Genomic DNA, 265942 nt, shown 5'->3' on the forward strand with positions numbered 1-265942 from the left:
TTGTTTGCAACAGTTATTACTATAGTTTTTACCAAAGGGTGGTTTTTCTAAATATTACTATTATTCTTTCTACATTGGTTCATTGGAATTCTGCTGTAAAGAAAGAGCTGTCTCTTCCCCTCATTTATTTATGTATTCCATTATTCTATATTTGTATGGACTTTTGAGTGTCTATTTCATATTATGGGTTATCAGTTCAGTTCAGTCACTCAGTCGTGTCGAACTCTTTATGACCCCATGGACTGCAGCACACTAGGCCTACCTGTCCATCACCAACTCCCCCAGTTTACTCAAACTCATGTCTGTTGAGCAGGTGATGCCATCCAACCATCTCACCCTCTGTTATCCCCTTCTTCTGCCTCCAGTTTTTCCCAGCATCAGGGTCTTTTCCAATGAGTCAGTTCTTCGAAACAGGTGGCTGAAGTATTGTAGCTTCAGCTTCAGCATCAGTCCTTCCAATGAATATTCAGGACTGATTTCATTTAGGATTGACTGGTTGGATCTCCTTGTAGTCCAAGAAACTCTTCAAGAGTCTTCTTCAATACCACACTTCAAAAGCATCAATTCTTCAGCGCTCAGCTTTCTTTATAGTCCAACTGTCACATCCATTCCTGACTATTGGAAAAACCATAGCTTTGACTAGATGGACCTTTGTCAGCAAAGTAATGTCTCTGCTTGTTAATATGCTGTCTAGGTTGGTCATAGCTTTTCTTCCAAGGAGCAAACGCCTTTAAATTTCATGGCTGCACTCACCATCTGCAGTGATTTTGGAGCCCCAGAAAATAAAGTCTGTCACTGTTTCCAATGTTTCCCCATCTATTTGCCATGAAGTGATGGGACCAGATGCCATGATCTTTGTTTTCTGAATGCTGAGTTTTAAGCCAACTTTTTCACTCTCCTCTTTCACTTTCATCAACAGGCTCTTTAGTTCTTCTTCACTTTCTGCCATAAGGGTGGTGTCATCTGCATATCTGAGGTTATTGATACTTCTCATGGCAATCTTGATTCCAGCTTGTGCTTCCTCCAAACCAGCATTTCTCATGATGTTCTCTGCATATAAGTTACATAAGCAGGGTGACAATGTACAGCCTTGATGTACTCCTTTCCCAATTTGGAACCAGTCTCTTGTTCCATGTCCAGTTCCAACTATTGTTTCCTGACCTGCATACAGATTTCTCAAGAGGCAGGTCAGGTGGTCTGGTATTCCCATCTCTTTAAGAGTTTTTCACAGTTTGTTGTGATCCACACAATCAAAGGCTTTGGCATAATCAATAAAGCAGAAGTAGATGTTTTTCTGGAACTCTCTTGCTTTTTCTGTGATCCAACAGATGTTGGCAATTTGATCTCTGATTCCTCTGCCTTTTCTAAATCCAACTTGAACATCTGGGAGTTCATGATTCATTTACTGTTGAAGCCTGACTTGGAGAATTTTGAGCATTTGCTAGCCTGTGAGATGAATGCAGTTGTGCAGTAGTTTGAGCATTCTTTGTGACTGCCTTTCTTTGGGATTGGAATGAAAACTGATCTTTTCCAGCCCTGTGGCCACTGCTGAGTTTTCCAAATTGGCTGGCATATTGAGTGCAGCACTTTCATAGCATCATCTTTTAGGATTTGAAATAGCTCAACTGCAATTCCATCACCTCCACTAGCTTTGTTCGTAGTGATGCTCCCTAAGGCCCACTTGACTTTGCATTCCAGGATGTCTGACTCTAGGTGAGTGATCACACCATTGTGGTTATCTGGATCATGAAGATCTTTTTCGTATAGTTCTTCTGTTTATTCTTGCCACCTCTTCTTAATATCTTCTGCTTCTGTTAGGTCCCTACCCTTTCTGTCCTTTATTGAGCCCATCTTTGCATGAAATGTTCCCTTGGTAGCTCTAATTTTCTTGAAGAGATCTTCTCTAGTCTTTCCCATTCTATTGTTTTCCTCTGTTTCTTTGCATTGATCACTGAGGAAGCCTTTCTTATCTCTCCTTGCTATTCTTTGGAACTCTGCATTCAAATGGGTATATCTTTCCTTTTCTCCTCTGCCTTTCACTTCTCTTCTTTTCACAGCTATTTGTTAGGCCTACTCAGACAACCATTTTGCCTTTTTGCACTTCTTTTTCTTGGGAATGGTCTTCATTCCTGCCTCCTGTACAATGTCAGGAACCTCCGTCCATAGTTCTTCAGACACTCTGTCTATCAGATCTAATCCCTTGAATCTATTTCTCACTTCCACTATATAATCTATGGGTTATAACACATTACTATGACACCTTTATTTTTGCTCAGATAGTACCACATTCAGCTTTTGGGAGCCTCTTCGAGTTGGCCCCTGTGTCTGTGATGTACCCCATCGCCATTTGAGCACTTCTTTATTGTCTGACACTAGATGTTCCAGGCTCATCTTGTACTTCCCCTGTTCCAGCTTTGGGATCAACCCTTTTTCTAGGAGCTCTAGTATGTTTCACTGGAGAACAATATTTAGAAAGTAAGATCGAGGTGTGAGTCAGATTCACCTTGGTTAAATGAAAAGGCAGAACCGGGCTGGCGCTGGGGCAGCTTGGGAAGGAGAGGGGCAAAGTGCAGGGCTGCAGAGAGAGGCGGGGGGACACTGAGAGCGAGGCCGAGCGAGGAAGGACAGCTTGGCCCTTGGCTGGGAGCACCTGTGGGGCCCTGGCCTCTGTGCAGGCGAAAGGATAAATTCAGAGCAGCACGCCCCTCAGTCCACTGCGCTCCACACAGTTTGCCTCTGGGGCCTGGACTTCAAAGGCAGAGAATGATTTTTCTTTGCTCCCTTGGCTCAGTACTGTATAAAAAAATTTTTTAATGGCAGCATCTATTATTTTTAAAACAGTACAGAAAAGATCTACTATACTTTCTTTTCTTTAACAATGTTTATATTGTTTGCTTTTCTCAAACTGAGGAACAGTGGAGTGGTTCTGGATGGATTGTTACAGCAGGGTTCATCCACCACAAAAAGTGTCGATGGGTGGTCCACCTGCACTTCAGTTCTCAATAATGAAATTTGGGGGGCTCAGAAGGAGAGGGGCCTTCATACTCTCCTGATTGTTACCCAGAATTAAAAATATATGTTACCAAGTGTCCTACCATAAGACACACATTTAATTTAAAATTTCACAACGTAATAGTCATGTTTTGTGTGACATTTTCTACCCAATGCAGGTTATTTCCCACTACTTTGATTTCACAACTTACTAGTGAATGGATCAGGACCTGCAGTTTGAAAAACACCCCTCTAGGCCAACTTGTTATTGTGCATGCAGGGAAACGGAGGTCCTAAGAAGGGGAGTGAGTGTCCAAACTGCTGTGGCTTTTCAGGATGCATTTACTTACGGCATTTAAAACTGCCTTTTTACAGCTATTGGGTAGAAATAGGTCTGAATAATAAGACTAGATTTTTGAAAGTGTCCAGAGCTAGATGAAACTGGGCCAAGGGTCAGGAACCAGAGATTTCCTGCCCTTATTCCATAGTCTCAAATTCCTAATGTTGGAGGCTTTCGGCTCTTCAAAATAAATGTTTTGCGACTTTGGTAGTCCAATGGTTACGAATCCACCTGCCAGTGCAGAGGACATGGATTTGACCCCTGGTCCAGGAAGATTCCTCATGCCACGGAGCAACTGAGCCTGTGCTCTAGAGCCCGTGAACTGCGACTACTGAAGCCTGTGAGCCTAGAGCCTGTGCTCTGCAACGAGAGAAGCCACCGCAATGAGAAGCCTGAGCACCACAACGGTAAGAGTAGCCCTGGCTCACTGCAACTAGAGAAAGCCTGCATGCAGCAAATGAAGACTCAGTGCAATAAAAAATAAATACAAATTTTAACAATAAAAGAAACATTTTGTCCTTCACCTACCCATGCATCTGCTTACTCAGCGAATATACACAGCTAGTCGTAGGCAGAAGCAGGCATGCAAGACGAAGGTGGGGTGCTTTCAGTCTCTGGGAGGCAGCTGGACAAGCAGCCACAGAAGACCTTGCAGTGACAGAGATGAATAGGGTGAGAGTGAGCCTGTCAGCCTGACGGGGTGGGAGTGTGACTGTTGAAAAGTCATCCTTCTGAGCCTCTGTTTTCTCCCCTGTAAAATGGAGTAAAGCCCTGCCTCCTTGAGTTGTAGTGAGCCTGGGAAGGGCCCCAGGAGAGCATTGTCATTGTCGGGAGGCCTATGGAGAGAGTGGGGGTAGAGGAGGAGGCATTCAGCAGGGAACCTGCAGGCCTGAGAGGTGGGGCTGGTTGAGGATTTGGGGTCTGGAGAACAGGGGATGATGAGAATAACAATGAGGGGTTGGAGATGTGGAGGCCCCAGCTTGGAGGCCTGGACCGCCTGCCACACAATGGAGTTTAAACTTCATCCTATGGGCAAGGAGGCCAATGAGGTGCTCCGTGAAGGGTTGTTGAGACAGACTGGAACTTGGGACCCTTTGCTGCAGTGCTTCTGTCTGGACATATGTCTTGTAGAGCAACCAAATGCAAAGAAACTGTAAGGGACTAAAAATAACTGTATACATGTGCAGTTGGGACAAATTATGGACAACAAGCAACAAAAAGACCAAAATCCCCAACTGCCACTTCTGAAGAGCTGGGAGCAAAAGCAGGGGTTGGAAGCAGAAGCAGAGTAGAGCACATGTTCCCTGCACTCAGCACCACCAAAGGCGGTGGGCAAGCCACGTAAGCCACCCCTCTGGGCCGACCCTCACCCCAGATAAGGAACCAGCTCACTTGCAAGAGGGCAAGGGAACCCATTACTTGTTCTTGCTCCCTCTTGCTGCAGTAGGGCCCCAATAAAGCCTTCCTGAATTTCTTGTCTGGCCTCTTATCAATTCCTATTGACTAAGGAGGCCAAGAATCCTGGTCTGTTACAGAATGACATGGCCAGATCTGTATGCTTTACACTGACTCGAGAGATTCTGGCAGCTGTAAGGAGACTGGTCAAGATCTGACATCATACAGCACTTGGAAGACAGCCTGTGGAGGTGAGGCAAGAACAGAAAAGGGAAACTGGAGTTTCCAGTGAGAGGAGACAGGTTGAGGCATGAAGGCAGCCACAGCCTCTCTCAGCCAAGTGCAGGGACCATCTGCAAGACTCAGACCTGGCCCTGATGTCAGAGAATTCTCCAGCCCTCCAGCTGTGGGACCGCCCTGGAGAACTGCTGCAGGCTGAACCCAGGAGCTCAGTCCCTGAACTCCCGGGGCACTTGAAGTGGAATGTAGTAATGAAAAGACAGGGTGCTGCACCACAGAGAACCAAGTTGGAATCCTGTTTCTTCCACCTCCAATTTAGGTGATTTTAGGAAAGTTAGTTTCTTTTGCCCTGGACTACAGTTTCCTCATTGTCAAATTCAGTAGGGAGATTAAGTGTGAATGAGGTAATATGTTTAAAGTCTGTTGTAAGCCCCCAGTAAGGAGTCACGGTTAATGTGATCTCATAGGCTTCCTGTCATGATGAGGAGGCTGAGGTCAGAGAGGTTAAGGTTAAGGGACTGCGTAGCCCAAGGCTACACAGCTGGGAAAACCAGGAACCCAGCAGTGGGCTGACTCTCTGTCCCTGGTGCTCCTACCAGGAGCTCCTGCTGCTCCGGGCTCGGTTCCACAAGTGGAAGCCTGGCCGGCTGCACCCAGCCTGAAACCGCGTGTACCTGGTAACCTCGTCCCAGGGGCCACAGCGCGCAGGAATGAGTCACCGCAACCCACTCCCGCGAGGAGACCCCTCCTCCCCAGCCCGCTTGCGGCCCAGACCTGGTTGCCAAGCAACAAGACACAACACGCATAAACACACTGCGATCCCTCGCTGTAACCGTGAGGCTGTCTTTGGCGCTGCAGTCTTTCCCTTGCCCCTCCCCGCCAGCCCGGGCCCTGGAGCCGAAGGTCTGGCCCTCGGGCTAAGGGCTTCCAGACGAGTGAACGTGTACTCCCCTGTGTGGGTGTGGGCTCTGCCCTGGCGAGGCAGGGGACGGGGCTGCACAGGGCAGGGTGCAGGGAGGGGCAGCCGAAGGCGTGGGCGGCGGCGGCGGCGTGAACTTTCACCATTTCGGGCTGAGGTGGTGCCCCGGCAGGACTTCCTGAGTCCCAACTGGAGGACAGCAGGGCGGCGCCGCGACGAGAGTGCGTGCCCATTTCCCAGGCACGAGGAGCTTCTGCTGCCCCGAGGGCGGTGACGCCGTCCCGCGTGGGGCTCCAGAACTCCGCAGTCCCTCCTCTGGAATCTGCCACCCTGCGCCCTCCTTACTCCACCACGGATCATCTTATTACTCAGTTCAGTTGCAAACGTCTTGAGAGGGTGGCTCCCCTGGGTAGCCTCTTGCCTACACATTTGCCTGCAATGGTCAAAGACTGTGCGCGTGGTTAACAGCTATAATTTTAGATCTGCTGTCCTACTCAGGCACTGAGCTCCGGGCTGCATTAACCCTCACAGTGACATTGTAAACTAGGTTTTTAAAAATCAGTTTTATTAGGCTTAATTTACAACAAAATCCAGCAATTTTATGTATATAATTTGATGAATTTTGACGAAAGTATATAAGCTTTTCACCACCAGCACACCACAATGTTCATGACATATTAAATAGAACATTCCCATTATCCTTCTGCTGACAAGTCTCCACTTTTGGCCCCTGGCAACCACTGATCACTATAGCTTTACCTTTTCTAGAATTTCATATAAATGGAATCATGCACTGTAGTCTTTTGTCTAGTTTCTTTAACTTAGCATAATGCTTTTGAAATTTATTTTAGTGAGCCCTGGTTTTTTCCTTTCTTTGCTAACCAGTTGATGAATATTTGGGTTGTTTCCAGTTTGGGGCTATCATAAAAAAAGCAGCTGTGAACATACATATGCAAGTCTTTGTGTGGACCTGTGTTTTCATTTCTCTTGAGGAAAGATTAGGAATGGAACTGCTGATTCATTCAATAGGTATTATTATTATCATCTCCATTATATAGATGAAAGATTGAAGCTCAGAAAGGTTAAGCAGCCTGCCAGAGCTCACAGTTTGGCAGACATTCAAAGTCAAGTCTGACCTGTATGCCAAGTGGCCATCCATAGGAAACAGGTATTTATTGAGTTGAAAGTACTTCCTTGGTCAGTAATCAGTGTAGCAATGTGTACGTGGCCTGAATTTGAGCGCAAGTCGCTGAGCACAGCATGTACACAGGGACAAAGGTCACCCCTCGCGGCCACTGCAGTGGTGACTTCTGGAAGCCTAAGAGGCAGAGCTGCAAGGTATTTGTTTTGTGTGCTGAAGATGGTGTTTGCCAGGTTTCTCCATCATAAAGTTACTGTTTCCCCTTTGTAATTATCCTTTGAGTAGAGAGACTTTGAAAGTGAGTATTCTATTTCTCATCAGGCTTTCGCCCACCTGTTTGAATGTGCAACATGAGTTACCTAACGCCACCATTCATTTTACTTATCAGTGGAATTCTTCTGCTATGGAGGGTTTTCCCTTCTTCTTCCTTTATGTGTCAGTATGACTCATGGGTTATTTTATAATATGGGATAGAATTCACTATTTTAATGTTCAACACGTTCCATATTTGGCCAGCAGCAGTTCGTTTACGCTGACTCCTGAGGCTGTTTAACATGCCTGTATGGTCTTCCGAGCACTTCGTCACTCTCTGATGTAAGACGGTCCAGGGCCTCACACGTCTGCACCAGTCCTGGTCCTGTCCATGGAGATCGGCATTCAGAAACCCTACCAGGGCACTGAATATACTCATCATCGCTGCGATGTCTGACTCACAGGCCCCCTCAGGCTACCGGATCTTCCAGCATTGGAGTTAGGTGAAAGGCAGGGCATGGACACTGGACTGGCAAGTGAGCACTCAGCAAAACCAGGCACCAGCCTGTACAGGAATTTATAGTAAAAGCCCGGTTCACTGGCCGTGGGAACCCAAGCCAGACCAATCACAGTACAGTTTCTCTGCTCAAAATGTCTCTACAACTTTATAACTTTATAAACCTCTGGGGGTAACATCTTTCAGCATTTCCTGCTTTGGTGTGAATTACTTCCAGGGCAGAGGACATGAGAACCTGGCTCTCAGGGATGGTGGGAGAGGGTTAGGGAACGTAGGGGAAGGATGGTCTCAGAGGCTCCAGATAGTCGGCTGTGTCTCCCATGGTGTAGAAAACAGCATAGATTTCTCCTGGCACAGACCCTGTTCTGTGCTTAAGGCTGACTGGCCAGTTGGCTCCTCAGAGCCTGATCACTGGTGTGAACTCCAGGAATGAGAGGTGGTGACTCATAATGTGAGGCCACAACTGCACCTTCCGGTTGTGTTGGGTGCCCTCCATTCCAAAGGGCCTGCTGGCTCTGCAGTCTAGCAGGGAGGGGCAGTGCTGGGCTTCTTGTGGGCAGCAGGTGGGGACAAGTGCTGTTTCCCAATGGCTTTCACATGCCTTACCCCACTGTGTCCACCACAGTCCTGGGCCAGGATGCCTTGCCCTGTCTTCAGATGAGGATGCTGAGTGAAGTGGCCGAGAAGAGCAGATACCAGTGTCTGCCGACTCGAGTGTTCTGTATGGTTCAGCCTGGCCAGAGCTACCAGGCCTGGCCATGGCAGAATGACTCCCTCAGAGAGGGAGCCCCACTCTCTGAGACTGGTCTGAGCAGTCTGGAGGGCATGAAGGGTCAGTGGGACCCTGAACCCTGCACTACTCAGCTTCAGCCAGGCTGGTCTATAACGTTGAACCATTTGAAGAAGGGACACCAACCCTTGTGACTTGCCTTGTAGAAGCCACTTGTGGAAGGAGCTATGTCACACTGGGTTGAGGGATATGATGAACCTTAAGGAGGGATATGGCTAACTCTTCACTCACCTCTGCTAGTGTCAACCCACTTGATGGTGTACCACGGGGCTTAGGATCCTGCAAAGCAGATCTGAGATGGGGCTGGGAAGGCTTGGACAGAAGGACCATGGTTCAGGAATGGTGAGGCTGAACCTGGAGAGCAGAGCCCTGGTGCCAGGAGGGGCATAGGGCATGAGGCGAATGGAGGGAGCTGGCATCAAGGAGCCAAGTGAGACATAAGGACCAGGGATGGCTGGGCAGGCGGGCTCCAGCTCAGGGCTGCTCCATTAGGTGTCCCAGGGGCCTGATGCAACCCAACCTTTCTCTGACACTTTTTCCTCATAGGTAAATGAGGTATTAATTCTGCCAACCTACCTCGTAGGATGTTTGTGAAAAATAACTAATAAAATTTGATAAAGGAGAGTGAGGTAGAGAGAGAAGGCACAAGTGGAACGGAAAAGAAATAAGAAGCCAGCATTAATAAAAACAGGAGGAAGGGAAGAAGCAGCCAATCCTTGTTTTGTTGACAAGTCAGAAGGGAGGAGCCCATGGATGGTAGTTGGGTTAGGGGCTGCTGCAGTGGCGGAGGCCAGCAGGAGGCCCCAAGCAAATAGCCACCTTCTTAAAAAAATGATTATTGTTGTTCACAATTTGATGTTGTTTTTTTAAAAAGAATATTTATTTGACTGTGCTGGGTCCCAGCATCTTCAATCTTCGTTGTGGCATGTGAACTCCTGGTTGCAGCATGCAGGATCTAGCTCCCTGACCAGGGATCAAATCCGGGTCCCCTGCCTTGGAAGCACAGAATCTTAACCACTGGACCACACCAGGTAAGACCAGACAACTTGATGTTTTAAAAGTGTATCTTGGGTGACTTCCCAGGTGGTCCTATGGTTAACAATCTGCCTTCCAATACAGTGTTCAGTTCAGTTCATCGCTCAGTCATGTCTGACTCTTTGTGACCCCATGGACTGCAGCACACCAGGCCTCCCTATCCATCACCAACTCCCGGAGCTTGCTCAAACTCATGTCCATTGGGTTGGTGATGCCATCCAACCATCTCATCCTCTGTTGTACTCTCCTCCTCCTCAGTGTACTCAGGTTCAATCCCTGGATGGGGACTTAAGACCCCACACACCTTGGGGCAGCTAAGACCACGAGCTGCAACGAGAGAAGCCAGAGTGCACAACTGCCACAACTCAGACCCAACACAGCCAAAAATAAAGAAAGGAAAATACAGTAAAGAAAAAAAAAAAGCATATCTTAAGACTGCCCTGGTGGTCCTGTGGTTAAGACTCTGAGCTCCTAATGCAGGGGGCTTGGGTTTGATCCCTGGTCAGGGAACTAGATCCCACATACCACAAGGTACAGCCAAAAAAAAAAAAAAAGCGTATCTTTTAGCTAGATAGTCTTAGAATGCACCAACTCAGATAAAACATATGATTTAAGTATCTCTCGGTTCTTTTCCAAAAGAGGAGATTCTCCCCCAGTGGTAATCCATAATATTCTTTTAACCTTGTAAGCAAAATTCGATCACACTGGGCAAGGGCTAATGGAATAAAAAAGGCACAGTCGTTATCTGTATGAGCTTCACTTCTCAGATCTAGGTGAGCACTGGGATCTCCTGTGGTCGTTCTCACTGCCTCACACACTAAGCGCAAAAAAAAAAAAAAAATCTCTAATGTGTCCCATGGCAGCCAAGAAGCTGTCACTGGCTCTACATATATCCATTTTATGAACATTTTTCATTAAAAAGGTTAGAATAAAGGTAAAACTTTAAGTATATATGCCAGCTTTTCAAATTTGCTTGCAAGTATAAGGGAAGATAAAGTCAAACTACTTATCTTGTGTAAATTAAAAAAGTAGGACATAAAATTACATGTGCAATTACTTAAAAACTATCTAAAAATGTATCTAAAAGTAAAAAAACACCCCTACAACAAAGCTCCATACATAGAGAAAAGATGGGATGGAAATAGAGCTATAGAACGAATTAGAGGTTTTTCCCCTTGTGTTTTCCACATTTTCTATTAACATGTATAACAGGAAATGTATAACAATTTTAAAGAAATGTACGTATTAGCAACAGATAAATGAAAGAATTGGAGATGATCAAGATCACAGAAAATTCAAGATAATCCCTCTGTTAGAAATCCTTCATATGGCCTTTCACCAAACTCAGAAAACTAGGGCTATTCTAAACAGCAGAAATCCCAGAAATGAGTTTTTTTTTTATTGTGGAAGCACTGTGCACCTTTTATCAGAAGACCTACCTTGTTAATGTTTTGCTTTTTAAAACAGCAAAGTGGAGTTTCAACCGCAGCTGCCCTGAGGATGACAAGGATAACAGATTTCCCACAGATCATCTACACAGTATAAGATAAGCTTAAGGGGTCCTGCTCTGGCTCTCCACATCCTGACTCTCCAAGTACTTCTCAGGTACACCCCATTGGCTACCACACGACCGCCACTCATCCCTCCACTCCCCTGCAACCTAACCCAGGTTTCTGTCCAGACATGGCCTGGAAGCATTCCCAGTCCCGGGGTGGGCCTTCTGGGGCTGAACCCGTTGTGGTAAAGCTGAGTCTTTGCAGGCACGGACACAAGGCCCAGCTCCTACCAATGAGATGCATTTAGGAGTAGGTTCATCTATTGGTGACAAGTACTTACTCTTCTCTCTCATGAAAGTACAGAGCCCTGGGAAGAGGGCTCTGCTTCCAGCTCCACCATTCCTGTTTTTCACTCTCCAAGAAGGCCAGGAGGCATTCTGGGATGGAGGAAGGGATGAAGCCAGAGGGGCAAAAGCAGTGGTCTGTTGAGGAAGGGTCTCTGAAAGCAGGTATTTGGACTAGACACTTTCATTGATTTCCCTTTAGACAGTACTTACTCACCCAGCTATGATGAGTTGCAAGTGAGATTGGGAAATTGACTCTTTACTATGGGGCAGGGATGCTATGTACTCAAGTAAAATCTAATGACTTTGGAAAGAAAAGAATGAATTTGGGGCCACCATTAGAAGATCCTGCTGCAAAAACAAAAGAGGCAGCCTCGTCGGGAGAGCTGATGTGAGGACATCAGATCTTTGTTTCTAATGTCATTCCCCAATAAAAGGAAACAAGGCTCCTTGGAGAAATGGCTGACTCTACGACTGGGGCAGGAAACAGTCAAGATGAATTGGCACCTCTGGTAAGGTCAAAAAGTAGGGGCATGCTCTAAAAGTAAAAACAAAACAAAACAAAAACACTCAACATCCCAAAACAAACCAACACAAGAAAACACCCCACAATGATGGGGATATGTCAAAGGGTGACAAAAGTCAATGCAAAGAGTTCCTAATGCCCAAACTTGGAGTAACCTGAACAAAATAAATAATGTGGCATTGGGTTATCGGTTCAGTTCAGTCACTCAATCGTATTCGACTCTTTGCGGCCCCATGGACTGCAGCATGCCAGGTTTCCCTGTCTATCACCAACTCCTGGAGTTGACTCAAACTCATGTCCATTGAGTCAGTGATGCCGTCCAACCATCTCATCCTCTGTTGTCCCCTTCTCCTCCCGCCTTCAATCTTTCCCAGCATCAGGGTCTTTTCCAATGAGTCGGTTCTTTGCATCAGGTGGCCAAAGTACTGGCGTTTCAGCTTCAGCATCAGTCCTGCCAATGAATATTCAGGACTGATCTCCTTCAGGATGGACTGGTTGGATCTCCTTGCAGTCCAAGGGACTCTCAAGAGTCTTCTCCAACACCACAGTTCAAAAGTATCAATTCTTTGCCACTCAGCTTTCTTTACAGTCCAACTATCACATCCATACATGACTACTAGAAAAACCATAGCTTTGACTAGGTGGACCTTTGTTGGCAAAGTAATGTCTCTGCTTTTTAATATGCTGTCTAGGTTGATCATAGCTTTTCTTCCAAGGAGCAGGCATCTTTTAATTTCATGGCTGCAGTCATCATCTGCAGTGATTTTGGAGCCCCCCAAAATAAAATCTCTGTTTCCATTGTTTCCCCATCTATTTGCCATGAAGTGATGGGACCGGATGCCGTGATCTTAGTTTTCTGAATGTTGAGTTTTAAGCCAACTTTTTCACTCTCCTCTTTCATTTTCAACAAGAGGTTCTTTAAACCAGAGATAACATAAATACCCATGAGTCCATAGTGACATAAATAAACAATTCCATAAGTAAGTAACTGAGGGAAAAGGGACACATCTCCCATGCAGAAGAATTCCATGGAATTCATGTCAATACTTTGTACTCCAGGAAATGGAGCCTAACTCCCCACGCTCCAGGTGTGAGAAGGGTGATTTCTTTGCAGAGAGTACTGCATGGAAAGAAGGCGAAGAAATCTGACAAATAAAACCACAAACAGGCAATCAAGGTCAAGCTCAACAGCCATAAGTCATGTGGTCAGGAATGTCCTTGATAAGTCTGTGGTGAGAATAACGTTACCTCAGTGATTTGCATCCCGCAAACCAACAACCCTGGTCTAATCGCCAGAAAAACATCAGAGACACCACAGCGAAGGGATATTCCTCAAAACACCCAACTAGGACTCCTCAGAACTGTCAAGGTCATCAAAAACAAAGGAAGTCATGGCCAAGAGAAGCCTAAGGAGGCATGATAACTAAGTATAATGTGGTGTCCTGGATGGGATTCTGAAACAAGAAAAGGACATTAGGTAAAAACTAAAGAAATCTGAGTCAAGTATGGACTTCAGTTAATGATATTGTATCAACATTGGTTCCCTGATTGTGACAAATTATCATTTTAATGTAAGATATGAATTAAAGAGGAAACTGGGTGTGGGGTATATAGGAACTCAATGTCCTATCTTCTCAACTTCTCTGTAAATCTAAGACTATTCTAAAATTAAAAGTTTATTAGAGAGTAAGAAGACAGTAGACTTTCTCCCTTTTTCTGAGTGGGAGGTCATAATGTCTGAAGCTGAGGCAGTCATCTTCTGACTGCAGAGATGACAATTCACAGCCATTAGCCAATTGTGGGCCCAGTTACTGCATTTCTGTTATGTGAGAAAATAAACTTTACTGTTTAAGCTGTTTTGTTCCTTGCAGCTGAAAAAAAATATTCCAAGTTCATGAATTTGTAATCATATATCCCAAAATAAGCCAGGATGCCAGAGATTTAATGTCTAAGCAAGTATCTCACCAATGTAAAAAGAGACTGGAGAAAAAGAAAAAAAAGAGGCTTTTATTAATATATACCTGTGGTGGAAAATGGTGGATAAAGTCCCAGTTAGGGTAGGGAGAGAAAAAGTGAGCAGAGGTATGAGGAGAAATCCATCTCTATCTTGAGATTATTTAGTAAACAAGGTTTTATTGAGTGAGTACTATATGGTCAGGCCAGGAACCATGGAAAATAATATAAAAGTTTAAGACTTAAATCCTGCCCAAGTATACTGAGATCCTTTATTTTTCTGTGGTATATCAGGCTTAGATATGAGAACCAAAAGCCATCTTAAAGACCGGTTTTCTGCATACATAAGCTTAAAAGTACTCTACTTTTTAAATTAGGGGCAGCAAACTGCTTTTCTATTTAGCTTTGTATTTTTGAGGTCCTCCAGCATTAGCCTTTCTTTGTGGTGGCTGCCTAATTCTCTGCAGAGCAAACGAACCATTATTTATCCGCTCAGTCCGAGTCATTTAGGTTTCCAGGCTTCACCATTACAAAAACTTGCCAATGAACATCTCTGTTCCTGCTCCTTTGACAACACCGCTAATGCGCCTGTAATAAAAATTTCACGGAGGGGACCTATCTACTTTATTACATAACACCCTTTCCCTCAGTCCAGGGCTGCAAGTTGGGTAGCTGCTTACTTCTGGGTGGGCACCACTCCCATCTCTCTTATTTCAACTGTTTGATATGAGGTCTGGAAAAGGCAGGAAGCAGGTGGGATCCATAACCTACCAATAAAGCACGTAGGTGCTAAAGAGGGAAGAAATGGCGCAGGGAGCTGTAAGGGGTATTTGAGGAAACAAGAGATGGAGCAGGACAGATACTCTCTGGATCAAAGCAGTGTGAGCTAAAGACAATCAGAATGCAGGTCAGTCACATGACAGAGGCCTCCAACGCTAACGCGATGAGTTTGTACTTGGTACTGCGGGGCGACGGGGAGTGAAGAAAAGATTCCGTGAAAGCGACGGGGTTTTAGACTCTGTCACAAGTCCTAGGGGTGGTGTGTCAATTCATCTTCCTGCGCCGAGATTTCCACATTCGTTAACAATTAAAAAGTAATACTTGCTGGGCCGACCTCGAATACATACAAGAAGTAAACAGTGAACTGTAAAACTTAGAAGGCCGATCTTCAGGGTAGTGGTTTACGGTCAGGTGACAAGTCGACAAAAATTTCTTTAGTCTTTTACAAAAAAATGCTGAAACCAGATGCAAAAACGAGATCTTTTCGCCTGCAAACGACTTGCTATGGACTCGAAGTGGGTCGCAGCCTCTTCTTGCTCTGCTGCTCCCGCTCTGCCAGAAGCCCACGCGGGAGACCATTTTCGAGGTTTGGTTTGGAGTCTCGGAGCCGAGGACTCCCGTAGACGCGAGGGAACCGAGATGCATGTGTGTGCGGGAGCGCACAGCCCGGGAGCCGGCGGCCACGAGCTACCGCCAAAGCGGCTCAATAGCCCCGGCAGGCCAGGAATCTCCTCACTACCGAGCCGGCGTGTGCAACCTGGCGTGCGTGGGCGCAGCCAGCCACTGCGCAGGCGCGGACACGCTCCCCCTCGGCCTCCGCGCGGCGCTCTGGGCGAGAGCGCGCCCCCGGCGGGTTCCGCTCCGACAGGCGGAGGGCTGCGCGCGCACGAGAGAGCCGGCCGTGACGTGCGCCGCGCTACGCCCGACGTCACGGGTCCGTGTGTAGTGGCGGCCGGGCTACCCTCAGCAGCGGCTCCCGACGAGGGCGGTGCGGTCACTGGGTGCGGTGTTCGGGGGTCCTGCGGCCCGCAGCGGCGGCGGCGGCGGCGGCGACGACAACGACTACCGGGAGGCCCGGCGCTCCCAGCCGCGGAGTCGTCTCTCCCGCCCCTTCTCCGGCCTCGGCGGCGCCCGGCCCGCGGCTTCCTCTTTTTTCTGCCCAGCTTCCCGCGGGCCTCTGGGCCGCGGCGGCGAGAAGGAACGAGGGGCGCCGAGAGGCCCCGGCCGGCCGCCGCAGTCCACGAGTCCGCCGCTGCGCCCGGCGCGGGCTCCATGTGAAGGAGGGCCGGGCCTGGCCCCCCGGCCCGCGCCCGACTCCTCGTGCGCCCCTCCGGTCCCCGGGGGCCCGCAGCCTCCCTCGACCGGGGGGCGCAGTGACAGGCCGCGCGGGGGCGGAGGGGTGGGTCTGCGGCTCCCTACGTCCCCGCGGAGCAGCGGGTAAGTGCGTGTGCGTGCGTGTGTGTGTGTGTGTGTGTGTGTGTGAGTGAGTGAGCGCGCGCGCGCGCCCGCACAAATTTGTGGCGGTGGGGGTGGGGGAGCGGGGAGGGGGCCGGACGTGAGGAGGGGGCCTTTGCCGGTCTGGGCGCAGCCCCTGGGGCGGAGATTTCGCTAGGTTGTAGCCTCGCTTGGGGTGGGCGGACCTTGGGTCCCTTGCATCCTGTCCTGAAGTCCAGGTCGGAGCGAAGTAGACCGCTGGGCGGTGGAGCTGTCAAGACGCGTACTCCGCGGGGCCTTTGGAAGGAACATTGCGCCTGGTCCTTGGGAGAAGCAGAAATCTTACATACAGGAAGCGAGAAAGTGCTTGTCTTTGCCCCGCTGTATCGTCGTGCACTAGCGGTTAGGGTTGATGCCCTTTTCTCTTTATGGACCGTTTAGCGAGCACTTGTTACGCCCCCGGTACTTATCGTGCATTGTCTCACCTCACCTTCGAAGCCCAGTGAAGTGATAATGTCTCTCCATTTTACGGTTGAAAACATCGAGGCTCAGATTCAGCAACTTGCCCAAGGTCACGCAGCTTGGTAATCTGGGAAAGCCTTGGTTCGAATATGATGTTTTCTCCGTAGAAGTGTATTTCTGATCTTGCCAAAATAAATATGTGAGGAAAATGAGAAAACCTGAAAAGTTTCTTCTTGGGAGTAAAATCTAAATATTTACATAAGTAGGTCGAGCTTATATGCCCCTATTGTGTTTTGCTGAAGTCTAGGCAAATGATTTTCTTGGTTCTTTCCAAAAAAAATTACTATTAAAAGGTGACTCCATGCACGTTTACCTTTTCTTTTTTTGCGGTGGAACTGACCGAACAGAAAATATTCCCCCTCTTATCAAAAAGAAGAAATAGATTTAGTTAAACTCCATATTTCTTGAAAAGTTACAATTTGTGCAATTTATTCTTGATGCATACAGGGAACTCACAGTTGGGTTATTTGCTTGAGATTTCCTTATTGCAAAATTTGTTTCTGGATTATGTGGCAATGACAACATACTTAGTAATTTGTGCATTAACTTGTGCAATATCTCTGAGTGAAGGGCCAGAATTTAATGTATAGAGTGTTGTAGAGAGTTATCTTTTAATGATGTGATTGTTTTCTTTCGTATGTATGTAGCAAAGTAATGAGTATTTATAAACTAACTGAAATTCTCGTTTTAGCATTGACCTATACTGTTTCTTTGATTATGATTAAAGCTAGAGAGCCTTTACATTTCTCTTTGCAGAAGAAAGTGTTGATAAAATTCTCTTGAGTAACTTAAGTTTCATGCATAGTTGTAAATGTTTTAAGAAATCTATTGATGCCCCAAATTGTAGTATTTGATAATTTCTTTTAATGTATTATCAGGTTTAAGAAAATTTGTAGTTCAATGTCTGTGTAATGTCTGTAGAGAAAATGTTGCATTACAGAGTTAAGAAGTGGATTGTTCACAGATTGATTTGTCGTTTGCTTAAAATATAAACGTGTGTTGAGTCTTGTTCAATGTAATATCATTGTAGAATGGTTATCTAGTCATGCTCTCCATGAATCTCTCTTGAAAGAAATAACTATTAAAGATTTATTGTAAATAATTTGATGATTACATTGTAGATTCAGTCTTTTAAGTGTTTTAATTGGAACTTTCATCCCTTGTTTAGCTTATTGCTACCAGAGGAGTAAACTATATTTAATAGATGCTGTATTAAAATGGCATTGTGTTTGGTTCTAGACAAGTCCCACAGCTTTAGTATCAGATTGATTTTATTTTTTTCCTTGTAGAATTGGAGCTCTCTAAGCTCCCTCCTACCTGCCCCCCCAACCCAGCCCCAGCTTTTCATTATGAAGCAGTGTTAAGTACACAGGAATTTGGTGATATCAAACACCCACGTGGTAATCCTGTAGACTCACTTGTTGGCATCTCGCCATAATGTGGACATGATTTTTGGCCATGGATGCCTGTGTGCTCAGTCGCTCAGTCATGTCCCACTCTTTGTGACCCCATGGACTGTAGCCTGCCAGGCTCCTCTATCCATGGGGTTTTCTAGGCAAGAATATTGGAATCGGTTGCCATTTCCTCCTTCAGGGGATCTTCCCAACCCAGGGATTGAATCCCTATCTCCTGCATGTGTCCTGCATTGGCAGGCAGCTTCTTTACTATTGAGCCACTTAGGAAGCATTTTTGGCTATACCATTTGAAAACAAAACTGTGGACACTATGACACTTTACCCCTAATATGCCAACTTGCATTTCCAAAGATAAGGACATTTTCTTACATAGCCAAGGTATCATTATTGTTAACTTTCTGATGAATAGTTATTAATAAGAATAAATTCTTATTGTTAATTTCTTAATGTAATCTAGTATCCATCCATGTTTAAATCTCCCCACTTGTGCTGGAAAGATCTTTTATGGCTTTTTATACTTAATCCCACCAAACCAGGATCCCATCAAGGTTTATTCACTACATTTGGTTAAGTCTCTTTGATCTCTTCTAATCTAAAACAATATCACCTCTCCATTTTATTTATTTATTTTTTTATCTTTTGGGCATGCCACACAGTATGTGGGATCTTAGTTTCCCAACCAGGGATTGAACCTGTGGCCCCTGCTGTGGAAGCACAGAGATTTAACCACTGGATGCCTTGGAAGTCCCATCATCTCTCCATTTTATAAAATGGATTTTTTTTTTATAAAAGAGATCAAGCCAGTTATCTTATAAAACAAGTCACATTCTGGATTTGTCTGATTTTTTTTTTTTCCCCTCATGGTGTCATTTAGCATGTTCCTCTTTGCCTTCTACATTAGCTAACTGTAAGCTAGATTTAAAGAATCATTAGTTTCAGGTTAAATATTTTGGGCAAGAATAACTACTGAGTGTTGCTGTGTACTTTATATTACTTCCCATCAGGGATCATATATTGTTAAGTCCTATTATTTGTGATCCTGAGTTTGATCACTTGGTTATAGGGGTTGTTGTTGTTCAGTTGCTAAGTCATATCTTTGCGACCCCATGGACTGCAGCACGCCAGGCTTCCCTGTCCTTCACTATCTCCCCAAGTTTGCTCAAACTCATGTCCATTAAGTCAGTGATGCCAGCCAACCATCTCATCCTCTGTCGTCCCCTTCTCCCACTGCCCTCAGTCTTTCCCAGCATCGGGATCTTTTCCAGTGAGTCAGCTCTTCCCATTAGGTGGCTAAAGTATTGGAGTTTCAGCTTCAGCATCTGTCCTTCCAGTGAATATTCAGGGCTGATTTCCTTTAGCGTTTACTGGTTTGATCTCCTTGCTGTCCACAGGACTGTCAAGAGTCCTCTGCAGCACCACAGTTTGAAAGCATCAGTTCTTAGGCATTGAGCCTTCTTTATGGTTCAGCTCTCACATCCCTACATGATTACTGGAAAGGCCACAGCTTTGACTAGATGGACCTTTATCAGCAAAGTGATGTCTCTGCTTTTTAATATGCTGACTAGGTTTGTCATAGCTTTTCTTCCAAGGAGCAAGCATCTTTTAATTTTGTGGCTGTAGTCACCCTCTGCAGTGATTTTGGAACCCAAGAAAATAAAATCTGCCACTGTTTCCACTTTTTTCCCACCTGTTTGCCATGAAGTGATGGGACCGGATGCCATGATCTTAGTTTTCCCAATGTTCAGTTTTAAACCAGCTCTTTCACTCTCCTCTTTCAGTCAGTTCAGTTGTGTCTGACTCTTCGTGACCCCATGGACTGCAGCATGCCAAGCTTCTCTGTCCATCACCAACTCCTGGAGCTTACTCAAACTCATATCCATCAAGTTGGTGATGCCATCCAACCGTCTCATCCTCTATCGTCCCCTTCTCCTCCTGCCTTCAGTCTTTCCCAGCATCAGGGTCTTTTCTAGTGAGTCAGTTCTTTGCATCAGGTGGCCAAGGTATTGGAGTTTCAGCTTCAGCTCTCCTCTTTGCTGCTGCTGCTAAGTCGCTTCAGTCCTGTCCGACTCTGTGCGACCCCATAGACGGCAGCCCACTGGGCTCCCCTGTCCCTGGGATTCTGCAGGAAAGAATAGTGGAGTGGGTTGCCATTTCCTCCTCCAGTGCATGAAAGTGAAAAGTGAAAGTGAAGTCGCTCAGTTGTGTCCCACTCGTAGCGACCCCATGGACTGCAGCCCACCAGGCTCCTCTGTCCATGGGATTTTCCAGGCAAGAGTACTGGAGTGGGGTGCCATTGCCTTCTCTGGCTCTCTTTAGGTGAGGTATATTTTCCCCACTGCAGTTGGCGTGTGTTCTCCAGTAGTCTTTCAGCTTTCAGTAGGTAGTAATATCTATTGCTGCATCTGTTGGCAAGCTAACTTTTGGATTTCAATGTTAACAATCTTTGGTTGGTCTGTAGACAGCAACAAAATCGCAGGAATTGTAAAAATATTCTATGCAGCTGTATTAATCAGGTTCTGATTTTGTGGATTTTAAAATATATTTTTAATAATGAATTCAAGGTTATCACCAGTTATGAATAAAAAGAGACCTGACTTGAGAGAACAGGACAGTTCAGTTCCTGTCTTTTCCTGTACTGTCTCTCAAGGAGTGTGTGTGTGTGTGTGTGTGTGTGTGTGTGTGTGTGTGTTTTGGCTGTACCGTGAGGCTTGGTGGCTTGTGAGATCTTAGTCCTCACTGAACCTCGGTCCTTGGCAGTAAAATCGAGGAGACCCTATCACTGGACCATCAGGAAATTCCCTCAAATAATATACTTCTTTTAAGTCTTAGCCAATATTTGTTGCTCAGGAATAGCTGAAATATAAAAGAGTTACTTTACTAGAAAATATTTTGAGAAAACTGTTTTCTGGTGTCATGCAAAGGAGAACTGGATTGAGAATCAGAAGGTCTAAATACTAGGCCTAGTTCTACTGTTCTATGAAGTTCAAGGATTATAAACTTTTTAACTTCACTCTGTATTTTCACGTCATAGTGATTGTTAGTAAACATGTCTGGAGGATAGGAATAGACTCTTCTTTGGTGGTGTTCCCATAACTAGCCCACCACTTTCTTGTAAGTCCTCAAGAGTGTTATGCTTGAGATTCGTAGTACTATAAATTTAAAAAGCATTCTGTAGTTTATAAACTTTGGAAGTTTTTTCTAGAGGTAATTTCCCCCCATTTGTATAGTTAGTCATTTAGTATGGACTTTAATAAATTAATAGTGACAAATTAAAAGGATAGTTTAAGATACAATTTTATTGGCATTCTTTTGATAATTCCCAAATTGCGTCTTCTCAGCGCCACTCCCTCAAGCAGGATGGTCCTTGAGCACACTGCACTCGCCTCCACCACCCACTGATCGCTCGGCCCCGTAGTGGTCTGTGTCTTCCACTGAGAAATCAGGTCTTCAAGCACAGACGCAGTGCTTTGTTGATTTTGGTGCCTGTTGCCACAGTACCTGTTGCCACATGTTTATTAAATGGATAGGTAATTGACAAGAGAAGAGACCTCCTTTTACAGTGTTCTCAGATTCTTAAAAGATGGTAGCTGCATGAGTTGAACAGGGTGGGGAATTTCAATGAAATGTTTCTGTATGCTCAGAAAAAATCAAGTATTTGTGAACAGCTCTACCACAGAGGCAAGGCTGTGGAAAAGTTTCTGAGAATTATTAATAGGAATCAGTGGGAGAATGTGAGATAATATTTATTATTTTTGTAAGTCTTTGAGAACAGATCTGCAGTCTAAGCCGAAATAAATTTTCAATTGTTTCTGTGCTATTAGTAATAGTTATGTGCTCCTAACTCGTATTTTAGATTTGTGACTTGAAGATGTTTCATTATCATTATTATTGTTTGATAAGTTTGTTGTTACCCTGAGTTTGACTGACTTAGCTACATTTTAATGGTATTTATGGAGTTTTAACTCAAAATATTTTGTTCTTTTGTTTTAATATGAAAGAAACGAGACCAATGTTCTCTGACTAAATTTGCAGAGAGATTAATATCATGGTTTATATGATTGCTTTGATGCACTTTAAAATCAGTTTAGGCATTTTTAGACCTGTTGAGTGCTTTGTAAAATTAGTAATAGTTATTATATGGTATGACATAATGTATAAGAATGATATGTCAAAGAACATTTACGGACTTTCTTATTTGATTAGATATTATAAGGAAATGAAAGAAGTAGAAGGTAGCTAGCTCAGCCTTAGTGTTGATAAAGATCTACTTTGAGATAGTGTATCATTAACCATCCAGTCTGTTAGTAGTACCTGACTGCATTTGGTTGACTTCACCCCCAAACCACCATATACCTTCATTATAAATCTTTCCCCATGATTTGAGAAAGAGTAGATTAATTTTGTGTTCTGAGATCATGTAATGTGTATTAATCAGCATCTCAAAGTTTTGTCCCATAGTTATGGACTGTTGCATATTGCCTTAGGGTTAGAAGGTTTACTTAGGGATGTACCTGAGGAATTTCTTGCCTAGAATGTTCCTGAAGTGAATACACAGACTGTAAACTGTATTTCATACTGTTTGTTGAACACTGATAGTAGGTAGAAAGCCTGAATTCACTCTTAAATCTGCCATTAATTAGAAGTTGACTGTGACAAAGTGACTTCAGTAATTTTTTAAAAAGCATGATCTTAGCACATAGCAGGTACACACAGGTCTTTGCTGTGTCATGTGAGATCTTTCTTTGTAGCACACGGACTCTAGAGTTGTGGTCCACAGGCCCAGTACTTGCAGTGCTTCGGCTTGGTTGCTCCACACCATGTGGGATCTTAGTCCCCAAACCAGGAATCCAGTCTACACCCCCCACATTGCAGGGTGGAGCCTTAGCCACTGGACCATCAGGGAAGTCCCGAGTTCAACATTTCTGAATTTGAAGAAGTTGCCCTAGATGATTTCTTTTTTTAAAAAACATTTATCTGTGCTGCACGGGAACTACTCTTTATTGCAGTGCCTGGGCTGCTTCTTGTGGTGGTTTCTCTTGTTGTGGAGCACAGCCTCGAGGTTCGTGGGCTCAGTGATTGCAGCTCTCGGGCTCCAGTGTTCAGGCTTAGTAATTGTGGTACACAGGGTTAGTTGCTCTGCAGCACACAGGATCTTCCCCGACCAGGTATGGAATTGATGTCCCTTGCATCACCAGGTGGATTCTTAAACACTGAACCACCAGGGAAGCCCCCCCCGCCCCCCCCGCCCCGAGTTGATTTCTTAAGGACGTACCTAATATATGATTCTGTGAGAGCCACAGCATCATAGAAAGTAGAGTCAAAAGAGATTCAAGTTTTCTTGCTTGGGAGATTGTTAAGATGACAACTATCCAGGGAAGATTTGTTACAGGGCAGCATTTGGAAGATAAATAGCTCTGTTTAAATGTGATTAGTTTGTCAGAATGACATCTTTTACTTAAAGATTTTTTTTTTTTTTAATTATTATTATTTTTTGGTCATACATTGATATGAATCAGCCATAGATTTACACGTATTCCCCATCCCGATCCCCTCTCCCACCTCCCTCTCCACCCAATTCCTCTGGGTCTTCCCAGTGCACCAGGTCCGAGCACTTGTCTCATGCATCCCACCTGGGCTGGTGATCTGTTTCACCATAGATAGTATACATGCTGTTCTTTTGAAATATCCCACCCTCACATTCTCCCACAGAGTTCAAAAGTCTGTTCTGTATTTCTGTGCCTCTTTTTCTGTTTTGCATATGGGGTTATCGTTACCATCTTTCTAAATTCCATATATATGTGTTAGTATGCTTAATGTTCTTTATCTTTCTGGCTTACTTCACTCTGTATAATGGGCTCCAGTTTCATCCATCTCATTAGGACTGGTTCAAATGAATTCTTTTTAACGGCTGAGTAATATTCCATGGTGTATATGTACCACAGCTTCCTTATCCATTCATCTGCTGATGGGCATCTAGGTTGCTTCCATGTTCTGGCTATTATAAACAGTGCTGCGATGAACATTGGGGTGCACGTGTCTCTTTCAGATCTGGTTTCCTTGGTGTGTATGCCCAGCAGTGGGATTGCTGGGTCATATGGCAGTTCTGTTTCCAGTTTTTTAAGAAATCTCCACACTGTTTTCCATAGCGGCTGTACTAGTTTCCATTCCCACCAACAGTGTAAGAGGGTTCCCTTTTCTCCACACCCTCTCCAGCATTTATTGCTTGTAGACCTTTGGATAGCAGCCATCCTGACTGGCGTGTAATGGTACCTCATTGTGGTTTTGATTTGCATTTCTCTAATAATGAGTGAGGTTGAGCATCTTTTCATGTGTTTGTTAGCCATGTGTATGTCTTCTTTGGAGAAATGTCTGTTTAGTTCTTTGGCCCATTTTTTGATTGGGTCATTTATTTTTCTGGAATTGAGCTGCAGGAGTTGCTTGTATATTTTTGAGATTAATCCTTTGTCTGTTGCTTCATTTGCTATTATTTTCGCCCAATCTGAGGGCTGTCTTTTCACCTTACTTATAGTTTCCTTTGTAGTGCAAAAGCTTTTAAGTTTCATTAGGTTCCATTTGTTTATTTTTGCTTTTATTTCCAATATTCTGGGAGGTGGGTCATAGAGGATCTTGCTGTGAATTATGTCGGAGACTGTTTTGCCTATGTTCTCCTCTAGGAGTTTTATAGTTTCTGGTCTTACATTTAGATCTTTAATCCATTTTGAGTTTATTTTTGTGTATGGTGTTAGAAAGTGTTCTAGTTTCATTCTTTTACAAGTGGTTGACCAGTTTTCCCAGCACCACTTGTTAAAGAGGTTGTCTTTTTTCCATTGTATATCCTTGCCTCCTTTGTCAAAGATAAGGTGTCCATAGGTCCGTGGATTTATCTCTGGGCTTTCTATTCTGTTCCATTGATCTATATTTCTGTCTTTGTGCCAGTACCATACTGTCTTGATGACTGTGGCTTTGTAGTATAGTCTGAAGTCAGGCAGGTTGATTCCTCCAGTTCCATTCTTCTTTCTCAAGATTATTTTGGCTATTCGAGGTTTTTTGTATTTCCATACAAATTGTGAAATTATTTGGTCTAGTTCTGTGAAAAGTACCGTTGGTAACTTGATAGGGATTGCATTGAATCTATAGATTGCTTTGGGTAGAATAGCCATTTTGACAATATTGATTCTTCCAATCCATGAACACGGTATGTTTCTCCATCTGTTTGTGTCCTCTTTGATTTCTTTCATCAGTGTTTTATAGTTTTCTATGTATAGGTCTTTTGTTTCTTTAGGTAGATATACTCCTAAGTATTTTATTCTTTTTGTTGCAATGGTGAATGGTATTGTTTCTTTAATTTCTCTTTCTGTTTTTTCATTGTTAGTATATAGGAATGCAAGGGATTTCTGTGTGTTAATTTTATATCCTGCAACTTTACTATATTCATTGATTAGCTCTAGTAATTTTCTGGTAGAGTCTTTAGGGTTTTCTATGTAGAGGATCATGTCATCTGCAAACAGTGAGAGTTTGACTTCTTCTTTTCCTATCTGGATTCCTTTTACTTCTTTTTCTGCTCTGATTGCTGTGGCCAAAACTTCCAACACTATGTTGAATAGTAGTGGTGAGAGTGGGCACCCTTGTCTTGTTCCTGATTTCAGGGGAAATGCTTTCAATTTTTCACCATTGAGGGTGATGCTTGCTGTGGGTTTGTTATATATAGCTTTTATTATGTTGAGGTATGTTTCTTCTATTCCTGCTTTCTGGAGAGTTTTAATCATAAATGAGTGTTGAATTTTGTCAAAGGCTTTCTCTGCATCTATTGAGAGAATCATATGGTTTTTATCTTTCAATTTGTTAATGTGGTGTATTACATTGATTGATTTGCGGATATTAAAGAATCCTTGCATTCCTGGGATAAAGCCCACTTGGTCATGGTGTATGATTTTTTTAATATGTTGTTGGATTCTGTTTGCTAGAATTTTGTTAAGGATTTTTGCATCTATGTTCATCAGTGATATTGGCCTGTAGTTTTCTTTTTTTGTGACATCTTTGTCTGGTTTTGGAATTAGGGTGATGGTGGCCTCATAGAATGAGTTTGGAAGCTTACCTTCCTCTGCAATTTTCTGGAAGAGTTTAAGTAAGATAGGTGTTAGCTCTTCTCTAAATTTTTGGTAGAATTCAGCTGTGAAGCCATCTGGTCCTGGGCTTTTGTTTGCTGGAAGATTTTTGATTACAGTTTCGATTTCCTTGCTTGTGATGGGTCTGTTAAGATCTTCTATTTCTTCCTGAGTCAGTTTTGAAAAGTTATACTTTTCTAAGAATTTGTCCATTTCTTCCAAGTTGTCCATTTTATTGGCATAGAGCTGCTGGTAGTAGTCTCTTATGATCCTTTGTATTTCAGTGTTGTCTGTTGTGATCTCTCCATTTTCATTTCTAATTTTGTTAATTTGGTTCTTCTCTCTTTGTTTCTTAATGAGTCTTGCTAAAGGTTTGTCAATTTTGTTTATTTTTTCAAAAAACCAGCTTTTAGCTTTGTTGATTTTTGCTATGGTCTCTTTAGTTTCTTTTGCATTTATTTCTGCCCTGATTTTTAAGATTTCTTTCCTTCTACTAACCCTGGGGTTCTTCATTTCTTCCTTCTCTAGTTGCTTTAGGTGTAGAGTTAGGTTATTTATTTGGTTTTTTTCTTGTTTCTTGATGTAAGCCTGTAATGCTATGAACCTTCCCCTTAGCACTGCTTTTACAGTGTCCCATAGGTTTTGGGTTGTTGTGTTTTCATTTTCATTCATTTCTATACATATTTTTATTTCTTTTTTGATTTCTTCTATGATTTGTTGGTTATTCAGAAGCGTGTTATTTAGCCTCCATATGTTTGAATTTTTAACAATTTTTTTCCTGTAATCGAGATCTAATCTTACTGCACTGTGGTCAGAAAAGATGACTGGAATGATTTCAATTTTTTTGAATTTTCCAAGACCAGATTTATGGCCCAGGATGTGATCTATTCTGGAGAAGGTTCCGTGTGCACTGAGAAAAAGGTGAAGTTGATTGTTTTGGGGTGAAATGTCCTATAGATATCAATTAGGTCTAGCTGGTCCATTGTGTCATTTAAGGTTTGTGTTTCCTTGTTAATTTTCTGTTTAGTTGATCTATCCATAGTTGTGAGTGGGGTATTAAAGTCTCCCACTATTATTGTGTTACTATTAATTTCCTCTTTCATACTCGTTAGTGTTTGCCGCACATATTGCGGTGCTCCTATGTTGGGTGCATATATATTTATAATTGTTATATCTTCTTCTTGGATTGATCCTTTGATCATTATATAGTGTCCTTCTTTGTCTCTTTTCACATCCTTTATTTGAAAGTCTATTTTATCTGATATGAGTATTGCGACTCCTGCTTTCTTTTGGTCTCCATTTGCGTAAAATATTTTTTTCCAGCCCTTCACTTTTAGTCTGTATGTGTCTCTTGCTTTGAGGTGGGTCTCTTGTAGACAGCATATATAGGGGTCTTGTTTTTGTATCCATTCAGCCAATCTTTGTCTTTTGGTTGGGGCATTCAACCCATTTACATTTAGGGTAATTATTGATAGGTGTGGTCCCGTTGCCATTTACTTTGTTGTTTTGGGTTCACGTTTATACAACCTTTCTGCATTTCCTGTCTAGAGAAGATCCTTTAGCATTTGTTGAAGAGCTGGTTTGGTGGTGCTGAATTCTCTCAGCTTTTGCTTATCTGTAAAGCTTTTGAATTCTCCTTCATATCTGAATGAGATCCTTGCTGGATACAGTAATCTAGGTTGTAGGTTGTTCTCTTTCATTACTTTCAGTACGTCCTGCCATTCCCTTCTGGCCTGGAGGGTTTCTATTGAGAGATCAGCTGTTATCCTTATGGGGATCCCTTTGTGTGTTATTTGTTGTTTCTCCCTTGTTGCTTTTAATATTTGTTCTTTGTGTTTGATCTTTGTTAATTTGATTAATATGTGTCTTGGGGTGTTTCGCCTTGGGTTTATCCTGTTTGGGACTCTCTGGGCTTCTTGGACTTGGGTGGCTATTTCCTTCCCCATTTTAGGGAAGTTTTCTGCTATCATCTCCTCGAGTATTTTCTCATGGCCTTTCTTTTTGTCTTCTTCTTCTGGAACTCCTATGATTCCAATGTTGGGGCGTTTCACATTGTCCCAGAGGTCCCTGAGGTTGTCCTCATTTCTTTTGATCCTTTTTTCTTTTTTCCTCTCTGCTTCATTTATTTCCACCATTTTATCTTCTATCTCACTATCCTATCTTCTGCTTCCGTTAGTCTACTCTTGGTTCCCTCCAAAGTGTTTTTGATCTCATTCATTGCATTATTCATTTTTAATTGACTCTTTTTTATTTCTTCTAGGTGTTTATTAAACATTTCTTGTATCTTTTCAATCTTTGTCTCCAGGCTATTTATCTGTAACTCCATTTTGTTTTCAAGATTTTGGATCAGTTTTATTATCATTATTCTAAATTCTTTTTCAGGTAGATTCCCTATCTCCTCCTCTTTCGTTTGACTTGGTGGGCATTTTTCATGTTCCTTTACCTGTTGGGTATTTCTTTGCCTCTTCATCTTGTTTAGATTGCTGTGTCTGGAGTGGGCTTTCTGTATTTTGGAGGTCTGTGATTCCTTTTTATTGTGGAGGATTTACCCCGTGCGTGGGGTTAGACGATTGGCTTGTCAAGGTTTCCTGGTTAGGGAAGCTTGCGTCAGTGTTCTGGTGCGTGGAATTTGATTTCTTCTCTTTGGAGAGCAATGGAGTGCCCAGTAATGAGTTTTGAGATGGGTCTATGTGTTAGATGTGTCCTTGGGCAGGCTGTATGTTGACGTTCACGGCTATGTTCCTGTGTTGCTGGAGAATTTGCGTGGTATGTCTTGCTCTAAAACTTATTGGCTCTTGGGTGGTGGTTGGTTTCAGTGTAGGTATGGAGGCTTTTGGACGGTCACTTATTACTTAAAGTTTCATGTAGTCAGGAGTTTTCTGGTGTTCTCAGGTTTTGGGCTTAAGTCTCCTGCCTCTGGATTTCAGTTTTATTCTTCCTGTAGTCTCAGGACTTCTCCAACTATACAGCCCTGATAAGAAAACTTCTAGGTTAATGGCAAAAAGATTCTCCCCCGTTAGGGACACCCAGAGAGGTTCACAGAGTTACATGAAGAAGAGGAGAGAGAGGAGGGAGATAGAGATGAGCAGGAGGAGAAAAAGGGGGACTCAAGAGGAGAGAGACAGATCTACGCAGCTGTCTGTTCCCAGAGTGTTCTCCGTAGCCCAGTCACCTACAAAGATTCACAGAATTGGATTGGGAAGAGAAGGGGAAAGGAGGAAATAGAGGTGTTCTGAGGTAGAAAACAGAGAGTCAAGATTGGGAGAGAATAATCTTCAGTTTAAAAATAGGGCTTCTCTTCTTTTTTTTTTTGTAAGGTTATAGTGTATTGAAAATGAAAATTAAGGAGTAGTAGAGGAGTACTAGAGGACTTTAAAAGAAATAAGAGAAAAAGAAGAATAGAAAATAGAAGAGAAAGAGGAAAGAAAAAAAAAGAGAAAAAAAAAAAAGAAAGAAAAAAAAAATTTTTTTTCCCCTAATTAAGAAAATCGTAAAAATCTATGGAAATGAAAGTTAAGGAGTAATGGGGGAGTAATAGGGGATTTTAAAGGAAAATAAAAGAGAAAAAATAAAAAAGAAAAAATAATAAAAAAGAAAAAAAAAGAGAAAAAAGTAAAATTATATCTAGGAGTTTCTCTGGAGCTGTTGTGGTCAGTGTGGGTTCGGCTCAGTTTCAGATAGCTCCTCGTTCCAGCTTACACTTCTCGATATCTATACGGCCCTTCCGGTGTAGTCCGTGTTTTCTACGGGGATTTTAATCTGTTGCACCAGTCCCTTCTGAAGCGGTTCCCTTTGTTTATTTGGCTTCTGTTTGCCAGTCTCTTCAGAGCCTCATTTCCGCCCTGACACAGGCGGGCGGAGGTGGACTCTTATTCAGGTAGCTAGTTCCGTAGCTCTGCGGGGAGGGGCTGGCGCCGCGGGGACGGGCCGGCGCCGCGTGGACGGGCTGGCGCTGCCGGGAGGGGCCGACGCTGCTCTCTCCGTCTGCGGTGCTCAGGCTCCCGGCTGTTCTATATGGAGCGCGCCCCGCGCTGCGCGAGGTTCCAGCCCTAGGGTGTTCTACAAAAGCGCGGAACAAAAAGCTGCGCCTGCTCTCTGTGCCTTCCCCGTCAGAGCGGTCCAGGCAGCCAGGGGCTTGGTGGGCGCACTCTCCCCAGGTGTGGCGCGCCCACTCCCTTCCACGGACCCAGTCTCAGTTTCCGCTGGCGCCAGTCGGGTGCCTGCGCCCTCTGCCCTCCGCGTCCCCAGCCCTAGTCCCCGCCCGCGCCGGTCGGGTGCCTGCGCCCTGTGTCTCGCCGCGACCTTCTCCTCCCCCTGCCTCCTGCCTCCGGCGGGGCTGGGCCCGTCCGCAGCCTGCGATCTCTTCTCTGAATTTTCTCGGTCTCTTTGTTCTGCGAACGGCCGGCAGTGTGTTCGGGCCGGTTAATTTACTCTCTCTCCTTTGGTCTCCCACAGTTCAAGTTGGCAACTCACAGAAGCTCCCTCCGATTGTCCTCAGGGCACTCAGGCCCGGACCCTACTCCAAGCAATGCCACCTAAGATTCCCTTCCCGGGACGGATCTCCGTCCTTAGCTCTTTTGTCTCACTTTTAATCTTTTATATTTTGTCCTACCTCCTTCCAAAGACAATGGGCTGCTTTTCTGGGCGCCTGATGACCTCAGCTAGCGAGCAGAAGTTGTTTTGCGAAGTTTGCTCTGCGTTGTTATTCTTTTGATGAATTTGTAGGAGAGAAAGTGGTCTGCCCGTCCTACTCCTCCGCCATCCTGGCTCCTCCCTCTACTTAAAGATATTTTATAGCCAGGTACCTTGTGTTGAGCTGTGATGATCTATAATAGGTTCTCAGTAAATGTTGAAAGAGTAGATGAATAACTTCAGGACTGATATGATTGAAATCAGAGTCACCTGATGATATTTTAGTGATAAAATCCAGGATAGTAACCATTGAATTCTAGAAAATAACAGAAAAAGAACTAAATTATTCTCATGAATGGGCAACCAAGACTAGTGAAATACATTTTTGGAAATACTTTAGCCAAAGGGGAGGAAAGATCTTTTCGGAAAAGAAAAAAAGTATTGGAAAAATTTTACCTGCAGTCTTATGCCCACTAGAAATTTTAAAATAGTTTTATGGATGTGCTGGATAAGCCCCAAATGATTACATTTTTTAAAAAAATTCTTACTCCCCAATGGAAAAAACATTTGGGGCAAACCATACATCAACAAAAAAAATTTTAATATATGTATATTTATTTTTGTGAGGCTGTGTGGGATCTTAGTTCCCTAACAGGGGATTGAACCTGTGCCCCCTGCATTGGGAATGTGGAGTCTTAACCATCGGACCACAGGGAAGTCCCAGCAAATTTTTTTTTTTCCTCAGAATCTTTCTGCTTCTTTATTCTTCCTCTCTTCCATCTTCACATCTCTAACCAAAGCATAGAAGTACATTAAGTATTCTTAGCTTATTTTGTTCTTAGGTAATAAATTGGTATTGGCATTTGTTAAACTAGAGCTTCCCTTGTGGCTCACATGTTAAAGAAACTGCCTGCAATGCTGGAGACCTGGGTTCAATCCCTGGGTCAGGAAGATCCCCTGGAGAAGGGATTGGCAACCCACTACAGTATTCTTGCCTGGAGAATTCCATGGACAGAGGAGCCTGGTGTGCTGCAGGTTGTGGGGCCCCAAAGAGTTGGACACGACTGAGCAACTAACACTTTCGTTAATCTGATACCCACTCTAGTGTTTTCTCTCATATAAATCTTACTCTTTTGCAAATGGGAGGATCAAGTTTGGGTGATATGGCTTCATAGAATGAGGGCTCTTCATCCTGCTTTCAAAGATGGGTAGCTCAGAACTAATAAAAGAAAGCTTGATTGGAGATTATGAAAGGACTAAGTGGCTTAGATTTGGTTATGCAGGAAGATCTCTAATGGGAAAGTTGCAGAGATCTTGGTTAGTAGGTGGAGGGGAGGCTTGAGTAGTTGCATGAGTCAGGGTTCAATCACAAAGGAAGAACGAACTACTGTGGTATCATGGAATTAAGGAATTTATGATAGGTGGAAGACCTTACGGAGTTGTGGGAGAAGCTTGGACACCAAAGTCTGTAAGGGGAAATTGGCAGATCAGAGAAGTTACTAATCAGCCTTCCTGAAGCAGTGGTGCAGTGGGCAAGTCAGAGTTTGCAGGTGAATCTGAGAAGCTAGTTATACCCAGCTACTGAAGTGTGGGACCACACAGTAGAGCTGGTGGAAAGTATAGAAAGCTGTTGTCTCTACCTAGGTACCTCTTCTGCGGCCTTCAGTCAAGCTTTTGATGGTGGGCCTGAGGTTGCTGTTCGGTTGACAGGGTTGACAATAAGAAAGAGCTGCATGCAATACAGGGGAGAGCAGAGACACAGTGAAATACTCTGTCAACTCTGCATCCAACTATCTAACCCTAATCTTCAGAGAGTAATTTCTGTCTTTGACGATCTCTCACCAGGAACCTGGTGGGAAGAGGATTCTGGAAATGTAGTTTGAACTTGAAAGTTGTCATGGTACAAACTGTCACAGAGGGTGAGAGTGGAGGGTGGGAAATCACAGTGAGGGCTGTGATCGTTGTGGCAGTCCACAGTGATGTTTCATCTTCTGCAAGAGAGCAAGTGCTTTAAAATCTCCAAGCCTGTCTCTTCCTCTGTGAGATGGGAAGATAATACCTACATTAGGGATTATTGTGAGGATTAAATGAAATGTTTTGTATTTAGCAGACTGTTAGTACAGTGTAAAATAATGTAAATAATAGCTTTTATTATTAGTCATAATTGTGGTAGTAGAGAGGACAGATTGAGAACTAGGAAGGGTATATTTTGAAAGAGAGGAAAGTAGAGAAGATGAATGGAGGTAAGAGTGAAGTAGAAGACGTAGTTCCTATAATTGAGAGTGTAATAACCAAGCTGCAGAGGACACAGGTAAGCATATAGCAAGGTTGGGAAGGTGTTAAATAAGAGAGTGCCCTTTAAGACAAATGACTCTGCCATGATGAGTGGAGAGACTCAGCAAATGACAGCAAAGGCTGTCATTTCCAGCGTGCTCATGCTCCGTCGTTCACTTATGTCCAACTCTTTGCGACCCTGTAGACTGTAGCCCGCTAGGCTCCTCTGTCTATGGGATTTTCCAGGCAAGGATACTGTAGTAGGTTACCATTTCCTTCTCCAGGGTGTGAGTGAAGTTGCTCAGTCGTGTCCGACTTTGCGACCCCATGGACTGCAGCCTCCCAGGCTCCTCCATCCATGGGATTTTCCAGGCAAGAGTACTGGAGTGGGTTGCCATTTCCTTCTCCAGGGGAACTTCCCGACTCAGGGGTTGAACCCGGGTCTCCTGCATTGGAGGCAGATGCTTTACCCTCCAAGCCACCAGGGAAGCTCGAGGGTGTAGTTAAGCTTAAAAGTGGTAATGTAAAATTCCTAGTACACTGTCAGTCCACAGAGGTTATTTTTCACTTCTGATCATTTAGAAAGATGGACAGATGAAGGGAGTAGGGAAGGCTAAAACTGGGTCCTTGTTTAGACAAGAAGGAAAGGAGGAGCACTTCAGATAACAGAAATAGGAGGCATCGTCAAAGCATGCAGCACTTCATGAAGACAAATTGGTACCTACTGACTCCTGCTCTTCGCTTTTGATAGTCTGTCTATAGTTTCTTGATTTTGAGAAGGATTGTTTATGCTTGTATCACTGCAAGCAATCAGTACCCAGTAATTGTGTAACACATAATGATACTTATTGTACAATAAAGCCTGAGTTTTTACCAACTGTTAGCCCCTAGAGTTAGGTGTTTCCCTCTTCATGCATAATATATACCATGGCGTTTTCTCTTCACACTCAGTAGATTCATAAGGTTATTTACTGTTAGTGATTTCACTTGCTTACAGTATGAAATGATGAAGGTTGATAAAAGGAGAAATTGCATTTTTAAAAAGTAAATAATAAAGAAGAGGAAAGCAAAGCTTAAACAGCAGCTCTAATTTATTTCTCTGTCAGTCTCAGGGCTTCTTCAGTGTTTTTCTGTTTTGGCTCTTCAAATCCAGCCTAAGCTAAAATGATGAGGTATGGTAGATGCTGTTACACATACTCACAGTTCCCAAAGAGCCCAGTAGGGTAAAGACCAAAAGGAAGCAAAACTAAAAGAAGATAAAACAGGAGAGCTGGGTTTGATCCCTGGGTTGGAAAGATCCCCTGGAGAAGGAAATGGCAACCCACTCCAGTATTCTTGCCTGGAGAATTCCATGGAGCACGTTCCTCTTCCAGGAACAGAAGAGAAGACTCTGCACATGGACATCACCAGATGGTCAACACTGAAATCAGATTGATTATATTCTTTGCAGCCAAAGGTGGAGAAGCTCTATACAGTCAGCAAAAACAAGACCAGGAGCTGACTGTGGCTCAGATCATGAACTCCTTATTGCCAAGTTCAGACTTAAATTGAAGAAAGTAGGGAAAACCACTAGACCATTCAGGTATGACCTAAATTAGATCCTTTACGGTTATACAGTGGAAGTGAGAAATAGATTTAAGGGACTAGATCTGATAGAGTGCTTGATGAACTATGGACGGAGGTTTGTGATATTGTACAGGAGACAGGAATCAAGACCATCCCCAAGAAAAAGAAATGCAAAAAAGCAAAATGGCTATCTGAGGAGGCCTTCCAAATAGCTTTGAAAAGAAGAGAAGTGAAAAGCAAAGGAGAAAAGGGAAGATATACCCATTTGAATGCGGAGTTCCAGAGACTAGCAAGGAGGGATAAGAAAGCCTTCCTCAGTGATCAGTGCAAAGAAATAGAGGAAAACAATAGAATGGGAAAGACTAGAGATCTCTTCAAGAAAATTAGAGATACCAAGGGAACATTTCATGCAAAAATGGGCTCAATAAAGGACAGAAAGGGTATGGACCTAACAGAAGCAGAAGATATTAAGACGAGATGGCAAGAATACACAGAAGAACTATACAACAAAGCTCTTCATGACCCAGATAATCACGATAGTGTGATTACTCACTAGAGCCAGATATCCTGGAATGTGAAGTCAAGTGGACCTTAGAAAGCATCACTATAAACAAACCTAGTGGAGGTGATAGAATTCCAGTTGAGCTATTTCAAATCCTGAAAGATGATGCTGTGAAAGTGCTGCACTCAATATACCAGCAAATTTGGAAAACTCAGCAGTAGCCACAGGACTGGAAAAGGTCAGTTTTCAATCCAATCCCAAAGAAAGTCAATGCCAAAGAATGCTCAAACTACTGCACAATTGCACTCATCTCACACACTAGCAAAATAATGCTCAAAATTCTCCAAGTCAGGCTTCAACAATACATGAACCACGAACTTCCAGATGTTCAAGCTGGGTTTAGAAAAGGCAGAGGAACCACCGGTCAAATTGCCAACATCTGCTGGATAATTGAAAAAGCAAGAGAGTTCTGGAAAAACATCTGCTTTATTGACTATGCCAAAGCCTTTGACTGTGTGGATCACCACAAACTATGGAAAATTCTTAAAGAGATGGGAATAACCAGACCACCTGACCTGCCTCTTGAAAATCTGCATGCAGATCAGGAAGCAGCAGTTAGAACTGGACATGGAACAGCAGACTGGTTCCAAAGGAAAAGGAGTACGTCAAGACTGTATATTGTCACCCTGCTTATTTAACTTGTATGCAGAGTACATCATGAGAAACGCTGGGTTGGATGAAGCACAAGCTGGAATCAAGATTGCTGGGAGAGATATCAATAACCTCAGATATGCAGATGACACCACCCTTATGGCAGAAAGTGAAGAAGAACCAAAGAGCCTCTTGATGAAAGTGAAAGAGGAGAGTGAAAAAGTTGGCTTAAAACTCAACATTCAGAAAACAAAGATCATGGCATCTGGTCCCATCACTTCATGGCAAATAGATGGGGAAACAGTGGAAACAGTGGCAGACTTAATTTTTTAGTCTCCAAAATCACTGCAGATGATGACAACAGCCATGAAATTAAAAGACGCTTACTCCTCGGAAGAAAAATTATGACCAACCTAGACAGTGTGTTAAAAAGCAGAGACATTACTTTGCCAACAAAGGTCCATCTAGTCAAAGCTATGGTTTTTAGTAGTCATGTATGGATGTGATAGTTGGACTATAAAGAAAGCTGAGGGCCGAAGAATTGATCACTTGGTGTTGGAGAAGATTCTTGAGAGTCCCTTGGACTGCAAGGAGATCCTACCAGTCCATCCTAGAGGAGATCAGTCCTGAGTGTTCTTTGGAAGGAGTGATGTTGAAGATGAAACTCCAATACTTTGGCCACCTGATGCGAAAAACTGACTCATTTGAAAAGACCCTGATGCTGGGAACGATTGAAGGTGGGAGGAGAAGGGGATGACAGAGGATGAGATGGTTGGATGGCATTACCAACTCGATGGACATGAGTTTGAGTAACGTCTGGGAGTTGGTGATGGACAGGGAGGCCTGGCGTGCTGCATGCAGTCCATGGGGTCGCAAAGAGTCAGACATGACTGAAGCGACTTTCATACTTGTAGTTTCTAAAGATTGTCCATGTTTGCTCCTACTTGGGCCAGTTGCACACCTCTGGACCATTAGTTTGGTGAGGGGCCACACTGAGCTAATTTGGTGACATTTAGTAATCAAGTGGGTGGTTGGAGGTTGTGTTGGTAGGAGGGATAAGCTTCCAGAAGAAGGACACTAGAGTGAATCACTTAATTCAGTATATTAATTGATTAATTAGTCAATTCAGTGTAATTCTACTGTGTTATTTTCAAGTTCTTTGAATTAAGCATTTTATTTTAATGCAATTAATATGTAAGTTTCTTTTTTTTTTTCATTTTTTCACCAATTTTTTGCTAGCTTTTGTTCTCCTGGAGTCACTTTCCTTTCGTGAAGTATATCCTTTATCCATGGTCTTCTTAAAAATATTTGCTTATTGTATTCAGTTGCCCAGGGGGCTTTGTTACTGGGTTTTCTCTAGTGGTGAGTGGGGGCTTCTCTCTAGTTGTGTGCCCAGGCTTCTCATGCAGTGGCTGCTCTTCTTGGGGAGAACAGACTCTAGGTGCAAGGGCTTTAGTAGTTGTGGCATGCAAGCTCAATAGTTTTGGTGTATGGACTTAGTTACTCTGAGGCATGTGGAATTTTCCTGGACCAGGGATCCATCCTGGGAAAATTCCACATGCCTCAGAGCACCCAAGTCCATGAACCAAAACTGTCGAGCCTGGGACCAGGGATCAAACCCATAGAGGGCATGGCAGCTGACTCCAGTATTCTTGCCTGGAGAATCCCTATGGACAGAGGCGCCTGGTGGGCCACAGTCCCTGGGATTGCAGAGTTGGACACGACTGAGAGACTAAGCCCAGCACAGGGATCAAATCCCTGTACCTGCATCGGCTGGTGACTTCTCAACCCTGGGCCACCAGGGAGTCCAGAGCCCGGGGTCTTTTGTTTGTTTGTTGTTAAACTTTTCATTTTGTATCAGGCTATAACTGATGAGCAAACAGTGTGTGATGGTTTCAGGTGAACAGTGAAGGAACTTAGTCATTCGTATACACGTATCCATTTCCCCCCAGATCCCCTTCTGTCCAGGCTGCCCCATAGTTGAGCAGAGCTCCAAGACCCATGGTCTTTTAACTGAGATCACACCCCGGGTTTTGCCTTAATGAAGCTCAGATTCTTGATGTCTCATCACAAAAAGCAGTCAATGAGAGATGAAGTGATAGGTAAGAAGAGTATTTTATTTATAGAAAAACACACTCCACATGGAGTGTGGGCCATCTCGAAGGTGAGAGTGGCCATGAACTATTCTGTTGAAGTTCGTAGACTCAGGGTCTGTTGGTGACAAATTACAATTTTTGTTTGTTGGAAATCTTTAGCTCTTGTTCTTCAAGATAGTTTAGTTGTGAATGAAAGTCTAGATTGGCAGCTATTTTTCCCTCAGCATTTTGAAGATATTATTCAATTCTGTTTTCTACTATATAATCAGACCTAAAAGACTGTATGGATATGTTTTTTTAAAAATATTTTTGTTTTGTTTACTTATTTTTGACTCAGAAATTTTTTTTTTTTTTAGTATATATGTATTTATTTGACTGCATCAGGTTTTAGTTGCATCATGTGGGCTCCAAAGTGCATGGGCTTAGTTGCTCCACAGCATGTGGCATCTTCATTCCCCAGCCAGGGATTGAACCCACATCCCTTGCATGGCAAGGCAGATTCTTAACTACTGGATCACCAGGGAAGTCCCTGGATGTTTTATTAATAGTAATTTTTTATTGTGGTGTTAGAGTATATAATTGAATTTTTAATGGAAATAGTCACATTATTTTTTTTTTCTTAATTTTTAAATTCATTTAATTTTTATTGAAAATCTTAGGAATGTCTTAGGAATCAGTAAAATAAGCCTTTAATAAATTTGTTGTTGAGTTTTAATTGTCCATGTGCACAATTATTACTAAAAAAAAAAATGTTTGACTTCCTTCTGTGTGTTAGCACTGAAGATAAACAAATTGGTCATTGTTTCTATAATTATAGAGCTCCATTCTGATGTGGGAGGGAGACAGACATACCCTGCCTTGTAATTTGTTAGGGCTTCTCAGGTGGCTCAGCTGGTAAAGAATTTGCCTGCAATGCAGGAGACCTGGGTTTGATCGCTGGAGAAGGGAATGGCTATGCACTTCAGTATTCTGGCCTGGAGAATTCCATGGATAGTCCATGAGGTCACAAAGAGGTGGACACAACTGAGTGACTTTCACTTTCAGTTTTCACCCAGGTGGCTTAGTTCACTTCAGTCGCTTAGTCATGTCCGACTCTTTGCGACCCTGTGGACTGCAGCACATCAGGCTTCCCTGTCTATCACCAACTCCCAGAGTCTGCTCAAACTCATGTCCATAGCATCAGTTCAGTTCGGTCGCTCAGTTGTGTCCGACTCTTTGTGACCCCATGAACTGCAGCACGCAAGGCCTCCCTGTCCATCGCCAACTCCTGGACTCCACCCAAACCCATATCCATTGAGTCCGTAATGCCATCCAACCATCTCATCCTCTGTTGCCCCCTTCTCCTCCTTCCTTCAGTCTTTCCCAGTGTCAGGGTCTTTCCAATGAATCAGTTCTTTGCCATGGTATTGGAGTTTCAGGTTCAGCATCAGTCCTTCCAGTGAATATTCAGGACTGATTTCCTTTAGGATGGACTGGTTGGATCTCCTTGCAGTCCCAGGGACTCTCAAGAGTCTTCTCCAACACCACAGTGCAAAAGCATCATCTTCAGTGCTTAACTTTATAGTCCAACTTTCATATCCATACAAGACTACTGGAAAAACCGTAGCTTTAAGACAACCTTTGTTGGCAAAGTAATGTCTCTGCTTTTTAATATGCTGTCTAGGTTGGTCATAACTTTTCTTCCAAATTAAACGACGTTTGCTCCTTGGAAGAAAAGCTGTGCCCAACCTAGACAGGTGGCTCAGTGGTAAAGAATCTGTCTGCCAATGCAGTAGACTTGAGTTCAATCCCTGGATTGGATGATCCCCTGGAGGAGGAAATGACAACCCACTCCAGTCTTCTTGCTTGGAAATTGCATGGACACAGGAGCCTGGTGGGCTGCAGTCCGTGACGTCACAGAGTCAGACATGACTGAGTGACTAAGCACTATACATAATTTATTATCCAAGTGAGGCTACCTTTGAGAGTGAAAGGATGCTGTTATAATAATACTCTTGAAGCAACAAAAATAAACTGGGATTGCCCTTAGCAAACTAGGATTTATGGTTTACCCTACTTACGTGCAGATGAGTATGATACAGTGAAATATTTACAAAGTACCATGGGAATATTATAGATAATATAAAATATGAAATAATATTAAATACATAAGTGTAGGTAGTAATATTCAGATACTGAAGCTCTATTTTAAAAAAGCAATAGTGCTTTTGACTTTAGAGGAATGAAGGATACCTAGATGTCAGCTTAGCCTAATAAAAGCATGACAAAAGCCATGGTGGACAAAAAATGTTAAGAAATTTCAAATTGGATTTGTAGGAGATCATGATCAGAGATGGAGGAGACGGGGTGCAAAGTGCTTAGAGTGGCAGTTACGTGGAAAAGGTTGCATGAATAACTTTATTTTGAGATGAAAGTTAGAAGTAAAAATTCCTAAAGAAGAAGGAGAAATAGGTGTTCAGGGGATGAACAGAAGCCAAGGCCCAGGAAGTGGGATCTATCTAGTCCTTTGGGAAAGGCAGGTAGCTTGGATTAAGAGAAACATGTGTGCTGTGTTATGCTGTGGTAGGAGATTCAGTTTTAAGATTTAAGGTTTTGTTAATGGCCTCACTATTTACAAAGGGGTTTTAGGTGCTGTGGGAGACATTAAGATTTGTAAGTAGTGTTTCTTGCCCTCTTAGAGCTTACTGTATAAGCTTGGAACACATAAGTGAAGTCGCTCAGTCGTGTCCAGCTGTTTGCGACCCCATGGACTGTAGCCCACCAGGCTCCTCAGTCCATGGAATTTTCCAGGCAAGAATACTGGAGTGGGTTGCCATTTCCTTCTTCAGGGGATCTTCCCAACCCAGGGATCAAACCTGGGTCTCCCGCACTGCAGGCAGACGCTTTACCATCTGAGCCACCAGGGAAACCCTGGTACACATAACCTTTTTACAAAACTTGAAAGGGACTTTGGGAATTGATTTGATGAAACCTGGGTAGTCTTGGGGTTTGTTTTTTGGTTTGTTTTTGGTTTTTTTGAGTCTTTTGCTGCAAGGGCTTTTCTCTAGTTGTGAGGGGTGTATGCTCTAGTCTCCATGTGCGAGCTTCTCAATTGCAATTGCTTTTGTTGTTGAGTAACATGGGCTCTAGGGCATGTGGGCTTCAGTAGTTGTGGCTCCCGGGCTCAGAGCACAGTCTTAGTTGCTCACAGCATGTGAAATTATCCTGGATCAGGGCTCAAACCCTTGTCTGTGGTACTGTCAGGCGATTCTTCACCACTGAGCCACCAGGGAAGCCCGGCCCTAGGGTTTTATGTTGGATTTTGAGGTTCCTGGCAATATATACTGACTTAAAGAGTTCTGACTGAGAAGTACTATATTTCATATGTCGTGGCAGCTTTGATTCATATGACAAGCAATAGAAAGTGTTTGGCTCCTGCCAGCAAAATGAGTATGCTCAACATAATCCTATTTTGACTATAACCCTGGCCATCATTTTACTCTACCAGTATAGGGTATACTTGTTTGCTTACTTTTTAAGCTTTGGGTAGATTTTAGAATTTTAAAGAGACATTAATATTTTAGAATTTGGTATTTTCTTATTTTTTTAAATCCAGGGGATTAGCAGGTGGAGCATATTGGTACACAGTAGGCATGGGCTAAGTGTTGGTTGAGCAAATGAGAGGTAATGTAATGTAGCATGTAAGAGTGGATTGCAAATAAGACTGTCTTGAGTTCCAAAGCTGAACTTAATAAATAAGTAAACTTAGCTTCTATTTTTTGAGTGTTCACTGTTCTTTGTTATTTTTCAAAGGCTTTACAAGTAATATTTCATTCATGCCTTATAATATTCACATAAAATAGGTACAGTTACTACTCCCATTTTATAGATGAGGCATTGGGCACTGAGAGCCATCATTATCATTATTATCAATGAATTTTGAGAGGTATTTTTGGTAAACTAATGATATTTTTTTCTCTCTGGTGCCTGATAGAAATAACAGGGAATGACAAATATGTCTTCATCAGCCTGCAGTAATTTGAGTTTTAATAAAAGCCTAAATTTCTTATGAGTGTTGACTGAGAGTTGCCTCACTCCTTTAAGATCCGTTTAATAAAATGTAGAAAAGAATTGAGATGTGTAGACATGTAAAATAAATTCTCCTACGTGTATATGTGTGGCTGAGGCCCTTTGCTGTCCACCTGAGACTGTCACAGCATTGTTAATTGGCTATACTCCAGTACAAATAAAAAGTTTTTAAAAGGTTAAAAAAAAAATCCCCCAATATTCTCAGTATGATTTAAGAACTAAGGAAGAGGAAAAAAAAACTCATCAGATATCGACTTACTTTTAACAAATATTTGCATAATTATTACCAATATGCTAGGCCCATTCTAGGCACTTTGCAAACATTGACTTGTTTAATTTCCATGGCAATCTGATGATGATTGTAACTATATAATCATTCTAGGAGACTATGTATTTTTTGTTATTACTTTTATAAAATTACTAAAAATGTTTTAGGAACACTTTTAAAGCACGCGCTCTTTTTTTTTTTTGTCTATGCCATGTGGCATGTGGGATCTTAGTTCCCTGACCAGGGATCAGACCCACATCCCTTGCAGTCCCTAAAATTCTCTTTAAATTTGAATTCTATGTGGTTTTGAGTAGATAATCTGGTACAAAGTTCAGAAACTATGAATAGATAAACAATGCAGGTCTCCCTCCCCAGCTACCCAGTTCTTCCTAACTGGAAATGACCAGTGTTACTAGGGAAATACTCCTTTGAAATTGTCTTTAGAATTTTTGAATACCTGAAATTGGGATGTGTCTGACAAACGATGACAGACTTTATTTTTTAAAGTCAGAATTCATTTGTTGTCTGGCAAATAAAGGGGCTACTGCTCTGTGTAATATTTTTGCAAATCAAAAGCAAGCGGTGTCCGTAAGGTAATGAGACCTGTGTAACTTATAAATTGGCTTAAGGTCAGTAGTCATAGTTGCAGTGCTAGTAGCATTATAGAATAAAATTTGCAGCTATATTGAGATAATTGACAGACTATACATTTAAGGTATGTGATTTGGTAAAATCAGACATATGTATATACATGTGAAACCATAACCTCCTTAAGATAGTGACCACATCCACCACCCCCAGAAGCTTCTTCATGCCCTTCTCTTGTCCCATCACTGTCTTGCCTCTTTTTATTGTCCCTAGGCAACCAGTGATCTCCTTTTTGTTATCATAAATTAACTGTTCACCTGGTAATGGACATTTGAGTCTCCAGTTTGGAACTGTCGCTCAGTAATGCTATGAACATCTGTATACAAGTGTTTGTGTGGACAGTCCATGGGGTTGCAAAGAATCAGACACAACTTAGCAACTGAACAGCAACAGTGAACAGTTTGTGTGGATTTATGCTTTCATTTTTCTCAAGTAAATATCTAGGAGTGGAATGGGTGGGTCATAAGATTTTGTGAAATTGTTTGATAAAGTGGTTATACCATTGGACATTTGACGTTCTTAGCAGCACTGTGAACATTTTCATTGCACAGCATCCTTGCCAGCACTTCATATGACCATTCTTTTGGAATCTCATTGTTTTTTTTTCCCTCCCCTCTTTTCTGAAGGTGAAAAGGAAGGAATTAAAATTTTTTTTTTTTGAGCAGTTTTAGATTTACGGAAAAATTGAGCATAGAGTTCCCATTTACCCTCTCCCTTGCTCCAAGTTTTCAAAAGTTGAGGAATTTCTTTTCATTTGAGAGTAAATTGCCAGTATGAGGCCCCATGACCCCAGAGCACTTTAGTTTGTAATTGCTGTCAGCAAGGAAATTTTCTTACATATCTAGAATGCAACCATCAAAATCATGAAGTTAGCATTAATAGAATTAATATCATCTAATCCACAGAACCCATTCAGGTTTTGTCAGTGGTTTCAGTTAATGTCCATTTTAGCAAAATAATTCAATCTAGGGCCGTATTTTGTTTTTAGTGTCTCTTTAGTGTTTTTCGTTCTGTAACAGTTCTTTCATTTTTTTTTTTTTTTCAATTTTTTAATTGAAGGATAATTGCTTTACAGAATTTTGGTGTTTTCTGTCAAACCTCAGCATGAATCAGCCATAGGTATACATACATCCCCTCCCTTCTGAACCTCCCTCCCGTCTCCCTCCCCACCCCACCCCTCTAGGTTGATACAGAGCCCTGTTTGAGTTCCCTGAGCCAGACAGCAGATTCCCGTTGGCTATCCATTTTACATACGGTAATGTGAGTTTCCATGTTACTCTTTCCATACATCTCACCCTCCCCTCCCCTCTCCCCATGTCCATAAGTCTGTTCTTTATGTCTTTTTCTCCATTGCTGCTCTATAGATAAATTCTTCAGTACCATTTTTCTAGATTTCATATATATGCATTAGAATACTATGTTTATCTTACTTTTTCTGACTCACTTCATTCTGTATAATAGGTTCTAGGTTCATCCACCTCATCAGAACTGACTTAAAGGTGTTCCTGTTTACGGCTGAGTATTATTCCATTGTGTATATGTACCACAAGTTCTTTGTCCATTCATCTGTCAGTGGACATCTAGGCCGCTTCCATGTTCTAGCTGTTGTAAATAGTGCTGCAGTGAACAATGGGATATTTGTGTCTTTGTCAATTTTGGTTTCCTCAGGGTATATGCCTAGGAGTGGGATTGCTGGGTCATATGGGTGGTTTTATTCCTAGTTTGTTAAGGAGTCTCCATACCATCTTCCATATGGCTGTATCAGTTTACATTCCCACCAGCAGTGCAAGAGCATTCCCTTTTCTCCACTCCCTCTCCAGCATTTATTGTTTGTAGACTTTTTGATGAGGGCCATTCTGACTGGTGTGAGGTGATATTTCATTGTGGTTTTGATTTGCATTTCTCTAATAATGAGCAATGTTGAACATCTTTTCACATGTTTGTTAGCCATCTGTATGTCTTCTTTGGAGAAATGTCTGTTTAGGTCTTTTTCCCACTTTCTGATTGGGTTGTTTTTCTGGCATTGAGTTGTATGAGCTGCTTGTATATTTTGGAAATTAATCCTTTGCCAGTTGTTTGATTTGCTGTTATTTTCTCCTGTTCTGAGGGTTGTCTTTTCACCTTGCTTGTAGTTTCCTTTGCTGTGCAAAAGCTTTTAAGTTTAATTAGGTCCCACTTGCTTACTTTTGTTTTTATTTCTGTTACTTTAGGAGGTGGGTCATAAAGGATCTTTGTTGATTTATGTCATCAAGTGTTCTGCCTGTGTTTTCCTCTTAAGACTTTTATAGTTTCTGGTCTTTCATTTAGGTCTTTAATCCATTTTGAGTTTATCTTTGTGTATGTTCTTAGGAAGTGTTCTAATTTCATTCTTTTACATGTAGCTTTCCAGTTTTCCCAGCAGCATTTATTGAAGAGGCTGTCTTTGCCCCATTGTATATTATTGCCTCCTTTGTAAAACATAAGGTACCCGTAGGTGCATGGGTTTATTTCTGGGCTTTTTGTCTTGTTCCATTGATCTATATTTCTGTTTTTGTGCCAGTACCATAGTGTCTTGATGACTGTAGCTTTGTAGTATAATCTGAAGTCAGGAAGGTTGATTCCTCCAGGTCTGTTCTTCTTTCTCAGGACTGCTTTGGCTATTTGGGGTCTTTTGTGTTTCTATATGAATTGTGAAATTTTTTGTTCTAATTGTGTGAAAAATGCCATTGGTAATTGGATAGGGATTGCACTGAATCTGTAGATTGTGTTTGGTAGTATAGTCATTTTCACAGTATTGATTCTCCCTACCCAGGAACCTGGAATATCTCTCCATCTTGAAACAATTCTTTTATGTTTGCCTGACTTATTCTTGACAGTTTTGAAATTTATAGAATAGTTGACTCTTAAAATATTCCTCAGTTAAAATATTCCTCAGTTTAGGTTTGTCTTATGCTTCCCCTGTGATTCAATTTAGGTTATATATTTTTGGCAGAAACATTTCAGAAGTGATATGATAGTCTTCTCAGTATATCCTATCAGGTGCCAATGATTTTAATTTGCCCATTACTGGTGATCGTGATCACTTAAGCATTCTGCCAGATTTCTACACTAACAAATACTGTTTTCCTTTTTAGTTAATAAATATTAGGGGAGAAAGTATTTTGAGACTTGAGTATTTCATTCCTCATCACTTCACCTGCTAGTTTTAGCAGTTATTGATTTTTATTGGCTGAACTACTATTACTGATGATTGCCAACTAGTTATTTTGTAATTTCATTAATTATAATTTATTAGTTAACACTTAAATACCCATGCCTTGAATGTCAAAAAAAAGTAAAGCTTCTTTCTCTTCTCCCATGCACTGATTCATTTTTCAATTGTGTATCTGTAGACTTGTGGGTTCCCTTTCTTTGTTGTTATTCAGTGGGTTGTAATCTATCATTATTTGTTTTGAAACCCAAATTGTCCCATATTTGGCCAGTGGGAGCCCCTTTAGAGTGGTTTTTGTGTCCTTTTGACATGTCCCATGATTCTTTGTATACTTATATTCTGGCACAGTAAGATGTTCTAGGGTTACCTTGTAGTTACATGGAAATAACCGTTATTTTCAAGGAGCCCTCATTCCTCTTAGTGGAGATTGATATTTGGAAACTGTTATCTAGCAGATGTATTCATTGTGAGTAGGATGTCACTGCTTCCAGGTCTCCGTAGACAAAGCTGTAAAACACATACAGGTACAAATGTGTATGTTTGTGTACATCTGTTTCTTTACATATTTCAAAACCGTGGTTTCATGATAATACCTTCAATTCCAGTTCCTCACCACAGAGTTTATTCTTAACCTTCCCCTTTCCATGTTTTCAAGAGCCCAAAGGACATTAGATGGGAAAACTGTTGCGTGGTGGGAGGTGGGTGTAATAGCAACCCAGAGTGGTGCTATAAATTTTCCTCTTATCACTTCCTTACCTGCATTTTATATGATTTAACATGTTATGTTTTTATTTAGTTGTATATACTTAAAAATTTGTTGAGACTTTCTAAGTTTAGCTGCAGATTATTCTTTATGTGTGTTGTTTCACTTCCAAATGTTGGGAGATTTTTCCTGTTGTCTTTCTGTTATTACTTACTGCATTGTTTCCATTATGATCAGAGAACATAGTTTATATGATTTTAATTCTTTTAAATGTGTCATAATTTATTTTGTGGCCCAGGATATGGCCCAGGTCTGCCTGGATTAATGTTCCATGGGTGCTTGAAAAGAATGTGTAATCTGCCATTAGCCATTAATGGGTGGAATGATGTGTGTGTGTGTGTATGTGTGAACTAGCTGTATAGAGTCAAATGTTTTTTAAGGAGCTTAAGAGGAGGGAAAAAAACTGATCTTTGAACTTGCTCTTAACATTTAATTCTTTTGAGTGTTTTTCATTTTGTCTGCTGGATTTGAGTTACCTCCTCTCACATCACTTCTCAGCCTGAAGAACTCCCCTTAGTATTTCTTATAAGGCAATTTTTGCAAAGAATTCTCTCAGTTTCTGTTTATCTAGGAATATATTTATTTCATCTTCTGTTTTGAAGGATAGTCTTGTTGAATATATGATTCTTGCTTGATATTTTTTTTGTTTCTCTCATTACACATGCCATTGCACCTTCTTCTGACTCAGTCATTTATGCTAGAAGTCAGTAATTAATTGTATTTTTCCTCTGTAGCAAAATGAGTTATTTTTCTGCTTTTAAGATTTTATTTATCCTTGGCTTTCTATAGTTTAGCCGTGATGTGTATCTAGGTGTGGTTCTCTCTCTCTCTCTTTTTTCAAGATTTTTCAAATGGTATTTAAAAAGATTTAGGTGTAGATCTCTTGATATTTATTGTGTTTAGGGTTTATTGAGCTTCTTGGATTTTTAGATTCCTGGTTTTCATGAAATTTGGGAACTTTTCAGCTATTGTTTTCTTCAGATATTTTTTTCTGTCTACATTTTTCTTTTTTCCTTTTGGGACACACAGTTAAGTGTTGGTCTGCTAAGTGTCTCATAGGTTTCTGAGACTTTGTTAATTTTCCTTCAGTCCTTTTTCTCTCTGTTCTTCAGATTAGTTGACTACTGTTGATCCTTTTGTGGCGTTTAATTCTTTCTTCTGCCATCTCAGATTTACTATTGAGTCCATCTGATACATCTTACCTTTGGATATGGTATTTTCCAACTCTAGAATTTGCATTTTTGTTCTTTTTTATAGTTACTCTTTGTTGATATTTCCTGTTTGTGGAGTAATTTTCACCAGATTTTCCTTTAATTCTTTTACATATATTTATAATAGCTACTTTGAAGTCTTTAGGCTTCCCAGGTGGCTCAGATGGTAAAGAATCCAGCTGCATTGTGGGAGACCTGGGTTCGATCCCTGGGTTGGGAAGATCCCCTGGAGGAGGGCATGGCAGCCCACCTCAATATTTTTGCCTAGAGAATCCCCATGGACAGAGGAGCCTGGCAGGTGACAGTCCATGGGGTCGCAAAGAGTTGGACATGACTGAGCGACTAAGCACAAATTCTAACATCTTGACCTACCCAGAGTTTGTCTCTACTGACAGCTTTTTTAAAAAATGTTAAGTGTGGGTCCCACTTTACTCTTTGTTTGCTTGCCTCACTTTTTTTTTTTTCTTTTTTTGAAAACTAGACAGATAATGTAGGAATTTTGGAATGGGCTTTTTTTTTTAAAAAAAAAAAAAACCCAACTTTATTTTATTTATTAAAATTTTTTAAAAATTTTAATTGGAGGCTAATTACTTTACAGTATTGTGGTTTTCGCCATACATTGACATGAATCAGCCATGGGTGTACTTGTGTTCCCCATCCTGACCCTCCCTCCCCATCCCATCCCTCAGGGTCATCACAGTGCACCAGCCCTGAGCACCCTGTCTCATGCATTGAACCTGGACTGGCGATCTATTTCACATATGATAATGTACATGTTTCAATGCTACTCTCTCAAATCATCCCACCCTTGCCTTCTCCCACACAGTCCAAAAGACTATTCTGTACATCTGTGTCTCTTTAAAACCCACTTTAAATTTAACTTAATCTGTGGAATACATCGTTGCCCATGCTTGTTGGGCTGTTATTATATTTGTTTAGTTATTTTTTGTTTGTTTTTCTGTCTGTATCTTTTAAGCCAGACTTCCTAGGGGTTACCCTGTAATTGTGTAACTTAGTGGTCAGTCAGTGATTGGGCAGAGGTTGCATTCAAATACATCAAACCTAAAGATGTCTTCAGCCATCTTCTGGTGGGTGTGTGTGAATTGGAGAGCACAATTTAAGGCAGTAGCCAAGTGGACCTTAGTTTTTATTTGTACCTGGCCCTTTTGGGTCTGTGCATGTCTTGGGTCTATGCGTTCTTGTCTATGCGTGCTCATAGTTTCCTACTCAGCCGGAGATTTGTAGAGTCCATCAAGCGCTTCTGTGGCTCTCTGATTTTCAAGATCTTCCCATTAAATTTTTGACCAGTCTGCCTTTGCGTTCACCTGAGACACTTTTCTTCCTCCTCCTCCTAATAGTTACTGGTTTTCCCCATTCATTTTTACTGTGTTTTTTCCTTTTATTGTTGGTATTGGTATTTAGTGTCACTTTTCACCTTTCACTCCAAATCATGTCAACCCCTCTAGCAAGAGTTGCTGAATTTCAAAACTGTTGAAAGTTCTTATGTAGACCAAGCTAGGTTAGTGTTGGGAATCTGCTGACTCCCACTGCTTTACCTGAGGGTCTGGTAGTTTTCCATGAATAAATACTTCTCATTTTGTTATTTATCTTTTGGTAATTTCCAAATCCCTGAAATAGTTTTTGGCAATTTGTCCAGTTTTATTCTTATTTTTGGAGAAGAGGATTTGCTGAGTTCAGATTCTGCATTAACTGGAAGTCCCAAACTCCTTTTTTTTAAAATAATTTTATTTATTCGTTTATTTTTGGTTGTGGTGGGTCTTGTTGCTGTTCGGGCCTTCTCTCTGGCTGTGGGGACCAGGGGCTCCTCTTGGTCGCAGTGTGCAGGCAGAGCACAGGCCCTGGGGTGCGTGGACTTCACTCGCTGTGGGATGTGGGCTCAGTAGTTCAGTTCTCGGGCTCTAGCGCACAGGCTCAGCAGTCATGGCGCACGGGCTTAGCTGTTCCGCAGCACGGGGACTCTTCCTGGACCAGGGATTGAACCCCCGTCTCCTCCATTGGATGGTGGATTCTTTACCACTGAGCCACCAGAGAAGCCCCCCAAGTGCTTTTTATTCTGTCTTCAAAATATGCCTTGAATCCATCTCTTTTTCTGCATCTTCCCTGCTGACATATTATTCTAAACATTTTAATGTATCATCATCTCCTTGTGGACCTTAAGTAATCTTGTAACTAGTTTTTGCTGCTTCTGTTCCTTTTACAGTTCATTCTTTAAATAATTTTTTGAGTTTGCAAATGTTCTAGATTTACAGGAAAGTTTTAAAATAACGTTAAGAGGGTTCTTGTACTCTGTATCCAGTTTCCCTAGTGTTAGCATCTTATGTATACATCTGTCACAAGTAAGGAAGCAATATTGATTGTTTTTGTTGTTTAGTCGCTAAGTTGTGTCTGACTCTTTGCAACTCCATGGTCTGTAGCCCGCCAGGCTCCTCTTTCCATGGGATTTCCCAGGCAAGAAAACTGGAGTGGGTTGCCATTTCCTTCTCCAAGCAATATTGATACATCGTTATTAATCTCATACTTTATTAAGATTTCATTGTCCTTTCTCCATTCCAGGATCTCATCAAGGATACAACATTGCATTTGGTTTTTATAATGCTTTAATTCCTCTGGATTGTGGCAGTTTCTCAAACATTCCTTGTTTTTAATGACCTTGACAGTTTTGAAGAGTATTGATCAGATGTTTCATTGACTGTCTCTCAAATTTTATTTTGATTAATGTTTTCTTATGTTACTTAGTTTTTGCGTTCTTGGAGGAAGATCACAAAGATAAAGTGCTATTTTCGTCACATTTTATAACATCGTATTAGAGGCTGAATATGGCATGACCGAATAAATTAACATGATCTTGGGCAAACTCCAGGAGATGGTGAGGGACAGGGAAGCATGGCGTGCTCCACCGGGTTGTGAAGAGTCAGACACAACTTGGTGACGGAACAACAGCATAAACATGATTTTATCACTGTAATGTTGATATTGGTCGCCTAGCTGAGGGTAGTATTTATTGTATTTCTGCTCTGTAAAGTTACTCCTCCCCTCTTTTACAGATGAAAACACACTGTAAGGATTCTTTTTTGTTTGCTTTTTTGCTCAACATATGTTTTTAACTTTAAACATTCTTTGCTCAATAGGAATAAATACCCATGTCTTATAACATGTACTCTTGGCTGGAAAATTCCATGGACGGAGGAGCCTCATGGGCTATAGTCCATGGGGTCGCAAAGAGTCAGACACGACCGAGCGACTTCATTTTCACCTTATTATAACATGTATATGTAGTAAAGCAAATGAACAAACTAACTAACATACAGTGTTTGAACTTATAACGTATCCTGTCTATACCTGATACACATTTTGGCTATTTACTGAGCAGCCAATGTGACATTTAAGAACAAATGAAAAAAACAGAAACAAAACCCAACCAATCAAACAGAAAAAAAACCTCAAATCAAATGATGTCTTATCTTTGCTTAAAACCATTATCGGCCTTCTATTGTATTACATATGATATCTAGATTCCTTTATGAACTTCCTTGGTTGTAGTTCTGGCTTACGTTTTCAGTTTATTTATTACCACTCCCTCTTTGCTTTGTAAAATACTGATCACACAGTTCTTCCTATAGTTCCTGGGACATGCTGAGCTTTTTGGGCATTTGCACGTGCTTTTTTTCATCCTTTAGAGTTTTCCCATTGAGTCTTCTTAAGATTAATACTTTCTTAGTTTTAGAGGTTTTACATGTTTTCTCATTCACTGCGTTGGTTTTCTTCATTGGCACTTTGTAGTCACATGTTTGTCTTCCTCATTAAAGTGTAAGCCCCAAGAGTACAGCGATTTGTTTACTTCAGTATATGTGGCACATAGTGAGTAGACACTTAGTGTTTTTTGTTTGTTTTTTTTTTAAGAAACTAGTGAATAGTAGTCCTCAAATCGTTTGAAATGGAGAAATTTACAATGTTAGTAGATCATTTGAAATACACAGTAAAATCCTACATTGAAAAAGTAAATGGTTGCATATGAAGGAAAAGATAGTGTAGGATCATTAGGTTTTAGAGTTGAGTCTTGTCGGGATTTTGCAAGAAATAAGGGTTTTGGGGGATTTTCTTGGTATTTTTTTAAGTTGTAGTGGTGGTTTAGTTGCTAAGTCATGTCTGACTCTTGCAACCCCATGAACTGTGCAGCCTGCCAGGCTCCTTAGTCTATGGGATTTCCCAGGCAAGAATACTGTAGCAGGTTGTTTAAAATTGTGGTAAAATACAAATAACTTAAAATTTACCATCTTCACTATTTTTTTAACTGTATAGTACAGTGACATTAAGTATACTAGCATTCTTACATAATATTGCTAGTATATTTCACCGTCACCACCATCCATTTCTAGAACTCTTTCATCTTGCAAAACTGAAACTCTAGACTCATTAAACTAAACTCCTCCTTTTCCTCTGACCCTAGCTCCTGATAACTTTCTTTCTGCTTTCTATCTGTATGAATTTAACTTAAATAAGTAGAATCATAACAGTATTTATATTTTTGTTGACTGGCCTATTTCATTTAGTAAAATGTCCTTAAAGTTTATCCCTGTTGTAGCGTATATAAAGATCTAATTCCTTTTTAAGGCTGAATAATTCTCCATTATGTATATGCTTCCCTGGTAGCTCAGTTGGTAAAGAATCCATCTGCAATGCGGGAGACCCTGGTTAGATTCCTGGGTCGGGAATATCTGCTGGAGAAGAGATAGGCTGCCCACTCCAGTATTCTTGGCCTTCCCTGGTGGCTAAGATGGTAAAGAATCTGCCTGCACTGTGGGAGACCTGGGTTTGATCGCTGAGTTGGGAAGATCCCTTGGAGGAGGACATGGTAACCCACTGGAGTATTCTTGCCTGGAGAACCCCCCCAGGAGCCTGGTGGGCTACAGTCCCTGGGGTTGCAAATAGTCAGACATGACTGAGCGACTAAGCACAGCACAGCATGGTAACTTAGGTTTTAATTTCTGAGGACCCACCATACTGTTTTCCATAGTGACTGCACGTTCCTACCAGCAGTATACAGGAATTCCAAATTTTCCACATTTTGTCAACATTTATTTTCATTTTTCTTAACAGTAGCCATTGTATGGGTGTGAGATGATATTTCGTTGTTTTGATTTGTATTTGTTTCCTTAGTGATGAGTGATATTCTTTAGAGAAATGACTTGAGTCCTTTGTCCATTTTTTTAGTCTTATTTTTTTGTTGAATTGTAAGAGTAACTGATAAATTGGGACATTAACCTCTTATCAGATAAATGATTTGCAAATATTTTCTCCCATTCCATGGATTATCTTTTCACCCTGCTGATTGTGTCCTTTGATACACAGAAGTTTAAAATTTTTTAAAGTTTTATTGAGGTGTAACTGATAAAAAAAATAACTGCACATATTTAATGTATACAGTTTTCGAGTTTGGACATAAATGAACACTCATGATACTGTCACCACAATTGGAGTAATGAAATGTGCAGTGCCTCCCCCAAATTCCTTGTGTCCCTTTCCCCACTTTCTTTTTTTGGTGGTGGGAAAGGAGTAAGTCAATGCTATATATTGTCATCCTGCTTATTTAACTTATATGCAGAGTACATCATGTGAAATACTGGGCTGGATGAATCACAGACTGGAATCAAGAGTGCAGGGAGAAATAACAACCTCAGATATGCAGATGATATGACTCTTAATGGCAGAAAACAGAGGAGCTAAGGAATCTCTTAATGGGGGTGAAAGAGGAGAGTGCAAAAACTGGCTTAGAACTCAACATTCAGAAGACAGAAATCATGGCATCTGGTCTTATTACTTCATGGCAAACAGATGGGGGAAAAGTGGAAACAGTGACAGATTTGTTTTCTTGGGTTCCAAGATCACTGCGGATTGTAACTGCAGCCATGAAATTAAAAGATGCTTTCTCCTTGAAAGAAAAGCTATGACAAACCTATATAGCATATTAAAAAGCAGAGACATCACTTTGCTGACAAAAGTCCATATAGTCAAAGCAATGGTTTTTCCAGTAGTCATGTGCAGATGTGAGTTGGACCAAAAAGAAGGTTAAGTGCCAAAGAATTGATGCTTTCAAACTGTGGTGCTGAAGAAGAATCTAGGGAGATCAAACCAGTCAACTCTTAAAGGAAATCAGTCCTAGATATTCATTGAAAGGACTGCTGCTGAAGCTGAACCTCCAATACTCTGGCCGCCTGATGATAAGATCCAACTCACCGGAAAAGACCCTAATGCTGGAAAAGATTGAGGCCAAGAGAGAAGGGAGCGGCAGAGGATGAGGTGGTTAGATAGCATCACTGACTCAGTGGACTTGAGTTTGAGCAAGCTCCGGAAGATACTGAAGGACAGGGAAGCCTGGTGTGCTGCAGTTTATGGGGTCACAAAGAGTTGGACATGACTTACCGACAACAACAAGAATACTTCCCATGACATCTACCTTCTTATCAAAATTTGAAGTGCCCAATACCATATTAATAACTTTAGGCAATATGTTTTACAGCAGATCTCTAGAACTTAATCATCAGCATAACTGAAATTTTACATGCATTGAATAAAAATGCCCCATTTTTGACACCTGACAACCTCCCCCAACCCAACAACCACAGGTTTATTCTGTTTCTATAAATTTGACTATTTTAGATACCTCATATAAGTGGAATCATGCATTATTTGCCTTTCTATACCTGAATTATTTCACTTAGCATAATGTCCTCTAGGTTTATCCATGAGGTGTTTTAAATTTTGATTAACTCCAATTTGCCTATTTTTTCTCTTGTTGACTGTGCTTTTGATGTCACATTCAAGAGATTGTTGCAAAAATGGTTTCCCTCAAAAAAAAAAAAAAATGGTTTCCCTCTATACTTTGTTTGAAGAGTTCTGTAGTTTTAGCTTTTATATTTAGGTTTATGATCCGTTTTAAGGTAATTGTATCTGGTGTAAAGTACCAGTGACTTTTTTTTTTGCACATGTGGATATCCAGTTTTCCCATCACCATATTATTAAAAAACTATTCTTTCCCTCTTAAATAGGCTTAGCACTCTTGTCAAAAATTATTTGACCAAATATGCAAGGGTATAATCCTGGGCTCTATTCCCTTGGTCTTTATGCCAGTGCTGTGTTGTTATGATTACTGTGACTTTGTAGTGAGTTTTAAAAATCAGAAAGTGTGAGTCCTCTCATTTTGTTTCTTTTCAGGATTGTTTCAATTATTTGGGATCCCTTGAGATTCCATATGAACTTTTGGATGGATTTTTCTGTTTCTGCAAAAAATGTCATTGGGACTTTGATAGGGTTTACATCAAATCTTTTGATCGTTTTGTGTAGTATTGACATCTTAGTATTAAGTCTTCTAATTCATGGACAAATATGTTTCATTTATTTGTGTATATGTTTCATTTATTTGTGTCATTTTAATTTATTTCAGCAGCATTCTGTAGTTTTCATTGTATAAATCTTTTAGTACCTTGGTTACTTCATAAGTACTTTATTCTTTTTGATGCTATTGTAAATGGGGTTTTCTTAATTTCATTTTCTGATTGTCCACAGTGTGTAGAAATGTAATTGGTTTTTGTGTGTTGATTTTGTAACAATACACACAGTATTGTTGAATATGTTTATTAGCTTCGGCACCGTGTGTATGTGTGTGTGTACACACACATAATCTTTAGACTTTTCTATATTTAAGATCATGTCATCTTCAAATAAAAACAATTTTACTTCTTTCATTCTGATTTGGAAGTCTGTTTCTTTTCATGCCTATTGCTCTTAGTAGAACTTCCAGTACTATGCTGAATAAAAGTGGCAAAGTGGACATCTATGTCTTGTTCCTAATCTGAACAGGAAAAGCTTAGGGGAAAAGCTTTCAGTTGTTTACCCTTGAGTATGATGTTACGTACAGGCTTTTCTTATATGATCTTTATTATGCTTAGGAAATTTCCTTCTGTTGCTAGTTTCTTGAGTGTTTCATCATGAAAGAGTATTAAATTTTGTTAAATGCTTTTTATGCATCACTTGAAAGGACTGTTTTTTTCCCCTTCCTTCCCTTAATGTGATTTATTACATTGATTTTTTTTCATGTGTTGAATCATCCTTGCCTTTTAATAATCAGTCCCACTTGATTGTGATGCATAATCCTTTTGATATGCTGCTTAGTTTTGTTTCCTAGTGTTTTGTTAAGGATTTTTGCATCAGTATTCATAAGAGATAATTGGTCTGTAGTTTTCCTGTAATGACTTTGTCTGGCTTTAGTATCAGGCTAATGTTGGCCTCATCCAATGAGTTAGTAGATTTTCCTTCCTCTTCAGTTTTTTGCAAGAATTTCTTCTAATGTAGAATATTACCAGTGAAACTGTCTGGACCTAGACGTTTCTTTTTAGGAGGTTTTTGTGTGTTTATTCATTTGGGTTTTGTTGTTGTTGTTGTTTGTTTTTTAGCTGTGCCGTGTGGCGTATGGTATCTTGGTTTCCCAACGGAGATTGAACCTGTGTACCTCCTGCAGAGGAAGTGTGGTGTCCTAACCACTGGACTGCTAAGGAATTCCCTGATTATTTTTACTTCTGTAATGTCTCCTCTTTCATTTTCGATCTTAGTTGTTTGACTCTTTTCTCTCTTCTTAGTCTAGCTAAAATTTTGCCCATTTTGTTGATCTTTTTGAAGAATCAATTATTGGTTTTATTGATTTTTCTTTTATTATTTATCTCTTCTCTATTTTGCTTCTCTCTTCTCTAATCTTTGTTATTTCTTTCCTTCTGCTAGCTTTGGGTTTAGTTTGTTCTTTTTCTGGTTCCTTAAGATGTAAAATTAGGTTGTTGATTTGAAATCTTCTTTTTAAATATGTACATTCACAGATATAAATTACTCTCTTACCACTGCTTTCACTTCATTATAGCTATACATTTTTTCTTTTAGCACTGCTTTTACATATGGTAGTGTATATGTTTCCATACTCCTCTCTCAATTCATCCCACCCTCTCATTCCCAACCTTCACCCCATGTCCATAAGTCTCTTCTTTACGTCTGCATCTCCATTGCTGCCATGAATGGAATCAGTAGTACCATCTTTCTAGATTCCATATATGTGGATTAATATGTGATACTTGTTTTTCTCTTCTGACATACTTCATTCTGGATGATAGTCTCTAGGTTCATCCACCTCAGTAGAACTTTCCTTTTTTATGCATTCCTTTTTTATGGCTGAGTAATATTGCATTGTATATATGTACCACAGCTTCTTCATCCATTCATCTGTTGATAGACATCTAGGATGCTTCCACGTCCTAGCTATTATAGATAGTGCTGCAGTGAACATTGGGGTTAAATGTGTCTTTTTCAGTTACGGTTTTCTCAGGGTATATGCCCAGTAGTGGGATTTTTGGGTAATATGGTAGTTTCATTCCTGTTTTTTTAAGGACTGTCCATAGTCTTCCATAGTGGCTGTATTGATTTACATTCCCTCTAAGAGTGGAAGATGGTTCCCCTTTCTTCACATGTTCTCCACCATTTATTGTTGGTAGATTTTTTGATGATGGCCATTCTGACCAGTGTGAGGTGCTATCTCATTGTAGTTTTCATTTGCATTTGTCTAATAATTAGCAGTGTTGGGTATCTTTTCGTGTGTGTATTAGCCATCTGTATATTTTCTTTGGAGAAATGTCTGTTTAGGTCTTTTGCCTGCGTTTTGATTGGGTTGTTTGTTTTTCTGGTTTTGACTTGTATGAGCTGCTTGAATATTTTGGAAATAACCCTTTGTCAGTTGTTTGATTTGCTCTTGTTTACTCCCATTCTGAGGGTTGTCTTTTCACCTTGTTTTTAGTTTCCTTTGCTGTGAAAAAGCTTTTAATTTATTAGGTCCCACTTGTTTATTTTTATTTTTATTTCATTACTCTAGTAAGTGGGTCATAGAGGATCTTGCTGTGATTTATGTCATGGAGTGTTCTGCCTATGTTTCCATCTAAGAGTTTTATAGTTTCTGGTCTTAAATTTAGGTCTTTAATCCACTTTGGATTTATCTTTGTATATAGTGTAAGGAAGTATTCTAATTTCCTTCTTTTACATGTAGCTTTCCAGTTTTCCCAGCACCACTTATTGAAGAGGCTGTCTTTTTTCCAATATATATTCTTTCCTCCTTTGTCAAAGATAAGGTGCCCATAGGTGTATGGGTTTATGTCTGGGCTTTCTATCTTGTTTCATTTGTCTATATTTCTTTTTTGTGTGCCAGTACCATATAGTTTTGATTGCTGTAGCTTTGTAGTATAGTCTGAAGTCAGGAAACCTCCAGATCCATTCTTCCTTCTCAAGATTGCTTTGGCTATTTGGGGTCTTTTGTGTTTCCATATGAATTATGTAATTTTTTGTTCTAGTTCTGTGAAAAATGCCATTGGTTATTTGATGAGGATTGCATTGAATCTGTAGATTGCATTTGGTAGTGTAGTCATTTTCACAGTATTGATTCTTCCAACCCAGAAACATGGAGTATCTATCTGTTTATGTGATCTTTTATTTCTTTCATCAGTGTCTTACAGTTTTCTGTGTACAGCTCTTTGTCTCCTTAGGTAGATTTATCCGTAGGTATTTTATTCTTTATGTTGCAGTGGTAAATGGGCTTGATTCCTTAATTTCTCTTTCTGATATCTCATTGTTCATGTATAGGAATGCAAGTGATTTCTGTGTATTGATTTTTGTATCCGCAACTTTTCTAAATCACTGATTAGCTCTAGTAATTTTCTGATAGTATCTTTAGGGTTTTCTGTGTATAGTATTGTGTTGTTTGCAAACAAGAGTTTTACTTCTTTTCCAATCTGGCTTCCTTTTATTTCTTTTTCTTCTCTGATTGCTATAGCTAGGACTTCCAAAACTGTGTTGAATAATAGTGGTAAGAGTAGGCACCCTTTTCTTGTTCCTGATCATAGGTCTCTTTTGACTTGCAATTTATTTGTATCAGGTTGGAGTCTCCTAATCATTATTCATTTCTTATAAATGTGAAAGTCATTAAAATCTTGTTAGAATGGTTTGATACATTTAGATTGAATACCACTTTTGACTGTCATTTTTAGGTGAAGACAGAGATACATAACCTTTGGTTTGATCTCAGTTCATCATCTACTTGTGGATGGGGGAATGCACTTACTCTCAGTTATTAATAGTCGGAGGACAGTATGACAGATACTGTCATGCAGTGCGCTAGTTCTTACCTGTGTTTTAATGACATATCTCTGTTAAAATCCATAGTACTACAGCAGCGTCTTTTCCTCTTTTCTTTATTGGTCCATGGGCTTTTTGAGTGTGGAGTACAAAACTGTCTTACTAATGTCTGACTCATTTTCTTAGTGTCTGAGCATTTGTATAGACCTCCTGGCCGCACCCCCCCCCCCCCCCCCCCCGCCCTGCCCAACCCCATTCTTTTAGAGTTAGTTTTTTGATCTTTGCAAGATAACTCCTGTCTTCTCTTATTCTCCACCTCCCACTTTAAAAAATTTTCTTTTATTCTGAAATACCCAGCACCTTCTAAGAACCATGCACTATTCTGTGCATCAGAGGTGCAGTGATCAATCATATCAACAGAGACTCTGTTCTTAAGGCTCCTGTGTGCCAGTGGGGATGGAGGTGCAATAAATGAGTAAACTGACTAAAAGAATTTTTATATCATGATATGTTTTATCAAGAAGCAAAAATAGGATGATGTAAAAAAAAATAATTGAGTGAGTGAGGGAGATGTTTTATATTAGATGGTCAGTAGACCTTAGCAGCCACTTAAAGACTTGGGGGAAAGACTCTTGCATGTAGTAAAAGTGAGTCAGGAGGCCTTAAGTTGGCTGTTGTGAATTGAACAAAATCTAATTGGTTATGCACAATTATTGTGTTATTTTAGGTAAATAAAATATATAGCAATCAGTGAAGTGAAGTGAACATCAGCTGCTTTCTTATAATCTTTTGGCTTATAGTGAAAGTAAACGTTAGACCAGATCCTTCCAAATATAGTAGACTTTTATTTTGTCATCATTTATTAACAAGCAAGTTCAAAAATACTAAGTGCCATCTGCTTTGTAAACACGTTAACTCCTCAGCTTCCTTATTTTTAAGGTACTTCAGCCATACCTTGCATAAAAGATTCAGTTGATGTACAGATGCAACAAAATTGTAGAGGCAGGAATTGGTTAATCTTTTTGGTGGCATTAAATAACCAGACTCCTCAAAATGAATGACTGTCCTTGGCACTGTCTTTAAGAAGATAGGCTTTTATAGAAATAAACCACATACCTACGGTCAGTTAGTCTAACAAAGGAGGCAAGAATATGCAGTGGGAAAAAATTAGTCTCTTCAACAAATGTGGTGTTGGGAAAACTGGACAGCCACATGTATATGAGTGAAGTTAGGACACACCTTCACGCCACAGACAAAAATAAACTCAAAATGGCTTAGAGACTTGAATGCGATGCACGATACTGGAAACTCTTAGAAGAGAACACAAGCAGAACGCCCTCTGACGTAAATTGGGCCGGTGTTTTCTTTGGTCAGTCTCCCAAGACAATAGAAGTAAAAGCAAAATTCAGCAAATGGGACCTAATCAAACTTATAAGCTTTTGCATAGCAAAAGAAACAAAAACCCAAACGGAAAGACAGCCTACGGACTGGGAGAAAATATTTTCAAATGATGTGACCAACCAGGGCTTAATTCCCAAAATATGCAGACAGCTTGCACAGCCCCATAACAGAAAAACAAACAGCCCAATCAAAAAATGGGCAGAAGACCTAAATACACATCTCTCCAAAGAAGACATCCAGATGGGCAATAGACGCATGAAGACATGCTCAACATTGCCAATTAATCAGAACAACAATGAGGTACCACCTCACATCAATCAGAATGTCCACCTTTAAAAAGTCTACAGATAATAAATGCTGGAGAGGATGTGGAGAAAAGGGAATGTAAATTGGCACAGCCGCTATGGAAAACAGTATGGAGGTTCCTTAAAAAACTAAAACTAGAGTTGCCATATGATCCAGAAATCCCACTCCTGGGCATATATTGGGAGAAAACTCTAATTTGAAAAGATAGATGCACCCCAGTGTTGATAGCAGCACATTTACAATAGCCAGGACGTGGAAGCAACTTAAATGTCCATTGACAGATGTAAGGATAAAGAAAATGTGAGATATATATGTGTATACAAACACACACATACACAAACACTACTCAGCCTTAAAATAAGAATGAAATAATGTCATTTGCAGCAAGATGAATAGATTTATAGATTATCATGCTAAGTGAAGTCAGTCATATACAGAAAGAAAAATACCGTTATGATATTACTTACATGTGAAATCTAAAATATGACACAGATGAATCTGCTTATTACAAAACAGAAACAGACTCACAGATATAGAAAAATAGAAAACAAGCTTGTTTACCAAAGGGTGGGAGAGGGATAAATTGGGAATTTGGAATTAACTGTTACAAGCTTCTATGTATAAAATTGAAGCTGTAGCTCCAGTACTTTGACCACCTGATGTGAAGAGCCAACTCATTGGAAAAGACCCTGATGCTGGGAAAGATAGAAGACAAAAGGAGAAGAGGGTGACAGAGGATAACATCGTTATCTCAGTGGACATGAATTTGAGCAACCTCTGGGAGATAGTGAAGGACAGGTAAGCTTGATGTGCTGCAGCCCATGGGGTTGCAAAGAGTCAGACACAACAGCAACAGCAATGTATAAAATAGATAAAAAGCAAGGTATAGTACAGGGAATTCCAGTTGAGCCATTTCAACTCCTGAAAGGTTCGTGAAAGTCCTAAAAGATGCTGTGAAAGTGCTATACTCAATATGCCAGCAAATCTGGAAAGCCCAGCGGTGGCCACAGGACTGGAAAAGACCAATTTTCATTCCAATCCCAGAGAAAAGCAATGCCAGAGAAGGTTCGCATTACTGTGCAATTGAACTCACCTCACACACTAGCAAAGTAATGCTCAAAATTCTTCAAGCCAGGCTTCAGCAGTATGTGAACCGTGAACTTCCAGATGTTCAGACTGAATTTAGAAAAGGCATAGGAACCAGAGATCAAATTGCCAGCATCTGCTGGATCATTGAAAAAGCAAGAGAGTTCCAGAAAAACAGCTACTTTTGCTTTATTGACTACACCAAAGTCTTTGACAGTGTGGATCACAACAAACTGTAGAAAATTCTTCAAGAGATGGGAATACCAGACCACCTGACCTGCCTCCTGAGAAATTTGTATGCAGGTCAAGAAGCAACAGTTAGAACTGGACATGGAACAGCAGGCTGGTTCCAAATTGGGAAAGGAGTGCGTCAAGACTGTATATTGTCACCCTGCTTATTTAACTTATATGCAGAGTACATCATGAGAAACGCTGGGCTGGAAGAAGCACAAGCTGGAATCAGGATTGCCAGGAGAAATATCAATAACCTCAGATACGCAGACGATACCACCCTTATGGCAGAAAGTGAAGAAGAACTAAAGAGCCTCTTGATGAAAGTGAAAGAGGAGAGTGAAAAAGTTGGCTTAAAACTCATCATTCAAAAAACTAAGATCATGGCATCTGGTCCCATCACTTCATGGCAAATAGATGGGGAAACAGTGACAGACTTTATTTTTTTGGTCTCCAAAATTACTGCAGATGATGACTGCAGCCATGAAATTAAAAGACTCCCCTTGGAAGAAAAGCTATGACCAACCTAGACAGCATATTAAAAAGCAGAGACATTACTTTGCCAACAAAGGTCCATTTAGTCAAAGATATGGTTTTTCCAGTAGTCATGTATGGATGTGAGAGTTGGACTGTAAAGAAAGCTGAGTGCAGAAGAATTCATGCTTTTGAACTGTGGTGTTGGAGAAGACTCTTGAGAGTCCCTTGGGCTGCATGGAGATCCAGCCAGTCCATCCTGAAGGAAATCAGTCCTGAATATTCATTGGAGAGACTGATGCTGAAGCTGAAACGCCAATACTTTGACCACCTGATGAGAAGAACTGACTCATTGGAAAAGACCCTGATGCTGGGAAAGATTGAAGGCAGGAGGACGACAGAGAATGAGATGGTTGGATGGCATCACTGACTCAATGAACATGAGTTTGGGTGGGCTCCGGGAGTTGGTGATGGACAGGGAAGCCTGGTGTGCTGCAGTCCATGGGGTCGCAAAGAGTTGGACACAACTGAGCGACTGAACTGAACTGAACTGATAGTATCGGGAGCTATATTCAGTATCCTGTAATAAACCATAATGAGAAAGAATATGAAAAAGAATAATTGTATAAATGTATAACTGAACCACTTTGCTGTACACCAGAAACTAACACAATGTAGTATACAACTATACTTCAATAAGAAATTTTTAAAAAACTAAAGCAACAGTAAAGAATATAGGCTTTTATATTTTGTTCATGCAGGGTAGCAGAGTGTTTCTGTGTTATTTTAGCCAGTCCATATATTTGAATTCCCACCAGTTTTGTGGATAAAAACTCATCACTAATATGTCTTTTATGCCAGTTAATAACCACCAGAATACACATGCACATTTTTATCATAGCGTAAATATAGGAGGATAGCAGAGATAGTAGTAACTGGAATGTAACCTTTCTGAAAAAATAATTCCTATACATATTCCAGTTTTGTCATTTTGACCTGATAATGGCCTGTATAGCAGTTTCTCTCTGGTGCAGGATCCAGTCTAGGTTTAGGAATGATCAAGTTGCTATGTCTCTTTACTCTCCTTGAATCTGCAACATTTCCATAGCCCTTCTTTGACTTTTATCTGATTGACATTTTTGAGGAGTGCCGTCTCTGTTTTTGTTTAAATGCAGTGTTTCTCATTTTGTCTGAGTTTTCCTTATTTAATTATATTTAGGTTATACAGTCTCAGCTGCTTAGTTTATGCTGTTTCCTTTTCAGAGTATTAAACCTTGAGACACAGAATGTCCATCTGTCTTTTATATGTGATGCTAGTCTTAACCACCTTGTTAAGGAGTTGCCCAAATTCTCCACTGTATACTTACTGACTGCATTAGATTTGTTAGAGTGAAGATACCATAAACAAAGTGTAAAGATAAGACATGGACCGTAGACCGTAATGAACATAGCCAACAGAGTTCTTGTATTTAAAATTTTTAAATGTGCAAAAGGCTTGTTAAATAGTCACTTTGCAAAAGAGGATATCAGAATGGTCAGTAAACCATGAAAATGGTACTTAACATCATTAATTACCAGGTAAGTGGAAGTTAAAACTATAGTGATACATTACACAGCCACCAGAATGACTGCTAGGGTTGGTGAGGATGTGGAAGAACTGGAATTCTCTTGCATTACTGATGAGAGTTTCTGTGTTTAACACACTTCGAAGAAATGTTCCTCCATAACTGCTGAAGGTAATTATGTGCATGTCTTGGAAATTTAGCAGTTCCCTCCTTGGATATATATCCCACAGAAATATGTGTGTATGTTTACCAAAAGGCACGTTCAAGAGGTTCATAGAGCTTTTATTTGTAATAGCCAGTAACTGGAGACAGCCTTCCTGTCTATCAGTAGTAGAATGGGTAAATTAGTCAAGGTATAAGCTTATAATGGAATATTACACAGTGATGAAAGTGAATAAAATACTTGTACAGATTATGTTGAAGAATTTCAGAGACATAAAATATCAAGTGAAAATAGATACAGGCAGTTCCATGGTAGTCCAGTGGTTAGGGCTTCACTGGCTTTCACTGCCAAAGGCATGGGTTCAATCCCTGGTTGGTGAGCTAAAATCCTGTAAATTGTGCAGCACAGCCAAAAACATAAAAGAAAAAAGAAAAATACAAAGACTGTGTCTTGTATGTTTCAATTAGCATGAAATGTTAAAAGGCAAAACTAATCTATGGCAATAAATATCAAGATGATGGTTCCCTTATGGGGAAATAGTGGCTGACAGGGGACAGGTACAAGGGAGTCTTCATGGGTCCTGGAAATGTCCATATTTTTATCTGTTGTGGTTATGTGGGTGAATGCATATGTAAAATGTATATGAAAAATTTGTGCCCTTTAGGTAAGTTCTGCAGGGTGGTAGGTAAAAAATGATGTTTATACCTCTGTTCCCTTCTAAGAGTTTTATACATTTAGCTTTTCCATTTTGTCTTTTATCCATGTTGAATTAATGTTTGCATAATGTGTGAGGTAGGGGTCTAACTTCTTGTTTTGGCATGTGGATATCTAGTTGTCCAGCACCATTTATTGATGAGTATTATCTCCCCCGTTGTCTTGGCACTCATTTAACTGTAGATGTTTACTTTTGAACTCTCACTTCTGTTTCACCAGTCTCTCACCTTATGTCGGTACCCCCACTATTTTGATTGCTATAACTTTGTAGTAATTTTTAAAATCAGAGAGTGTGAATCCTCTAACTTTATTTTTCTTTTTCAATATTGTTTTGGCTCTTCAGGGTCTCTTTTAGTTCCATATGCATTTAAATGTCACTTCTTTCATTGCTGTAAAGAAAGGTCATTGGAATTTTGATAGAGATTACATTGGATCTGAAGGTGACTTTGAGAGTTTTACCATCTTAAAAACATTTTCTTCCAATCCATGAACGTGGAATGTCTTTCCAGATACTTAGATCTGTTGTAATGTTTTTCAGAAGCATTTTATAGTTTTCAGTTTACAAGACTTGTTGTTGTTAAATACAGTCCTAAGAATTATATTATTTTGATGGTAATATAAGTGGGATTTATTTCTAAACTTTAGTTCTATATTGTTCATTGCTTATGTGTATAAATACAACTGATTTTTTAAAATTATTTTTTATTGAAGGATAATTGCTGTACAGAATTTTGTTGTTTTCTGTCAAACCTCAACATGAATCAGCCATAGGTATACAACTGATTTTTTAGTGTTGCTCTTGTATCCTGCAACTGTGCTGACCTCTTTCATTAACTCTAATATTGTTTTTGTGAACTTAGATTTTCTGTATACAAGATTGTCTCCTGCAAATAGGTATGGTTTTGCTTCTTATTGAGTCTGAATTCCTTTTATTAAATATTTCGTTTTCTTGCCTCATTTTCTGACTAGGACTCTAGTACAATATTAAATAAGAGTGGCGAGACTGGACATCCTTGTCTCTGATCTTAGGAAGCACATATCCAGCTTTTTATCATTAAATATGATGTTAGCTGTGGGTTTTTCATGGTTGCCCTGATCAGCTGCAGGAAGTTCCCTTCTCTTTCTAGTCTTCTGAGTAGGCAGTTGGATTTTGGCACTTGCATTTTCTTTGTCTGTTGAGGTGATTATGTATCTTTCTTTTATCTGTGTTTTATTACATTGATGTTGTATGCTGAATCCACCTTGCTTTTGTGGGGATATATCCTATATGTTTCTGGCGTAGAATCCCTCTTTTTAATGTTCTGGATTAGATTTGTTAGTGTTTTGTTAGTATTTTTCTATATTCACAAAGTTATCAATCTGTAGTTTTCTCTTTGTCTGATTTGATTATCAGAGTAATACTGGGTAATAAAATATTAATAATTGGTGGTAATTCTTCCTTAAATGTTTGAAGCCATCTATCTGAGTTAGGACTTTTTATTTGTGAAAAGCTTTAAAATTTCTGATTCAGTCACTTTATTTCTTCCAGGTGGTCTTATTCCTTTTTCCTTTTTGTTTCTGTAAGGCTGGTAGTAATTCTCCTTTAATTCCTGAGTTTAGATATTTGAATCCTCCTTTTTTTTCTTGGTTAATCTAGCTAAAAATTTGTCAGTTTTTTTTTATCCTTTTATGTAACCAACTTTTTGTTTCATTGATTTAAAAAATTTGTGCTTTTATTTTCTGGTTTGTTTCCATTTCTAATCCCTGTTGTTTCTTTCCTTCTGCTTTGGATTTAACATGCTCTTACACCTTTTAAGGTAGAAGTTTAGGTTACTGATTTGAGATCTTATTTTTTAACATAAACATTAGCAGTTGTAAATTTGTCTCTGATTTTGGGGGGAGGGTCATGCTGTGTGGCTTGTGGGGTCTGGCTTTGCTTAGCAGGGATTGAACTCAACATTGAGAGTGTTGAGTCCTAACCACTGGACTACCAGCAAGTTCCCAGCAGTTACAGATTTATCTCTAAATTATACTTTAGATGCATCCAATACTTTTCAGGATGTTTTAAAATTTTCATTCATTTCAAAGCATTTTCTAATTTTCCATGTTACTTCTTTTTTGTCTCATTGGTTCTTTAGGACTGTGTTTAATTTTCATGTTTGTAAATTCCCCAGATTTCTTTCTGTTACCAATTTCTCATTTCATGTTGTCAGGGAACGTACATCGTATATCTTTTTTCTTTTATTTCTATTCAATTGTATTTTTATTCTGTTGACCTAAAGGTGGAAAAATCTGTTTGGCTTTATGGTTTGCCTTTTATGCATATAGTTATCTAAAGTTCTATGTTCAAAGTTATAAACTTCTACAGTTAGGAAGGGCTTGATAACACTTCATTTTAATAGATATTTTATAAATATTTATGATCATGGTTTTTTTTTTTGTTGTTGTTCCTGCACATTCATTTACTTATTTCTTGTCTTCTAAGCTTATTCTGAAGTATAGCCAATTAGGGCCTGCCTGATGGCTCAGACAGTGAAGAATCTTCTTGCAATGCAGGAGACCTGGGTTTGATCGCTGGGTTGGGAAGATCCCTTGGAGAAGGGAATGGTTACTCACTGCAGTCTTCTTGCCTGGAGAATTCCATAAACAGAGGAGACTGGTGGGCAACAGTCCTTGGGGTCACAAAGAACTGGACAAGACTAAGTGACTGACACATTCACTCACTACTATAGCTGATTAACATTTGTAAGTTTCAGGTGGACAGCAGAGGGACTCAACTATCCATGTACCGTTTTCCCCCCAGACTCCTCTCCCATCCAGCCTGCCACATAACATGGGGCAGACCTTCCCTGTGCTCTACATTTGGACCTGGTTGGTTATCCATTTTAAATACAGCAGTGTGTACGTGGCGGTCCAAAACTCCCTAACTATTCCTTCCCCCTATTTTTCACCCCTGGCAACCATAAGTTTGTTCTCTAAGTCTGTGACTCTAATTCTGTTTTGTAAATAAGTTCATTTGTATCATTTCTTTTTAGATTCTGCATATAAAGGATACCATAGGATATCTCACCTTCTCTGTCTGACTTCACTCATTATGACAGTCTGGGTCCATCCATGTTGCTGCAAATGGCATTATTTCATTCTTTTCAATGACTGAGTGATATTCCATTGTATGTATGAACCACGTCTTCTTTATTGAGTCCTCTGTTGATGGACATTCAGGTTGCTTCTGTGTCTTGGCTGTTGTAAACAGTGCTGCAGTGAACATTGGGGTGCTTGTATCCTTTCAGACCATGTTTTTCTCTGGGGTATATGCCAAGAATGTTTCTTAAATCTCTTTATACTTCCTGAGATAAGTTTTATTGCCTAACATGTGATCTGTCCTGGAAAATGTTCTACATGCATTTGAGAAAAATGTGTATTTTGCTCTTTTGGGGTTGAGTGTACTACAGATATGCTCTATATCTGAATAGCAGTATTTTATCTATATAGCATATTATAGCATTACTTAAATCTTCATTTTCTCATTGATGTTTCTGTCTACTTGTTTATCCCTTAATGAAAATGAGGCATTGAAATCTCCAAATGTCCTATTTTAATTGATTATTTCATATCTTTTTTCATGTATTTTGAGAGTCTGTTGTTCCTTGCATACATGTTTATAATTATGTGTCGTGTTGATAAGTCAGCCATTTTTTCAGTATAGATGTCCTTCGTTGCCATTAATAACCATTTTGTAATATATTCCATTTTTATGCTAATAGTATAGCCTTTTGGCTACTGTTTGCATGGTATATTTTTTACAATCTTTTACTTTTAATCTATTTTGCGCCTGAATCTAAAATGTGCCTGTTGTAGACAGTATACAGTTGTCAAGTTTTTTAACCTAGTCTGCTCATTTCTGCCTTTGTTCATTCTGCTTTTATATATATATATATATATATATGTGTGTGTGTGTGTGTGTATAATTATACATAACGTAGGATTACATCTGCCATTTTTGCCAGTTGTGTTCTATGTGTTTTATCTTTTTTTGTTCCTCGTTCCTTCATTAGTGCCTTCTTTTTGTTAAATAGATATTTTCTAGTGTGCTGTTTTAATTCTCTTGTTTCTTTTGCCATTTAAATAAATGTATACTTTAGTAGTCGACCTGGGGATTAAAATCAACATCTCAACCTACAATGATATAGTTTAATACCACTTAATTATAGTGGCATACAAAACTTTCCTTCTAATCCATCCCTTGTCTGTCTTTTATGCTATTGTTGTGTAAATTATATCTACATAATATACACCGAACAGCATACTTATAATTATTGATTTATGCAGTTTCTTTAAACCTGTCTATTAATTTCTTCCTGCTGCTTGTGTAGAAAAGAGTTAAGGTAGACCTTGCTCCTTATCCTTGAAATAACCGCTTATGAGGCCTGCCCATTGCTGGCATCTGAAAACTTGGATTTCAGGAGGGTTCCCACCTGCCTAACTGATACGAATGGCTTACTGTGCCTAAACTTCTTATACAAACAATGTAGTTTATGCTGAACACTTGCTTTTTGTCTGGGGATCTGGAATTTTGAAATGGGTCTAGTTAGTCTGCCCTTCGGGCTTCTTCAGGGTCGGTTTCTGTTGATTGCTTTTTCTCTGTGTGTAGACCAATGTCTTTGTATGTCTTTTTTTCCCTTGAAAACTGGACATTTAAAATATTATAATGCACCACCTCTGGAAATCTGGTTCTTCTCCCTTCCCTGTATTTTTTGTTGTTGTTGTTGTTATAATTTGTTTGTTTAATGACGTTTGAGAACTTACTTTTTGAAGTCTGTATTCTGTCGTATGTGGTCACTGAAGACTGCTCTTAGTTTAGTTGTCAGCTCATAAGTCTCACAGTCTTTCAAGGCGGGGGGGTGTGTGGGGAGGGGGGGGCTGGCCTTTAACATTTTCTCAGTTCTAACTCATCCTTCAGTTAATGCTGCACAAAGCCTCAAAGTTAGCCAGAGGTGAAAGCCGAAGATTTTCTTAGGCCTTTCTTGACTATGCAACAGCCTTGGGCATTTGCATAACATCTAGATTTCTAGGAATCTGTTGGAGATTTTCAGAGTTCCCTATTGACATCTTGTTCCTCAGCTTTTCTAGAAAAATTTTTTCTTAATATATTGCCTGCTCCAACTATTTTTTCCCCAACCTCTGACAGTTGAGATATGTAACAGTTGTCCTTGATTGATTTTCAGTAAATACCCCAAGCTCTTTGCATTGGAAAAGCTTTAAGTCAGGTTAAATAAAGGCAGCCTTTCAAATGGGGTCTCTCAGCAAGCCATTAGACAGGCCAAATATGGTAGCTTTGGGGGAATCCATTCTGCCTTCCCCAGTGGCGGCCAGGCTGCTCATTTTCATGGGGACTTCGGGCTTGTTGGGTTTTGTTTTTGGCCACGTTCTAGCACGTGGGGTCTTAGTTACCAGTTGTGTGTGCGCGCTCTGCTGTATCTGACTCTTTGTGACCCCACGGACTGTAGCCCGCCACGCTTCTCTGTTCATAGAATTTTCCAGACAAGAATATTGGAGTGGGTTGCCATTTCCTATTCCAAGGGATCTTCCCAGTGCAGGGATCAAACCTGCATCTCTTGATGTCTCTTGCTTTGGCAAGCGGATTCTTTACCACTGTGCCACCTAGGAATCTCCTTAGTTCCCTGACCAGGGATCACACCTGCACCCCTGCATTGCAAGTGCAGAGTCTTCTTTTTTTTTTTTTCTTTTTTTTGCAAGTGCAGAGTCTTAACCACTGGACTGTCAGGGAAATCTCTGGGCTTGTTGGTTTAAATTGCTAATTTGGAGCTGGGAGTAAAGGGTGGAAAGGTAAGAATAGGGAAGGTCAAAACAGCACAAGGCTTTCTCTCTTTATTGAGACTGCAGAATGCTTCCCAGATGGCTGCAAATTTTTGGTTAATTCCTTTGTGTTGATTCTGATAACTTTTTCTTTTATGGAGGAGAGAAGTTTTGTAGGCTTTTACTACTTTGTGGATGTCCTCCTTTTTGTCTCTAAACATGACTTTTCCATTCATCTTTATGTGCCCCTGCTTGTGGGAGCTTGAGTTTATTCAATTATCTCTTAAGCTTTTTTTTTTTTTTCACCTTCCCAACTTTATTAAAAAAAAAAGCAATGATGGTAAATCTCTAGAACATAGTCAATTTTGTGGGATTCTTCCCTCGAAAACATGACATTTCCACGCACATGCCAAAGCTTACATGGTTCCCAATTGTACTAAGTAGGTGAGAAGCTGAAATCCTAAAATGTTCATCTTCCAACCTTCCCCAGTCTGTGGTTTGTCTTTGGGTCAGCAATAATCGCCTGAACAGCTACTATGGCTTCATTAATTTTTGTCTGTAGCTCTCTGAGCTCTTCTGTATGCAGCAATCGCAGAATTTGAGCAGCTTCATTAAGAACTGCATCCCCCGTGTCAAAACCAAGAATGTGCTTGTCTAAGGCAACCGGCAAGCCCTCTTCCGTTTGATTTGCTTTAGCAACTGCATCTTGTGTCAGGCGCTCCTGGACCAAAATGCGAATTGCCTTAAGCATTACCAGGTAATCATCAGGACGCTGAATCTGAAGAAGGTTAGCCAAAGCCATTACACGAGCCTTAAAATCAGGATTATTTGCATCCAAATTGATCAATGGCTCTGCATTTTTAGCTGCATTGTCAGCGGTTTTTTGTATTATCAGGTACCAAGTCCTTGTTGTATTTTTCAGCATTATCTCCTTACTCAAGTCTAACAGCTAAGCCAAGAAGCCAATCGATTGCTTCCTGTCGATCTTGAATCTTGAAAGGACAGTTAACATCTTGGAGATACTTTTCAAAGAACTTGGGCCAGTCACTGCTGTGGATGTTTCTTAAATTACCTCTGTCTTCAATTTTATAGTGTCTGATTTTCTGGTCTTCAAGCCAAACAATGAAGTTTCTAAATTCTGTTTCATCTTTGCACTTGAAGCTGGCAGGGTTGTGGTAGTCAAGGGCCGTCAACTTGCGTCGGAACATGGTCCCGGCTGCTCGCTCCGGTCCCCCGGGATGCGGCCAGGGGAGGCGAGGCTAGGAGGAGCAGCTCTCTTAAGCTTTTTAACTGTCAAAAATTGTTCCATTTTGTTTTGCTTTAGTTTAGATAGAAAGGGACCTGAAAAATACTGAAATAAATTTAATATAAAGTAATAATGATTTTTAGTTCATTCTCAATAATTGAATATCTGGGAAGAATAAGGCACTTTCCCCATAAAAATGTGTAAAATATTAATATTGTACATTCTCATTAGTGTTAATTGTACTGATTTTTTTCTTTTTATGGCTCCCTCTTCTCTTTCTTCTTACTATTACTGTGCTCATTTTTTACCTCCTTAGGCCACAGAGAATGCTGATGGGAGAACCATTTCCCTAGTTTCCAAGTAGTCAAGCTGATTGCCATGATGGGTGAGTTCCAACTAAAAGCATTTCTCATCTATAATTAAAGGATAATATGGAGTAGAGGCTTTTTCTGTGTGTATGATGAGCTTCTTAGGAAGAAATCTTATGATTTAGTAGATTTATATAATGTTTTACATTTATTTACTTAATAGATTTTCAGTTAAAGCACTTACTGTGTTGACTTTTACAGTTTTGGGATAACCAATTTGTGCAAGACATGATGTGGACATTCAAAATAAACTGTTAAGATGGATTGTGATTTTCTTTTCTCTTTCTTTTGTTTATTTTTTGGGATTGTGATTTTCTTAGAGTCTGATGGCTAGATAAAATTCTTGGTAAAGAAACCTGACTTTTAAAGATTGAGTAAATGCTGAGGAATGAATTGTTGTATAATTACTCAACAGTGTAGTAATATAGATAGACTAAAGAAAATAGCTGCATAAAAATAATGAATTATGAAACTTTATAACAGAATAAGGAGAAAATCATTGGTGCTCAAGGAGGAAATGTTTTACAACTCTTGTGAGTTTTCTGTGGTGTCATAATATTAATGGAAAGGAAGGCCAAAGTATGGAAATAGATTGTGGGGGTTAAGTTTATCTATCTTTTTGTTTTCCTCTGTACTTTTTTTTCCCCTCCTTTTCTCCTTGGAGTTGAGGGTTCCAATGTGAGGCAGGGATTGGACAGGGAAAACTAGAAAGGAATGGAGCAAATGGCCCATCCTGTCCTCATGGGAAAATAGACGGTGCAATTGGAAGCTAAGGTTTTAAACTTAGACCAGTATCTTGTACTGATATCTTAATTCTGACATGTACTTGCCAATGTTTGTCTTTGTCACAGTTTTCCTATCCCTTGCTTAACAAAGATGTTATTCAGTCTTATATGTATATACATGACATTAGAGCCAAAGAACTTAAATTTATCCGTGTTCTTTACTGGAAGGGCTAGCACACTTTCAGTGTGTGTTGTGGCAAATGTGTAGGCAAACCCCCACCTTCCTACTTTTTGAATTTCTCTTCCATTTCCTCTTTTTTGTAACCAGGAGTGCCGTGCCAGCAGGTGGTCCAAATGCTCCACTTTTGTCACCTCCACCTCCAGTTCCAAATTGGAACTTCTATTGAATTCACACCAGCTTTTCATTTTTGTTGCAGTCACCATAGTATGCAAAGAACAGTCATTGCTTAAAAACATTTACAAAGGTAGTTTCAGGAAACTGTGAGTAGTTAAAAGGATGCATCACAGATACTTGAATTTTAATTGAAGATTTTCTCCTATAAATACTTTTTTAAGTATAATGAATTAATCATAAAAGATAATAAATTAAGCATTTCTGATAAATCTTTTATTTTAAATTATTACCTCCCAAACATTTTCTGGGTTTGTGCTCAACAACTAAATGTCCTCTTATATGTGTCAGAAATCCACTGCTGCTTCTGTGTGACTTGGTCAGACTGTGGGATCCTCTTGAGCATCCTCTCTGCCATATAGATCAACTCATGATCCTGTGACATTTATAACCTGTCTAATCCTCTTGGCACCTGTAACCACCATAGAGATTCTTAATAGAGTAAAATAATCTAGGAATTGTTAGAACAGTGCTTGTAGTGTATGTTCACCACTTTGCTTGATCCTTTGGCATTTGTTAGGTTACACCTTATCTAAAGTAAGTTTCCTGTTGGGTACTTATGTAGCATCTGATTCTCCTTCAACCCAGAAAAAAGAAGGAACTCAGTTAAGTAACCCTTTAGTTGTATGTCATCTCCCTGAGAAGTTACTTTTATTCAAATGGCTCTCTCTGCTTTTTTACATGTACTATGAAAGATGGTATTCATTTTTTTAAACTCAGTAATGTATGTATGTTGAGTATGTATGTAATACATACTCAACATATATAGAGAGAGTAATCATGTATTACATATACTGAGTTAATATATGTAAACATGATAAGAGATTTAAGCCAAAACCTTCCCAAGAAGGCTTTTGGTGTTATAATATTATCTATTTTGGTATTTTTTTTCTAATTTATTTTTAAATTTAAAAATATATTTTTATTTATAAACTTATTTTGGTGTTATAATATTAAACATGTAATGTTGAATATGAAATATTGTGAAAATGCCTAAATTCACATGCTTAAAGAAGAAAATAATTAGGACATAGATACATGGAAGTATTAAAAGTTTTCCTCTCCCTAGTGTAGAATTACAGGTCTTACTTTTCATAAGAAAGTTATATCAGATAATTTCATTCCAGTTCATAGTATTTTCAGCATATTCTTCTTCTAAGGAAGGATTTATATTTTATCAATAAATGACATAGTCTGGCTGGGACCCATACACGGTGCACATGTTGTAATTACGTTAGACCCATTGGCTCAGTTACTGTTTGGCTAAACTAATATTATGTATAAATTTTATTTCACAAATAATACTTTTTGAAGGATTAAAATTTTCTCTGGACCTGGAATTTGTTAACAAAACCTTTGGAGCCATAATTTGAATTTTAGTATGCAAGTAGTTTCACTATAGAATATATTAAGTGTTGTAAAAAAATTAAATGTTAGAGAAATAAGCTGTATGTGTGTTTGAAAGACTGATAAAGCCATTGACTTGCCAAATTCTTTTTTAATGATCTCCCTTTATAGGATAAAGTGTGTTTTAATTACTACTGCTCTGGAACATAAATTATTGTTACCAAAATGGTTACATTGTGAAATGTACGCTGTAAAGTCCCTCAGTTCCTTTATTTACCAATTGTTGATTATCATTAGTAAAATTGATTTACTAGTGAAAAGTCAATTAAATTGTCCAGAGGTCATATAATTGTCATTACTAGGATGCTCATGCTTATATAGTCTTAGAAAGAAATCTTTGGTATATTTGGAAAAGATTAAAAGTTCATGATTCATGATCATTTCAGTTTTATGGATTCGGTACTTTTTTCTAAGAGGTGAATTTTTATTGCATTGATAGCTTTTAAGTTGTTAGTGGTTGAGGTCTTTAGTCTGTTAATGTAGTCTTGTTGAACCTTATGGTGAAGATACTCAACAAAACCACATCCAAATATCAGTAGGCCTTTATCTACAGATAGAGCTTTTCTTTGTTCCTGACTTGAAGTACTGATGAAAGAGAAAAACTTTGAAAGGAATTCTATATTTTAAACATAAATGCTAAATAATGATGGTATTTAGAGAAAGGTGTTTATTTTTCCCCCACTTGTTTTAATTAAGATTTTAGATGTCTTGTTGATGTTTTGTTTAGGAGTCATAGAAAAGAATTTGTTATGACAGGGTTGTTTTGACCCATATCCTAGGATATTACATCAGGAGAAGAGTCAGAACGACTGTACTTGCCTTATAAATGTCTTGTGTGAACACCTAGTGTGAGGCAGGCACTTGATATAGTGCAGTTTTAATGTTACTTATGTTCAGTTTTTAAGTAACTAAGCTTTTCTTTCACCAAAATAACAAATGCAGGCCTTGAAAGTGTTCTAGATGCATTAAATTTTATTATAAATTTTGTATTGATGTCTATGATAAATACATATTGAAATCACAGTTCTGTGTATGTTTTATTTTACAAATACCTAGATGATCAGCAAGCTTTGAACTCAATAATGCAAGATTTGGCTGTTCTGCATAAGGCCAGTCGACCAGCATTATCCTTACAGGAAACCAGAAAAACAAAATCCTCATCACCAAAAAAGCAGGTATTTGTCTCAATAATATTTTAATAAATATATAGTTCTGTGAATTATTTTCTTTGAATATCCTAATTGTATAGAGGATTTGTTTGAAGTGATTAGCTTTTATACTTTTGAATCAAGTATTTTGTTGTTTGTCATAGATTTTTCTATAAGGGTGTCAGTTTTTTTTTTTTAAATGATAGTTTCATTTGTGGTATCTTCTCTCTAGAGTAGATATCTCTTCCAATTCCTAAGGCATGTAACACAAGCAAATAGCTTTTATTTAAATAATTGACTATTCTCTCTGTTTACAGATGAAAATAATTTTTATTCTTATACATGAAATCTATTTGGAACATCTAACATAAAAAGTGGAAAAGTAGTATTCTGTATTGCCCTTTAACAGAATTAGTAAACGTCTCATACTGGGGATGCCATCACTAATAGATCTTGGTGCTCTTTGCTGTTGAGCCTAGATTAAGCAACCTAATTCTCTCAACTTAGCTCTTTGGTAGAAACTGTCAGTTGACTGGAGTTGACATTGATTGAAACCTCCTTCTCCCTCTGCTCTATCTTAAATGAGTGACTAAAAAGAAAAGTGATTTAAAAATTCTGGGAATTTTATCTGATCTCTGACATGACTTATCATTTCATTACAGAATGATGTCCGAGTCAAATTTGAACACAGAGGAGAAAAAAGGTAAGGAAGGAAGCATTATATGTCAGTTCATTAATTTAATCAAATGCATGTCCTACTTAAGCTATTAGAGGTTCTTTTTCTATTTTAATGTAGGTCCTCGTGGCTTACAAATGGAGAATGAAATAGTCCTTGTTGGTAACTGTAATGTGTACTTGTACTTAAGATAGAATCTATCAAATTTCAGGCTAGGCATCAGAAGTGAATCATGTTTTTACTTTGCAGTATTAGGAAATAAGTAAGGTCATTGTGTAATGCAGCTTTAAATATTACCATTTAAGAATTTTTTTGCTCAGTGGAAATTAAATATTCTTCTCCTTATAATTCTATAATCTCTTCAGATACTATACAGATTTTAGGTGTATGGACTTCAATTCACAATTTTGAGTATTCTGAAAAAACTTGAATCATTTGACCTGTATTTAATTAGTAACATTGAGAAAAGTGTTGGACAGGTGACTATAAATTATTTAGCAAATACCCTTCATCTGGGTATTTGTATCCCAGTGGAATGGTGGAAATGGTCGTAGTAGTGGTTGACAACAGAATTGCTGACAGGACCTCATAGAAGTTAAAGAAGATAGAACTTTATTTCTATTATTAATGTCATTAATTTAATGAAAGATCTATCCATCTTAAGGATTTTAAAAAGCTCACAGATCATATAACCTGAAGATGTAAAAATGTTTTACACAGAGATTTTTTTTTTTAAAAAAGAGATGGAGAGTCTTCCCTGGCGGTCCAGTGGTTAAGACTGCACTTCGAATGCAGGGACTGTGGATTTGATCCCTGGTCAGGGAGCTAAGATCCTACATGCCTTAGGGCCAAAAAAACAAAGCATTATTGTAACAAATTCAATAAGGACTTTAAAAAATAAGTAAATAAGTAAACTTAAAGAAAAGAAGGGAGTAGGCAATGCAGATACATCATACAAGTATTGTCTACTTTTTCCTGTTTACAACTTTTATGGATATATTCTCAATTTTTTTTTAGTTCATTGAGCACTGTTTATTGAGTACTTACTATATGCTGAGCTATAAAGGGAATAAAGTTACGTGAAATATGCACAGTCCCTCCTGTTACAAAACTTACAGTCTAGTAGATAGTCTCCAAGCTTAGAGGCATGGTCCCTAGGGACAACACAAGTCAATCCTTTGTGAAGTAGGAAGAAAATTCTAGGATTAAAAAATTTTAACTCTTTAAAAATATTTATTTGGGAATGTGTACTACTGAACTGAACTGAACTGATGCTTATGTGATATGTGTGTGTGTGTGTGTGTGTGTTTGTGTGTGTGTGCGTGCACTCAGAAATATTGAGTTGATAAGGGTTCAGAAATCAAAATTCGGATCCCCAAAGAACAACTTTATTCTTTTAACAGTTTCATCATAGGGCTATGACGTAGTTAAGTTTAATCACTTTCCAAAATGAACATTTTACATTATTCTTTAATATTCTTGTAAATAGCAGTGCAAATTATAAACTGCAGAGTATTTTGAGAATTTCCTTTTTATAATTTTTATTAGGCTAGAACAGACTTCAGAGTTCTTGAACTTTGTGTTAAAATGTTAGTGCACCTGATCAGAAATGAGCCATTGTAATGCTTAAGTAAAGTGAATATTTATAACTTGATTTTGTATTTCTGTATTCAGGAGATAACTGTTACAAGTAAGTTATTTAACTGTGCATAAGAAAATAAAATATATTAAAATTCTGTTTACATAGAATCCTTCAGTTCCCCAGACCAGTAAAACTGGAAGACCTGAGGTCTAAAGCTAAAATTGCCTTTGGACAGTCTATGGATCTGCATTATACCAATAATGAGGTACATATGTGCACGTTAACTTTCAATAGTTCTTTTTTTTTTTTGGAAAAATAGTGTGTTTATTTAAGAGATTGTTTTAAGATGGTTGTGCTTTTATTTGGGCATCGATAAGGATGTAGTATTTTAGAGGAATAAGATATCAGTAGTAAATTTTAACTATTAAAATGGATTTTTTCATTGTGGAAGGTACCGAAAGGTGCTACAATGCATTAATTGAGAATTTGTTAAAGGAGGAAATATGTGTATTGCTTAGAAGTTTGCTGCTTGTTTATGTTTTATTTTTGTTCTTTGTTCTTTATTGATGAACTCTTTCCTTTTCATACTGTATACTTTTCTACAGAGACGACAAGGCTTTGGTAGTTGGACAGTTTAATTAAAACTTAAAAGATTGCTTTCATGCTGGTAAGGATGTGATTAGATTGTTAGTTTGTGTTTGGGAGTCAGTATGTAATCTCAGGGGCTCACTATGATACTAAGGAGCTCTGTGTTCTGGGGAATCCCTTTTGAACCTTCTGTAAAATTTGGATTGGAAATCTCTGAGATTTCTTTCAGATCCTATGATCTCAGATCAAGATCTTGAAATTTAAAAATTTCTAGGGACAGTTTAGTTAATTGGTTAATTTATTTTCTTTTCCTTCTCAGAAATATCCATTGAATTTGCAAAGCATGATGGTTATAATTTATAAATTGCAGCCCCTAATAGAGTTTATAGACTTGTGGTAGAAGTAGACAGTTAATAATTGAATTGTTTAAATATGTGAATTCTTTGAAGGAAATGCACAAAATATTATGATAAAGGATAAAGGCAAGGGCAGTATATGTCTTATTTAGTTAGTACTAAGTGAAGTGAAGTCGCTCAGTCGTGTCCGACTCTTTGCGACCCCATGGACTGTAGCCTAAGGGGCTCCTCCATCCATGGGATTTTCCAGGCAAGAATAGTGGAATGGGTTGCCATTTAAGGAAGAGCTAAATGAGGTTGTAATATTTAATTGTTGAGGTTTGAAGTATGAAAAGCCAGCTCTAGAGAGTTTGAGGGGAATAACATTGATGGTAGAGAGCAGCCTGAGAGCACAGCATGCGGAGATCCTGGGAAGGGAAAGACTTGTGTGTCAGGAATAGAAAAAATTGTCAGTGGTAATGGAATGACAGTGGGAGGTTCAGTAAAAATTAGAAGATGTGCAAGTGCTTTGCAAATGCTAAAGCATTGTGCTAATAAAAATATTTGAAATATTAGATTTTCTAATGAATTATTGTCATTTTAAAGCAAGAGAACATGCAAATATGGCTTGTCTAAAGATATCACTTATAAAGTGGAAAATATTTTGAATAAGTAAAAATCCATATCCAAACAAACAATATTTCTAAACAAAGTGATGAGTACTATACTATAGTAACACCTTAAAATGTCATTTTTCAAATACTTTTTGGGTTTTTGGTTAGCTATGAACACCTCTTGTTGCCTGACACTGTCTTGGCACTTATTTGTGTCTGTGCTGGCCTGATTTCCAACTGCCAGCCCCTGAGATTCTGAGGACTTCTCGGAGATATGACTGTAGGGTATAAGCTGAAGTACATAAGGGAGGGAATGGGGATTGGTGATATGAGGCTTAAGGATGTGGTGGGAGATGGGGATGGATGTGCCCCACTTGCCCACTGTGCTAGCTTGCTAGATGTTACACCCTTTATGGACCTCCTCTCTTCCTTGTCTTCCCGATTACCGTACCAGTGTTTCCTAGTATCTTTTATAAACATACTTGAATCTTTATCTCATGGTACGATTCTGGGGAACCCAGATATATCTTTGTTTTGGTTTTGTTTGGTCTAAAATTGTGTCATGGAAAAATAAATAAATAAATAAAATTGTGTCATGGAAAACTTTCAAATGCCAAGGTACATTGACTACAATATTGTCTTGACTTATGAGTCTAGTATGTCTGTCAAGAAAAATTAGGTTAGTTTGGCATGATTTGTTCGTATTGTTCCTGTCTGAGCTCTTAAAATTGCTGTTTCTTTTTCTGAGTTCTCCCAATTTGTTTATAGACATACCTTGGAGATACTGCAGGTTTGGTCTAGACCTCTACAATACAGTGACTGTTGCAATAGAACCAGTCACATGAATTGTTTGTTTTCCCAGTGCAGTTATGCTTGTGTTATAGTCTCTTAAGTGTGTGGTATTAAAAAATACTTTATAGTTAAAAATGCTAGCCGTCATCGTAAGCTTCAGCAAATTATAATCCTTTTGCCGTAGTAACATCAAAGATCACTGATCATAGATCACCATAACAATTATAATAATAATGAAAACGTTTGAAATATTTGGAAGAATTACCAGAATGTGGCCTAGAGACGCAGGGGAGTAACTGCTGTTGGGAAAACGGTGCCAGTAGACTCGAGGCAGGGTTGCCACAAACCTTCTCTTGGTGGAAAAACGGTATCTACGAAGAGCACAGGTGATGTGCTCTAAAGCAGGGGGTGCCTGCATATAATATTTTCTAGGGTTTTCTTGAGGATTGATGTAGAACTGGTTGACCAGGTATTAGCAACTTGCTCCCATTTTCCAAAAATTGGGAAATTTCTCCATATCAGCTTCTTTTTCTCATGCTTTCTGAAGGATTTCTCAGAGTGGTTTTGCCGTTTATATCTGGGTGTCCTCTTGGCAAAAGTATGGTAGAGGAGGCATTAGGGTACAACATTACATTGCTTAACATTTTCCTAGCACTCTGAGTTTCTGTGAGAACCTGTGATTTTTTTGAGTTAACCATGTTCTGATTCACAGAGTGACGAGCCTGGTGCATGTCCTTGGACAGTGGGGGTACTAGGAAAAGCCTTAAAAGAGATATTAGTTTTATGGACCTGTAGACATGCAGAAAACTCACTGATATTGCTTTTATTCCAGTTCTATAAATATTTTTTTTCTGTGTAATACAAAATCCTCTGTTCTAAAATAATTATTTTGGTTTACCAGAATTGAAACAAAGAAATTTAAGCTGGGATTGGATCTTTATCTTTAAGCTGGGATTGGATCTTTATCTTATAAAGTGTCAGGCAGGTATGTATTGTCACAGGGCATAGACGGGGATATGCAGGCCAAAGTAAGTGGATTTTCCAAGACTTTCCCCATTTTAGATGGGTAGAGGGTGAACCTTTTTATGAACAGTTTTCATGTTTCACTATGTAACGTTAAAAGATAAGTCACTTATTTCAGATTTATGTTCTATTTAATGAGGTTTTGGACTCAATTTTAGTTTCCTTTCCAGAAATTATTTTTATTAACATACAACTGATTTACCAGTAATAAGCCTGAGGGAAATAGATTTTATGAATGAGACTGAAGTGAATTCACCAAACAGGAAAATATTGGGTGACTTATTTATATAAGTTGTCTAAATTATTATATAATTTAGACAAGGTGAAACTTGTTCTTGACTTCTAGTTCTTGTTTTAAAATTTGTAACAGGTGCCCTTAGCACATATGAGAGAGTTACATCAGAGCTGTAGACCAGGATGCCACTCCAGGCTCCTCCAGAATGTCCAGATTTCACTCTAGCAAGCTGCAGAATCATTTATGTTAATATTTTGTTACTGTGATTTAAACTAGTGTCTTTTCCTTGGAGGAGTAAACAATCCAATTATAAATAATGTGTAGTTAAAGTAAATATTCAGGTTTTCTCCTTAAGTGAAAAATTGGCCAAACAATCCTTATCATTGGTTTAAAATGTTTTCTAGTGTTTAAAATATAATTTAAAAGCTGTTAAAGATGGGAACAAGGGGTTCATGATTGATAGAAAAATGAAAGGAATTTTATTAAGTAGATCAGACTTGTTTTTTGATGTCAGTTAATGTTCTGTTGTTTTTGTTTTAGAAGAAAATTCTCAGAGGATAAAAGGGCCTGTTAGTAGATAAGTTGTAACAGTATAAAATTTGCTATGAACAGAAATTGGGAATATAGTTTCAAGTACTGAGTGAGGGTAAGCACATTGTATGATGTAATTCACATTTGTCCTGCTTGTGTTTGTGTCTGGCAGCCTTTCTTAACAAGGAATAGTTTTCATAAAAGAAATCTACAGAGAATGAGTTCACACCATGTCACCTAGTGGGTTTGAGTACAGATGAAGCTTTTACCCTATGATATTTATTAAACAGTATTTACCAAGAATTTGTCTTTTGCTGTGCCCTGCCTTCATTGCTAGTTTAGGGGAGATCCTTGTCTGCTAGGTGTTTATACTGTACAGGACGCTTAACTAGCTCACCGGGCCTTTACGTTTGAATGGCCTGTATACTGTGTGTGTTAGTGCAGGCTCACAAGTGTGGAATATGTTTGCTTGTTTTTATTCTGTCCTTTTAATGAAATGGAACGTACTTTGAAGATTATTGGCAGAGTTGTCTTAAGCTAGTAAATTTACATTTAAAACAAGTATTTTGTTAGGTAGTATGAATCTTGCTTTTCCCTCACAGACTGTTAGGTGCTTCTGTCCCTTATCACATCTGATCCATGAGAGGACTAATGAAAGCAGATTTCAGCATTCAGGGCTTATTGTCGGATGGCTCACCTATGCAGCTTACTTGTTTTAGATGGAATGTTCAAGTTGCCATGGGGAGAGATAGGGGTGCAAGGTGGACTGTAGATTGCAGATGCATTACTGGTGGCACCCCACCCCCCCACCCATGGCATCTGTCACCGATGCGCATTTGTATTTTATATGTCGGTAAGTGCACCAGTGAGAATGCATATCTCTGGTTATTATTTTTAAAAAAATAAAAATTTCATCAATGCAGGTGAAAGATAATACTTTTATATAGTTTTTGTATATGTTCCTTAATGCTGTTTTTAGGTGAAGAGACTATAACTTAAGTTTAACAATATTATGGAAACATCCTAGAAAATTGATCTTTAAATATGTTTTCTAGAAAAATTTAATGTATAATAAAGCAAAAAATTTATTCATATTCATTTTATGATTTCAGTGATGGTAGGATGAGAGGAAAAAAACCTAGATACATATATTCATTCAGAATTTCATTATACTGACAAATCAAAGAGCAATGTATTTTGAGATTTATAATTCCATAGTAATGGAGATACTCCTGTAAGTACTTGACCTGATGAGATGGCTACACAATTCCTTATGTTCCTTTTTGTTTAGTTGGTAATTCCATTAACCACCCAAGATGACTTGGACAAGGCTGTGGAACTGCTGGATCGTAGTATTCATATGAAGAGCCTCAAAATACTACTTGTAACAAATGGAAGTGCACAGGTATGAACTGGGGATTCTTTTCAGTGAGGATTCTAGGATATATGCCTGTAAGAAGTCAATATATGAAACATAGTTATATTCTATAATCATTGATATATTTTCAATATGATTAAATTTAAACTTACACATTGTAATTGCTACAGTTCAATATCCTTGCTCCTCAAAACTATATAGCCAAAATTACAAATAAGTATAATATACTGTACATATGATGTTAATAGCAACTGAGAACCTGGGAAGAACTATAATAGAATTAAAATTTCAAACAGTAAGTTTGCTAAGACCCAGAGAGAGAATACTTGGGTTGTATTTGATAGGGGAAGGAGTCTGATTAAAACCCTAAAGGAGAAGAATAGCATTAATCTTCCTTTTTTCTCTTTAGGCTACTAATTTAGAGCCATTGCCATCACTAGAAGATTTGGATAACACAGTATTTGGAGCAGAGAGGAAAAAAGGACTTTCTGTAGTAGGTAAGAAAGCTAGTGTCTAAATCATGAAATGGGTTATTTCACAGTTTCATCTCCATCCTTTAATGTAGGGCAACACCTGTACATAATCCTGATAAATAGTTTATCTCTTTACTTCTTGCAGTTTATTTCAGTTAATTACATTCTAGTATCTGATGTCCCTTGAAAAGTTATGTCGAGTATTAACAGGATTAGCAGTCCCCAGTTTAAATATTTCTTTTCTTTATATACATAGGGTATTTTAATTTTTAACAAATTAAAACCTAAAAAATGTTTTAATTGTAAAAATAAAGTGAAGGGAAAAAATTAAAAGTAATTCCAATATATTAAAGTTAATGGTGGACTAATAAGCTCATAGGCCTTTCTCTAAGTTTTAATTATTGCCAAGAATGCTATCAAAATAAAGATTGCTAATAATTTGCAGATTATGTTTTATAATTACTTTAGTAATTAAAACTACACTTCTAATTAAGCTTATGATAAAAAGAAAAATGGATCCTATGTACAATTTTTTTTAAAGGAGGCATATTAGAGCGACATAGGCTGGGCAGAGGTGCTCTGAACTTGGCCAGTTCTGTGTATCTTCTTCAGTTTGTATAAAACATTGATATTCTACATTTTTATATGAGAAAAACATTATATTGCTCAAAAAACATTGGTATATATGTTTTTAACAGATAGGGCAGTGAATATGGGCATTAAAGGTAGCAAAAAAATATGAGAGATGGATTTAAAGAAGGAAGGTAGACGGGGATGAAAACAGATGAATAGGGAGAAAGTGGAAGGGAATCTAAGACTGGTGATAGAAGAGGATTGTTAATAATGAAAGAAAAGATTAAATTGGTATGTGAACAAACGAAAAAATTTATGAATTTGTTGCTCACCTTCTGTCTTGGTCCCCAAACTAGTTACGACTTGCTGCAGCATGCATGCTCAGTCATATCTGACTCTTCACAGCCCCATGCACTGTACCCTGCCAGGCTCCTCTGTCCATGCAGTTCTCTAGGCAAGAATACTAGGATGGGTGATCATTCCCTTCTCCAGGGGATCTTCCCAGCCCAGGGATCAAACCTGAGTCTCCTACATTGTAGACGGGCTCCTTACCATCTGAGCCATCAGAGAAGGACTGTATCCTTCCTTCTAAGTGTCTGTCTTGTGTTAAGTCTTACTTTGGGTTTCCAAAGTGTTAGAAATATGAGCAGCAGAGATAATATACAAGTAAAATAATAATAGTTGCTTATCTTCATTTGTATATATTTTTATATAATTTAAATTTTTGATAAAAGAATATTAGAAGTATCTGAGTTCAAATTCTAGCTCTCTCATTAACCAGCGACCAGTAACATTGTCCTTATCTTTAAATCATGGGATTATTGCAGCAAGCAGTTGAGAGAACACTTTAAAGTACATTTAGCTTTTCAAACTAGAAAGCATGACTGTTACTAATCATTGATTTCTTTCTGTATTCCCTTTTCTTATCAATATAGTACCTATCATTTTAAAGCAAAAAAAATGCCAATTCACCTTAGTTGTGTTAGATAGAACAAGCTAAATACATTAGTTAAATTGGCAGTTTTAGTTCATTTTCATTTAAAACTGTGCTGAATGCCTCCCTTTTACTCTACTAATAAATATTCTTATTTGACTTCAGTGCCAGCACGAAAAGAAACAGAAATTGTAAGGTATAAAATTACTAGTCTTTTCTTGGTACCTCTTTAAGCTTGAAATGGCTTTGATAGGTATGACCATTATCTTTTCCCTGTATTTGTTGAAAATTATTTCCTTTAATTATTTTCACAAAAGATAGAGGAAGAACTTCCTTTGGGACAGGGGTATACGCTGGTGTGGAGATCTCGACCATTGAAATATCCAGTACTAGCAAAGGTTAAAAAAAAATAGGTTATCAAGTAAGGAGATAAATTTTCAAAGCCTTTTTTCTTCCCTATGTGCTTTGAATAATGAGTGTATTTATCTTCTTTTGTAAATAAGGGCTTATGGAAGGAATAAAAACTTTAGGGACATTGTGATCATAGCTGTTACAAAGTCCAAATCAGTTCCTGGCTCAGAGGTTCCTAATAATTTTAGAATCAAGTGTAGAAAATTATCTTTGTTATGCATATCTCTTGGTAATCATTTTGTTCTGTTTATCCCTATCTCTTCACTAACAAATGCCAACTTGTGTTTACAGCGACCCCTTTACATGAGGCAAGAGCCTTTTTTGCTTGAAATCTGACCAGAATGCAAATGCTCACATAACTTCCTCAAATCTTTTTTTTGTTTACTTTCAATAAATTAGGAGGAAAGCACAGAAACTATGTTGATAAACATAGCACAATGAGATGAACTATTTTAATGTCTCTAATTCTCTAAACTAGGAAGAAATTTAAATTCCAGGAATATGGCTTACCACCAAAAGCCTAAATTTTAAGTATCCAAGGATGAAATCCGGCATTCCAAATTGGAAACATTCTAATATTGGCTAAATGACTAAGAAGTAAATCTCACTTTAGATTTCTAAAGATTAAAGAGAGGCAGTGCAAAGAACATTGTGTAGACAAATGTGCACAGCATATGTTCATTATGAATAATTTTGCCATCACAACACCCTTGCAAAGGAGATTTAGTCCCATGTTTACAGATGAGGAAACAGGTTCATGGAGATTAGATAGCTTTCCCAAAGACAGAACTGATAAATAACTGGAACTGGAATTTAAACTGAGGTTGGACTGTGAAGTTCATCTACTTTCCACTAGATCATGATGCCTTTCATAAATTACATTAAAGGGTAACAAGTGACCTTTGGAAATGAAGAAGCAGTGGCATTTATATAAAAATATAAGATCCCCTGGAATGGCTACTCACTCCAATATTACTGCCTGGAGAATTCCTTATACAGAGGAGCCTGGCAGACTATATAATGGGGTTGCAAAGAATCAGATATGACTGAACAACTTTTTTTTTTTTCCCATTGTATTATCAACCTCATAATGCAGTTGTCAGCAGGCAGAAGAACATACTATCTAACGGCTATAAATGAATATTACATTAAGGTGTGAGTTTAGAAAAGAGTAAAAAACATTTGAAGTTTTATAGACATGAGTGCTATGATAAGTGTTAATTAAAACTGGATATCAGTTGCTAAAATCATTAGTACTATAGTCCAGAAGTTCTGAGTGTATATTTAATTAAAATAAGAATTAGTTCCCTGCTAGAATTTATAAAATCTATAATTTTTCTCTTTTGAGGTCCCACTAGTAGAGATAGAAGCTCCCCTCCCCCTGGATACATTCCAGATGAATTACACCAGGTTGCCCGGAATGGGTCATTTACCAGTATCAACAGTGAAGGAGAGTTCATTCCAGAGAGCATGGACCAAGTAAGCAAAATTTGAATGTTGTTTTTCATTTCATTTAAAGGGATGTTGTCAGGGATAGTGTGGTTTGGCAGGTATATGGAGGAAGGTATTTGTTTTACCTCTTCTCCAGTCCCATATCTTCCTTTTTAAGTGAACAAAATAGTGGAAATACAGGAAAATACCCATGTGACAAATTTACATGTGTCTGCGTGCACTTATATATAAAGAAAAGTGGTTTAAGGCTGATTTTCTTATGTTCGTAAATGAATGAATGCATTTGTTTATAATCCTGATATTAACATTCAGTTTAATAAATATTTAACTTTGTGAAGCTGAGGTTTGTCTACTTTCTAAAACATTAAAACAAATTTTTTAAATCTTTTTAAAAAAGATTTGTTTTTTAATTTATGTCTTTGTTTTTGGCTGTACTGGGTCTGAGTTGCCGCACTCTCTCTAGTTGCTGCTGGCAGGGGCTCTGCTTTGTTGTGGTGCATGGGCTTCCCATTGCCATGGCTTCTCTCGTTGCAGAGCACGGGCTCTAGAGCACGCATGCTTCTGTAGTTGTGGTATGCAGGCTCTGTAGATTTTGGATTTTGTAGTTGTAGTGCATGAGCTGAGTTGCCCTGCAGCCTGTGGGATCTTCCTGGACCAGAGATCGAACCCCTGTCTTCTGCATTGGCAGGTGGATTCTTAACCACTGGACCACATGGAAGCCCTTAAAATGTTTTTTTAAAGTTTTGTAGTATTGAAGTATTTTTATGGAGTTGCTATTGTTTTCTTATCATTACATTGGCTGCTTATATTATTACAGGAGTTTACATTTTCTAATAATGTAGCAGTCATGGTGTCATTTATTTTAGTTTGGGTGGTGCTGTTCAGTTTTCAGTAAACAAAATTATGTGAAGTGTTTAGCTTTTTATTATTTAGATGATAATCCAGAGCAGAAGATATAGAAAATTCCTATTTTTCTATTAGGAAATTTTGCAGTTGTAGCCCGCCTGCAGGAGACAACTACTTTTAAAACATTTAAATAGGGTGGCTGCTATTGGATATGGAGTTTCTTTTTTGGGTACTGAAAGTGTTCTGCGATTTGGGTGAGAGTTATACGTTCTGCTATTAACCACTGAATTGCACTATATGCTTTAATAAAATGGGTGAGTTTTATGATACATGAATTGTATCTCAACAAAGCTATTTTTAAAAAAACAGTAACTTCAGTTATATCCATGTAGAATCAAGGTGGACTTCCTATTTCTCTAGATGCTGGACCCATTATCTTTAAGCAGCCCTGAAAATTCTGGCTCAGGAAGCTGTCCGTCACTTGATAGCCCTCTGGATGGGTAATATTGATTGTAGTTTCTGTTTTTTAATATATGTGGGTAAATATGCATGTGTATTAATAGCATGTTGAATTGTCAACTCAAATTTTGTGGTACATTCAGAGGAATGTAGTTCGTATTCATGTATACTTAATGGCAAATTGGTTTTTCCAGTCATCGGGCTCAGTATCTGTTTTATTTAAAATGATTTCTGATTATAATATTTTGAGTTTCCTGCTTGGTAAATTGTGTTTGAAACTAAAGGCAAATTCAGAGTTTATGTACGTTTACTTTTAAACCTGTGTTGGTGAAACTGCTGTCAGATTTTTCATAATAGGTTTAATTTTGGAGATTCTTTAATTTCTCTTGCTCAGGATTATTTTTACTCTGGTACCAAATTATAAGTACTGTACATTCTTGGTAATTATGTCCCAGTTTCGGTTGTCAATTAAAATTTAAGTACTTTTTGTGAGAAATACACTTTTGTTCAGGAATATAAGCATGGTCAAGTTGCATCTTGAATTTTTGTTGTAAGTGCTCCCTCTCTCCTGGTCTCAGTAGGACAGTTTTCATCTGTAGCATGCAAAGTCAGTACCTATTTATTCTCCTCTGAGACTGCTTTTGAAAGCAACTTCTGAAAATGTAACTACTATTGTATGGAAATATACATTTAATTTTCTATTATTCATATATATATGAAACCATATATATTGTCTGTGCCCATGTCTGTCTCAAGATAGATATTTAAGGAGTTCAGGGGAATGGTGATGTGAAAGCTACATATTGAGTACTTAATATTTGAAGGACAGTGTCCTGAGATAGACAAGTATAAAATTGCTGAGTTAGTATTATCTCCTTGTTACAAATGTGGAAATCTTTTCAGAAAGATGATTTGCCAGGGTTGCAATAACTAGTTCAAGAGGAAGAGCTAGGATTGAAACACAGGTGTTTCCATGTATCCATAATGCCAAAATGTGTCTTTCTTAACCACTATACTCTGTAGGTCAGTTTTAAAAGCCAGGCTTTTTGTGTGCATGTATCAAATAAGTGTTTGAAAAAAGTTTCCTTTTTTCAGTTAATGTTTCAGAGTGAATGCTGTATGTGTGTGTGTATATGTATATATTATATATATATAATATATACATTTGTGTGTATATATTTTATATAACTGTATATCTACACGTACATACAGACATTGATATTGCATAAAGATTTTTAAAAATATCTTAAATACTTTCTCTTAAAATAATGAGACTTTTCTACTTTTTAGAGAGAGCTATCCAAAATCACGAATGCCAAGGGCACAGAGCTACCCAGATAATCATCAGGAATTTTCAGGTTAGACTGTTGACATTCTAAATGTTTAAATATTTATGTCATTGAATAATATTTTGGCTGGGTGGGAGAGAGAGATTTTTTTAAAAATCAAAAATGTGTAAATGTTTTTTTCATGATTAGAAATATTTGATTTCTTTAAAATGTATAACTTATTCTTATGTGTCTTAATAGACTATGATAACCCTATCTTTGAAAAATTTGGAAAAGGAGGAACATATCCAAGAAGGTACCATGTTTCATATCACCATCAGGACTATAATGATGGTAAGTTTATTAGATCAACAACAATTGTTAAAAATCTCACAAACGATAAAAATGTTTGTTCCTGTATGACTTAGTTTTCTACTTAAAACTTTTTAAAGAGATTTTGGATCATAACTACAATAGTGTTTTAGCTTTATGCCAGCTTACCTCTTGAGACATGTCTTTCCTTAGAAAGAAAAGTAGTTAAAATGGTATTAATTAAAAATTACTCCCTTAGTGATGAAATGCATACTGTATTCTCCTTTTTTTTTTGTATTATCCTTTTAAAGAGAAAAAGTACTTCCTATTAACTTTACAGTTTTTGTTTATATTTTAAATAATTATTGAAAATGAAAATAAAATACATTTTTCTCCTTTTTATACAAACTGAGGGAGTTCTGTCTGTGCTTTTATGAATGGGTGAGTGTGTTAACACAAAAGTTATTTGAACTTATATTCAGATTCTGTTTCTTTTTTCCCCATTTTTCATTTCTGCTTACACCTTTTATTTTTTTTTTAAATTTTCGTGATTCAGTGTTAGCTGGGATATTTCCTTGAGCTCTTAAAAATACTGTTCTTAAGTTTAAAATGTAAAATCAAATAATCATTGCTGTTTTAGCTTCTTATCCTAGTCACAGAACAAATTCTGTTCCTTATGTTACAAATTTTAAATACTTTCAATCACAATATATCTTTAAAAGTTGCAAGGTAATTCTGTTTTCATTTTGTAGGTCGTAAAACTTTCCCTAGAGCTAGAAGGACCCAGGGGACCAGCTTCCGCTCTCCTGTGAGTTTCAGTCCTACTGACCACTCCTTAAGCACTAGTAGTGGAAGCAGCATCTTTACCCCAGAGTATGATGAGAGCCGAATAAGAAGAAGGGGAAGTGACATAGACAACCCTACTCTGACTGTGATGGACATTAGCCCACCCAGCCGCTGTGAGTAATAGAAGTTGGCATAGTGAAATGTGTGACAGAACCTTTGCAGAATTTTATAATATTAATAGTAGTAAATATAATGAAGCTAGTCCTCAGGGTGAAATCAGGTTTTCAAAGGAGGTAAAAATGATATTTCTAACAGTGTTTATAATGTTGGATAAAAGCATGGTATCACTTTAAATGATTTACTATCTTTTGCTTTTATTAGGAAAATTGTTACCAGTTACTCATTCATTCATTCCACATATCCTTCTTGAATGCTTAGCTCTGAGAAACTTCAAATACGACCTCCAAGATGTAATCTAATGGGGAGAATGATGTGTGGAGAAATTAATTATAGTATAGTGTCTAGTCAAGACCTTTAATGTGAGGAGGAATTCACCAATTAAATAGGTGACATATACAGGAGGCCGTGACATATTCTGGGCTTCCCTGGTGGTAAAGAATCTGCCTGCGATGCAGGAGGCCCTGGTTCAATTCCTGGGTTGGGAAGATCCCCTGGAGAAGGGCTAGGCTACCCTCTCCAGTATTCTTGGGCTTCCCTGGTGGCTCAGATGGTAAAGAATCCACCTGCAATGTGGGAGACCTGGGTTCGATCCCTGGGTCGGGAAGATGCCCTGGAGGAGGGCAGGGCAACCCACTCAAGTATTCTTGCCTGGATAATCCCCATGGACAGAGGGGCCCAGTGGGCTATGGTCCGTGCAGTCTCAAAGAGTTGGACACAACTGAGTGACTACGCACACATGACATATTCTGAAAATGAGAAATAGCTCTTTTTTGGTGAGGTGGAGGATATCTTACTTGAAGCAGCGGAAATAGAACTAGAATGGTAACTAAAGGCCAGATCGTGAAATACGTGACCTTTATCTTGTAAGCAATGTATAAAAGATTCATGCTCAAGGATATTTTTTGCAACAATATTTGTACACTCTGAATTCCTTGCTTTTGTACTAGTGTTGTCATATTTTACTTTTACACCTGCAACTTGCATCACATTACTGCTATTTTTGGTTTAGACAACTATATTTTAAAGTGATTAAAATAAGAGATGAATGTCTTTTATATATACCTCCAGCTTATTTCTACAGATCTTTATTTATGTCAATCCAGGTTTCGTTAGGTATCATATCCCTTTTGCCTGAAGGATTGCTTTTAACGTTTTCTTCTAATATGAGTCTCCTGGTAACAAATTCTTTTAGCTTTTGTCTGAAAAACTTTTATTTCTTTATTTTTGAAAGATACATACATTTTTCTGGGTCTAGAATTCTGGACATTTTAATTTTTTTCTTTAAAACTGTTTCTCCATTGTCTTCTGGCTTGTATACTTTCTGAGAATTCTGCTGTATTTCTTACCTTTGTTCCATTGTATGTAATGTGCTTTTTTTCTCCCACTGGCTGCTTTAAAGATTTCCTCATATTAGAATGAGAGTGATGGTATTCCAGCTTTCTACATAATAGGCAGATGGAAAAACTTATTACAGATATTACTGCAATAAAGATTAGAAATAGCGCATCTTACATTATCAGTGACATTTTAAATTGAGTGAAAGATGCTATTATATTTATAATCAGGTAAAAAAAATCTCATTGGAAAGAATTAGTCATAGGAATCTGAACCGTGTTTGAATTTAGAATTCTTACAGTTTCAAAGATGATGATCATTACGAATTTGGATGAACATGATTTTCTCTTAATATCCAAGCATATTCAATTAAAGATATCACCAATGCAATAGTCCTTAACCATTGTGTGCCATTGGGCTACTCCCATTTTAAGAAAATGTTCTTTTTTAGCACCTCGTGCTCCAACCAACTGGAGATTGGGCAAATTACTTGGCCAGGGAGCCTTTGGCAGGGTCTACCTCTGTTACGATGTTGATACAGGAAGAGAATTGGCTGTTAAGCAAGTTCAGTTTGACCCAGATAGTCCTGAGACCAGCAAGGTAAGAATCACTGAACAAGCTACTTTGTCATGTTATAAGAACCATTTTAACTAAAATAAATACAACACACCATAGAATTTTTTTGTTTTTCCTCAATGCAAATTATTTGAAAAAAATAGATAATAGATATGTTTATTTACTGTGTACTCTGGATTTTCTGTTTTAATACTCAGTTGTATTCCTAATCTGATTTAGTGTTGGTTTAGCATACCATCAAGGACTGTTACCTAATTATTGCTTAGAGACTTTAAAATGTTTATTCTTTGGGAAGTGGAAATTTCAGAATGAAATCACCTTGATGGTCCATGATGTTTGAATTTTTTTTGCTTTTACTAGCAATGCTATAAAGACTTAACAGTGAGTTCTGTCTTTCAGGAAGTAAATGCACTTGAGTGTGAAATTCAGTTGTTGAAAAACTTGCTGCATGAGCGAATTGTTCAGTATTATGGCTGTTTGAGGGATCCCCAAGAAAAAACACTTTCCATATTTATGGAATATATGCCAGGGGTAAGTTAGTACATCCTTTGAAATTAGAGATACTCTATTTAAAAGTCTTGAGGATAAAGGAAAAAACAACTTTGATTATAAAATGTTACAGACACTTTGGAAGAGTTTTAAATTTAATATAATTTTATTTTTCTATCTTCTTCACTTATCTTTGTATTTCTTTTCTTTTTTTTAAATACTAAAGTATACTAAAATAGATTATAAACATCATAGCAGTCTATCCTCAGATTTCCCTAAGTGCCCTAAAAATAACAGATAACTGGTTTATCCAAACCAGGGTTCAGCCCAGGACCACACATTGCATTTTGCTGCCATGTCTCTTACTCCTCTTTGAACAGAAAACAATTTTTAGGTGACATAGATTTGACAAAGAGACCAAGCTAATTGTTCAGTTGACAGTCTCATCTCATAAATTTCTCTGATCACAGCCTCGTGGTGGGGTTTAGTTTGTTCCTTTGTTCCCATATTTCCTATAAACTCCAAGTTAGATCTAAAATCTAAATTATATTCAAATTCAGCATTTACTCTCAGGCATCCCAGATGATGCTGTGCATCCCAGTAGAAGACATACAGTTTCTGGTGGTTCTGATAGTGATGTTAAGATTGACAGCTTGATGAGGGCAATTGACATCCTGTTTTCTCCATTGTAAAGTTTTGTTTTTCTGAAGACCAGAAAGTAATCTGAGCGGTAGCAGTGGCACATCGGACTATCCAGTTCCTTTTCAGTCATCCACCTAAATGTTTTTAACACAGATTGGTAATAATTGCCTGAGTCATTCATTTCATGAGGAGGTGAAAATGTGATTTGCAAAAAACTTTTATTCCTTCTACATTATTTTTAGTATATGTAGAATACATTGTAAAACTAATGATTTTCAAGATGGTGATATATTTACTCACTTAAAAATACATTCATTCTCATAATAGGTGATATATGTTAGAAAAAGATTTGTGGATGTTTAAGGAGAGAGCTTATTAGAATTGTATGTAAAATAAAATATACATATTGCAGTTTAATCTTATGGATCAACAAAACCGTGGACCAGTATCTGATAGTACAGTTGTCCCTTGGTATCCCCAGGGAATAGTCCAGGACCTCCCACAGATATCAGAATCCAAATATGCTCACATCCCTTATCTAAGGGTATAGTATTTGCATATAACCTACACACATCTTCCCGTATACATTGTCATCTCTAAATTACTTATAATCCCTAATACACTGTAAAATGCTACATAAATAGTTGCCAGTGCAGCAAATTCAAGTTTTGCTTTATGGAACTTTCTGGAAATTTTTTTCCAAATATTTTCAGTTGAGTCTGCAGATGTGGAGTCCGAGAATGTAGAGAACTGACTGTAATGGTTTTAACTGTCCTCAATCTTACAAGAGCAACAATAAACTTTATTTTTATTTTCATGAGTAATTGTTTATAGTGACATCATTGTTATTCGTCATTGCTGCTGTTTTATTTTCAAAGGTTATGTTGGTAGTGTAAAAAATGTTCTTTAAAATTTAGTCTACAGAAATAATGCAAAAGAAGAAGAAAGTTGTGTACCTTTATTTTAGTACTGTCTGTAATGGGAAAAGTGGAAATATCCATTCACTAGTGGAAGTAAATTATGATGACATTGTCCAAGAGAATATATATTTAAAATTGTGAAAACCAAGTAACAAAGTTGGAGGAGGTGGGAAGTTCTTTGAGAGCAAAAAAGAATATAAAATACTTTTTGATATTGGTAATGGTATTTTAAAAGTATCTGTATTTGAACAATAACAGAAGAAACTAAAAGAAAATGTATTATGTTGGTGTTGTGATTGATTTTTCTCTTATTCAGATTTCCATTACTGTGTGTGCAGTAAATATGTAAATTAAATATCTATGAATAAATGTGACTAGAGATGCAGACTATTGAATATAACGTTAATTAAATTGGTTTGTTGGCTAGAACCAATCTATGTCACAAATAGAAATGTAAGTAATGTATATTTAGCAATCTTAAGACTAAGCTAAGACTATCCAGGAAAAGGTATTAGATCACATTTCTGATTAGATTTTGTAAAGATAGCTATCTTTTCAAAGTATAGGTTATCAGTCCTTGAATTTGAAAAGCATGTTACTAGATTAATTATAGTTCTTGATAATCTAAATGAATTATATGTATGATAAGCCCATGGCATATATGGACTGGACCTAAATGTTCCTAGACTTTGCTGAATCTCCAGGTCTGTGAATTCTGTATAATTTCCTTCAGTAGATTTGGTATAGTGGACCCCTTTATGCCCTGGATTCAAGCTTTGCCAGAAATGTCATTCTGTTGTTCAATTTCCCCAAACATAGCATTCCATTTTTTAGCTAATCTAGAACTATTTTCATATCAGAACTGTAAGTTTCTTTTTATTTCCAGTACCTGGATTAGCAGTTGACTTCTGTTACTCTCCTTACACACACACAGTTTATCTGGCACAGTGCTTTCCAGCCCATTCCAGTTGTTCACACTGAAGAAGGTAACATTTTCATGTTACATGGCAGTATACAGATTACACTGAGAGAGCTGTTAGCACCATGGGCCACTGGCCTAGCTGCCTGAGGACCCAGAGGATGCATAAGTCTGACAGTCATTTGCAGCCTACAAGTATTGGGGCACTTATGATTTAGAAAGCTCAGTTCTAGCTGTGTTATTTTGTGCATTATTACAATAGAGACATAGTAAGTTGACTGAACAGTAAGCCACATTGAGTTATAGGTTTGCCTGGTTGCCTGGCTTGACTCACTGTCTAAGGCTTTCAGTACATGTCTGCAAGTCAGGCTTAGCAGAACTGCATCTTGCTGTCTCTTCAAGGATTGCTCAGAATAGTGGGAACAGCATGTGGCTAAATCTGCAAAATACAAGGATCTATTTTTATATGACAGAGTATATAGTTTACAAGAATTGAAAGAAAGACAGGAACATTTGGCTATATTTTCTCTTTAAAGGAAAAGATTTTGTCCCTCAGGAAGCATTTTATTTCTGTCTTTTAAAGTGGTGATTATCAGATTTGCATGTTGGAATTATCAGAGAAGCTTTTTCAAAATTCAGATGCCTATGTCTTACCTCAGATTGATTCCCTGTTCTCAGAAATAGCACCTGCCTAAAAAGACTTCAGAAAATTAGAAATTCGTTTTTAATATATTTTTCTCACATTTTGACCTAAAATGGTGAGTATATAAAAGAAAACCTTTAAAATCTCATATGTGTTCTGATCTTCTAATCATACCCATTCTTTCTCTTGAGAAGTAAATTTTCAGATATCAATAAAACAGTGTTTTAAAAACAAAGTAAAAAAAATAATAAAAATAAAAACAAAGTAAGAACAAAGTAAATAAATGTAAAGTAGGACACATATAGAAGAACAAGTAGGAAAATTTTTTAAAAAATGTATTCAGGGCAAAAACAAGCAAGACAAAGGTACTGGAGAATTTTATAAATTGTACTAATTGCAAGGGAACAGGAGATAGAACCAGTGCAGTAACTGAAACAAGGGTATCAGTTAAAAAATAACTTAAAGGCTTCCTTCAGCTATGCCACTTACTCTTTCACAGTTCTAGTCCAGAAATATAGTAGAGTTTTGTGTTAAATTAATAGCATATAATGTCCTTCCTAAGAATTCCTGTGTTCTCCAATTAAAGCCTTCTAGTCATTAACTAGGATTCTCCAAATTAAAACATCTAGTTTTAAATAAATAAGTCATGGGATGTAATGTACAACATAAGGAATATAGTCAAATAATACTGTAATGACTTTGTACAGAGGTAGATGGTTACTAGGAATGATCATAGTGGTGATTATTTTGTAATGTATTTAAATGTGAAACTAACATGACACCTGAAACTAACGTGACATTGTATGTCAACTAAACTCCAAATAAATAAAATAAAGAGTACTTCATTCAGTCAATAAGAATAATAGATAAATATAGGTACACAAATCTTAAAAATATTTACCAGTACTTTTCCTTTCAAACCATACTATAGTTTTCTTTTTTCTTTTTTCCTAGGGCTCCATTAAGGACCAATTAAAAGCATATGGAGCTCTTACTGAGAATGTGACCAGGAAATATACCCGTCAAATTCTTGAGGGAGTTCATTATTTGCACAGCAATATGATTGTTCATAGAGATATAAAAGGTAAGCAATGAGGTGTTTTTAAGTACTCAGTTGTTTGCTTTTTTTTTTTAATGAAAATATGCTGTGATTAACAAATTTAACATTTAAATTAATTCATCTACCTTTACAATGCCATAGGAAAACAATTCCAGCTAGTCCTGTTGTTCAGGTTTCTACAAGAGGGAATCTCTCCTGTGGAGGTTCATAGAACCAGTAAAGTTCAAATGAAGGAGACATATTTTCATACACAGTGCATAGGCTCAGAACATAGTGGCTAAGAATCGGGGCTCTTGGGTAAGGAGAGGATGGGACAGATTGAGAAAGGAGCATTGAAACATACACAGCACCAGGTATAGGACAGACAGCCAGTGGGAAGCTGCAGTGGAACACAGTGATCACAGCCTGGGGCTCTGTGATGACATAGAGGGGTGGGCTAGGAGAGACATTCAAGAGGGACGGGATATATGTATAGTTATAGCTGATTTATGTTGTTGTATGGCAGAGAACAACACAGATTGTAAAACGTCCCCCAATTAAAAATAAGAAAAAAAATAGGGGCTCAAATTTGACCCAGTTCAAACTCAGGCTTTATCCATCACCACATGTGTAATGTGGACAAGACACTTAGTCTCTCTATGCCTCGGCTCCTCGTATTTGTAAAAATTATTTTGGCTGATCTGGATCTTTGTTGCTGCACTCGAACTTCCTTGAGTTGTGGCGAGCAGGGGCTGCTCTTAGTTGAGGTGCACGGGCTTCTTTTGTTTTGGAGCACAGGTTCTAGGTACACAGGTTCAATGGTTGTGGCGCATGGTCTTAGTTGCTGAGACATGTGGAATCGTCCCTGATTGGGGATTGAACCCATGTCCCCTGAGTTGGCAGGCAAATTTTTATCCAGCGTACCACCAGGGTAATCCTCAGCTCCTCATTTTTAAGGAGGGTGGTAATGGTGTACAGATCACAGAGTTCTTAAAAGGATTAAATGGGTTAATGTGTATAGACAGCATCCTTAAAAGGCAGCCTGCTATCTAGAAAGCACTCAAGATTAGTTACAATGATGATGTATGTTGAGATTGTATTTAAAGCTGTGGGGAATGGACCTCATTACTTAAGAGAATAAGAGAGCCTAAGACTGAGCTTTGATAAGCAAGTTAAAAAAGTTTTTCATCAGTCTTTCTGGGGCTCTTATGAGCTACCAGGAATTTACTTCTTTCCTGCGGTGTGTCACACCCTGAAGATGGCCATACTCAGACTAAAGAGGACATCCCTAACCAGTGTTGGTCACAGAGTAGAATCTGCTGTAGATTGCTGGAGCTGGATCACATGTACAGAATGGACCTGCCTAGTGACTCTTAGAGGATGGCAATGTGACTCAAGATCTGAAAGAAATAGGAGCCTGTTTTTCACCTCAAGATCTTCCCTGCTTAGGCAGACCTCAGATGTCAAGTTCAAAACCTGAAAGCCAAGAACTGCATAAGGTGGTGACCATTTTATAATGTGTAGAAGTATTGAATCACAGTATTGTACGTCGTGGAACTAACATAGTGTTGTAGGTTGAGTATACTTCAATTAAGTATACTCCCTATACTTTGTAGGGAAATGATTTGTGAGTTATTCTATTAGTAATAATCTCTATTCAAGCCAGTTTCTCTTTCGCCTTCATAATAAGATAAGGTAAAGGAACCGAGGGGAGCTACCTGCTCACGTGGATCCTCTTCTGACCTTGCCAGTGACATGAGGAAGTTGGAAGCAAGCTGATTTAAAAACATTACAAGGGGCCATTTTGCTGTTCGTGACATGAGACAGACGGTCACTGTGGGTATCATCAAAGCAGTGGACTAGAAGGCAGCTGGAGCTGGTGAGGTCACCAGGTCTGCCCAGAAAGCTCAGAAGGCTAAATGAATATTATCCCCAGTACCTGCCACCCCAGTCTTAATCAGCGGTGGAAGAGCCGTCTCAGGACTGTTTGTCTCAATTGGCCGTTTCAGTGATAGTCAAAGACTGGTTAATGGTAACAGTGCATCGTAAAACCTGTCGAAGGAAAGGAGAATGTTTCTGTGGACCACATGTTTTGTGTGTGGCAGTTTATTAGTTTTAAAAATCAGTACTTTTTAATGAAAACAACTTGACCAAAAATGTGTCACAGAATTTGAAACTCCTTAAAAAAAAGTTTAAAGAGAAAACACAAACAAAGACAGAAAAACATTATAGGGGGAATATATTGATAAGAAAAATGTAAGATATAAAACTGAATATGCAGTATGATCTCAAGTTTACAAAATTAAAGTATGACGTAGAACAATTTTCACATGATTAATGGTGGTTATTTTCAAGTAGCAGGATGAGTGGTAATTGTTTATTTCCTTCATATTTTTTACTTTTTATGTATTTTCTAAACTTTTATAATGAACTTTTTTGTTTAATTAAAGAGAAACCTTTTATTATTTATTTATTTTTGGCTGCTATTGGTCTTCCTTGCTTTGCATGGGCTTTCTCTAGTTGGCGGTGAGTAGAGGCTACTCTTCACTGTGGTTTCGGGGCTTCTCATTGCTGTGGCTCCTCTTGTTGCGGACGAGCTCCAGGTGCTCAGGCTTCAGTAGCTGTAGCACGCGGGCTCATGGTTGTGCATGGGCTTAGTTGCTCTGCTGTATATGAAATCTTGCCAGGCCAGGGATCGAACCCGTGTCCCCTACATTGGCGGGCAAATTGTTACTCACTGCACCCCCAGGGAAGTCCCAGAATGAGCAGTGTTTAAATGGCAAGGCAAAAGGAAAGGTAGTTGCTTACTTTTAAGTTTAGACTCATGAGTTCATAATGAAAAGTAGGGAACCAGCTTGTTATTTCATAATAGGGTTTCTTTATTTGACTTTTCTTTTATGAACTATACTACTGAGGACTAAATAGAGGATGACCTTTATAAAAATATTTTGGCTAATAAAGAGGGAATGATAGAATAGTACCATTTTACAACTACTAATGGGATTAATAGATACATGCATTAAACATTAATGCTTGCTAACGTCACCTCACAGAGACAGTCTGTCATTGCATGCTTCCTATTTGTAGACTATATCTACAAAGCAGTTTCCTACCACCCCCCCGCCCCCGCCAAGTTCTTTTTGAACCTGAGTCTGATCAAGCCTCTAGATTCAGCTACCAAATTGTAAAATTATGGAACATTTATAGAGAACAGATCAGCATGTTAAATGACTCCTTAGGATAGACTTGGCAAAACCTAGACAATAAGAAAGCTATAGGCAGACAACTTAGATTCTTCATAAACTGTAAATTAAAAAAAAAAGGTTGGAAGGAACTTTAGGAAAGACTTAAAAGATGTATCAGTGATTCTCAACATAAGGTCCTTGTTTGCATTCAGATTTTTTTGAAAAAAATACTAAAAAAACCAAAACACTGAGTATATATTTAATAACATCAAGGAATTATTATCTTATGTATGATAAGAGTCCTTATCTTTTAAATTTGTGTACTGAACTGTTTATTGATCATGATATCTTTAATTTGATTCAGATAATAAGAGGGGAAGGAGTGGCTAGTAGTGTGGTTAGAAGAGGTTTCCCAGATGATTGCTGGGATTGGGTGAGGGGGTCATGCAGTATTCTGTCTGCTTTTGTGTGTATTTGAAAAGTCTCCTTAACCGTTTACTTTTAACATATCCAAAGTAAGTTTTTAAAAGGTTAGGTAACTGTATTGGGAACCTGCTATATACATTTTCTCCTCAGCCCTTTGTATGGCTGGGCATTGATTCAGCATTGGTGATGACTCCCCAGAGATAGCTCTCCTTGTCTGTGACCTGTCTGGGACTGTTTCTGCCCAGGTGGTCACCATTAAAAACTGGCTTGTTGGTTGTCCTTCCCCAACTTAAATATTTTAGACACTGTGGTGTGTGGTTTGTTGTTTTTTTTTTTTTTTGACAGAGTCCTTCTTTAAGTGTTGAATAGCGAGAGGTGTCAAAAAGGCAGTGCTGTTTTAGAGAATCACTGGTACCAAGGCATACTTTGGCTTCTGCATGCAGAGAACGAATCCTTGACTCTCCCCTCAAGACAGGCCTTAATTGACTAGACTGGGAAATTTGCTGGGAGAACAGAAGACTGGGCCAGAAGTTCGTGGTGGGGATGGACGGTTTGCGTTCTCTCCAGTCTATAATATAGGTTTTTCTCCACTATTCACATTCCTTCTTAGAGGCTGTTTTTTTTTAAAAAAAGGAGAAGACAGATAAGGAATCTTTTTTTAATCTAAAATATCCTGAAGGTTAGGAAGATTTTAGGTAAAGTTTAGAAACTAAAATAAAGTCAATAAAATTAACTGCTTGTTTAAAAACAGCAACTTAGCTGGAACAACATGAGCAAAAAAAAAAAAAAATAGTAAAGTCATTGGTTTATAACCAAAGTGCAAAATAAATATCTGTGTATTCACACTGGTAGAAATGGATGGTTGAATAAGTAGGAAAAAAGAGACAAATCTCCCACACAGAATAATTCCAAATAATATATGTAACTACTAAAAAAGAAAAAGGTAGTTTTTTAGAGGTAATTTATATATGAAGAAACTAGACTTATAATTCTAGAAAAAAGATTGAGTTTAAAGAATGATAAAGGGGAAAATAGAGAATGAAAATAAATGCACCTAGCTCCCAGTCTGTTGGTTTCTGATACCATTCTCCACTAAGAGGAACTAGTGTTCCTTGGAGCAGTGGCCGACTATAGCCCTGGAGCAGGAGGCACAGAGTGAGCATCCGCTAGCACCAGAACGGAAGACAGTGCCAACAGTAAACAGTCCAGAGGTCCAGCCAAGCAAGACACAGTGACTGAGTTATGGCAGAGGGACACAGGAGCCAATAGAGAGGGCTCCCAGTGGACAAAGCTGTAAACGACATGAGCCAAAACAAAAATAGTAATAAAGTCATTGGTTTATAACCCAAAGTAAAAAATAAATGTTCACATATTCAGATTGATAGAAATGGATGGTTGAATAAATAGGAAAGAAGAGACAAATCTCCCATGCAGAATAATTCCAAATAATATATGTAACTACTAAGCCTAGAGCATAATTTCTCACTCCCTTATACATAGTGAACTTCTTCCAGAGAGCTTCATATGGAAGGGGGGAAAGAGTAATTTACAGTGAAGGACTCTGTAAACACTTTCTCAGCTCAGCAATCCTGGTTAGTTTATAATAAAGTTAAAAGTTTGTTATAGAAGCAAATGAAATTTTAGGAGATGCTAGGTTCCCAGGGAAAGAATCCTATAGACATGGGCTTCTTGCTTTATAACAGAGAGGCTATGGCCAGGAGCCTGCTATTGCTTTCATCATCCTTCTCTGAACTTCTCATTCCTTTTTTTTGAACTTCCCATTCTTAGTCCTTTTCCCCTCCCACTTGCACCAGCCCTTTTCAGTGGGAGAACCTTTTCTTAGGTCTGGAAGCACACAGTGACACTAAATTTTCGTTGTTCCATATAAGAAATCTTTAATATACACTGACTTTACGCCTGGCATTATGCCAGGCACTATTCAGAGGTGCAAAGCAGCCTGATTTTGGAGACAGATTGAAGAGTCCAAGTAATTTTCTGCCTTTTTCTTTTATATTATATTATGTTATATTCCAGATTGTCAATAAAAATAATGAAATGAGGGTATTTCTTGTTTTAGGTGCAAATATTCTGCGAGATTCAACAGGCAACGTCAAACTAGGAGATTTTGGGGCCAGCAAACGGCTTCAAACCATCTGTCTTTCAGGGACGGGAATGAAGTCTGTCACAGGCACACCGTACTGGATGAGCCCTGAAGTGATTAGTGGAGAAGGCTATGGCAGAAAAGCAGATATCTGGTAGGTTTTGACGTGGGGTTTGCCTTAAAACACAAAACTTATTAACATATTTCCACTCAGGATGGAAATTATTGAAATGAACTTAAATTCTTTTTTGTACTTTTGAAATAGGATGTCAGGATTACAAGGGTTGATATCATTTTAATTATGCCCTTTGAGGCTTAGTAACTGACCAAATAAATAGAGCTTTCGAATCATTTTTTTCATTCTTTAGGAAGGATTTCATCTTGAGCAAATTTCAGCATTAGAAAACTGTCTTCATTTTATTTCCCAGATGAACTTTTAAAATACTTAATCTTTATTGTTAGTCTTATAATTCAGTTAACCTTTAATTGCTTAATAATTTTAAGTTAGAACATAGAACAGTCATTTCCTACTTCCCATTGAGAAAAGTGGGTTTTTTTTCTTTGGTGTTTATTGGTATTTATTGAAGTGGAGAAGAGAAGGTTTCTGTCTGTGACCACTGCAGAGCTAGGAAGTGAGGGGAGTCTCTGTTCCTCCCCTTGCCGTTCACTAAAGGTCACTCTGGTTTCTCCTTAATCAAGTTCTCACTGCGCGCCAGCCCCTGAACCTGAGTCTGGGAACCCTGAGAGGTTAGCAGCTCTCTACACCCTTTCCATTGTGCAGCTCTAGAGTCTCTCCCGCCTGCTTCTCAGCCCCAGTTACTTAAGATGAGCTCTTTTGAGTAAAGTTTTTAATAGGTACTCATTTTAGACACCTAAAGACAGAGAATTTCTGATGTTGCTATTCTTTGTAAGATAAAGACAAAAAAACACTTACATTCAGTGGCAGGCTAGAGAATTATATCGAGCAAAACTTATGAATAATATTCTGTGCCTAACAAATTTGAGAGCTTAAATTGCAGTTTGTTTTCATTGATTTTTGTGTTTGAAGGACAGGTTTGGGTTTTTGTTTTTAGTTCAAACATAAGCTGTGTATTTTTTTTAACAAGATATAGCACAGTAATTTAGTTGTAACAAAGCCATCAACAGAGCCATATAGAAACAAAACTAAAGGTATTGCTTTAGATTGATTATCTCCCTTAAATAGGAAAAATTTAACCTGTTAGTCTAGTGGTTCTCAAACCTATCCACACATTTGAGAAATGGAGGGAAGGAGGAGGATTAGTGCTTTAAAATTTAGCTATACCCAGAGCCCATCTCAGAACAATTATATGTGAGTATCTCAAGAGTGGGGCCCAGGCAAAGATTTCTGAAGTGTTGTCAGGTTTGAGAAGTACAAGTCTAAAGTAATAAGCAATAAAAACCATGCCTTCAAAGCAATTCGAAAGCACAAAGTTAAAAAAATAAATATGGTAAATTTCTCTTATCCTAGCAAGAGGAGGAGGGAAGCACCGATTGATTTCTCATTATTTTTTATCCATTTTTGATTGCCCAGATTGGAGTTTAACAGACATCAAATATTGAAAGTTATACAAATGTATTATATGCTACAATTCTCACTACTTTACATTTAGAAAGCTCTTCTAAGATAGTACCAGCTTTCGGAAAGAAAAGCACTTTCTAAAGTTTGCATAAATGTTTAAGTTGGCTGTTGGCTCAGCTAAAAGTCAATGTAATGCACTAAAAGGCATTTTATTAGTAACAGTTATTATAAAACTATTCATTTCATGTACCACAAATTTAACTTTTTGGTGCAACAAGAAGAATATTTGAGTTTTTCCCATCTATTTCTATAGCTGTCAGAATTCATTGAAATGCAGACTCAAAACATAAATTTTTCTTCAAGACTGCATACGTAAAATACTTTTCCTATAACTGCACTATATCCCTGAGAGATCCCTACTGGGGAGTTCAGTAGTGACTACAGGCATATTTATCTTTAAAACAACTTTTTTCTCATTGTTTGGGTTTGGGATTGATACCAAGTTTGGAAAAAGATATTTCCTTAAGATTACATAAATTCACTTAAAAATGTCTCCTCAAATTTAAAAACCCTGTTTTCTTCAGCTCCTTCTGTCAGGTCTCCATGTCAGTCGATCTGAACTACATCCTTCTTGCCCTGAAGCGCTCTTCTCTCGGGTTGTCTCCGTTTGTCCCTCCGTGATTCTCCTCCAGACTGGGAGGGGGCCTGGTGCCTGGGAGCAGGTGTCCCGGCCATCACGCTGTTGGCCGGGCCAGCTGAGGCCTCAGTCACCGCTTTCCTTTTGGTGCTTCACAGCGGCTCCAAGGCCCCTCAGGGCTGCTGGGGATACGGACAGTCCGGAGCAGGGGCCCTTCAGAGGCATGTAGAAAGTCAGCCTCAGAGCCCAGCGGCTCCACAACGGGTGCCGAGGGCCTTGACCTCAGTTACGGTTGTCTGTAATCACAGCCTTGTAATGAAGTTTACCCTTGAAACCAAGTTGTATTTAAATGTATATGAACTTCACACGTTTCTCATTTCATAGGTAGGTAACTGACCTTCATGATGATGTTTGTGTAAGTTTTTTTTTCTCCCCTCTCAGGAGCGTGGGCTGTACTGTGGTAGAAATGCTAACTGAAAAGCCTCCTTGGGCCGAGTTTGAAGCGATGGCCGCCATCTTTAAAATCGCCACTCAGCCAACGAACCCAAAGCTGCCACCTCACGTCTCAGACTACACTCGAGATTTCCTCAAACGGATTTTTGTAGAGGCCAAGCTGAGACCGTCCGCTGACGACCTTCTGAGGCACATGTTTGTGCACTGTCACTAGCGGCTGGCAGCCTCTCCTGTGCCTCTGCCCAGCTCCCATCTGTCCATTCACCTTCTCTCTGACTGCACTTTCTCTTTTTTACAAAAAAGAGAGATGGGGGAGGAAAAAAAAGACAAGAGGGAAAAGTGTTTCTCTTGATTCTTGGTTAAATTTGATTATTAATAATAATAGTAACCTAAATTTTTTATATTTAATCTTTTTTTCCCTTACAAGAACTTGAAACTTTTTTTTTTTTAATTTTTATAATGTACTGATGTGGTTCAGAGACATACAGCACTTTAGTACATAGTCACTCTTTTTAGTACAAAAAAATCATTGGAATACCTAAAGATTGTAGAGTCTTTCCCTGTGTCACTGACAGATTGGCAGTGATGGGGAGACATGGAAAACAAGAAGAGAAAAATGATGTATAATTTGTAGTTTTTAGTGATAGTATTTAAAATAGATTCTCGTTTGTGGGGTTGAGCCCTAAACTTGAGTTTAGGATAGGTACTCAACTGAAAGAATATAGGTTCTTTCTTGTATCTGTATTCTTTAGATCCTAACCTCTGTCTACCAAGCTTTTTGCTCAGTAGGAATCTTGATAGAAAATATGAATCTCTAGAGGTATGTTTATTTGTTAATCCTAACCAGTATAATAAGCAAATACACTATAATAGATCCATATTACTGGAATCTATAAACCTTGAGGGATAGCTTTCTGCTTAAAAAAAAAAAAAAGGATACTGTTTTATTTTAAAGCAGATATGTGAAGTCAATAAGCAAATCCAAATTAAAAGATAGAAGACTGCTCTAATTAAATGTGTGAGAGTCGAAGAGACCAAATTTGCCAGTCAACAGAAATAATGAAGAGAACTGAGTGTTGTTCAGTGTATTTTAAACTGTGTTCTTTACCTGAGGGGGAAGTCCCAAAATTAAGGGAAAGGAGAAATAAAATCATGTATACTGTATCTTTCTGATTCTAGCTCCTGATTCCCCATAGATAAACATTCTTTAGGAACTAAGAGTTTAACCTGGAGTGTCCGTGTTTTAAAAGCTAATGTCGTGAGATAAAACCCTTGTTCTTTGGATCACAGAGTACTAAAGTACCTCAAAAAACAGTTACCGTGTAAAACAGTGGTTTTCATGGCTGGGGTGGGGATAATTTTACCTGGCATTTGGCAATGCCTGGAGACATTTTTGGTTGTCATAAAAAAGAGGATGCTAGAGGCCAGGGATGCTGCTAAGCAAACTAAAATACACAAGAACAGCACCTCCCTTCCCCCATCAAAAAGTTATCCTCCCCAGATATTAAAAGTGCTGAAGCTGAGAATCCCTGAGATAAATACTAGCCCTGTTTATAAACCGAAAATGCCTATATACAAAGCAGGTTCCTTGCAAAAAGTAAATTTCAGAGAGTGATATAGTGCATAATGAGGGTTTTACAAGAGCAGATAATCACTACTTCAAGTCAAGGGTGAATGATCTGTACAAACAGCAAAGAACAACCCTTTTCTTACCAGCTGCATATTGCACCCAAATCAGTAACTTTCATTTTGGAAATAAAATTAACTTAAACATGGAGCCTACCTATTGAATTCAATCATCTGTATGTATGTATTCTTTCCTTGGAATCAGTTCATTCATAATTGTGGGAAAAGAAAGGCATATTAAAACAAAGTATTAACTACTTTAAACGAAGGTTGAAGACTGCCAGATATTTCTAGCATAAGAGCCAAGGACATTAAGCAGAAAGAGACTACTGGGAAACTCCCACTATCTCTGATGGACTTGTGCTACTGAAAAACATGAATGATATCAGTGGTTTGGCCACTTGCAATTTTTTCAGCATATTAAAGCAAGGGCTAAGTACTTTAAGGGTCTAGAAAATAGTATTCTTCCTGGAGGCCCTCAATGTGATGCCTTTCATGGGATTCATAAGGGACTTGGGTATTTTATTTTCTGCTAAAAGGTATGCTTGTTTAGGAACTCTTTTAAAATACTTTGTTTCTGAAGTTGAGTAGATGTTGGTTTACTGTATCAAGGTCCTATCTGGCATTCCCTGTGGGAATATTTGAAATTCCACTAGCTAGTCTGAGAAGAAGTCAAAGCACAAATACAGCTGTTAAAGCTTCTCCTATTCCCATATAATGAAAGGAAACAGCTTGCAAGGAAGAACATGAATTAGTAGCCTACCTCCCACCCCCCAGAAAATCAACTGCCAAGTCTTGTGCTATAAACATAGTCCCCAAGGATGTGGATCTATTATAATTTCTTCATCTTTTACGAGTGAAGGCATCTCTTCTACTTGAGCAAGACCGTGGTATCTGGACCAGTGGGCTTTTCCTTCCTTTGTGTTGTGTGTTTGTGATTTCCTTTTGGCTCATTTTTGGTCTGTCAGGGTAATCAGCAGTGCAGAATATGAGGCAAGTGCTCTTTAAAGAGAAACCTTGGGAAACTGTGAAACCCAAAGCAAAATGTTTGCCTTTTTCAGTCTCTATTTCCAAAATGCTATAGAAAATAAAATCACCGGAAAAGAAACTACTATGTTAACACTGCTGCGTAAGACCTTTGTTTTATAAGAAAAATATTATTAGCTATGGAAAAGTATTGTTCTTTATGTAAAGACTTAAGAATAGACTAATAGTTTACAGAGTTATATAAAAATGTGATGTGAATTTATTTCATACAAGTTGTTAAAGGTACCAAAAACCACAAAAAGTTAATATATATAAAAACTACTAGAACAAAAAAGCTTAAAGTGGGGTGAGGTATGGTAAGATCAAAATTAAATTTAAAAAAGAAAATTTTGAAAGGAAACACATCTGTCAGGGGCTGTTAAATATAACACTCCATTTTTTTCTTTCTAATAATGATAAGGATCAACAAATGAAATTTGAACTTTTTAGGATGACTATAAATGTGTTTTGTTTTTTAAATGCACAACCTGATTCTTCTATACTGTAACGTTGCTTTGCTGAGGCTGGAAAATGACCACACTGCTAACTTTGTGCCTTTAAAATGCGTTCTGCTTTGATAGTGGCAGACTTTTTGGTGCTGGAGAAGATTCACTAGCAGTGTTTTATGTGCTTTTCAGGATATACCTTTCTACTTAGGCCTTGAGAGATTCAATATGGCATGACTTAGGCTTGGACCAAATACAAGATCTTTTACATTGCACACAGATTATATTGAATAAAAGGGTTGAAAAATATCATAATGACTAATATAAATTTTGATGATAATTCTTTAAAATGTATTTTAAAATATACAGACTTTGAAAGTTTCAATATGACGATCTTTAATTTTCCTCATTTACAAAACATGTTACTAACCTGAGAAACGGTTGAAGACTACTGCCTTGGAAAGTTTTCAAAGGCATGACAACCTTACATAATTTATATGGATTGAAATGTTAATGCACAGGCTGAACTATAAAAGAAAAATTAAAACTTACTTCATAGTAAATTGAATTGGCTTTGAAGGAGTCTTTATCTTATTTCCAATAGAAGCTACATTTTAAAGGTGAAATTATTTCTTTAGAGTAGCTTTCTGTGCTACTTCAGCTCTTGTATATGTCAGGTCTGGTGTGTAGTATTTCTGAGATGGAAGTATAATAAGGTACATGAAGTTACTGAGAAAATAAAATTTGAATAGTTTATAGGGACAACCAAGCTTGGGAGCAAAAGCAAAGACATTTGCCAGATGCAGACTCCTTGGCCCACAGCAGAGTTCTTTGTCAGTGATTTCATTTGGGACCAATAGTTTGGTATAAAGTCACCTAGTATCAGCCAAGTATAGGGATCTATCAATTTTTTTTTTTAACATGGTGAGTCTTCTTCATTTACTTATTCAATATTGTGACTTACTATGTCAGGTATTAAATTAGCTTGTCCTTAAGGAGGTCACAGTCTAGGAGGAAAAAATGGGCAAACAGTTGTTTTCTTGACATATCCTAACTCTGAAAAGTTCATCAATGACGTTTTAAACTGTTATTACTTACAAGGTGAGGGGAAAGCGATTTTGGGTGACCGTCAGCTGTTATAAACTGAACAACAGACAATAGAAGCACCCAGTTGAAGGGACCTGCACATGTCAGGCCCCCTCTCGCTCAGGACTCCCTCTGAAAACCCAGCCTCTGTTCAGACAGTTCCAGTGATGAGGGCATTTATTCCATTACATAGTAGTTTTTTCCCCCTGCTTTTTTCTTTTAAACAAAAGAATATTTTCTTTTGGTCTGAATTATTAAAATACCCAAAACATTTGATAGAAATTGAATTCTGTCAACAGTGTTATTTATACTAAGATCAGGAAAATTTCTTGAGATTTTACTGTTTTATATGAAGTTTGGCCTCTGTTACAAATGTTCATATTTATTTGAATCTTAAGATTGGTTAAAATGTTAATGAAAAGCAGTTTAATTGTTAATTTTTCGTAGTGCCTTTTTCTCTGTATGCCTTAATTTTGTTTTATATCAATAATAATTCACATTACCCACCGAAATGAAAGTTTCTCCAAAATCAGTAGGCTTCAGGAGTTCATTTGGCCTTAGACTGTGTACTGGCCATTAAACTTTTCTTAATGCCTACTTCCTCCTATCCTTTTCTACCTCTTTTTTAAAAAATATGTTAGAAGAGACACATTAACATTGTTTTGTGATAGACACATTGCAGTTTTACTAGACACAAATTTCTAAGATAAGGATAGAAAGAGATATTTTAATTCTAAAGAGACATAGTAAATTATTTTCCAGGTTGATTACTTGATTTTTCAGTCACATTGGCACTGTTCAAATTCTTTGCATATCATGGTTCAGTTACAATTTTCAAAGAAGAACTGGAATGGTGGTTTTTGTCCTAAAGAAGTCATTTAAATGGTTTACAAATATTAAGGCAGTGAGACTTAGGGCAATGAGCAAGAAATCCAGGGATTGCAAATTCTAATCCTTACTTTTAAGCTAGCATTTTGACTAAAACTCTAGCTTTTCTGTGAAGAGAGAGAGAGAGAGAGAGAGAGAGAGTGTGTGTGTGTGTGTGTGTGTGTGTGTGTGTGGAGTTGGGGCAGGGGTGGGAAGGAAGGAAAGGTGTGAATGTCCAATTAGATTAGTCTCTGTTCTTGGAAGAACAATTTAAATATGTATAATCTACTGATGTTGGAATGCCAGCACATTTTCCAAAAGTAGCTAGTACAAACAGTTGTTTAATAAAGGTATTTATTGTAAATTGCCAAGCTCTTGGTTGCTAAAAGTAGATTAAAATTGAATTTGTATGTGTGTATAATAGCTTATATATAATTCCTAAATAGGAAGTAATTGGTTTTGCATAGTTCTTCATGAGCTCTTTGGAATAGAAATTCTGCCAGACATTATCAAAACAAGCATCCTAGCTTACCAAGTGTCCAGAAGGAAATTGTTTTATACCTCTTTTTGGTTGGCTAGGGAAGGCGTGCTGTGAAGCTACTGTTCCTACTTGATAGTCGTCTTTAGCTTTGCTTTGACTTCTGCCGCAATCTGGACAGGATGCCATAATAGGTGTGGAAGTATGCCTAGCGACTCTGTTTTCACCTTTCAGAGCTGTAGTGGGTAGTGTGCTCTTAGGGGAGTTTAGAGAACCTTCTCTCGGTTGTAGTGAGAGTGGACATGGTTTAGTTTCAGAAAGTTGGGGGAGGAGTCATAGCTATAGTAAAGAATAAATTTTATCTTTGCTTGTATTACAGTCTCATGTAATTCTTCATATTTTTCAAAGTTGTGCATTTTAATTGACAGTAATGCTATTTTTGTTAATAACAGAAAAGGCGTTAAATCAGTGAGTACTATTATTCCCTATGTCTAATCACTTCTTGTTTGTATTTACAGTCTGTATTATCAGAATCACTTTAAACCAAAGCTTTTATATTCTCTGCACACATAGCCAAAATGATTAGCACTGTTACTTCTGCCCAATTGTAAGCTAATAGTATAAAAATGATAAAACAGGTACTAGTAGAATTTGTATCTCAATCTATCCTTCAACTTAAAGGACAGGTGCTTGGTGTTTGCATTTAGACATACAGAATTTACTTCAACTATTATGGAACTATATGGACATTACAAACTTGAGCTTGTACACGTGCCAATCTTAATGTCACTTGACCATAGATGCATATACATACACATTGATACACGATGCCTCAGGTTGGTGGCGTACTTTCTTCCTAGTGTCTTGACATTAATGAACTTGTGTTTGACTTGAGGGGCATTTCAGGAAAGTTGTGCAGAAAAGTAGGTTATGGACTTTTTGTGCCATAGACATTTTGGAAGATAAGGACAAGTCTGCTGTCCAGCATACATGCAGAATTTGTCCCTAAGTAGGATTTCTAAGTCCCTTAATGCCAGTTGAGGACAGTAAAGTTTGTAACTATACTGAAAAGCACTTTTGTCTTCACTTATTTGTGTAACTAACTGTTGGTGATTTTAGCATTAGCATTGCTTGGAGGAGAGAGATAAATAACAAAATTACGTCTAACTCTGTTAGACACTTAGGCTTCAAAATAGATTTGTCATGTTCTCATTTTTCCAAAGACTTTTTTTCCCACCTGGAATAAGAAAAAACAAGTGGAAACATATGAGCTGGAAAGGTTTATGGGCAAAAGAAAGTAGGCCAAACCCTTGCAATATACCCTGTTCAAGTGAAAGTGCAGTGTCTAAGGATAAGAATACTTCTTTAAAAACAAACACTTGTTTCTAATACAATCTGAGTAAGTAAAAGGTTTACATTTTTTCTATTGCTGTTGGTTTTAAAATTTGCTACCCTGCATTCTGAAATATTATAAAAGAGTTAATACCAAAAATACTTTTAATGTCTGACATCTCTTACATTTCACATGGTTCTTTTTATTCAAATATCATTGTAAATAAAAGTAAACTTGGATAAATATGAGAATAAACTTTTAATTGTTGCAAATTCTGATTATCAATTTGTAAATTTACCCTTTGACCTAATGTACATTTTTAAATGTAGCCATTAAATTCTCTATATTTAATCTATTAGTTTCTCTCTGTAAATGTTTTTAATCTCAGTTAAATGCTGGGCAGTTTATGTACAGAGGTGTTCTTTTCCTATCAAGGTTGACTTTTTTGCACATTTTTGGAAATGTTTAATTTGTACACTGATTTACTACTCTGACCAATAATTGTTGATGGGTGTGTGAGCATCGTGAATGCGTGCATTGAACTACTGTCTGTGTCTCTATGTTTAAACTTCTTTCAAGATGCAGCCATCAGTGACTGCATTGCTATTACTGATTTAGATGGACTTTCATGCTTTTACAAAGTATACTTAGCTATGGTTCTATCTTTGTTGAGAACTCAGGAGTTCAACATCACTTTCTGATTTTATATGTATTCTAAAATCCATGACTAAGTTGAAAGTATGCTTGTAACTCTGTGTACTGGGGGATGTGTGTGCGGAGATGTCTTTTTCTGTCTGTAGGTACGTGTATATATCCCAGTAATTTCTTATTTTCATTTCTACATTTTTATGAACTTGTTTTATAAGGGTACTGTTTAGTTAGAATAATTAAATATATATAAAGCTTTCTGAGAGATTATTTACTATATGAATATATTTTCAGCTGGCTGATCAAAACTATTTTCTTAATTTTGTTTTTACCATTGAAAATGTATTTGTATTTCCACAGTTGATGCAGATTTACTTAGATATCTATCAATTAAAATACTCTTGCAGAGAACATTGAATTCTTATTGAGAATCCTATGAAATGCAAATTAAGAGAAAAAAATAGGTTTTAAGCAGTAGCAAAAACACTGTCCACTAAAACAGCCTTTGAATTCTCAGAGCTATGAAAAAATGTGAGAAACTAAATTGTTTTGAAGAGATGTCAAGGCTTTTATATCTCCAGTTGCTGTTGGCCTGTCCTACTGTTTTTGAATATTTCTTTTATTCTACCCCAAAGATTTTCACTTTCAGTTTTCTTCTTTCTGGGCAAGGTCAGACCTCACTCATAAAACAATATATTGAAAAATTGTGATTCTTTGTGATTGACTATAAATTGGTTTAGAAATGTCCAAATATACATTATTGTCTCTTTATACCATATTTTGTATTTTAAATAACTGGCAGAAAAGGAATTGGGAATTAAATTTCCAATCTGACAATGTTGTTGTACTTAAGGAAAACCTTGTTTTTAATATGCGGTATCATGTAAAATTACTTATGTTAGGAATAGAGTCCACTGTTGAAGTTGAATGTCACTAAGCTTATGTTATAAGGAGCCGATATGATTAGAAAAACCTACCAGAAGCCAGACACAGTGTGGTATGTGCCACATTTCATGCACATTTGACTTTGTGTTCATTCAAAATTGTGCTTGTAAAAATGTATAAAATTTCTGAGTTTTACAGTTTTTATGTACTTGTTTTTTCTTGCTGGTAAATAGCTTTTTTTAAAAAAAATCTAATGTGAAAGAAACCATGTTTATATTTTGTTAGTGATCAATGACTTTGTTTATATGGAAATTTGTATATTGTTGGCACACATCTTTGTTTAGATTTATCGTGCATGAAGGCCTGCAATAATTAGCACAATGAAAATTGCTTTTTCTTACATGTTCATTTTTTGAAAGATTGTGGTGCAAAGGCTTACTCTAAGTAACCTTCTGGACTATGGAATGAATATAAATGAATGGCACTTTGAGTGTTAATAAAGCTGATATTTATTTCCACTGTGATTGCTTTGTCCACAGCTCTTCTTGGACACACTGTTGTCTCTCCTCTGCCTGATTTGATCACTTTCTAGGAGACAGCCTAGAAACATTGCAACTAAATCTTCCCAAGATAGAAGTCTGTAAGGTTCTCCTCAACACATGCTTTGGCATATTTCTCTATAGATACTTTGATTACCCATCAGGAATAAACAGTGACTGAAAACAAAAAGCCTACTGTCAGAGGGTAAAGAATGGACACTCCCACAGTATTGGAGATCATTTAACACTGTCACATAGAGGGCAGCTTAGCAATACCAAGTAAAAAGCCTTAGAGGCTTGTATATCCTCTGGCCCAACAGTTTTTGTGTATAGGAATATGATTGCAGATGTGCTAAAATATATCTATAAAAGCCCCAAATTGAGTTCTACATGTTCAGTACTCGGGGCTGTTGTAACAAAGTACTGCAAACTGGCTGGCTTGTTTTAGCTGTAGAGGCTCTAAGGCCAAAGTTAAGGTGGGCTTCTCAGGTTGCTCAGTGGTAAAGAATCTACCTGCAGTGCAGGAGACATGAGTTTGATTCCTGGGTCCAGAAGATCCCCTGAAGGAGGAAATGGCAACCCACTCCAGTATTCTTGCCAGGAAAATCCCAGAGGAGCCTTGGCAGGGTGGGGGAGTCTACAGTCTGTGGGGTCACAGTGGGACATGACCGAGCATAAGCACACACAACACACGCAAGGTATCATCAGGGCCGTGCTTCCCCTTAAACCTGTAGGGGAGTCCTTCCTTGCCTCTTTCTAGCTTCTGGTAGCCCCAGGCATTCTTGGCATGTGGCTGTAACTCCATCTCTGCCTCCTGTCTTCATGTGGTGGTCTCCCTCTGTTTCTTTTTTAAATAAGGACACCAGTCATGTAGTATCAGGGCCCACCGTAATGATATCGTTTTAACTTGATTACCTGTAAAGACTGTATTTCCAAATAAGGTCACATTCTGAGGTACTGGAGGTTAGGATTTCAAAATATCTTTTTGTGGGAAACACATACTGCAGGTATATTTTTCCCAGGTACCAAATACTTTCACCCCATCCCAACTTTCCCTAACTTTCACCCCATCCCAACTTCCCCCAAAGTCATTCCAACATCAACTCTTAAGTCCATGTATGTTACTAAACTTCAGTTCAGTCAGTTCAGTTGCTCAGTCATGTCTGACTCTGTGACTTCACGGACTGTAGCACGCCAGGCTTCCCTGTCCATCACCAACTCCCAGAGTTTGCTCAAACTTATGTTCATCCAGTCGGTGATGCCATCTAACCATCTCATCCTCTGTCATTCCCTTCTCCTGCCCTCAATCTTTCCCCGCATCAGGGTCTTTTCCAATGAGTCAGCTCTTCTCAGCAGGTGGCCTAAGTATTGGAACTTCCTTAAATAGTCATGAAACATTAATTTTTTAATGTTTTTCCAATAGTCATGAATGGTTGTGAGAGTCAGCTATGGTTTTTCCAGTAGTCATGTATGGATGTGAGAGTTGGACCATAAAGAAGGCTGAGTGCTGAAGCATTGATGCTTTTGAACTGTGGTGTTGAAGAAGACTCCTGAGAGTCCCTTGGACTGTAGGTAGATCAAACTGCTGCTGCTGCTGCTGCTAAGTCGCTTCAGTTGTGTTTGACTGTGCAACCCCACAGACAACAGCCCACCAGGCTCCTCTGTCCCTGGGATTCTCCAGGCAAGAATACTGGAGTGGGTTGCCATTTCCTTTTCCAATGCATGAAGGTGAAAAGTGAAAGTGAAGTCGCTCAGTCATGTCCGACTCTTCACGACCCCATGGACTACAGCCTACCAGGCTCCTCCGTCCATGGGATTTTCCAGGCAAGAGTACTGGAGTGGGTTGCCATTGCCTTCTCAAAGATCAAACTAATCAATCCTAAAGGAGATCAGTCCTGAGTGTTCATTGGAAGGACTGATGTTGAAGCTGAAACTCCAATACTTTGGCCACCTGATGCAAAGAGCTGACTCATTGGAAAAGACCCTGATGCTTGGAAAGATTGAGGGCAGGAGGAGAAGGGGACGACAGAGGATGAGATGGTTGGATGGCATCACTGACTCGATGGACATGAGTTTGAGTAAACTCTGGGAGTTGGTGATGGACAGGGAGGCCTGGCATGCTGCGGTCCATGGGGTCGCAAAGTGTTGAACACAACTGAGTGACTGAACTGAACTGAAACAAAGCTTATGTTAAGATTTTTTTAAAAAAAGATAAAAAAATTCTATGTCCAAGCAACATCTTGGTGTTAAAAAAACACCTACTCACAGGAAAAAAGCCTGGAAAAAATAAACCAAAATATAGATAGCTAGGGTTGTGTTAGGTATGATTTAAATAGCGTTCACTATAGTTTTCCCTGTTTTCACATGGAAATGATTAATCGGAGGGAAAATGTAAAACTTCAAAAGAAAGTTTTAGTGGTGTTTCCTCCATTTCTTGAAAAGTGAAATTCATTTAGAGCAGGGAACAACAAAGCTTCAACTGACTGAAGGTCATTTATCTGAGAACTGATCTTCTACATTGCAGATTTTGTGGCTGAGTCTCAGTCTTCAATTTGCTCAGCTGATCAGCAGCATCTAACACAGCAGATCACTTCCTTGACCCTGAAATGAGATGAATAAAAGGATTTCCAGGATTCCTGATTTTCCTATCTTGCTGGCTGTTCTTCATTCAGCTGGTTTTGAAGAATTCACCATTTTCCAGCCTCTTCACTGTAAAATGTTCCCAGACATTTTCTTTACCTACATTTGTTCCCTGGGTAACTTTACTCAGTTCTATAGCTTCAATATCATAGATATATGATGGCAGTTCCCAAACATATTTCTAGGTCCCTGAACTTCAGACTTCCACCCAACTGTCAGCTTGACATTTCCTTTGTTTATGTAATAGGCTGCTTCTATGAATTGCACTGTCCCTCGAATTCGTACACTGAAGCCTTAACTCCCAACGTGACTGTATTTGAAGACAGAGCCTGTGAGGAGGTGATAAAAGTTAAATGAGGTCATATGGTTGAGGCCCTAATCTGACAAAACTGGTGCCCTTATGTGAAGAAAAGACATCAGAGTTCCTTCCCTCAGTCCCCATGTGAGGACATAGCAAGAAGGTGGCCCTCTTCAAGCCAGGAAGAGAGCAGGATCTGAACCTTGGACTTCCAGCCTCCAGAATTGTGACAAAATAAGTTTCACTCTTCAAGTCATATAGTCTGTGGTATTTCGTTATGGCATTCAAGCAGGCTAGTATAGCTACTCATCAATATGTCCAGAACCACTCTTCAAATCTGTACCTTTTGAGGTGGGAGGAAGCGGCTTGGGAGCCTTTGGGGGAGGACAGTGCTGAGAGGTCTGGGGGGCTGATCCCACAGATTGGTTCCTTTAGGTTTTTTCAAGGTCTGGGAAAAGGTGCAGCCCAGCAGGGACCCATCGTTTCTGGAAGGATGGTGTGGATCTTGGCCTATGCTCTAGTACAGGATGAAGTAGTACACCACCCAACTTGGCAGTAGCATATCTCCACAGCGCTTTCTCAATAGAGACCATGGTCCCCCACTGGCAGGGGTGCCCAGCGCTGGCCAGCAGCAGGCTGGTACCAGGCTGGGTGCTGCTCAGTCACCCGTATTAAAAAAAAAAAAAAAAAAATCTGTACCTTTCCTGGGGTACATCATTTTTACAGTTGCTCAGGTCAAAAACCTTGCAGTTTTCCTTTACTCCTCTCGCTCACCTTCCTGAGCTAGTCAGCAAATCGTGTGCTATCTTTAACATACATTCAGAATGGAACCACTGTTCATCACCTTTACCCTTTTCACCCTTATAAAGCCAGTGACTTCTCAACTGGAGCACTGCAGTAGCTGCCCTTGACTTTGTAAAATCCATCTTCAACAATGCAGCTAGTGCAGAGTGACCTTTTAACACTAAATCAGATTGTCATTTCTCTGCTCAAAAATTACCCAGTAGCTCCCTATAAGAAAATCCAAAGCTTTTTGCAATGACCTACGAGGCTCTATATTAGGTGTTCTCAAAGTCAAACATCTCATCTAGAGGGCAAGATTGTTGCCATGGCCTGCAGAATTTTATGATTCAGCTATTTTGTGTTTGTGCCTTTATAACTGATTATAACTAGTTCCCATATGATGTCGATGAGCCAGGGGATCCCATTTTGAGATGATATCAGTTCTCTTCACGCACTATACTGTCTCCCGTCCCCCACCTCTCCTAGCCGTGGTTCTTCTCTTAAATGCCAAACCTGAGTGGGCCCCTAGGTCCACACTGTTCCTTTCTGGTATTCACGTAGGACATTGTCCACTTTCATGATCATTCACTCAATTAGCTTCAGAGAGGTACTCTGCACCATCCATTCAGAATAGCACAAACTGTCATTCTCTTTTATTTCTCCTTAGGGCGCTCAACACATTTGTTTACTATCCACATTTTTCTGTTACAGGAGGCCAAGACCTTTTCTCTGTCCTGACCCACGGGCTAAAACAACAGTGTCTGGACGGTCATAACAAGTACTCAAAACATGTTTCTCTGACTAGGAGAAAAACTGTCGAGAAAGCGCCCGCACCGGGAAACAGCCAGCGGATTGCTCAGCTGCCAGGCTCAGCTACGCACACGGCGACCGAACGCCCGGCGGCGGAACTTCCTGGGCGGTGCCCGGGAGAGCTTCCGGTGTGAACAGGAAGTCCCTCCGAGAGCTGCCGCCGCGGTAGGCTAGGGGCGGTGGTAGGCTGCAGCGGGCGCAGTCATGGGCAAGAGAGACCGGGCCGACCGCGGTGAGACGTGGCGCGGGGGTGTTTCGGGGTTGCTTGCACCCGCCGGCCCCCTCATCCTGTGTGGTTGCTGCTTAGGCCTTCTCAGAGGCGGTCGACCCCAGGGTCGCTCGCGGCCAGCGCATGCTGTCAGGACTGGCCGCTGGGTGGGGGTCGACCCCGACCTCCGGAGAGCCCTGCAACCGGGTTAGGTGGACAGCGTGAGGGAGCGGACTCCCGAGGTGCACAGTGGCTCCGGGCTAGGGGTGGTTGGCGCTGGAGAAGTCCAGTTGCAGCCAGGTCCCCCCGACCTGCGACTAGTCAGTGCGGGGGAGCCCAAGGCTTCTGCAGGACTCACTTTGTGTGTCCTTGTTAATATCTGCAGAGAAGAAGAAGTCCAAGAAGCGGCACTACGAGGATGAGGAAGACGATGAAGACGACGCTCCTGGGAACGACACCCAGGAAGCTGTTCCCTCCGCGGCCGGAAAGCAGGTGGATGAGTCCGGCACCAAAGTGGATGAGTATGGAGCCAAGGACTACAGGCTGCAGATGCCACTGAAGGACGACCACACCTCCAGACCCCTCTGGGTGGTAAGCACACCCATAGCCAGTGGCCAAAAGTTGGTGGAGCCCAAGCAGAAATGCAGGATCGTGCGCTTCGGAGCCCAGTGAGAGCGAGCTTTCATAGGCACGGACTGAAACAGCCGAGATAGGAATGAGCATGTTTGCGCTCATGTGCTGGCTGGCCTTGGGCTTCCTTCCTCACTAACCCCTGCTTTTACTCATTCTCTCTCCAGTTCTGCCGCGTGATTGGAAATTACTTTCATCCATGGAATAGTGGCATTTACACATTACACATCCATGGAATTGTGTAACGTTTTAATTCCTCTTTGAAAAAATTAATGAGACATATTTGCTAGGCAGCTTTTTTGCTCAACTTGAAGTAATTCATGTTCTCCATTCATTGGTCATCTAGCCAGAAAGATAGCCAGTAAGGTCGCTGGCTTTTCCTGTGAAGATTAGTGGGAGGCAGCTACTGACTTCTATTCTCTCTACTGCTTATATCTGATTAAAGTAGTACCAGGCCCTACAGTTGACTGAAGATGTGCTTACTAAAGTATCCCTGGTGTTGGTTTTCTGGGCAGCTTATCCTTTCTAGATAATGATGTGGGAAAGAGTCTAATGATCCCATTAATTTCCTTGACTGTTGTGTCCATTTGGTGTTTCTCAGGCTCCTGATGGCCACATCTTTTTAGAAGCCTTCTCTCCAGTTTACAAATATGCTCAAGACTTCCTGGTGGCTATTGCAGAACCGGTGTGCCGACCAACCCATGTGCATGAGTACAAACTAACTGCCTACTCCCTATATGCAGCTGTCAGCGTCGGCCTGCAAACCAGTGACATCACTGAGTATCTCAGGAAGCTCAGCAAGACAGGAGTCCCAGATGGAATCATTCAGTTTATCAAGGCAAGTGGGGGCTAAGGCTGGCTCTTTTGCCCTCCTTCTTAATGTAGTGATGGTAGGGACAAGTCCTGTACATCGTTAGCTTGTGGCAGTCAAGAAAATGCCGTTCAGACCCATTGTGGGGAGCAGAATCACCAATCACCCTGGCTGTTGCTCTTCTGGATCCAGTACTGTGTTTTGCTGAGGCTACACTTCCCATGAGCTACTCTTAGCCAGTGGGTACTAACAGAGTGGGTTTACTCATTCAGGCCCATTCTGGCCGGGGTTATTTGGGAATACAGCCCAAAGTGCAGGGTGTTATGGACTGAATTGTGCCTCCTCCAGAATTCACGTCTTCAGGACCTAACCTGTAATATGATTGTATCTGGAGTAAGGAAATAATTTTAATTAAATTATTAATTAAATTAATTAATTAAATGTGGTTAAAAGGGTAGGGCCAGTAGGATTAGTGTCCTTATAGGAAAGGATACCAGAAGGCTTGTATGCTCTTTCTCTCTGCATTTGTACAAGGAGGAGGTAATGTGAGCCTAGAGTGAAAGGTAGCCCTCTGCAAACCAGGAAGAGAACCTTCACTGGAAAAGAAATTCCTGGCCTCATGGTCCTGGACTTCTAGAAAGAAGTTTTTGTTTGTTGTACAACTCGGTCCAGTGTGTACTGTATGGTAACATGAGCAGACTAGTACAGATGACACACTTCACTTAAGTCTGACAGACACGAGACCACTAGTCAACAACTTCCATTAGGAAAAGTCAAAAAGGACTTCATATGTGGAAGAGGAAAGAATTCTCTGTGACGAGCACTTGAACATGCTTGGGTTCTGAGAGATGGTGGATACCATTCAGAAGAGATGGACAGTAGCTTTCATTGTCTTCTGCTGATCAATAGGCACTTGGATTCAGACCCCAGGTCTGGAGTGGCAGAAGATGAGTGAGTGCCACAGGCGTCCAGCACAGTAATGAAGCCAGTCTCAGAGAAGCTGATGGGAGCCCTGAAGAGAGTTCTCTTTTCTTGTGATGTGCAGGGGTACCTTGGGAGAAGGACTTGCATCTTGTAAAATGAGTCTGCTTCAGTTCCCTGGCTCTTCTCAGTCTTGGCTGGGAGCTGCCTGCAGGAATGTGGGTGTTGGTTAGTGCAGGGGTGGATTTAGAGGGCAGTAGTGGAGGCAGGCAGCAGCTCAAGATCTGAGTTGCAAATTTCGTGGCCACTGCATTTTCTCTGTTCATTCTGTCCTAAAGATTGTTGGGAACTTGGGAGGATTTTCTGCCATTAAGAATCTTACATCTAGTTGAGGAAATAGGAATGTTGGCAAGGAGGCTGAAGGCTTTGATGTAATTTTTGCAGCACACAGTTCCTGGACACATATTCTGCCAGCTTTGTGTTGGGGCTAGCGCTGGTACAGTGGGATGAATCTCTGGATTAGGATGGGGCCTCTCGAAGTGAAGAACAAAGAGAAAGGGAAAATAACAGAAAGATTTTAGGCAGCATTTTATAGGTTAAGGGATGTGCATCAGAATCAGCCAGACAAGAGGGACGTTTTGTTCTCAAAAAGTAGAAGCTGCACAGAGTCAGACGTGACTGAACTGGACTCGGCATGCACACAAAGACACCAAAAGGTGTGCAGTGAACAATTTATCTCCACTTACCACTTTCTGTAGTGTTTTTGTGTTTCATTCCTATCTTTTCTTGACTAGATCAACTACTGATTTAAGCTGTTTTCACTCCCGCACCCCGAATCCTGCATCATGGGGCATGTGGGATCTTAGCTCCCTGACCAGGACTTAAACCCTGGGCCCTCTGTAGCAAGAGCCTCCAGCTCTAACCATTGAACCACCGGAGAATTCCTGCTGTTTTCAATGAAAAAAAAATATTTCTATTGGATTTATTTTACTTGAAGTAGTTTTACCGTTTTGTTTTTTTTTTCTTCAAAATCATTTTTACACTGTTATCTTTAATTTCTGTCCTTCTGTTTCTTTTGAGTTTTTGTGGGTAGTGGTGTTTTTTAACCTGTAGCTTGAGTTAGATACTTAGTTCATTAATTTCTAGTCATCCTTATTAGTAGAAATATTTAAACATATGTATACCTGTGGCTGATTCTTCTTGTTGTATGGCAGAAACCAACACAATACTGTAAAACACTTTTTTAATTAAAAATAAGTTAAAAATTTTTTAAAAGTATTTAAAGCTAAAAAAAAAATGTAGAAGCTAATGGAAAAAGTTCTGTTTAGACAGATCTACCCCTTTAGGATCGCACATTGGATTTTCCTAAAGTAAAATGAACCCTTCACTTGGTTGATAGGCAGTAGTCCAGTAATGACTTGTTCTGAGTGAGCTGCATGTTGCTGATTTTGCCTGTCTGGTGTTGTCACTCCTTGCAGTTGTGCACTGTCAGCTACGGGAAAGTCAAGCTGGTCCTGAAGCACAACAGGTACGGGACTCTGTGACAGGCCCACCAGGGCGTTTTCACCCTCTGCGTATCAGTGGCAGGAAGGTGACATTTGTGGACTGTCTGCTCAGCACTGACACCTACTCCCCAGAGTAAGGGGTGAAGGGAATGAGTGAAGCTCTGTGGCCACTGTATTCTCCTCGTCAAGTGACTGGGGTTCAGATCCCTGCTAGTTTGTCTTCAAAGTGGGGCTTTGCCAACAACCCTTCTGTGTTATATCCTGACCAGTAGCTCATCACTCAGCTTTGGCAAAGCAATGGGGAAGAGTGAATGTGGAGAGAAGCCGGAGGCCGCTATCCCCAGACCATCTTGTGAATGCTAAATGGGACTCTTCTGCAAATTCTGTCCTGGTCAGTAGGCTTCTGCTTCCCCCCCTTTTTATAGATACTTTGTGGAAAGTTCTCACCCTGACGTCATCCAGCATCTTCTCCAGGATCCTGTGATCCGCGAGTGCCGCCTGAGGAACTCTGAGGGGGAGGCCACAGAGCTCATCACCGAGACCTTCACAAGCAAGTCTGCTGTATGTGGGCTCCTGGGTCACCCTCGGGTGGGACACATTTAGGATTTCAGCTCTCAGGTGCTTTTAGTCCAGCATTGGCCACCTAGTAGTTCTGCAGTTTTCTTGCAACTTTTGACTGTTGCTTGGTAACAGTAGGGTTAAATGTTTTGTACAAGTCCAGATCCTGCCTTTCTCTTTCAGATTGCTAAGAGTGCTGAAGGTAGCGGTGGGCCCTCCACTTCCCGAGTGACAGATCCACAGGGTAAATCTGACATCCCTACAGACCTGTTTGATTTTTATGAGCAAATGGACAAGGATGAGGAGGAAGAAGAAGAGACACAGACAGTATCTTTTGAAGTTAAGCAGGTTAGTGAACATAACCCCTCCTGGTTGCTTCTCTAAGCTGATATCAGAAGCTGGCCTGGCCCCGCATGGACCGTCCATAGTTTGTGTGAGAGGAAGGAACCCCTGTCTATCTCCAGTGTGCTGCAGCATCATGCTTCCTGATGGAGTTATATCTGAGCGTCCCATTCTTCCGGCTGGTGGGTCTGTGAGAAATGGTGTCTGCAGGGCATTTTGGTAGCTGATTGGATTTAATTTTGTTCGTCACCCTAGTTTGGGGTGCTTTTCTGTGCTTTAACCCAGTTGTTATCAAGCAAGATCTGAAATTGCAAAAGTCTAGGTAAACTTGTTTTTTTATTGTTAGGCATCTTAGGATATGTGTTGCTTCTGAGCACGCTCTGGAGTTAACAAGATTATAAAACCTTCGTGCTCACTTTCAGGAAATGATTGAAGAGCTCCAGAAACGGTGCATCCACCTGGAATACCCTCTGCTGGCAGAATACGACTTTCGGAATGATTCTGTCAACCCTGATATCAACATTGACTTGAAGCCCACAGCTGTCCTTAGACCTTACCAGGAGAAGAGCTTGCGGAAGATGTTTGGGAACGGGCGCGCACGCTCCGGGGTCATTGTCCTTCCTTGTGGTGAGTGACCGAGTGAAGGAGGTGGGTAGGCTGCTCTCTCTGGATGTGTCCTGAGTCGTGTCTGGTCTGGCCTAGGTTCTTGGCCGGAAGTCATAGTAGACTCAGCTGGAGCCCTACCCCAGACTCTGGAAGGTGAACTCTCTCAGGAAGGGGCCTGCACCTTCATTTTTTTTTTTTTTTAAGCCCCATGGGTTACTTTGAAGCACATCCCTGGTTAAGGAAGAGTTGCTTTTTACAGGAACAGCTTGATTTTTAATCTTGATCTTCTAATGGGGGTTGGTGGTGAACTCCGAAGCCCCTGGAGTCTCACCTTCCTGTGTCTTTGCCAGTAGCAGTGTTCACACTACCACATTCCTGAGTGCTCAGCCCAGTTTATTGTGTGATCACAGTAGCCGCCGTTCACTCAGTCCCTGCTAAGGTAGTCCATGTGTTGGGTACACTGTACCCTAGCAGCACTGCTGTTCCAGGGTCTTGGGCAGGTTTGCACCTTAGTTTAGTTTTCCCATCTTTAAAACGGCAGTAGTAGGAGTGTCTCTTACTCATAGTTTGTTTTGACAAATGTTGCTTTTTAAGATTTAAAGCATATATGGCGCTTTAACAGGACCTGGCACTTGTCTCTCAGTTTTCACATTTGTGTGTGAAGTGGGCATGCCTCCTTTTCTGTGAAGAACGAAACAGGTTTGGAGCTGAAAAAAATGCCTCAACAGTGTCAGCTGTGCGGATCGTTATGAGTAATTTGGGCCAGATCGGTGTGCCGACGAGTCTTTTTGTCTGTCCCTGTCCCTCATTTCAGCCCGGCTTGGGTGGGGTTGCCCTTGGTGTCTTGTAGGTGCTGGGAAGTCCCTGGTGGGCGTGACAGCCGCGTGTACTGTCAGGAAGCGCTGTCTGGTGCTGGGCAACTCGGCCGTGTCCGTGGAGCAGTGGAAAGCCCAGTTCAGGATGTGGTCCACCATCGACGACAGCCAGATCTGCCGCTTCACCTCCGACGCCAAGGACAAGCCCATCGGCTGCTCCATCGCCATCAGCACCTACTCGATGCTGGGCCACACCACCAAAAGGTCCTGGGAGGCCGAGCGGGTGATGGAGTGGCTCCGGACGCAGGAGTGGGGCCTCATGATCCTGGATGAGGTACACACCATCCCAGGTAGGCAGGCTGAGAGCTGGGATGCCTGCTCATCGTGTAGACAGATTAATTTCCAGTTTTTGGGTTGAGAGAGGGGCTGCTGTGTAATACATCCATCTTGCTAGAGAGACTTGCTTGGTGAAACTTTCAGTTAAGTGATGAGTATGTGCGGAGTGGGGGTCAGTGGTGGGTGGGCGCACACACTGACAGTCTCCTTACACTGGCCCAGAGTCGTCATTTAGAAAGGGGTACTTTCTCTTCTCTGTTTATGCACCTCAACTTATCCACTTATCCTTAACCCCTCCCCCCCTTTTTTTTACAGTCCCACAAAAACTATACTAGGAGCACAAAATAGTTCTTGCAGTGTTTGTTTTGTTTGAAGACTAAAGTATTGATCCTTATTATGTTATAGAAGTCGTACTTGTTCAAGTATTGCAGGCAGTCCTTGTAACAGCCATATTGTTATAATTTACGAGCCATAAATCCACCCATTATAAGTATATGATTCAAGATTTTTAGTAATCTTGAATTTAGTAAGGTGTTTGTGCAACCGTCACCATGGTCCAGTTTTAGAACATCTTTCTCGTACTCAGCAACACTGTTTTCATCCTTAGCCCCAGGCAATCACTGAATTGTTTTCTGTTTCTGGATGCGTGCCCTTCTGGAAATATATTAACAGAATCATATCATATACTTTCTTATATCTCACTTCCTTCACTTCACATAACAGCGTATCCACACTGACACGTACTGATGATGTGTTCCCTTTATTACTGAGTAGCAGACCAGGCAAACCTTTCTTGATAAAACAAATTAGCAGTTCTGATCCGTTGAGAAGTGGAAATTAGAGATGACTCTGAATTGAACGAAATCAGAGGCATTTTCACATAGTGTTTTCAAAATATTGTGAAGATGGCCTTTCCATCTTATTGTTTTCTCTGTAACGAGAACTCCTCCAACCCCTCTGGATGTCTGAAGATGTCTGGAGATGTTCACAGCAAGCCAAGCAGGGATGCGGGTCTCTCTGTCAGAAGGAGGCAGTCCTGAGGTGGGGAAGTAGTACCTGCATGGTCTCACCACCGTGCGGTTCTGTGGCTGGGGAGGGCATTGAGAGGAAGAGCAGTCAAAACTGAGTTCAGAGAGGCCTTGGGGCCAATCTGGTCGGGCCTGAAGGTAGACCTTCAGCTTGTACTCTGGGTGAGATGCCTTTTGAGAGATTTGAGCCAAGGGTGACATGATCAGACTTAACGTTCTAAAAATTTCACCCCGGCTGCTGTGCTGGGAAGAGACTGCAGGAAGCAAGGGTAGAGAGCATCTAGATACGCTCGTTTGTGGAATCCCAACACAAGGCTCGGAACCAGAAAGAATGAAGGTACGCTGATTCTGGTTATGCTTTGAAGATGAAGTGCACAGGTTAGATGTGGTTCTGAAAGAGAAATCAAGGATGACTGTCAGATTTTGGCTTGAGCCATCAGAAGAGAGGAGTGGATATTAGGTGGGGAAAGTGCTAGAAGGAGCAGGTTTGGAGAGAGGAGATTGGGAGTAGGCTATAGACATGTTAATTTGATTGCCTTTAGACAGTCAGGCATGGCAGAAAATGTTAGAAAACAGGCAAAAGACATGAATAGACTTCACCCAAAAGACACACCTATTAGAGTGGCTATGTATCTATAAAGTACCAAGTACTGACAAGAGTGCAGAGCATTCTGGAACTGTCACGCATGGCCAGAGGAATTGCAAAATGTACAGTCACCCTGGGGAGGTTTGGCAGTTTATTAGAAAATCACCATATGAGCCAGCAGTCCCACCATGGGCATCTGTCCTGGAGAAATGAAAACTTAGGTTCACACAAAAACTTGTGCATGTTTATAACAGCCCTGGTTGTAATCTCCAAAACCTATGAACCATGGAAATGCCTGTCAGTGAGAGGCTGGATGGACAAGCTGGCACGTCATTCAATAGGATACTCCTCAGCCATGGAAGGGAAGCCCAGAGGCATCGTGCTAAGTGAAGTCAGCCAGTCCTAAGAGGCTGCAGAGTGCGTGATGCCTTCAGTAGGGCATTCTTGTAGTGAGAGAGAACAGATCAGTGGTTGCTGGGGCGGGATAGGGGGTGTGATGAGGGAGAGCGTAGAGGAGCTTTCGGGGTCGTGGCCTGGCTTGTAACCTGATCAGGGTGGTGGCCAGTCTGCCCCTGTGTTAACATTTGTAAAACCACGCTCACTTGCCCACCCTCAGGAAAAGTTCAGTGTGCGGTGTACTAAGTCGTTTAGTCATGTCCAACTCTTTGCTACCCCATGGACTGTAGCCCGCCAGGCTCCTCTATCCATGGAATTCTCCCAGCAAGAATACTGGAGTGGGTTGCCATTTCCTCCTCTGGGGGATCTTCCCGACCCAGGGTTGGAATCTGGGAATCTTAGGCCTGATGCATTGGCAGGCAGGTTCTTTACCACTAGTGCCACCTGGGAATCAAAAACGAGAAAAGAGAACAAAGTCTTACAGAGAAGGTGGGTGTTGGTCTGATGGATTGGAAATTGATAAAAAGAACCATTTTCTATAAATAACTTTGAAATTGCTTTGTAGCAGTTTAGTTGGAGGCTGTGTTTGAAGTGTTCCTTCTGGTCAGCAGGCTTCAGGATGAACAAGTTCCTTGTGTGAGTCGGAGCTCAGTGGCATTTTAATGTCCTGGATCGTGTTTCCAATTGCCGTTTATGCTCCTCCTGATAGCTCAGCTGTGTGAGGGGAGGGCTGGGGCTCCCTGGCTTGGGGCTTCCTCTAAGTCATCTCCTCTGGTTCTCCTCTTCACCCTTCTTTGGAACAGGTCTGAAAGTGGAGCTGAAGCTTTCCCACCGAGTCTTTCTTGACTAGAGCCAGGGTTCTGTGATCCTGTGACCCAGGCGTTAGCCATGTAGTGTCCTGGACCAGTGTTAGGTCAAAGCTGTCTTTGATACTTAGAGCATTTCAAAAGTGACGGTGTGCGTGTGCCAATTGTTTCCCCAGCCAAAATGTTCCGACGGGTGCTCACCATTGTGCAGGCGCACTGCAAACTGGGTTTGACCGCAACCCTCGTCCGGGAAGACGACAAAATCGTCGACTTAAACTTTTTGATTGGGCCGAAGCTCTACGAGGCCAACTGGATGGAACTGCAGAACAGTGGCTACATCGCCAAGGTCCAGTGTGCGGAGGTAGCTGTCCTCTTCCTCATGGTCCCTGGGGGCGGGGCGCTGGGAGGGCACTGTGTCAGGTCCATTCCTCACAGGCAGATCTGCGGGTCAGGACCTGAGCAGAGGTTCTGCCGCCTTGTGCGGTACCCTCAGCCCTCCTGTGGGGCGGGCTGTCTCCTGCCATCTCAGACGTGTGAGGCAGCCGCCTGTCCAGGGGCACACAGGACGTGTCCAGTCAGGAGCCTAATCCAGGCCTGCCCGGCTGCTCGTCCTCCCTTCTGGGCCTGAGCACCTCAGGGTGCTCCCGCCCGCTTTCACCCCAGAGGGATCCTTGGTTCCACGCGAACAGCCACCAGCCACCCCCAGTGCCAGAGTCTGTTGGTTTCGATGCCCACAGAAGGCACATGTGTTCAATTTCCAAGAACACATTTTCCCAGTATTGTTCTGTGATGAATACCTGCACAGATATGTGTTAAAAATACATGTTCAAAAGAATAGCAACAGAAGGCCTTTCTGGCATTTTAAAATGACTGTCACTTAGTGGCTAGAGTAGGGTGGGCTGTGTCCTGAAAGGGCAGAGATGGGCCTCCTGGGTGAAGGTGAGTGTGAGGAAGCTGTGTGGGTGGCCTTGCTGATGAGAAGCTTCCTTACCCTCTGCGTACATCTTCATAAAGAGCACCCAAGTCATGCACAGCCGTGCTGGAATCTTTGAGATTCCTGTTCCTGTCTAGTCGCATCTCCTCTCCCTCAGCCACTGTCTTGGAGCTTGGCTTTGTCATTTTCTTATTTTTCTTTGTTATTTTACTTCCTATGTGCAATTCCCTAAACATTTGTTGTTTAGCTTTGCTTTTTAAAAATCTTTGTTTAGTTGCTAAGTCATATGGGACTCTTTGTCACCCCATGGACTGTAGCCCGCCAGGCTCCTCTGTTCATGGGATTTTCCAGGCAGGAATACTGGAGTGGGTTGCTTGTTTCCTTTTCCAGGGGATCTTCTCGATCCAGGGATCGAACCCACATCTCCTGCATTGGCAGGCAGATTCTTTACCACTGTGCTACCTGGGAAGCCCCTTTAAAATCTTTATGTATATGCAAAAAGAATCAGGCGATATAATATATATATAAATGTTCTTGCATGATTTCTGATTTTTGCTTAGTATTCTTATCCCTTGTAATGCATTATTTTGATGATTCTTATAGCTATAGTTCATTACTTTGAATTCCTCTGTAATATTCCACTAGACAAATATACCACAATTTGATAGCTGATGGAATATTACACAACAGTAAAAATAGTCTTTTCTAATGTTGACAGGGGCCTCCCTGTTGGCTCAGTGGTAGAGAATCCGTCTGCCAGTTTAGGATATGTGGGTTTAATCCCTGGGTGGGAAACATCCCCTGGAGAAGGAAATGGCAACCCACTCCAGCATTCTTGCCTGGGAAATCCCATGGACAGAGGAGCCTGATAGCTACAGTCCATGAGGTCACAAAGGAATTGGTCGAGACTTAGTGATGTTGACTGACATTGGGGTTGCCAAGTTGCTTTTTTTCACAGCTTTATCAAGGTCTGGTTTATGTTCCATAACATTCACCTGTTGTAAGTAAATGCTGTTGATTTACAATTTTTGTGGTTTTAGTAAGTGCAGAGAGTTGTGCAGCTGTGGCCCCCAATCCAGTTTTCGAGCATTTCCCCTACCCTCAAGAGTTCCCTTGTGTCGTTACTGGGGTGTCATTGCGAGGCTGACCTGACACCCACAGCTGGCAAGCGTGTGTGCGGCTCTCTGTCCAGAGGCGGGTGGAGCGGGTCCACCAATGCTGTCAATACGCTTTAAATCGTTGCTGCTAACGTGTAAGAGGGTCTTAGTTCAGCATTGGGTCTCAGGTTTTGTTTTGTACTGTGTGTGTTTACAGTAGTTTTGAGATGTAATTCACATGCCATTGATTTTGTCTTCGTTTGTTTTAAAGCTGACTTGCCAAAGTTTTCACTTGTGTGGTACTTAAACTTGCAATACTGACCCCTGATTCTTACCATTTCACAGGTTTGGTGCCCAATGTCTCCTGAGTTCTACCGGGAGTACGTGGCAATCAAAACCAAGAAACGGATCTTGCTGTACACCATGAATCCCAACAAATTCAGAGCTTGCCAGTTTCTGATCAAGTTTCATGAAAGGAGGAATGACAAGATTATTGTCTTTGCTGACAACGTGTTTGCTCTGAAGGAATATGCCATTCGACTGAACAAGTAAGAGTTGAAACGTTAGAGTTGGCCTCAAAAGCCCGTTTATCTTCCCCATGTGAGAGTGCAGAAGGTGACTTTCTTTCTTGAAGCTCTCAGGAACTTTTTAGTATCTGAAGGTCTAGTTTTATGTTCCCAGGGACCACATGAGACAGAGGAGCAGTGGTCAGAGTCAGAGGTTGGTGTGTATAGAAGAGAGGGCCTGGTCACTATGAGCCAAGAGAGCAAGTGCTGCTTTGGGGCTGGGCTCCGAAGGTGGGCACTAGTTGGCATCTGGAGTTCCAGGTTGAATGGCACTGTGATTGGAGATGAGATCAGACGATGTGGACTAGGGGCCGGGAGGGCAAGGCAGACTAAACCACCATCCCAGGTATGGCCCAGCATCTAGAAAGAGCTTCTTAGGAAACACCCAGCAGAGTCCTTGTTACAGCCTCACCCAGATACTACTGAAAATTTGAAAATTTCCTGCCAAGGAAAGAGGAAGAGGCCTGTGCTTCTTTACAGTGATACAGGGCTTCAGGTGCTGTGAGTGTCGCAGAAGACAAGGTCCTTGGGCCTGAATTTTTATGTCGGTGGGGAGGGTGGATACAGACAGCTGCTCTTCATCACCTCAGCCACAAGAGATGATGGTATTAGTCTCATGTTACAGACGAGAAAACTGGGACACAGACTGAGTTTCTCAAATTTCTAAAACTGTACCTTATTGTAATGTAGGAAATATTTTATGCTTTATCAAAGTAACATAGGCCGTTAAGAAAACTAGCAGTTCCTTGCAGCTGTCTTCCTAGTCAAAATTCCTTGTTCCCCAAAGATGGATACTTTCAACTCTTTTCTGTATCTACCTTCGTATTTCTAAGTAATAATTTGTATAGCAATTTCTTGATGATTAATTATTGAAATTGCCTATTAATTTCCCACCATGGGAGTGGTGGATTTAGCCTTCTTAGATATGTTGTTGCATCCCCTCCCCCCACTCCATCCCCATAATATGTTTGGGACTAAGTTAGTTTCAGTGTTACATTTTTACCTTTTTTTTATTAGTTCTATATTTTTTTAATTTATTTTTTTTATTGAAGGATAATTGCTTTACAGAATTTCACTGTTTTCTGTCAAACACTAACATGCATCAGCCATAGGTACACATATGTCCCCTCCCTTTTGAACCTCCCTCCCGTCTCCCTCCCACCCCACCCCTCTAGGTTGATACAGAGCCCCTCTTTGAGTTTCCTGAGACACACAGCACATTCCCGTTGGCTCTCTATTTTACATATGGTAATGTAAGTTTCCATGTTCCTCTTTCCACACATCTCACCCTCTCCTCCCCTCTCCCCATGTCCACAAGTCCATTCTCTATGTGTGTTTCTCCATTGCTGCCCCGTAAATAAATTCTTCAGAGCCATTTTTCTAGCTTCCATGTTTGTGTGTTAGAATACGATATTTGTGCTCGCTTCAGCAGCACATATACTAGAATACGATATTTATCTTTCTCTTTCTGACTCACTTCAGTCTAGGTTCATCCACCTCATCAGAACTGACTCAAATGCATTCCTTCTTATGGCTGAGTAATATTCCATTGTGTATATGTACCACAACTTTATCCATTCATCTGTTGATGGATCTCTAGATTGCTTCCATGTTCTAACTAATGTCAATGTTACATTATTTTGACTGTGTAAGTATTGTTCAAGCCAAGGCAGGCAGTGTACTGTGATTACAGTTATTATTAACATTTTGTTTTTTCCTAGATTTAATAGTTGCCTTGTCATTACTTTTGCTTGGTTTTCTATGTAATTACCAAGTTACAGACTTGGTAATTTTCAGACTCCTCATAAAATTCCCTCTCAGAAGGGTCAGATCTTTCTCTGGTTGGATCCCTTCAAATGCTTCATCTTCCTGTCTTGCTCTGGTCTGCTTGCTCTCTAGGACTTGAGATGCTGCCTGTTACCTTTGGGCATGCCTCTGATAACACACTGTGAATTCCTTGTACCTCTTCCCTGTGTTGAAGCCCCTGTTGCCGCATCTCAAGTCTCTTCTTTCTTGGTCACTCATTTTGGTGGAGTGTATCCTTTAGTAGATTTCTGAGAGAAGGTATGTAGAGGAAAATTTCATAAGAATTTGCTTGCAGATGTCATTATTCACTCTCACACTTGGTGAGTAGCTTGATGGGGCCTCAGAATGTCAGGTAGGGCTGTTTTCTCGGCTTCCAATGCAGCTGCTTGCAAGCCTGCTTGATGCTCTTCTGACTCCTGTCTGTATGTGATCTGTTGTGGTGATCATGGGTTTTCCTTCTCTCCAGAGGGTTTTAGAATCTTTTTTTCATTTTTGGAAGTTTCAAAACAGTGTGACTAGTGTGATCTTTTTTTCTTTCATTACGATATATGCAGTAGACACTTTTCAATCTGAAAACTCATGTCCTTCAATTCAGAGAAGTTCTGTTTTTTCTTTGTTACTCATCTTCTCTGTTTTCTCTTCTCTCTTTTTTTTCGAGAGGGCCGTGCTGTGTGGCATGTGGGATTTTAGTTCCCCAACCAAGGATCAAACCCATGCCCCCTACATTGGAGTCTTAACCACTGAACTGCCAGGGAAGTTCCTTTTCTCTCTTTTTGAATTCCTGCTGGTCAGGTGTTAGATCTTCTGGGCACCTTCTCCAATTCCTCCCCGCCCCGCCCTGCCTGTTTTTTGGTCGTGCCATGTAGCTTATCCTTGACCAGGGATTGAACCCAGGCTAAGGCAGTGGAAACACTGAGTCCTAACCACTGGACCCCTAGGGAGCTCCCATTTTCTCTTATTTTTTATCCCTTTGTCTACTAACTCTGTTGAAGCTTTTGTTAATTTCCAAGAGTTCTTTATTGTCCACTGTTCTTGTTTTTTTGAGTAAGTATGGTGTCTTCTCTGTGGCTATTAAAGCTTTTGAAGCTTTCTTCTCTTCCCTACACCGTCTCTCTTTTCTTCAAGTGTCTTGTTTCAGCTCTGTCTTTCAAGCCCATCTTGTGATTTTTGGTGATCTTTGGCTCTATTTTCTTATTTAAGGGTGAGTCACTAAAAAGCTGGTTGACCTTTCTGTATAGCTTGGTGGATTTGCCAGCCTCTGGACCTCTCCATCATCAGGCATGGGCCTGGTCAGTTTGTCAAGCAGTTGCCAGATGTCAGTATCTCAGGGTCCTTTCTTTTGGGCTGGAAAGTTTCTCCCATGAGGAATCTTACTGTTTCCTAGATACCAGCCTGTGGCAGGGGAGGGAATGGGGAATCCCTGTCTTTCTTCAGTTTTACTCTTACTTTATCCTCAGCTCTGCCTGAAGGCAAAGGGTCTCCCTGAGTGTGTTCAGAATCTAGAAAGTACATCTCCAGTTTCCTGCCAAGTGGGAAACTCCTGCTTGGCAGCGGGAGTTGGGATCAGACACTGTTGCTTACACATATAGTCTGTCAGTCTTCCCGTCTGTAATCCTGCCCTAACGCCTACCTTCTGAGGCAACTGGTGATTCGATCTTGAGCCCTTTTGTGTTCTGTATAGAAGACTGGCTTGTTCTCTGTCGGCCCTCCTTTCCTGCCGGCCTGGGCTTCTGCTTTCTGTGTTCTACCCTTTTGCTCTACTATCTCTTAGAGTTACCACCACCTACCTCAGGATTCTTACATCTAGTAGGTGTTCAACAAATGTTAGGTCCCTTTTCCTGGAGGATGGTTACCCTTCTGTTTCATTTCCTATATGAGGGAACCTTCCCCGTGGCTCAGACAGTAAAGAATCTGCCTGTAATGCAGGAGACCCAGGTTTGATTCCTGGGTCGGGAAGATCCCCTAGAGAAGGGAATGGCTACCTACTCCAGTATTCTTGTCTGGAGAATCCCATGGACAGAGAAGCCTGGTGGGCCACAGTCCATGGGGTCGCAAAGAGCTGGACACGACTGAGCGACTGACACTTTGACTCAGAGACTGAGGGCTTGCCACTATATGAGTTGTTTTTTCTGATGATGATCAAGGAGAAAAAGAGCCACCTAAAAACCTAGATATCAAGAGACAGACTGTTCTGAAGAGTGCAGATTCCCGCCCTTTTTCATAGCATGAACACCCAGAAAATAATAGATTTGTAGGGTTCTCCAAACACTCTGGTAAGCCATGCTTGCAGGATTGGGGACACATCCAGCTGTCCCAGGCCTTGCCCAGCTTCCCCACAGGCCAGGGGGCTGCTCTCTCGGTATACCTGTTACCAGTTTATAGCACAGTGTTAGGAAGTGTGTGTGAAATACCAAAAGCAGTGCTTCCTAGGCCTTCCAGGGAGTTGGTGGGCCTGAATGGTGGAACAGCCACTTGAGTTCAGCGTCCTCTGGATCCCAACCTCAGGTGTAAGTTGGGAACATGCAGCCCATCTTGTACAGATCTGAGGAATACTGGCAGGTATGGATTTTCCCCAAAACACGGAGCCCACCTCTGTTTGGTGTGGGCGGGCCCTGCGTACTCGCTTGCTGTCCTCATTGTCCTTGTTGTTGCCATCATCGCTCTGATTATCATTACTGCCCCTGTGGAAGCTACAAAAACCACGTCATTATAGGAAAAGTAGAGGAATGGCACTGCCAGATGCCAAGAGGTGATAGCCAGTGAGGTTGTCAGAAAGGGTTGTGCCCTTTGGTAGCTGGAAACTAGTGAGAAGTGCTTTGAACGTAGCATTACAGGGAGTCATGGGAAGTTCTGGGAGGGGTTCTGTTCTCCTTTCTTGGAGAATGCCTGTTTCATTTGGAAATGGTTCCTTCTAGGTTTTTGTTTGCAAATAGCAATGTTTTCTTTTTTTCCCGCTATGCTTCATGGAATCCAGGGGATTCTCCTTGTATAGACACTAAGCTTAGAGTGAGAGATGTGGAAGGAGGAAGGAGCACATTCCAAAAACAAAAGAATAAAGGGAGAATCCTGAAGAGAATGGTGACCTGCACGTTGGCTCAGAGGGGAAGGGGTGGCGGCCGTGGGGGCATGTTTTTCATGGGTCTCTTCCTGATGTTCTTCCATGACAGAGATCTTCCTGGGAGGGGGAAACCTTGCGAGAGCTCCCTTTCCCTCCAGCATGCTTTCAGGATAGTCAAGGAGCAAGGAGTGCTTCTGTGGTCTTCCCAACATAGATTTGTTCTTCCTCTAGACCCTATATCTATGGTCCTACGTCCCAGGGAGAAAGGATGCAGATTCTCCAGAATTTCAAGCATAACCCCAAAATCAACACCATCTTCATATCCAAGGTCAGTGTGGCATGCGGCAGCCCCGGGGCCTGGGGGCAGCTGGGTGATCTCTGGGCAGTACATTGGGGTTTGTTGAAGGAACATCACACATCCGTTTTCATTCCCGTGTATTCAGTGTCTAGGGACATGGGAATGTTGTTTGGCAGGAAGTAGAAGCAGCAGATGTAGAGTTTTAGTGTATATAGTCTACATTCCTAATTCAAGGAGTATGCACTCTAACAAGTCCTTTTGTATGACTTAAGCTTTTTCTACCTCTTTTTGGGATACAGGAATTTTAAGTTGTATTTTTTTCATATAAAGGGGAAGGTTCACTGAATACTCTGACAAAGGGAGGTGTGGATGAGGTTCTCTTTGTGGGGTTGGAGATTCCTGGGGGTCGTGGGCAACCTTTGTCCTAGCTTCTGTGTGCCTTGGGGGTGAGTGGTGAATGTAAGCACAGTACAAGGTCATGTAGGCCCAGCTTGGTGATGGTTTTAATTTGCAGTTAGAAGTGGTAGCCTGACAGTTTAGAGTAGTCGTTTAGACCAGAGAAGCCCCCTCCTTTAAAGCGCCTTCCCTATAGAGAACTCAAGGTCTTTGTTTTTGATAAGCACAAGTTACTCGGCATTTCCCTGAAGCATTGGGTCTACAGTGGTGGGGAGCCTTGGCATTCTCCTGCTAAATGCCTTGGAAAAGGTTGAGGGTGTCAGGCAGTAGGAGGAAGACACACTGCTGCCGACCATAGCCAGGATCTTTCCCCTTTAGAAACCCTGCTGAGTGGAAGGGAGGAGGAAATTTCATGTCAGCCAACTTGGTGATCCAACCAGTCCATCCTAAAGGAGATCAGTCCTGGGTGTTCATTGGAAGGACTGTTGTTGAAGCTGAAGCTCCAATACTTTGGCCACCTGATATGAAGAGCTGACTCATTTGAAAAGGCCCTGATGCTGGGAAAGATTGAGGGCAGGAGGAGAAGGGGACGATAGAGGATGAGATGGTTGGATGGCATCACCAACACAATGGACATGGGTTTGGGTGGACTCCGGGAGTTGGTGATGGACAGTGAGGCCTGCCTGCTGCCATTCATGGGGTCACAAAGAGTCGGACATGCCTGAGCAACTGAACTGACTGAACTGACTTAGATTAGAATGACCCAGAGCCCCAAAGAAATGAGATTTACCTATAAAGTGATCATAGATGAATCAGTAAGTACCAAGCTTTGATTTCTGTGTCTGGAGACCTTGATGGTTGGACGTCCCTCCGTCCCCCAAGCTAGGGCAGCTACCCTGAGCCAGAATCCAGCCCACTGCAGGCAGGGGCCCCTACCAGGTCACGTGTCCAGCTTGTGCTGTTGGCCTCAGTGCCCTCGAGTTCAGATTGTGGATGGTTTTGTGCAGACCTAGTTCTGTTGCAAAAAATGAAAAGCATCACTCAGAGTGTTGATCGGGCCCTCTTGTCTCTGGGCCTTAGCAGCTCGCACTAGGACAGTTGCTGAGACAGATGGTTAGGACCTGGGTCCTGACAGCTTCTGTAAGACACCTTTCAGGAAGCACACTAGGTCCTAGAGACCTGCTTGCGTCTGAGGGCCCCTGGTATAGACTGAGATGATAGTGATTGTTTTATCTAAATTATCTACAGAGCTTATTTAATTTTGAGGCTAGTTGAATTTTTTTTCCTCTTTGTCTCACATATAAAAACCTTCCCAAGCTCACTGCTGTCTCATTTCTGCAGGTGGGTGACACATCATTTGATTTGCCAGAAGCAAATGTTCTCATTCAGATTTCCTCTCATGGCGGCTCCCGGCGGCAGGAGGCCCAGAGGCTAGGGCGAGTGCTCCGAGCAAAAAAAGGTACCTTCTCCAGGGCTCTCTTCCACCCACTTCTGTGCCGTGCCTGTGTGTTTGTGAGGTCGAGCTTGTGCTCCTGGGTTAGTCAGACTCTAAAGGGGGCGGGGTGTAGGGGTTCCAAAGCAAGGAGCAGGGTCTCCTTGGCATTGTTATTTCTGAGGTGTTGGGAGTGAGTATCTGGATGTTTTCCATGGCAGCTGTCTGGGACTCATGGTCTGAGCTGAGCGCTTATGTTTGTGGAAAAGGGAGCTGGGGGGCAGTGCTGAATCGTGTGGTTGTGGATGGAGAAAGCAGCACTTTGGCCGCTGGGGATGACCACGAGGGGATGTATGGAGCTGGAAGGTGTCCTCCGAACCCTCGAGTTTAAGAGCACGGGGAGAGCTTGGCAGGAGCAGCCACAGGGTGGCTACCTCGCTCATAACCTGTGAAGAATGGTCCCCTGAGTGGTACAGCCGTTGTGGAAAACAGTATGATTGTCCCTTAAACAATTAAAGATAGAGTTGCCATATAATTCAGCAATTCCACTTCTGGATATATACCTGACAGAAATGAAGTCACTATGCCAAAGAGATATTTGTACCACCATGTTCATGTCAGCATTATTTTCAATAACCAAGACATGGTCCTGGTCTGAGTGTTCATCCGCAGATGGATGGATGAAGAAAATGTGGTGTGCATGCACATATGTGTCCATATATTGGGCTGGACAAAAAGTTCGTTCAGATTTGTCCATAAGATGTTACAGAAAAACTGGAATGAACTTTTTGGCCAACCCAATATAATAATCAGCCATAAAAAAGAAGGAAATCCTGCCATCTGTGACAGCATGGATGGACCTGGAGAATGTTAAGCTAGTTGGAATAAGTCAGACAGGAAGAGAAATACTGTGTGATTTCACTTATATGTGGAGTTTGCAAAAAAACAAACTTAGAGAAAAAGGTATCAAATTTGTGATCACCAGAGAATGGGGATTTGGGAGTGGGGGATTTGAATGAATGTATTCAAAAGATACGGACTTTCAGCTGTCAGGTAAATACGAACTGGAGATGTGAAGTGCAACATGACGGCTATAGTTTCCACTGCTGTATGTTATACTTGAAGTTGTTCAAGGGTACATTCTCAAAGTTCTCATCACAAGGAAAAAGCCATTTTTTTTTTTGTATGTGTGTTACTGTGAAATGACGGATGTGAACTAAAGTTATTGAGGTAGTCATTTCACCATATATGTAAGTCATATCATTACGTGTATATAGCACTATGTCAATTTTATCTCAATAAGACAAAATAAAATATTTGTTATAAGATAATTAGCCCTTTTCTTTGCATCTCTGCGCTCTTGGAAGACAAAGAAACAATTGAATTCAGAGGCAGGACACAAATAATTAACTTACACTGAACTGTGAAGCAAAAATACTCAGATTTTCCTGCAGGACCAGATTTTTAGGTTACCTTGTTTCTGTGATAATTCTGTTAGTATCTTTTCTCTGAGCCTTTTATTTTTTTAGTAGTTTCAGCTTAATATTTTCAGAAGGGTTATCCATATTGCAGCACCTATTAGTACCTCATTCTTGCTTATTGCTGAGTAATATTCTATTGTATGAACTTTTAAAATCCATTTATGGACATTTGGGGAGAAGGCAATGGCACCCCACTCCAGTACTCTTGCCTGGAAAATCCCATGGACGGAGGAGCCTGGGGGGCTGCAGTCCATGAGGTCATGAAGAGTCGGACACGACTGAGCCACTTCACGTTCACGTTTCACTTTCACGCATTGGAGAAGGAAATGGCAGCCCACTTCAGTGTTCTTGCCTGGAGAATCCCAGGGATGGGGGAGGCTGGTGGGCTGCCGTCTATGGGGTGGCACAGAGTCGGACACGACTGAAGTGACTTAGCAGCATGGGCATTTGGATTATTTCTACTTTTTGGCACTTAGAATAGTGCTATGTTATGAAATTCATGTGCAAGTTTTGTATGGACATAAGTTTTTAATTCTCCTGGGTGTATCTTGGAGTGGATTGTTGGTCATGTAGTAACTGTGTGTTAGCACTTTAGTAAACTGCCAGGCTCTTACCCAAGTGGCTGCAGCATTCCACGTTCTCACCAGCAGTGTGTGAGGATTGCAGTTTCTCCACAGTCCTGACCACAGCTGTACTCACCCTTTTTATCCTCACTATTCTGTGGTTTTAGGTAGTATTTTGTCATGGTTCTGACTTGCATTTCCCTGACGACTAAGATAGTGAGCTTTTTCCATGTGCTTGTGGACACATGAATCTTCTTTGTATATCTGCTTTGGGGAGATGTCTGTTCAGATCTTTTTTCCTGTATATAACTGGTTTGTCTTTTCATTATTGAGTTGTAATAGTTTTTTTAGGCCTTAGATGCAAACCCCTTATCAGATGTATGCTTTGTAAATGTTTTTCCCAGTTCTATGAGTTGTTTTCTCACTTTTTTAATGGTGGCCTTTGAAGCACCAAAGTTTTTAATTTTGTTGAAGTCCTTGTGCAAAGTCAGGGCAGTGACCCCTCTGACTACAGTGCTCTCCCACTGCAGGACTTACTTTTTTTTTTTTGCCATTTTATTTTTTTTTAATTAACTATTTTTTAATTGAAGGATAATTGCTTTACAGAGCTTTGTTGTTTTCTGTCAGACATCAACAAGAATCAGCCATAGATACCCTCTTGAGCCGTGGACCCTTAGTTCCTGGCATTCTAACGGCTCATGTCATCCTTTTTCATGCCCTCCCCCCAGGGATGGTTGCAGAGGAGTACAATGCCTTCTTCTACTCGCTGGTCTCCCAGGACACGCAGGAAATGGCTTACTCAACCAAGCGGCAGAGGTTCTTGGTAGATCAAGGTTACAGCTTCAAGGTATGTATCCATTTTGGTCTGTGGTCAGAGTCTGACCGAGGCTTTTTTCTACCCAGTCCTCCATGAGAAGTGGAGGCCACTGTCAGCACAAGGGTGGGACAGGCCTCTGGCAGGCACAGAATATTAGGGGACTGGGGGCCCCACCTCAGACTCCTCTTCTGCTTGCATGATCTATGGGGAGCTTTGAAGGAAAAACCTTGTGCAGACTCCTCTCTTGCTTCCAACCTCTCAGGGAATGGAGCCTTTGAAGCAGGCAACATGTGGAGTCTCAGCTTGTTAACTTTTTATAGTCATCTTGCCAAAAAAAAAAAAAAAAAATCCCAGTAGATGTTGGTGGGAAAAATGTGCTAACCTAGTAGAACCTGAGATGCCAAGGAACTGTGGCCACCACTGTGTTCGTGTGAGCCCCTTGGGTTTACTTTCTCAGGGGTTCCCTCCAGTAGCTGGGAGAGCTCCATCCTTAGTCATCTGATGAGCCTCGGCTTCCGTGAGCCTCAAACTTCAGGAGCCATCCATGTACTATATAAATCTGGTGTTCTAATAACTTGGGAAACTCTGAAGCTTTGGCTGACTTTCATTGGTGAAAGCATTTGCTTTCCTTCCTCTTGACACAGATAGTAAATTTATACCAGGATTTAGTATCCCAAAGGGGTTTTTTTGTTGTTGTTGTTGTTGTTTTTGTGGAGGGTACTGCAAGCAGGGGACTGAAAGGACATCTTAGAACATACAGGTTCCTAGGTTCCTGACTTGTGGAAGACTGTAGGCTGCCTCTCCAGCTACTTTAAACTGTGTCTTTTTCAAATTATTTTAGGGTAGAACTAATCAGGGAACTAACAGAGTTCCCTTTATTACCTTAGACAAGAGGACAGGGTTGTTCGACCCTCCTCTTTGAGTCAGAGGCAGTGACGCTTTTCAGACTTATGCTGAATTCTAGTTCAGGACACTTGGCAGTTTTTTGAAGGATTTTCACTGCAACCTTTTTGTCTGTCTGTGTAACATTTGTGGTGATAACAGCATTCATACCCTCTGATTCCCAGGAGAGTCATAAGGGTAAGAGAAGCACTGAATCAGGAAGTGCTCTGGGTTCTTTGACAGGTGAGCTGGACAAAGTGCTGAGCACGTGGTGGTCTGTGTTGGCTGGAGCCGCCTTTGCGTGCCTCACCTTCAAATCTGCCCGCTGAGAACAGCTGGGTTAGGGTTCCCAGAAGCATGACTCTGGGGAGGAGGCCAGGGCAGAAGTGTCCCACATCTGTACTCCAGATCTGTGGCCACCTGGAGGGCTCAGCCAGGTCCTTCCTTGTAGGAATTTTCTTTTAAAATTATGCGAAAATCAGAGAGGCGGGAGCAGAAAAGAAGTTCCCTTCATGTAATCAGTCCTCGCTTTCTGCAGGGATAGGTAGGTCTTGTAGTGAGTTGCCCCCAAGGAAGTGAAAACCAAATCTCCACCTTGCTGCTGTCCTTCTCTTTTAGAGAAAATACCCAGTCTTTGGTACATGCCCCTCCCGCTGGGAGCCCCGGGTGCCAGGCCTGGGGGTTGAGCACTTTCTTGAAGGGCGACAGGCTGTCCCCTCCAGTTCCTGGTCCCTCCCTTTACCTGGGGCGAGACGGGGAAGCTACGAGAATGGCTGCTTGGAGGTGGCCAGGATCCCAGAGACCTTCTGTAAGTGGTCATGTAGGTGCCATGTGTTGGGAGCAGATGCCCTAGAATTTGCTGAACCTTTCCTGCCTTGCAGGCCTTGGCTAAGCTCCTTACTGAGGTGGCTCCTGAGGCTGGCTCTGCACTGCCAGAGAGGAGCGCTCTGTTACTAGGCAGCTTCTCCGCTGGGCCTGAGCAGGGAGGCGACCAGACCAGATGAGCCCAGGAGAAGGTGGGATCGGGCCAAGGGAGGGGAAACCAGAGGGTTCCTCTCTACAGGTGATCACCAAGCTTGCTGGCATGGAAGAGGAAGACTTGGCATTTTCAACGAAAGAGGAGCAACAGCAGCTCCTACAGAAGGTCCTGGCGGCCACTGACCTGGATGCTGAGGAGGAGGTGGTGGCAGGAGAATTTGGCTCCAAATCCAGCCAGGTGAGTGAGTAGGTGAGGCTCCAGATGTCAGTTCTCCTGAAGGACAGAGTCTTAGACACACATACAGCTTCACAGTTCTGTGTGTGTATGTGGTTTTTTTTTAAAAACTTGGAATGCATGGGAAATTGTAAAGAAGGAAATAATAGAAGTCATCCCTGTTAGCCTTTCTGTGTGTGTCTTACTTTACATGTCTGAGCCCATGGTGAGTGTAGTTGTCTCCTGCTGTGCTCACCTAATAGTCTGGCATAAGTGTTTGTTAGGATTTGGATGTTGGAGCCCCGGCTTTCACTAGGGTGGTTGTGGGAAGGGGTGTGACGGACCTGGGGCTGCCCCTCTTGGCCTTGGGCGAGCCCCCTCACCCCAGCTTCCTCCTCAGTAAGAACACGGCCTTCCAGCCTGTAAGAGTCTTGTCTGAGAAAGAACTCATGTTGTAGTTTCAATACATATTTTGAAAAATTTAGAGTTCTCTGCAAGTGTTCAACTTTTCAATTATTCTGCACATACTTATCGAATGCCTGTTGTTGTGCCAGGCAAATATCATATGGTATAACTAATTAAAGTGTCACGATGAGGAATTCGTATCTGGCCCTTCCAAGGAGGGAAGTACTGTTTAACCAGGTGTGTTTGAAACTTAAGTGGGTGATAGAGCTGAAAGGTGAGTGATAGTGGAACAAGGGAAGAAGGAAGCTGTGTCACCTGGAGAGGTGCTGTGTGCCCTGCAGCCTGAGACCTTCCTGTCCCCAGAGCCAGCGGTCGAGGGCTGGATCTTCTCCAGGGCACCCTCCATGGGTGCCCAGAGAAGCTTCCCGTTTCTGTCTGAAGGTGGTGTCAAGTCAATTTCGCTTCACAATGGGTCACCTAAGTTCGGGCTGCGGGAGGCGTGGCTTCAGCGCCTGTCTGCGTCCTTTGCTTGTAATCTGGTGCCAGTTGTGTGCCAAGCACTGGGTCAGACCCTTGTCCTGTGTGATTTCTGTTCACACCACATACGTCAAGCAGGTGTGGTTATCCCCATTTTACACGTGAGTTCATTGAGTTACAGACATTCAGTATTTGCCCAAGGCCACTCAGTGAGACATAGAACCAAGATTCAGGCCTGGGGCTTTCTGAGTTTCTGCTTGATTCAAAGCTTTATGGTAGGGTCTCAGGAGATTTGAAGGACTCCTGCCCTCACTGTTAAAATTCTGTTTAGAAATTGCCATTAAGAGAGGCAGTGTGGTATTATGGTTAGGTACAGGGAATCTGAACCCTGGGTTCACGTCCCATCTCTAAAGAGCTGTGTGCTCTTGGACGAGTTACCTCATTTCTCTGTGTTTGTTTCTTCTTCTGTAAAATGGGCATTAGGATGATTGTGAGGATTCGGTAAGTTAAGACATGTAACAAATAAGTATAAGCTGCTTAGAGTAATACCTGAGACATACTAAGTAGTCAGTAAATGTTTATTTTAAAAATAATAAAATCTATGAAACTTAAACATTTATAAAGCTTACTATGACTATAAATGTAGAAGGGAGGGTGTTTCACCTTGGAAACTAACAGTGGGCCGGCTCCCCCGCAGGTGTCCCGGCGCTTTGGCACGATGAGCTCCATGTCTGGGGCCGACGACACGGTGTACATGGAGTACCACTCATCCCGGAGTAAGACTTCCACTAAGCACGTGCACCCACTTTTCAAGCGCTTCAGGAAGTGACGCCCACAGGGTCATGTAGCTGAAGACTGGATGCCCAGCACCAACATTGGAAAAGGATTTTAAACGTAGCATTTTCTTTCTACATCCATGTTCTTTCCAATAGCATTGGCCAAACCAGTCTAGATTGGAGTATCTGTTAACTGCATTGAAGAAAATGCATCAAGAGATTGATTCTGTCTTCCTGGGTCATCCAGGGTTTAAAAGTGGGAATGGGGAGACTATATTTTTTGGGTTTTTTTTTCAGACCACTTTTCAGAATTTTGGGGGAGTGTTCATTCTTGTATATAAAAAGTTTGTAATATTTAGGTGTATTTATCTTAATGTTCTCCTGAATAAACAGAAGTGGGATGTTTAACCACTCTTCATTATAGATGTTCGTATGAAGCCTTGCCATCAGTTCTGTCTAGATGACAAACCTCCAGCAGGGCTTCAGTTGGTGTCAGGCCCAGAGGAGTAAGATGGGGCCTGTCTGCAGGGAACACTGGAGAGACGAGAAGAGACTTGCCAGTTAGTGTACTGTGTTGCCGGAGAGGCCCTGTGAGCCTGGGGAGGGTGGTCTGGAGCGAGCGAGGATCTTGAGCAGTTTGCAGTGCTGCCTGGCCCCTGGTCTGCTCACGTGTGTTCCACGGGAGGTACCCGCAGCTGTAGGCCCTCTAGGTCACCTGAAGGCCGTCACCTCCTTTGGGATCCACAGTGCACATAGATCCTGGTGGTTGATCTTCTCTGAGAGAATGATCTCTTATTTCTCCCTCAGGACACATTGTTGATGTTGCTGGAAGGCTGGATTCCTCTTCCAATAGCACTTTAGTACCCTTGGATCTTTTTTTTTTAATTAATTTAATTGGAAGATAATTAGATAATTCCTTTATAATATTGTGATGGTTTTTGCCATACGTCAACATGACCCTTAGATCTTTAATGGCTGGTTCCTTTATTCTGAAAAATGTCTCTGGGCTTTTTTCCTCTTATTCCTAGTATGAAAGAAAAGGTGTTCTTTCATACCATAGAAGACAGACAGGCATGCACAGGTCCTGAAGAGTGTGTTTTGAGGTGTTTTGAGGAGGCTCATTCTATATGACTGAGGCTTCCCAAGAGTCCTGCCTACCTCTTGCCGCTCGGCAGCAGCGTTTCCATTTGTCAGTGCCCTCTTGGGGAGAAGGCCACATTCATTTCGTCAAGAGTGCTTTTAAGCAAGAGCCAGTTTCCCTGAATTCCACTTCTCTGAGCTGACCTTTCAGGACAAACACACTGTTACAGTCTGGCCGGCAGTTGGTGACCCACAGAGAGCCAGCTGCTTTGTCCGTTCAAACCCTGCAGATGGCCCTGAGCAGCCAGACCTTCAGGACCCGTGAGCCAGACCTGTGATCAAGCACATCTGTGCAGAGGCCGCAGACCAGCCCGTCACTCACACGGTGGGTGGCTCCCAGCTGTCTCACCAGTATTACTTCCAGATTCTCATATCCTGTCACACCTTTATGCTTGAGATGCTCAAGCAATAGCAAACACTTGTATTTTCATTTCTGTCCTTGTTGCTTACTGTTTTCTTGTTCTTTAACGTATCCATGGGTGATGTCAAGTTTTACCCAAGCTCTGTGATCCTGGAAGACAGAGACAACATGTTAAAGGAACACCCAACCTTTTGTGTTCTGGAAAACAGCTCACTACAAAGAACCACTTTTCCCCACGTGTCTTAAGACTCAAGGGTACTCTCCTCGTTTTCCAGTGATGAGGCCAAACACAGACCTCCCATTCTTTGACTCCTATGACTAGCTGAATTACTTGTTCCCACTGATCAACTGGAACAAAATGCTTCCTAAGCAAATCTTGGTTAAGATTCTGTCCTTCCCACAGGCCCGCCCTCAGCTTACAGCGCCCCCGAGAGCAGGCTGGACTCGGGAAAACGGTGTGTGATCCACCACCTGACCGCGCCACTGCGGTTCATCCCACTTCCTCACCTCCTCTTGTTTGGCTGCGCTGCGTCTTTGTTGTTGTGCACAGGCTTTTCCCAAGTTACGGCGCTTGGGGGCTTCTCTAGTTGGTGCACACAGGCTCATTTGCCCCAAGGCACATGCGATCTTAGTTCCCCTGCGTTGGAAGGCAGATAGTAACCAGTGGACTGCCAGGGAGGTCCCCACTCTCCTTGTTTCCGCCCTCCTGTAAAAGAAAAACTTTTCTTGTGTAACTCTTGAGATGCTTGGCGATCTTACGGTCAGTGTGTTCTCCCTGTTGAAATAGCTGTTCTCCGCTCTGCAGTAATCTTTTCAAGTAAAATCTCTCCTTGCTAAGTCTGGACTAGTTCGCACCATGTGACAAATTCCCGTTTATTCTCTAAAAGTGAGTTGGGATGTTGTCTCCAGGAAGCCTAACTCCTGCTCCTACCCGTTTCCTCTGCTGTGCTGTGTCCTCTGTGCCCGCTTTTTTTCTTTTTCATTTTTGGTTTTTACACTGGTATCCTGTTTGAGTTTCCTCGGTACCCTGATATCTGATATGTAGTTAGGCAGTGATGAATTGGACTCTTTTCAAAGTTTATGGACTTAAATAGAACAGTCACTCTGCCTGCTTACACCTTGAGGGAAGTTGTAAATGAATGATTCACTGGCCACCATTTACCCTGGCATCCCTTCCTGCTGCCTTTTCCCTGAACCAGCCCTTACACCCCACCACAGGTGGGATTTACAGGGCAAAGTACCAAATAAGAGAGCTGCACAAAGAAGTACTGAATATGCTTAGGGGCCCTTGAGTCTTCCACTGAGCATCAGGAAGCACATGCACATGAAGAAGCTACCCAAGGCTAGGGAAGGAAACGCCTGAAAGGACGAGGGGGAGCTTATCCAGGGCCTGGACTATTCCTGTTCCCACCAGCCTGGATGAAGTTCCTCATCTCACAGGGCATCTGGTAGAGTATTCAACAAGGTTTTGCTTCAATATTGTGAAAGTTAGACCTAAACTAATGCTGCATGAGTTCCAGTGAGGTTTTGAAAGCACAACCCAAAAGAATCCAACTATTTCCAAGTAACTTACCACATTCCAGAACAAAGCTACCTATTATAGTATGAAAATATCTAGCAACCAATAAGGTAAAACTTTGGCTCAGACAGTAGAGTCTGCCTGCAATGTAGGAGACCTGGGTTTGACACCTGGATTGGGAAGATCCCCTGGAGAAGGAAATGGCAACCTACTCCGGTATTCTTGTCCGGGAAACCCCATGGATGCCTCCATCCTGGCAGGCCACAGTCCACGGGATCACAAAAGAGTTGGACATGACTGAGCAACTGACACATCATGTCAGTGTCTGACATCCAATCAGAAATTGCCAGGCAAGCAAAGAGCCAGGGGAAGCATACAACTCATAATGAAAAGTCTTTATTCTCTGACATTTGATGGAATATGACAAAAGTCCATATTCTCTGACATTTCTCATTTGCTTGCTCTGACACTAAGTTGCCCAGTGGAGAGGCCCACATGGCAAAGAATGGAGGGAGCCTCAGTTCTATGGCCCTCAGTGGACTGGATCCTGCCAGAACTCACAGAAGTGAGGTTGTAAACAGATCCTCCTCTGGTTGAGCCTGAGATGATTGCAGCCCTAACCTACCCCATGGTTGTATCCTGTGAGGACCCTAACCCAGAGGACCCTGCTAAGCTCCTGCATTTCTGATACACAAAGCCACAAAATTACAATTTTCTTACTATCTATATCTCTCTTTTTTTGTTTTTTTTTTTTAAGAGAATTGATTGCTAAGCTCTGGAGATGGATAGTGGTCATGGTTGCCCATGGTTACAAAGCAATGGATAAATAATACAGATTTTGGTACCAAGAGTAGGATGCTATTGTAATAAATACTCAAAAATGTGAGAATGGCTTTGAAACTAAGAAGTGGGCAGCAGCTGGAAGGATTTTGAGGACCATGTTAGAGAATGCCCAAATTGCCTTCAACAGATTATTAGTGGAAATCCAGACTTTGAAAACACTGCCAGTGAGTGCTTAAAAAGAAGCAAAGAAGCTGCTGTGGGGAACTGGAGGAATGAGGATCTCTGTTCCAAAACATTAGTGGCCAAAAATTCGGTGGCACTGTCTTCTGCAGTTATGTGGAAAGCAACGTGTATCTAATCAACTTTGTGCAAGATTTGCAAGTAAAGTTTCAAGGAGCCACTTGTTTTCCTCTTGCTGCTTAGTGAAACACAAAAGGAGAGAAGAAAAATGAGTGCAGAAGTATTTTAAAAAGGAACCAGAGAGTACGCTTTTTTTGTGCAGGGAAACACAGATAAAGATGGCAGACAGTGTTCTGTGGCAACAGTGGAATTAAATTTAAAATCGGTAAAAGAAACCTGTCAGAAACTCCCAATGGTTTGATGTGATTTCTTAGTAAAAACCATGCAATTGGGACTTCCCTGGCAGTCCAGTGGATAAGACTCCACATTTCCAAGTGCAGAGGGCATGGGTTCGATTCCTGGTTGGTGAACTAAGATCCCACATGCCACATGGTATGGCCCAAAACAAAAAAGCATGTGATCAAAAAGACTAGGGAAATATATCTTTAAGTATTGAAGGAAAAGAAAAACAACTTAGAATTCTGTACCCAGCAAAAAGCTCTTTCAAGAATAAAAGTGAAATTCTTCACATGTAGGAGTGCTGAAAAAGTTCATTAGTAGTGCACACCTGTACTAGAAGTCATGTTAAAGGAAGTCCTTTGAGGAAAGGAATATAATACTAGTTATAAATTTGTATCCACACACAGGATTGAAGACCACTACAAACTACATTGATAAATATAAAAGATTTTCTATTGTACACATCAATTTTTAAAAAAGGGGAACTGATCACTAACTTCCAGAGCTGGACAGTGGTCACAGTTGCTCAACAGTGTGAGTATACTTGATGCCACTAAATTGTGCGCTTTAAAGTGGTTAAAACGGTACATTCTATGTTTCTACATTCTACCATAACAAAAAAGATAACTAAAGAAAATGTACTGCGGGGTTTGTAGCATGTAAAAGTAAAAAGTATAACAACAGCAGCACAAAGGCCAAGGGCGTAGAAACAGGTGTTTCTGCTGTCGTACGGTTGCAAGTTTCTTGTGTTATATATGAAGTGGTATATTATTGAAAATAGCTTGTGATGCTGTTGTAACCACTGAAATAACAAAGAATGGCTACAAAAACAATATAGGAGATAAAATGAAGTCATGAAAAATACTCAATTCTAAAAAAGTCAGAAAAAGAGGAAGAAAGAAGCAGGAGCAGATGGGATTAAGAATATATAGGAAAAGATCTAAACACCCTCAATAAAGAGTCAAAGATTGTGCAAATCAAAACCACAATGAGGTACCATTACACGCCAGTCAGGATGGCTGCTATCCAAAAGTCTACAAGCAATAAATGCTGGAGAGGGTGTGGAGAAAAGGGAACCCTCTTACACTGTTGGTGGGAATGCAAACTAGTACAGCCGCTATGGAAAACAGTGTGGAGATTTCTTAAAAAACTGGAAATAGAACTGCCATATGACCCAGCAATCCCACTTCTGGGCATACACACTGAGGAAACCAGATCTGAAAGAGACACGTGCACCCCAATGTTCATCACAGCACTGTTTATAATAGCCAGGACATGGAAGCAACCTAGATGCCCATCAGCAGATGAATGGATAAGGAAGCTGTGGTACATATACACCATGGAATATTACTCAGCCATTAAAAAGAATTCATTTGAACCAGTCCTAATGAGATGGATGAAGCTGGAGCCCATTATACAGAGTGAAGTAAGCCAGAAAGATAAAGAACATTACAGCATACTGACACATGTATATGGAATTTAGAAAGGTGATAACGATAACCCTATATGCAAAACAGAAAAAGAGACACAGAAATACAGAACAGACTTTTGAACTCTGTGGGAGAATGTGAGGGTGGGATATTTCAAAAGAACAGCATGTATACTATCTATGGTGAAACAGATCACCAGCCCAGGTGGGATGCATGAGACAAGTGCTCCGGCCTGGTGCACTGGGAAGACCCAGAGGAATCGGGTGGAGAGGGAGGTGGGAGGGGGGTTCGGGATTGGGAATACATGTAAATCCATGGCTGATTCATATCAATGTATGACAAAACCCACTGGAAAAAAAAATAATAATAAAAAAAAAAAAGAGTCAAAGATTGTCAGATTTTTAAAAGAACAAAATTATGCTGCCTACAAGATTTAGTATTAGGATACAAGTGGGTTTAAAGAATGGAAAAATACATACTATGCTAACATGAAGCAGAAGAAACCTGGAGGAGCTATATTAATATTGGGCAAAGTAGATTGCAGAGCAAAAAATATTACCTGGGTCATTTTATAAAGAGGTCAGTTAAGAGGAACTAATAATCCTAAATATTTATGTCATTAATAATAGCTTAAAAAGACAAGAATCAAAAAACTGATACCTCTGCAAAAAGAAAAATTCACATTTCAGAGATTTTAGTATCTTTTTCTTAATAATTGATAGACTAAATAGACCAAAAATCAGTAAAGATTTGGAAGACTTCAACACTATCAACCAAGTTCACCTGATTGACATTTATGGAATACCACCTAGTAACTGCAGAATATACATTCAAGTTCGTATAGATCATTTACTAAGATTCAATTCTGGGCTGTACAACAAGTCCCAATAAATTTAAAAGGATTCAAGTCATACAAGCTATATTCTGTGAGCAGAGTGGAAGTAAATTAAAAATCAAGAAAAGAAAGATCTGTGGGAAACCCCCAAATATTTGAAAACTAATATAATTCTAAAATAAAAATGATCAAAGGGAAATTAGTATTTCAAATTGAGTGAAAATGAAAACTCTTTGTTTTTAATTTTCTGTGTATTATGTTCTGACACCTTAAAAACTGTTCTGGGTGGGGAGACACAGCCCTTGCTGAGGCTAGCCAGTTTCTTTTTTTTTTTTTAATGATAGTTGATTTACAATGCTGTGTTAGTTTCTGGTACACACCAAAATGATTCAGTTATGTGTGTGTGTTTGTGCATGTGAGTGAACGAGGAAAGTGGAAAAGATGGCTGAAAACATTCAAAAAACTAAGATCATGGCATCTAGTCCCATCACTTCATGGCAAATAGATGGGGATAAAGTGGAAATAGTGACAGATTTTATTTTCTTGGGCTCCAAAATCACTGCAAACAGTGACTGCCATGAAATTAAAAGACATTTTCTCCTTGGAAGGAAAGCTATGACAAAGCTAGACAGTGTATTAAAAAGAAGATACATCAGTTTTGCCAACAAAGGTCTATATAAGTCAAAGTTACAGTTTTTCCAGTGGTCATGTACTGATGTGAGAGTTGGACCATAAAGAAAGTTGAGTGCCAAAGAATTGATGCTTTTGAACTGTGGTGTTGGAAAAGACTCTTGAGAATCCCTTGGACTGCAAGCAGATCAAACCAGTCCATCTTAAAGATCAGTCCTGGGTGTTCTTTGGAAGGACTGATGTTGAAGCTCCAGTACTCTGGCCAGCTGATGGGAAGAGCTGACTCATTGGAAAAGACCCTGAAAAGCGGACGACAGAGGATGAGATGGTTGAATGGCATCATCGACTTAATGGACGTGAGTTTGAACCAACTCTGGGAGATGGCGAGGGACAGAGAAGCTTGGTGTGCTGTAGTCCAAGGGGTTGCAAAGAGTCGGACACAGCTTAATGACTGAACAACATAGTATGTGGAATAATTCAATATATTTCCCTGTGCTATATAATAGGACCTTGTGTTTATCTGTTCTATTTATACTAGTTATCATCTGCTAACCTCAAACTCCCAGTCCATCCCTCTCCCACTCCCCTCCCACTTGGTAACCATAAGTCTATTCTGTATGTCTGTATATCTGTTTTGTAAGTCAGTTCATTTGTATCATATTATAGATTCTACATATAAGTGATATCATATGATGTTTGTCTTTCTCTTTCTGACTCCCCTTCACATGATAATCTCTGTGTTTACCCATGTGGCATTCTTTCATTCTTTTTTTGTGGCTGAGCAGTATTCCAGTGTGTGTGTGTAACACATCTTTATCCATTCATCTGTTGATGGACATTTAAGTTGCTCCTTTGTCTTGGCTGTTGTGAATGGTGAGACTAGGTAGTTTTTGTGATAGCAAAGGGCTCAGCCAGGAGAATGTCTTTGACCTACAAATTAGCCAGTCCAGAAACATACCTCCTTTATCTGATCCATACACCCTAGGAGCAACATTCCTCTGTCTTAGTCATCCCAGGGCCAGGTACCAGGCAATTAGGGACCACGCTGACATTTGTAGAACCTGATGAAATTATTCAAACTAGCCAGTTCTAAACTGTTCATTTTGCCCTGCCTTGCCTGTCCCACAGAAACTCCAATAAAGATTCTAGCCTCGGCTTTCCCCCCATTCCCGCTTTCCGCCTGCTGACCACTCTGAGGCTTTTCCATGTAGCCTGCATGGCATGGTATGCTCTGCATCCAATTCTGGGACTTGGGAGCTTAATAACCTTGTCTTCCTGAGCCTCTCTCATGTTGCCTTTTGTGGCCACACCTGACTGACAATCACATAGAAGAACAGAGCAAAACCCAAGATATCAGAATTTGGGGGATACATGTAATGGTGTGTGTGTGCGCTCAGATGCTTCAGTAGTGTCTTGACTCTTTGTGACCCCATGAACCGTAACCTGCCCACAGTAGTACTTAGAGGGAAATATATAGCATTAAGCTGTATTAGGAAAGAAGAAAATTATGAAATTAATGACCTCAGCTTCTAATTTAAGAAACTAGAAAAAGAGAAAATAAAACAGAAAACAAGCAAAAGGAGGTAAATGAGATAGAAACAAAACAATATAGAAAACTGACAAAAATGGAAAACTGATTCCTTGAAAAAATAAATAAAACTGATAAACTTTTAGCCAGACTGATCAGAAAAAAAGACACAAATTACCAATATCAGGAATGAGAGTGATGAAGTACTACACATCCTACAGATATTGAAAGGACAGCAAGTGAATATTATGAACAACCATACATATTCCTCCCCTCTAAAAATCATTCTATGAACAGAGTGTTACTTTGATAAGGAAAGCAAAGACAGTTCAGGAAAAGAAAATGACAGGCCAATATCCCTAATAAGCATAAATGCAAAATTTCCTAACAAAATTTTAGCAAATCAAATCTGAAAGTCTATAATAAGGACAATACATCATGACTAACTGATTTTATCCCAAGATTGCAGTTTGTTTAACATTTGAGTATCAGTCAATATCATTCCCCATATTGAAAAACCACTTGCCTTATTTCAATAGATACAAAGAAAGCATTTGGTAAAATCCAACCTCCTTTCATGAGAAGACTTCTCAGGAAACTAGGAATAGATGAAAAGTTTCTCAAACTGATATAGGACATCTACAAAAAACCTACAGCTAACGGCATACTTAGGACCCATTAAGGTGGCTCAGATAATAAAGAATCTACCCGCAGTGTGGGAGAACCTGGTTTGATCCCTGAGTCTGGAAGATCCCCTGAAGAAGGGAATGGCAACCCATTCCAGTGTTCCTGTCTGGAGAATTCCATGGCCAGAGGAACCTGGCAGGCTACAGTCTGTGGGGTGGAAAAAAGTTGGACACTACTGTGTGAGTACACTTTCACTTTTCAACAGCATACTTGGCTTCCCAGGTGACTCTAGAGGTAAAGAATCCACCTGCCAATGAAGGAGATGCAAGAGACGTGGGTTCAATCCCTGGGTCAGGAAGATCCCCTGGAGAAGGAAGTGCAACCCACTCCAGTATTCTTACCTGGAAAATCCCATGGACAGAAGAGCCTGGTGGGCTACACCCTGTGGAGTCACAAAGAGTCAGTCAAACATGACGTAAAATGTCAGCATACACATACAAATGCATACTTAACGCTGAAAGGCAATGCTTTCCTGCTAAGGTCAGGGACAAGTCAAGTATGTCCATTCTCACTTTTTATTTGATGTTGTATTGGAAACTCTAGCCAGTACAGAAAGGTAAGGGAAAAAATCATACAGGTTGGAAAGGAAGGAATAAAATTATCTTTATTTGCAGGTGACTTGATTATCTATGTAAAAGTCTCATAGAAACTACTATAGGACTAATGAGTGAGTTTAGCATGGTTGCAGGGTATTTTTTTTTTCTTTTCTTTTTTTTTGGTTGCAGGGTATTTTAACATAAAAGTCAATTACATTTTAATGAACTAGCAACAAACAATTGGAAATTGAAGCAAATAAACTGTTTATAATAGCATAGAAAATATGAAATGCTTCAGGTTAATCTTCCAGAAGATATCAGTTCTGCTTATATTAATCTATAAATCTTTAAATCAAATTCTTTACCAGGTTTTTCAAGAGAATCTACAAACTTATTATAAAATAAACATCAAAGATAAATAGTATAAACAGCTCAATATTAAAAAAAAAAAACAAAACCCCAACCAAATAATGGGGTGAAGACCTCAATAGACATTTCTCCAAAGAAATACAAATGGCCAACAGACACATGAAAAGATACTCAACATTGCTAATTATTAGAGGAATGCAAATCAAAACTACAATGAAGTATTACCTTATACTTGTCAGAATGGCCATCATCAAAAAGTCTAGAAATGATGAATGCTGGAGCGGGTTTGGAGAGAAGGGAGCGCTCCTACGCGTTTGCTGGGAGTGTGACTTGGTGCAGCCACCATGGAGAACAGTATGGTGCTCGCGCTGAGTTGCTCAGTGGTGTCTGACTCTTTGCGACCCCATGGACTATACCCACCAGGCTCCTCTGTCCATGGGATGCTCCAGGCAAGAATACTGGAGTGGGGAGCCATGTCCTTCTCCAGAGAATCTTCCCGACCCAGGGATCGAAGCCAGGTCTGCTACATTGCATGTGGGTTCTTTAGCATCAGTATGGAGGTTCCTTAAAAAAACAACAACTAAAAATAGAGCTATCATATGATCTAGCAATTCTAGTCCTGGGCATATATCTGAAGAGAACTCTCATTCAAAAAGATACATGCACCCAATGTTCATAGTAGCACTGTTTACGGTAGCCGGCACATGGAAGCAACCTAAATGTCTAAACAAATGAGTGGATAAAGAAGATGTGGTGTATATACATGTATCAGTGGAATACTAATCAGACATAAAGAATGAAGTAATGCCATTTGCAGCAATGTGGATGGACCTAAGAAATTATCATACTAAGTGAAGTAAGTCAGAGAAGGATAAACATATATGATATCACTTATATGTGGAATCTTAAAAAATGATATAAATGAATTACTTACAAAACAGAAACAGACTCACAGACATAGGAAACAAATTTGTGGTTACCAAAGGGGAAAGGAGAAGAAGGGATAAGTTAAGTGCTTAGGATTAACAGATACACACTGCTTTATATAAAATAGATGAATGACGAAGTTCTACTGTGTAGCATGGAGAACTATATTCAATATCTTGTAATATCCTATAATGGTAAAGAATTGGAAAAAATATGTATGTACACATGCATATGTATATAAATGAATCACTTTTCTGCATGCCAGAAACTGACAACATTGTAAATCAACCATACTTAAATTTAAAAAAATATATTAATGATAGTTTACAAGAAGAGTGCTGTAGGCACAGGAACAGAAAAATATACCAATTAGAATGAAATAGAGAACCCGAAAGAGACAGTATTGAGAACTTGATCTGTGCTAGAAGTAACACGAGTGCTTGTATACACCTTCATACAGCTATATCCATTTTAATATTCTCTGATATCTCCCTTCCTCCCTTCTCTTTCTTCTATCTATGTAATCTGTCAACTATCATCTATCTATCATCTATCTCCCCATGAGTTCACAGTGATAACTGTAATTCCAATTCAAGGCACAGGTTTTATTTTATCCTTCCTTTCATGTTTACAACTTCTTTCTCTGACATTGAGATAACTGGCTTGCATTATACAATACTTTTTTTAACTTACTCAGTCCTATAATGTACATGAAGGAGTTTCAGTGTTAACTTTTGCCTCTGAGAAATAAGCCTACTAATAATGAGAATTCAGTGTTTGTTTAGGGATGATTTGTGTTTTTAGCCTGAGGGCATGTATTCAATAGTTCTATTACTGTGTTCAAACATTATTCACATCTTCTTTAACCATTCATCTCTTGAAGGACATTGTTTCCATGTCTCAGCTTTATCTATTGCTTCGCAAACCATGGGCAACCATGACCACTATCCATCTCCAGAACCTAGCAATCAATTCCCATGATTGCCACCAGGGAAAACATCAGTCAGACGCTGGTAAATTTGTATCTCTTGAAAGCCTTGTTAAGAACAGAGTCCTCTGGTATATTTTCTCCTTCCCTTCTGGAAGTATGAGATTTTTCCCTGGTGCCTTAGATGGGAAAGAATCTGCCTGCACTGCGGGAGACCCAGTTTTGATCCCTGGGTCTGGAAGATCCCCTGGAGAAGGGAATGGAAACCCACCCCAGTATTCTTGCCTGGAGAATTCCATGGACAGAGGAGACTTGGCGGGTACAGTCCATGGGCACTGATTATAAAAGAGCATAAGGGAATTTTTTGAAGTGATGAAGTTATTTGATAGATATCAATAGCTATATCACTGTGGTGATAGTCACACAACTGCATGTGTTTGTCAAGACTCATAAAACTGTACACCAAAAGGAGTCAGTTTGGAATCACACCTCAGTGGACAGAGCACGTGGGAATCAGTGTCCAGACAGACAAATGCACATTTTTGTTAACTTCTCCTGGTAGCGCCCATAGCTCCTGGCCTGCTCACATCCACACAAGAGGACCTCAACAGTCACAGATCACAATAAGCTCATAGCAGCCTCATCAAATTCTGTGGTGGATGAAATACACTCTATGATATTTCCAGACCTAACTCTGATTGCTGGCTTCCAGGTGGTGCTAAGTGGTAAAGAACCTGCCTGCCAGTGCAGGAGACATTAGAGACGCCTGTGTCATCCCTGGGTAAGGAAGATCCCCTGGAGAAAGGCATGGCAACCCACCCCAGTATTCTTGCCTGGAGAATTCCGTGGACAGAGGAACCTGGCGGGATAGAGTCCATGGGGTGACACAGAGTCAGACTCACTGATGCGATTGAACATGCCCGCAACTATGATCGCTATCAATGCATGTATGGGAAGAGGCAGGGCAAGTAGGTGGAGAGAGTATGGGACTGGGAGTCAAGAAGACTAGAATTATCCTGGGCACTTGCCTACTGGATGACTTGGGGAAAACCACTTTAATAATCTCTAGCAATCAGCCACTGATCTGTCTAGCCAAAGCGTTATCAAATGGGTCAAATGGAAATGACATATGTTGCAAACTATACAGTATTGTATACAAATCAGATGTTAATATTGTTACTGCAACTGTATTTTCAAATAGGGAATATAAGTGTCAGAATTTAAGTGACCCATCCAAGAAAAGAATCCTAAAGTGAAACCCCATCCTCTGCTCTTCTCAAGTTAAATGAAAAGTTGATGCTCTTAAAGCCCAGTGGAAAGCAAGCCTTGAATGAGCTGTCCTACACAGTTTGGAAGCCAGTGATATGAAGCTTGCAAGCTACTTAATCCATGTGAGCCTCTGTTCCCTGTCTATTGTAGGAAAGCCACTTGTTCAACAACAAAATGTTAATATACACAGTACCTGTGTTCTGGGTGTCTTGGCTTGTGTGAGGCTTCAGGACCCACACAGAGCAGACACAAATGGGTCCACAGAGCCCTCAGGATTGAGGCAGTGACACAGTCATCCTAGGGGATGACAGAAGGAAGTCCTGAGGCCTTGGTGGTCTTTACCACAGTCTTGATCAGTGGACACGGGGTCATGGTTTCATCTAACTACTGGGAAGTAGTCTGGCTAAGATCAAAGTCATGTTTTACCATTGCAGGTAGTGTTTGCATTTGATCAGTAGATGGTGTGTGGTTTACCTCTCACAGCAGCGATGCTGAGATTTCGTTACTTTGCTGACTGAAACAGACGCTTGGACATTTTTCAGTGATACCGTGTGTGTTAGCGCCTCAGGCTAGGGATCACGTTCAGTCCTTCAGCTGTGTCCAACTCTTTGCAACCCCGCGGACTGCAGCCCACCAGGCTCCTCTGTCCATGAGATTCTCCAGGCAAGAATAACACTGGAGTGGGTTGGCATGCCCTCCTCCAGGGGGTCTTCCTGACCCAGGGGTTGAACTTGGGTCTTCTGTGTCTCCAGCACTGGCAGGTGGGTCCTTTATCACTGTGCCACCTGGGATCTCAGAGGCTCGGGAATTGTCATGTAAATAAGCACATTCTGTCCAGGGGTAGAGGCTTCCCGATACACGAGGGACACCAGGTGACCTGCTGATGATTTCACTTCTGATGTCTACAGGGAGAAAAGAGACTGGTAAGGTCAACTCAAACACTTGATACTTTCAGAGCTCACGCTCTTATTCTAAGTTGATCATTTAAGTTACTCAGAGTTTAATCATATTGAAAGTCCCCACTCCTATCAATGAGGTATTCTTCATGAGGCTCTGTTCAGGGAACAGAATCTCCAAATCTGCAAGATTGAGGACCTCAGTCTGAGCCATGATTGATTCACCAGGTAAATGCCACTTTGTAAAGGGGGAAAGAGTGCCAACTCACCTGAGAAGTCAGGGAAGAAATGATACGTCCCTTCTGGGAAGCTGAGGTCCAGGGTCTCTCATGAGAGTGTCAGGCCTCCCCAGCCTTTGTCTGCACCCAGCTGGGTGCCTCTGAGTGTGACAGCCAGCTCACGGGGGCTTACAGGTTGCAATCCCAGAGAAGAGAGCATTCACACTGATTGCTCTGGTAAAGTCCATGGAGGGCTCTGGCCACTTTGGAATCAGAGGCCTCCAGGCAGCTAACACCATCCAAACTGAGGGAGGAGACAGGCCGTAGGCTGAGCAGCTGGAGTTTGTGGAGCAGAGGAAATCGGAGCTTTGTTTTCCCTGACACTCCAAGGGCAATGTTAACAGCAGGAGCTGAGCTCCGCCGGGGTAAAGAGATCGGAGGACCACATCTATTACTGCTGAGCTCAGGGAGGCCTCTCTGACTGCACATGGGCAGGAAGGCTCCTCTGGGGTCAAAAAGGGAGGGGCACCACCCCATAGTAGGTGATGCCACCCCCCGTAGGCCTTTGTGCTGGAGTCCATCTTGACAAAGAGGTGCACCTGCGCACTGCGGGGAGGGGCCTAAAGACAAGTCAGGGGTGGGAAAAGAAGCCAGACAGTTGGCCAGAGAACAAAGACCCCAGGTAAGTGATTTAAATCACCCCTCTGGCTGGCTCCTCACTCAGGAAGCCCACACTCTTCGCTGGATATATATTTCTGCCCCGCTTCTGTCTTAAATAAACTGTTTATCTGCGCACTCTCCCACATATTGTGCAGAGTTTCTGATAATAAACTGTGTACTGGTTTTTGCCTCCTTGAAACATGGTTCCTAAACGATTCCTGGGCATGGAAATAAGACCCCACTTCAAGATCGCTCACTGCTGTCTCTCCGAGGACAAAACCTCTTGGATAAGGCAGGGCAGCTTTGAAACAGGGAGGGGCTGGCTCCCCCCAACCCCCCCAAAAAAGAAGGAAAGTGAGAGACCACCACTCAGCGCCTCCGGAGGCCTCTGCCTTCCTCTCAGGGTGTACCCCCAGTCTCTCCGCTGTCTGTCTACAGCAAGCCTGTGTGAGAAATGGGGAAAGCCTGGACGCCACGTGCCCTGCCGGTGCAACCTGTGCTGGCCTGCACCGCTCCTCTTCACTTGCGCGCAGAGGAGGTGCCATGAGAGGCAACCCCGAAGCTGACTTGGATTCAAGTGTTAACTTTGGTCCTACTAAGCCAACGCTTTTCAGCAAGGCCCTGAAGCCCGTTTCCTCAAGCAAATGAGGCTAAGGTGCCCATGTCACAGCGTAGTCATGAGAATGAGCTGGGTTAACGGGGGCAGGGGTGCTGGGATAGTGGCTGACGCTCAGTACAAGTCTACTGAATATATAAGTGTTTGGTCTGTTTTAAATACTTGTATTTAGCACATATATTTACATGTAAACACACCTATTCAATAACAATACTACACATATTACACTTGTTTTTGGCAGCTTAACAACTGCTTGAAAGCCTTTGCTGGATGATGGACCCCAGCGGAGAATTCCCACATACCTTTATTTTTTAGCTGCATCAGCTGGCTTTGGGATCGCAGTTCTGGGGCTTGAACTTGGGCCACCGCAGTAAAAGCCTGAAGTCCTAACCACTGGACCCCAGGGAACTCTCCCCACATACATTTCTAAGAAGAAGAAGTTTTTCTCTTGGCCTGAACTAACAGGGATTTTTGTGGCCAGATGTCAGCAATAGCTTAAATAGCATTATCTTATTCACAGGAAAGAGGATTTGAGAGCTCTCAGTTCTGGAATAACTTTGTCTTATTTTCTTTCTGTTCTGTTCTTTTTATGAATGGGTCTAGGGGAAGGAACAGTATCACACCATTAATTCTTGTTGTAAAAATACCATTAATTCTTCAAACAGAAAATGAAAGCAGCCAGTGGCAAGGACTCAAGAGCACAGGAGACTGTTCACCTAGACCGGGGGAAGCTTGGTAAATTAATCCTGCCCCTCTATGACCAGTTTCCCAGGTGGCTCAATGGTAAAGCATCTGCCTGCCGATGGAGGAAAAGCAGGAGATGCGGGTTCGATCCCTGGGTTGGGAAGATCCCCTGGAGGAGGAAATGACAACCCACTCCAGTATTCTTGCCTGGAGAATCCCATGAACAGAGGAGCCTGGCGGGCTACAGTCCATGGGACTGCAAAGAGTCAGACACAACGGAACACACATGTACCATGACTAGCAAGTTTGGATTTCAGAATTAAGACTCTTGTTTCATAGAATGTCTTGTATGGCCGCTATCTTTTCTGAGATCCAGTTTGATCATCCTTGTTCTATTCCAAGAATATACTTTGTTGAGCTTTGCTTAACTAACAGGCCCCACATTCTGGTTCTGCATCCTGAGATGTATCTGAGTTCCCCTTGATTGGAGTTTTGAGAGATGTTGAAGACCATCTCTTGGTTTTACTTCCACAGATGGCAAATTATTTGTGTGTTTATTTGTCTAACTTTTAGAGGGCAATCTTATTTTCCTTTTTTTGTTGGGGAAGGGCAACTCATTGTTTCCCAATGTACTGCCAACAGGCTGGTTTTCTTGAGGGAAAACATCTGTACAAAGTCTGGTTTCAGGTCAGATGGGGACAGATGGTGCTGTTCTGTCTCCTGGAAGTCACAGTCTCATTTCTGTTTCTCATGCTCACTGGGGGAGAAGGGGACAAACACATGGATGGTATTTTCCTATGCTGGAATTTTTTTTTCATTTTTTTTTTTAAGATTCTTTTAACATTCCATCCTTTATTTCCTCCCCACTAGACTTCCCCACAATTATGAGAATAATTTGTTTTAAATAACCCTTCTAAAAAAATACAAAGCAGGGACCCTCCTGGCAGTCCAGTGGCTAAGACTTCACCTTTCAATGAATGGGGTGCAGGTTGGATCCCTGGTCAGGGAGCTAAAATCCTACATACCTTGGGGCTAAAAAGCCAAAACATAAACAGAAGCAATATTGTAACAAATTCAATAAAGACTTTAAAAATGGTCCATATCAAAAAATCTTTTAAAGAAACACAACAAAACAATATTCATTAGAAGAAACCTGGATAGACCAAAGTAACAGTTACTTTTATAATTACTTTTGATGATCACAAAAAAATTCTCCCAATCCAAATTATTTATTCTGTGTCTGGATTCAGATGTGTTTCCCGCTGTAATAATTAGCTACAGGATAGTATACTGTTCCATGGCAGAATTTCAGCTTGATAATTTATACCAATGAACTGAGACTCTAAAATAGCGTTTTGTTTATTTTCACTGAGCTTGAGCCAAATATCAAGAGCAGACAATTTTATTTGTATCTGCAGTTATGAAGCTAGAAGACACGAGAGCAAGGATGTTCAATGAAAACCTGTGTCTGTGTACAGTTAAATCTTTCTTCCTTCCTGAATTTCTTTATATCCTCTTACTCTCTGTCACTTTCCTCTCTTTACTAAAGTCTTTATCTTAATTACCCTACTAGAGAACTGGCTGTGTTTTAAATCATTATATACATAAATCTGTCTTTAGCAGTTTTTTATGTAGAGTGGACTGAATCACCTTTTATATATATGGTTCTTTAACGATTTCTTTGTTCCTGAGGAGCAGTAACCCTCAAAAATACTTGAAAACATTTCTAGGAACAAAGCAATTGTGCCATTCTTCATACTCTGCCTTCTAGCTGAATTGCTACCCCACTTCTGCCTATTAAAGTTGAGCCCTCTCTTCAGACCCTGCCTAAAAGACTCCTTGCTTCAGAAGGGCTCTCTCCTGCACTACTCTCTCCTGCCCTAGTAGGAAGTGTGATCTCTCCTCCCCAAAAATTCCAATCATATTCTATACCAGTTTCATGGCACTTATGCTAACCTGGTGTGTATTTGTGTACTGCTTTATTCTTCTTGTGGGTTACGAGCTCCTTAAAGGCAGGATTAATATCTTACACTTTGAGTCCCTTACAGAAACAGTGCCTTATAAATAAGAGTTGCTACGCACTTCCTAAAAATGGAATAACTAAGTACTTGTTAGAAATGAAATAACTCTGGTCTTCTTTGCTTCACTTACCTACTTAACGATCATTTAAATGAAATGCACATTTAACAGAATTGTAAAGATATAAACTACTAATCAAAAAGTAACAATATTTTGTAGGCTTTAAAAAAAAAAACACATTTAGATGTAGGAGAACAAACTGCATGAAATTTTTGAATAATGTTTTCAGAGTAAGTTGTTGAATAACTAGTTCAGAATCTGGGCTGCCTTCCTGAAACCAGATGACACATGTCTTGCCCCTCCTGTGCCAAGCGCCTCCTTCACAGCCCACTTTCCCGCGCAGCTTAGCATTGAGATCTGAACCTATGTTAGGAAAGTCCTCTTCCTTCTCATTTTCGCCTGGAGGTGTGTTCATTTCTCTAGGCATTGTGCAACAGGACCAATCCTTGCTGGAGACAAAAAACACCAAATGTTCAAAAAGTCACTCACCCCTCACCACAGGTCCTCACTAGCACTTCCAGTCTACTGTGTGCTGGAATAAAATTAAGGAGGCCCATAAAACCATCAATAGAGACAGCATATTTTTGATTATGAAAACTTGTGCTAAAACAATAATGTGGTCATTTTACAATACTGTGAGCGATCGCAAAGTCATCTAGCATTTTTTGTTCTCATTTTCGGATCGAACTATAATTGCATAACTTGAAATCACAAAGAACAGTTTTTAAAATACAAAAGGGGCAAATTAGCTTTCTTTCCTCAACTCTCTATAGTAATTTTTAAGGATGGAAATAATGCAAAAAATCTCTGTCGACTTCTGTTTTTGGCCATGCTTGGAAGTGGGATTGACCTTAACACTTTGAGGTCTTAAGGAACGCTTAATTAATTGATGTGAAGAAAAATAATCGCTTCATTTCTGTTGCAGTCTAATCACAGACCACCCCGTTTTCCCCAGCCTTAGGGGAGGGAGCGTTCAATAAAAGTCTGTGTAAACTGATGCCCAGGCCGTAGTACTTCGAAGGAGCGCCAATCGAACAAGTTAAAACGGAACAGAGTAACCTCAAAGAGCAGCCCTCGAAACAACAGAACTGCTCAAACCGACCAACGCACGGGATCGCGATGGCTCTGCTGGAGCGGATCCTGAAAGCCCGTCAGCGCCCGGCGGCCGGGCGGAGCGGGCTTCTGGGCGGCTGGGACGCTGGGCAGCCCCGGCCCGCGGGCTCCGGGCTCCGGGTGCGGGCGCGGGCCGAGGACAAAGGAGCGGGGCGGCCAGGGGTGTCGCAGGCCGGGGGCCGGGCACAGGGGCCCCGAAGCCTCGCCGCCATGCCGGGGCCCCGGACGCTCGCCAACCTGGTGGAGTTCTTTGGGAAGGACGGCTTCAGCCGCATCCACGAGATCCAGGTAGCGGCGCGCGGGGGCTCTCTCCGGCGGGAGGGCGCCCGGGAGGGAGACCCGGGAACGACGCCAGCGAGGGAAGCCCGGGGAGCTCCGGAAAGAGAACCCCGGGAGAGGATGCCGGGGAGGGAGGGCCGGGGAAGGGTCCCGGGGAGAGGATCCCGGGAAGCGCGCCGGAGAGGGGACCTAGGGAGGGGGCATGGAGGCGGGACGTCCGAGGAGGAGACGCCGGGAAGGGTTCCCTGGGGGGCGCGCCGGGGCGGGGGCTCTGAGTGACCCGAGGGGCGCCAGAGGAGAGGTCGCGGGCCGGGCGCGCCCGGGAGCCCCGGGCCCCGCGCGCCGTGCGCTCCGGCGAGCTCGCGCGCGCGGGCCTGCGGAGTAGGGGGCCAGGCAGCAGCCGCCGGGCCTTCCCCGACGGTCCCCGGGGAGGCCCAAGAGGACTGTCTCTCCACGCGGTGCGCGAGGAGCCGGGTGGGTCTTTTCGAGGCCGAGGACATGTTGCACATGCTTTTAGTCCTCTTTGTTGGTGTTTTATAATTGAAAAACAAAATTCCCCAAATAGTGGGGGTTCGGAGGCTCCGGCTTATGTAACCTCTAAGTGATGAGAAGACAGACGAAGGTTCCTGAATCTCGGCGTCAAGCCAGGGCTGGGCAGGGCCTTAGGAAGAACCCAACCGGTCCAACAACCCTGGCGGAGCGTAGGGGAGCCCGCTCATCCTACGGTGGCTCACCTTGACCCAGAGTGTTGCCCTTCCCAGGCCCGCCTCAAGCCTCTTATTGCAAGGTGACCCTCACCTTTGAGGCCGGCAGGTCCGGTCTCTCTCCCTCGCCGCGGCAGCTGCTGCCCACTCTGCCCGCCCCAGCGCCGGCTGTCATTTCTGGGACCTGGGCCTTTTGACCTCTTCCGAGAACAGCCTCCACCCCCACCACTCCCCTCCTTTTGTTCAAAGCTTACCATTCAACCTTCAGAAACTTCTCAGAGGAAGTCTTTGTAACCGCATCCCTGGGTTTTGGTCATTGATCCATTCCCTCAACCAGGAACCTACCAGATGGTGCAGAGGCCAGGGCTACGTTGGAGGAGCAGAAATTTCATTGATGGAAAAAAGACTGTGGAGCAAGAGGAGCAATTTTAATTTGACAAAATTTCACTTGGCCCACATCTTGCCATCTGCCACATGAGCCCTACACAATTTCTTCCCAGAAGTGTTTCTAGGGGTCAAAAGTGATTTCCTCTCTTTTCCATGTGGAATCTGAACATAAGATATCAGGATGATAGTTTTCAAATATGATAAAAACATTTTTTTTGTTGTTGTTTTCTATTTGTTGGCATGTTTAATACAGGTTGCTCTAGACTGGATAAGGTTCTAGTATAACCCTTTCGGCTCTCTGGGTTACCCCTACTGCATTTCTAAGGACGAAGAGAATTATTCTGTTATCTCAACTCCAGTTTCCTTTCACTCGACTTGTAATCACAGAATGCCAGCTCACAAGGGATCATAGCATCCATCTATAGGATCCAGGTCTTTCACTTTACATGTGGCAAACACCCAAAGTCTTGGGTGAGTGACTTGGCCATGGTCACACAGCTAGTTAGTGGCAGAGCAGACAGTGATCGGGGTGCCCGGTGTGACAGAGTGTGAAGGTCCTGTGTTACATACCAGCGATCTGCAAACACCTGTGGAGTCTTGGCCAATCAGTTTTTCTCTCTGGACTGCGGTTTCCTCCTCTGTGCAGACATCTAGCATTCGTCATCCATCCCATGGGTTATTGTGAGGCTGTGAGATCAGGGCTGTGGAAGGGCTTTGTAAGCTGTAATCATCACCAATACATAAGAAGAATGAACACTTCCAGAACTCTTTTCATGGTTGCCCAGGCACAGTTCTAAGTCCTCTCTGAGGGGTAATTTCTATTATTTCTCCACTTTGCAGATGAGGAAACTGAGGCACAATGGAACCTAACTTCCCAAGGTCACACATCTGTGACCCAAGATGCCAACTCCAGAGTTTGTGCTCCAGCTGGCTAAACAAACTGAATCTGGCTGACTATCATCCCCTGGCCCAGCACTACAAGGGTCATAAACTTGTGTCCTTCATCTAGTTCTTTCTGCCCCTTGCTAGTTGCTCCTTTGTCTGATTGTGCCCATTCAGTAACTGGATTTCCCTGATGAATGGCCCCTCTCCCAGTACTTCGTGTAACAGCTATCCTATCAGAGACCTGGAGAAACACCCTTCTGGGGTCACCTGTATGTTAGGTCGAGTGATCCTTTGGCATCTGACACATCCCAGTTGAGTCTGAGTGTCTTCATCTCCAGGCAGTGGGACTTCAACCAGATCCATAAAGAAGCAAGCAGCTTCTACCTGAGAGCAGAAGAGTGGAGAGATGACAGACTCTCTGGCCTGCCATTTCCGTGGTTGAGAATTGGGGTGATAAGAAACGTTGGCAGATGCCAAAGAGAAATGTAGTCATTTCTGCCATGCTCAGCCCTGCCTCTGTCATGCTGAGCCATGCTTGAGGGTACTTATCTTTCATCCTTTCTCCGTCCCTCCTTCCTTCCTTAGTTATTTAACTGGAAAGATTAACTCATTTACATTTATTGTAATTTCTTTTTTTGTTAACAACTTCATTGACATATAATTAACATATCATACAGTTCTCTCACTTGAAGTATACAACCATCACCAAAACAAATATAGAACATTTTCATAACCTTAAAAAAGAAACCCTAAAGAATATAGTATTCTTTAGCTGTTATTCACCAACCCTCCATTTCCCCCAGCCTTAAGCAACTACTGATGATTTACTTTCTATCTTTATAGATTAGCCTATTCTGGACATTTTATATAAATGGAATCATATAATAAGTGCTCTTTTGTGGTTAGCTTCTTTTACTGAGCATCATGTTTTCAAGGTTCACCCATGTTGTAACATGTATCTGTACCTCATTCCTGTTTATGGATAAATAACATTCCAGTGTATGGACAGACCACATTTTGCCTATTCATTCATCAGCTGATAGACATTTGGATTGTTACCACCTTTGACTGTTACAAATAATGCTGCTAGGAATATTCAGTGTAAGGTTTTGTGCAGACACATATTTTCATTTCTTTGGGGTCTATTTCTCAGAGTGAAATTGCTGTGTCAAATAGTAACTCTGTATAGACTGTTCTAAAGTAGCTGCATTATTTTACATTCCATCAGCAGTACAAGAGGGTTTTGATTTCTCCACATTCTTGCTAATATTTATTACCTGTCCTTTGATTATAAGCATACTAGTGCGTGCAAAGAGATATCTCACTGTGGTTTTGATTTGCATGTCCTTAGTGACTAATGATATTGAGCTTCTTCCATTTTGAGACATTTTGAGACCTTCTTTAGAGAAGTGTCCATTCAAATAATTGCCCAGTTTTTTAATTGAGTTATTTGTTTTCTTCTCTGTTGGGTTGTAATAGTTTCTTATATATTTTAGACACAAATCTCTTATCCATATGTACTTTGCAAATATTTTCCCCATTCTAGGGATTGTCTTTCACTTTCTTGGTAGTGAAAGACATTTAAAAATTGAAGCACATTTAAAAATTGTGATGATGTCCCAACATCTGTTTTTTCTTTTGTTGCTCATGCTTCTGGTATCATATCTTAAGACACTATTGCCAAATCTTAGGTCATGAATATTTATCCCTGTGTTTTCCTCTTAGAGTCTTGTGGGTTTGGCACTGATGTTTTGGTCTTTGGTCCATTTTGAGGTAGTTTTTGTATGTGGTGTGAGACTAGCGTACACCTTATTTTTTGTTTGTCATTATCCAATTTTCCCAGCATCATTTGTTAAAGAGTCTATTCTTCCCCATTTAATTGTCTTCACACCCTTGTTGAAAATCAGTTGACCATAGATGTATGGATTTATTTCTGAGCTATCAATTATTCCGATGATTAAGATGCCCATCCTTATGCCAGCATCACACTGTCTTCAATACTTTCATAGTAACCTTTGAAACAGGGAAATGTTAGGCCTTCAACTTTGCTTTTTTTTAAGATTGTGTTTGCTGTTCTGAGTGGCTGGAATTCTGATAGGCATTATGCTGAGTTTATGGATCAGTTTTGGAGGTATTACCATCTTAATAATATTGTTTTTCTTTCCTTGAACATGGATCATCTTTCCATTTATGTATGTTTTTTCTAATTTCTTTCAATGGTTTTTGTAGTTTTCAGAGTGTAAGTTTTGCATTTCTTTTATTAACTGTGTTCCCAAATGTTTTATTCTTTATGATGTTCTTGCAAATGGAATTGTTTTCTTAATTTTATTTTTGGGGTACTCATTGCTAGTGTATGGAAGTACAATTTTATTTTTGTATATGATCTTATATTCTGTAAGCTTACTGAACATGTTTATTAGTTCTGATTTTTTTTTAAAGCAGGTATTTTAGAATTTTCTATATGTGAGATCATGGCATCAGTGAATAGTGATACCTTTATTTTCCCCTTTCTAATCTGGGTGCCTTTTCTTTCATTTTCTTGCTGTAGGTATTTTCACAGGTTCATTACACATTGCCTACAGGGAGCTTTCTTCAAAGGGACAGGCTGGGTGGGCTGATGAGGGCCTAAGGGAAAGGAGCTGGCAGAGTGCATTTGACTCAGAGGACAGTTTAGACCCTGCAGTTAGTTCGTCTATGCCCCTAATCCTCTCTTGTTGCTTCACACACTTAAGGTATTTTTAAATACACATCTTTAAAGAATTAAGAAGACTTCTGTGAATATGATTAATGATGTGAAAATATGTTTATCTCCGGAATATTTAAAGTGGCCACTCTTTTTTTTTTTTTAATTAATTTTTCCTGGAGTATAGTTGAGTTAGAATGTTGTGTTAGCTTCAAGTGTACGGCAAAGTGACTTAGTTAGACGTCTATTGTTACCCACTCTGTTTTAGATTCTTTTCCCTCACAGGCCATTACAGAGGACTGAGTGGAACTCCGTGTGTTATACAGCAGGCCTTATTTGTTATCCATTTTATATTTAACAGTGTGTGCACGTCAACCCCGATCTCCCAGTTTGTCCCTCCCCACTCCTTTCCCCCTTGTCAGCCACAAGCAGAGCGGCCACTCTGATCAGGCCTGTATGATGTGGAGCCTCCCTCTGCCCCAGGGTTCTGCTCGCCTGACACCCGGGAGTGTCTGTATTGAAGGTGTGTCGTGTCTGTGTGTTTTTTTACTGTTCTGATTTCTCCTTGGTATTGCAGCAGAAGCACACTCGGGAATACGGGAAAATCTTCAAGTCTCACTTCGGTCCTCAGTTTGTAGTGTCTGTTGCAGACCGCGACCTGGTGGCCCAGGTGCTCCGCGCGGAGGGGGCTTCGCCCCAGAGAGCCAACATGGGGTCCTGGCAGGAGTACCGAGACTTGCGGGGCAGATCCACTGGCCTTATCTCTGCGTGAGTATGTGGAGCCAGGCTGAGCCTCAGCGGGAGCAGGGAGCCCAGGGAGACTCCCTCCCTGAATTACTGGGCTCCTAAAAGCAGCTATTAATAAAACACAGAACTCCCAGGGGAACAGTCTCAAAAGAGCCTCTTGTGTGGTCTCCTGAAATCTCCGGAAATCCTCTGGGAAGAGACTTGATGGCAGGGACAGGCGGGAGGTCCCACTGACCGAGTGATGGAGAGAAACTTTCTCAAGCAACACTTCATGGCTTTAGGTGTCCGTGTGATGACCACCAAGGTGGCTGAAGCTCACAGAGCCCATCTGTGGACAGGGGTGAGGGTGGTGAGCTGTTACAGGAGACTTCCAGGAGGGTCTCAGAACTTCAGCATTTATTGCCTTGTGATGTTCCCGTCTCATAACTGCTAGGGTTATTATTTTGTTTTTATACACCTTTGTGTCTTCCAAGAGTGAATTGGCACAGCCTCAAGCAGGGAGGAGAGCACAGAGCATCTGCCCATCCCCTGGTCCAATTCCCCTTAGTTTAGAGATTCTGTTCTTGCTTGTTTGTCCTTATACGTGTGTCCTTATACATGAGCCGGGGAGTAATACCATCACTCCCCTCTCTTTGCAGTGTCTAGCCTATCTTTATTCCATTTGGATTGGCAGATCTTGTTGACTATTGCTAGGAAATTTTTGCAGAGATATTCTGAATTCCTTCCCAGTATATTGATATAAGTAAGATTATTTGGAATTCACTTTATTCTAGGGAGGGTGAACAGTGGCTCAAGATGAGAAGTGTGTTGAGACAAAGAATTCTGAAACCGAAAGATGTGGCCATTTTTGCAGGAGAAATCAACCAAGTTATTGCTGATTTAATTAAAAGAATCTACTTCCTCAAGAGCCAGGCAGAAGATGGAGAGACACTGACCAACATCAATGACCTTTTCTTCAAATACTCAATGGAAGGTGAAGTGAATGAAGTCAGGTGGTGGGAAAGATGGAAGAATGGACGTTTGCCAAAATATGTTTGTTATCATTGAGCATTTCCTGTCCCAATGTGCTAAGCCCCGTATGTGTGTATGTGTAATCCTCACAGTGCTAACCGAACCAGATTGACCACCACTGTTTTACAAATGGGGAAACTGAAAAACTACTGTCCATTTTTAATGGCAGGGACTTTGTTTCAAATTCAGGCCTCTCTTACTCAAGAACCCTGCTCCTAATTACTACGTATTTTGTTTTAGCACAATTTAAAAAGCAACAGAGGGACTTCTCTGGTGGCCCAGTGGGTAAGACTCTGTGTGCCTAATGCAGGGAGCCCCTGTTTGATCCCTGGGCAGGGTATTAGATCCCGTGTGCTGCAGCCAGGACCTGGCACAGTCAAGCTTAAAAAGACGCAGCAGAAATTGAGAGGGTGTGTACTACAATCACTCTAGCTTTTAAAATCCTTGTTAGATGAGTAGTACATTCCCATGGTTCAAAAATCAAACCCAGAAGGTACTCATGGAAAAGTTTCCCTCTCTCCTGACCCAGCTAGGTCACCAGTTTCTTTGTACATATTTTATATATGTACAAAGAAATACATATGGGTCCTCTTTTTACTAAAAAAAAAAAAAAAAAAAAAAAGGTAGCATACCACACATTTTTTTTCTGAACCTGAGTTTTTGGAGAATTCTATGAGATTTCCCACTTTTACTGTTAATTCGCAAGCTGAGGAGTGAACCCATGCCCCTTGCAGTGAGAGTGCAGAGTCTTACCCACTGGACCACCAAGAAGTCCAGGTTTCCCACAAAAAAAAATGAGTTTAGCTTGCTTCAAATTTAATTTTTAAGTTAACTTTTTAAAGTTCTGGCATTAATGTTCTCTAAAAATAGTCACAAACTCAACAGAGAAGTGAGTTGTAAATATGCTGAGAAATCCTGCTCTTCCCTGGTTCTTGGAGGCCTTTTCCTCTGCCCCCTTAGCTCTCGGGTCTGGGGCTCCCCGATGTGTGGCCAGGAAGAGCCACCTTTTAACTCCCCAAAGTCGAGCAATTGGCTGAAAGGTTGGGAATTTTGCTTCATGGGTCTTGAACAGACTGAAGAACTGAGGGCATGGTGAAGCCGAGGGTCAGTCCTCACCAAACTCACAACATCCTGAGGATCAGAACCCGATAGAGGAGAACCTCAGGGGTAGGCACTCAGATGACTTTGGGAGTTACTTTTATGGCCAGGTATCTCATGTTGATTCTGTGGATAATCTAGAAGAAGAAGAGTTGTAACTTTTCCCCTGTGCAGGAGTGGCCACCATCCTTTATGAAAGTCGTCTGGGCTGCCTGGAGAACAGCATCCCGCAGGCGACCGTGGATTACATTGAGGCCCTGGCGCTCATGTTCTGCACGTTCAAGACCTCCATGTACGCCGGTGCCCTCCCTAGGAGGCTCCGCCTGCTCATCCCCAAACCCTGGCAGGACTTCTGCAGGTCCTGGGATGGACTCTTCGAATTCAGTAAGAGAAGAGTAGGGGCGCCTTCTGTGGAGCTGGGTGGGCCTGACTTCCCTGCTGAATGGGTGTCTCACACTCACACAAGACCGTGGGATCACTGCAGGGGATGCCCTGGTGAAGTTATATGCTCTTTGGACTCAAGAACTTTTAGCCTGGTTTTCTGAAGGAGCAAAAAGCCTGTGGGTTGTGACCACAAGTAATGTGATTGATTTCTCCTTTTTAAGCTCTTTTAATTTTAACAAACATGCTTGCAGGGATAGGTGCAAGTAAGTGTTGTCTATGGGAGATGATGTCTTTAGTCCAATCATTCTGTCATTGCTTAAATCATTGAAACATTCTCAGTGGCAGTTTTTTGGACAGAGACAAATTCATTTGTTGCTTACTGGGTGAAAACAAGCTGGGAGAAACCATTTTGTTTCAACCCAAGTTGAGATGAACAAAGTAAGATTAGTTTTCCAATATGGGTAAAAATTTTAGTATAAAAGAATTTTCAAAATGCATGATTTCCAAGATGTCTAGAACAATGTTTTTAGAACAATATTAACATTGAAAGAAGTGTCTTGGAGGTCAGCATTCATTTGACTTTTTTTTTTTTTTTGGCCACACTGTGCTGCTTGTGGGGATCTTAGTTCCCTGACCAGGGATCGAACTTCATCCCCTTGGATGAAAGCTTGGCGTCCTAACCATTGGACTGCTAGGGAATCCCCTCATTTGTGTATATAAGTTCTGATATATATAATATGCTATCATCTTTCTGCCGTAATTCAGCCCTTTCCCTCATTCATTCTCCCTTCTGGAAGCACAGTGGGAAAAAAAGAATCTATATTCTTGTTACTCCACAGCTTTTTTGGCTATTACATTAGAAAAAGGAACATTTGCAAATACTTTATAGATTATTTTACAAAAAGAAGAGATATTTATCTTTCTTTCTTTGGAGTATATGTAAGTACCTAGTTGGGTTTATTCAACAATTCAGGAACCAGCAGCATCCCACCTTGCAAATAGAGGGGAGTTCCCAACCGTTATTCATTTACAAGCACATGGATGAAGCTCCAAGGTTGGCAGTAAACCAGCGGGGGCTTGTCTAGCCTTTGAACCTGCCAAAAATTGAGAGAAGTTATTGGAGGGATGAAGAGGGAATTTAGACTGAAGAGGAGATTCTTTTATTTTTAACTTTTTATTTTGTATTGGAGTATCGCTGATTAGCAGCATTGTTAGTTTCAGGTAGACAGCAGAGGCACTCAGCCATACACATAACATGAATCCATTCTCCGCCAAATCCTGCTCCCTTCCAGGCTGCCATGTGGCATTGAGCAGAGTTCCATGTGCTATACAAGAAGCCCTTGTTGGTGGTCCATTTTAAATATAGTACTGTGTACATGCCCATCCCCAACTCCCTAACTATCCTATCTTCCCATCTTGCCCTAGTCACCCTCCCTCACTGTAAGCTCTGTGAGTCTGTTTTGTAAGTAAGTTCATTTGTATCACTTGAAGAGGTGATTCTTAACCAGACTTCTTTCAAAAGAAACATTGTTTTCAAACAGGCCAAATTCATGTTGACAACAAGCTGAGGGACATAAGGAGCCAGATGGAAAGAGGGGAGAGAGTGATAGGAGGGCTGCTCACCCACCTCTTCCTCAGCCGGGAACTGACCCTGGAGGAGATCTACGCCAACATGACCGAGATGCTGCTGGCCGGCGTAGACACGGTGAGCTCTCCCGTTTCATTCCTTCTCAACAGACGCAAAACGCCCAGAGTCTAGGACCTTTCTAGGCAGTCCGACGGATGGCAGATGCTTTAAGAGGACAGAGCCTGTTTGTACTAGCTGAATGTCTGCTTCGCTGTTTCACGTCTCCAGAAGAAAACTCCACTTTTCCTCTTTTTTTAAATATATGTAAAATGTAAAACTAAGGTGCACAGTGAATTCTGTAAAGAACATAACCCAGGTCCACTATCATGCACACAGAGTAACAATTTGTTAAAAAAAAGTTATAACTTTTTTATTGGAGTATAGTTGCTTTACAATGTCCTGTGAGTTTCTGCTTACAGCAAAGTGGATCGGCCACATGTATAGGTGTATCCCCTCTTCCTCCGGCCACATGTATAGGTGTATCCCCTCTTCCTCGAGTTGCCTTCCCGTTTAGGTCACAGAGAGCCTTAACGAGAGCTCCTGTGCTAAATAATATGCTTTAAAGTTTAAAATCTTGATTTGCAACCATTTCTCCATTGTTTCATAATATCAGAAATGCAGAGGGCACAGACATGAAAAGCCCTCTTATTTATCACTCAAAAATATTCTGGGTGATGGAAAGCTCCCCAGTTCATTTGATAAGGCCAGCATAACTTAACCTGCTAAAGGAAGCGTAAAGAAAGAAATGTTTAATAAGCAGTTTGCTTTCATATATGTATGTATCGATTTAAAATAAAACCTGAGTGAATAGATTCAATCAGTGTAGCAGATGGGTCATATACTATGACCAAGGAGAGCTCAACGTCAGAATGAAACAAAGCACTGAACACTGATTTGGAGGGAGCTCTGTACCCTCTGGCTAAGTGAGAAATGAAGGTGCAGGAAAGCGAGTGTCCTGTGTTCACGTCAGTGAAACCAGCACTGCCCCCAGCCCCTGTCCACATGCAGGCGTGTGTCTCTGAGTGATTGCTGGGCATGGAGAAGTGTGGAGCCTGCACACTGGGTTACCACGGGTTCCCTGATGAGGCGTGGGTGCTCCAGGGATGCTGAAAGAGAAAGTGGTGACATAGGACGAAGCAGGGCCAGGCTTTCAGTAATGTGGGGGAAAAGTCAGTTGTGTGAAATAATTAAGATTAAGCAGTAAATGTGGTGACTGACTGTGCATGTCTGTAAGTATCCTTCTGTTCCCACAGAATCTTCTGAAATAGGTGTTATTGTCTTCAATTAATGGGGGGAAAGATGAAACAGCTAAGTTACCTCAAGGTTTTTCCTTCACATGAGTGCTTCCTGGACTTGAGGAAAGCATGAATCTCCCTTTTAGAGGGAGAAAAAATCCTATAGTTGACATTTTTAGTGACATGATGTCACTTAAGTAAAAGCAGAAAAACTTCACATAAATTCATTACTCTTATGGATCATCTTCAACAATAAAACAAAATGTATATATATGAAATGCAAACTAATCAATGCAGTCAGTTCCAGCAATGAAAATTTTAATTAACTGTGTGAACGTGACAGAGTGGCTCTGAGTGGGGAACGAATGTTGGAATGCACAGCCCAGCCCTAAGCTGATTCAGATGTGTGGTACTCTTGCCCCCTGGTGGTAACTAAGAGTATCACCACATGATGGAGGTGGGGGTGCAGAAAGGACCCATTCCTACCTGAAGGAAACTTAGGAGACAAAAGCTTGCAATGTTATGCTCATTAAAATAAAAAAAAAAAAAAAAAATGTTATTTTAAAAAGCCAACTTTGTTTAGCATAATTTGTGCACAACAAGCTGCGTCCATTTAAGTGGTGCAATTCGATACAAATTGTTGACAGATACAGTATAAATACAAATGCTATCATTTTTTAAACCAACACCACAATCAAGATCCTGGACATTTTTATCATCTCTGCAAGTTCCTCACCCTCATTTCAGTCCATCCCTCCCATACCCCCACCCCTGGCAACAGCAGACACTGTACATCAGTTTGCATTTTTCTAGAAATTTATATAAATGGAATCATACGGTATGTATTTTGGGTCTGGCTTCCTTCACACAGTGAAATGATTTTTGAGATTCATGCATGTTGTTGCCTATAAAGATATTTATTCTTTTTTTTTTTTTATCTTTGAATAGTAGGCATCACTGACTCAATGGACCTGAGTTTGAGCAAGTTCCAGGAGATAGTGAGGGACAGGGACATCTAGTGTGCTGCAGTCCATGGGCTTGCAAAGAGTCAGATACAACTGAGTGACTGAACAACAACCATTATTGAATAGTATTGCATTGTATGGCTATACCACATTTGGTTTCTCCATGAAACTGTGATTTTAATAGAAATTTTCTGTTCTCTTGATAGGAAGCATCTAATTTATTTCCTTACCATTTACAAGAGGAACTTGTGCATTATATTATGTGTTACAGTAGAGCTTGTCCTATAAATACTTATGGACTATATCCTCTAAAAATCCTTAATATCTATTGGAGGGAAACAATGTCAATGACTTACTTAAGTTAGTCTTTTCAGTTGAAAGAAAGGGCTCTTTACTGTGGAATGTCCTTGTTTACAAGCAAGTGAAATATAGTCATGTAGATAATAGTATTGATTTCAGTGAAAATCTTGGAACCTAGGATATAGAATAGAATTATTCTCAATAACCAGAAATTCAGTCTTCAATCTAAGCAGTGGTAGAAACAGTGATACTGCTTTGTGCAAATGCCATCCAATCCTCATATGCTAGTGCTTAATATGTGCTTAATAAGCACACGGGAACGAAGAGTGGACCATTAATAGACCCATGACTGCCCCCTCTCCACCCCCACTCCCAGACTCTCCCGCATCTCCTCTAGATTAGGGCAACGAGAGCAGGCCTAGCCCAGCCACGGGCCTGAGGCATGCCATTCTCAGCTTGATGGGCAGCCTCAGGCCCTTCCTAGCAAAACCCAAGTGACCCTTGTAAAGAAGGCTGCAGAAAGTTCTAGGCACAACCTCCAGGCTTGACCAGCATTCCTATGTGCTCACAGACTCCAGTGAAGAGGAGGAGAATTGCTCTTCAAGGATTTTTTAAAATTATTTTTGGCCATGTCATGTGGCTTGCAGGATCTTAGTTCCCTGACCAGAGGTTGAACCTGGGCCCTCGGCAGGAAAATCGCTGAGTCCTAACTGGACCGCCAGGGAATTCCCACTCTTTAATGACTTTTTAAAAGTTCTAAAATAATGCTTCCTGTAGCTCTTTATTGAAAAAAGCACTTGGATCCCATAGCTGATACTACTTTCCCAAGGTATCTGGAGGAGTTAGGGGACTTGTCTTCTGCTTGGGTAAGACATACAATGCCCTGACAGTTTCACCTGCACTTATTCTCTCGTGACTTCATGTCCAGTATTTCCTGCTGCTGAAATCCTTGGCTTCATTCAAGACACGTGCCTGTGTCTGCCGGTTTCTTTCTTAGACATCGTTCACGTTGTCCTGGGCAGTGTACCTCCTCGCAAGGCACCCAGAAGTGCAGCAGGCCCTGTACCGGGAGATCGTGAGGAATCTGGGGAAAAAGCATGTTCCCATGGCCGCAGACGTCCCCAAAGTCCCGCTGGTCCGAGCTCTGCTTAAGGAAACCTTGAGGTAAAAGGCTCACCAACATTCATGTCAAAAACTGTGTCCATTAAGTCTGATTCTTCCTCATAATGATTGTGCCTTTGACTCAAAAACTGGGTCCTAAACCAATACTCCAGTGACCCTTGGTGGCTGAAATGTTTAGGAAGGAGGGACTCGTGACCATTTTATTTCCTCTCTGCTCTCTGCAGAGTGGGAGAAAGAGGTTCTGTTTTACAGTTGGAACTATTCATTTCTTCATTAAGATTTTTGTTACTCTTTTTTTGTGGCCACACCATATGGCATGTGAGGTGGAGTTCCCCCACCAGGAACTGAACATGTGCCCCCTGCATCGGGTGCGTGAAACCTGAATCACTGGGCTTCAAGGGGAGTGCCCATGAAGATCTGTAGAGCCATGCGCAAACTTTGCACTCACTCTGGACATTCGATTCACCAGTCATTTCCCAGTGTGCTTCTTGAAGGACAACAGAACCAGAGTGATCATCAGGAAAATGTACTGGGATGTTTGGCCCGTTACCATATGTGTTTACAAGATCCTGTGGTCTTGTGTGAACCTCTGAGTTGGGTTGCAGACACCGAGTAGTGAGGCTCATCTGCCCCCCCGAAAAGGCTTTACCGACACGGGAAAGGCCAGAGCGTGAGGGATATGTGATCTTGGGCAGCCCTGGGACAAGGTGGGATTAGGTTACCAGTGAAGGTTCTTCCTCCTGGGAGGGTCAGGATCCTGACTTCCTCTATGGAGGAAATGCCATGACAAGGAGCAAAGGTTATTCACAAAATATTCACTAAAATAATTCTCTTAAACCTGACTTGATAATGATGTTTCAAGTTACATTGCATCCTCAATCTTTAGCATGCTATTTAATCTTTAAAAAAAAAAAAGCCAGGTGTATGTTAACTGGTATTTGTCAATTAAAATTATATTCAGAGTTTTCATAGGTCACCTCTCAGAGAATCTGAAAATTAAAGTATATTTCTCAGAATTTATTTCCTGGAACCCTGAGTCTTATGAACTATTCCTTGATAAAGAGTTCCCATGCATGCATGTATTTCAGAAATTCGGAATTATTCCTCTTGGGAGCATAATAGCACATTAGAAGCTTTGCTTTGTGTTTTGTGATCTTTTTTGACTGTGAGACCTTTTTAAAAAAGTTTATTTTTAACTGGAGGATAATTGCTTTACAATGTTGTGTGAGGCTTTTTTGGGTCCTTCTGAGGACCACAAAGGTCCTTGCAAGATTTTCCCATTTATTTTTTAGAAAATGAAAATGGCATTATATCCAGATTTTTAAATGTTTAGGAGACTATTCTGAAAGTTACCACTCCTTTCTGGTCCCCGTTGGCTCTTTCCAGGCTGTTTCCAGTGCTGCCGGGGAACGGCCGGGTCACCCAAGAGGACCTGGTTGTTGGCGGGTATCTGATTCCCAGAGGCGTGAGTCTGGTGGACACGGTGGGGCTGGCTGAGCTAGGGAGGCTGCATTGGAAATTTGCTTCCACGTTTAGGATGTCCTTGTTCCTGTGTGAATATCTGTAGATTTCTTCTTCTGCATGTATTTTTAGGATGAAGATGGGGCTTTAGGAGCAAGGAGAGGTGGACTGTGTGAAATTGCTCTGGCAAAACCAAAGCCAGATATTTCTGTAGCTCATATGACCATTCCACCCTCCCTCCCCTGGAGGCTCCGTGAAAGCAGTAGGTCCCTCAGGGGGAGTTTCTGAAGGACTTGAACTGCCTTCTCTGTGGCGGCATTGAGGTTCATTCAGGGTGGGGTGTGCTTTGGAGGGGGACCTACTGTCCTGGGTCTGCATGGCCTCTTGGGCCCTTACATGGCTTGTCCCAGCCCAGAGCACCTCTGGAGGGTCCGTCCAGCCAGGGGTATGGCCTCTGCTCTGCTTTCCCTGGATTCCATTCTTTATTCCTTTTCTTATGGTTTGCACAGACCCAGCTGGCCCTCTGCCACTATGCCACATCCTATGAGGATGCGAACTTCCCTCGGGCCAAGGAGTTCCGGCCTGAGCGCTGGCTGCGGCAAGGAAACCTGCGCAGGGTTGACAATTTTGGGTCCATCCCCTTTGGCTATGGGGCTCGAAGCTGCATCGGGCGGAGGATTGCAGAGCTAGAGATCCACCTGCTCGTGATCCAGGTAAGACTTGGGGGCTCAGTGGCCTGTGGGCTCGGTCTAGGTGACTGGGCTCAGCTGGATCAAGACTTAGGCCGAAAAAAAGGAGAAAGAATTTTGAAAACGTTAGGAGTTTCCTGTTAAATCTTGTCTATGTGTTAAAACGCCCCCTCCTCCCCCTGCAGTAGCCATCTCCAGTCACACGGCCACCTGCCTTGTCCGCGTTCCGTTCCTCCTTGGAGTCACGTGGGCAGACCTGGGAGGGGTGGGTGTGGGAGGGCATTGGAAGCTGCAGGAGCTGAGTGCTCCACGGGAGCTCGGCAGACGGGTGCGTGGGAGGCGTCCAGGAGTGGCCCTCCGACACCGTGGGTCATCCTGTCACCAGGAGCTCCCGGCCACACAGAGTCACTTAGTGGGCCTGGGGTGGGTTCCAGGTGATTCTGATGGCTTTGTCTGTGGGCTGCACGCAGGCTAAGAAAATGCACGTGCTGGGCGTGGGGGCAGCTCCACCCCCGTGTATGCTGTTCAAGTCCCGCCCTCCCAGGCTCCTCCCTTCCGAGCTGGTCACTCTTGTCACAGTCACTGTCACCGGGAGGATATCACGCTTGCCCCTGGAGGCCCCTTCATCACCTCATGTTATGTGAATCAGTCTTTTACACAGGGAGGTGGTTCTCAAGCTTGTTTGGGTTTCAAAACCTCAGGCAGGCTTGGTTTTGGTGAGAGAGAACCTTACACGTTAATCTCTAAATATGCAAGTGTTTACTTTTGTGCTCGTAGAGAATCTGAGTTCAGGCTGCGGCAGGAGGTAAATGATGTCTGAAGGAAATTTTATAAAAGAAAACCTGTAGTGGAGAAAATTCTACCCATTAGCCTTTCCCATAGATTGGGGAAGCCTGCCACGGAAAACCTTGGCCCAAGGTTCGGGAGCTACTGTCGTTGACTCCAGGCTTTGGAAGCGTGAGGGGATGACCTGGGGACTCATGTTCCCCTTTCACTGATAAGAAGCTGAGTCTCAGGGAGTGGGAGCCACTTGCCATTGTTGTGGCGTGGTGGGTGTGGGGTACCAGGCAGGGGTCTGGCCTCCCACCTGCAGTTCCCCACGCATCACTGAGGTGCTTCCTACAGGCTGTCGGAGCCGGGGGCAGAACATGCAGGGACTGGGGCCTTTGCAGATGATGGCATCAGAGAAGATATGGGACGGGGCAGCCTGGCCAGCCTGGCGGGGATTCTGGGTGGTTGGCATGGGGAGGCAGGCTTGGAGGAGGTGAGGGGCCACTGCCAGGGGCAGCTGGTGTGGACGGGGGTGGCTGGGCCATCACGCGGTCATCCCGTCTCTATGGGCATGCGAGGGGCTGCCTCTCAGCAGGGCTGAGTTGTGTCTTTTCCCGCCATGGGCCCCACAGACACCAGCCAGGCTCACAGGTGGACCAGGTGGAGACAGGTCCGTGCGGAGGGGGCGGCGGCTCCAGGCCCACTGCGGACAGGCTGTGGTTCCGACCCCATGGGCAGGCCGCTCCACAGCTCTCTGAGCCTGTTCCTCACCCACAAAATGGGCCAGATACCTACCTCTTGGGTGTGTGAGGGATGAAAGTGGTCTTGGCACAGGGTCTGGGTGGCAGCCTTTGGGGTTTGCACACCTGCTCTCGCTGTCTGCTCCCAGGGACTGGGAAGGCGCTGGCTCCCTCTGTGATGCTGTGGGCTCCACAGGCACATCTCTGACAGGCAGAGTTCATTGCTTGCTGAAAGCCATTCAGACAGTGGGCAGGAAGCTCACTGCTTCCTGCCTCTGGTGGCCTGGACAGTTACAGGGGATGCCAAGGGCAAGAGGCTGGCTGAGGGCCCAGAGGGGTGCGCTGGGAAGAGGGTCAGAAACGGCATGTTTGGTGGTGGTGATGAGGCTTTATTTGCTTCTGTTAGCATATTCGTGTACCTGATAAAGTTCTTGCTTCAAGAGTTCTCATTTCTACTGCAAGTATAGTGAGGGAAAATCATTATTTGTTATTGCCAAGAGAAAAAAATAAAAAGAAAAGGCACAGATAAACAGCACAGGAAAGAGAAAAAGGCATACTTATAAATCAGTAAATGATTATTTTTAAATCAAGAAAAGACTGAAAACAGCTATTTTTCTTTTTTTTTTTTACAGAAATGCCCTGTCACCAAACCAAGTATGTTCAGGAATGCAAGGATGGCCCACCTCAGGATAGAATTTATCACAGTGGGAGAAATTAAAGGACAAAATTTTATGACCATCTCCCAAAATAACTAATAAAATTCAACACCCATTCACGAAGAAAATCTCTTAGCACAACAACAATGGAAGGGCTTTCCTTCAGCAAATAAATAGTGTCTATCCCAGCAGAACAGAGACTGTGCCTGTGGCCTGTGGGAAAGGATGGATTGGTTTTAATGCTGCAATAATAACATGTTTTCTTGAAATCAGGAACAAGACATTCATATTGCACAGGGAATGTTTGGAAGATACACCTCCTCTCCTTGGGAGTTGGAGTCTTGAAGTGGAACGGTGGCCTTCTTTTTTGCTTTTATACCTCATGCATAGTTTTACTTTTTCAGTGAGCATGTACTGCCATTCAGAAAAGTAGAAAATCCATGTGGGATGTTGACCTTAGAGTGAGATGTGCGTGTGAGTCCTCCCACTGCCACAGGGGGATGTGCCAGCAATTCTGTGAGGTCAGAACAAAGAGTCAGAGATTAGACGTTGAGGTGACAGCGTCTCGACGCCAAAACTCTCTAGATCTGCCTAACTGCAGGCCATCCGGCTTGGCTGCCTAACGACAGGGGGGAGTTCAGGCTGTGTCTTCATTGCACCCCTGCTCCCTGCCTGGTCTCTGCCCCAGCTCACCTGGAGGACCCATCAGTGCATACTATTGCTTTCCTGGGAGACGAGGCTGGAGAGTCGGCGTGGAGCGGGTTGGAGCCTCTGCATGCCACACGATGATATAGGTTCTCCAGCACCTGTGCCCTGTTAGGTGGTCGGAGCTGGGGAGGGAAGAGTGGCGAGTCTCCCCCCTGCACTGTCCCCAGGCCCTGCCTCCCCTCCAGGGACCAGTGCAGTTCTGAGAGGTCCGTAGAGGAGGTTGCCTTTTTTTCCTCTAAGCCTAGAGGTGATTTTGAAAATCAGGCCATGGCCAATTGATGGGGAGATTAGTGCTTAAGGCTGATGGATACTTAGGTGCTCTTTAAAGCAGGTCATTTAGATACTTTGTAGTTTCACCCTGAGAGATAGGACCACTTCTGCTTTGGAACCATAGAAGTGAGAAATGGAATCCAAGGTGCAAACGAGGAATACTTAAATGAAGGACAGTAATGGATGGAGTCTGGGTGCTCTGCCTCCTCCTGACAGCTGTGTGTTTCTGTGTGTGTCCCACCACTGAGCGGCTGCAGCTTCTAAACCTTGCAGTTTCACTTTGTTCTTTTCTCCTTTCTCCTTTGAGTCCTTCTTTTTCTAGACCTACAGTGGAACCAATAGAGTTAGAATTTTGAACTGGCTAATAAAATATAAGTTATTTGAACATTTTGTTACCAAGCAAAGTTCATGTGCCCAACACACAGTGAGGCCAAACAAACCAAAACATCAGACTTTGGAGCAGTAAAAGGTTTATTACAGAATCAAGCAGGAAGAATGCATGGCTTGTGCTCAAAACCCTTGATCTAGTCAATGGTTTCGGGGGGGGGAAATTTTATAGGCAAAATTTGGGGTGAGGCTGCAGGGTGCATGACTTTCTTCTGATTGGTTGATGGTAAGTTGACAGGGCGGTGCTCCAGGAATCTTGTGTTCAGCTTGAGTTTACCCTCTTCCACCTAGGTGGGTCCTTACTTCTGCAGAAGAGCTCTAATATACTGTTATGTGTATCCCTTGAGGAGGAATCAGGACTGTGACTGCCCTCCCTTGTCTCTGCATCCCCTTCCTTCACTAATTAGGAACTGGGTGATTCCCCTCTTTGGAACTCAGGGAAGGTCAAGGAGGCCTAAGGAAGCCTATTTCTTTCAAGCAAGAAATGGGGGACATGAAGGCTTTTGTGCCCAGGAACCCCACAAAATCCTACTCAGTTTCAATTCTGCCTGAATATTGAGGCATGTGAGGTTCCACGGACCTCACAGTTATCATTGGATGTGCCAGACTCCCGAGCAGGACATGTGCTGTTTCTCACCTCTCTTGTTCCCTTGGTTTCCTGTAGCTGGAGCTTTAATGAGAGTACAGGTACTGCAGATTTTCTGCTATCCCAATTTTAAAACCCTTCTCTCTTTCTCTTTTTAGTTGCTTCAACATTTTGAGATCAAAACGTCTCCTTGGACTAAAACTGTTCATGCAAAAACCCATGGGCTTCTGATGCCAGGGGAGCCCATCCACGTGCGTTTTGTTAACAGGAAGTGAGCCTGGAGTTTTTCACCCAGCCACCAGACCGACACACAGCAGATGTTTGTGGGCCATGGATGACAGCAGGGGAGGAAAGAATCCCTTCTCGGGCGATCTTGGTAATAGACTGGCCTCCTTGGTCCTGGGAAACTTTGAAATCTTTTCGCAAAGTAATGTGAGAAGATTACTTTTGCATTCTAGAGTTGCCTTTTTTGTTGTTTGTTTTTTGAGTAACAGCTGTTGAGAAGCCAGTGGCACTGAATTCTCACGCCTCATATGGTGTCTTGCCCTTGGACTTACCCATAATCTCCTCTGCATTTGGGCCAGGGAGCGTTGGTATACTTACAGATTCAGTGCTTGAACATACCTTCTCTGATACTGCATCAGGACTGCATGTTAGGACAGAATTCCAACTTCTTATCTTGAAGAGGAAACATTAGAGGCTTCTGTAGAACAGACCTGTGGTTGCCAAGGAGGGTGGGTGAGGGAGAGAAAGGCTGGGGATGTAGAATTAACTGTATAGTACAGGAAACTTTATTCAGTATCCTGGGATAAGCCATGATGGAAAGGAATATGAAAAAGAATGTACGTATATGTATAACTGAATCACTTCACTGTGCAGCAGAACTTAACATTGTAAATCAACTATAATTAAATAAATTTTTAAAAAGAATGCTTCTGTAATGCCATAACTATGGGAAATGACTCATATGGGGATTTGGGCCCACATGCCAGGACTTGAACACAGCCTAAATCTGATTGGAACTTGAACCAATGGTCTTTTAATTAGAATCACTCACCTGGGTCTAGACTTACTGAGGCTCAGGTTCTTTGTGTCTCAGTGGAGGAAGAATTCAGTGAGAGACAAAGTAATAGGTAAGAGGTGGGTTTGTTTATAGAGATACACATTGCATAGACAGCATGCAGTCTGTCTCAGCAGGCAAGAGTGGCCCGGGGAGAAACACTCCCTGTTCTCCTCCTGGCTAGACTCTAAACCTCCTGCCTAACTTCCTGTTGTTCCCACCCTCGTGTGTGGGATTCCTCCCTGTGTGTGCAGTCCTGTGTGGGGATTTTTTCAGGTGACGTGAGCTAGGCGCTGGTCTCCGGACCCTGCAGACTCTGAGTGGGGGATGAGATCAAGCTTCCTCTGAGAGGCTCTGGAAGGCAGCTGCCCCCTACTCCCCCAGCACTTGTCTGGCGAGGGTTGTAGCCCCCAGTCTGGGGTTAGGGAGGAGAATGTGGGGGTCCCTGCCATGCACTGTTTGCTGTTTGCAGCCATGGCACCCTCACTGGGAAAGATACAGTCCAAGGGGAAGTCCTTGCTCCTCAGTCACCGCTCCTGTCCACAGAGCTGGGTCTGGCCTTTGAGCTGACAGTGTAGACAGGACCTGCTGACGTGGGTGTCTGTGCTTGGCTTTCTCATTCTTTCACAGCAGAGTCAGCACTGGTATAGAATGGACCCCGATCCCTCCCTCGAGTGGGATGGGATTGGGTGGGGAGCAGATCCTGACAGACACTTAGAGCCCCACCCATTGCCATGTCTTCTAGTTCTGCAAACCTTTTATTTAAAGTGCTAATTTAATAGTACTGGGATCTGTATTGCCCGGGAAATCCCATGGACAGAGGAGCCTGGCAGGCTACAGTCCACAGGGTTGCAAAAGAGTCGGGATATAACTTAGTGACTAACCAACAACTGTATGATGTGGAAACTTGCTCTGTGGCTTCATACAGGGTTAATTTATGAAAATGTTCCATGATGCTTGCTGGATGAAGGGCTCCGTATCTGTCTTATCATGCCAGGCTTGCTATTGTGCTGCTGAAAACACCTGTATGCTTCCTAATGTTTGCCTCTCCATCATTAAGAATGGTGTATTAAAAATTCCCACTCTAATTGTGGAGTTGTCAGTTTTTGCATGATGAAATTTCAGTTCATGTTTATTAGGTGCATCTGAGTATTATTTTATCTTTCTGGTGAACTGTCCCATTTATCATCATGTAGTAACTCTCTTGATCCCTCCAGGTACTTGGGCCTTAGAGTTTGTTTTTATCTGACAGTGATTTAGGTATTCCAACTTTATTTTATTTGCCTGGCACTTCTAAGCCTATTAGTTCCCTTTCCCCCTTAGTCTTTTACTTTTAATCATATTGTCTTCTTTTTGTTTTAGATGTGTCTCTTGTAAACAGAATGTAGCTGGATTTTTTTAAAAATCCCATTTGGTGATCTCTGTCATTTAACTCTTTTTAAAAAAAAATTATTTAATTGAGGTGTACTTGGTTTACAATGTTGAATCACAACAAAGTGATTTGGTTATACATATCTATACATACATTGTTTTTCATATTCTTTTCCATTATGGTTTATCACAGGATATTGAATATAGTTCCCTGTGCTATACAATAGGACCTTGTTGTTTATCCATTCTATGTGTAGTAGTTTGCATCTGCTAACCCCAAACTCCTATTCCATCCCTCCCCCACCCTTCTTGTCATTTAACTCTTTTTTGGGGAAGGAAAAAAAATGTAATCCTGCCTCTGTTAGTGATAAAAATTTCAGAGAAGACAAAAATGGCAACTGACCTCTAGATAAAGATATTGTCAGAGTTATGATTAAATCATTACATTCACTTGAACATGAAAGTGTTAATTGCTCAGTCGTGTCTTACTCTTTTCGACTCCATGGACTGTAGCCTGCCAGGCTCCTCTGTCCGTGGGATTTCTCAGGCAAGAATACTGGAGTGGGTAGCCATTCCCTTCTCCAGAGGATCTTCCTGACTCTGACGCCTATTGGTGACAGCAGCTCCCTGCAACAGTGAGGATGTGGTTGGTTGTCAATTTGCAAAGCCCCTCGGGGTCAGCTGTGCCCACCCCTGCTTTGAGAGGGTCTCTGCTGACCAGTTAAGTACTGGCTGCTTACATAACCTTCTAGAAAAGGAACCCCCAGAATGACTTTCCTGGGCCTGCTAAGCCCAACCAGGCTGCCAGCTCAGCAGGGCAGACCAGGTGGTACCAGGGCTGAGGACTGTCGTGGAGACAGCACAGGAGGGTCGCCTTCATGCCCCGGGTGGGCCACCCAGTGCCCAGGACTTCTCCTTGGGGAGGGAGCCAGGCCAAGTCCCTATCCCCACTCCTAGCTCTCCTTTTCATCTCTGGTGATCCGGGCAGGGTCTGCCTTCGTGGAGCACCCCTGAGGGCCATGGTGCTTTGCTCTTGATCAGGAACATCTTCTTTTGTTTCCATGGGGACAGACATAGGGGCCGGCAGTGAAATGGAGCAGAGAGCACGTCCCGCCCCAAAAATGTCTGTTTGGCGTGCTTGCAAGGATAATCACGAGGGCACAGTTTGCCACACCCTCAAGTCATGGGATAGGTTCTGATCTCTGCTCCGCCAGGCTGCAACAGACTGCAGCCATGAAATTAAAAGATGTTTGCTCCTTGGAAGAAAAGCTATGACAAACATAGAAACTGTATTAAAAAGTAGATACATTACTTTGCTGACAAAGGTCTGTATAGTCAAAGCTATGGTTTTTCCAGTAGTCAGGATGGATGTGAGAGTTGGACCGTAAAGAAGGCTGAGTGCTGAAGAACTGGTGCTTTCAAACTGTGGAGCTGGAGAAGACTCTTGAGAGTCCCTGGGACAGCAAGGGGATCAAACCAGTCCATCCTAAAGAAAATCAACCCTGAATATTCATTGGAAGGACCAATGCTGAAGCTCCAATACTTTGGCCACCTGATGCGAAGAACTGGCTTGATGGAAAGGACCCTGATTCTGGGAAAGATTGAGGGCAGGAGGAAAAAAGGGTAACAGAGAATAACATGGTTAGATATCATCACTGACTCAACGGACAAGAATTTGAGCAAATTTCGGGAGATGGTGAAGAACAGGGAAGCCTAGCATGCTGCAGCCCATTGTGTCACAAAGTTGGACACAGCAACTGAACAACAGCAACAATGACTAAAATTATTTTATAACAAAATAATTCTACTTATTTTATAATATAAAATCTATTTTATAACTACTATTATAATCCCTTTTTTTGTGAAAAATTTCAAACAACCACCATATATAGCCTAATGAAGCATGATGTATTCAACCTCAACAATGATCAACTCATAACCAATCTAGTTTTATGCATATCTCCACTCTCTAGATTATTTGAATCAACCCCTACACATAGTATCATTACATCTGTTAACATGATAAGAATTGTTAAAAACCCCATTATACCATGATAACACCTAAAAATTTAGCAATGCTTCATTACTATTATTAAATATCCAGTCACTATTCAAAATTCTAGTTGTTTCATGACTATAATTTTTTAAAATAGTTTGAATCAATTCAAGTGAGGTCCAATCACTGAGACTGACTGATTTGTCGCTTAAGTAGATTTTAGGTTGTCTTTTTCTTCCTTTTTAAACATTTCCTTGCAATTTATTTGTTGAAGAAACCAAGGTGTTTCTCCTGTGCCAGTCCCCACAATCTGAGGGTTGTTGATCTTGTCCAGCATGTCCTTCTATCCCCTGTTTATCCTGTATATTTGTGGTTAGAGCCAGAAGTCACCTCACCCTCAAGTCATTTAGCTGAGTATAAAACTGTTAATTGTTATTTTCTCTCAGCATTTTGAAGATATTATTCTGTGGTCTTTAGGCACTGGCTATTATTAAGAAGTCTGAGTCAGTCTGTCTGTACTTTGTAGCAATTTATCTTTTTTTCTCTGACTGTCCTTGTCCTTAGAGTTCTCCAATTTCATTATTTTTATTTCTTTTACTTACAGCTCATTCAGTTCAGTTCAGTTCATTTCAGTCCCTCAGTCGTGTCTGACTCTTTGCGACCCCATGAATCGCAGCACGCCAGGCCTCCCTGTCCATCACCAACTCCTGGGGTTTACTCAAACTCATGCCCATCGAGTCAGTGATGCCATCCAACCATCTCATCCTGTGTCGTCCCCTTCTCCTCCTGCCCCCAATCCCTCCCAGCATCAGGGTTTTTTCCAATGAGACAACTCTTCGCATGAGGTGGCCAAAGTATTGGAGTTTCAGCTTCAGCATCAGTCCTTTCAAAGAACACCCAGGACTGATCTCCTTCAGGATGGACTGGTTGGATCTCTTTGCAGTCCAAGGGACTCTCAAGAGTCTTCTCCAACACCATAGTTCAAAGCATCAATTTTTCAGCGCTCAGCTTTCTTCACAGTCCAACTCTCACATCCATACATGACCACTGGAAAAACCATAACCTTGACTAGATGGACCTCTGTTGGCAAAGTAATGTCTCTGCTTTTTAATATGCTATCTAGGTTGGTCATAACTTTCCTTCCAAGGAGTAAGCATCTTTTAATTTCATGGCTGCAATCACCATCTGCAATGATTTTGGAGCCCAGAAAAATAAATCTGCCACTGTTTCCACTGTCTCCCCATCTATTTCCCATGAAGTGATGGGACCAGATGCCACGATCTTAGTTTTCTGAATGTTAAGCTTTAAGCCAACTTTTTTATTCTCCTCTGTCACTTTCATCAAGAGGCTTTTTAGTTCCTCTTCATTCTCTGCCATAAGGGTGGTGTCATCTGCATATCTGAGGTTATTGATATTTCTCCCAGCAATCTTGATTCCAGCTTGTGCTTCTTCCAGCCCAGCATTTCTCATGATGTACTCTACATATAAGTTAAATAAGCAGGGTGACGATATACAGCCTTGACCTACTCCTTTTCCTGTTTGAAACCAGTCTGTTTTTCCATGTCTAGTTCCAACTGTTGCTTCCTGACCTGCATACAGGTTTCTCAAGAGGCAGGTGAGGTGGTCTGGTATTCCCATCTCTCTCAGAATTTTCCACAGTTTATTGTGATCCATACAGTCAAAGGCTTTGGCATAGTCAATAAAGCAGAAATAGATACAGCTCATAATACTCCCTAAATTGGAAGATTCACCTCTTTCTTCAATAATGGAAAATTCTCAGCCATTATCTTTATAAGAAAATGTTCTTTCTCCTCTTCTTTCCATACACTCAGTTCAGTTCATTTGCTCAGTCGTGTCCGACTCTTTGTGACCCCCTGAACTGCAGCACACCAGGCCTCCCTGTCCATCACCAACTCCCGGAGTCCACTCAAACCCATGTCCATTGTGTCGGTGATGCCATCCAACCATCTCATCCTCTGTCATCCCCTTCTCCTCCTGCCCTCAATCTTTCCCAGCATCAGGGTCTTTTCAAATGAGTCAGCTCTTCACATCAGGTGGCCAAAGTATAGGAATTTCAGTTTCAGCATCAGTCCTTTCAATGAACATTCAGGACTGATTTCCTTTAGGATTGGCTGGTTTGATCTCCTTGCAGTCCAAGGGACTCTCAAGAGTCTTCTCCAACACTGTAGTTCAAAAGAATCAATTCTTCAATGCTCAGCTTTCTTTATAGTCCAACTCTCACATCCATACATGACTACTGGAAAAACCAAAGCTTTGACTAGAAGGACGCTTGTCAGCAAAGTAATGTCTCTGCTTTTTAATATGCTTTCTAGGTTGATCATAGCTTTTTTTTCCCAAGGAGTAAGCATCTTTTAATTTCATGCCTGCAGACACCATCTGCAGTGATTTTGGAGCCCCCAAAAAACCAAGTTTCTCACTGTTTCCATTGTTTACCCATCTATTTGCCATGAAGTGATGGGACTGGATGCCATGATCTTAGTTTTCTTAATGTTGAGTTTTAAGCCAAACTTTTCACTCTCCTCTTTCACTTTCATCAAGAGGCTCTTTAGTTCTTCTTTGCTTCCTGCCATAAGTGTGGTTTCATCTGCGTATCTGAGGTTATTGATATTTCTCCTGGCAATCTTAATTCCAGCTTGTGCTTCTTCCAGCCCAGTGTTTCTCATGATGTACTCTGCATATAAGTTAAATAAGCAGGGTGACAATGTAAGGCATAGTTCTGGCGAGGCAGAAAAGGAAAGACGACCGCAACAGAAGTAGGTTACCTTTATTCAGGCAAGGAGGGGCGACAGTTGGCCTAACAACCAGGCTGAGTGCCGAGAGGGATCAGGGAAGCTTCATACTTATAGGGAGGTTTGTGGAAGTGATAAGGGAAACATCAATCAGGCAGGATAGTTTGAGTATTCTTTTGTTGAGATGACATTTGTAGTTGGGCAGGGGGTGATAAGTCTTCTGGGCGGGTGTAGGGGGTGGTAGGTTTCCGGACAGGGGGCGATAAGTCCCAGATAGATGCAACCGGCCTGGAGCATCAGGGTGGAACTAAAGTTATACTGTGCTTTCTCCGAAGTTAGATGATTCAGCAAGGGGCCTTTGAGACTGTTGTTCTCTTTTCTAGGCCCAAAAGACTCCTTCAGACAATATACAGCCTTGACGTACTCCTTTCCTGATTTGGAGCCAGTTTGTTGTCCCGTGTCCAGTTCTGACTGTTGTTTCTTGAGCTGCATACAGATTTCTCAGGAGGCAAGTCAGGTGGTCTGGTATTCCCATCTCTTGAAGAATTTTCCACAGTTTGTTGTGATTCACACAGTCAAAGGGAAGGTATGTTTGTTATTATCATAATGAGAGGGTAACAGGCAGGAAGGCCAGAGGTCTCCAAATGGAGGAAATAGGCTGCAAGTGTCAGACATTTTTATCTCTCTTAAGTGGCAGGAGGAAACAAACTAGCGATATTTTTTTCCTTTTCTATACAAATTTAAAAGGAGGTTTCTCTTAAAATACTGTGCTGCTGTTATAGCCACGCTTTCCGGGAAACAAACTCACTCAGAAGGACAATGCAGATAGTGGAGTGCATTTTATTACACCGGCTGGCCCAAGGCAGAGTCTCCTCTTAGCCAAGGACCCCGACCAGCATTTGTGAAAATCTTTTATACCCCATGTGTACGTGTCCAAACCCACCACCCCAAATCCCTTGAGGCTTACAAAGGAAGGGTAAATACAATCACAATAACCCCATCATTCACGTGTTATGTGTTCAAACAGTTAATAATCAATAAGCCCACGGTTACATTCCAACCAGTTAATAACCGATAAGCCTGTGGTTACATTCCGATAGATACTGTCCGGAGGCAGGGGTGATTAGTGTCTGTTTTCTCTTAGGCGATGAGGAACCTGGATATGATCTTCAAGGTGCCCCTGTCCGGAGGGGGTCTTATCCTTCCATTGTCGTTCCCACAGGCACTAAGCAGAGAGTTCAGAGTCCACTGGAGAAGTGGCTGAGCATGATCAACATGGACAGGCCTCAGATGGAGTCCAGACCCTATGAATTCCTTCTTCACTGCAATGACACCTGGTTTCACCTGAAGCTAACTATTCTCAAAGCTTGAGTTAACCAATACATTTTTCTTATGGAAATGTTTGTCTTAAGCTATGTTAATGTGCTATGCGTTTACCCTAGACTCTGTCTTCAAGTCGGTTCTGCCAAATGGCTAGGAACCTACTTGACAAAACAGTATGTTATACTCAGATATTGTTCCCCTAATCTACGTAAACGAAACTACTTGTGTGGTAATCTGCCCTTCTACAAGATTCAAGTCAATCGTTTTATGGCCTGGGATTATCACAAAATGCAATTTATGGATGAGGGGCCTGGTGCCATTCTGAGTTTTAAGACATTCCTTTCTTTCATTAACAGACTGCTAGTGACTATATAACATCCAGCTGAAGACTAGCAGCGGGGTACTCTATCTGCCCCCTTCTGATGCCTGTGTCAGAAGCCTTCTCTATCTCCTTTATACTTTAATAAAACTTTATTACACAAAAGCTCTGAGCGATCCAGCCTCGTCTCTGGCCCAGGGGTTGAATTCGTCTCCTCCGGGGGCCAAGAATCCCCCGTCTTATCGCTCAGCAACAACCTTTCAATAATGCCTGCAGGCATGTGTGCTAAGCCTCTTCAGTCATGTCCGACTTTATGACCCTAAGGACTGTAGCCTCCAGGCTCCTCTGTTCATGGGATTCTCCAGGCAAGAATACTGGAGTGGGTTGCCATGCCCTCCTCCAGGGGATCTTCCCAACTCAGGGATCAAACATGGTCTCTCATGTCATCTGCATTGGCAGGCAGGTTCTTTACCAGTAGCGCCACCTGGAAACCCCTATTATCATAATATATATATAACATTCAATTTTACTTGGTACTATTTTTGGATTTTTTCTTAATGAAAGAGAAAAAATCACAGTATACTTAAGCAGCAGGGGGAAAAGATTCTATAGTTAATGGGAGCTGAATTATTATGATAACAGTGGAGATAATTATTCTGATAAAATATGAAAGGTAAGACCTTTTGCACAGCATAACTTCTTGCATTTACTCCTTCTAGGAGCATATGTCTACTCTGGTGGAGTCAGGTATTTTTCTTAAAAAACTTTTTATTTTGCCTGGAGACTCCTGTGGACAGAGGCGCCTGGGAGGCTGCAGCCCACAGGGCCGCACAGTCAGACCCGGCTGAAGTGACAGCATGCTTGCATAGCCAATTAATAAACAATGCTGTGATAGTTTCGGGTGAGCAGTGAAGGGACCCAGCCATACATGTACATGCATCCAATCTCCCCCAAACTCTCCTCCCAGATGAAAAGTCATTTTAAGCAGTACCCACTGAAGGAGACATGAGAGGGACATCTATTTGGTGTACTGTATTATGCAAATTTACCTTTCGTGAATTCCTTTATTTAGACAACCATTCATTATTTAATCAATATGAATTCAGCACCTACCACACCCAGGCATTATTCCAGGAACACGGCAAAGTAGATGATGAGTTTCATCCTTCTTGGAGTCTCCATTTTAGTGCTTGCTTCTTTCTCTCTGCCTCCTGGAGGCCACTGGCTTGCTGCCCATTCTTGTTCCTTCAGACTGACACATAATCCAGCCTGTTTCAGTTTGAAACCTCAGCTTTTCTGTCTTCTCTCCACTTTCTTTTTCACTTTTGTTTAATATTGGAGAACTTCCAGAGTAGGACCTAGACTTTCAGAGGTGCTCCTATTACATCTTAGCCTTCCTGATCAACAGTTTCAAGTTGGTCTCAGCCTCCTAGTGAAAGTCACTCAGTCATGTCTGACTCTTTGTGGCCCTGTCAACTGTAGCCCACCAGGCTCCTTTGTCCTTGGGATTTTCCAGGCAAGAATACTGGAGCGCCATTCCCTTTGCCAGGGGATCTTCCTGACCCAGGGGTCGAACCTGGATCTCCTACATTGCAGGCAGATTCTTTCCAACATAAGCCACTGGGCCTCCTAAGTTGGACCCAAGCCCAAACCCTTGTTAAGGACTGGGGAAAAATCACTGGGAATTAACCTACTTTATTTTAAACAAACCAGTGATGATGATGAACAGATTCTGTTTTAAGACATAGTAAGGATTTTCTATGACATAAGCAGCATAATTCCAACAAAGTTCTCCCTCAGTCCATTAACTCAGTGCCTCCTCTTCAATGTCATCTCCTTTGTTGAAATAAAGCAATAACCAGAGAGCCATCATGCAATTTTATTACTTTATTGCTCTTTTGTAGGAGGAACAAATAGTGATGAAATGAATCCTAATGTTCTCTGAATTAAATTATTTATTGAAGCTGAAATTTTAATATAATAGTGTACAATTCCAAGTCAAGATGGATACCAAAGTGATAGAAGGTATTATTGCACTTTTGTCTTCTTGTGTTCTGCTCTATCAGTGACCTACGTGTGCATTTCAAAAGAAGCTCTGAACCAGAGCCCAGGGTGACAGCAGAGCAGGTAACTCAGGGCCTATGAATCCTATTCTTTGCTGGTTTGATTTTTAGAAATCAGTTTTACCGTGGGCTAGCTGCAATAACCTCAGATATGCAGATAACACCACCCTTATGGCAGAGAGTGAAGAGGAACTAAAAAGCCTCTTGATGAAAGTGAAAGAGGGGAGTGAAAAAGTTGGCTTAAAGCTCAACATTCAGAAAACTAAGATCGCGGCATCTGGTCCCATCACTTCATGAGAAATAGATGGGGAAACAGTGGAAGCAGTGTCAGACTTTACTTTTTTGGGCTCCAAAATCACTGCAGATGGTGATTGCAGCCATGAAATTAAAAGACGCTTACTCCTTGGAAGGAAAGTTATGACCAACCTAGACAGCATATTAAAAAGCAGAGACATTACTTTGCCAACAAAGGTCCATCTAGTCAAGGCTATGGTTTTACCAGTGGTCATGTATGGATGTGAGAGTTGGACTGTGAAGAAAGCTGAGCGCTGAAAAATTGATGCTTTGAACTATGGTGTTGGAGAAGACTCTTGAGAGTCCCTTGGACTGCAAGGCGATCCAAGCAGTCCATCCTAAAGGAGATCAGTCCTGGGTGTTCATTGGAAGGACTGATGCTGGAGCTGAAACTCCAATACTTTGGCCACCTCATGCGAAGAGTTGACTCATTGGAGAAGACCCTGATGCTGGGAGGGATTGGGGGCAGGAGGAGAAGGGGACGACAGAGGATGAGATGGCTGGATGGCATCACTGACTCGATGGACATGAGTTTGAGTAAACTCCGGGAGTTGGTGATGGACAGGGAGGCCTGGTGTGCTGTGATTCATGGGGTTGCAAAGAGTCGGACATGACTGAGCGACTGAACTGAACCGAACTGAACTACACTGGTATCTACAATGTCAGATATTTCAGTACTTTGCCTGGAGGCTTACCTTGCCTACAGACTCCAAGGCATGATGAGATAATGAATTCACATAGTGTTCTTTGACTGGACATAGCATTTGGCCCATTCAGTGGATTTTCGCAAAGAAGCTCTCATTGCAAAAAGAAACTTGAATACAACTATGTTAATTTAGCTGAAATATCTTAACAAGTTACGTAAAAATATTCTAAGTAATAGTGGACATGCCGAGAAGAATATTTATGAGAACAAGAAATTATATTTCACTTTCTTTTTTAAAAAGGAGATAGTTTCTTGTATAAATTAAGAACACATTCCAGAGTTAAATGTCTGAGTGGAGCAGTTAGCATCTTCCAAATCTTAGCTAACAACAAAGCAAGGTGGTGCAGTGGTAAATAATCTGTTTACCAATACAGGAACTGGAAGAAATGGATATTCAGTCACTGGGTTGAGCAGATCCCCTGGAGGAGGAAATGGCAACCCACTCGGGTATTCTTGCCTGGAAAATTCCATGGACAGAGAAGCCTGGCAGCCTACAGTCCATGGGGTTGCAAAGAATAATACAACAGCTTTTAAGTTTCTTTTTCACAGTGGGCCTTATTTTCTCCTTTATATCCAAGATCTATAGTTAGAAATAATATTTTGTGTACTTTATTTTTATTGGAATATAATTGGTGTACAATATTATGTTAGTTTCAGGTGTGCTACATAATGATTTTGGACCTCTCCTTCTGCCTTCTGTCTCTTATCTTTTCTTACAAAGTTTTCATCTCCATCTCTCCCTAGTGGGACTCCTGAGAATTGCTTCTGACTTATTTTCCAGTTCACTATTGGTCTCTTCAGTGGACTTGTCCGTTGAGTTTTCCATTTTAATAACCATTGTTTTCCACCCTATAAACACTTTTTGGTTTATTTTTAAAGCACGCCCAGTAACATATTTTAATAGTATCTTTCCCCTTTATCATGTTCTGACTCCTTCCTTTATTCGTGGATGATCTTACCACCTGTATCTGCCTGTTCTGTCATCTGCAGTTCTTGGGAGTGTGGGTCAGTGGCTCACCGTCTCTGCTGGCTCTCCCAGTGGCTTGGTCCTTGCTTGCTCTGCGGGTCTGGACGACACATCCCTGCGGGTGGAGCTTCAGCCGCAGAGCATTTGCAGCCCAGACTGAAGCTCTTTATGGAACCCTCCTCAGGAGTGTTCACGGCCCAGAGCTGCTCGTTTCTTGTTTCTCAGCAATGGGCTCCTGGACAGTCAGTGCACTGGGGTGGGCCTGTGGCTCTGTATGTTCATGCACACATTTTAAGACAACTTGAGGCAAACTGGTTTATAACTCCACCCCCCTTTATTTCCACTGGACATATTTTTGTGTATGCTTTGAAAGTGAAAGACTTTAAAGGCTCCTGGCTTTTTATGGGGGGTGGTCAGTTCTAATGCCCCTCTTTGCCTCTAGATGTTTCTTGCCTTTGTGGCCGTTAAAATGCAAGCACTTTGGAAACTGCTATCCTCCCACATCCAAGGCAGCTGAAATATCAGCTGTACTTTTTTTTTTACTCTGGTTTTTCTTTCTCTGGTACGCAGATTAATGTCCCCCCCACCCGAAGATGTCTGCATCCTCATCTCCAGAACCTGAGAACACACTAGAGGACATGGCAAAAGGGGCCACTAAGGCTGCCGATTATCTGGGTGGGCCTGATGGAAGGACCCACAGGATCCAAATGAGTGGGTGAGGGAGGCCGAAGAGGGTCGGAGGGAAGTGTGACTATGGAAGAACGGTCAGAGGGAGGCTGCCCTGCTGTCCAGGAAGGTGAGGACAGGCCACAAGCCAAGGAAGGCAGGTGGCCTCCAGCATCTGAAAAAGCTACAGAAGTGGATTCTCCCCTAGGGAGCAGTCCAGTGGGAAGTGTTGGACTTCTGACCTTAAAACTACAAGTAAGTAAATCTTATGTTGTCTTCAGCCACTAGGTTTATGGCCATTTGTTGTGATAGTGATAGAAAATGAACATACTCCCCAAAATATTTGGCTGTAAGTCTTTACTTTTCTGTGGACCCATCCATGTATTTAAAAGGACATTTATTATATTTCTCACAGCATTTCTGGGTATTTCATAGCAGAGTGTTTTCACTTTGCAGTCTATCGCATTGCTGTAAGCAGAAGCCCCTACCGTCACTACTGAAAGATTCATTGTATCTTTATTTCCAGGCCTGTTTTGTTTGCGTTCTTGAATTGGTTTTTGTTGTTGTTGTTGTTTGTTTTACAACTATGTATTTATGGGACTTTGCTGGCAGTCTAGTGGTTAAAATCTGCCATGCAGTGGAGGGGACGCAAGTTTGATCCCTGGTCAGGGACCCGAGATCCCACATGCCTTGGAGCAGCCACTGAGCCTGCACACTCTGGAGCCATGTGCCACAGCTAAAGTGAAAGATCCCGCCTGCTGCAGCTCAGACCCGACACAGCCAGATACATCAGCATACGATTTAAAAATATGTATTTATTTATTTGGCTGCGTCGGGTCTTAGCTGTGGCATGTGGAGCCCCGTTCCCTGAGCAGGGATGGAACCCGGACCCCCGCGTTGGGAGCACGGCGTCCCAACCAGTGGACCAGCAGGGAAGTCCCTGGGTCCCTGCACTGTATCACTCTTTCTCAGTCCTCACATGTGTCTTGACATGGGAGCATAAGGATGAGGAGGAGGACGAGTCCACGCTCTTCGTTGAGCGCCCTCTGGAACTTTTACGGGCAGTGAGGCTGTGAACCAGAATGGTCTTGACAGGTCTGAAGGTCAGTGTCACACACGACAGCCCTGGTTAAAGGCCCATCCCTGCTACAGGGTCAGCTGTAGAGGAGAGGAAGATTGCAGTCATTGCCTGATGCTTTGCATTATATCAAGGCTCTAATTTAGCTCTTGGATAACAAAAACCTTCTCGAGAACACTCTGGTTTCTTTCATCCTTGGACTCTGTGGAGGCACCGGTTCTGTTCTGGTCATTGTGTGGGTGGGAGGCAGGAGCAGAGGTCTCTGCAGAGAGAGGGAGTGAGCAGTGGCCCTGAGGGCGGGTCATTTTGTGAGTGTAGTAAAAGCACAAGGGCTCCTGGTACCCAGCGTGGGGTTTAAAATGTCAGGCATGTGGTAGGTGGTTCTGTTGATATTACCACACATGGATTCTAAATCACAGCCTCAGTGAAAGCATAGGATTACAGTGTGGCTTGCAGAACCCACTCCACCCGCCGCCCTGCTTCTCCAGGGTTTGAGTGGGACCAGAGACGCAATGTCCAGGGTGACCAGGCTGGTATGTGACCTCAAAGCAGCCCCCAGGGATCTCCAGGGGGTTCAAAATTGCCTTCTGTGTGAAAGAAAGTATGTCCAGGAGATTTTTCATTTGAAACTATATTTTAAAAAAGGAAACAAAACGGTGTTTCTGCTTGTGGTGGACATGGAGAGAAGTAATTTCCAGGGTGCAGAAGCAATTTCCATAAATAGATGATTCCTGAGGGTCCCTGAGCAAAGAACCCTGATTCAGGGAGGGAGGCCTTCAGAGTGCCGGGAAGTTGACCCACTTTGGGGAGCAGGGGGCATCGGCTCAGTCAGAGCTCGCGTTCACTCTCACCTGCCTCCTGAACATCACTGGCAGATGGGTGTCCCCCAGCCCTGCTCCTATCCTCACCCTGCCTAAAGTTCCTGGGATGAGAAGTTAGAACCCTGAGATACCTCCCAGCTTTGACACAGACAGATGGGCCTTGGGTCTGTCCGGATCTCAGTGCTGTCCAGCGCTGGACCTTGGTGAGCCCTCAAGGACCTCGAGGTCTTTGCATAAATGTGGGGAGAGAATTGCTACTCTGCTTGAGAAGGGTTAAGATCATGTCCACAAAGCATCTGGCACACAGCTGGACTCGGAAAAGGCTAACTCTTCTTAATGGAAAGGCCTCACAGAATCAACTGCTTGATAACGATTTTCAGTGGATTCCACATGAGGTTGGGAAACAGCCTGAGTTCTGAGTCCCACAGTGTGGTGGCTGAGGACAGGAACCTTGTGTACCATTAAGGTTGGTCCTGGGGCGCTGAGACATTATGAAGTCAGGGTCCAGATGGGAAGTGAGGTCCAGGTGGGGCTGGAAACCACTTGCAGTGGGGAGATGCTCAGGATCATGCTTGGGCTGGGTGTTGGACAGCTGCCTGGCTTGGTCCTGGCTGCCCCACTGACAAGTTGCTGGTCTGTGGGAAGTGACTGGAACTCCCCAGCTGATAGAACACTGACTTTGAGATGTGGTTCTCAGCTGCTCTCTGGTCCATGGGAAGACGTTTGTGTTTCCACAGCTCCTTGTCTGCCTCCCTCCCCCTCCTCCCCGTTGCACATCCTTTCTCCACTGCAGAGCTCTCTCTGATTGGCAGCTCCTGTGATCTGTCTGCACCCCTCTCCCCTGTGGTCCTGATGCTGCCCACCGCCTGTCACCTCTTGGCTATTCCTCCGCTGGGGCTGCAGACGGCTTAGCTTATCTCACTGCCCTGCTCACAGGAGCTGATCATAAGTTCTGAGCTAACTTTCAAACTGGTCACAGCAGGGGTATTTACACAGTGGGAACCAGCAAACACTATCGCAATGGCTTTTTGTTGTTACTGTTGCACTGCGTGGCATGTAGGATTTTAGCTCCCTCGCCAGAGATCGAAACTGAACTCCCTGCATTGGCAGCTCACAATCTTTTTTAAAGTCTTAAATTAAAAAAAACACATTTAATATTAAAATTTTTTTTTTTAATTGGAGGAAAATTGTTTTACAGTGTGTGCCGGTTTCTGCCATACAACAATGCAGGTCAGCCATAGTTATACATATATCACCTTCCTCTTGAGCCTCCCTCCCTTCCGCCCATCCAACCCGTCAGCACAGACCAGGCTGGGCTACCTCTGTTATACAGAAACTTCTCACCAGCTATCTAGTCTACATATGGTAGTGTATATAAGTTGATGCAATTTCTCCATTTGAACTGCTCTCTCCTCCCTGCACTGTGTCTGCAAATCTGTTCTCTTTATCTAAAAAAATTTTAAATTTTATTTATTTATTTTTGACTGCACTAGGTCTTCGTGGCAGAGCAGGCTTTCTCTAGCTGCAGTAGTGTGGGCTACTCTGCTTGGGGCGCGAGGGCTTCTTGTGGTAAATTCTCTTGTTGGTGAGCACAGGCTCTAGGACGTGTGGGCTCAGTAAGTGTGGCACGTGGACTTAGTTGCCCTGCAGCAGGTGGGATCTTCCTGGACCAGGGATTGAACCTGTGTCCCTTGAATTCAAGGTGGACTTTTAACCACTGGACCACCAGGGAAGCCCTGGGAATGTCTTCGGATGCCTGCTCCCTGGAGTTAGGCCAAACTTCACAGGTCAAAGTCACCCTCTCCACAAGGTGGCCCTCACACGCTCAGAGCAATTTACTCTGGAATAGAAAGATTGCCTGAGAACGGGCTTTTCAGACAGGTTAGATGGAGTACCCAAGATTCACAGAGCAATGTTACGTTGGAGTTGGAAGATAACGCTATCTGCTCCCCCCCCGCCCCCACCCCGACCCCCTCCAAGCACATGACTTGACTGCCGTCTTTGAGGCTGGGTCCTGAAGCCTGGGGTGGGGTAGGGGAGACAGCTCCTCCTCTGAGGACCAAGTCTTGACAGAAAATTCTTCTTTATCCAGGCCTGGATGGATCATCCCCTTTTCCACAAGCTGCCCTTCACCAGCGCTCTTCCACTCCCGCACCTCGTCCCTGACCAAGTTCACCTTTGTCGTTGTCAGCCTCTTGTGGTATCAAGAGGATCATTTTAATACTCTGGTTTTGTTATCGTTGATGGTTTTTTCTTTCGATAATGAGCAAATTTAATTATTGAATATAGTTCCCTGTGCTATACTGCATGACCTTGCTGTTTATGCATCCTATATATAATAGTTTGCATCTGCTAACCCCAAACTCCCCCTCCATTCCTCCCCTACCTCAGAAACCACAAGTTCATTCTCCACATCTATGAACCTGTTTCTGTTTCATAGATAAGTTTATTTGTGTCCTAGTTTAGGTTCCACATATAAGTGATGTCATACAGTATTTGTCTGACTTCACTTAGTACGATAAACTTTGGGTTCACTCACGTTGTTGCAAATGGCATTATTTTGTTCTTTTTTATGTCTGCATAATATTCCATTGTATTTATGTACCACATCTGCTTTCCATTCATCTGTCAGTGATCATTTAGATTGCTTATGTGTCCTGCCTATTGTAAATTGTGCTGCAATGAACATTGGGGTGCATGCATCTTTTTGAAGTGTGGCTTTCTTCAGATATATGCCCAGGAGTGGCATTGCTGGATCGTATGGTAACTCTATTTGTAGTTTTTTGAGGAACCTCCATAGTGTTCTGTATAGAGGCTGTACTAGTTTACATTCCCATCAACAGTGTAGAAGTGTTCCCTTTTCTCCCACATTCTCCAGCATTTGTTATTAGTGGACTTGAAAAAACAATGTTTCATTTATGATTGGAGCATGGCCGGACTTCCCTGGTGGCTCAGACTGTAAAGAATCCGCCTGCAGTACGAGAGACCCGGAATCAATCCCTGGGTTGGGAAGATCTCCTGGAGAAGGGAATGGCTACCCACTCCAGTATTCTTGCCTGGAGAATTCTGTGGACAGAGGAGCCTGGCAAGCTACAGTCCCTGAGTTTGCAAAGAGTCAGACACCACTGAAGTGACTTAGCACACACACACGTGGTTGCTTTAAAATGCTGTGCCAGTTTCTGCCGTACGGCAAAGTGAACCAGCTGTCCATGTACACGTGTCCCCTCTTTCTGAGCTCCCTTCCCGTTTAGTCACCACAGAGCGCTGAGGAGAGTTCTCTGCACTGTACGGCAGGTTCTTATTCGTTATGTATTCCACACACAGCAGCGCACATGTCAACCACAATCTCCCAAAACTTCCCGCCCCCTTCTCCCCTTGGTGTCCATATGTTTGTTCTCTATGTCTGTGTCTCTATTTCTGCTTTGCAAACCAGTTCATCTATAACATCTTTCTAGATTCCAGTTTGTGGACTTTGTAATGATCTGTTGTTGCCAGTGCTGAACGGCTGTGCCGGCATCGTGGGCTTCATGACTTGGCAGCCACAGTCCCTCTGTGCAAGTGAGCCACGGGCAAAGACACCTACTCCACGGCTGTGCCCCACCCCGCTTCCACCGCCCCCCATTCCTGCTGCATGGAGCCCCCTTGTCCCGCTCAGAGCCCCTGACTGGGCACCAGCCTCTCTTCCCAGACTCTCAGGCGGCCTCGCTTGTGCCTGTAGCCTGTTCTTGGGGTTGCTGCTCTCCTGAACCCCTGTCTGGGTAGCTGCCGACTGGCGGCTCACAGGCTGGGCTATGGCTGCCCCATCTCTGCCCTGGGCTCCGTCTCTGAAAGTGGGGGCCTCCCCGCTGATGGCTCATCGTGTGCAGCTCACCCAGGCTTGGTTTTCACATGAGGGGAAGGCCCCTCCTCACACTCGAGCACCTCTGTCCCCTCATTTCGAGTCTCGGCAAACAAGAGCTTCCCACCTTCCCGTGCCCCCCGCCTAGGCCCCAGTGACCTGCCAGCTTTCTCCTCGAGTGTCTGCGGCAGTCTCCAGCTGCATCTCGTTGAGGACAAGCACAGCTGAGGGGTGAATTTCCTTCTTTCCTTGGCGCTCTCAGTCTTCGCCACAGCCCCCAGGATGCTCTTACTATCCCTCTTCATGTGAGAAAACAGGCTCGGAACGGCATTGCTCACTCAAAAATCATAATGAGGTGAGTCTCAGGTCACGTTGTCCATGTAGTCCATAGGGATTTATTGAGCACCTACTGTGTGCTGTCTGCCTCCAAACCCCACACTCTTTCTACACTTCCTGCTGCCCCTCAGTGCTGCTCAGCAGGTCAGAGCAAGAGGCTTGGGGTGGGGATGGGGGCGAGGTGGGCGCTAGTCCTGCAGATGGGACGGAACCATGCCCTGTCCCACCACTAGATGGCGCTGCTGGCCCGGTCGCCCAGCCTATGCCAGGGGAGCAGAGTCCAGCCCAACAACCCCTCCGGGCCCAGTTATTCCTGAAAGCAGGGCTGCCCCAGTCAAACAAGAAGAGCACTTTGAAGAGGCCAGGCAGCCATCCTGAGGCATTCTCACTCGTGGGAAGCTGGAGCCTGAAGGGCCTTTGAGACTACCCAGCTCACGTCCTGCATCTTGGTTTCTCAGGAGCTGTGGCTGCCGAGGGCTCAGAAGAACCAAGAAAATGCTAGAGCATAGACCCTGAGCCCAGCTGGCAGGAGGTTGATGGGGAGAATCCTGGAAGCAATAGGACAGAGTAAAGGGCAAAGTAGGTGGTTAAATAGTCTAGTACTTAATAGATTATAAGTAAGTGGAAAAAATATGGGAGATCCCTGTAAATGAATGATTACTCAAGAAAGCAGGTTTGTTGAAGCGCAAAGCCAAGCAGGCTTGCTTAGCAGCAAAATCATGCGACAGAAGCATGAGAAGCAAACAATAAAACAATGGTGGCCTGAGATCCGCATCCTGCTCAGTGAGTTAATGACCCTTAGGACATGCTCTCGGCACACACGAAAAACAATTAATTTGTGAACCTAGCTTGACCATGTAGGGCCAAGAACTCTCCCCTGCCCAACCTGGAGGAGGAGCTGATGATGGAAGCACGATGTCTACTCAAGAGAGACAAAGCAGTTCTTCTCCCCCTCCCCACTTTTGCCTTGATATAAAACTGTGGCCCAGTAAGTTCTTGGGGCACTGCACCCCCTCGTCCATACCCTTGTAAGCCTCACAAGCGTCTTATTCTAGTAAATCACTTCTTATCTATCACTTTGCTTCTCACTGAATTCTTTTCTGTACTGAGACATAAAGGACTATGATACCAGATGGAGCTCTTCAGAGCCCCTGAAATGACACTGTAACAATTTTAGAAGCATAGGGTTAATTATTAGGGCTTTTTTCTCCCTGTAAACTTAATTTTGAAAATTTTCGAGCCTGCAGAAGAGCTAAAAAATAGTACAATGAACATCCATTTCTGCATTATTTAACATCTGGCCACAGCTGCTCCATCTCTTCCTCACATGTGCGTGTGTTGTGTGTGTGTGTGTGTGTGTGTGTGAGAACCATGTGAAAGTCAGTTGTAGACAGGATGCTCCCTCCCTACCCCCATCAATTCAGGCTGCTTCTCCTAGAAGCCAGGCCATCCCCTCACCTAGCCATGATGCTGTCCTTTGTGGTTTTACTTTTTAAGAAAGGAAGGGAAGATGTATCAGCTTAAGAAATGGAGAAATCTCCAGTGAGATATGGTTGCCAAGAGTGAAAACATTAAGATGCCTAATGTTTAAAAGATTCATTCTTGGGTGTTTCCTGGTGGTCTAGTTAGGATTTGGCACCGTCAGTATGGTGGCCTGGGTTCAATCACTTTGTTGTACAGAAGAAATTGAAAAAAATTTTAATTGAAGTATAGTTAATTTACAATGTTGTGTTAATTTCTGCTGTACAACAGAGTGACTCAGTTACACACATATACACATTCTTTTTTTGTTTGTTTGTTTTCACATTCTTTTTTAATATTTGTTTCCATTATGGCCTACCCCAGGATATTGAATATAGTTTCTTGTGCTCTACAGTAGGACCTTGTTGTTTATCCATTCTATAGGTAATAGTTTGCATCTGCTAACCCCAAACTCCTAGTACATTCCCCTCCCGTCCCTCACCTTGACAACCAAGTCCATTCTCTATGTCTGGGAGCTTGTTTCTATTTCATAGCTAGGCTCATTTGAGCCACACTTTAGATTTCACATATAAGTGACATTATAACGCATTTGTCTTTCTCTGTCTGACTTAGTATGATAATCTCCAGGTCCTTCCACATTGCTGCAGATGGCATTCTTTCATTCTTTTTTATGGCTAAGTAGTATTCCATTGTATGCCTGGATAATCCCAGGTATGGGGGAGCCTGGTGGGCTGCCATCTACGGGGTCGCACAGAGTCAGACACGACTGAAGCGACTTAGCAGAAGCAGCAGCAGCAGTATTCCATAGTATATATTCTGTACAGCAGAAGTTAATACAACATTGTAAATCAACTATATATCTGTGGAAAAAGAGTCAATCCTCCTTCATTTGCTTTGAGAGAAGTTTTCAGCTTGATGGTGGATTAGGCTTGGTGTTCCTAAGGACAGATCCATGTCTGACTTGCTGTCAGAGGGTAAATTCAAAGACAACACAACCCCAGGGGCATAGGCTGGGTGGGAGCTCTGTGCTGGCCTCGTGCCAAGCCAGTGCCCAGGACATTTTGAATGCAAGCGCTGCCCACAGCTGCTTCCAGGAGCAGGAAGAGGCTCAGCTGCCCCCAGGATTCCAGCAACGGGCCTGTGAGGGTGATTCTCAGAGTAGATTGTGGCTGGCACACAGCACTGAGAAAATGTCCTTTTCCATATCGGAGAGCTGGGGTGAGGGCTGGGGGGCAATGAAGCACTGCCCCTGCCTAACGGAAGCAAAGAGAGGGTGTCTGGACCCAGAGTTTCCTTTTGGAAAAGATGAAGCACGGGGCAGGGCATAGAGCTAGGCTGAGGCCCGCCGTTCCAGACTCCAGGCTCGAATGGATGCATGTGACGGGCGATGAGGAGCCTGTTTGCCGGCAAGAAAAATTTCCATTTAGCACACATGGATCCCAGTTTGGGTGGAATCTTCTAGAGGCAGCTACCCTAAGCATTTCCCTGGCCATTGGCCTGTCTGGTACAAAAGCTGGAGCCTTCTTGGAGGACAGGCGGGGCCTTGAGGGGTCGGGGACCCTCTCTGTGTGGATGGTCACATATTCAGTGACCTCTGAAAAGAGTCCCTCGAGTTTCTGTCCCTCTAACCTGTCCTGGGACAGTCGCTCCCAATCACACACCAGACCAAGCTTGGTTTTCTGCCCTTATGATATCCAAGTGCAGCCCGGGCTGAGTCTGGCCTCACCTAGCAGAAAACACACACCCCGCCCACCTCACACACACACACACACACACACACACACTCTCTCTCTCTCTTTCTCTCTCTCTCTCACACTGTTCTAGGAAAAAGAAGAAAAGAACACATAGATACACCGAGGCATGTACCCTGGCGTTGTAAAACTTCTAGGAATCCGTTCAGATGAACTGGGCATTGCTCTGGCCCTGGTCAGGAAGGGACCTTGGTGGGGTCTGGTCCCACCCAGGGTTCAGGAGCAGGAAGGGTACCTGGGCCACGTGCTTCTCCCCACAGCCTTTTGGGCACTCCGACTGACCTCCCCCTGGTGGTCTCTTCTCTAGAGTGAGGGGAGAAGGGGCCACCTTTGCCTTCTCCTGGGTGGGGCTGTTAGGACCAGGCCTCCCGTGTCCCCTTTTCTCAGCTTGGTGCTCTGAGGCAGGGTTATATCTGGGGTCCTTTAAGAAATAGCTGGGGACATAGAGCAGTTGATTGCCTTCCCTTCCTTTGCAGCCCAGTCCTAATTTCTCTGAAAACACCCTGCCATCCACTTCTGTCCACCACATGTGAGGCCAGTTCAGTTCAGTTCATTTCAGTTGCTCAGTTGTGTCCGATGCTCTGCGACCCCATGGACTGCAGTACACCAGGCCTCCCTGTCCGTCACCAGCACCCAGAGTTTACTCAAACTCTTGTCCATCGAGTCGGTGATGCCATCCAGCCATCTCATCCTCTGTCGTCCCCTTCTCCTCCTGCCCCCAATCACTCCCAGCATCAGGGTCTTTTCCAATGAATCAACTCTTCTCATGAGGTGGCCAAAGTATTGGAGTTTCAGCTTCAGCATCAGTCCTTCCAATGAACACTCAAGACTGATCTCCTTTAGGATGGACTGGTTGGATCTCCTTGCAGTCCAAGGGACTCTCAAGAGTCTTCTCCAACACCACAGTTCAAAAGCATCAATTCTTCGGCACTCAGCTTTCTTCACAGTCCAACTCTCACATCCATACATGACCACTGGAAAAACCATAGCCTTGACTAGAAGGACCTTTGTTGGCAAAGTAATGTCTCTGCTTTTTCATATGCTGTCTACGTTGGTCATAACTTTCCTTCCAAGGAGTAAGCATCTTTTAATTTCATGGCTGCAATCACCATCTGCAGTGATTTGGGAGCTCAAAAATGTAAACTCTGATACTGCTTCCACTGTTTCCCATCTATTTCCCATGAAGTGATGGGACCAGATGCCATGATCTTAGTTTTCTGAATGTTGAGCTTTAAGTCAACTTTTTGACTCTCCTCTTTCACTTTCATCAAGAGGCTTTTTAGTTCCTCTTCACTTTCTGCCATAAGGGTGGTGTCATCTGCATATCTGAGGATATTGATATTTCTCCCGGCAATCTTGATTCCAGCTTGGGCTTCTTCCAGCCCAGCGTTTCTCATGATGTACTCTGCATATAAGTTAAATAAGCAGGGTGACAATATACAGCCTTGACCTACTCCTTTTCCTATTTGGAACCAGTCTGTTGGTCTATGTCCAGTTCTAACTGTTGCTTCCTGACCTGCATACAGGTTTCTCAAGAGGCAGGTCAGGTGGTCTGGTATTCCCATCTCTTTAAGAATTTTCCACAATTGATTGTGATCCACACTGTCAAAGGCTTTGGCATAGTCAATAAAGCAGAAATAGATGTTTTTCTGGAACTCTCTTGCTTTTCCAGTGATCCAGTGGATGTTGGCAATTTGATCTCTGATTCCTCTGCCTTTTCTAAAACCAGCTTGAACATCTGGAAGTTCACGGTTCACGTATTGCTGAAGCCTGGCTTGGAGAATTTTGAGCATTACTTTACTAGCGTGTGAGATGAGTGCAATTGTGCAGTAGTTTGAGCATTCTTTGGCATTGCCTTTCTTTGGGATTGGAATGAAAACTGACCTTTTCCCATCCTGTAGCCAGACCAGGAGGGAATTCAGTAACAATATTCTTGCATCCATGTCTTGGTATCTCCCATGTTTGGCCCAGCCAAGACGGACTCCCAGGGGCAGATGGGCGTCTACCTGTGGGAACCTGGGAAGGTCAGTCCTCCCTTCCTTACACATTTGAGGTGAAGCTGATACGTAATCTGGTGCCAAAGAGAAACTTAAGGGTACCTGGCTACTGCCATGGAGGACTGATTCTCTACTTTTTGGGTCTCAGGAGCTCATTAAACTCTTAAAAATTATAATAGATCCAGAAGAGCTTTAGCGGGTATGGATTATATCTGTAGATATTTTCATCTTAGATATGAAAACAGAAAATTTAAAACATTAATTCCTTTCACTGAGTGCTCAGCAACTTAAGACAATCTTGTGTATATATAGACTGCTATACCAAAACCTCATGGTAACCACAAACTGAAAACATGTAATAGATACACACACAAAAAAGGAAAAAGCAATCCAAAAGCAACACTACAGTCATCAAATCACAGGAGAACAAGAGGAAAGGAAAAAAAAGACCTGCAAAACAAGTCCAAAACAATTAACAAAATGGCAATAAGAACATACATATCAATAATTACCTTACATGTAAATGAATTAAATACTCAGACCAAAAGGCATAGACTGGCTAAATGGATCAAAAACAAGACCCATATATAAGCTATCTATAAGAGACCCACTTCAGACCTTTCACTAAGTGCTGTTGTTCTCTGACCCTCAGAATCTTCGGATGCCTTTAAGTGTATCCACTGTCATTGATCATTTCTGCTCTCCTCCAGGAAGCTGCAGGCTTTAGGAACCTCCACCCCGCAGATGAGTGTTGCACATGCAGTAAAAGGCTTGGCTCTCTGGTGTAACTGGTCTCAGTGAGAAAAGGCTATGAAAAGGCTATGATGTGTTTCTTGCAAAGTGTTTCTTGCTAAGGTGTGAATGGCTGCCAGCCCCATAGCCACCCAGAAAAACCTGATTGGAAGAGGAGTCATGCATACAGAAATAATTCTCTGCCTCCCTGACTTTTCTAGCCCTGTGACAATAGAAAGAACGTTCTACTCACCTGTGGGAGTGACTGCGGAGTCCTTGTTCTCCAGTTTCCTGGATTCTTTCTGCCCCTCACAGCTGCTTCTCTTCCACTTCTAGGCCTTTAATACCACTCTTTCAGCTTCATATGGAACGGTCAGTGGAGTCTGCAACAGTGTGTGTGGGGGCCCAAGGAGTGGGGCTTAAGGATGGTCTCCAGAACCTCAGATTTTAGCTCCACTGTTTCTTGTGTGGGGGGCTGTGCCCCCCTGGGCCTCGAGTTCCCCAATGGGTCTCACTGTGAATCAATGTGCAGAACTGGCACCATGCTTGGCAGAACACACTGCCCCAGAACAACGGAGACAGGTGCCCACTGTCTGCGGAGACTCAGAAGGCGTCACTGCCCATGATGGATCTAGGTTTGTGCTGAGGCTGTAGGTCTCCAATGTTTTGGTCTTAAGATCCCTTTTCAGTCTTCAAAATTATTGAAGACCCCAGGAACTTTTGTTTATGTGCACAAACATCTATCCATATTTTTTTCCATGTTTAAATTGAGAAAGTTTAAAATATTGATTAATTTATTAAAATATAAAGCCATTCTATGTAAACACGAATAACACATTTTTCTGGGGGAAAAAACTCCATGTTTCAAAAATCACTTTAGTGAGGAGAGTGGCATTGTTTTACATTTCTGCAACCTCTTCAGTATCTGGCTTGATGGATTCTCTGGCTGCCTCTGCCATCAACATGTTGCTGTAGGTTGTTTTGGTTGAGGTGTTTGAAGAAATATGTAGTGGAAATAAGGAACTATATGTTCCTTCATAGCCTTTTCAGGTAGCTCTGCACCTGCTTCTTTGTTAATTGTACCAGAGTGTGATAGGTAGTGGTCTCTTTTTCTTTTCTTTCTTTTTGTCTAAAAAAAATTTTCTTATTGGGGTATAGTTGATTTACAATGTTGTGTCAGTTTCTGCTCTATAACAAAGTGAATCAGTTACACGTACACATATATTCCCTCTTTCAGATTCTTTTTTCTGTCATTACAGAGTATACAGCAGAGTTTCCTGTGCTATATAGCACATCCTTATTAGTTACTTATTTTATACATAGTCACGTGTATATGTCAATCCCAATCTCTCAATTTATCCCTCCCCACCTTGCCTAGTAACCACAAGTTGGTTTTCTACATCTGTGACTCTATTTCTGCTTTGTAGATGAGTTCATTTGTACCACTTTAAAAGATTCCACATCTAAGCAATATCACATGATATTTGTCTTTCTCTGTCTGACTTACTTCACTTTATATGATAATCTCCAAGTCTGTCCATGTTGCTACCAATGGCATGATTTCATTCTTTTTCTGGCTGAGTAGTATTGCAGTGTGTCTATATGCACCATGTTTTCTTTATCCATCCACTTGTTAATGGACATCTAGGCTGCTTCCGTGTCTTGGCTGTCATAAACAGGGCTGCCATGAACACTGGGGTGCATATGTCTTTTTGCATCACAGTTTTCTCTGGATTTACACGCAGGAGTGGAATTGCTAGATCATATGGCAACTCTGTTTTTAGTTTTTTGAGGAACCTCCATACTGTTTTCCTTACTGGCTGCACCAATCTCCATTCCCACCAACAGTGTAGGAGGGCTCCATCAGGGAGAATTGTAAGAAGACTTAGCATATGTGATGGAGAATCACGTGATTACTGCTGCTGGAGACGTGCAAAGGCCCTGAGGTTGACCCACCACTGTGCTCCGGCAACACAAACACCAACAAAACTCAAGTGGCATTTCAGTGGGACCGTGAAAACGTTTTCTTCTTCGTGGACTCCCTCAAGGGTCTCGTGGTTTCCCGCCCACCTGCTCTCTGCTTTGAAACCCTGTGGGCAGGAGCAGCTGGTCCGTTCCCTCATGTCTTCTTAGCACAGCTCCCAGAGCCTCATGGGCTGAACACCTGGCAGAACCTCCTTAGAGGCCTGCTGGCTGAAGCCTTGGCATCTCTGCCAGGCAGGTTTAGGGGACAGAGTCTCGATAAAGGGGAAGTTAACTCCCAGAGCCGGAGGGCTGCTCCATGGAGACTGATAGGCTTGGGGCAATACTCAATACTCTGTAATGATCTATATGGGGAAAAAAGGTCTTAAAAAGTGTGGACACACATAAATGTATAACTGATTCTCTTTGCTGTATACCTGAAACTAATACAATATTGTACATCAACTATACGCCAATAGAAATTTAAAAAAAACAGGTAAAAAGTTCTATGTGCTGAATAATTATAACTAGACAAAATACCCTCTAAATAGAAGAAAATATATAAGAGTGGCTGAAATGATTAATATGATAGCAGTTGCAAGGTGACAAATTTGGTGATTTTAACTTGTTTTTCTTCCCTAAGTTTTCTTAAAGTGTGTATATTAATAGGACAATGGAAAACAGTAAAAAGAAAATGTCTTCTAAAATCTTTATTTATTTGTTTTTGGCTGGGCTGCGTCTTCCTTGCTGCTCAGGCTTGTCTCCGGTTGCGGGGAGCAGAGGTTCCTCACTAGTTGTGGTGTGCGGCCTTCTCCCTGTGGCGGCTTCTCTTGCTGCCGAGGACAGGCTCTACGTGCCTGGGCTTCAGTAGTTAATGCACGTGGGCTCAGTGGTTGTGACTCCTGGGCTCTCCAGCACAGGCTCAAGTGTTGTGGCACACGCTCTGGGCTGTGTGGGACCTTCCAGGACCAGGGATCGAACCCATGTCTCCTGCACTTGTAGGTGGATTCTTTACCACTGATCCACCAGGGAAGCTCAGTAAGAAAACATCTTACCCGAAGGTCACGATGATTCTGATGGTGGAGTAACTGGAAGAAGGATCTCGGTCCTTGTCTTCTTTGAAGAAAGAATTTAGCAAAGAGACCAAGATTGTGAAATAGAGATAGTGTTTATTAGAAGCAAATTCCATGTGGAAAAGCACATGGGTGAACTTGGAGTGAATTGTGTGCAACGGGGGCAACTTAGGTTGCTTGCATGGGGGCAGTTTTCTGGGTTGTCTCTGGCCAGTCAACTGGAAGTGTCAGCAGGAGACTGGTTACAGCTGCTCAGCCTGGGGCTGGTCTGTCTCCCACCTCAACAGCAGAGACTCTCTCTGTGTTAGTTATTTGTTGCTGTCTTATAGGTTAAGCTAAAACACAGCAGCTTCGAAGAGCACCCCTTGTTACCTCTTGTTTTCTGCAGTCAGGAGTCCAGGCCTAGCTGAGCCAGGCCTCCCACCAAGAGCCCAAGGTCTCAGAAGTACATATCATAGATTGAATTTATAGGTTATACTAAACTCATGAAGTATGTTTGAGTGTCTTGTTTCTCTTTCTGTTTTTTGGTTTAGGGTTGCATACACAGTTTCTAAAGTTTCTCACTATGACCACACTCTTCCTTTGCTTGCGTGAATCCAGACCTCACGAACCCTGGGGCTTGGCATCACGGGCCTTGGTCTCCTTGGCAGCATTTACAGTGTGTTTGGAATCAGTTCCAGCAGTGGCTGGAGAAGAGGTTGTAGAGTTTCTCGGCAGGAAGAGTCTTCCTTAGGGAAGTGCACCATCAAGGAGGATGACATGGGGTTGGTGGGGGGACCATGGCTTGGACTTTTGAGTAAGATGAGAATGAAGTAGAAGACCTGTTATTTGGAAACACAAAAACTAAAGCTAACCATGCAGGGATGTGCGCCCTCATATTGGAGATAGCTGGGCTCTCCTGGCCTCCACTGGTCACCTCTCTTTCTGGGACCGCAGCCTTCTGACCTTTACCCACAGGAGCAGCCGCTAAGGGGTCCTCCAGGTTCCAAGCAAGACTGCCAGGAATTTATGACTCCTGTCCTCCCTGCCCAGTCCTGGCTTGGCTGACCTGCCCCTGGACTGGACCCTGGTGGGAAGGCTGAGCAGGGCCACGGGGAGCTCACTCCTCCAATGATCAGCTCCTTTCCTCTCTGGGGAATGCCATGACCAGCCCTCGGGACCTCAGGCAGCAGCCTCCTCCTGCCCCAGGGAAAACAGCCCTCCTCCATGACTCCCCAGAGGACCCCCCTGCCCCTGCCGGGGTCCCGGTCCCTTAACAGTGCAAGGATCGCCCAGTGGATGAATGAGGTGAAGTTTGTGAGACTTCCTAGGGTAGGACTTCAGGCCTGAGCCATGAAGGAGGGTTCCAGGAACAAGTACAAGCTGAGACTGGTCTCACCAGCACATGGGGGTCGTGAAGAAAGCTTTCGGGACTAGAGGATATGTGTCATTGGAGCCCACCTTTTCTCCAAAGTCTCAAAAGGTTACCACTTAAACTCTGGGCCACAAATCCTACGTCAGTGGATTCTTCAATCCCAATCAATATGAACATTTTTATTATAAACAGTTTATAATAAAAATGGGGACTGGCTGAAGGTCTGAGAGGGGACTGTAGTGCAGATGCCCAGGGCTGCTGAAGCACAACTTTGGTGCATTTGGAGAGAGCAGCTCAGACTGTGGGGTGCACTGGGAGGCTGCGAGCAGAGCTGGGCCGGAACCACAGGTGGTCTGCTCACCACCCAGGCCCTGTCCCAGAGGCCATCTGGATGCCCACAGCCACCCTCTCTGTATCCTCAGGTTCTCTGCTGAAAAGATGATCCCACCGGCACGGTGACTCTGGCAGAAACACCTCATCAGCCAAGCCGAGTCTTGTAACCTCCCTTGGCCACCAGGAGTATGAAGAAGAGGGCTTGGCTCCCTCCTGGCACAAGTGAGAGGCAAAGCCTGGCTCCCACCAGAGAGACGGGAAAACAGCTCTCCTGGTTGGGCAGCATCAAATATTGGGTGTCTTTATAGTGGCCAAGAAACTGTGGTGTTTTATCCATGTATTTGAAATGGTAAGAGAACTCTGTATTTTATATATATATATATATTCTTGTTGATTTATATATATATATATATTGTTATTTATATCTATATCTATATCTATATATCTCATATACAATGTCTTTATTTTGATTTGGTTTTGTTTTAGCCCCTCCACAGGGCATATGGGACCTTAGTTCCCTGACCAGGGATCAAACCTGCATCACTTGCTTTGGAAGTGTGGAGTCTTAACCACTGGACTTCCAGGGCTATAATTTATTTATACATTATATATATACAATACAATATAAATGTATTATATTATAATACATTTATTGAACTCAGTCTTTCAGGAGAAGGGGACAACAGAGGACGAGATGGTTGGATGGTATCACCGACTTGATAGACATGAGTTTGAGTAAACTCTAGAATGGACAGGGAGGCCTGGCGTGCTGCAGTTCATGGGGTCGCAAAGAGTCAGACATGAGTGAGCGACTGAACTGAACTGAACTCACTCTAGGGGGGGTTATGACTGAGCTATCTGGCCCACCGTTGGGATAATCGGATAAATAAGAATGCAGACCATTCATTTCAGCCCCATACTTGCAATCACCTATTTTAAGGTCTGTGCCAGGCACAGCTGACAGAAATGAAGGCTAACTTGGTTCTGTACCCAGGGAGGTTACAGTTGGTGGAGGAGACAACACATAATTAGAATGTTTTAATGAGCTATACTTCTTAAGAGTGTGCTGGTGGGTGTGAAATCCCAGAATAAACTCAGGGTATCTTTCTTGAGAGTTGATTTCATTCTACAGGAAATAATTTAAAATCAAATAAAGTTATAATGAAAACAGCTGGGGAGAAAACCCACTTGGATATATTGCGGAGTAGAATGTAAAATATGAAGTGGAAATCGGCAGATATTGGCAAAATTCTGAAATTTCTCTCTGTAACAGCAATGAGAAAATTGACCCCAAAAAGCCAGAATCAACCTTTGTAGAACTCTACAAATTAACTGCAGGTTTGCAGAAATCTGGGAAATACTTATTTTTAAAAATGGCTGAATCTTGGAAGGATGGTGGACTTCAGGGCATTTTATTCTGTCCTAGTCCTATTCCTTATCGTAGCCTTGAAAAATAGCTACCCCATTTGCAGTGAATATCAGCAGCCTGGCAGCCACCTAAGGGAGAAGAGTTGACCTGGAGCTCTTTCAAAACCCCATTATCAGAGAATTGTCATCATTTGACCTGCTGGTGGTACCCTGGAGACCCCTCTTTATAAAGCTATCTGTTTTTGACCAAACTTTGAGCACATACAGTGTGAAGAGCCTTTCTCCAGGGAACCTTCATTGAAAATAACTACAGGCAACTGATAACAGTTGGGTTAAATAATAGACTAATAAAAAAATCCTAATAGGAAAAGCTAGGAATGAAATGTCCATAGGATTATTCAAACACTCTAAAATATTCCTGGAAATCTAGAAGGCCACCTTCATGCACTGGACTGTGAGCATGGTCAGAGCTATATGCAGACTCAAGAAAGACCTGCGAAGGGTCCAAGCTCTCAACTCTGGCTGACCTTGAGGCTCTGTTAAAGGAGAGAGTGAAGGCTGTAAGGGTTATAAGCTGCCTGGCTGATTGTGAAGGCATATCCAACACACACATACACACGCAGCCCCTTATCACAGACTGGCAGACTCATTGGTTCCAGGTGTTCAAGAAAATCTCTGTCCAATCAATAAGAATCACTAGGCTAACTAAGCAGAAACTTCAGCAGCCACATACCACAAAGGATACTTACTATGCAGAACTTTTAGTTCCATAAAAGGCACTAAACAACAAAACAAAAACTCAACTATAACAAACAGCAGAAACAACAAATCCTGGGGATAGGGAGAACCTGTTTTTCAGAATTGCCATAGTATATTATTTGAAATGTCATTTTCAATGTCAAATGTCAAAAAATGATGAAACCTGGAAAGATACAAAGTAATACCCATTCGTAGGGAAAAAGCCATCAATAAAAACTGTCCCTGAGGAAATGTAGGTGATGGACTTGCTAGATAAAGACTTTAAATTGGCTACTTTAAATATGCTCAGAGAACTAAAGAAAACCATATCATACTAAAAGAAAACATATGTTTAAATTATATATAATTTTTATCTTTTTATTGATGTACTATGTGTATTATGAAATCATTCTCATGTTTTCCTTTAGTATGACTTGTAGATAACTGTGGACCTATATGTGTGTGTGTGTGTGTGTGTGTATACAATAACTAATACGAAAACTTCACCAGAAGGGCTCAACAGTGTCTTTGAGCAGAAGGAAGAAAAAAGTCAATGAATCTGAAGTAGACCAATTGAGATTATCCAGTCTGAGAGGCGAATTAAGCAGAAAGAAAAAAGAATGAAGAAGAAAATGAACAGAGCCTCAGAGACTGGGCACAATCAAATATATGTATTAGATGAAAATGTCCCCAATTTGATGAAAAAATAAACTTGGAAGTTATTCCAAGTATTCAAAAACTTCAAATAGGGTAAATTCAAAGAGATCCACACCTAGACCCATCATAATCAAATTCTCAAAAGACAAAGAATCTTGAAAACAATGAGAGAAATGATTCATTATGTACAAATCATCCTCAATAAGATTAAAAGCTGATTTCCAACTAGAAACAATGGAAGCCATGAAGCAGTGGATGATATATTCAAAGTGGTGGAAAAAATCCTCAAATAATTCTATATTCATCAAAATTGTCCTTCAAAAATGAAGAATAGATTAAGATATTCCCATATAATCAAACACTGAGAATTTGTCACTAGGAGACCTGTCTTAAAAGAAATTTTAACATTAAATCCTTCAGGCTAAAAGAAAAGAAACACTGCAAGTAACTTGAAGCCAGTGAAGAAATTAAAAGCACTTGTGAAATAACTACAGGGCTTCCCTGGTGGTTCAGTGGTAAAGAATCTGCCTGCCAAAGCAGGAGGTGCGCATTTGATCTCTGGGTTGGGTAGATCCCCAGGAGAAGGAAATGGTAACCCATTCTAGTTGGGAGATCCTATGGTCAGAGGAGCCTGGCAGGCTACAGTCAGTCCATGGGGTTGTAAAAAAAGCCAGACATGACTTAGAGACTAAACAACAAAAGTAACTACATAGTTAGATATTAAAAAAAAATAGTGTAAACGTATATTGTTAGTAACTCTTTTCTCCCCATCTGAACAAAAAAACAATTGCATAAAGCAATAATTAGAAATCTCTGTTAATGGTTACAAAATATATAAAGCTGTAATTTGTATGAATATAGCACCACAAAGTAAAGGGGAGGGAATGGAGGTTTATTGGAAGAAAGTTTTGTGTAAGATTGAAACTACGTGCATGCTAAGTCACTTTAGTTGTGTCCGACTCTTGGCAACCCCATGGACTGTAGCCAGCCAGGATCCTTTGCTCATGGGTTTATCCAGGCAAGAATACTGGAGTGGGTTGTCATGCCCTCCTCCAGGGGATCTTCCCGACCCAGGGACCGAACCTGCGTCTCTTATGTCTCCTGCATTGGCAGGCAGGGTTCTTTACACGAGAGTTCTTTCCACCTGGGAAGCCCCATGGAATACCAACTATGTTGGTATTAATCTGAACTAGGCTGATATAAATTAAGATGTTAATTGTAATCCCAAAGTAACCATCAAGAAAAAAATATTTGAAAATACATAGTAAAAGAAACACTAAGTAAATAAAAATGTTACACTTAGGAAATACCTATTTAATACAAAAGAAGGCAGTAGCAGAGGAACAGAGGAAAAAAAACAAATATGAAATATAGAAAACAAAAAAAATAAAAGGGCAGATGTAATTCCAATCATATCAATGATAACATTAAATGTAAATAGAGCAAGTAATCCAGTCAAAAGGCAGCATTATCAGACTGGATTGAAAAAACATGAGACCCAACTACATGCTGTCTGAAGGGGACATGCTTTAGATTCAAAGATACAAACCGACTAAAAGTAAAAGAATGAAGAAAAGTGATACAAATAATAAAGAAAAGAAAGAGTGACTATACATGGAACAAAATAAATTTTAAAAATGATACTATAGACATATTTTATAATGATGAAAGTGTCAATTCATCAGCAAGAGGCAACACTTATAAACATATATGTACCTAACAGTAGAACCTCAAAATGCATTTGAAGCATGACATACTTAGAGGGAGAAATAGACAATGCAACAGTAATTGTTGGATACTTCATATGACATATTCAGTAATGGATAGAACCAGGCAAAAAAAGCACCAAATAGAAGACTTGAATATCACTATAAATCAACTAGAATTAAGAGACATCTATATAACTTTCCACCCAACAATGGTAGAATATACATTCTTCTCAAGTGCACCTGTAGCATTCAGAAGAACAGACCATGAGCTAGGCCATAAAATGAACCTAAACAAATTTTATTAATAAAAGACAGAAATAATACAAAGTATATCTTCTGACCATAATAGTTGAAATTGCAAATCAAGAACTGATAGCAATGTGAAAAACTCACAAATTTGGAAATTAACAAGATATTTCTAATTACCCAATAGGTAAAAAAAGAAATCACAAAGGAAATTAGAAAATACTTTTGGATAAATGAAGTGAAGATGCAATATTTCAAACTTATAGGATGTGAGTAAAGTAGAGTTTAGGAGAAATTTATAGTTGTCAATACCTATGTTAAAAAACAAGAAAGATCTAAATTCAGAGGCCTAAACTTCCACTTCAAGACACTAGAAAAAGAATAAACTAAACCTAAGGTAAGCAAAAGGAAGGGAATAATAAATGTTAAAATGGATATAATTGAAATAGACAATGGAAAAATAATAGAGAAAAATCAATAAAATCAAAAGTTGGTCCTTTAAAAAGACCATAAAGATTGACAGATCTAACTACTTTGACAATGAAGAAACTCCAATAACTAAAATCATAAATTAAATAGAGGATATTACTACTGATTTTATAGAAATAAAAAAGATTATAAAGGAGTACTATTCCAATCCCAAAGAAAGGCAATGCTAAAGAATGCTCAAACTATGGCACAACTGCACTCATCTCACACGCTAGTAAAGTAATGCTCAAAATTCTCCAAGCCAGACTTCAGCAATGCATGAACCGTGAACTTCCAGATGTTCAAGCTGGTTTTAGAAAAGGCAGAGGAATCAGAGATCAAATTGCCAACATCTGCTGGATCATTGAAAAAGCAAGAGAGTTCCAGGAAAACATCTATTTCTGCTTTATTGACTATGCCAAAGCCTTTGACTGTATGGATCACAACAAACTGTGGAAAATTCTTAAAGAGATGGGAATATCAGACCACCCGACCTGCCTCTTGAGAAACCTGTATGCAGGTCAGGAAGCAACAGTTAGAACTGGACATGGAACAGTAGACTGGTTCCAAATAGGCAAAGGAGTACATCAAGGCTGTATATTGTCACCCTGCTTATTTAACTTATATGCAGAGTACATCATGAGAAACGCTGGGCTGGAAGAAGCCCAAGCTGGAATCAAGATTGCCAGGAGAAGTATCAATAACCTCAGATATGCAGATGACACCACCCTTATGGCAGAGAGTGAAGAGGAACTAAAAAGCCTCTTGATGAAAGTGAAAGAGGAGAGTGAAAAAGTTGGCTTAAAGCTTAACATTCAGAAAACTAAGATCATGGCATCTAGTTCCATCACTTCATGGGAAATAGATGGGGAGACAGTGCAAACAGTGTCAGACTTTCTTTTTCTGGGCTCCAAAATCATTGCAGATGGTGATTGCAGCCTTGAAATTAAAAGATGCTTACTCCTTGGAAGGAAAGTTATGACCAATGTAGACAGCATATGAAAAAGCAGAGACATCACTTTGCCAACAAAGGTCCATCTAGTCAAGGCTATGGTTTTTCCAGTGGTCATGTATGGATGTGAGAGTTGGACTATGAAGAAAGCTGAGTGCCGAAGAATTGATGCTTTTGAACTGTGGTGTTGGAGAAGACTCTTGAGAGTCCCTTGGACTGCAAAGAGATCCAACCAGTCCATCCTGAAGGAGATAAGTCCTGGGTGTTCATTGGAAGGACTGATGCTGGAGCTGAAACTCCAATACTTTGGCCACCTGATGCAAAGAGTTGACTTATTGGAAAAGACCCTGATGCTGGGAGTGATTGGGGGCAGGAGGAAAAGGGGATGACAGAGAATGAGATGGTTGGATGGTGTCATCGACTCAATGGACATGAGTTTGAGTAAACTCCGGGAGTTGGTGATGGACAGGGAGGCCTGGTGTGCTGGGATTCATGGGGTCACAAAGAGTCGGACACGACTGAGCGACTGAACTGAACTGAACTGAACTATGAACAACGAATGACAATAAATTAGATAACAGATGAAATGGATACATTTTTAGGAAGACATAAACCATCAAAACTGACTCAAAAAGAAATAGAGAATCTGAATATACTTAAAATAAGAAGAGATTTAATTAGTAGTCAAAAAACTATCTACAAAGAAAAACCCAGGCCCAGATGGCTTTATCGGTAAATTTCACCAAATATCTAAGGAAAAAATAAAGCCAATTCTTCACAAGCCTTTCCAAAAAATAGAAGAGGAAGGACTTCTCAAATCATTCTGTAAGGCCACTGTTAACTATGATATCAAAACAAGAGAAGGATATCACTAGAAAGAGAAAACTGCAATGTTTCTTATGAATGTGAATGTGAAAATTGTTAACAAAATACTAACAAATCAAGTCAAGCAACACATGAATAGACTTATACACTATAACCAAGTGAAATTTATTCCACAAATGCAAGATTGATTTTTTATTCCAAAACAATTAATGTAATACACCATAATCAATATATTAAAAACAAAAGCCACATGGTTATTTCGGTAGAAAAGACAATAAGAAAAACTGTTTAACAAAATCCAACACCCTTTCATGATAAGACACTCAAAAAAGGAGTAGAAGGGAACTTCCTCAGTCTAATAAAGAACATCTACAAGAACACAGCAAAAGCAACAACAGAAGCAAAAATCCTAAACCCAGAGCTAACATCATGCTTCATAGTTAAAGAAGGTACATTTCTCTTAAGACCAGGAACAAGATGAGGATGTCTGTTTTCACTAGTAATTTTTTAAATTAAATTTATTTATTTTATTTGAAGGATATCGCTTTACAGCCTTGTGTTGGTTTCTGCCGAACAGCAGCATGAATCAGCCACAGATATACATGCGCCCCCTCCCTCCTGAGCCTTGCTCCCACCACCCTCCCCACCCCACCCCTCTAGGCTGTGACAGAGCACCAGTGGTTTGAGTCCCCTGAGTCACACAGCCAATTCCCAGTGGCTATCTGTTTTACATATGATAATGTATAGTTAGCGTTAGTTGCTCAGTTGTTCCAACTCTTTGTGACCCCATGGACTGTAGTCTGCCAGGCTCCTCTGCCCATGGGATTCTCAAGGCAAGAATACTGGTGTGGGTTGTCATGTCCTTCTCCAGGGGCTGGTAACGTATGTTTCCACGGTACCCTCTCCACACATTCCATCCTCTCCCTCCTCCCTCTGCTTTCACTATTTCTATGCAACATTGTCCTGGAGGTTGTAGCCAGGGCAATTGGGCAAGAAAAGGAAATAAATGAAACCCAAATTGGAGAGAAAGGAGTAAACTTGCTCAGTTCACAGATGACATGGCCTTTTGGATAGAAAAATCCTAAGGAATCCACAAAAAATTATTAGAACTAATAAACAAGTTCAGCAAAGTTGCAGGGTACAAGCTCAATACAAAAAAATCAGTTGCATTTCTATATCTTAGGAATGAAAAATACAAAAATGAGTTAAGAAAACAATTCCATTTATAATAGCATGAGGCAATAAAACACTGTAGAATAAATTCAACAAAAGATGTATAATCCTTACACTTAGAAAACTACAAAATTGAGAAAAATTAAACTTAAATAAATAAGAAGACATGCCTTGTTTGTGGATCAGAAGACTTAGTGTTGTTAAGATGGCACTATTCCGAAAACAGATCTACAAATTCAACAAAATCCCTATAGGAATCTGAGCTGACTTCTTTGTAAAAATTAACAAGCTGATCATAAAATTCATGTGGAGGCCCACAAGACCCAGAATAGCCAAAATAATCTTTAAGAAAACAATGTCAGGCTACTCACACTTCCCAATTTCAAAATTTACTACAAAGCTATGGTAATCAAGACAGTGTGTTACTGGCATAAGGATAAAGATGTGGATGAGTGGACTGGATGAAAATCTGGAAATAAACTGTCACATTTATAGTCAATTGATTGTTGACAAAGGTGTCAAGCCAATTCAGTGGGCAAAATACTGTCCTGTCATCAAAGGGTGCTGGGACAACTGGATATCCACAGGCAAAAAAAAAAAAAAAAATTTAGATCCCTGCCTCACACTATATGTAAAATTTAACTCAAATGCATTAAAGATTAAAGGAAGAGCTAATGCTATACAAATTTTAGGAGAAAATAAAGGAGTGACCTTTGTAACCTTGGATTTGGTAATGGTTTCTTAAGTATTACATCAAAAGCACAAGAAACAAAATAAAAATAAGTAAAGTGAACTTCATCACAATTGAATAATTTTGTGCTTCAAAGGGTGCTTTGAAAGCAAAGTCAACACACAAAATGAGAGAAAAGATTTGCAAGTCATATATGCAGCAAGAGACTTGCGTCTAGAATACATAAAGACTTAACAACTCAAAAATAAAAGACATAATCCAACTAGAAATGGGCAAAGAATCTGAATAGATATATTCTGGAGAGGATGCTCAAATAGCCAAGAAGCACATGAAAAGATATTCAGCATCATTATAACAAGAAAGGCAGATAACACCAAGTGTTGGTGAGGATGTGGAGAAACTGGGATCCTTACACACTGCTGGTGAGAACATAAGATGGGGCAGCCTCTGTGAGAGACTCTGGCAGCTCAGATGATTCAGGTGACCCCTCTGAACTAATCACTGGGGGTGAGAGAGGTCAGGCGAAGAGCAAATCCTTCAAAGAAGAAGGTGCCTTTCTTGGAGGGATGGAAGAAACATTGAGTAGAAACACAAATGATGTCCATTCCATGGACCTTACTGGATTCTTTGATGCTGAAACTGCTCCTGATTATAAATCCTGGGATAGTTGACTGGATTACCATTTTACCCAGCAGTTTCATTACTAGGCATATATCCAAGAGAAACGAAAACATATGTCCAGATAAGATTCATACATAAATGTTCAGAGCAACATGATGTATAGTATCTGAAAAGTAGAAACAACCTGAACATCTGTTAGTGGTTGAATGAGATAAAGAAAATGTGGTATATTCATACAACGGAATATTGTCAGCCATAAAAATGTACTGATTCATGCTATAAGATGGATGAACCTTGAAAACATGCTCTGTAAAGAAGACAGTCACAAAAGCGAACATATTACAAATTCCATTTGTAGGAATAGAATGCCCAGCATAGTCAAACCTGTAGAGACAAAAAATAAATCAGGGCTGTCAGGGATGGGGCAGCTGGTGAGGGTAACAGCTTAAAAGGTGCAATGTTGCTTTAGGGGATGATGAAACTGTTCTAAAATTGATTGGGGGGGATGGCTGCACAATTATGTGACTATATAAAAACTATTGGGTAAATAGTGTGCTATGGGAATTGCATCTTAATAAGGCTGTTAAAAATGCATATGCATGTTTTAGGAGAAAACTTGAGACTCCAGGAAATCATGCCCTTGTGGAGTGCTCTGTCAATCTACATTTCCTCGACCTTTCAGCAGAGACTTCTGAGAATCTCTGTGAGTCCTGTAACCCTCACAGGAAGAGAGGCACGTCCAGAATCCCAGGCAAGGTTAGTGCGATGCTAGTGTTGATCAGCCCATGGGAGCGGGGGTCCCTTCTAGCTGTCAGGAAGCAGGAGCCCTTGGGCTTTACAAGGCTTGTCAGCTGGACACACTTCCCACACAGGCGCTCTCAAGAGAGGTATCCCAGAGCCCTTGGCTCTAACCCCCCTTCCGCGTGAATCAAGTTCCCTCTGCTAAGCTCAGACGCCGAGTGGGGCAGCACAGTTGAGTGCCAGCTCATCTTTCCCCCAGGACGCCAGCCGCAGGGCTCCTGAGCCCTTTCTGAACCACGGCAGGCTGCTAAAAATAGTGAGGGTGCAGCATGCGTGCTTCTGGAGTGGGCAGTATTTACAGCCCTTCCTGGAATAAGAGATCTTCAGCCTGCAGAGCTGCTTTGAGAGTATCCTGTGGTCTCTCAATCAAAATCCAGCCTTAGATTTCCCTCCTCCAGAAAGCATATCTTACCAAACTTTGCGGATTGAATTTCTCAAATGACCAAACTTGAATTTGGCTGAGGGATGGGTCGTGAGTGGGTGACGTCTGTAGGGCTTTGAGGGAGGACTCTGGCCCTAGCATTTTCCCTGGGGCCTATTTATCTTCTTTTTGGATAAATTGATATATAACATGAACATTAGTTATAACTCTTTTTTAGGAGAGGGGCTGTGCAGCAAAGTCTGCAGAATTTCAGCTTCTGCACCAGGACTTGCCCCAGGGGCACAGCGGTGAAAGGGCAGAGTCCTAACCACCGGACCATCAGGGCATTCCCAGTTATAACTCTTGATTGTAAGTGATAGAAACCCAGCCCAAACTTGGGCAATAGCCGGGGTGATGGAACCAGAAACTTAGTGCTCCTGGGGGAGGGGCAATCCTCTAATGAAGGAAGTGCCTTTTTTAGAGGAAGCAGTGCTGGGCAGACAATGTCCATTACACGATGCTAACTGGATTCTGTGATGCTGATGATAAACGGCTGGGATAGACAGCAGAGGGGACATTTGCTATTTTTGCCCTGCCCAGCACTCACCCCTCTTTTCCATGGAAGACTCCAGTTTCCTCTGTGGAACCACCCCACTCCTACTCTCAGCCCACGTGCTGGGATGAACTTGAACGCTGGCCAGGACAGGGACACGAGACCGAGATGGTCAGTCACACCGTCCACTGCCTGCAGCCACCCTGATGGTCTGGGGCTGTATCACTCAGCTCTGGGCCCCCCACAGCAGCAGTTTCCAAACCTGGCTGATACACAGAACACCGAGGGGCCCCTCCCTAGGTACTGAATCTGCAGATCTGGGGCTGGTCTGGACCATCTATATTTTTAATAAATTCCCTAGGGAATGTGGAAGATTAGGTTTAGGAATCACTGCCCCACTTTTTTTTTTGTATACTGTATGTGCTTTAGGGCTGCTGGTGTCATGGAAAGGGTGGGAGTCATTTCCGGTTGTGATCATACCAGCTGGCTTTGAGCTGCCCCTGGAAATAGAGCAGCCAGGACTGTGTGTGTGTGGAGGTGGTCCTGCCGCTGTGAGTCGGCGATCCTCGCCCTCCCTGTTTGGTGCGATGGCCCTTGCTAATGGGAACAAGGCCTGCCATTCCAGGAGCTGGCAGAGCTCCGGGGGTCTGGGACAGCTGAGAAGACAGCTTGAAATGGGCTCCTCCGACCAGTTCCAATCAGGCCACCTCAGGATGACTCAGAATGTCAGGCCTTCTAAAATTAATCTGTGTCCACATCTAAAATCAGCACCCCGCTTAGAGTCACTGGCTCCTCCTTGCCCCACTGAGGGTTTGGGACTTGGGGGGAGCTGGCCTGGACCCAGACATTTTTCTGCCCCTCAGACATTTGTCTGAATTTAGACTGCTAACAGACAGCTTTCCTTCTGCTTTTCTTTTTAAATTCTCTCTCCCCTAACTGCAAGCAAAGACTATTTTTATGACCAGGGGTTTCATTTGAGAAATGAAAGGAGGATGACGGTAGGCAAATATTTTAGTACGTGTCCTTAGTTCATACTAATGCAATTTAGGTGGAAATTTAATCCAAAATATTCAGAGTCTTCATTTTTAGAAAATTTTTTTCTGATTAAAAGGATTGAATATAATCATTGTAAAAATTTCAGCTAATATACAAAGTTCTGAAGAAAGCAATAATTACTGGAAATCCCTCATCCAGAGAGAAACACTTGGTGCTTTTACTACTAAGGCCTTGTTTAAATAAATCTCTAAATCCCATGGAGTAAAACAAATTGAAATGCATAATTTGCATATATGGAAATAAATATTAAGTCCAAGAAAGTCTTTGGATTCTTTGTGCAAGACAGTCTCCTGGAGGGAAGAAATCAGATATTTGGAGTCTCTTACATTACTGTTACCTTTAAATTGTCTTTCACTCTCATAATCTGTTGGTTGGATTACAAATGAAAAACTTCTGGAAGGCAATTTGGGTTTATGTATGACAAACTAAGGGCTTCCCAGGTGGCGCTAGTGGTAAAGAACCCGCCTGCTAGTGCAGGAGACAACAGAGATGCGAGTTCGATCCCTGGGTCGGGAAGATCCCCTGGAGGAGGGCATGGCAACCCACTCCAGTGTTCTTGCTTGGAGAATCCCATGGACGGGGTAGCCTGGCAGGGCTCAGGGTCCACAGGGTCACAGAGTTGGACATGACTGACTCGACTTAGCATGCACACACATGACAAACCAAGCCTGCCTATTTTTTTCCCCCTTGCCTACCTTTTGACATAGCAAATGCAATTATAGGGATTTATTTTAGAGTAGAGCTTCCCAAATTTTCTCACTTCTTGGTCCTTTCAGTATCTTAGAAATTCTTTCACAGTTCCTTCTAGGCCAAAAGAAGCACCTGATAGTTAGGTCCAAATAACCTGAGTACTTTCTTCTTAACAATTTACACATGATTTGAAAAAAAAAATTAAATTTCAGATGGAAGTAACATCAGACAGCAACACTGGTAACTAGAAGACAGCAAAGGGACAGTGTCTTCAAAATTCTGGGGGAAAATAATTTTCAACCTGGAATTCTGTGCCTTGTCTGGTTCATCCCTATTAGATTCTCACTGAGTCTATACTGAATAAATGAATGAATGAGGAAAGGAATGAAACTGGGCCCTGCCAGTTTCCAAGTTTTCTTCCAAGTCCTTGGAGATAAAGGAATCTATCACTGAAGTCCAGCCTTAGAAAGTGGGTGGACATCACAGGCCAGGTGGGGGGGATGTGGGGGAGGAGATATGCAGACAGCCCAGGATGAGCCCTATGACCATAGGGGAGGGGGTGAGGGGAAGGAGCGGGCCGATGACACAGGTATAGGAAAGCAGCTGCTCTTTGCTTTCAAAACCTGATTTATAAGACAGTATGATTCAATAGGGGCTTCCCTGGTGGCTCAGATGATAAAGAATCTGCCTGCAATGAGGGAGACCTAGGTTCAATCCCTGGGTCGGGAAGATCCCCTGGAGGAGGGCATGGCAACCCACTCCAGTATTCTTGCCTGGAGAATCCTCATGGACAGAGGAGCCTGGTGGGCTACAGTCCTTGGGGTTGCAAAGAGTTGGACATGATAGAGAGATTAAGCACAAAACAGCACAGCTTGACTCCATACACACAAGAGGCCAAAAGACCCGGTGTCAGAGTCTCCCTCACTGGCTCAGTTAAGTCCTCTGCAAAACAAGATTATTAATAGTTATTTTCATAACCAGCATTAAATGAATTCAGTAGCATTGTGAAATATGATTAACCCTCCACAAATAATAGCTGTTAGCATTAGTGGTTACTCTCTCAGAACCACGTTCTTGACTCTAACATGGGATTATCATCTGGTTGATAGCAAGGATTAGACACTGGGGGAAGGGCAGGCCCCGGCCTCACTGTTGTCCCCAGGGCAGAGCAAGCGTGTGCCCGCTCAGCAGTCCGTCGTGGGAGCCTTGGTGTCTTCCCCTTTTGCTCCTTCTCGTCCCTTCCCTATCTCCCTTTTTACTTTCTCTCCCAACCCTCCCACTTTCCATGCCAAAGAGGAACAGGAAGTGAAAGCAATAAAAGTAGAAAAAGAAAAGGACCTTTTCCTGTAAATTACGGATGTTTCCTCCCGCTCTGGGGTTCCTCAGTCCTAATCTCGAATTTGGGCTCTTTGAGGGCAGCCATCAGGCCTTTCTGTGAGTTCCATGTAGAATTCTCGGAATGATGAGGCTGAAACTAATTCTTGCAAGATTCTGGTCCCTGCCGGCCTTTTTCATTCTTGCGTGGAGGAGCCTGACTCTCCTTCTCCCTCCAACACCCAGCTCTGCTCACTCCTGGAATCTCACCTGCGCAGGGGTCCTCCAGTGCTGGGAGGGCTTTGGAAGGACCTAAGGGATGGGAACAGCGGCAAGTCCACCTAGCGTGGAGCTGGCTCTGTTTGGGGACATCCTCTGGACATTAGGCTCAGACAGACTAGTTCCTTTAGGGAATGCTTGAAGTGGACCAGGGGTTCCCTTTATTACTAAGCAGGACTCCTTGGAGAGAAAGCAGTGAATGATAACCATCACGCAGCCGCTGTGGATTTAGCACCTACAGTGAACGAAGAACTGTGCCTGGCCTTTTCTGTACCTTATCTCATTAATAGCTAAAAATACCGAGTGCAATATATGTCGTGTAATTCACTCTGCAAATGAGGAACCTGAGACTCAAAGAAGTTAACATTTGTCCAAGGTGGCAAAACTAATACTGAGCACAGTCTGTCTGGCTTGAGGATTAGTATTATGAGATATGAGAATGTTAATTGGAGAGCTGGTATATGATTGTGAAAAGCTGGAAATCAGCTTTGATTTCCAGCAAGAAAATAGCAATTAAATAACATGTAATACATCTATAAAATGATTAAGATTGATGTTGTAGTATTCATTGACTTGGGAGTATTTGCATATATGTATATTCTTAAAAAGGGATAGTCTATATAATGTGATTTAATTCTTTTAAGATAAAGCAAAAGTTGTAGGACCTTACAAATATTGTTAAGAAACAATTACGTATACATAGACGTATGTCTAGAATGATACCAGCCAATGTCTTGGGCTTTTGCAAGGTGAGATTATGGGTAATTTTTACTCCCTTCTTGGTTGCTGACTTGAATTTTCTAATTTTCAACAATACTCATGTATTACTTATTTTAAAAATATAGAGGAAAGGGAGTGCTGGTCTGGGAGTAAGGAAATCTTCTAATGCCAGCCCTGCCTCTGATTTGTGACCTTGGGCAAATCCTTTTCCTTCTAGGTTTTGACATCTTCATCTGTAACATGAGCCATTTGCCTAGCAGACAGGAAGGCCCATAAAAGTTGAGATCATATCTAGCTTGTTTCAGAAGTGCTGTACTCAGTAAATAGTGAATTAGTGAATAAATAAATGAGGGATAAAGATTCAAGATTAGGACTTGTGGTGGGTGGGAGAGTTTCAGAGACATGACCTATAGCAGTGGTCTTCAAATGTGGTCCAGAAGCAGAAAACCTGGAGGCTGTGGACCTTTTATGGATACTGTGACTGATCACGGGACTGGTCTCTTGTTATATTCAGTTCACCAGCACTGGGAGCTGGTTTAGAACCTGGGGCTTAGTGCTGAACAGACTTGGATTACAGTCACAATGTTGCTCTTTGCCAGTTGTGAAATCTTGAGCAAACTATATATGTTTTTTCTAAGCTTGTTTTCTCACCTGAAAATGAGAATAACATTTGAACAATCTGTTTAGAAATTAGTTCAAAATGGTAGGCTGGATTTCATGCAAAGATGAGCACAATAAAGGACTGAAATGGTAGGGACCCAACAGAAGCAGAAGATATTAAAAAGAGGTGGCAAGAATACACAGACGAACTATACAAAGGAGATCTTAATGACCCAGATAATCACAATGGTGTGATCACTCACCTAGAGCCAGCCATCCTGGAATATGAAGTCAAGTGGGCCTTAGGAAGCATTACTGCGAACAAAGCTAGTGGAGGTGATGGAATTGCAGTTGAGCTCTTTCAAATCCTAAAAGATGATGCTGTGAAACTGCTGCACTCAATATGCCAACAAATCTGGAAAATTCAGCAGTGGCCACAGGACTGGAAAAGGTCAGTTTTCATTCCAATCCCAAAGAAAGGCAATGACAAAGAACGTTCAAAATACCACACAATTACACTCATCTCACACGCTAGTAAAGTAATGCTCAAAATTCTCCAAGCCAGGCTTCAACTGTATGTGAACCTTGAACTTCCAGATGTTCAAACTGGATTTAGAAAAGGCAGAGGAACCAGAGATCAAATTGCCAACAACTGCTGGATCATCAAAAAAGCAAGAGAGTTCCAGAAAAACGTCTACTTCTGGTTCATTGACTATGCCAAAACCTTTGACTGTGTGGATCACACCAAACTGTGGAAAATTCTTCAAGAGATGGGAATACCAGACCTGAGAATACCAGATGGGAATACCTCCTGAGAAATCTGTATGCAGGTCAAGAAGCAACAGTTAGAACTGGACATGGAACAACAGACTGGTTCCAAATTGGGAAAGGGGTATGTCAAGGCTGTATATTGTCACCCTGCTCATTTAACTTATATGCAGAGTACATCATGTGAAATGCTGGGCTGGATGAAGCACAAACTGGAATCAAGATTGCCGGGATAAATATCAATAACCTCAGATACGCAGTTGACACCATTCTTACGGCAGAAAGTGAAGAAGAACTAAAGAGACTCTTGATGAAAGTGCAAGAGGAGAGTGAAAAAGTTGGCTTAAAACTCAAGATCATGTCATCTGGTCCCATCACTTCATGGCAAATAGATGGGAAAACAGTGGAAACAGTGGCTGACTATTTTGGGGGGCTCCAAAATCACTGCAGATGATGACTGCAGCCATGAAATTAAAAGACGCTTGCTCCTTGGAAGAAGAGCTATGACCAACCTAGACAGCATATTAAAAAGCAGTGACATTAATTTACCAGCAAAGGTCCATCTAGTCAAGGCTATGGTTTTTCCAGTAGTCATGTATGGATGTGAGAGTTGGATCATAAAGAAAGCTGAGTAGGGAAGAATTGATGCTTTTGAACTGTGGTGCTGGAGAAGACTCTTGAGAGTCCCTTGGACTGCAAGGAGATCAAACCAGTCATTCCTAAATGAAATCAGTCCTGAATATTCATTGGAAGGACTGATGCTGAAGCTGAAATGCCAGTAGTTTGACCACCTGATATGAAGAACTGACTCATTTGAAAAGACCCTGATGCTGGGAAAGATTGAAGGTGGGAGAAGAAGGTGATGACAGAGGATGAGATGGTTGGATGGCATCACCAACACGATGGACATGAGTTTGAGTAGACTCTGGGAGTTGGTGATGGGCAGGAAAGCCTGGCGTGCTGCAGTCCATGGGGCGAAAAGAGTCAGACTCGACTGAGCGACTGAACTGAACTGAAGCTTGTTTTCTCACCTGTCAAATGAGAATAACATTTGAACAATTTGTTTAGAAATTAGTTCAAAATGGCAGACTGAATTCCAGCCACTTTTCCCTATCCCAAATAGAAACATCAGAAAAGATAAATACATATAATCCATAAGTGTTCTGGCAAACAAGAAGCAGTAACCTCAGTGGATTTGAAATTGTAAGGGATTCCTAAAAGAAGAGCCATGGTGGAGTTGGAAGAAAGAAACTGTTGCCTAAAATGTGGGTAGGAGAGACCTGCTAAAGAAGGTGTGATGGCTTTGAAGGTGTTTCAAGCTTGAAGACAGTGGATGGGGCTGGTGGTAACTGATAGGGTAATGGCTTAAGATGTTGCAGTAGGGAAAACCAAGACAACCAGCAACCTACTCTCCCAACCCACCTTCCCCAGAAGTATCTGCCTCCATCATGCAGACGTGGGCACTTGGGCTAGAGAGACAAGGCAACAGGAAAAATGGGCATTGGGTTATGGCACACTTCCCATCAGCTTTTTCCTTACCCACTCTCATGCCTCCCACACAATGCTGGGGAACATTATCCATAGACTGGGTAACAGGTACCTCAAATCCAAGATAAGCACACAACCAAGAGTCATCAAACACTGAGGAAAAACACAGCCATGAAAGAGGCACAGAGCACAATGAACAGAAGAGCTGACACTCAAAGAAACAGAGCTGACAGAGCAGACAGATTAAACATTTAGAAGAAGCATGAACATCCTCAGAAAGTTATTAGAAGAAACAGTCTGAGAACCCAGAAATAAAAAATGACTTAAAAACATAATAAATGGGCTGCAAAGAGGTTGGATACATATGAGCAACAGCATATCAATGAGCTGGAAAATCAAGTTGAGAACTTTTAGGATGCAGTGGAGAGAATAAGAGAAGAAGAGAAAAACAAGTTAGGACATATGAACAGTAGAGTAGAAAGTCAATGTCCATTAAGCAGAAGTTTTAGAAAGAGGGAATAAAGAAAGTGGAAATGAAGAATACTGGAATAAATACAGGAGGAAATTTCCCAAATTGACGAAGACAAAAGTTCTCATAAGGGCCCATCACATGACAACAGAACAGAAAATAACGTAACAAATAGATACGTCATGATGACATTTAGAACAGGAAGGATAGAAAGGAGGAAAGCAGGTTAATATCAGATTCAACCACAATATTGCATGCTAGCTTATCCAAGGGACATTTACTTGAACCAGTCAAGCTATCATTCAAGAGTAAGGGCAAAATATATAAAGACAATTTCAGGCATCCAAGGATGATAAATCATCTTCAATTTTCCCTGTGAGAGGATATGTTCTGATACAAAAATAATTCCAAGAGAAAGCGACAGGATTTAAGGAGCATATGTAAAAATTAACTCAAATCTGTTCTCTATGACTGTAAGTCTGTTTCTGTTTCAAGGATAAGTTCATTTGTATTTATTTTAGATTCCATTTATAAGTGATATCATATCATATTTCTCTTTCTGTCTCAGTGTGATGGCCTTTAGGTTTATCCATGTTGCTGCAAATGCGTTCTTTCTTTCTTTTTACGACTGAATAGTATTCCATTGTATATACATTCCACATCCTCTTTATTCATTCCTCTTTTGATGGACATTTAGGATGTTTCCACGTCTTGACTGAGGTTTCTCTGGTGGTTCAGTGGTAAAGAATCCACCTGCCAATGCAGAAGACGCGAGTTTGATCCTTAGGTTTGGAGGATCCCCTGGAGAAGGAAATAGTGACCCACTCCAGTATTCTTACCTGGGAAATCCCGTGGACAGAGGAGTCTGGCGGGCTACAGTCCATGGTGTGGCAAAAGAGTTGGATATGAACAACAACATGTCTTGACTATTGTAAATAGTGCTGCTATGAACACTGGGGAGCATGTATCTTTTTGGATTAAAGTTCAAGACAAAACTGTTGTTGGCAGACAGGACAACCTTCTACCTAGGCAACCCAAGAGAGTTATTTGGCAAATGATTAAAATCCAGCAAGCTGGTCAGATTATAATATCTTTAAGTAACATAGACCTTCCCCGTGTGCCATCAATAATAAAGTTGAAAATGCCACCACCACCACTGCCACCATCACAAAACATCATTAGTGATGTTATGTTCTTCACATGCTGCCCTTTTAAAAGTAAAGCCTCCAGGAAAGCCACCTCTAATTCCTAACCTCTCAAGCTGAGTGTCTTTCTGCAGAGCAGAGGTAAAAGATGGGAAGAAGTGTGCAAACACCAAGGAGGCAAACTTGACGCCACCTGGAATCTTCCTTTTTTCTGGAAGAACTGCTATTTCAGGCAAGACCGGAACTGGCAGAACAAAAGAGCACTTGGCCAGCAGTTAAGAGGGCTGGGAAGCCAGAGAGAGAATGTGATGGGATTAAATAGTGACCAGCAGAGGTGCAGCCAGAGACCAGGCCCCTTGGACCAGCTCTCCGTGGGGGGAAGCACCTCTCCTGGGCCTCTGCTTCCAGGGCTCAAGTTCCTAGAAGCCACAGCCCAGCACAGAGCAAAGTCTGAGGAACAGAAGGGTTAATGCCTAAGCCAGTGATTCTCAACCTTTGGTACTCCCAGAACCGCTGGGAGCAGAGGAATGCCAAATGTAGGTGCCAGAGCACCCTGCTTTCTGGAGCCCACCTCAGGGAGCTCCCAGGGGGGCCTGCAGCCAAGCAAGTAAACACTCCCCTGGAGTCAGGCACAGGCGGGGCCTGAGCGCCTCCTGCTGCACTCAGGAAGGGCTGGTAGCTGCCCTCGCCACGGCAGGGTCCCTCTGCTTGAGCTACAGACCAGGAAATGTGTGACATTATCTACCCTCTCTCCTGGCACCCATCATCTGCCTCCTCCAGCCATCTCCTGACTTGTTTTTTCATCATCTTCTCATCATGTCCACCATTAATGATGATAACAGTCAATTTGCAATTGCCCACACCCGCACCCCAGGCCAATTAAATAAAAATATCTGGGCCATGACCCTGGGCTCTGGGTTTCCTGAGGCTCCCCAGGTGACCCAATGTGCAGCCCAGATGGCCACCACTTAAGGGTGACCCATCGGCCTTCCCGGTGATTGGTTCAGAGATGGGCACGTGACCCAATTCTGCCCAGTGAGAGGCAAGAAGTCTTGGGGGTGAGGCTTTTGAAACTCTGTCAGTTCTGGAGGATTCTTAAGTCCCAATGATCCATGCTACAACATGGACGCACCCAAAAAATATGATTCAAAGTTTCAAAAGCTGGTCAAAAAGAAAACATACTGTATTATTCTACTCAAATGAAATGTCCAGAAGTGGCAAACCTATAGGAACAGAAAGTAGATGCGTGGTTACCTAAGCCTGGGGAGAGGAAGAGGGCGGGGGAGTGACTGCCTAGTGGTTACGGGGTCTCCTGGGCTGATGACACTGATGTGGAACTGGGGCATGCTGGTGGTTGCATAACACTGTGTGTGAAATGCTACTGAGGATAGTCATTATGTCTTCTACCTAGAGACATAAAGTATAGCTCTTCTCTGAGAGAATTCCTGGGAGAGATGGCACCTCTCCATGTCAGGGGAAGCTGAGCTGAATCCCCAGATCCTGCAAGCAGTCTGATCCTTTGAGAGGGACCCCTGTACTCCAGACCCTGCCCACAGGTGGGCAGCACAGTGGGACCAGCTGGAGAAAGTGTGTGTTGCCAGAGGCGTGGTCAGAAAGGGGAGATCAGCCCATGAGACTCAGGCTCTGGCCTGGGGTCATGGGGAGCCTTGGCCTACAAGCCTGCCTTGCAGGTCCTCGTGGCAGGACCACACTTAAGAGGGGAACCCGGTGATACAGCTCAAGGATGAGGCCCACTGAGAGGGGCCAGCCATCCCCCTTTGCACTGAGCCAGTGTCACCAGAACTTCTGGGAAGACCTCAGGCTTCCCACAGCAATGCCCCTATCAGGAGGGATGCCAGCCTCAGGGAGGGGTGTGGAGGCTCTTGGCAGCTGAAGTTTTCACTGTCAGTTCAAGCACTGGCATCTGTGAGGGCTGCATTGGGCCTGTCCCCAGTGTTGACTGACAGAAAAACACACATGTAAAAATTATGAGTTTTAAGTTTAATTTGGGGAACTTACTGAGGACTGCAGCCTGGGAGACAGCCTCTCAGTGTCTCTGAGGACCTGCTCCCAAGAGGCAAGGGAGGAGCCAGGATATAGATGAACTTTTTCTGCTGAGAAAGACATGAGGGCAACAAAAGATTACTGCTCATCACCAAGAACAGACATCCTAAGGTGATGATTTTAGCCCTTTTCTATGTATGAAAAGGGCTTCCCATACATAGAAGTGACTCAGTGGTAAAGAATCCGCCTGCCAATGCAGGAAACGCAGATGTGGGTGTGATCCCTGGGAGGGGACAGAGGGGACTGGCAGGCTGCAGTCCCCGGGATCACAGAGTTGGACATGGCTGAGCAACTGAGCAGGCACGCACACATCGTAACTATCGAGGAGTCGATATAACCAAAGCAGAAAAAGTTCCTGTTTTCCTCCATCCCAAATTCCCCCTCAGGGCATGCTCTAGGTGGGCAACTGCAGTGGCTGATGACCTGACCCCTGTAGAAGTGGAATGGCTGGCAACACTTTTTTCCTTGCACTTGGGACTGGGTGGCACTGGGTGGCCTCTGGGCCAGCTGGCTGAGACCATGTCCACATGGCGTGTTCACCGGCTCCCAGGGCCACTCCAGCCCTTCCAGCTCCCCAAGGCTCAGGTCTCTGTTCTACCAGAGCTCTGCAAAAGGATCATTCATTTTCGGCTCTTGAACGGAGCGGCAGGTGCCTTCTCAAACTGCCTCTTGTTTTTCTGGAAGGAGAGCAGCCTCAGTCTGATTCTGCAGGAAGAGGTGATACATCCAAGACCAAAGGGAAAATTGCCTCAGGACTAACTTCCATTCAAACTGAGCCTCCTGAGTGAGCCAGGCATTCAGGGAGATGCAAGGAGGAGGCTTCTGGGCACTGCCAACACCGTCACAGCTTTCAGACCAGGGGAGCTACCAGGCTCATCCTGGCAGTTAGCTACGCCCAGCCCCTGGCAGGTGACATCTTTCAACCCCCTGCCTCCCACTCCCATCCACACTGGGTGAGCAGTGTCCAAACCCTGCAGGGCTCCTCTCTACCTGTCTTCCCCACCAAGCCTTCTCCCTCCCTGGGGGTGCTAACATGCCCCCTCCTCTCAGTTCCCGTTCTGTTGCTAAGATGTGCCTACATCATTAACCTTGGGTTAACTCCATCCCTTCCTCCCCACAGCGGATGGAACGGACTCTGGATCTCGAAGCTCCACCCCCCGGCCCTTGCGTCACCCCTCCCCCACCTCTCCGCACGGAGCCCGTCAGATCCCCTTTCAGGCGCTTTCTCCTCCTTCCTCATTCACTCCCCTCACCTCTCCTCCTCCCCGGCTCCTCTTCTCCCAAAGTCCCATCCTCTCTCCGTCTCCCCCGTTCTCCAAACTCAAGTCCTTCTCTGTTCACTGACACCTTGGTCCCTCTGTTAAAACCTGTGCCAACACTGGGGACTCACCTCCCCATTTCCGGACTCCCCAGCTTCTGGGGCTGACTCGTACTGGGCAATGGGCAGGGCCAGGCATCTGCCTGCGTTATCTCACCTTCCTCACAACAGACTCATGAGTAGGTGTTTGTGTGCGCACACAACTGCATAAGTGAATGAACATCCGCCTTCCTCTGGATGTGGGCTTCTGCAGGGCTTCTGCCCCAGGCTTGGACACACAGCGAGGCTGCCACAGGAACGCTTGAAAAAGGGGCAGATCATTCCATGGTAGTCGGGACGATTAGTGCCTGGGTTTCAGGGACGAGGGGATGAAAACACAGGCTGACTTTCTGGACGGGGGAAGTGATTGACAGGATGCTGGGCCATTGTCCGTGGATACTTCCTGGGCAGGCAGCTGAGAGGCACTGAGCCTTTTCCCTTCTCTCTCCCTCCCTCCCTCCATCCATTATCCCTCCATCCCTCCCTCCATCATCTGCCCCTCCTTCCCTCTAACCATCCATCCATCCGTCCCTCCCTCCCTCCCTCCATCCATCCCTCCTTCCTTCTATCCATCCACCCATGTAGCTTGGTGTAGCTGTCCACAGGACATGTAGTGGAACAGATCAGGAGGAGGACCATGGGCTTTGATGAGGATTGAGCAAATATAGGCAGCAGGATCTGATACAGAGGAGTCAGCTCAGCCAATTATTGCCAGGAGGAAATGTGGTCCTGGGGGTGGGTGAGATATCCTGATTTTTCTAGAGAACCCAGAAATGTGAGTTTTTAAATAAACTTTCCTGATTATTAAATGTTGACAACTAATCACATTTAAAACACTGTGCAGGCCCCAGCTGTGTGAGTCAAACAAAGTGTATACCAGCTAGAATCAGCCCAGGGGGCCACCAGTGTGCAGCCTCTGACATGAGGTCCAAAACACAGACTTTGGAGTCAGATATAGAGCCTGCTCTTCCAGTGGCTGAGATGTGGGGCAAGGCACTCAAGCACTCTGAACCTCAGTCCCCTTCTTTATAAACCGGGGTGAGATCTACTCACATCACAGGGATGGTATGAGGCTTAAACAGATAGCTCATGGCAAGGACCATGTGCGGTGCCTCCTTGCAGCCCCTGCTCAAAATGATGACTTCGTCTCATCACCGTGCTGAATGTCCTCTCTGGGCCTGGCCTGGGGCAGCGTGGCAGTGAGGACCGCCCCCCCCAGGAGCAGCCTCTGCAGCCTTGCTGGTGCCGGCTCCTTGGGGGTGGCTCCCTCAGGCCCCGAGGACCTCGAGGAGGATGAGGGGCTCCCAGCCAGAACACAGACTTCCTCTTCCCTCCTCCTCTCCTTTCTCCTTCCTCTTGCATTCTTCCCTAGTCCTCTTCTGCTGAAATCGAAAAGAGGAAAAGGAGAGTTTTAAAAAGCAGAACAGAGGTCTTGGTTATATTTTGTGTTTGTTGCTTTTCCAGCCTATTTGAAGTCTCAGTTTTCAAAAGAGTCAGTGTAGGTCATGAGGCAAGTGCAGGGACTAAAACTTGTCTTCATGGGGATCGGAGCCTGGGGTACTGGGTCCTGGGGACCCCTATTCTCAGAAGTTTCCTCCTCCAGGTCCCTGCTCAGTGAGTGTTCGAGGGGGTGAGGGGCTGCGGTGAGGAATCGGGGGATTGGGTGGGGTGAGCACCTGGGCAGGAGGGCCCCTTGATTTCCAGTTGTAGGCAGGAGGGCCCCTTGATTTCCAGTTGTAGGCATCAGAGATGCTCCCGGTTTGTTTGAGTTGCCCTCAGCTCAGTTCTGGTATCTGAATCTTAGATGGAGTTGCTTGGGTTTCGGGGAGCAGTGCCTGGTCCATGTTCCTACAGACTGAACGGGGGTTCACTGTGGGTTCCTGTTGCCTCTGCTCTGGGTCTAAGCACCCAGATCTCTTTTTGCCTCCTACCCTGTCCCTATAGCTTCTGCCTCTCCTGTGACTGTTGTCTGTCCGGCGGCCCCTTGCCAGGGCCAGTGGGCAGGAGTGGGGCTCGGGTCCTTGGGGCTGGCCCCATTCTCGCATATGTGCCTTCCCTTCCCCCTCGCCTCCTTTCCTTTAATCTTTTTCTCAGGGTCTCAGTATCTTAATCTCTATCTCTCTCTGCTCCCCATATGTTATCTCATTCCTGGAGGTTCTCCACCTCACAACTTTTCACTTCAGCATTCCTTGCTGACCAGCTGATCTTGTCTGGGTTTCCCAATTCAAAGGAAAAAGAACCCTGGAGGGAGGGGTCAGAGAACACTTCTCGTTGCATGCGTTGACTGTCATTGTCCATCAGGTTTTTGTTTGCTGGCCTGCTGGTGGATTAAGTGCCATAGGGGCCATGTGTTCACTCCAAGTGCTTTGTGACCTTGAGCAAATTCCTGCAAACTCTCTGAACCTCTGTTCAACCCACCTGCCAAAAGTGGACATTAGTGTTTATCTTACAGAATTATGTGAAGAGCAAAAGTATAATCTCAGTGCTGTGAATTCTCTGAGGTCAGGAGCAGTGTCTTATTCTCATCTAGATCCTTAGATTCAGATTCATGATAAGTGCTCAGTAAATATCTGTTGGATTAAACTGTTTGTAAGTGGTTTATTTATGTGTGAATTAAGCATGCTTTTTGCTATAAATAACAGAAAATTCTCTTTATAGAGGCCTAGTCATATAGCAAGATTCTTCAGATCAGGTAACTGCTTATATTGGTCTAGCAACTCCCGATGTCTGTGCAAGCTTATCAGCAAGTCTCTTGCTTATTGTCTAGTGACTACAAGAGAGCTGCTGTGGCTCCAGATATTTTGTGTTCAAGGCAGCATGAAGGAGGAAAAGCTGCATATTTCCATTAAAAAAAAAAAAAAACCCAAACATTTTTCATTTATTTTTAGTTTTGGCTGTGCTGGGTCTTTGTCGCTGTGTGCAGGCTTGCTCTAGTTGCAGTGTGAGGGCTTCTCGTGGTGGCGACTTCTCTTCTGGAGCACTGGTTCTAGGGCATGCATACGGGCTTCAGCAGTTGTGCTGAGCGGGCTCAGTGGTTGTGGCACGCAGGCCAAGTTTTCCTGAGGAATGTGGAACCTTACCGGATCAGGGATCGAACTGGTGTCCCTTGTGTTGCAAGCTGGATTCTTCACCGCTGGACCACCAGGGAAGCCCTGCATGTGTGTGCTGAGTAGCTCAGTGGAGTCCGACTCTTGTGACTCATAGACTGTAGCCCGCCAGGCTCCACTGTCCATGGGATTCTCCAGGCAAGAGTACTGGAGTGGGTTGCCATTTCCTTCTCCAGGGCATCTTCCTGACCCAGGGATCGAACCCAGGTCTCCTGCATTGCAGTCAGACTCTTTACCGACTGAGCAATGAGGGAAGCCCTGCATATTTCCCTTTAATCAAGAAAAGCAGAAACCTTACCAATCTTAGAAAATTTTCACTTACGTCCCATTTCTATGTCAAATGTCCACTCAGCTGGAGGGGTAAAGTAAGTATTTAATTCTTCCAGGCTCTTTAAGGGAGGCAGCAAGAAGCAAGGGGAAAAACCCTGATGGGATAGTCAATGGCAATCCACCCCAGTCCTGTTCCTCCTGCTCTCCTCCTTCTGGCGGAATTGTGAGATAGAAGGACTGTGCCTGGAGTACAACAGGGGAAAGTCAGCAGCAGGATTCAGGCCCGAGGACAGGCTTGAGTGACTGGAAGAGTGGCTGGCTAGCCCTCTGTGGATTTGGGCTTCCAGGCTCCTCGGTGAGGTGGCTGGACAAGGTGGTGTCTGACGGCCTTACAGCTCTCATGATCTATCTTCGTGAGGTCATCGTGTGAAGGTGAGAGGGGAAGGAAGAATGAGGTGGGAAATCAAAGTTAGAAACAAATATGTGTGTATAGGTGTGCAGAACTGTGGACATGTCTGAAGGGGATGGGAACTGAAATGCTGGATCGAGGCATCCCCTGCACTGGGCCAGCCATGAAGCAAGAAAGTGGGTTATTGTGTGTGACAGTACCCCTGGGTGGGCAATACGCCCAGGCTGGCAGTGCTCCCCAGGTGGGCAGTACTTTCTCCATGGGCAGTACCCCAAGGTGGGCAGTGTCCTTGGGTGGGCAGTACACCAAGGCGGGAGGTACCTGGGCCTCAGAGATGGTTCCAGCTCCCTAGCTGGACCAAGTGTGGGGCAGAGAAGGTGGCATGGATCAGCCCTTCATCTTCTGTCCTGAGGAATGAGTCAGGGTGTCTGGACTTCTCCCTCCAGCCCCTTCATGCTAGGCAGGCACTTATTTATCATTAGCTCTAAAGCAATAAGGATATCTACTCTTTATGGAGCTCATCTGTATTTTCTGCCCTTTCTAAAAGCCAAATTGGTAAAGCAGGGTTTGTCATCTTTCAAAGGAAGGAATTCTTCCTTACCTCAGGCATGAGCCTGAATTATATTTAAAAAAATAACTGTTTTTTATGTATTTTTTTAAGCTTGTGAGAATAACATAGGCTTATTTAAAAAGTGACTCATTATGGAAAAGTATAAAAACTGAATTTTTGCTATTTTTCAGTAACTTTGTGCGTGCTTATTCCCAGTCGCTTAGTCATGTCCGACTCTTTGCAACCCCATGGACTGTAGCCGGCCAGACTCCTCTGTCCATGGGATTTTCCCCAGGCAAGAATACTGGGGTGGGTTGCCATTTCCTCCTCTGGGGATCTTCCTGATCATGAGATCAAATCAGCATTGTTTGCAATTCAGAAAAGAAGAGCCTACAACTGACTTCATTATAAGATCTTTAGTTAAAACTAAGGGCTAGATTGTTTTGAGAATAGTGTTTCTTAATATACACAAATATAAAATTAAGCATAAACTTCTTACACTGATAACTCTTATACTATTATGAAATCAAAACAAATTTAGACATCACATAAAAACATCACAAAACCAATAAAATTTAAAATACCATTAATTTAACATGAGGGATGATAATGTTTTCCTGAAAATTAATAAAAATTACACTTGAACTGGGGGACATTTGGCTTTATTTTGTTTTTTTCTTTTGTTTTTGTCTCATTCAGCATGCCTACACTTCTAAGGAGAAAGGAATTGAAAACAAATCTTAAACTCTGTTTTAGTCCTCCAAGTAATACTAATAATGTAATTTTGAAATTATCTGATGCATGTTGTAGGAAAAAGTAAGTAAATACACTAAATAAAATAAAAATTTTCAGTTTAAAGGGAAAGGATACAAATTAAAAACAAAGAGGGACGAAAAACCCTCAAAAACTAAATTTGAATTGAAAATATCAATAAGAACATACGCTTTTTTAAAAATGTGAATTTTCCAGCTCTGCCAACTGAGAGGACCCAGGAGCAATCATATCTCAGTAGCAGTGAGCACACCCAGTACTCAGATTTTGGATCCTAATACCATTTCCTGTGGAGAGAAATTAGAACGTTCAGAGAAATGACTGACTCTAGGAATGGAGTGAGAGAATACAAGGTAAGATCGGGATTTCTTATACGAGAAAGAAAGAAAGCCTTTTGTGATGGTAGATTCTACATGTCAACTTGGCTAGACTATGGTGCCCAACTGTCTGGTCAAATGTTAATCTAGAGGTTGCTGTGAAATTGTATTGTAGACGTATTAATAATTACATCTACAATCAATTCACTTTAACTAAAGCTTACCCTTGATAATGTGGGTGACCTCATCCTACCAGTTGAAGGCCATAAGAACAACAAATGGATCAGAAGGCATTCCACCTGCTTGACTGTAGCATAAAATTCTGCCCGAGTTTTCAACCTGCTTGCCTACCCTACAGATTGCAAACTTGTTTGTCCCCACAACTATGTGAGTTAATTCCTTAAAATAAATCAGACATATACATAATTAATTCCGTTTCTCAGGATAACCCTTACTGATACATCTTGAAAGACTAATAGAGGATATCAAAAGGACAAAGCGTCAGCTGAAAAGGACTCACACTGGCCAAATTTGGGACAATTTGAGTGTCAAAAAGAATAAAAAATGAATTGGTTAAAAACATTGACCCAGGGATCAAACCTGCATCTCATGTGTGTCCTGCACTGCAGGCAGATTCTTTACCATCTGAGCCACAAGGGAAGCCTGAAAATAGACATATTATTGTTAATTTTTTTAGGTGTGACAATGGTAAGTGTAATTTATGAGAATTCCTTTTCTTTGGAGAGGCACTGAAGTCTCTCGGAGTGGTGTGCTATGGTATCTGCAGCTAAATTTAGAATGGTTCATATATATTATGCATATATTAAAATAATATATCATATATATAATATATACCAATATATAACCTAGACAGTATACTAAAAAGCAGAGACATTACTTTGTTAACAAAGGTCCATCTAGTCAAGGCTATGGTTTTTCCAGTAGTCATGTATGGATGTGAGAGTTGGACTATAAAGAAAGTTGAGTGCAGAAGAATTGATGCTTTTGAACTGTGGTGTTGGAGAAGACTCTTGAGGGTCCCTTGGGCTGCAAGGAGATCCAACCAGTCCATCCTACATGAGATCAGTCCTGGGTGTTCATTGGAAGGACTGATGTTGAAGCTGAAACTCCAATACTTTGGCCACCTGATGCAAAGAATTGACTCATTGGAAAAGACCCTGATGCTAGGAGGGATTGGGGGTAGGAGGAGAAGGGGACGACAGAGGATGAGATGGTTGGATGGCATCAATGACTCGATGGACATGGGTTTTGGGTGGACTCTGGGAGTTGGTGATGGACAGGGAGGCCTGGCGTGCTGTGGTTCATGGGGTCACAAAGAGTCGGACACGACTGAGTGACTGAACTGAACTGAACTGAACTGAATATATAATATAATATACAATATATATAACATTATGCACATGGTTTATATGTAAAATTCATATATGATGTATACATTATATGCATACAATGCATATATAATTTTTTCACTACATATATATATGGCAAAATATTCATAATTCTTTCATTGAGGTGATGGGTATATGAGGATCTGTGGTATTATTCTTCCCATTTTTCTTTGTTTTTGAAATTTCCCATTAAGAAAAGTCGGGAAAACTGTAAAAGCAAAGTAACAATGTAAACGGACAATGTGAAGAGGGATGTTCATACCTTGCAGGGTAGCCCTTGGCAGCACTCTTGCTGCTATATTAATTTTGGGTGCTGCATACCCATGGAACTCAGTGTCATGAGAAGGCTCAATTGTCCAAGTATTTTTCCTACTCAAACAGTCGTTAAACCATCTTACAGGGCATTATGCAGTTGTTTGGTTTTCTCTTGACCTGATGCTCACAGTGATGTATAAAATCTTTTCTAGTTACCATGAGATACAGTCCTTGGTGACAGGATGACCCTAAATGGGAACACAGCTTCCAGCCTGCTGTGGCTGACAGGCATAAGTGATCAGGTGGCATGCAGATAATCCAGGCACCACCACAGGTGGCTTGCCCAATGGGCCTCATTCTATCAACATACTAATTACAGCCCTGGGTCAGTTTGAGTACTCACTTTCCCCGAATTCCCTGCTGGTGAGCACGACATGTGACTCAGTTCTGGCCAACGGGATGAAAGTAAAATAATTCACTGGGTGGGGTTTCTGGATAACCTCTGTACAAGGGACATACGTGGGGGGCATGCGGCCTTTCCTCTTTGCTCTTCCCATTGTCCCCAGCTAAAACTGGAGGTGTAGGAGCCACCTTGCAGTGGTGAGGATAAATGTCCCACAGATTATTACTAGAGTAACCAAGTCAGAAGATGGGGAAAAACTGTGTCCTTGACGACATCCTGGAATACCTGTGTTTGCCCTACTCTGTCTTTCCCCAGACTTCTTAATTAATATCTAGGACAAATAAACTTTGATCTGTTTAATCCAGTGTCTGTTAACTTGCAGCTAAATATATTCCTGAATGATTCATTCAGAATACACTGATGCTAAATGTATAAATTATCACATGTGCCATGATGTAGATGCAAAAGTTTTTAACAAAATATTAGCAAATAGAACTCAGCAATATATAAGAGGAATTATATACCATGATCAACTGTAATTTGTTCCAAGGGTGCAAAACTGGCTCAATATAAAAAAAAAATCAATCAACAGTTATAATCATTTAATAACTTAAAGAAGAGAAAGCATATGATTGTATCAATTAAAGTAGAAAAAGCCATTTGACAAAATTCAACATCCATTCACAATAAAAAAAAAAAACCTTTCAGAAAACTAGGAATAGAATAAACTTCCTTAATTTGATAAAGAACATCTAAAAGAAGCCTACAACTAGCATCATGCTTAATCAGTTCAGTTCAGTTCAGTGGCTCAGTCGTGTCCGACTCTTTGTGACTCCATGAACCGCAGCATGCTAGGTCTCCCTGTCCATCGACAACTCCCCGAGTCCACCCAGACCCATGTCCATTGAGCCAGTGATGCCATCCAACCATCTTATCCTCTGTCGTCCCCTTCTCTTCCTGCCCTCAATCTTTCCGAGCATCAGGGTCTTTTCAAATGAGTCAGCTCTTCGCATCAGGTGGCCAAAGTATTGGAATTTCAGTTTCAACATCAGTCCTTCCAATGAACACCCAGGACTGATCTCCTTTAGGATGGACTGGTTGGATCTCCTTGCAGTCCAGGGGACTCCCAAGAGTCTTCTTCACCACAGTTCAAAAGCATCAATTCTTCTGTGCTTAGCTTTCCTTATAGTCCAACTCTCATATCCATACATAACCACTGGAAAAACCATAGCCTTGACTATATGGCTCTTTGTTGGCAAAGTAATGTCTGCTTTTTAATATACTGTCTAGGTAGTGACTCAGACAGCAAAGCATCTGTCTGCAATGCAGGAGACCCAGGTTCGAACCCTGGGTTGGGAAGATCCCCTGGAGAAGGAAATGGCAGCCCACTCTAGTATTCTTGCCTGGAAAATCCCATGGACCTGAGCCTGGTAGGCTACCGTCCATGGGGTTGCAAAGAGTCAGACACGACTGAACGACTTCACTAGGTTGGTCGTAACTTTCCTTCCAAGGAGTAAGCATCTTTTAATTTCATGGCTGCAATCACCATCTGCAGTGATTTTGGAGCCCAGAAAAATAAAGTTAGCCACTGTTTCCACTGTTTCCCCATCTATTTGCCATGAAGTGATGGGACTGGAAGCCATGATCTTAGTTTTCTGAATGTTGAGCTTTAAGCCAACTTTTTCACTCTCCTCTTTCACTTTCATCAAGAGACTCTTTAGTTCTTCTTCACTTTCTGCCATAAGGGTGGTGTCATCTGCATATCTGAGGTTATTGACATTTCTCCCAGCAATCTTGATTCCAGCTTGGGTTTCCTCCAGTCCAGCATTTCTCATGATGTACTCTGCATATAAGTTAAATGAGCAGAGTGACAATGTACAGGCTTGACCTACTTCTTTTCCTATTTGGAACCAGTCTGTTGTTCCATGTCCAGTTCTAACTGCTGCTTCCTGACCTGCAGGTTTCTCAAGAGGTGGGTCAGGTGGTCTGGTATTCCCATCTCTTTCAGAATTTTCCACAGTTGATTGTGATCCAAACAGTCAAAGGCTTTGGCATAGTCAATAAAGCAAAAATAGATGTTTTTCTGGTACTCTCTTGCTTTTTTTGTGATCCAGTGGATGTTGGCAATTTGATCTCTGATTCCTCTGCCTTTTCTAAAACCAGCTTGAACATCTGGAAGTTCGTGGTTCACGTATTGCTGAAGCCTGGCTTGGAGAATTTTGAGCATTACTTTACTAGCGTGTGAGATGAGTGCAATTGTGCGGTAGTTTGAGCATTCTTTGTCATTGCCTTTCTTTGGGATTGGAATGAAAACTGACCTTTTCCAGTCCTGTGGCCACTGCTGAGTTTTCCAGATTTGTTGGCATATTGAGTGCAGCAGTTTCACAGAATCATCTTTTAGGATTTGAAAGAGCTCAACTGCAATTCCATCACCTCCACTAGCTTTGTTCGCAGTAATGCTTCCTAAGGCCCACTTGACTTCACACTCCAGGATGGCTGGCTCTAGGTGAGTGATCACACCATTGTGATTATCTGGGTCATGAAGATCTCTTTTGTATAGCTCGTCTGTGTATTCTTGCCACCTCTTCTTAATATCTTCTGCTTCTGTTAGGTCCCTACCATTTCAGTCCTTTATTGTGCTCATCTTTGCATGAAATCCAGCCTACCATTTTGAACTAATTTCTAAACAGATTGTTCAAATGTTATTCTCATTTTCAGGTGAGAAAACAAGCTTAGAAAAAACATATATAGTTTGCTCAAGATTTCACAACTGGCAAAGAGCAACATTGTGACTGTAATCCAAGTCTGTTCAGCACTAAGCCCCAGGTTCTAAACCAGCTCCCAGTGCTGGTGAACTGAATATAACAAGAGACCAGTCCCGTGATCAGTCACAGTATCCATAAAAGGTCCACAGCCTCCAGGTTTTCTGCTTCTGGACCACATTTGAAGACCACTGCTATAGGTCATGTCTCTGAAACTCTCCCACCCACCACAAGTCCTAATCTTGAATCTTTATCCCTCATTTATTTATTCACTAATTCACTATTTACTGAGTACAGCACTTCTGAAACAAGCTAGATATGATCTCAACTTTTATGGGCCTTCCTGTCTGCTAGGCAAATGGCTCATGTTACAGATGAAGATGTCAAAACCTAGAAAGAGAAGGATTTGCCCAAGGTCACATTTCTGTCCTTTATTGAGCCCATCTTTGCATGAAATGTTCCCTTGGTATCTCTAATTTTCTTGAAGAGATGTCTAGTCTTTCCCATTCTGTTATTTTCCTCTATTTCTTTGCATTGATCACTGAGGAAGGCTTTCTTATCTCTCCTTAATGGTGAAAGACTAATGCTTTCCTCCTAGCTTTAGGACATAAGGAACAAGTCAAGGATGTCCACCTTTACCACTGTTGCTCAGCATAGTACTGGAAGATCTAGCCAGAGCAACATGTCAAAAAAACAAAAAAGGACCAAGGCATTCACTGCGCTGGAGTAATGGGATATCAATAGCAATCCAACAGTTCACATTTTTTTTTTTGCAAAAATTAGCTTAAAATGGATTGTAGATTTAAACATAAAGCTATCACTTTTTAGAAGATGATATGGGGGATATCTTTGAGACTAAGGGTTTGGTGAAGAGTACTTAAATATAACACCAAAAATGTAATTTCTGAAAGAAAAAAAGGATTTAATTTAAAAAAATTTAACTTCAAAATTAAAAAGTCTTTGTTAAGGGACTTTCTTGGTGATCCAGTGGTTTAGAATCTGCCTTTGAATTCAGGGGGCTGGAGTTCAATCCCTGGTCAGGGAACTAAGATCACACGTGCGTGTGTGCTAGGTCGATTCAGTCAGGTCTGACCCTTTGCAACCCTATGGATGGTAGCCCACCAGGCTCCTCTGTCCATGGAATTCTCCAAGAACCCTGGAGTGGGTTGCCACGCCCTTCTCCAGAGGATCTTCCCGACCCAGGGATCGAACCTGCATCTCTTATGCCTCCTGCATTGCAGGTGGGTTCTCTACCACTAGTGCCATCTGGGAAGGCCCTAAGATCTCACATGCTCAACTAAGCTTGCACACTACAGCTACTGAACTGGTGCATTCTAGAGCCTGAGTGCCACAACTAGAGAGAAGCCCACGCGCTCCAAATAGAGAAGCCTGTGCACCACAACGAAAATCCTTAGTGCCGCAACTAAGACCTGACACGGCCAAATAAATAAATGTGAAAAAAAACCCCGTTAAATGGATGAAAAGACGAACTACGGACTGTGGGAAAATATTTACTGACCACATGTCCGACAGTGGGCAATGATCTAGAATATATAAAATCTCTCAAAATTCAACAGTATAAAAATAAGCAATCTGATTAGAAAACAGGTAGAAGATGTAAGAGATGTTTCACTGAAGAGGATGTACAGATGGTTAATAAGCACTGAAAAGATGTTAACATGTTTAACCATCAGGCAGATGCAAAAGAAGACTATGATGAGCTATTTAGTTAGTTCAGTCGCTCAGTCATGTCTAACTCTTTGCAACCCCCATGGACTGCAGTACGCCAGACTTCTCTGTCCATCACCAATTTCCAAAGCTTGTTCAAAGTCATGTCCATTGAGCCGGTGATGCCATCCAACCATGTCATCCTCTGTCGTCCCCTTCTCCTCCCGCCTTCAATCTTTCTCAGCATCAGGGTCTTTTCCAAAGAGTCAGTTCTTCCCATCAGTTGGCCAAAGTATTGGAGCTTTTAGTATACACCAATCAGAATGTCTAAAATGAAAAAAGAGGACTTTCCTGGTGGTACAGTAGACAAGAATCCATCTGCCAATACAGGGGACACGAGTTTGATCCCTGGTCCGGAAAGATCCCACATGCTGCAGAGCAACTAAGCCCATGTGCTGCAACTACTGAGTCCGCAACCTCGAGTCCATGCTCTGCCATAAGAGAAGCCAGCGCAGTGAGAAGCCCATGCACCGGTATTAGAGAGTAGCACCCGCTTTCCACAACTAAAAAAGCCCGCACACAACAGGGAAGACCCAGTGCAGCTAAAAATAAAATAATTAATTAATTAAAAAAAAAACGAAAAATAATGATAACACCAAATGCTGGCAAAGGTGCAGAAAGCCTTGATCTTGCATACTTTTTTGGTGGGCAGGTACAATGGAACAGCCACTCTGGAAAATAGTTTGGTGGTTTAAAAAAAAAAAAACAAATATTCTTATCATATGACCTGTCAGTTGCACCCCTAGGTATCAACACTCTGGGATGAATACCAGAGAAATAAAATTTATGTTCATGCAAAAACATGTACACGATTGTTCATAACAGCTTTATTTGTAGTTGTCACAATCTGGAGTCAACCCAGATGTCCCTTAATAAGAGAAAGGCTAAGGGGAGGTGTGGTATGTCCTTCCACATCATGGAATACTCCTTGGTAACACCGAAGAATGATGGAGGTAATAAGCCCATCTCAACACATCACGTCCTCTGCAATTCCATTTATGTAACATTCTTGACATGACAACATCACGAAACTGGTAAATGATTAGTCATTGTCAGAGTGGAAGAATGTGGTGGGAGGGTGTGATCAGAATGGGACAGAATCAGGGAGGACTCTGTGGGCTGGAATTGTCCTGCATCTTGACCACGGTGATAGTTACTGTGAATCTACACGTGTGATGAAATGGCAGAGAGCTATACACACATATACAGACCCTTGAGAGTCCCTTGGAGATCAAACCAGTCAATTCTAAAGGAAATAAGGCCTGAATATTCATTGGAAGGACTGATGCTGAAGCTGAAGCTCCAATACTTTGGCCATCTGATGTGAAGAACTGACTCATTGGAAAAGACCCTGATGTTGGGAAATATTGAAGGCGGGAGGAGAAGGAGATGACAGAGGATGAGATGGTTGGATGGCATCACCGACTTGATGGGCATGAGCTTGAACAAGCTCTGGGAGTTGGTGATGGACAGGGAAGCCTGGCGTGCTACAGTCCATGGGGTCGCAAAGAGTCAGACACAACTGAGTGACCCAACTGAACTGAAATGATACACATATATTAGACCAAAGGCACATTCCTGGTTTTATAGAGGATCACAGTTAAGATATCATCACTGGGGGGAAATGGGGTGAAGGGTACATAGGATCTCAACTACTTTGTCACTTTCTGTGAAGTTGCTATTATTCCAAAATGAAAAGTAAAGAGTAATGGCTTAGGGGCTTCCCTGATAGTTCGGTGGTGAAGAATCTGCTTGCCAATGCAGGAAACAGGGGTTTAATCCCTGGTCTGGGAAGATCCCACACGCTGTGGAACAGCTAAAGCCGTGGGCCACAACTACTGAGCCTGTGCTTGAGAGCCTGGGAGCTGCAACTACGGAGCCCACGTGCTGCAACTTCTGAAGCCTGCACATCCTAGATCTCATGCTCCGCAACAAGAGAAGCCCGAGGACCACAACTAGAGAGTAATTCCCATTCGCCACAAGTAGAGAAAAGTACACACAGCAATGAAGACCCAGCCAAAAATAAATAAGTAAATTAAAAAAATGGTTTTTTGAAAAAAAGTAGTGACCTATATGGAAAACAAATCTCAAACACAGCTGACGTATATATATATATATAATATATATGTGTGTGTATATATATATATATATATGTATGTGTGTATGTATATTACTGATTCACTCTGAGGTATAAACCTGAAACTAACACACATTGTAAAGCAAAACTACACCCTGATAAAAATTTTTTTAAATTAAGGAAAAAAAATAAAAGCAAATAAAATGATGGCAAAATAAAAACTTCAGAAAAAAGTTGTCAGGATGGAATGTACTAGGGCCCACCACCCCAAAGGGAGAATCATGGAGTGGAAGTGGCGGGGCTGGGGTAGAGTCTTACTGGGTGCAGACAGTTTGGTTGCCTGGCGGGTGCACTGATGAAGTCAACCGTGCTCGCCCCAGGGGAGAGTGCCGTCTTGACAGAAGAGTCCGGGTAATATAACACCCTGTCTTCTGCCTCCCACTCTCCTCTGCTTCTCCCGAGCACTGAGTGCACCAGTGCTGTTGGACACTGGAGACGCGGCGATGAGTAAGGCGGAGGCCTCCTCCTCGGAGGGACAGATACCACGGTGGAAGAAGAGGTACGGAGCATCAGAACGCAGATGCTGGCCCAGCTGGCAGGCCTGGGGAGGCGTCCTGGGTGGCAGGAGTCTTGAACTGGCTCTAGAACGATGAGCTGGAACCAGTGAGGCAAAGAAGGGATTGCTGGTTAGAAGGAACAGCTGGGGCCGAGCCCTGGAGGTGAGAGTTGATGGAAAGGGTTGGGCATGCAGGAAAAGAAGGTGCAGAGGCAGGTGGGGGCTGAGCCTCTGGAGAGCTGTGTGTTAATCTAAGGCACTTGTAATTTATTCTGTAGTCTCTGGGGCGGCGGGGGGGCGGGGGGGGAGCAGTAAAGGACAGGAGAATGGCATGATCTTACTAATAATTTAGAAAAAAACCTCCCTGGGCAGTGGAGAGGGCAGCCTGGAGGGCAGAAAGGCCAAGCCAGAGGACAGTGGAGGTGAAAGGTGGGGACCCTGGAGGAGGGCAGGCTATGGGCACCAGGTGGAGGTTCAAAGGGGACTGCGTAGATGCAGCGTAGATACCGTGGTTCCAGAGCCCAGGCCAGGCTCCCTCCAAGAATGCCTGGAACTCAGCTTCCTCAGGTCTGCCAAATTGTCCCCGCTTGGACCCTGGGGCAGGGTGGACCCAGCCCTGGGCTACCTCATAGCCTCTTCTGAGCTGCTGGGCCAGGAGTCTGCTCACTGCTTGGGAATGTCTTCGTTTCTGCAGATGGCTTGCACGGGGTCAGGCTTTTAGAGTGCATCCAGCAAGATGCTTGCTGGTGGGAATCCCACTCCCCCATCTCTAGGAACTGCAGTGTTTTCAAGGGCATGTGTACCCTTGTTAGGGGTTCTCTCCCGCCTGTAGCAATTTCGGCAACAGCGCTTTATAATGTCACGGATGACTGTCTACTGTGGGTATTGCTTGTCTCCTTCCAGACTGAAGACTCCTTGAGGGCAGGGACCTGTGGGCACGACTCTCCTCTGTGTGAACCCCCAGCAACCAGGGCCTGCTGGCTCAGTGTTGGCTGAGCACGGACTGGAGATTTCACTGCCTGGGAGGCTGAACTCACCCTCAGCAGCCTTTGTCTCTGTACTTAGAGGTAGGCTCTGCTGGGCCACATTAGGCTATAAAAAACACCTCCCCACTTCATGTTTACAGTGGGGCTCATGTAAACTGTTTTGTGTGTGTGTGTGTGTGTGTGTGTGTGTGTGTGTGTACACACAGGATAGTATTTGGAATGCTAACCGTTGCTTCTTTCATCAAAAATTTCTGTTACCCGTTACCTTCCCTGGTTCAGATGGATGAGTTTTCATTGCCTTAAGGAATGGAACAAATTCTTGGCTTTTGACTTTTACTAAAAAAATTCTTTTATTTTGTTGAAGTGTAGTTGATTTACAAATATTATGTTAATTTCTGTTGCATTAATGCCACAAAGTGATTCAGTTATACATATGAATAGATTCTTTTTCATGTTCTTTTCCATTACGGTTTATCACAGGATATTGAATACAGGTCACTGTGCAATACAGTAGGACCTCATTGTTTATTATTCTCTCTATATAATGGCTTCCATCTGCTCATTCCAAACTCCCAGTCCATCCTTCCACCCCTTGACAACCACAGGTCTGTTCTCTATGTCTGTGAGTCTGTTCCATAGATAAATTCATTTGTGTCACATCTGAGATTCCATGTGGTCTGAGTGATGTCATAAGGCATTTATCTCTTGTTCTCTGACTTATTTCACTTAGTATGATAATCTCCAGGTCCACCCACGTTGCTACAAATGGCATTATTTCATTCTTTTTTATGGCAGGCTAGTATTCCATTGCACATCTTCTTTACCCATCCATCTGTTGATGAACATTTAGGCTGTTGACTTTTGATTTTTAAAAGTCTGGACCTGTTTATAAGCCAGGCTCCATGGCTTGGAATGGTACCTGATGATTTAGGCTACAGCAAGCATTCCTTCTGTCAGATCAGAAAGCTAATCTGAAGGTGAGGTTGTGGAGAATCAGAAGAGAACATGGGTGCATCTAGGTTCTGAAAGAGGCCCTGGCCCTGCTGCCGGGACCCGCCTGCAGGGATAGTGAGACTGACAGAAATCCACATTTGGGAGAATCCGAGAGCAGAATACGCCTTGCCCGGAGTCCCTCAGCTGTCATGCACAAGGCAGGAGAAACCTGCCTGTCCTGTCTGGGCAGTGGGCCCCGGGGAAGCTTGAGAAGGTTCTGCACGGCCCCAACGTGGAGGGAGAGGCAAAGCAATTCCTTAGGTCTGCCCCAAGAGGTTGCCAAAGCCAAGTATCCTAAAATCCAGTCACGAGAGAAGGGGGCTGTTTCTCTCACGCCCTGGAACAGACCCATGATGCAGTTGGGTGGCTGACACAAGAGCCCCAGACTGGAGGAAGGGAAGGAACACGATGCTGTGGTGTGTGGAAGTAGCAGAGGCCACATGTGAGGACCAGGGCTTTGTCTATCTGGAGACTTGCCAGGGAACTTGCCGGGGAAAGAAGGGTTGGGAGAGAAGAGTAAAGGATGTTGATTCTTTCTTGCACATCCAGGACTGTGGATTAAAATCTGTCCCTACTACCTTTGAATGTACATCTTTTCTGCCATTTTTTTTTTAATTTAAGAAAGCATTGTTGTGTTTGGGGGGCAGAACCCGTTGAATTGGACATTGTCAGATGTTTACTTAGAATGAACAAAAACTATTATTATGTTCTGTGTCCTATTCTGTAAAATATAAAATGCGAGAAACATGATTTCATTGCAAGAGTGACGCTGGCCACCTGCACCCTCTGAATGTGCATCACTGTCTCCCACCACACCCCTACCCCAGAGGTCCACCAGTGAGAGCTTGGCCGTGTCCCCGCTGCTTCCACCAGCTCCCGGGGGCCAGGAACCAGGCTGCAGTGGTAGAAGCTGGCTTTAGAATCAATGCAGATCAGGAGGAAATAAGTCAATTATGCACAGTCAAACCGTAAGCAAATGCATTTGCTTAATGAAGCAAATGCCAATAAGAGAAAGAGAGGAGGTGACAAGGGTGGGGCATATGTTGAAAGACAAAATGGTAGAGGACTTTGAATAAATGCTGTCTGCCCACTGATGAGCCATCAGCTCCAGGTAGGTCTCTGCCCTTCGGTGCTAAGCACCTTGCCTAAACTTGGGGATGGGGGATGGTGCCCAGGGCCAACTGCAGTGGCCACATCCTGGTTATATATGCTGAGTGACTGATCTGTATTCTGCTGATGGAGGGCATTGGAGGTCAGAGCTCCTTAAATCTAGTCTCAGGAACCTCAGTTGGAGGCCATGGTTCTCAGCCTGGGCATCAGGTTCACTCAAAGGCAACCACAATTTCATGCAGATGTTGTCACTTCTCAGTCTGGTGTCTGAGCAAGAAACGATTCTTCCCTCCAAAGAACATAATCTCTTCTAGCTCTGATCAGCACCATGACCAGGAGGAACACAGTGGATGTTAAATGTGTTACTGAGGAGTTGGGTCCCAGAGAGCCTTTCATTCACTATTACAGAAAGACATTTTTGGAAAAAAAAAAAAAAAGAAAGACATTTTTGGGGGTGGGTACCCACGTGGCACTAGTGGCAAAGAACCTGCCTGCCAGGGCAGGAAACATAAGGGATGCAGGTTCAATTCCTGGGTTGGGAAAATTATTTGGAGGTGGACATGGCAACCCACTTCAGTATTCTTGCCTGGAGAATCCCATGGACAGAGGAGCCCGGCAGGCTACAGTCCATAGGGTTGCAAAGAATTGGACATGATTGAAGTGACTTAGAATTGGACTGTGAAGAAAACTGAGCGATGAAAAATTGATACTTTTGAACTGTGGTGTTGGAGAAGACTCTTGAGAGTCCCTTGGACTGCAAGGAGATCCAGCCAGTCCATCCTGAGGGAGATCAGTCCTGGGTGTTCATTGGAAGGACTGATGCTGAAGCTGAAACTCCAATACTTTGGCCACCTGATGCGAAGAGTTGACTTATTGGAAAAGACCCTGATGCTGGGAGGGATTGGGGGCAGGAGGAGAAGGGGACGACAGAGGATGAGATAACTGGATGGCATCACCAACTCGATGGACATGAGTTTGAGTAAACTCCGGGAGTTGGTGATGGACAGGGAGGCCTGGCATGCTGCAATTCATGGGGTCGCAAAGAGTGGAACATGACTGAGCAACTGAACTGAACTGAACTGAACTGAAGTGACTTAGCACGCATGCATGCTAGGTGTGTGAGGAAGGCAAGCACAGGATTCTGGGGAGTTTGGAGGCGAGTCACTTAACCTTGCCTGGGTTCAATGTGTGGAAGAAGGCTCCCTGGAAGAGGTGACATGTGAGCTGGTACTGAAGGGTGAAGAAGGGTTGTCAAGTAGCCAGGTGAGGAAACGAGGGCAGCAGTGTTGGGTCTGTGTACAGGTCCTCAGGAAGGACACATTCAGAGCCCCAGTGCATGTTGGAGCCTGTATGGGCATAGATGGGATGAGCTGGGCAACTGCTCTCCATGCAGGTGTTTGCATCCAGGACTCACAGGGTGAACCACGCAACTGTGCCCACAATTAGCTTTCAGGCATAAATGATGAACCTGAGTAGAAGAAGAGGTAGGAGGAAAAAAAGAAGGAAAAGAAAAGTTTGCTATGAGAAAAGGAGGAGAAATCTGACACAAGGGCAGAAATGGCTCTGGGGAGAGTTCCGGGTGCTTCACTTCCTCACAGATGCTTGGTGTTGTCAGTCATTTTAGTTTTAGCCCTTATGGGGAGTGTGTAGTGTTAGTTTATTATGGTTTTAATTTGCATTTCCCTAAAGACTAATGCAGGCTTCCGTGGTGGCTCAAATGGTAAAGAATCTGCCTGCAACGCGGGAGACCTCGGTTTGATCCCTGGGTTGGGAAGATCCCCTGGAAGAGGGCGTGGCAACCCACTCCAGCATTCTTGCCTGGAGAATCCCCATGGCCAGAGGGGCCTACTGGGCTATAGTCATGGGGTTGCAAAGAGTCAGACATGACTGAGCAACTAAGCATGGCCCACAGCAAGGACTGATGAGGTTCAGCATCTTCTCTTGTGCCCACTGCCCCCTTCTCTGGCCAAAGATTTCTTCAAATCATTTGCCCTTTTTGCCATGTTTTTTAAATGCCTTTTTTTTTTTTTTTTTCATAAAATGGATTGTTTGCCTTCCTGTTATTGAGTTACAATAATTATTTATATATTCTGGATCCAAGTCCTTTGTTAGATATATGTATCATGAGTAGCTTTATCGGAGGAGATTACTTCTTCATTTTCATGATGGTATCTTTAGAAGAAAAGACTTTTTAAATTTCGAAGAAATTCTATTTATCAATTTTTAATGGTAGCTTAATATTCAAAATATACCACAATTTTAGAAATTAACTTATTTAATCAACCCACATTTGGACATTTAGGCTGGTTCTAACTTTTCACTATTTTTCTTGTAAGGAACGTCATTATATGTATAACTGTTCCAAGGGTAGTGCAGATGCACTTTATGGTGCCAGCTTCCGTAAGGTTTTTGTTACACACTACTAAAGGCTTCCTCGTACGCTGTCAGTGAAGCCCAGTTTCAAGGAACTGTCCAGTCTTAGTATTCCTTCCCATAGCATGCTAGTTTGTTTATAGATAAATGAATCTTTAGAAATGCTTAAAAACATACATGTGCAATCTTGTCACAACACTTTGTCTAGTAAAACATTTTCCGCTAAAGACAATTATAACAAATTATACAAAGATAACTAAAACAAATTTCTATGAATATTTCCAAAGGCTAGTATCTTACTTCTAAAGGGACTCAGCCATGATTCACTGAAGTATTGCTGGGCCAGGGGCTGTTTGCTTTTCTGTACCTCACTTACCTGTCTGTAAAGCCAGCAACAGTCAGCCTACAGTGTGTCACTAGCAAAGAGGGCCCCAAACCAGAGACCCTGTTCCTGACCTTCAGGACAGGATGTCATGACAGTAACCATTGGCCAAGGCCACTAAGTCTTAGGCAGGGACAGCTAGGTTACCTCTAATCCTCAGCAACAACCTTGCCTCTTGCTATTTTTGTTTCATTTATTTATTTAAAACTTTTTTGTTATTTTTTTGGCTATGCTGGGTCTTAGTTGCGGCATGCAAGATGTTTAGTTGTGGCATGTGGGATCTAGTTAATTGAACCCAGGCCCCCTACATTGGGAGCATGGAGGCTTAGCCTCTGGACCACCAGGGAAGTCCCTATTGCTTCATTTAAAAGGAGCAGGCTCAAGGTCAGCCACACCACTGATAGTAACAGAGCTGGGTCTTCTGGCCCTGAAGCCTGTGCTGTTTGCCATCATCTTCTTGGGCTCTTTGTTACCTTCAGCCACACCAAAGGCCACAGGCAGTCAACAAAAGTTTCAAGACATTGGGGAGCAACACAAGGAAGTCGATTATCTTAAAACTGTTTTTCTCTTGAAGACTTCATTTGCCTGTGGCCAAAGGGAGCGAGTGTTTTTGCTGGAAGTCTTGAAGAGATCCTGGGGTTGGTTGGTGGCTTGGTGACTGCCTGCTCCCCAGCTCCTCCTGCAGGCCCTGGTGGGACTGGATGAAGACTGGAGCTGACCATCTGGGTCAGTAGGTTTGGAAGCCAGGACATGGAGCCTGAAGACAGCTCTCCTTTCAGAAGGTCCCCTGGAGGGCTGCCTTCCCATCTGTGTAAAAGGCCCCTCCAAGATCTGTCCATTCTCCCAAGCCTGTCCACCATCTTGGATGGGACATTTGTAGAGAAGGGAGGGATGAGAGGGTATCAGAACTGAGGCCCAGCATGTGAATGGCGTGTCCTTAGCCTCTTGCCACCTGTGTTCTGAACATCTACCCTGTAACTGGGGCTTTCCTGGTGGCTCAGCCGGTAAAGAATCCACCTGCCATGTGGGAGACCTGGGTTTGATCCCTGGGTTGGGAAGATCCCCTGAAGAAGGGAAAGGCTACCCACTCCAGTACTCTGGTCTGGAGAATTCTGTGGATTGTATAGTCCATGGGGTCGCAAAGAGTTGGAAATGACTGAGCGACTTTCACTTTCACCTTCACCCTGTAACTAGGAACTTGGACGTCCCAATTTGCCCAGGACAGTCCTGGTTTAGGCCTAATGTCATTTAGGCCAGTGTCACTATTTTTTCCCCCCACTTTCACTCAAAACTATACAAGTTTGGACATTTCATCTTAATTTAGATGAACCAGGTAGAGGTGCTCAAGGGAAACTCTACATTGAGGGTACTTATAGCATTAGGGACTCATCGGGTTATCTCTCAGAAGGATATTGTTTTGATAACAGTATATCAGTCATGACAGTTCCAGGTGACTTTCACATTGGCTTTAGCAAGAAAAAAGTACGTTGGTTTGTTTAGTTGGACAGTGGGAGGTGGGGATGGGTAAGACTGAATCATGTGCTCCAACAATGTTGGTATATCCATCTCTCTGTCTCTGTTTCTCTGTCTCCATCCCTCCAACTCTCAACTCTTGACTTTATTTTCTAGGCTGGCTCTTTCACACGGTGAGCAAGCTGGCTTCTGGAAGCTCCACACTCATACCTAGCATCTTCTTAGCAAAGCCAGCAGAAAGAGAAACTTCTGTGTCTTACAGGGATACATACCTATGAGGCCAGGGAAGACTCTTACTGGCTCTGCTGGGCTCATGTGCTCATAGCTGAGCCAGTTGTGTGGCCTGGGTGAATGGCTCACCTGGAGTACGTATTCATCCTGGTACAAGGGACAAGACTGTATCAAGCCACACCAAACAAGGAAGGACGTCCTAAAGGACGAAGGACAATTAGCCAGGCAGAGTAAATTTATAGCATCTGCTAGTCACTGTATAGAATCACCATTTACAGAGTCACTTCTCACACTCCAGGGGCTTTATATCTATTGTTCTTTATTTCTACAATAATCTAAAGAGTGTAATATACCCCCATAATGCAGATGGCACTGGAACAGTTTTTATGACATACCCAAGTGGTGAACTGAGGAGCTGACTTCCGACTCCAGGTCTGACTAGTCCTCCCACAACATCATGGTGACATTTTATACGTGAGAGGGAGTGAGGATAATTTGAGTCGGGGGTCCTTCTTGGACACCATGTCACATATATGCTGCCCAGAAATAATGCTTCTGGAGATACATATCCCCTCGGGTTCTGCCTGTAGACTCTTCTGCACGCTCCCTGTCTCTCTAAAAGATGCAGCTTGCTGTTCCAGGAAGAAGTAAGAAGATGTTTTGTTCCCAATTCTGAAGATGGCCAGGTGCCGGTGGATCCCAGCACAGGACCTAGCAACTATGTGCCTTCAGGCAAAGCTGTCTTCTCCAAGTCTCCATCTGAAAGAGAACAGCAAAAAGTCCTACTGCTGTTGAACGCAGGATTCCTGTGACACTCAAATGAGTATAAACAACAAGTCTTGCTTTGTAAGACAGAACAGTGCTGGTGATGACGACAGTCACAGTGCCAGCTCAGAGCCTCTAACTCGATTTTTGAAGGCTAGAAGGAAAATATCTCGTGGTGCTTTTTTTCTCCAAGGGACAGGAGGACTGACCTTTGCCCCAGTCTGAGTCCTTCATGGTTCACAAAATAGTTTCCCCAGGTATCACCATTCAGACATGCAGACCAGCAGGGATGGAACACATTCCACAACATTGTCGTTTCTGAACCAAGGAGCACGTTTCTCATTTCAATTTGTGTTTTTAATAGCATTTCTTTATGATTGTGAAAGTTGTTCAGTCATGTCCAATTCGTTGCAACCCTTGAATTCTCCGGGCCAAAATACTGGAATGGCTATCCTTTCCCTTCTCCAGGGATCTTCCCAACCCAGGGATGGAACCCAGGTCTCCCACATTGCAGGTGGATTCTTTACTGTCTGAGCCACTAGGGAAGCCCTGGAATACTGGAGTGGGTAGCCTATCCCTTCTCCAGTGGATTTTCCTGACCCAGAAATCAAACCCAGGTCTCCTGCATTGCAGGCAAATTCTTTACCAACTGAGTTATCAGCTATCCCTGATGATTTTGATGATTACAAAAATAGTACATGAACAAAATTTGCAAAATAAAAAAGGAAGAAGAGAAAAAATAGAAGACCAAACCCACCCTTTTACCACTCCACCCAGAGATACCAACCACATTTGAATATCCATTAGCACTATACCATTGTATGAGTTAATATCCTGCGTTATTCTATTAACAACACACTATAGCATTTCCCCATCACAAAAATGTGAGAGTGTTATTGTTTTGGTAAACATTTTATGTTTGGCTATTCTATAGCTTAATCACATCTGGTTAAAGGACTTTGTGCAGAGGCCTGGGGTTGGGTTGTGGAGAGCTGTGGGGTGCAGGGACTGGGAGACCTGGATGCTGAAAGAACAGAAGGAAAGGTAGACCAATAGCACGTCGGACACTGGTTTGTCTGTTCATTTATTCTTGCCTCCATATTTGAGGGCTTTGCTGGGCAGCAGGCTTCCCTCCCTGTTCTCTTGTCAGTGCTTCCGGTGGTCAACATCACTCCCTCAAAGAGCCTCCCAGCCCTCCCAGACCCCGTCTGGCCCCCACATAGTGAATTCTTGAGGGAGAGGATTCACTGCATGCACCACTGGCAGAGCTAAGCCCAGGACTGGTGCTCAGTATGTAGGGGCTTCCCAGGTGGCATTACTGGTAAAGAACCTGCCTGCCAATGCAGGACATGTAAGAGACACTGGTTCGATCCCTGGGTCGGGAAGATCCCCTGGAGGAGGGCATGGCAATCCACTCCGGTATTCTTGCCTGGAGAATCCCATGGACAGAAAAACCTGGTGGTTTATAGCTCATAGGGTCACAAAGAGTCAGATACGACGTATAGTAGTAACAAGAACAATAGTAATAGCCAACATACTGTCAATTTTGTACTATTATAATGGGATGAACATCTGTGTGATTAAACTTTGCTAAAATTTCGAGATATTTCTTATACTTGGGATTCTAGGATTGAAGAGTATTTTGATAATTCTTAATACATATTGCAAGATTGCTTTCCAGAAATCCTGTATCTGTTATATTCTCAGAGGCAGTATGCGTCTGTCTGATTTTAAATAACATAATTTAAAAAATGACTTGCTGATTTGATGAAAGTGAGGGCAGGAATGGTATCTCGTTGATTTAGGAAGCAATTTTGTTTTTCTGGTAAGACTGAACTCTTAATACCTATGTCTTGGTCATTCGAATCTCCAGTTTTATGAACTGTCCATTTTTACCATTTGCCCATTTATTTGTGAAAATCTTAGTGTTTTTCTTATGAATTGTGAGAGTTTTATTTTAAAAAATATTCCCCTAACTTACACTTTAATTTTTTATGTCAACTTTCTTTTCAAAATATAAATAATATTTTTTCCTGATAGTAAAAACAATGGACTGTCCTGCCAAAAAAAATCAGACACTATAGAAAACCATAAAGAAAGTAAAAATCCCCTACATTCCTAGCCTTTGGCCTTATAGTAACATCTTCAGAGCATTTCCTTCCAAATTTCGCCCTATGTGTCGATAGTACTTTTTGAGGTTTAAAAAAATTGAATTTTTACATACCCCCAAACCAGTATTTTTTATTTCAAAACTCCCTCCAATGGTTTTGTGCTTAAAAAAGTCTTTCCAAACTAGAGATAAGATCAAAGAATTGTCTTCTTTAAAGATAAAAATCACATGTGGGTTATGAGGCAACACAGCGTATCATAGAATATTTAGGAAGTTAAGGGGGAAAAGGCTTCCCAGGTGGCGCTAGTGGTAAAGAACCTGCCTGCCAACGCAGGATACAAAAGAGACTTGGGTTTGATCCCTGGGTTGGGAAGATCCCCTGGAGAAGGGAAGGGCAACCCACTCCAGTAATTTTGCCTGGAAAAACCCCATGGACAAAGGAGCCTGGTGGGCTACAGTCAATGGGGTTGCAGAGAGTCAGACATGACTGAAACGACTTAGCACACAAGGGGAAAAAAATCAGCCATAATACCTTGACCTTAAAACATCTATTTCCTTGTTCATGGTTTGTTCCAGTCTTTGATCATGAGCATTTATATTTATTTTTATGTGGTTGCAAAGGCAGTACATGCGCAATTTTCTATCTTCTCCTTTTCACTCATAATTATACCTAAGAATTATTTCATGTTGCTACACAGTCTCCGTAATTGTTTAAAATGATTCCCTTAATGGTCTCTCTGGTTGCTGCGCTGTCTAGCTGACCCTATCCTGTTGGTAACCATTCAAATTGCTTCCAATTTTTCTGTCAAGTGACCCAAGTTCAGTGAAGCAGAATCTCCCACTTTCCCTGGGGGCTGACTGTAATCTGATTTGACTTTTGCACATTCTCTCCTTTCGTCAGAGGAGGGCGGGAAGAAATCGCTCTTTAGAGAATGGTTAGAAAAGTGCCATGCATAAAATTATGAGGAGAACGACTCTGAGGTGAACGCTGATGAGCATTTAGGAGAAAGCTGCCTGAGAAACTGCACTGCTTCGGTTTTGGTTTTGTAATTCGGGAATCAGGCATGAATTTATAATAATAATTTTGACAAAATGCTTTCTGCTCCTGTGTGCTTGCTGCTTTTCCTCGAAAGCAGGTCCATGTACTAGCTGAGGGCTTTAGCGCAGGAGGGTCTGGGTCTGAATCTCTGCTTCTCTCTTTGACCTTCAGCAGCTGCAGTTCCTCAGTCTTTCTGCAAAATAGGAATAGGAATAGGAATGGGTTGGGAGGGCTGAGGTGCTGAGCAGTCTTGCAGGAAAAACTGGAGAAGCCAGGCTCTCCTGGGAACATGTTCCCAGGGAGCCCAGGAGGAACCTTCTATGTTTCTCTGGGTATGGCGGGCTTAGTGGATGGTCTGCAAGAGGCTTTGCTCCTCTTCCTGGAAGCTTGCCAATGCCCCCTGCCCTGGCTCCTGTGGGGGTGCTGGACGTGTCCAGGCCTCCTCAGCAGGGCTTCCAGGACTCCTCTCTCTACTCAGTTCAGCCTATATCCCTGGGACAGGCACTGGCCTCCCGGGCAACAAAATGCTGTGGCATCCTTCCAAGCCCCTGACATGATTTTGGGGAGCCGTGGGGGTGGGATCAGTAAGCCCAATGCATATTTATTAATTTCGAATAAGTGTCATTGGTCTGTTAGCAAAGTTGTCATTGGTCGGTTAACCTTTCCTTTGAATAATGACCATTCATTCTTCCAGCGCGGAATAGGAGACCGAGCACCCAGGACAGAGTGTTTGAAAAGCCTGGGGTGTGGAGTCAGAGGTCTGGTTCCAGGCCTCTCTGTGTCTCACTTGTAAAAAGTGAAAAATAATAGCACCTACTTCATAGGGCTGTTGCCAAGGGGGCACTTAATAGAGTGCCAGGCACTCCTCAGCCCTCAGTACCGTTAGGCTGTTGTCATCATGATGATCAGCCGCAGATTAGAAGACCCAGCGTCTGGTTAGCAAGGGACGAGGCAGGAGGAACAGTTCCCCGGTGGCGTCCCGAGAACCCCGGTCGAGAAGGGTGAACCTAGATTCCAGGAAGAGGCCGAGCGTCAAGAAGGGGATCCTCGGTGAGCGCGCTCCAGCGAAGTCTCCCGGATCCCCGGGGCGCTGAGCAAACGCCACCCAATTTATCTTCGGTTTGGGAAAGGGCCCTTCTCCTCCATCTGGCCTCTTTTCCTGGGCGGCG

The 265942-nt window shown here is 42.1% G+C and overlaps 3 protein-coding genes and 1 pseudogene across 3 annotated transcripts; 3 read left to right on the forward strand and 1 right to left on the reverse strand.

The window, feature by feature from the left end:
• Nucleotides 1-16086: 16086 nt before the first annotated feature.
• MAP3K2 (mitogen-activated protein kinase kinase kinase 2) lies at nucleotides 16087-115556 on the forward strand. The gene is made up of 17 exons (XM_061135412.1): nucleotides 16087-16156; nucleotides 72541-72609; nucleotides 76193-76311; nucleotides 76947-76987; nucleotides 78708-78807; nucleotides 83952-84065; nucleotides 84448-84535; nucleotides 87778-87908; nucleotides 89148-89227; nucleotides 90477-90544; nucleotides 90716-90808; nucleotides 91519-91725; nucleotides 93519-93667; nucleotides 94043-94174; nucleotides 98211-98340; nucleotides 103984-104161; nucleotides 106626-115556. Exons 2-17 carry the CDS (start codon nucleotides 72603-72605, stop codon nucleotides 106849-106851), a joined length of 1863 nt encoding a protein of 620 aa, XP_060991395.1. The 5' UTR covers nucleotides 16087-16156; nucleotides 72541-72602; the 3' UTR covers nucleotides 106852-115556.
• On the reverse strand, nucleotides 70928-72268 carry LOC133050840 (RNA transcription, translation and transport factor protein-like; annotated as a pseudogene).
• A 4661-nt stretch (nucleotides 115557-120217) lies between the features above and the next one.
• ERCC3 (ERCC excision repair 3, TFIIH core complex helicase subunit) lies at nucleotides 120218-146244 on the forward strand. The gene is made up of 15 exons (XM_061135752.1): nucleotides 120218-120334; nucleotides 120696-120901; nucleotides 121542-121778; nucleotides 124151-124200; nucleotides 124603-124738; nucleotides 124919-125083; nucleotides 125500-125704; nucleotides 126534-126848; nucleotides 129827-130011; nucleotides 132027-132229; nucleotides 137343-137439; nucleotides 139147-139264; nucleotides 142010-142128; nucleotides 144044-144196; nucleotides 145752-146244. Exons 1-15 carry the CDS (start codon nucleotides 120307-120309, stop codon nucleotides 145881-145883), a joined length of 2349 nt encoding a protein of 782 aa, XP_060991735.1. The 5' UTR covers nucleotides 120218-120306; the 3' UTR covers nucleotides 145884-146244.
• A 19379-nt stretch (nucleotides 146245-165623) lies between these two features.
• On the forward strand, nucleotides 165624-185587 carry LOC133051271 (cytochrome P450 27C1). Its single transcript, XM_061135808.1, has 9 exons — nucleotides 165624-165905; nucleotides 171133-171323; nucleotides 172076-172275; nucleotides 173586-173795; nucleotides 175337-175500; nucleotides 178920-179086; nucleotides 180431-180509; nucleotides 181015-181218; nucleotides 185471-185587. Exons 1-9 carry the CDS (start codon nucleotides 165624-165626, stop codon nucleotides 185585-185587), a joined length of 1614 nt encoding a protein of 537 aa, XP_060991791.1.
• Nucleotides 185588-265942: the final 80355 nt, after the last annotated feature.

Source organism: Dama dama, chromosome 33, assembly GCF_033118175.1.
Source record: "Dama dama isolate Ldn47 chromosome 33, ASM3311817v1, whole genome shotgun sequence".
Lineage (NCBI taxonomy): Eukaryota > Metazoa > Chordata > Mammalia > Artiodactyla > Cervidae > Dama > Dama dama.

Excerpts from the sequence above, each read along its gene's own strand:
- MAP3K2 (XM_061135412.1), top strand. Across the intron at positions 84,536-87,777 it reads AAAAGGACTTTCTGTAGTAG|GTCCCACTAGTAGAGATAGA; the intron begins GTAAGAAAGCTA and ends TTCTCTTTTGAG. Across the intron at positions 87,909-89,147 it reads TTCCAGAGAGCATGGACCAA|ATGCTGGACCCATTATCTTT; the intron begins GTAAGCAAAATT and ends CTATTTCTCTAG.
- ERCC3 (XM_061135752.1), top strand. The coding sequence starts at position 120,307 with ATGGGCAAGAGAGACCGGGCCGACCGCG. Across the intron at positions 125,084-125,499 it reads TATCTTTTGAAGTTAAGCAG|GAAATGATTGAAGAGCTCCA; the intron begins GTTAGTGAACAT and ends GCTCACTTTCAG. Across the intron at positions 125,705-126,533 it reads GGTCATTGTCCTTCCTTGTG|GTGCTGGGAAGTCCCTGGTG; the intron begins GTGAGTGACCGA and ends GGTGTCTTGTAG.
- LOC133051271 (XM_061135808.1), top strand. The coding sequence starts at position 165,624 with ATGGCTCTGCTGGAGCGGATCCTGAAAGCCCGTCAGCGCCCGGCGGCC. Across the intron at positions 165,906-171,132 it reads GCCGCATCCACGAGATCCAG|CAGAAGCACACTCGGGAATA; the intron begins GTAGCGGCGCGC and ends TTGGTATTGCAG. Across the intron at positions 180,510-181,014 it reads GGTATCTGATTCCCAGAGGC|ACCCAGCTGGCCCTCTGCCA; the intron begins GTGAGTCTGGTG and ends TGGTTTGCACAG.